Here is a 274,342-nt window from a genome sequence, read left to right as displayed (position 1 = left end):
CACCATCGTCCTACAAAGTTTGATGCTAGAGCCATACAATGTATTTTCTTGGGTTATCCATACAATCAAAAAGGGTACAGGGTTTATGATCTCTTAACAGGTAAAATTTTCACTTCACGTGATATCATTTTCTTTGAAGAAATTTTCCCTTTTTTATCTTCCGCTGCAAGTTCACCTCTTATTCCTCACCCTTCACCAATATATGATTATGATAGTCCCACTCTAGAAACATTCTCACCCGACAGCCCCTCTCAAGGAGATAATTCACTTGCCAACTCAGAAACCACTCTTCAAAACAACCCTTCAGCCACAACTTCTTCTCCATTAATTGATCAATCTACTTCACTGTTGCCTTTAATTCCACAAACCACTCCACCACGATTAACTCGTATTACAAAACCACCCAAACACCTCAATGAGTATCAAGTTGGTATTTCTCTTCCTTCACGGAACATCTCGGCGTCTAACTCGGCTTTGGTTACTGCAGCAGGTATCACCTATCCTTTATCTACTTTCCTTTCATATGATAGATTATCTTCCAAACACAAGGCTTTCACCACTTCTCTTTCAGTTGAAAAGGAACCATCCTCATTTGCAGAAGCAGTTTGTGATCCAAAATGGCGTCTTGCTATGCAGCAAGAACTTGATGCACTCAAAGAAAATGGTACATGGTCATTGCAATCATTGCCTCCCGACAAGCAGCCGATTGGGTGCAAATGGGTATATAAGATCAAATTTCGATCTGATGGTACAGTGAAACGCTATAAAGCCCGGTTGGTCGCAAAAGGCTACAATCAAGTTGAAGGACTTGACTACCAAGAGACTTTCGCTTCTGTTGCAAAACTTGTTACAGTTTGCCTTCTTCTTGCCGTGGCTTCAACTCAAAAATGGCACCTTCACCAACTTGATGTTAACAACGCATTCTTACATGGATATCTTGATGAAGATGTTTACATGTCCTTATCACCTGGTTTCGGACGAAAGGGGGAGACACGAGTTTGCAAACTCCACAAGTCTTTATACGGCCTCAAACAAGCTTCACGGTAGTGGTTCATTAAACTTTCTAATGCCCTCAAGAAAGCCAACTTCAAACAATCCAAGGCTGACTATTCTTTGTTCATCCGATCCCAGCATGGTAAATTTACTTGTCTCCTTATTTACGTAGATGATGTTATCCTAACAGGAAACAATCTACAAGATATCGAAGACACCAAATCATTTTTTAAGAATCAGTTCAAACTGAAAGATCTAGGAGAATTAAAGTATTTCCTAGGTATAGAGGTTGCGCGATCCAACAAAGGTATTGCTCTTTCACAACGAAAGTATGCTCTCGAAATTCTTGAAGATGTAGGATATCTTGGTGCAAAACCGGCTTCTTCCCTATGGAATGGGAACCTATCACTTAGTAATTTTGAAGGAGAATATATTGATAATCCATCTTCATATCGGAGGCTTGTTGGTCGGTTGATTTATTTGACTATAACAAGACCAGACTTGGCATATGCAATCCATGTTTTAAGTCAATTTATGGACAAACCAAGAGTGCCACATTTAGAAGCAGCTTACCATGTTTTACGGTATGTGAAACAAACACCTGGACAAGGAATATTTTTTCCTGTAGAAAATTTAATTCAGTTAAATGCTTTCTGTGATGCGGATTGGGCTAGATGTCGTGACACACGACGATCAGTTACTGGATATTGCATATTTCTTGGGAGCTCACTAGTTTCTTGAAAGACCAAAAAGCAAACGACTATATCACGGTCAAGTGCAGAAGCTGAATACCGATCCATGGCTGCAACTTGTTGTGAGATCACATGGCTGAAAGGTATTTTACAAGACTTGGGTATTAAGCATTCACAACCTGTCAATTTATTTTGTGATAGTCAAGCGACACTACATATTGCTTCAAATCCAGTTTATCATGAACGTACAAAGCATATAGAAATAGATTGTCATCTTGTGCGAGAGAAAGTTCAAGAAAGGATGATCAAGATGACTCATGTGAACACATTAAGTCAGCCAGCAGACATTTTCACAAAACCTTTGAGTTTCTTGCAATTCTCGACTCTACTGAGCAAGTTAGGAATAATCAGTATTCATTCCAAACTTGAGGGGGAGTGTTAAGGAAAGTAAAGTCAACCATTACATCAAATCAGGATATTCCTCTAATTAGGACAATCAACAGTTGTCAAATCTGTATTTATTTGTTTCTATTTGTATGGGACTCTAAATAGGAATTAACCGTTTCTATGCTTTGTTTTAGGAGCTATTTTAGTCATTGTAGTGTATATATATACGTTCTCTTTTTGCTGTCAATAAGAAAAAAAAATCTTTTTCACTTATTCTTTTCAGATAATTATAATTCTTTTATTTTAATTAATTTTGTTTAAATATTCAACTGGTAGCCTAACTTGAAGCCTGAGATCCCTTGAAAATATTATATATTTACTTATATGAAAAATAAAATAAGATAATGCACATAAATAAATAGAGTGGCATACGTAAATTGACAAGACTGCAAATATGATTGTGGAAACTAATTATTATCCCAATAATAATGCCAAGTTAGGCAGATTAACTAAGTATTAGTCAGCCCCCTCCGTTTTTAGTTTGATGCATTAGCTGTTGATCTTTGCCAGTAATGAAAAGTTCCTCATTTGATTTTTATAAAGAAATAAGTCTTTTCTTTGCCTGAATTCAAAAAAAAATATATGGCAAAGTTATCAACAAATCAGAGTGGCGCAGCGGAAGCGTGGTGGGCCCATAACCCACAGGTCCCTGGATCGAAACCAGGCTCTGATAATAGTAGAGTGGCTTCCTAGCGCATGTTTTTAGTTTTTATCCAGCTTCAAAACGACATCGTGCTCTGCGGTCCTTTGACCCTTAGCTAACGTGTTCATGTATGACTGGTCTATAGATTTGCGATATATCGCCAAAAGAAAAGAAACATAATAAACCAAAATGAAACATAAATAAAGAATCTGAAACGAGAAATGAAAGAACGACACAGAACAGGATAGATAGCAGAGAAATCAAAACCCTAACCTATCCTAACCTAACAGCTTCAAAATATCGCGATAAATAAGAAAAAAGAAACAAAAGAAAAGAAACTCCAAAATTTACAATCTCCGATTATCTCTCCGTCGAGAAGACCCAAAGCCTCTCTCTCTGTAAGTTCCATAAATTTCTCGTTATTTCTCTTCTTTTTGTTTCTTATTATTCTCCGCACCTTTTTCTTTTTTATTCAAAAAATACTAATATCCATAGCCAAAAATTAACAAGCACTGTTTATTCTCTGCTTGCTTACTGAGAAAATGAAGGAAAATTTCGAACTGTACAAGTGTTTTTTTTTTTTCTTTTCTTTTAGAGTAAGAAAACAGTAGAATCTTCGGCTTATCCCAAGCTAATGTGAACGCTTGCACTTGGAAATGTGACTCAGAATTGGATCCCTAATTATATATTAACTTTTAATTAAGTGATTGTTGTAAAGGTTAATGAATGTTAACATGTGATTATCAAAAGAGTGGATTGATAACCTCTAATCACAGTGAGATCCAATAATAACAAATAAAGATACACAGTAAAATCATAGTCGATTGCTGAAATATATCCTTTCTTATTTGTAAAATAATTTGAGATTTAATGGAAACTTGTTCTAAACTTTGTACCACTAAATTTTTCTCTTCCACAGCCAATCCAAATAAGCACATAGTTCTTCAACTTCTTACAAATTTCTTTGTTTTTATCCATTGTACAGGTCAAAGTGCAGGGCCAGAAAACATTACATAATCAGTAAGTTCAAGCTTGTTATTATGTTGTGATTGCTGTTTGATTGTTTTCTTGTCTTTCTTTCTTTGTTATGAGATCATAATTTAAAGTGGCTATGTACAAGATTATTTTATACAAGTTTATTGTTCTTGTTGATCATTTAAATGATTCTTCATACTAATGTCTGCAGTTGATTGCTCAAGCCTCACCGTTGTTTAATGTTTGTGCATATTAACTTGACTTCCTCCTTTTTTGACGAACTCAAACATTCAAGTTTTGTTTTTCTCTATATATGAGAATTAGGATAGGTGTATTGACTCTGAATGTGGGACTAGAAATAGATTTAAACAAGGTAACTCTTACCATGTATCTATGCTAATTGATGTTTTTCTACTGTCAGTGGTTCGAGAGAAAGATGTTTGTTGGGAGTATGCTGAGAAATTAGATGGAAACAAGGTGAAGTGCAAATTTTGCCTGAGAGTTTTGAATGGTGGCATTAGTAGACTGAAGCATCATCTATCTCGACTACCAAGTAAAGGTGTAAATCCTTGTAGCAAGGTGAGAGATGATGTCACTGACAGGGTGAGGGCCATAATAGCATCCAAGGAGGACATAAAAGAACCTTCTAGTGCTAAAAAGCAGAGGCCTGCAGAAGCCAAATCTCCTGCACATATATATGCAACTAAAGCTCTTGTGAATGTGGAGTCAGTAGCTCCAGCTGCTAAAGTTTATCCTACTGTCACATCAATTTCCCCCCCTTCTTTAAGTAACCAAGAAAATGCTGAAAGAAGCATTGCGCTGTTCTTTTTTGAGAATAAGCTGGACTTTAGTGTTGCACGTTCTCCATCCTATCAGCTAATGATTGAGGCAATAGAAAAATGCGGTCCAGGATTTACAGGTCCTTCAGCAGAAATCTTGAAGACCACCTGGTTAGAAAGGATAAAATCTGAAGTGAGCTTGCAATTAAAAGATACTGAGAAAGAGTGGACTACCACAGGTTGTACTATCATTGCTGACACATGGACTGACAACAAATCTAGAGCTTTAATTAACTTTTTTGTTTCCTCACCCTCCAGGACTTTCTTCCACAAGTCTGTAGATGCATCATCATACTTTAAGAATACCAAGTGCCTCGCTGATCTATTTGATTCTGTTATTCAAGACTTTGGTGCTGAAAATGTTGTGCAGATAATTATGGACAGTAGTTTCAACTATACTGGTGTAGCTAACCATATTCTGCAAAACTATGGAACCATTTTTGTGTCTCCTTGTGCTTCTCAATGTCTGAATTTAATATTGGAAGATTTCTCCAAGGTAGATTGGGTGAATAGATGTATCTCACAAGCACAAACACTGTCAAAGTTTATATACAATAATTCCTCAATGCTTGATCTGATGAAGAAATTTACTGGAGGGCAGGAACTAATCAAGACTGGTATTACAAAGTCTGTATCCAGTTTCCTCTCACTGCAATCAATGTTGAAGCAAAGACCAAGACTGAAGCTAATGTTTAGCAGCAACGAGTATTCTGCAAACTCATCATATTCAAGTAAACCACAAAGCATAGCTTGCATTACCATTGTTGAGGATGGAGATTTCTGGAGGGCAGTGGAAGAATGTGTAGCCATCACTGAGCCTTTTCTAAAAGTACTGAGGGAAGTATCTGGAGGTAAACCTGCCGTCGGGTCTATATATGAGTTAATGACCAGGGCCAAAGAATCAATAAGGACTTACTACATAATGGATGAGAGTAAATGCAAGACTTTTTTAGATATAGTAGACAGGAAGTGGCGAGATCAACTCCATTCACCTCTTCATTCAGCCGCTGCTTTTTTAAACCCATGTGTTCAGTATAATCCTGAAATTAAATTCCTTGTAAATATTAAAGAGGATTTTTTCAAAGTTATCGAGAAATTACTTCCTACTCCTGATATGAGACGTGACATCACCAATCAAATATTCATTTTTACAAGGGCAAGTGGGATGTTTGGTTGCAATTTAGCAATGGAAGCACGAGACACAGTTGCACCTGGTATGTGGTTCTGTATACAATGTCTTTTCGCTGTGTGTATATGCAGAGTGTGCTTGTACATAGAATTAATTTTGCAGCATATCGTAAGGACACACTAATTTGAGATGGATTTCTTGTCATATGTTTCACATTGATGTAGCTTGACAACGATACACAGACCCTTGTATGTCTGAAAGGCCACTTTCCATATTTTTGTGCTATGCCTATTTGGAAGCACTTCTGCAACAATCTTTCTGTCATAAATTAAAGTTGCTCGAGATGAATCAAGTTCTCAAGAATTTCGATAGTAATTAGTGTTTTTTTGTTCTTAATTGAGTATATCTGCAACTTTTGGACTTGGAATTTACATCCTGGTTTTACAAATTTCATAAAACATCTAGTTATTTGGTGTTGTCTCAAATTGTTTTGGACTTTGAATTTACATTCTGGAGGTGTTTAATTGTTGCCTTAATTATGCTTTGAGATTTGTTTTTTGATAAATGGGCTGAAAACTATTATTTCAAGTTATCTTTTTCTTTTGGTCTTTTCCTCTTCCCCTCAAGAGAAAAATGATAGGGTGAATTCAAGTTTGTTACTATCATTTTATGCTGGAGTTGGAATTCTTGTATAGTGGTTCTGAAAATATGCTGCTGACTTACTGTAGGGCTTTGGTGGGAACAATATGGCGACTCTGCGCCAGTGTTGCAACGAGTTGCCATCAGAATTCTGAGTCAAGTTTGCAGCACTTTTACTTTCGAAAGACACTGGAACACATTCCGTCAAATTCACTCTGAAAAGCGCAATAAGATTGATAAGGAAACCTTGAATGACCTTGTGTACATAAATTACAATCTCAAGTTGATGAGGCAGATGAGAACAAAATCTTCAGAAACTGATCCTATCCAATTTGATGATATCGATATGACCTCAGAATGGGTAGAGGAGACTGATAACCCAAGCCCAACCCAGTGGCTGGATCGATTTGGTTCTGCTCTGGATGGGAGTGATTTGAATACACGGCAGTTCAATGCTGCCATATTTGGGGCAAGCGACCCCTTATTTGGTTTATGATCTTGTGAAGTCCATGCCCAAGTGTCTGCGCTAGTTTTCGCAGAAAGCCTAGTAAGTTTTCTTAGAACGTCAGCTTTCTGCCTTGTAAGTTTCTGTAGAATGTAAGTTTTTTTATTTTAGTAGCCTACCTCTCTCGCTTAATTTGTAATAGATGAATAAATTGTTCCTGATTTTTATAGCATACTAATTAAACGTAGAAGCAGCTTGAACATGTTTTTGTCTTGATTTTCCACACATAAACCATGGTCACTATCATCAACTGTGCTTCTCCTTTTTCCCTGGTGCCTCCGCATTTGTGCGCCATGCAACGCATTATATTCTGGAAGAGTAGAATTTTTAAGCTTTATGGCAAGCATAAATGCCATTTCTTTTTATCAAAAGTGCTGTGTAATTTTTTTTTTTTTACAGTATTAAAATATTAAAAATACAGTTTTTTATTATTTTTTTTAAAATATGATTTTAGTTTTTCTTAAATTTGTTTTGATAAAACAATTAAAAAATAATTACACTGTACTTTTTTTCAAAAAAATGTTAAAAACAATATTTTTTTCAAAAAATTTATACCGTAAAAATTAATATTTTTTTTGTTAATTTTAGGGTATTTAAAAATCCCTTGTTTATTCATCCGCTTTTCCAGACCTCCTCTCTTTTCTGTTAAGTTTAGGACCAAGGCCAATTTGGCCCCTGAACTTGGCAGGAAAAAATGTGATTAGGCCTAAAATTTACTTTGCTGTTAATTTGATCCATAAACTTGTAGTCTACTATCAATTAACCCAATTAATCAATCTAATAAATCCAAAAAGATAACAAACTTTCTTTGCATTTATTAAGGTAAATACTATTTTCACAGTATATAATTAGTTAGGGTACTAACTTTTTTATGTAAATTATTTGTTGTGTAAAAAAAAGAATTGTGGCCTTAATATTTTATATTATGCTAAATAGGCCTGCCCTCTGTCAACAGTATAAATTTGTAAGATCAATTTTTCTTTCCTTTAAAATGGAATATATAAAAATGTTTATAATTTCTTTTCGGTTGTAATTATCATAAATTTACGAGGTCACTAGCTGAATTAACCAACCGCAAAGTTAAATTTCGGGCCTAATTGTTCATAGTTAACAAATTAAGGTGCCCAACCAAGTGAGCGATAGGGATAGTATAAAACCATAAAACAAACAGAAGATATCTCAATCCCAAACGCGTTCTTCCTTCGCTTGCCTTGCCCGGTTTCTTTTTCTTGGCTAATTGCTTTAATCACAGTAAAATATTCAATGGACTACGATTTCAGGAACAGAACAACAGGGTCATCGTACGATTCACAAACCCCTATGTACAGAACAACCTCATCATCGACTCCGTCGGGCCACCCTATGTACGGACAGTCTCTCTATCCGAGAATCGGTCAACAACAAGGCCACACTCCGGTGCCTCCTGTAGGCCGTCACTCATCTTATCACCAATCCTCTGCTCCTCCGCCCTCTTCTTGTGAGTATCGATCCAAACTGTTCCTCTTATTTTCTCCGCTCAATAAACGCTGTCATTTTCTTTTCTTAATGATTTTAAGCAACTGATGTTCAGAGGTCGCCTCTAAAACGTGATGATTTGCATAATGTTTGCAGCAGGATTAGGTATTCGAGTTTCTGTGAAGCCAGAATACCGGATCACTCCTCCGGTATGATTCGATATGATTGTTTTTGTTGTTGAATTTTCAATTTCAAACAATTTGCTGTTAATATTATTGATTATCTTTTAGCTTTTTGAGCTTACTTGCTATGCAATTATACCTCCTTTATGTTTACTTGATTCTCTTTATTGTTTTGTGGCAATCTCAATAATAAGATTTTCCTAGTTGATTTTTGTTGCCTTTGATTGCTCGTGTTATATAGCCTCAATTGGCACCACAAATGGGAGATATTCCACGAAGCAACTTTCAGTTTCATTTCGATCTTGAGAGAAGAATTTTAGCCGAAGCAGAGAAGGATATTCAGAATTGGAGCAAGCTTGGCTTGGAAAATCTTCCATCTAAAACGACTGAATCAACTTCTTCATTGGTATGTAATATCTCTGGACTTGTTTATTTTCTGTATACTAGTAGCATAGGCATTCAGTGCTTAGACTGCCCATGTTAGTTGGGGATGACACGTAGACCTATAATTCCAGAGCTTCTTGCTCTTTTTATTTTTTTTTAAATTTTGCAATACTTCGCTGTCATGATTTGATATTGTTAGTTCGTAACTGTATCTTCCCACGGTTGAGTTATGAAATTAACATTGTTGCTATTGCAGGGTTCAGCTGCAGATCCTGTTGTGAGCAAATACATCGCTTCAGGACTCAATCGAGAAGCCGTTCCTCTTGCAGTTGCAAACTATGGAGACAATCCTACCAAGGTACTTTCTTTCAGTTTTTGTGCTTCTTATCTTTCATTTTGAAGTTGAGGTAGTCGGGACCTCATGATTGAGTTGAGCTCAGTTGATTGGGGAGTGTATAGTTGCTTTGTTATCATTACCTAATAATATCTTCTGAACAAAAATCCGAAATCATGTACTTCTGCTTATTTTTGAGTTGCAATATCTGTATTATAAGTCAAGTAAATTTATTTAGGATTGCGGTGAATATCATTGTGTTTCTGCCTGCTAGGATCCTTTGAATTACTATGTTTTATTTTTGAGCTTTGCAATTATATGTAGAATTCAGTTGAAAATGGAATAGGGCTGAATGTCCAATGTTTTGAACTACAGATGTTGATTGATCATCATATCATTCGGACTTACTGAATACACATGTATGGAAAAATCCATTCAAGAATCTTTCCAACTTTTTGAATTTTTGCCATCGAGCCATCAAATAGAGGCTGTTTTCTCAAATTGGATGTTGATTAGTACAAAAATGAGAATTCTAGGGGCCATGTAATGAGTTTCTCCATGTATATAGGCATCCAATGAGAGATAATTGTAACTTGTAAGCCTGCTTATTTTTTACTAATTGTTGGTGATGAGTAGTTCTCTGACTGATGAGGGCTTCTTATGTTCTTTAGGTTCGAGAATTTGTCAATGGCTTCTCTCTTCTAAGAGAAATGGGATTTTCGGCCAACAACGTAGCTGAAGCTTTACTAATGTATGACAATGACACAGACAAGGCGTTGACTCATTTCCTTAACAGCTCATCCTGAACATTCCAGAAATAGATGGCTATATGTGATACTGGCAAAGTGATGGCATACAATGGTTACATTTTTGCTATGTGTGCAAGGATCTGTTATTGTATAAACAAAATCAACCAACTCTTCTTTACATTTAGTTATAATATATATAATTTGTAAGATTTTTGTGCTTTCTAAAAAAAAAAAAACCTTTATAAAATCATGCATTTATGATTTATATTTTGGAGATTTTATGGGTATTTTTCAGACTCTGTTTTCTGTATCAAACTTGAGGTTGAATTGAGCTGAGCTGTGCTTCGCAGGTTTATACACTGCTGATTCATTGAATGGCATGATGTTGTGAGATCCTTTTTTCATATCATCATAGACATTATCCGCCTTGTTTTGCCTGATTATTTTTAAAAAAATGTTGTATACCATGTGTTAATGAAGTATACTTTTATAGTGTCTAATTACTTGTAGTTTTGTTATGTTAAATGCTAGTTATTCTAATCGAGCTTTCCTGTCCCTAACAAGGACATTTTAGAATTAGATCATCACCTCAAATGGGGAAGCAGAAAAGAAAGCATTTGGCGATCTTGGTTCGTTTTTGTATCTCTGCCAAGTCGCTTTAAGTCGATAACACTTCATAGGTAATATGCTACACTCTGGTAAATTATATGCAACAGGTAGAAACACAATGAGGGGCACAATTCACTCAAAAAACACATTCTCATTTGTTCGCACAAATGAAAAATTACCTAACACTTACATCCGATTGTAGCACAAAAACAGAATCTAGTTATGGTGGGTTATTGTATACTGATAAAGATGCTTCCGATTTGTATGGATTCTCAAATCTCCCTATCTGTGGTGTAACCAAATATAACCAATTGAATTCTGAATGGGCAAAGTAACTATTGATCCCCTGATGAGATTCATGTACAAAAATACTCTTAACCTTTTATGAATAAAGGTGTAACTCGGACAATCTGTCAACCTATGCTATATTTGCTTCTTCAAATATTAAAGCAAATCAAAATTACACACCAGCACAAATAGCACCTGAAAGGCAAGGAGAAAAAGGAAATGTTCAACTCCCCAAGTAAAAAATTAGTTCAAATACCCCCATAGGAAAATTTTAACAAATTGCATTAGCTATCCTGAAATCCAGCCACCTTTGAAAGAGAGGTGGTCTGACCTCATAAAGGCCATATTGTGTGTAATGCTGGATTTGTGTGGGCTAGCTGTGTTTGTCTATGTGTATGTGCACAAGAGAGAGAGAGAGAGAGAGAGAGACAGACCTGATGACCAAGATGAGCAGCAGAACTTCCCTTCATCTACATGTTTGACATCAAGCCCAATAAACCAGGATCCAGCACTGACATCATCGTGTGCATAAGTGTGGAGAATATCTCTGCAAACCCGATAAAACAATACTCAGAACTCCAAACACGTCATAGATTACTCAAGTTATACAGGAGAAAAGAATCTTTACCTGTTTATTGATACAAATTTAGCTAAAGCTCGCGATATGACATACATTTCACCTGAAGCATGGCGAAGATACCTGATGAATGCAGGAAAATATTCAGCTCAGACTGTTAGAACATAAACCTTAAGGAGACCTAAGGAGCATATATTGTCAGTAGATGCTATTGCTCTGGTACAAGTAATTTGCACTTATCAAATACATATCACATAATTAAAATCAAGTATAGAAAACCAATTTTAAATTTGTGAAAGAAGAACCTACGATTTCTTGTCACCGAACTTCCACCAATCTGGTTCATACCATTTATGGCTCCTGCCAAATTCCACCAGATAAGTATAGGAAACATACAGTAGAATAAACCTTTTCTTTCAATAAATTTGTTTTTTTGTAATTTTTATGGGAGAAACTCACGGTTCAGAGAAAACTTCTCCTGATTTCATACAACCAATATAAACACGAGGTTTGTCCAACTGGGTTGCTAATGTAGTTCCAAGGGCATCTGCAAATAAACAATAATAACAGAAGAAATGTATAATGATATGGAAAAATCCACATGAAGGTAAAAAAAGCTTCCCTAAAATATAATTGATCTTCTGCTAATCAGAAGCTTAAATTGAATTATCGTAATATCTTCAAAAGAATTGAACTTAGCAAGCTTACTAGGCACACCAAATGCCCAAACTCGGGAAGAACGTAACTTTTTTATATCAAATATGATACTAACCAATATTAACATATATATTGTCATTGACTTTGGCGTAGAACTCAGCGTCCCATTTATCCACAGCATGAGCAAAGAATAATTTAGCCTTCTTTGGAAACTCCTCAGTTGCCTCCACATGGTTGTCCTGTGAACAAAAAGGGCTTTAATGGGAGATGATTGAATTTATAAATAAAAGCATAACAGTAGTGTTTTCCAAAATCAAGCTTCCTTCAGAACCATGTAGCAGGACTTCAATGCCCTAGTGCCATTATTTCAGCATTATTAGGAGTTCTAAAGAAAAAAGAATAAAAAAACACTAAGGTTATGGAAATTTTTCTGAAACCGTTAATGATTCATAGACATACCAGAATGATGAAGTCATTAGTCTGTCTATTTTCATCATCAATTGCCTTGTCCAAACTATCTCCCCAATTTGCACTGCAATACAAATGACCAACCACCATAACGTATTGAGTATAGAACAAAGAAGGATATTAACTAGATGCATATATCACAATAACAATAAGAACAAATCAAATGCACACGCATGCTTAGATACCTTCTTCCAATAACGAAACGTGCAACTATGCCCTTCTCATTCGCCATTTTCATCAATGTTGCGCCTGAAAGGATGAAGGATCGTCAATGAATCTCCAAGAAAATATAAACATCCAAGAAAGTCTATATGACTTGTTCTTACAGGCACCGCTACTAGCTGCTTGAGAGTTAATTTTGGGTACTGATTACCGACTAGTCAAACTCTCAGTTTGCCGTCATATTGTCTCCTAGGAATCTACTTTACATATGTGTCTCTAATCATTATACTAACAAATTGACAACTTTTTCTTTGCTACTAGAATCTTTCCAAGATTATGCACTTATATCAACTCCAACTTATCATTCTACACATTTCAGTAGATAAAAAAATGTGCACGTGGGAGATTGGCTGATGAGTTTTGTACTTCAGCCTAAAACAATAAAAGAGAAAAGGAAAAGAAAAAATCACAGAACCAAGAAACGAAACAATGAGGTCATAGAAATGTGGTTTACCCTACCTGTTCCCATCCATGCTTTACGGATTGCATTCCTATTGTTCTTTCTGCCAAACGTTGTAAGTATTCCTATCACCACTAAACGCCTTTTGTTTGAATTATTTCCATCTTTCTCTGTTAGGAAGTTTGAAGTAAAACCCTCCTGTTTTGCTGCAGCCAATTCCAACTCAAGAGCTGATAACTTCTTTTGTTGCTCCCTAAAAAGATACCACCGGCCCATCAAGAAATGATAAAGCAAGTATGAATTGTTAAATTATGTTCGAATTGATAACCACATTACCTGCAAGCTATTATCTTCAATGTATCATCCACTGATATGGCAGATTGTCCCTAAAACAAAAAACCAGTAGTTCACTCAAACCATTTTTCTGATAATCGTCCAGCCATAAAAAACATGATGTACAGGCAAACCAGCTTGTGTAATTTTACATCATATCCAGAATTAGTTAGCTTACATCACAAGGGAGCATGATATTTTACTATAGTTTATTTCCAATTAACTTCAATTGACAAAATATCTATGATTCGATTGAAATTCAAATTTAAAATTCAAAAGAACGCAGCTGCAAATAATAACAAAAGATTGAGCACTTACATGCCCAGTTATCCTGTCAAGCTCTTTAATCAAATAAACCCTGTTCTCTGAATCTTGCCATAACCTACATCAATCCATAAATAAAAGAACAAGCAAATACTAAATCATTATGAACCAATAAGAAAACGAAGACTCAATTATCAAAGTCGGCAAGTTTATGAGATATAGGAGATAAAAATAACCTGCCAGCAACATAAATTGCAGAGAAAGTAGCAAACATTGAGAACAGTAGAATTGATATTCTCGATCCATACACTCCACTCGATACTCTATTATTCAATCCTTTACTGCCACTGCTATGCATCATTTCTCACTCCGCAATGTCACTGGATCTTCAATCCCCTCTTGGTAGTATCAACTGAAGTACCAAACTTTACACCACTTTTGCATTAATTAAACAAATCCCAGTCCTTAATTTGGATTATAAAAAAAATAATTCACAGTGTTGGTTTTCGTAAAGAGAGAGAAAGGAGTGGGTGATGTGTTGGGTTGGTCTCTGCGAGCTCTCCTGCCTAAAGTAATCGCCTTTTCTTTTTCTGGTCGTTGAACAAAATCTCAGCTTTCCTTTTTTTCTAGCTTGTTCAATTTTCTTTCAACTAATTAATTATCCAACTCATTTTTATACAAATATAGAAAAAATATATCTAACCAAAAAGGAAATAAAGTAAAAAAAAAGAAAAAAAAAAAGAGAGTATCTGAACGTATTTGATTTGATCTTATAGCAAATTATGACCATGAATTATCTCTTAAAATTCCAAACTAAACATAGTGAAAAATTTGAGGTGCTGTTTGGTTGTAAACAATTGTTTGAGAAGCATTTGATGTAAATTGTTACATAATCACATGAAATAATAACGCAGTTAATGTATCATCATTCATTCGTTTAAAAAAGAAAGAAAAGGAAGAGAACTCTATAATCGTTCGAAGGTGGATTGGGTTTTGAAAGGGTGGAGAGATTGATATAGCATGGGCTTGGGCCTACGTCCTGAATAAATAAAAAAGAAATAAGGAGCAATTTGGGCCAGTTTTGAAATGATGGTTGGATTTGGGATGGGAATTGAGATTAAAATGGAAGAAACGAGGCAAAATCCAGCCTTGTGAAACGAACCAATTGCGAATGGTAGTGTACTAGTGAAATATTTGGGCGATAAGCAATATTCATGGCCAACTTCTCAGTTTGTCTTTACCGCTGTCATTTATCAGAGGTTCCAATAGCCTTGGCAGCTGTTTCAGTTGCTCTCTCTCAATAATTGCTTATTCTGTGAATCTGTGATCAGTGACACCTACTTGTTTTTCTTTTTCGCTTTTACCTGATATAGATTAAATAATTCAAATAGATAAATGGGTAAAAGACAGAGAGACATTAAAAAACAAAGAAAGCTCCAAGATCTATCCTACTGGCGAGCTACTCGGTACCACCTAAACAAATGTATTAATCAATTTGGCCTGAATGGTAAACCTAAGTCCCTATGGTCGCTATAGTTTTTTCTGACTCACGCCCTGACAAAACATGACTCACATTTCATTAATTAACACCAGACAGAACACATACAATTTCTCAAGTAGCCAAGAATAACTACGAAACAAGTGTCCTTTCAGCGAGATAATTCTCTTATTCCATCTCCTTATATGGTTTGTTGCATTATTGAACCGTATATTTTTATAACTTTATTATGAGATATAAACCTAATCCTGGATCTAGGGTTCATAATAAATTATTATTCTTTTCTTTTTCCTATCTGTCGACCATTATATTATGATAATTACATCACAAGTTAATATTCTCTAAGATGCTATGTCCATTTCTTGTAATGATGCCTTCAAAACCTAATTAGCATAATTATTGCGTGTTTAAATATTTTTACTTTGATTATTTATATTTTTACTTTTAATTTAATTTATAAAATATTTTAAATATTCTTAATTCTTGATTTATTTTAACAGATAGTTAATATTTTTCTTTTATCTTTTTAGTAATATATAAATATTTATACGCAATGATGAAATTGTATATTAAAAAAGTAAATTAAAAATATTAAAATAATTAAATAATTAAAATTTAGAAATCTAAATAAACGTTTAATATATAAATGAATTTACCTAACAAAGGAAACACATTGTATATTTGTGGTTAGAAGTGGCTGTGGACTAGATGTCAAAGTGTAGTCCACAATTCATTTTATGTTTGGGTGAGACGGATGAAAGAAACACTTCAATCCCATGCATGTTGCCAATTGTATACATGGCTTCGTACAAATGCCAGATTAGTGGTCCAGATTTAATCACTGTAGGGGATCACGGGAGACGAACAAATTATATAAAAAAATTATTTATATTTTTTATGTAATTGATATATATTTATTAATTTTAAATAATAAAATATATATTAATTATTAAAAATTGAAATATAAAATATTCATAAATACATATTTTTTCTATTAGTCAGTCGTGATGTATTATTATATATTTCATTCGTATAAGATGACAAATTTATAATATAATAGTATTTTGAATAGACATTTATTGACTTACAAGACAAGACAACCTAACACATGAGTACGGGATTGGATTTCTAATTATTTTTTTAAGTGATTTTATTTTAAATATCATTAGGCTAATGGGACCGACAATTACTATAAAAAGCTCGATCGATGTTAATTGTTTTGGAATACGTATTTGTATTAGTAGATTAATATTTAGATTTGGAAAGAATGATGATTCTGAATTAGTTATAAACATTGCGTGCTTAAATAATACTATATATGAACATGTCATCCTCTGTAGTCATTAGTATTTTAGTGGAATTATTCACATCAAACCTGTGATGAGGAATCACTTTAATATGGGTGGGTTAAACTGGAAAAGACACTCTAAATTCATAGTGGGAATCGATTGTGGCTATCAATTCATACTCGAATAATAAACTTGCTGAAATACTTTTATGTAGTCACATATAATTAGGTGTTAGAAAGAAATAATAGCAAACAATGTAACTCATTTTCTTATGGTAATTTTTTCTTCTTTGTTTTATGTAGCAGTTTAAGTTGACATTCGTCCCGTGCTATATATGTGAATATGTTATTTAAATTAATATTTAGCAGTAGAAGAACAAATGGAATTTTAATTCTTTCAAAGTTTTAGGTGGAATTAAAGATTTATAATATTTTCAGCAAAAAAAAAGGATATATAATATACATTCTCCAGCGTCTGAATATTTCATGTAAGACAAAACACATGCGATATTAAGACAGACGTGAGCCATGACGACATCGGACTTCGTTCAATACCGCGCCACCGCTATCTGTCTCTCTTTCGACCAATCTTCCATATAATTTCACTTTCTCTCTCCCGCCTCGCGCTCTCTTCTCTCTTTCTTATTGCTCTTCTCTTCCTATCAATCCTCCACAGAGCCCACATATACAAATGTATAACTCTACAAACTATACGTTAAACGTAACTTCTCATTTCCAAGAATAAGTTATTGGTCCAGGAGGATATAATTAAGAAACATTTGTTTGCAAAAAGTTTCGCGCAATTCTCAGGTATATATATATATATATATATATACACACACACGTCGGTTTTGAATATCAAATGCTTAATACTATATTTTGTCACCTACCTTTGAATGTTTCTTCGTCTTTTTATTACATTTTTTATTGACATGATTTATATAGATTCTTTTTTCTTGTTCAATTAGTTTCTTTCTGACAAATGATTCATTTTTTCTCTTTTATTATTTTTTAAATCGTTTTTGGATCTTAAATCAAGATTTTGTACTACTTTGATAAATCTAACATTAGATGTTTTGGCCTTTTTATTATTCTGATGTTACAAGTAGATAATACTTGTTTGTATTCCTACTCTTTATATCTGCTTAACAATCTTCATTTTCTTGATTGACAATAACAATCTTGTAATACATGACTTTTAACTTCATTAACATTGGATTGAAGGATGATGGTGAAGTTGGTCATTTTTGTGTATAATGCAAGCTAGTTATTGAGATAAGAAGAAGGATATATATAAATCCTAGCTTTTGGAAAAATATATATCCTGAATGCACTCCATTTATACGCAAAAAAATTTCTTGAATGTGTATAAATTGTGTGTTATGTACGCAAGAAATCATTAATTTGAAAGTAAAAAAACCGTCCTGAACGAGCGCACCGAGAACGAACCTAACTGCATTTTGTCTTCTTACAACTTTTTCTTCTTTTTAGCTTTCTTGTGATCACAGGAAAGTTTTTGTTTGTATACCTCAAACGTTCAAACTTTTTTTTTTTGTTAATTTTCTTTTTCACTTGGGTTTTTTATGGTTCTCTCTCCTGTGTAGTGGACTTGTTGGGGAAAGTTGAAATATATTCTTGCTAGATTCTTAGAGGGGTACTTGACAAGTTTTCTGATAATTAACAAAAAAAAACAGGTGTTTTGTGCTAATCAGAGTTGCGAGAGCAAAGAGAGGGGAAATACATCATGGAGGACCTATGGACATTGTTTTGCGGGGATTCTGGCAGTTCAGATATTAAGGGAAGGCCATTTGGTTCTGATTTTGTGGTTTTAAGTCAACCTTCTTCGTGTGTCAATCATTCCTTGATTATTTTCTTGGATTTCTTGCTTCTGGTCTTGCTTCTGTTCATTTCAATACAAAAATCTTCGTTGAAAAGGGATAAGATTCCACCTCGATATCGAGGCCTTTCATATTTGCAGATAGGCTCTCTTGTCTTCAATGGAGGTCTTGGATTCGTGTACTTGTGCTCTGGCGCATGGATATTAGAAGAGAAGTTGAGGAAAGACCAGAGTGCTTTACCCTTGAGCAGGTCGTTACTACTGTTCTTTCAGGGGTTCACATGGTTGTTGGTGAGTTTAACCATAAGTCTCCGAGGGAAACAACTTCCAAGGACTCCATTGCGGCTACTGGCTGTTGTTGCATTCGTCGTTGCTGGAATCGTATGCGCTTTATCACTGTTTGCTGCCATTTTAGGCGACATAGTTTCAGTTAAGACGGCTTTAGATGTTGTGTCCTTTCCAGGAGCAATATTAATGCTGTTTTGTGCTTATAAGAGCTACGTAGAGGAAGAGGTTGATATCAGTGAAAATGGCCTTTATGCGCCTTTAAATGGGGAGACCGATGGCATTAGTAAAGCCGATTCTTTTGTCCAAGTTACTCCATTCGGTAAAGCAGGATTTTTCAGTAGCATGTCATTTTGGTGGTTGAATTCGCTCATGAAAAAGGGTAAAGAAAAGACACTTGAGGATGAGGATATACCCAAGTTGCGCCAAGCAGAACAAGCAGAAAGCTGTTATTTGATGTTCTTAGAGCAAGTGAACAAGCAAAAGCAAGCTAAATCATCCTCTCAACCCTCGCTGTTTAGGACAATAATATCATGCCACTGGAAAGACATTCTTATTTCTGGGTTCTTTGCTATGCTAAAGATACTTACTTTGTCAGCAGGTCCTCTTCTTCTTAATAATTTCATTTTGGTTGCCGAAGGAAAAGCAAGTTTCAAATATGAAGGCTATGTATTGGCCTTAACACTTTTCATCTCAAAAAGCTTAGAGTCCTTATCACAAAGGCAGTGGTATTTTAGGTCCAGGCTTATTGGTCTGAAGGTGAGGTCTTTGCTTACAGCTGCAATCTACAGGAAGCAATTGAGACTATCAAATACTGGTAGATTGATGCACTCAGGCAGTGAGATAATGAACTATGTTACAGTTGATGCTTATAGAATTGGTGAGTTCCCCTTTTGGTTTCATCAGACATGGACAACAAGTCTGCAGCTCTGTATCTCTCTTGTCATTCTCTTCAATGCAGTAGGGCTAGCTACACTTGCAGCCTTAGTGGTTATTATAATCACTGTGCTGTGCAATACTCCACTTGCAAAGTTACAACATAAGTTTCAGTCGAAGCTTATGGAGGCGCAAGATGAGAGATTAAAGGCATGCAGTGAAGCTTTAGTTAATATGAAGGTGTTGAAACTGTATGCGTGGGAATCCCATTTCAAGAACGTTATAGAAAACTTAAGGGAAGTGGAACATAAATGGTTGTCAGCGGTGCAATTACGAAAAGCATATAATAGTTTTCTCTTTTGGTCTTCCCCTTTGTTGGTCTCTGCAGCTACTTTTGGTGCATGTTATTTCCTCAAAGTTCCTCTTCATGCTAATAATGTTTTCACCTTCGTGGCCACTTTACGTCTTGTTCAAGATCCAATTAGAACTATACCTGATGTTATTGGTGTTGTCATTCAAGCAAAGGTAGCCTTTGCACGTATTCTAAAGTTCCTTGAGGCACCAGAATTGCAGAATGGAAATCTCCAACAGAAGCAATCGATGGACAGTGCAAATCATGCCACTTTAATTACGTCAGCCAATTTCTCATGGGAAGAGAATTCATCAAAACCCACACTCAGAAATGTAAATTTGGAGATTAGACCGGGTGACAAGGTGGCCATCTGCGGGGAAGTTGGCTCGGGAAAATCTACACTTTTAGCTTCAATTCTTGGAGAAGTTCCAAATACAGTGGGAACTGTAAGCATTACTGCTTTTTTCTCTCCTGCATTACCACGTGCATTTCAATATTTTAGGACTGTTTTTAACAAATATTGCCAGTCTTCCAATCCTTGTATTTGTGCTCTAAAAAGCATGTTTTTGTTTTTGAATTGACATCTTTAATGAGCAAAATTAACATTTCTTTGCATACTGATGATCTTGTTCTATCTTACTTATCTACAGATTCAGGTTTCTGGGAGGATTGCTTATGTTTCTCAAACAGCTTGGATTCAGACAGGAACAATACGAGAGAACATTTTATTTGGCTCTGCCATGGATAGCCAACGGTACCAGGACACGCTAGAGAGATGTTCATTGGTTAAGGACTTTGAGTTGCTTCCTTACGGTGATCTTACTGAAATAGGGGAAAGAGGAGTGAATCTGAGTGGTGGTCAAAAGCAGCGAATTCAACTTGCTCGTGCTCTCTATCAGGATGCTGACATTTATCTTCTGGATGATCCATTCAGTGCTGTTGATGCACAAACTGCCACGAGCTTATTCAATGTAATTATGGTTTACTAACAGCAAACAAAGTTCTTAACTTCTGAGTTTATTATTAGCCTTCTGTCAAAGCTAACTTAAGTGTTGCAGGAATACGTGATGGGTGCACTTGCAAGGAAGACAGTCTTACTTGTAACACACCAAGTTGATTTCCTGCCAGCATTTGATTCCGTTTTGGTTGGTATTCTTTCGTTTGAGCTAATTTTTCGGTTTCTTTTTCTTTCCATCAGTTATTGTTTATAAGTAGTTTTATTCAATGTAGTGACTAGTGCATTGGTGACAGTTGATGTCAGATGGTGAAATTCTGCGAGCAGCTCCTTATCATCAGCTGTTGGCCTCAAGTCAAGAATTTCAGGAACTTGTCAATGCTCACAGAGAGACAGCTGGTTCCGAAAGGCTTACTGATATTACTAACACTCAGAAAAGAGGATCATCTACTGTGGAGATCAAGAAGACATATGTAGAGAAGCAGCTTAAAGTAGCCAAAGGAGATCAGTTGATCAAACAAGAAGAAAGAGAAACGGGAGATACAGGGCTAAAGCCTTACCTTCAGTATCTGAATCAGAACAAAGGATACTTGTACTTTTCCATTGCCGCTCTTAGTCACCTTACGTTTGTGATTGGTCAAATAGCTCAGAATTCTTGGATGGCAGCTAATGTTGACAAGCCTCAAGTCAGTCCATTGCGATTGATTGCAGTCTACTTGATTATTGGAGTTTCTTCCACACTGTTTCTGCTATGTAGATCTCTCTCTACCGTCGTTTTGGGTCTTCAATCATCGAAGTCTCTATTTTCACAGCTACTAAATTCCCTTTTCCGTGCACCTATGTCCTTTTATGACTCCACACCACTTGGAAGAATACTTAGTCGGGTAAGCATCTCAACTACAAATGTTGATTGGCAGCTTTAAGAGAGATGATATGCAACTAACATCTCCGTATCTGTGCATGTATTGTTTCTTGCAGGTATCCTCCGATCTGAGTATTGTTGACCTTGATGTCCCATTTAGTTTAATCTTCGCTATAGGAGCTACCACGAATGCTTATTCTAATCTTGGAGTACTGGCTGTTGTTACCTGGCAAGTACTGTTCGTCTCCATACCAATGATTATTCTGGCAATTCGTTTGCAGGTAACTTTCATGAGACATATAGTCTGCAAGAGATAATATTTCTTCATGTTACATGCATGTAACCAATTTCTGAAGAAGTTAATAATAGTCACTTTGGTATACACGAGCTAATATGCCAGCATCAACACAGTGCAGAGCATGGTTACTTTAGATCTGATTTTCATCAACAAATTCTGGATATTGCAGTCTATTATATGATTCTGATAGTGGCGATATCTCATGCCGTTCTCTAGATAAATCCTTTTTCTTTTTCCAGTATTTTTGTTATTGGAGTTTGACTTTATCCTGATTAGTGAACGTTGACTGGCTGTCTGGTATCTGCAGAGATATTACTTTGCGTCTGCGAAGGAGTTGATGCGGATAAATGGTACAACCAAATCCTTGGTGGCAAATCATTTAGCTGAATCTGTAGCAGGGGCTATGACTATAAGGGCTTTTGGGGAGGAAGAACGATTCTTTGCAAAAAATCTTGACCTTATCGACACAAACGCTAGTCCTTTCTTCCATAGTTTTGCAGCAAACGAGTGGTTGATACAACGGTTGGAAACACTAAGTGCAACTGTTCTTGCCTCTGCTGCACTCTGCATGGTTTTACTTCCTCCTGGAACTTTTAGCTCTGGTGAGGATATAATCTTTAATTTCTTATGACATACTGTGCTTTTCCATAACTCAAATGATTATGAGCTCATATTGATGAAATAGACACTGATTTCAGACCCATTTGTTTTGTATGGATACTAAAAATGACTTGCATTGTGCAGGATTTATTGGAATGGCACTTTCATACGGTCTTTCCTTAAACATGTCCCTGGTTTTTTCAATCCAAAACCAGTGCACAATAGCGAATTACATCATTTCTGTTGAAAGGCTTAATCAATACATGCATATACCAAGTGAAGCCCCCGAGGTAATACAAGATAACCGTCCCCCATCCAATTGGCCAGCAGTGGGTAAAGTGGATATCTGCGATTTGCAGGTAAATTTTGTTCCTCTGTTTAATACTTTAGTGGGACAACTCACAAAAATTAAGTTAAGTTCACTGATTTTGACTTGAAACAGATAAGATACAGGCCTAATGCACCACTGGTTCTTCGAGGAATCAGTTGCACATTTCAAGGAGGGCACAAGATTGGTATTGTTGGCCGTACTGGCAGCGGAAAGACTACTCTTATTGGAGCTCTATTTCGTCTGGTGGAGCCGGCAGGAGGAAAGATTATTGTAGATGGCATTGATATCTCTAGAATTGGGCTGCATGATCTGAGGTCGCGATTCGGAATAATTCCTCAAGATCCTACTCTCTTTAACGGGACTGTGAGATACAATTTGGACCCCTTATCTCAACATTCTGATAAAGAGATATGGGAGGTACATTCATGCGTTAACTGTTCACACACGAAAGAATTTTATATATATATATAGCAATGTGTCGGCAGTATTTACTCTGTACTAATAAGCGCCTCAAATTAAAATTTTCCATGTGCAATTTCTAGGTTCTTGGAAAGTGCCAGCTTCGAGAGGCTGTCCAGGAGAAAGAGCAGGGTCTAGATTCCATGAGTAAGTTTTTCAATCTAAAGTACATGGTGTTTATCCTTTATCGTTTGTAATTATTATTGACAACTAACTGTCTGGAACACAGTTGTGGAAGATGGGGCAAATTGGAGCATGGGGCAGAGACAATTGTTCTGCTTGGGGCGTGCACTTTTGAGGAGAAGTCGAGTGCTGGTGCTTGATGAAGCAACTGCATCAATTGACAATGCAACTGACTTGATCTTGCAAAAAACTATCCGAACTGAGTTTGCAGATTGCACCGTGATCACAGTAGCTCACAGGATACCAACAGTGATGGATTGCACCATGGTACTAGCTATCAGTGATGGTGAGTTTCATTCCTTATTCTGTTGCCTAAACATTACGATTCGGTATGGACGTGTGTATTCCTCTATATGGTACCTAAGCAAGTTGATTTCAATCCATTTCTTGGTCAAGCTCATGTAGAGAAGAAATCTTAAAATGTGGTGTTTCTTGTTTCTGTTGCATTTCAGGAAAAATAGTAGAGTATGATGAGCCAATGAAGTTAATGAAAAATGAAAGTTCATTGTTTGGGCAGCTTGTCAAGGAGTATTGGTCCCATTATCACTCTGCAGAATCACGTTGAAGCTAGTAACCATTTCTTACATAAGCCAAAATTTCACGCTCGCTTGGCAGCAAAGTGGACAAGTGGGGAAGTAAATTGTATAGTAGTACCAAGGGAGGGGTACCAATTGAAGGTGGTGGCAGAGTTCATAACCAGATATTTAAGGTTATGTAAACAAGATCTATTACAAGAAAGCAACTGAATACAATTGGTCACAACCATTCTGAATTCCAAATTCCAACATCTTTTTAGTTTAGAAAAGCTCAGCGGTACTACAGAAGTAGAAGCAATTTTTCTTTCCTGGTTTACACTTCAAGATGTCAATGTATTGTCTGCTCAACACCACAGACATAGCAGGGAAAAAACTTTGAGCTTGCATAGAAAACTGTCCCTAATAAAGCACCATTACTGCATTTTTCTTCTCTTCCTACATTCATGCTAGCATTTATTCCTATGTCTTTTTAGGACTTCCCATAATCATCCTACATAAAACAGTAGCTCAAACTTTTCCTTGATTTACTGCCTTTATAATTTTATAAGAACATCTATAATTTTAATTTACCAGTGAGAATAGAAACATTTGCAAAGTAGCTCAAACTTAATCAAAGCCTTCAAATCACGATTCACTTAAGATCTATGTTTCAAAATTCAATTTTTATTATTGACCTGTTAAGTGAAAAAACGATGGTGAGTGGCATTCCTTACTCTCATACTTAAACAATGCGCTCCAAATTCAATATGGATATAGTGTCTAAGTAAGTTGCTTCTAATGAATGCCAATCACTCCTCATTTGGAAAAAATTAACTTCAATTAAAAAAAAAAAGATAAAAAGAAAATAAAATTAAAATAATAAAATTAAAAGAAATATTTTATTCTGTTGTTTGGGCAAAAACATATAAAAGCTAGCTAATAACCGTTTACATAAGCAAAAAGTGCATGCTCGCTTCGCTTGGCAGCAAAATGGAAGGGAGGAGAGAATATCAGTATGTACAGTATTAGCAGGGAACATCGCATTTATAAAACTGATTATGTTGGTCGTCATATTCTATTTGTCAATGTGTACATTCTCTCCAGCAGAAGGGCTTTATGGTAGCTAAAAAATGCAATAAAATCTCTTTAAAATGAGAATTTACTTATTTGATGCTATAACCATGACAGCAAAGCAAAAACAAGCTGACCCCTCATAGCTCTCGACGAAATTGTGTTATACTGCTAGAAAGATACCTATTCACATCTCTTGGTCTTTAATAGAATGGATGCTGCATCTGTGCTGACTAGGCCTCTTTTTAGACTACTTTTGCCACTTAGGTAAAGGTTCTATTAGATAAATTCTCCTGGTAAATATATCTCCTACTCGAATTGTTGGAAAATGTAATCAGAACACACAACTTCATCTACACATGTACAGGACGCACGTGATTGTTAGATCCATGGGGGAATAGCTGTAAGCAATCCTATTTCAGTAAAAAAGACACAGCACCTGCGGTTTCATCATGAGATCCTAGTAGTCATCCTATTTTCCTATCGAGTGATTCAAGAAGCAATTTAAAAGAAAATATACAAAAAAGGGGGTGCAGAATTGATTTTGTAAAGCACAAAAAAGAATATAAGAATTGCTCGACAGAGGATTTAATTATCATATACTTGATGATAAGATAATAACTGCAATTCCTGGATGAAAAAGTCATTAAAATGAGTAGCCAGCATACAGTGGCAAGAATAACCGTGTGGTGCTCATCTCTAAGGTCCTCCAAGAATAGCGTTTTCAATGTCCTCCCTACTTAATGCGTAACTGAATCTCCTCTCCACATCTTTTTCAAGACTCCCTGGTCCACTCTTTAAATACCTGCATTGCGACATACAATCTTATCAGCTCACAGCTAATTGAGATTAATGAGGCTAATCAAGTAGGTCCTGTTTGTCCTCTAATCACAAATTCGCATTACAGAAACCATAATTGAATTGAAATAAGAAGGTTCACAAACCAACTTCCCAACACCTAAGCCTCTAAGCTTATTCAGTAAATTTTGGTTAGCCTAATTCTTAGCTTGAGTGCTATGTTCCAATTCATTCATTCATGTAATATGATAACTCGATAATTTGTTCAGCTTCTAACCCCCATAATAATGCCCAATAGTACCAAGCAGATATGATTATAAGGTGAGCAATCCCATGATGTAATCAATCTTAGGTATGAATGTGTGAACTACAACTTATACCATAACATCAATGTATTACTTGTTTGTACTTTAAACTGCCCCCAATCAACACCATTTCCAACTTCTCTCGAAAAGAAACCAGTTAATTTGCATCCTTAAACTTACCACCACTCCATTTAATTGTTTATACAGAAGTAAGATCCTAATACATACCTGATTCATGAGCTGCAATTGTTTACCTAATAATAGCTTTCTCCATATTTACGAGGTATTTATAAATCACTCATGCACTTGTTTTTTTTAACAAAGCTTATAAAATGTGTATTTCTAGTAGTACACTCTAAAGATAATCTGACTTACTAAACCATTATGTAGCCACAAAAACAAATCTAGCTGCCAATTCCCTTCGAAATCAACAGAGCAATGAGAGAGACAACAAGAAACACTGCCTAGGAGTCAGAACTTGATAAACAAAACAACAACAGCTATAATTTGGCAAATGCAAGACACGATTTAGTCACAATGATTGTAATAGCTATCGCACAATAAAAATTCTTCATTGGAAGCGCAAAAACAAATCTCTTTAGCAATACATAACTAAAAAAGAAAAGAACGACTTTTCTTACCTTATATATAAATCAGTTATATCAAGAGATAACTGAGCATGCCACTCGAGCTTTTCAATAAGCCATATAGCACGATCATCTTTGCTTTGATGAAAGCCTAAATCTTTGAGCCAAGCCTCAATGCAAGGCAGGCTATGAGAATACAAAGGCTTTTTCTTGTCAGGAAGCTTCTTGAGCCACTCATCTTCAGTAGAAGACAATTCCTCTTCTGCCTCTGATGATTTAGAGGAAACTACTGTTGGGGTTTTTCTTGGGAAGTAACAGCATAAATTGTGGGAACATAAAAGAGATTTAGAAAAATGGGAAGGGTGTGAAATGGGGAAAAGATTGAATCTTGAAGGAGTTGAAGACTGTGTAGAAGACAGTGAATGAGTCGTGGTAACTAAAGAGGTAGAAATGGCTGACATGTTATTTGGTTTCTTAATTTAGGGTTTTTATTGGTTCATTTAGTTACCTGTTCTTGATGATCAATTGGGTAACTGAAATTTGGTAAAAAATTTTAGAGGGAGCAGTACAGATAGAGAGATTGTTCTGAATGAGCAGCAAAGACCTTCATTATCTATTTCTACTTCTTCGAGTGTTCTGGAGGTTATTTTCTGGTGTGACCAACTGAAGCTGGAACTTCAGATTGTTGACATGCGGCGGAATCTCATTACTTGTAGTGGATATGATCAAGAAGCAAGTTGCGGCTGACTTGTTTGACTGTATTAGTAGCATGTAAGTTCGAGTGTATTGGATAGCATGCTGCTGCTACTTGTTACCAAATAACACTTTCGATCCTTCCTTTCGTTGTAACAATTCATTTCGGTGCTAAGTGATTGATTGAAAAGGATTAATATAAACTGAAAATATAAAAAATAATGATTGAGATTAATGTAAACTGAAAAGAATATTAAATAAAATGAAAATATAGAAAATTACATATAAAAAACAATGAAAAGGATTAATATAAACAAATTATAATAATGATTGAGATTAGTTGAGATGTTTTTTTATTAAATCCTTTTAATATAATTTTTTTATTAGCAATATAATTAAAAAGCTAACTTATTATATAAAATATAATTTTAAATAATAAAAAAGTAAATATTAAAATAGAAATAATACATTATTAAAATCTCTTCGGTTTTAAATTTCTTTTTACATTAAGTGAATTAATTTTTTACGGTGAGTGAAAGAATTACTTTTTTTATGGTGTAATCTACATTTGTTAATCATTTTTTTGTATTTTTTCAATATAAAAGAAATGCTAACAAATTAATAATATCGATTAGATATATGGTTAAGATTTGAAAAAAATGATTAACTATTAATAGAAAATGATTTTAGTATTTAAAGAATCTAATTAAGTTTTTAAAAGAGAGAGAGAATGAAATTGTAAAAGAAATGGACTTGATGATGAATTAGAGGATTAAACCACGTGGCGGGTGAGATATAGTATTATTCAGCAGAAATAGTCCCGCCAATATAAACACCATTTCTGCTTTCCCGCCCTCCACTTTCAGTAAGGACGACAACGTTTCACTTCTAACTTTCCCTTTCTCTTCCATCTCAGCCCCATACCATACGCATCATCTGGCAAATCTGGAACCTCCAGAAACCCTCTGCTTTCTCTCTGGGCAATGGCAACGGCAGTGCCGGTAATACAGTCAATGACAAACTACAAGCAAACACAACGCATAGTTCTGTTAATGGACCTAAACCCATCTCTCCATCTCCAAAACCCAAACCCATACCTAATCTCTCTTATGTCCACTGCTAAAACTCTTCTTTCATTCCCTCAGCTTTCCTCTTCTCTCTTTTCCTTTAAACCATTTTTCTCCTCTCTCTCTCCTCTTCTCTCTTCCTCCAGACTCTCCATTCCTTCACTTTCTCTCTCCTTTAACCCCCCAAACACAACTCTCGATTCTCTCTCACATTTCCTTACTTCTCTCTTAACCACTACTGATAAAGTTTCAATTCCGTCTTCCTCGCCGCGCGCTTTACACCTATCTGCCTCTTTGCGCCAGCTTGTTCATGATTACGCGTGGGACTCTATAATCTCTGACGACGGTGGTGATCATTCACTGTCTGGTACGCTTTTGAATTGTGTTAAACCTAATTTAGTTGTTCTGTTTTCGCCGATTATTAGGTCGTTGAATGGTTTGTGTGAGTTTTTTGATATGGAATTGAGTGATGCTGATGAGTTTGTTGACAAGTTTCGTGAGGTTTTTCAGAGTGTCAATGATGCTTTTGTTAGTAAAGGCATTCATTTTAGTTGGGTTGATGTCAAGTATGAGACTGGGTGTGATGATGCTTTTGATGAGTCTGGGGTTTTTGAGAGTGGGATTAGGGATTTAGGATGGGGTATTTGTTCTAGTGATTGTATTGTTTTAGGTTCTGCATTACTTCCTTTTGGATTAATTTATCCAAGGATTGGGATTTCCCCAAAGTTTGTGAATTTTGATGATAGTCTTAAGCCAATTCATGCGCAATTGATTCTCGAGATACTAGATGTTAATGGAAAGCCTTTGGAATGTAAGTGCTGTGATCTAGAATTGGTCAATTTGAACATATTTTCTGCAATTACTTCAAAATTGATTTGGGAAGATTTTAGACATGGAATTATAAAACTTCATGTTAAGGCAGTACAAAATAGTGAGAAATGTGTTAAATTTGATGGGTTTACCTTATCCAATCCCGTTATTGTGCGCGAGTTATCAGGGGTTTCTGGTGGTCAAAAAGAAAGTTGCAGTGAATTTTTTGAAGATAGGGTTCTTGAAATCCTGGGTGTGCAATTGGGTGAATTGGTGCCAAGAAAATCTATACCTATTTTGCAAATTCTCTTCAGTTTTCTGTACAGACAAGATTATTGGGCTTTGGTATCTCTTTCAAATAGCAATGGCAATTCACTGGAAGGAATTATGAAGCCTTTCACAGTTTCTTTAGCTTTACTCTCGATTGTAAAATTCAACCCTAATAATGAATTTGATGGAGCAGGTTTTCATCAATCCGTTATGAAGTCTGAAACTAAAAATTGTGAATCCAAATCTGACATTAGCCACTCCTTTGGACTGGTAGGTTCTCAGTTCACGCCTTCACCTTCAAATAAGGATGTTGAAATTGAAGATAGTAAACGGAAAAAGACCAAAAAAAGTTTAAATATGCTTCAGGAATTAACATGGAGCGCCTTTTATAAGGCGGCATTGGATCACTTTGACTTAGATTTGGAAGATGTTTACTTTGCCAGGGGATGTAGCAAGTCAAAGAAGTTGAAATTTTTGAGATGCTGGATAAAACAGATTAAGAAATCTAGCAATTGTAGCTTGACTGAACTGGAGGGATCTAAGCTGCAACAGGACATCCCAAAAGAAGTAGTCAATAGATTAACCAAGTTACCTCAGGAATGTGAACAGCCAATTGCTTCATGCTCCTCAGTGGCAGAGGATTCTTTAAGTGGGGCCTCTAGAATACAGGATGAAGTTGTTATGGGTCTTTGCTCAGAATCCTTGGAAAGTTTCTTAAATAATCTTCCTCACAAAATCCAGCAAGGGCTTGAATCTGAAGAAGTAGACCTGGCATCTTTGGCAAATAGACTTGTCAATTCATCTATCTTTTGGTTATACCAAAAGTACGAAAAAGAAACGATGTCGGAGAGTCAAATCCATGTTGTAAAATCTGACGATCCTTCTAGTAGTATAGTGGCTCTTCAGCTAACGAATCTATTACTTGTAGATCCTAAGGACTTGGCTACTGTGCATAAAAATGGTCATCGGTCCTCTCATGCATCATCTGAAGCTACTTCAGAAAACATAATTAGAGAGTATCCTTTTTTCATCTATTTTCATTTCCTTTTTGGTGGGGTAGCAAGGTGGTATTTTTTCTTTTATCTGTCTTTTTTCTGTTAATTGTTTTTAGGTTCTCAGTATGGCAATGACATTTTCCTTAATCAGCCCAAGATATGAATTGCAGATTTTGTTTCGCATGGAGATACTCCAATCAGAGGTTGGAGCAAGTTTTGTTGAGTCGACAAAGCAAAAGTTTGCAAAGCAAATTTGTTTGCTTTTGGAGAACGTTCAGTGCCATTTGCAGGGGGACTTTTTTGGAGATTGGAGCCTTGATAAATATGTGGAGAAGATCATAAAAAGCAGGTACTTATGGCTGCATAAAGTTACACTTCTCCTGAAATTAAATTAGTTTCCTTTCTGAAGTCTATCTAGACTATTAACACATCCGGCTGTGGATTGTTGGAGCTGTTTAAAATGGATATTTCTGGTGTCTGCTATTCCACCATTCTTTAGACAAAATCTATTCTGTTATATCTATGTCATCGTTTGGAGTCCAAGCCTTGGAGGGAACTCATTTAAGCATGGAGGAACTTTTATGTATGAGAAAATAGGTCTGGTTATGCATTTCTATCTTAGGTAGACAGTAGTTCTGATGAGTATGGTGTACATATGTTCAACTAAATTCAACTAAGCCTTTTTCTTTTAACTAATTAACTCCCTTTCGATCTGTTTAGAGCTACTGATTCGTGATTTTCTAATATTTTTTAGGGTATGTGTTAGCCATATTGGATTATATATACTTTCCACGCTCAACAAAAATCTAACCTTTTGTCAACTCATGAATTTTATTCGCAATTGTGATATTGGGTTGCGTGTGATTCCCAATCGCCACTAAGCTTTCCTTCATCTTCCATTGCCACCCAGTGTTATTGCCAGTGCCAGTTTGCGCTTCTTAGTTTGCGTTTGTTAAAGCCTGGCTGTGGCTGCGGTTTCTAGTTTGGTGATTGTTTTTTCTTTTTCCTACCCAGTGTCTGCCTTAGCCACAAAGAGGAATTGCATATGTGAGCATTCCATTATTGTATGAGAGGAGAGACTGTGCACATACTCGATTTATAATTATATTGCTGAATTTTCAGGTATGGTCAGAGCCTTGGGGATGTGGTTGAGAAAATTTATGAAAGAATGGATCTCTTGCTGTTTGAGGATGAGGAAGAAACTGCCAACACTTTACTCAATAGTGAGGAGAGTAGTCAATCCTGGAGAGAAAAACACAAAAGAGATGAAGCGGATGAAAACTGTATAAAGAATAATCAAGTTTCGACAGAAGAGGAGCCCTTTCAAGGGGCGGAAAATGAGCATCAAAGCCTGCAAGGGGAGGAGCATGCTCGTAAACTACTTGAAGCTCAGCAACGGAGACAAAGGGCTCGTAGATTTGCATCTTTCACAAGCTGGGTTCCAGATTTGCAGAGAGTTTGGGCGCCAAAGCAGCCAAAGGCAATGAAAGTGAATTCAGATCATGTTCGGAAGTTTTCAAAAAGGAAAGAGAAGGGAAGGTTAAGCTATGATACAGTATGTGAGACTCCCATGAGTGGATTGAAACGTTCTTGCGGCAGGGGAGGTGGTAGTAGTGGTGAAAAAGACTACCAAGATACTGGCAGCTCTTTGCGCGGTTCTGTTTCAAAGGCTTTGTTTCAAGATGACTGACTGATGACGCAAGTTCTTAGTAGGCCCTTCATCTCTCATATTCATTCTTAACAAATAATAAATTGTGCTTCGTGACAACCTGTATATTACCACAGGCCCGCACCTTGCACCTTACCTCATTTTCTCACTATTTGTAAAAAATAGGCTGTAATTTTTATATATCTAAGATAAAAAAAGATGTCAACTTTTTTATTTCTTTCTTTTTAATCTGGCGCTCTTGCATTGCATTTACAAGCATTTTAATATCATACCACCGTAGATTAAACCACCACCGACGTGAGATCTTGCCGGCACTGTTGTTCTGTTCTGTTCAAGGCTACAATTAAATAATAGAAAATACTAAATATCCCACAACAGTTTACTTTTTTTTCTCTCTTTTAAGAATGTATTAGGAGTGGAATAACTCAGATTACATCTTAAACACTAGAATTCATTCAATGTGATATTTTGAAATAATTTACAAAGAGTTAAGGATTATATAAAATATTTATTGTGAAAAAATCAATGGAGTTTTTTATGGGAGATATTTATTTATTCTTGATTAGTGTAATACAAGTTCATCTAGATTTATTATTTAATTCTATATGATTTATTTATTATTCATTTTATATCTATCTTTTAATCAAAATAAGTGCATTAAATTAATAGCTACATCAAAAAAAAAAAAAAATTGTAGTTTTAGTTATATGCTAAAATCATATCTAAAATCTTTTAAAAAAAGTTGGTTGATTTGCTTTCTATGTGTATCTGAATATAAGTTTTTTTCTTATTGAATTATTATATATGGATCAATAAGTATAGTATTCAAAAACAAAACTATTTATTTAATATAAAAATAATAATATATATTGTTTAATATAGTCATATTCATTGAGAAAAAGAGCTCCTATTATATTGCTCAATGAATATAAATATTATTATTACCTTTTAAATCTTGAAATTCTAAAAAAAACAATATGTATGTTTAATTAAGTTTTACTAAATAAAAATAATTATACATTTAAATATATTAGAGTTAGAGAGAGTCTCTGCTATAAAATCTAATCCTTATATGATTAGAATATAAAGGTTCATTTATTCAACTTAATTAACTAAATAATTAAATTATAAACCAACCAAATAGTATATGAATTATAAATTTATTTTTTCCATACTAATTTTATATTGAATTGTGAGCATTCCTGGAAAATTCAATTCACTGTATAATTTTTCTTGCGAGTTAGCCGCTATATCGAACTTTCTCTTCGCTCGCTCGAGGCAAATAAATGACAAATTCGAAAACTGAATGAAAGTTGATTTTGGTGGGTGGGTGCTGAAAGGTGAATCTAGGGTTTCTCTTGTTCAGGGATCAATATCATTAGATTGATTGGAGATGGCTAAGTCTTGCAAGGGGTTGGCGATGGAATTAGTCAAATGTCTGAGCGAATCTGATTGTGTTAAGGTTGAGAAGCGACCGTATAGAGAATGCGCAGGTGAGAAAAGCCCTTGTATACCAAGTGAGTGCGTTGGACTTAGAGAAACTTACTTCAATTGCAAAAGAGGCCAACTTGACATGAGAGCTAGGATTCGCGGTAACAAGGGCTATTGAAACTCACTTGTTCTCCTGATTTTATGAATTTTACAACTTTATGTTTAAGTGTTTCTGCTTTCGATTGTATTCTCCTACTTTGTTAGTCCAGTTTGTTTCTTTTGAATAAAAGTTTATTTGTCCCAATACTTCTAATGAAAGCAATTGCTTCCCTTTCACGCTACTTTGCCACTGCCAGACAACTATCTTTCACAGAAGATTTATGCAATAGGATTTTGGATCAATACCCAGATATCAATACACTTAAAAAACTCCATGGTAAGGTTTTGAACGACCAATATCTTCGCTGGAATCCATCTGTTGGCATTAAATTGATGAGAGTTTATGCTGCTTGTGGTGAACCAGGGCTCGCACGCCACATATTTGATGAAATTACTGACAAGAATGTTGTTTTCTTTAATGTTATGATTAGAAGCTACGTTAATAATCATTTATACAAAGATGCTTTACTTGTTTATAAAACCATGTATACCCAAGGATTTGTTCCTGATATGTACACTTATCCTTGTGTTTTAAAGGCTTCTTCTAGGTCTGATAGCTTGTGGGTTGGTTTGCAAATTCATGGCGCTGTTCTGAAAATTGGGCTTGATTTAAATTTATATGTTGGGAATGGATTAATTGCTATGTATGGAAAGTGCAAGTCTTTGAAAGAGGCTCAACAAGTGCTTGATGAAATACCGTGTAGAGATGTAGTTTCCTGGAATTCAATGGTTTCTGTGTATGCACAAAATGGACGGTTTAATGATGCATTGGAGCTTTGTAGAGAAATGGAGGCTTTAAACTTAAAACCTAATGATTGCACAATGGCTAGCCTTTTGCCTGCTGTCACTAACACTACTTCCGATAATGTTCTGTATGTTAAGGAAATGTTTTTGAAGCTGACCAAAAAGAGTGTCATTTCTTGGAACGTGATGATTGCTATGTATGTGAACAATTCAATGCCTAAAGAAGCAGTAGTCTTATATTCACAGATGGAAGCAAACGGCGTTGAACCCGATGTTGTCTCTATTGTTAGTGTTCTTCCTGCTTATGGTGATCTTTCTGCTCTGTCACTAGGAAGGAGAGTTCATAAGTTCGCTGAGAGAAAGAAGCTGCTTCCAAACTTGCTTTTGGAGAATGCACTGATTGACATGTATGCAAAATGTGGGTGTTTACGGGATGCAAGAGCAGTATTTAATCAAATGCAGTTTCGGGATGTTGTTTCATGGACTTCTATAATCTCTGCTTATGGTAAGTGCGGCCAGGGCCGAGATGCTGTGGCAGTGTTTGCAGAAATGCGGAACTCGGGTTTGAATCCAGATTCAATCGCCTTTGTTTCTGTTTTAGCAGCCTGTAGTCATGCAGGATTACTAGATGACGGGCGATATTACTTTAATCTAATGGCGGAATGTGGGATAACTCCAAAGTTAGAACACTTTGCTTGTGTGGTGGATCTATTAGGACGTGCTGGAAAGATAGATGAGGCATATGGCTTTATCAGACAAATGCCTTTGGAACCTGATGAAAGAGTTTGGGGACCTCTGTTGAGTGCTTGTCGGGTTTATTCGAACATGAATATTGGGATTCTGGCTGCTGATAAACTTTTGATGTTGAATCCTGAGCATTCAGGTTACTATGTCTTGCTATCCAACATTTATGCAAAAGCTGGAAGATGGGCAGATGTCGCAGCCATCAGATCAATCATGGAGAGAAAGGGAATCAAGAAATTACCTGGTATTAGTAATGTGGAGCTCAATGATGGTGTTCACACATTTCTTGCTGGTGACCACTCACATCCTCAGTCAAAAAAGATATACGAAGAGTTGGATGTATTAGTTGGTAAAATGAAAGAGCTTGGTTACATGCCTGAGACTGATTCTGCACTTCACGATGTGGAAGAGGAGGATAAGGAATACCATCTAGCAGTCCATAGTGAGAAGTTAGCTGTTGCCTTTGCTATTATAAACACAAAGCCGGGAACTCCAATTAGAGTTACCAAGAATCTTCGAGTTTGTGGAGATTGCCATGTTGCTGCAAAGCTCATCTCCAAGATTGCAGAACGTGAAATAATCATTAGGGATACTCACCGTTTTCACCATTTTCAGGAGGGATGCTGTTCTTGCGGCGACTATTGGTGATTGATTTTGAACACCAATCTAAGAATTATATTATGTCTCGCCCACTCGGATTCTGCAAGTGAGGAAATGGATGAAATATTATATAACAATGAGGCCAAGTAGCAAAAAGACGATGATGTCAAGGAAGATTATTCTTGCCAAGTGCTGCTTCTTCCTGTCTAGTCAAAGCTTAATGATGCTCCTCATGGAGAAGAGGGAAAAGAAAAGAAAGAGGAGACCCAAGAAGAATGGGACGAAGTGATGACATGGAGAACCTTTCTTAGAGTGCCTGCCGTTCTAAATTCTACAGGGCCCTAACTGAAGAGGCCCGAAACCTGCTGCCAAGCTAGTCCATTTAGAGACAGAAAGGATCTCTAGATTGTCTTTTGGATTAATGACGAATATATAAGGACGTATTCGAAATGCGGCAGAATCAGCTCAATCCTTATTGCTTATAAACGAGATTGTCCCCCATTTGACCAGTTGGCTAAACATGGATAGCTTAAAAAGTGGTAGTAGATCATGAACAATTGAAACTCATAACAGACATTGTATATAGACGTTATTTATATCACGAAACGCACGCAATTCATTTGACCCAGAAATAATAATAAAAAAAAGAAGACGGGCCATACTTTTGATCTACATCCAATTCTTCGTTTGTTATTAAATTAGTGCATGCTCTGTTCTGTCTTCCATTTTCTAACATTTCCCATGGACGTCTTGGTATAGTTTCAAAACAGTATAGAAAGGGGTAACCTTTAACATTAATTAGCGAAGAACTTGGGTTGCCACCTAGAAAGTTTCAAGCTACTCCCTTACAGTTACTTGTCTACCTAATAGCAGGAGCACTATTGATTACAACTTGTTTTTAGGCAGTTTAATGGGGCCAAAACGACTTTGCAGTCTCAAAAAAACCATAAAAGAATTCAATCCATTTTTAAATTATTTAGAGTTAATAATGGGTGAAATTTATTATGCTCAAAAGGCGAGTATAGTGTAAAAGTTTCATAAGCCTAATTTTATAAAAATCTCTTATTCATGGATGTATTAATTCACTTACACACTTGTAAATGAGAATCAGTCACATACTTATGAGAAACCAATAGGTAGAATCGGGATGTGTATTGTTTGATTGTTTCTATTTTGTAGTATTGTAGCGGTATTTCTTACAATGGAAGTCTCCATTTTACGTATTGATTGGCCTAAAGACATCACATCAATTATAAATGAATTGCAATTCCTGGGTTTAGACTTGGTCTACCTTAACCCATTGGACACGCATGGTCTCTTTCAGGTCAGGGCTATAAATTTTCACCCTCTCCACCATTTGTGACACACAAAACAAGCACCGCATCATTGAATAAATAATCCTACCGTACAAATGGCCAACCATTTTTATTCATCGCCTCTTCCAATACTTCTTTCCCTTTTAGCTTTTTCCCTGTGCAATCCCTCCTATGGAGGAGGTATTGCTATCTACTGGGGCCAAAACGGGAATGAAGGCACCTTAGCCGACACATGTGCTTCAGGAAATTATCAATTCGTCAACATAGCTTTCCTGTCTAGTTTTGGCAATGGCCAACCTCCAGTTCTGAACCTAGCAGGCCATTGTGACCCTAGTTCCAACACTTGCACTGGGTTATCCTCTGATATTAGAGCTTGCCAAGGCCAAGGCATCAAAGTATTACTGTCTATTGGTGGTGCTACTGATACCTACTCTCTTTCGTCGCCTGATGATGCAACTCAACTCGCAAACTATCTTTGGAATAATTTCTTGGGTGGCACTTCCTCTTCACGACCATTAGGTGATGCGATTTTAGATGGTGTAGATTTTGATATAGAGCATGGCTCAGGCCAATTCTGGGATGATCTTGCTAGGTCGCTTAAAGGGTTCGGTCAAGTTTCCTTATCCGCTGCTCCACAATGTCCCTTTCCTGATGCTCATTTAAGCACTGCAATTGACACTGGTCTATTTGATTATGTGTGGGTTCAATTTTATAACAATGGTCAATGTCAATACACTGATAATGCTAACAATCTGTTAAATGCATGGAATAATCAATGGACTACAATTCCATCGAACCAAGTGTTCTTGGGGCTACCTGCAGCTCCTGAAGCTGCAGGTTCAGGATTCATCCCGGCAGATGTGCTTACGTCACAGGTTCTTCCGTCTGTCAAGAATTCCCCAAAGTATGGAGGAGTCATGCTCTGGAATAAGTTTTATGACAATGGATATAGTTCAGCTATAAAGGATAGTGTTTAATCATTCATGATAATGTATTGATGTCTTGCTACTCAATTTTATACTAAATAAAATAAAAGAAGAGTTTCTGATAGAACTTAGAATTTGACTTTAGCAACTTCGCTTTCATCCTTATGAACGGATGACTATAATTTTTTTGTGCCTTGATATGGATTAATATAATAAGTGGATTGACATCAAAAAAAGAAAAGAAAAGGAAGTTATCAGTCTAAGCTAATTACATTACTGCCATTTTTGACCTTGTTCTGTAAACCCCTTGTGAATTATGACAAGGCACCCATTATCCCCATAGGAAAAGTCAGAATCCATCAAGGCAGTGTTAATTGATATGTTGAAGATCACTAAAGCTACCCAGTGAACTCGTATTTGTCAACACCTAGCTAATCAAATACTCTCTCTTTGCCATAATTGCCATTTTATACCAATCCAGAATTGTATATTGTCCCACCATTTTCCTAGTTGACAATTTGCTTTTGATATTTAATGGTTGGGTGCGTGATCTCTTGAAAATTAAAGTTAGAATATCTACAGAACATATCTTTTGGGAATTCAAAAGCAATTTAAAGTCAGATAATCCGGCTCCCCTTAGCTATACAGCAATGAAAAATGAATTAAAATTCGGTTCGTGGTCGTACCTGGCTTTTATTTATTTAGTTTTTTGGTTGGTGCTGGTGTTATTTTCCCACCACAGCTGCAATTTCTATATAAGAGGCCATCTACTGGCATTTTCAGAGACATTGAGACATTAACGTTCATTTACCTACCATTGACAATAATGGCCGGAAAATTCCAAGCCACTCTTCTCCTTCCTCTATTATTACTTTCCCTCATTATACCCTCCCGTGCTGGTGGAATAGCCATTTACTGGGGCCAAAATGGCAACGAAGGAACTCTAGAAGCAACATGTGCTGCAGGGAAATATTCTTATGTAAACATAGCCTTCCTAAACAAATTTGGCAATGGTCAAACCCCAGAAATCAACCTTGCTGGCCATTGCAACCCAGCTACCAATGGTTGCACCATTATCAGCAATGGCATCAAGAGTTGCCAAAAGAGAGGAATTAAAGTGTTGCTTTCTCTTGGAGGTGGCATCGGGAGCTATACCCTGGCCTCTCAAGCTGATGCGAAAAACGTAGCAGACTATTTATGGAACAATTTCTTAGGTGGGAAATCTTCGTCTCGCCCCTTGGGTGATGCAGCATTGGATGGTATTGACTTTGACATAGAGCAGGGTTCCACCCTGTACTGGGAAGATCTCGCCCGTTATTTATCTGCATATAGCAAGAGAGGCAAGAAGGTTTATTTAGCAGCAGCTCCTCAATGCCCATTCCCAGATAGAAACTTAGGAACTGCCCTTAATACTGGTCTTTTTGACTATGTATGGGTTCAGTTCTATAACAATCCTCCCTGCCAGTATAGTTCAGGTAACATTGACAACATTATTAATTCATGGAATCGATGGACTGCATCTATAAATGCAGGAAAAATATTTCTGGGTTTACCAGCAGCCCCACAGGCAGCCGGAAGCGGGTATATTCCACCAGATGTGCTGACTTCTCAAATTCTTCCGCAGATAAAGACGTCACCTAAGTATGGAGGTATTATGCTATGGTCAAAATTCTGGGATGATCAGAATGGATACAGTTCCTCCGTTCTGGATAGTGTATGACAATTGGAAATTCTGAGTTAGAATTTACCCTTTGCTTGGTCTAATTGCCAAGTATGCGGATCAATTAAATCAATCTTGATTGACAAATTCAATACAGAAATTGTGGTTTGACTTTTTCTTGTAGCTCGATCTTGCACAATGGCATTTGTTTAAGAGCAGATACTTAGATTTGTGGGGCCTCGATTTAGCCTGCTTTAAGTTGATTTTAGTTTTTGTACAACATAATATGACTTTTGGCAATCCTCCCGCACAGTGGTAATTCGTATGCTAAACTATAAATTTTCATTCAACTTCCATTTCTTCTAAAGCATCATATAACACGTGCTTTAAATAATCAAGAAACAGAAAAAACAAAAATAAACCATTTAAGAAACAAACCAGTTAAACCTAGAAAGTGGATAAACTGAGCTACATATAATGCCAAACTTGTAGCGGAAAACAAATCACTAGAGCACAGGAAAATCCTCCATAAATCCTGCATCATATCTTTCCTTCGTGTCTACACTTTCCTGACCTGAATGTTGTGAGTAGATTGGAATCGCCAGATTGGCTGTCTGCCACTCTGAACAAGAGCAACTTCCTCTCCTTCCTTTACCATCCCTTGGTTCTGCAAATGAAAACCCATAAATGTATTGTTTTAACCTAAAAGAATTACTCTAATACTCTGAAAAACATTCATCGACAATAACCACTGCAATTTCAAGGAAATCTAATTGGAGCAGTGAACTTTAGTTCCTATAATCACACAGCCGCAGTCAACATAAGCATATTCTAAATATCGCATATGGCTCAGAATGGCAGATGTTATCCATTAGATAAGGGCACAAAATGGTTATTCTCCAGAGAATGCCTCTCACAGATAAGGTCTGCTGTTTGACAAATCATAAGATTGGCTGGTCATCAAGTGTTTGCCCCATGAAGGAGGTCAGTCTTAATCTTAGCTATAGAAAAGAAAAAACTCAGCCAAATTTTGATCCTTAAGGCCTGCTACATCCCACAGCTCTTCCAGAACTATGAATCTATCTAGCAGGATACCTCCATAGAACTACTCCAAACTGGCCATATGTCAATTTTGAATAAATTGACGTCAGCAATGTGTAACAATGAATAAGGCTGTTATGACCAATTAAATAGTCACATTTTGTGGGGCTTGCTATCACTTGAATCGCTTCAGCTTCTATTATATTACAATTACATTAGTCATTAGAGCAGTAATCATTATAACCACTATAACAATTAAAATGCTGGCTAGATATAAAGATTTGATGGAATTATCATATTAAAACCTACCTTGAGCACTGATAAGGCATTTGCAAAGGTTTCTTCAGCATCATCTGAAAATTGCATGTATATGGGACATACTCCTTGGTATAGAGCCAGTCTCTGTTGTATTCTCTTCCTGCATGCCCGTCAAAAAAGTAATGTGATTAGTGAAACTGAAACACCTATTCATTAGAGACTTTCATTTTTATACGGGCAGCATTCTTTTTTCTTTCTTTCTTTCTTTTTTTCTTTTTATGAGAAAATAAATGGTTTTTATTTCATAAGTAGATTCAAACCTCAGTAAGTATTCAACTCAACAATTGAATATTTTAACAGGTACTGAGATATCTATATTCAGAAAGAACAGGACAGCCGAGGCCGCTGATCCAGAATAAATGAGCAAAAAGAGTCTGTTTACATCACTGTTTTTTAATGCTTACAACTGGACATGGTTCAATATTCAGTATTTCCTCAGGCAAGAGCCAGAGTAACTGAAGAGTATTTGAAATTTAGCACAAGAAACTCACTCATTTGTGAATGCAAAAATAGTGCCAGAAGGTCGATAATGGCTCAATAATATAGCCATGAAGCCTGTCCTGGTAAAGACAACAATTGAGGTTCCAAGTGTGTTTGACATCATGGTTGCGTGATATGCAAACATCTCGCTCATGTGGTTCTGCAAGAAAAAAAGGAAGTTCGTAGTAAGCATTCAGTAAAACTAAAATGAAGTGAAAGGAGAAAAGGTAAAGGAGATAATAAGAGTAATTGTCAGGAACCTTGAAGGCTTGTCCAAGATTTGGTGGCATTGTACCACCAACTATGGTTGCTTCAGTTCGTAATGCAACAGTATGCATTACTTTCACAGCTTTCAATGGGAACCTGCAAGTATATGAGATGGCATTATTAAAAACTTTTGAAGCGTAATTTCAAGTATCAACACCACCAAAACCCACTTACTTCCCATGAGCAGTTTCTCCAGAAAGCATGACTGCATCAGAACCCTCCCGAACAGCAATAGCAATGTCAGATACCTCGGCTCGGGTTGGAGTTGGATGAACTATCATGCTTTCCAGCATATTTGTTGCCACAATAACAGCTTTCCCCATACTCCGACACAGTCTGATTATTTCTTCCTATCATTAGAAAGTAGAGAATTACTTAATTTCATGTCTATACATATACATAGCCTCTAACAATGATGCCATCCAGTCACCAGTATGTAAGAAACAAAACTACCTGCAAGAGTGGAACCTCCTCGATAGGAAGCTCTGCACCAAGGTCTCCTCTTGCAACCATTGCCTAAACAAGAAGAACACATATCACTCTCAGTATATAATGAATGATGAAATTTCTTCATACCGACTCTGATCCAAAAAGATTATGGTGATATGAACACTTAAACCAAGTAGATACTTCAAACCATGAAACATTAGAAATTTCAGATTTTTGACAAATCAAAATTCATAAACTCATGCAGTCACAAGGACATACACACCCAAAACATAAACTTGTACAATCTTAAAAGAATAGAAACTTGCAGTGATATCAAGTTATCCTCGAAAGCAAGGAATTAGAACACAAATGCTATCATATATACAAGTATCAATATTTAAAAGATACTTTTTGACTTGATAAAAAACTAATCAAAACAATTGAGAGCTACAAAAAGAAGTTCCATCAGACATATTAGCAGCTAAAACACATTATGCAAAGATCAGATTGTTACCCCATCAGATGCTGTGATTATTGAATGCAGATTTGGGATAGAATCTGCACTTTCAATTTTCACAATCACATGTATGTCTGCACCACAGCCTGCCCAAGTAAAAGAAAAAAAATCATGCATGTTAAATTTTAGCTAGTTATCATGCAGACCCATATTAATATTTTAAAGAAAAGATCAATAACATTACCTTGCAAATAATTCTTTAATTCATGAACAACCTGTGCATCTTTAACAAAGGAAACTGCATAGAAGTCTACCTTATTGTCCACTCCAAATTTTATGTCATCCCAATCCTTTTCTGCAAGAAAATATGTAAACTTCTAAGTTCATTCACAAAAACAAGCAAAATCTAAAATAAATTGGTACAGCGTTAGGGAAACTATAAATGATGTCAGGTCGAACCAGTGATGGAAGGCAGTGTCGCGCTTTTTCCTCTAACATTCAAATGACGCCTAGACTTTAGTTCTCCTCCATCAATTACTTCACACCTCACTGAATCTTCTGTCTTGGACTTCACCAGAAGTGACATCATACCACCTACACCATAGATCAAGAGTCAGACACACGGATAAATAAAACAAGTAGACCAAATGAATTATGAAAATTAAATATTCCCTCTTTCGGGTGCCAACACTTCAACCATTGCCTATTCTACAAAACAAGAATAAAAAAAATACCACGTACCATCAACAAGAAGCATGTCACCAACTTCTACATCATTAACAAAATCATCATAGTTAACACTAACGCAATCAGCAGTGCCAACCCCCCTACGAATTGTAAAAGTAAATTCCTGTCCAGGTGATAACATGATCGGTTGAGGCAAGTCGCCACTCCTAACTTCAGGACCCTAATAACAACCAAAACAAAATTAAATAATTAAGGCAATAACAGTTATAAGTTATGAGGAAACCACAATATCTAACAAGTCTGTTTCATATTAACACTAAGTTTAGTTACATTTTGGTCAATTCAGAAGTGTGTGACTGTAACTAATTGTAATATAAGAAATAAGTTAAGTAACCTGCCTTAGTGTCAAGCATGATAGCAATGACATTATCTTTGGACTGTGCATTATATTCTTTAACTAAATCTATAACTTTCTGATGAGATGCATGGTCTCCATGAGACATATTCAGTCGAGCTACGTTCATTCCTGCTTCAGCCAGCTTCCAAATCATCTCCCTCGTGTTTGTTGATGGACCTATGGTGCATACAATCTTTGTCTTCCGTCTAACTACAGGCTTGGACCACATACTCACTGATGTGTCGCCTAATTGCTGTAAATGCAATACCTGCTCCTCTCTCTGATAATAAAACAGAACTCAGTTAACAATTCCCAATCACCAAAAAACAATCTAATATTGTAATAGAGGATCTAATTACTTGGCCACATAAGCAATTTGATCAATCAAAATTAACTTCAGCACAGCGTTTCTTCGGTTACCAGATCTCAAATTACATTACAGTTACGGACCTGCGGTACATCCTCAGGCGATACAGGAATAACTTCAGTTTCGACACGTGTGGATCTGTTAGCAGCTTGGATTTGAGTGTTTCTGCGAGAAATTGTAAGGCTGCTGTTCTTATTTCTCTTGTTGTCTTCGCGTGACAGTAACTTTGACGCAAAACTTGAAGGCTTTAGCTTATCTGCCCGGTCTTGCAGTGAGGATCCAGAGGTAGGACACAGCAATGAAGTGTGAATCGATCTGGTAGCCACAACTTGAGCCATATCAATTTAGGAAAAAGAATGCTACAAAGAAATTTTCTGAGAGAACTAACTCTATTGAAAGAAACTAAAAGCCTCTCTGTGTTTCCTTTAAAAAGGTCAGGAACAGGAAAGAGAGGTTGGAGAAGCTAAATTTGGCGGAAATAGCAAGAGAGAGATAGAGAGAGGCGGAATAAAAAGAAAGCAGCGCGAGGGAGAAGCTTAGTTTGTATCGAAGGATTTTGGGTTTTATTTTAGTTTTGACTTATTTTCCGCTAAACTTATTTATTCAAAACTGTTTCGGCAACTATAAGAAGCGGCGGCGTTTGAGAAACACATTTTATTTTTATTTTTATTTTTTGAGTTTTTGTTTTTTTCCGTTTGCCTGCATGGAAAGCACATTCTTACCTACCAAAGCTACTTTCTACTTCTTAATTGCTTTATTTTCACTATGTTTCTTTACGGGGCGTATTGGAAATTATTTCCTAACTCCTTGAGCACGAACTCTGGTCTGTACGTTTGTGGAAAATATTTATACAACAAAGCTGTCATTTTATCATTAAGGAACAATAAATAATTATAATTATATATTTTTTACAAGTTACTGTAGGCAGTAATTTTTATTTATGATTATACATTGGTCATGATTGATTTTCTGTTTTTCATACCAATATAATATTAAAGTTTTCTATAAGCAATGAAATTATATTAATATCAAACAAGGTTAATTGACTTACTTAACTTTATCAAGTTTTAGAATCTCTTTATTCAAATTTCTTTAGATATTTTAATCTTTCCCCACTAAAAGTTTTATATTAATAATTTATCCGTCTTGCTTATATTTTGGCATTTATATGATAAAATGAAATGTATGCCTCTCTTATATTATCAGAATTCTATAATTATTAATTCCAAACTCAGTACTAATAAAAGATTAAAATTAAACTTATATTTTCTATAATTATATTATATAATAATTTTAGTTTATGATTTATTAACTCATACTCTTAATTCTAGTATATAAATTATCAAATAAATTTTTATATAATATTTTAAAAAAATTTATAAAATTTATCGAATTTATTTACAAGTCTAAGTTTTATATAATTTGAAGGAAATAGAAATTAATTTAAAATTATGTGCAATTAATTATGACAAAATTAAATTTCAATAAAATATGTAGAATCTTCAAATAAAGTTTATATTAATTTGACAATATATTCCACAACACTAAAATATTTCTTTCAATTTTATCATTTGTATTTTTTTCACATTTATTTTTCAAATGCAATAAATTTTTGAATGCATTTCAATCAAATATATAATATGAATTGAGCTTTGAATATAATATTACAATATATAAATATTCTGTAATTGATCTTTAAATACCTAATCTGTACATTTTGATGGAGAAATTGGTGAGACTAAATGAAAATTGGAAAAAGGGAAAAAAGGAAAAATAAGAGGAAAGGTCTGAGGGGTAAAAAGACTATTATTTGTGTTTCAAGTTTCAAACTGTTCACTTCTAAGTTCATTAGGTTTTTAAATTATTTTTACGTTAATTATTTGGAAACTGACATTATATATTAAAATTTAACTTACAACAAGGTTTGCAGCAGTCAACAGTTTAGAGATATTATCGATTAATTTGAACTTTTATCGAAATCTTTATTTAAAGAAACAGTATATTACTTACCATGTAGTTAAAAGAATATTACAGTTTCAACTTCTATTATCTGTTATTCTCGATGGGCCAAGAATTTTATAGTTGGGCCGCACCTAGAAAAGGAATAATTGGATTAGCGTAAATATTACGAACACGAGTAGTAGTGTATCAATGGAGGCGGCCCAAGCTCTCCATACCACTCTGGCTAATATCATTATGCCACATCATCGGTTACAATAAATTCTCGCAGTACCGACAGCACCTAATCTCCCATTCAGCTCCACATTTACACTCAAAAGCGCGGGAAAATTGTCATCTCCATTCGCGCCACAAAAGCCCTAATCACATTCCCAACTTCTCTGGTCTCTAATTTTACGATTATCGCAGTTTACTATCAGATCCGATCTCCATCCCACCTTATTCCCCACAATATTTTCAAATTCTTAAGTCGAGTCAATTTGGAAATGCAAGAATTGTCACTGATCTGTGCCGGTCTCGGCGACGAAGAGGAGGATAATGGAAAACGTATCGGTTACTCGAAAGGCGAGAACTGCCTAGGTAAATTTCAGTCGCAAATCCTCGTCATTAATTAATTAATAGTCTGTTTGTTTGACAAGAAATTTGAAATTCAGGAAATGATAAATTTGTTGATATGTACACAGAAAATTTAAAGGATTTGCTTAGATGTTTAAGGCGCGATGATCCAGAAACACGAGAAGTATTTAAGCAAGTATGCAATTGGAAGGTCGTGTCCAAGGATTTGATTCCGATTATTCAATACTGTCAAGTTGATCGAAGCTTAGTCTTAAATGCAGGTAATTACAGCTTTTTCTTTTTCTTTTTTTCTTTTCTTTTTTTGTTAATAATGGTAGGGACATCTGATAAATTTGTTGATTTCTATAATATTTCAGTGAAGGTTTTGGTGTTTCTTACGATGCCAATTGAGCCTTCATCAAATGATATTCTTCAGCAGACAGAGTACCTTTGGGACTTGAAGTCAGCAATCACATGTAGTGATACTGTTGGAGTGATTATTTCATTACTTGAAGATCCACTTGAACATTTGGAACGGTAACGGACATTCTGATTGGTTATTAAATCATTATGGTTTCACTACATTTGCGATACGCTCCATAGTTCCATTTATAAAAAAAGTTATTTTCCACAGTGAAGCATTCACAGAGGACGACTGGAAATTGGTCCAGCTGGTACTCACGCTCTTTAGAAACATTCTTGCTATACAAGATTTTTCCCTGCTGCAGAAAGTTGGGGGATCTGCTAGTCATCTTTTGTCGCTAAGAGATAGGTTTTTGGAACTTATGTTTCATGAGAATGTAATGGACCTTGTTCTAATTATCACTCAGCATGTCTGTAGTTCTGGCTACCTTCGTCAAGATAACTTATTGTTATTAGAGATTTTCCATTATATTTTCATGGGTCAAGAGCCAGAGTTGATTGCCAAAGCACAAATAAAGGATTCGAAGGTTGGTCTGTCTTCATTTGCTTTTTAATTATCATCTTTTTCGAGTAAGTTGAGAATTTTTTGCCACATTAAGGAAGAAAATCAATAACAGGAAAAGAAGAAATTAGCTTGAATACTTATTTGTTTTGTAATTTTGATATTGGATTTGGTAGCGGGGTGGGGAGACTTCACTTGATAGTCTCAAGTCTATTATGGAAGCTGAAGAAGAGAAAAGAAGAAAGCTTTCCAGGCAACGGAATATAGGGCGTCATTCACAATTTAGCGGAACATTTACACGGCTTACCATGGTATGTTGTTACAGTGTAGGTGATGCTTTTCTGGGGATTTGTACTACTTTCTGTAACATAAGTGGTTGTCTTCAGGATGGTTCTAAAGCCGTATACAAAGGAAACCCTAGTTCTGCTTCTCATAATGTCCTGCTTAAACCTCATAAAATTCATAGGAGTTCAACTAAAAGGATTGTGTGGGACCATGGGAGATTACCTTCAATGAAGGATGATATTTTGGTTTTGCTGCACGATTTTCTGAACCAGTTTTTATCGGGGGGCTATAATGGTATTTCTTCTGGATTTAGAAATCCTTGCTTTATCTTTTTTTTTTTTTTTTGGTTTGTGTATCTCTGATTAATACACAACGAAAACTAAATGATTGACAGTTTTAATGCGATCAATTTCCGAGGACATTGAAAAGGAGCATCATGCAATTCAGAATAGTGACATTGTCATTTTCTTTAAGGTTGCTCAGTTTGTTACTTCTTTTCAGTATCACAAGTTTTCAACTTTCAAGGTGAGTTAAACAAGTTTCTATCTCTTTTATTTTGTTACCTACAGATATGGATGCCATGGCTACAGCCACTTTTTTTTTTTTATATATATTTCTAAATAGATTTCTGTTTGTTGTTTAGTGTGGCCTTTTTGTACTTTTCCTGAATTCCAATTTCGCCGAAAGCTTTTGCTTTGTAATATTCTTTTGGTCTGTGTTGTTATGAATATCTGTATCATATTATCAATCATGCTAACCAAACAATTTTTTTGTCATTTTTGCTTAAAGACCATAAGGGGTTTTGAATATTTCATCTACGACTCACAATGTAGTTCAGCTTATATTTGGTTTGTAACTTGTGATATGCCCAATTGAACTAATGAAAAAGTAGGTTTGCCCCTCTCCTTCGTGCTTGATCATGATTCTGGTAATTCAGGCAACACCATATCTTAATCTAAGGGGTATATCACTCTAGTCTCTGTATTCCATAATACCTGGAACTATGGTTGTTAATTTTTTTACATATTAAATTTTCCATATGATATTTGGTTTGCAATAAAACTAGATTTGGTCATCTTGTTTGTTGAATAAAGCCAAATAATATTTCCGTTGTTTTTGGACTGCATATGAAAGAAAAAGCATTTGATAAAAATTCGGCACATATATTTTGTTTAGTGCAAAGTTGCAATACCAAAAAATATGATGACATTACCTCCTAGATTGGAAAACTAAAAGATACATTAGATTGCCTTTTCTTCTAGAGGTTATTCTGAAAAAAAGGGACCAAAGGTTTTTGACCCGCGATATGCCGCTCTCGTGCTGTAGAGATGTTCCTTCATGGCAATAGAGATCTGAAATGTCAGTAACAAAAATGTATATAATCGAGTTTTGAAGGATTTGTTGCAATTTTTCACATGTGAAATTAAATTCTTGAGAAAGATTCTGGATATCTAGATTGCTTAAAAATGGCGCTGCCGGAAATCTATGTACGCAAGTCAACAGCAGTAGACCTTTTGATTGAAAAGCTACAGATATTATTTATCCAAATTTTTTCCGTATCTGTGTGCTAAGTGATGCAATTTTGTCTTAGTTTATGTTCATATACCAGTTTTCGTCATCATTCTTTTTTCCTATCTTTGATACGATTCAGCAAATTGTGGATGTTTTTCTTTCAACAGCCACCAAACGTGGAAAAAGATGATTCTCACAGCTTCCCTGATGAATACGTTGATAACACATTATTCAAAGGCGATGTATGTGGACCAATCGCAGCATCAATGAATGAATCAATGTTTCTACTGGTCATTTCAAGATGGAGAAATGCTTTTGATGGCCTGAAACAGACAAATGACTACAATTTTCTATCTGCAGCAGGCTCTCTTATGAGAATTATGGTAAATCATACTTATTTTGATTCTCTCTCACAAAACAACAAATTGAACTATTTTCAACAATTGTAACTGGGGTTTGTTGAACAAAAGTTTCTTAAATTTGACAAGGTCTTCCAAGACGTACTTTACTAGAGTAAAAGAAAAGAAAGAGGTAATTTTATGATATAAAATAGATGCTGAGACTCTTCAATTTTCGTGACTTCTTTTACTGTAGTCAATGTCCATTCTGGAGTTGAACATGTTTTATAACGAGATTTTCTTTTGGCCCGTTATAGAGAAGCACCACGAAAGCCTATAATTCAATGAAGTTAATTCTATTGAAGCAAGGATAAAATTTGCGGTTACGTTAATCTAGTATCTTTTCTAAATGTCTTCATAATTTTTTTGTTAAAAATGATATAATGGTAAATAGGTGCTTAAGTTATTACTTCTCTTTTGTGCAGATTCGCATGTTAGATTTGGTGCTTAAATCATTGCCTGAAGGTTCTAAGGAGTCTCAAACAGCTCGCATACTGCTTTACAAGTTATTCTACGATCAAACTGATCAAGGAATGACTCAGTTCCTCTTGAGCCTGATAAAATCATTTGACACTCATAAACAACCCAAAAGGTTTTTCCTCTTTCTTTAACAAGACCCAAGGATTCTTTCTTTTCCATTTCATGGATATTTTCTCTAGATTGTGGAACTATGTACTATGAACTATTAGAGTGGGGAACTACAAACTTTGTATTGTAGAGTAAAATATTATCAAGTTAAGTTTTGTTTTAGGAGATTTATCAGGAAGTTCTTACCTAATAATTTTATGTTTAACTGCACGAGATTTTATCCACTTTTGCAGGACTTGTAGCTAACGTTTCCTTGCTGCCATGCACGTGTTTACTAGATTTCTCTAAATCTATTTTTCACTAAAATTGGAGAGGAAGCATTGATCATTATTATGCATACATCATTTGCAACTTTTCATTTAAAACTGACTCATGAATTTGATTGAAACCCACTTGTTATCACTTTTCCTGTATCTCTATCAAAGATTTTTGTCTAGTCATCTAATTGCATTTTCCTTTGGAATCCAAACATTCCTCAATACCTATTTCACATGGAATGTTTAAATAACCATTTATTTCAAGTTACTCCCCAATCTTTCTATTTGTGTTATATTCATTATTCTTCTTGTCAGTGATCTTGCAGATCTGGTGGAAATGATTCATCTAATTGTGAGATTGATGGAGAATCTTCAAGCACGTGGCGCATTAAGGGTAAAAAATTTCATTTCTAGTTCTCTGCAAGATTGTATTAAACACAAATTCATCAATGCACTATGCAGCTGGAAACAGAGCCATTGTAAGAGGAATCCTCTAATAAATAGTGGCCGTTCTGATACAGTAAAGTCATTGACTTTGTTGTGCCACCTGTTCAGAAAAATTAAAGATGTTATTCAGTATAATTTAACTGGAATTGGTAGTGCAATTTGTCATGTCCATATATTTCTCTTGTTTCTGTAGAAAATAACGATTTGTAGGGAATGTAATTTAATGCTACTTGAGATTTTATAAGGCCATCTAATTCATGGGCTCAAATTTCTGTTAACTACATTAACTGATTAGACTGTTATACTGTGTTCTTCGAATCTGTTTGTGGTCTTGTATCTTTGGTGCAATACCAGGCTACCTGGGCTATTCTTCAGATATTTCTGAGGATGGATATGTGAAGCAATCCTTTATCCCCTGGTGAACTTGGGCATGCATCATGTTATGTGTTTACTTTGCAGAATCACTGCTTTGTCTGCTATTTCTGTTTCTCTGAGATGTTTTGTCGGTTTCTGTTGCAGCGTAGCTTTTTTATTTTTATAAATTTAGAATCTCTAGTCTGAGAAGAATATTTGTTATCTAATCAAAAGTGACATTTTTTTTTCATAATTAAGGTTTCTAAGAAATCGAGGAAGGTTAGAAAGAAGAAAGCACTGGGTAGCAAGAGGGGAACTGAAAATGAACTGTCCGGAGATGGAACAAAGATTCAAGATCAGACACTGTCTTCTAATACTGAACAATCTATTGATTTGAGCATTTTGCAAAAGATAAACGAAGAGAACTCAACTTCTGATAATCAAGAAAACAACAATATTGCTGTTCAAGATAATCAAGACAACGTCGCTGTTCAAGATAGTCAAGAAAATATCAATAATGCAATTCAACCTGATAAGACTGAGATATCTGCACAGGATATTGGAAATTTTGGCAGGAATCTGCCTCCGATGGATAAGAGAAAGATTGATCATATCGATGATGATCTTACTGGCAGCTCTGATGATTCATCTAGTGATGAGGACCTCATTGAGACTCATGAAGTTGATTTTAAGGTCTCAAGCTTTGTATCAACTTTTGCAAATCATAACATCATTCGGAACTTGTGCTGGTTGCTCAGGTTCTACAAGAGTAATTCCACCAATACAAATCACTACATCGTATGCATGTTGCAGAGGATTACTGATGATTTGGATCTTTCTCCAATGCTTTATCAGGTTAAATCAAAAATTTACTTACCCTTCTGATTATCACATCATTATCACACATCACTCATGTGATATCATGTTTTGAAAAATTTGTGCAGTTATCACTACTTACAACATTCTATGACATCCTCGATGAGCAAAAGTCATGTCCATGCAAGGAATATGCGAGTATTGTTGATTTTTTGACAACCTTAATTCGAAGAATGCTACGAAAAATGAAGAGCCAACCCCTTCTATTTGTAGAAGTTCTTTTTTGGAAGTCCCGTAAAGAGTGCCATTATATTAATGCTGAATATTTATTGCATGAGCTTGGCCATATGAAGAAAGAAGCGAAAAGCTGGGGTAATGTTTTGGCGGATGGAGAACTGGGTTCATCACAAGCAAAGGGATGGGTTCCCAGAAGCATAGCAGATGCTCTGGGTGAGGATGAAGCAGATGTTGTGATCGCTCATGAACCATATCAGAAGTGAGACATGTTCTTTTCTGTTTTCCTGATTTAGCTAATGCATAAGCTACTCAGTGATGGAAGTTTATAAAGTTTATTTGGGTGGTTATGGGAACTTCATAGAAGTTTCTTAGGTTTGCTAATGGTTGACCTCATGGAAAATGGCATGTTCTTTAATACATTGAAAATCTTCTTGATATGCTAGAGGTACTTCTTAATTATGAACATTACCATTTCTTTTCCAGGATGAGAGAAAGTTTCGATGGAGCGGAGAGAGATTTTTTTCTAAAGAACAACAATGACAAGAAAAGAGATTCTGATTAGTATGACATTGTGGACAACTCTAAAGATTACTGTTCTCTATTTCCTTTCAATTTTGGAAGTGTTAACTTTTCCTAACCTTACTGTCTTATAAATTGGCTTGTGCAGCGGAGGAAATGCCATGGAACCTGCAACTGAAGGGGTTTCTAAAAGAAGAAGACTTGTTCTTACTGATGAAATGGAGATGAGAATAAAAGAACTCCATGAGAAGTAAGTATTTCCTGGTAACAGTTAAACTGAAAGGATCACGAGTATTTCTTTCTGAGGTTATAATACATCTATGTGTTTATGATAGATGCAGGAATGATGTTTCTCTTAGTTTTCTATCATGAGTTAATTGTGTAGGCTGTCTTGCCACCCACAGCCCTCCTTTTCTGTAGCTTCTAAAATTGTTCACTGCATCTATTTCGGCTACTAAAATTTCTGCAGATACAAGGATGACGGGAGTTGTGTTCGTCTTATTGCGGAATCCCTAGATCCTGCTGGTCATGTTTCACCTGCACAAGTTTTCAACAAGCTCAAGCAGCTAGGGTTAAAAGTATCATCAAAGAAAAGACTGAGAAATGTTGACAAAGAATTTTCTACTTTTCCTGATCAGCTTGTGGAAAACGGAAGGTCCACCGGAGAAGGTAGTAGTGGTCTTCAAAACTCAATTGATGTTGAAGAAACATTGAAAAGGTATCATATTTTACTTCTTTCTTCTTTCTATATTCAAGGTTTATACCTTTTATTGTGCAACTTTGAATCTTTTACTCTTGAACTTGGTCTAAACTTTGAAGGCATGATAAAAGTGTATGCTAATACCTGAAGCTCCTATAATATGGTTTTCTTTGCCATTCAGGTTGATATGCTTATGCCTTACTTTTTAACAGGAACACCAGGAAAAAAGTTCGGGCCTTTAGCAAAGATCAAGAGGAAATTATTAGAGCTTTATTTGAGCAGTGAGTATCTGATATATGTTAAAATCTGATATACTCCAGATTAATCCTGTTTATTGTTTTCATGGTAAAATCTAAATTTCATCTCCACCTTATAGATTCAGCCACACAAATTAGCCATTGCTCTCTCTTTCAGTTATTTGATAATCTTACAACTTAAAAAGAGCTTTACTTTATGGAGCTGGATCTCCATGTGGTAATATGTCTTTAACTTGGTTTTGTTTACTATGCTCAGGTTTAAAGAGCATAAAAGATGCAGCTATATGATTGCAAATGCACTAGCTGCCGATAATTCTTTTACAGCTGCACAAGTTTCCCGAAAGCTCAAGCAACTTGGATTACACATTCCTCGGCAAAGGAGATCAGAAACAAAATTGCATTTAAGAGATAAGGAGCTAAATGACTTTTCTGTCGGAGAACAGGTGTCTGATGATGAAACATTGTTATCATTGAGGAAAAGGTATGTACACCTTCAAGCTTTGGACTGTGGGAATTCTTTTAGGAGTTAATCTCACCTCATGATATATGCTAACTATTTTCCTTATTTTGCATGCATAGGCTTGTACTGCCTGAGTGTGTATTTATTGAAATTGTGGAGTCTCTCCTCCATGAGAAGTTGCTAGTAATGATGGTCTGGAATTTTTAATTAAATGGAAAATTCAGAGACCACTAAGTTAATTGGAATGTATTCTTATCTAAACTTGCCTCATTTGATTTTGATGAATATAGCTCTATAATCATTATGTTTGTTATATATAGCTTCGTCTCCATTGGCTAAAGAGCGATGTTTGCTTCAATATGTTGATGTGTTTGAAGTATGTGTACATGTTCTTTGATTGTTTGAAATGTAGCCTGCTTGCTTTAATTCGAAGTGCCTATGTGATTGTTTTCATGATCTTACGATGTACTAGTTTCTGATTTGCTCTATCCCTCTATTTGTTACACTGTTTCTCCATCCATCTACGCACTGTTTCTCCATCCATCTACGCACTGTTTCTCCATCCATCTATGCACTGTTGAGTATTAATCAGCTTTGTTCAGTCCAGCAGCATTTTCTTTAGTGATTTGCTGTTAATTTCTTAAGTGGTAGCCTGTATCTTAAAGTTATTTTCAAAATATATATTGTAAAGATTATATTATATCATGAATTTAGTTGAGCTATATTTGGTTGAAATTTATTAAAAGATTTATTTTATTTGAGAGGTAAAATAAAATAAAAGCAATAAAATTGAAAGAGATACTTTAATAATTTTACGATTTCAACGAAAAATAATGTTTTATTTAAAATCAAAATTACTTTAAACCACACTGATGTTTTTCAAACTTCTTCCTTTTTCTAATGTAGGGAAAGAATTAAGCATGGTGGCAGATCATTTGATGAGTTGTCCAACCACAGCATAGAAGGAGAGTTTTCTGGCGATTCTGATGATGAATTACTAAGCTCATTTCTCAAGTATCTCTTCTTCTTTTCTCTCTTTGGGTGGGACAGAGTGCGGTGTGTGTCAAGGGAAAATGTAGAATGAGCTCTATTGCTTGACATGGCCAATTATTTGTAATGCTCACTTGTTTCCTACCGTTGATACTGATAAAATTTCTATCTTTTTTAGTTTAATTTCTTTTTATTCTCTAGTTTGGGTCGAACTGAAGTTAACTTTCATAAACCTTTCTTTTCTTTTCCCTTTCGTTGAGGAAAGGACTTGGGTTTCAGATCTATAACTCTAATTGGGATTGTATTTTTAACTTTGTAACGAAATTAGTTGATGTTTAATCAATTACATTTGTCTATATTTGTGTTTTTCAATATGTAGGTATAAAAGCAAAGATGGTGATAAATCATTTGAGGAACAGAATATTGCAAAAGAGTCGTCTGACAACGAAATTTTAGACTCTGTTCTCAAGTAAGTTTCCTGTCTTGGTGATGCACAATTTTGGATGGGCAGCTTTAGTGCTCAGAAATCGTCATCCATCTTCTAGTTTCTGTTTCCTTATTCTTATTGCTTAATTCTCGATTTATCTGTTGGACACAGCAAAACAAGGAAGCTGCATCCAAAAGCAAAAAGTAAAAGCCTCAAAACATCTGATGAGAGGAAAACAACCGAGGAAAACAGGGTCACTGGAGTTTCTAAAGAAATTGCAGAAAGGTATACCGTTAATCTGGTTATTTCTTCAATGTTTTGTGATCTCTTCGTAGCTTCGGTAGTTAAGAATGTAAAGAGGACGTGACTAAATCTAAAGACTAAAGTTTTTCCTTGTTGGGATCTTCTATTGGTGTTTATTAACTGAACATGAAGTTGAGACTGCTTTTCTCATCCAGGGATGAAGGAGGTCAGTCCATCGGGATGGATGTGGCAGAGGTTCGTGAAGATGTTGCTGTCAATATCAGTCAGGAAGATGCTTCAGAATCTGAAGCAACTGGCAGTATGAATAGAAATGCATCTGTTCTTTCACCACATGAAGAATTGGATGATGCATTGATAGATTTGGAGGATGATGCAGCTTTAGACACGTCAGTGAAAACTCCTGCACTTAGGAGGAAGATGAGGATGGTAATTGACGGTGACGACGATGATTAAGATTTTAGTATGGCACTCTCGCTCTACCCTCCCATCAGTATGCTGTCGTTGTAACTGGTTATTTTCCTGTTTGCTGGGCCATTATTGGAATTGGCTGATGTACAGTCCAGTTTATCTATTAGTGCAATCCCTCGACCCCTTATAATCTTCTTTGTATCTTCTTCTTTTAAGGCTTTATTTGTATATAGAAAATAGAGGTGTTCAGTTATTAAAAAGAAAAGTTCCCTGATTCTAATTCATCAATCCACTGGTGATCATCGATGTTCCTCTCAAGCCAAATAAAATTATGATTCCAAGATTATGATTGAACTCATAAAACTATCAAATATTTTTGCTCTGCATTGATGATAGAGAAGAAGTGAAAATCCAGCGTTAACTCCATTACAACTTTTTATCATTTTCACAATTGAAAATAAAGGTTGCCTCTTAATCTGCAGTTCATTTGATTGAGGGGAAAAGAAGGGCCAGTGGGAGTATCAATCTGTAAATAGTTTCTGAACACAAGTATAATATTATTTTACATGGTAATAACAGTACATAAAGTATACATCAACCAGATGGGCAGTGAAGTACATGAGAAAATTACACATCCATACAAGAAGCTCAGGCATCAGACCAGTATATATCCATTTCTCCCACATTGTCAGGGTCGGATACACCTAATGCCTTCCAAACTGCTTTAGAGGCATCCACAATATTGTTAGGACAAGGAGGCTGATAATCATGATCAGAATCACATCCCATGGTAGAATCACATTCATCAACTACCTTGGCCTTGACACTCTTTCCATTCCCATGGATCATAATATGGTTCAAGCACCTACTCTTGTCGTCGAACCATCCTGTAGAAAGTGCTACCACTAGCTCATTATCCGAATGATACTGATTATCACATTCAGAAGGAGCACCGCCATCACCACCAGGTGCAAAGCTATTCACAGTTAGTGTTGCTTTTGTGTGACCAGTCACCGGCGGTGAACACTTGTAAGTAGTGTACATCTTTCCCTGTACACAGCAGTCGGAATCATTTTCTTGATTGCATTGTCCTGGTGGAGGCTTTGTACCTCTTATCTTGCCGCTTGGCCTGCAGGTTTGAGACTCGACGCTAGTTATAACAAGAAAGACAAAACAAAGGAAAAAAATGTTGGAGCAAATTTGCTTCTTCATTTTTGTTTTTCTTCTTTCTTCTCTTGTACTGTTTCGTGATGGTTTTGGTATGAAGAAGATCAATTGGGCTATGCGTTTATATAGAGGCGAGTTCCACAGTTATTTAATGTGAAATGATGACAATTTTATGTTCGTTTCAATTAAACAAACGTAGCAATTCCTCTTAAGAATGACATGCAACGATTAGCAACAGAAACTTGTATAAATTGTTGATGGAGAATGGAAATAAAACAGAGTTAAAACATATTGGTTGTCAGTTGCAGCCATTGTTTTGTATTCTCTGCACAGCTTTTCTTTTGGTCGTACCTGATATTATTTTAATACTAAACTACAATAGGATCTAATTAACTGAACGGCACAAATGAAAGACAGGCTAGGAAAAATAATAATTCTACTCTTCCTAGCATAGAAATTTAAAATTAGGAAATTTTTGTACATGTGGCTAAACCTCAAGCCAGGTTCTGAACAGGCCAAGCCTACATTCATTGTTTTTCTTCTCTTCTTCCCGGATAAAGGGTCTTAGCTTTCATCTTTTGATATCTAGTGTGAGTGTTTTTGAAGTCTAGCAGATCTATTTTGCCTGATTTTGGTATATAATTTTACTCTCGTTGAATCTTATATTAATAACATTATAAATATAACGTTAATTTATTATTATTATTATTATTATTATTTCACTTCATAATAATTTAATTTTATGATTGAGAACTATATTAATATATTAATTTTTTAATGTTAATTAGTAGAGTATATGCACATAATTCTTGAATAATTATGAGCACGCTGGTGAAGGAAACAGTCAGAGTCCATATTCTTGTTAAGATCAGAATGAGATACAACTGGTATTTCTATTGTTATTTGCTAGAGTTGCTATTTGCTAGACTGCATGTTATCCAAGCCTGACGGTGAAGATTTTGCGCAAAGCTGGGTTACTCAGGTTTCTTCCAGATAACCAACTCTGAAATTAAGAGAAGTCAGCTCAGGCCATTCTTAAAATAGGCATTGATGTGTGGAACTCCAAGAAAATGCAAAGGAATACTTCTTATTAATCAATCAGAACAAATAGAATTTGCTTCTTAAAATAGGCATTGATGTGTGGAACTCCAAGAAAATGCAAAGGAATTCTTCTTATTAATCAATCAGAACAAATAGAATTTGCTACAAAAGCCGGCTAACAGGAGTATTCCTGCATATGAGAACATAGTAATAGAGAAAGTAATAGCCGAAATAGGATTCATTTGGGCTAGAGCACCCAAATCCGCTATATATTTGACACTGGTTTGCCGTAATGCTAAAACTATGATGAATGCATCTATCGTCATTAATGCATAAATAAAGAGACCAATCAGTAGCGATTGAATTCCTTCTATGGTTCCACATGAAAACCAAAGCTCTGCCAGACCACCTACCACTAGTCTTCAGACGGAAGGGTTTATTGCACAAAAGCGCCAGGACGCAGGCTCCCGAAGAGGGAAGCCCAACGAATGTCAGATGCAAAACCCCACACCTCGTTAAGATCATACTGGCATACTCTCCCAAAAAAAAAGTTAGTTTGCTCACAGATGCAGACAAACAACTAATGTAACTGACTGCTATAACATGATTGTTCAAATACAAACATTTGATTTAAATTACAACATATGAACCCACCCTCGACTCCCTCGAACTATATTCTGCTTCAACACCCATGTTTATATTCAAAAGAATTTTCACACCTTCCATTTTAACTCTAGAACCCTAACTAACCAAAAAATTGTCAACCAAAAAGGAAAGGAAAGGAAAAGAAAAACTCATTAAAGCAGGCATTGTCATGACAATGATGATACTCGAACTGAGTTATCAGCAGAGCCAGTCAAGAAAATGGGTAAAGTTGGGTGCCAATCCACAGTTGTTACAGCTGCACTGTGCGGAAGAGTTCTCAAACCATTTGTATATCCTCGGACCTGAGACACGTTAACATAGATATTTAGCTACAAATTAAGAATATTCAACGAACATGGTCAATTAGGCAACAGGTCAGGAATTAGACTCTGTTCTAAGGATTAGACCTTTTTTTTATTTAAAAAGAAAGCAGGATCACGGAACTGATATAGAGGAAAACGGCCTAGTCATGATGAGGGGGAAAGGGAGAGACTTGCCTGATAAATGGGTGCTCTTACTGCAGCAGATGTTACCAATAACCTCCTCCCATTTGCATCCATAGCCATTTCATGTCTACAATGTTTTGAGGTCTCAGGGTCACAAAACCTGCAGAATTGGAAGTAGCTTTGAGAAACCTTACAACTCGTAAGCTAAAAACACTAAAATTCAGTTATAGACATGTCAGGACCAAAAACAGATACCATGCACTAACAGCCTTGAATATGCCAACACAGTTTTTGTGGCTAGCAAAGCAATAAGTACCTGCTACAGCTCCTTGACCAAAGGACATGACCTTGGTTCTGCAAGCTCCATTCAAAAATCTGAAACCACCCGAAATAATTCTAATTAGGTTCTGCATATTGGCAAACGATGGCAACGTATGCAGCTAACATATCAAGCAACAATTATTTGAAGAATATCTACGTCAAATTGTAACTGGATGGTACATAACATATACGGGCAAAACTTCAGGTCAAAATTGATGTGTAAGATCTCAGTTACCTTCCCATCTGAACCCAAGCTGAAAATGCTAGTCTCATCTGGCCCAAAAAGAATAGAATTTATAGCAGAATCATGTGCAGGCCACCCAGTGATTTGTAGACCGGCAGACATGTCTTTGGCTAGTTAAGGGCAAGCATGCATGTTTGTCTATGTGCATGTGCATGTGCAAGGACACAACTTCAACTGTAACAGACACCTGTTTCTATTCACTATATAACAGGGCCACTCTTTCAAGCAGAATGGCAAAGCAGCCCCCAGTGGAAAAGAGGAGAATTTAGAGGTCTCAGTTAATACTGCATGACAAAATAATAACAAAATAAATCAGACACCAATTATAAGGATACCAAACATGTGGATCATTCCATCAGTAGCGGCAGCTGCTAAGATCTTCCCATTGTGATTGAAGCACAAGGAAGTTATTGCAGGTGGATCTTCACCAAGAGGAAGAACTGTCTTCATTAAATTCGAAAATCATTAAGGAATAAATAGATGATACTCCATCGCGATAATGGACAATTGACTAAAATAAACAAACACATACTATAGCTCTCCAGGTCTTCATGTTCCATACAGTTAAGGAAGCATATCTCAAACTGTCAAGGTAGCTTGAGCCATGCCTGCAAAAAAGAGAGTTCCAATCAAGTTGGGCAGAGCTTCAATCACGAAATAAGCTCATTTCCTAGCTAACAAATCATACTTGGTAGAACACCACATTACAGTAAAAATCTCCACTAAAGCACATTCAGCAGCAAAAAGTTCAAAGAAATTACCTTCTGGATGCTGCTGCAGAAACAAAAACTGGTTCTACAGGGCTGCACTTTAGATCTAACACACTACATAGAAAACGAATAGTTAAAGGCTTAAAGGAAAGCACAATGGAAGAATAGGACTACAAACACGGAGTTCCTAATTAAGTACCTTGGGAAAGCCTCACTTGTATTGAGATCACATACAACTCGTTTTGCATCAACATTCCACGCTTTGATACCACCATCAGCAGTGCCTATGAGAAGCTTTTCTCAAAAAAAAAAGTGCAGAATTTAACAGAAGGAATAAATTATCTGATGTGATCAAATTATCTATCAAATCAAATATATTTAAAGCAAAAGAATACATACCAACCGATCAGATTTACACTCCCAATCAAGAGACATAATCTCTGCCCCACAATATATGGTTGCATTTCTCGATGTTGGAGTTGATGAGTCATATGTCCATATCCTTTGTTGAGAAAAAAATGAACAAAGAGAGAAAAAGCAGATTGGAAATCAGCTGACAATTAAGCAGTCAAACAACTATAGCTAAACTGGTAAACCTAGGTAATTTTGTCACCCACTTTCACAATAAAATACCTGACTGTTCCATCAACAGAAGCGCTAGCTATATTGTTCCCAGATGCAGAAAACCGGCATCGACTTATCGGACTTGTGTGACCTAAAAATGTCTCCTAAAGCAAACATGGTTGGCTAAGAATGAGATACACATTGCATGAAAGCATTATACAATCAAATTATTTCTTCATAAGCAATCTTACCTGGAAGTCTACCTTCACTTCAGGGAATTCTTCTTCACCCAGTGTTTCCGTGCCATTATCTGCAACATAAGATTCAATAATTACTTACTAGCAGGAAGCGCAAAAGTGAAGAATTACCTGTCAAACTATTCAAGTAAAAAAGGAAAAAAAATTGAAAAGAAATAAAACCTTAAAACCGACAGGAAAATACTGCCAGCCTCTGTAACTTGAGATGCTCAAAGCTAATAATATATGAAAGAGATGTTATACAGAATTGAAACCTACCACTAAAAGGGCCACCATGGACCGTTTGAATGGTACCACTAGTTTTACCATCTTCCCTGTCTATTCTTGCTATAGAACTTGAGTCTCTCGCATCCTTAGATGCGCCAGACAGTGATAAATCTTTGGCAGGTAGACCAACAGCCCTTTCATCAGCTCGATCTACTGCACCCATGTTTTGGGTAGTAGAAACTTGTGCTTCCACAGGCCTAATAAGATTTTCTTCAAGCACAGCACTTGATGGAATCGAATTGCTGGCTTGTCCCACATGGGTATCCGATATCAATGCAGCATTTCTAGCATTACTGAATCAAAGAATATCATCAACTCTTAATGTCATGATAACAGCACAGTAAGTACAACATTGATGGTACCAAGAGAACTAGATCCTTCCTACCTCCTTAATCGGCATAACTGAGCCTCTTTATCCTCTAATAAAGCTTGAAGCTGTGATAACTTTACATTAAGTTGCTTGATATCCTTCTTAAGATGGTTAATTGTGTTCTTTTCTGAACTGATCTTCAACAGGGCAGGGATGCGTGATTTAGTTAAGGACTTTATTCTTTCAAAAGGACACTAACCGGCATAGAATTAAATTAAACACAAAACTCCACTAATAACCCTTGAAAAAGGATATGAGTACCATTGAAGATCTCACTGAGAAAATTCATAACAGAAAGGCGCAATGCTTCACACCACTCTTTCGAGAAATAAACACGAAACTGAGGATCCAAGCTAGGGTTTTTCAAATAAGGAATAGCTACAGCAAACAAAACACATCCAATCAAAACAAAAACAAAACAAAAAAACAAAACTTTAGAATGAGAGAGGAAATAAAGAAAAACCCACCAAACCAAGGAGTCCAATCAGCATTCTTTTGAAGCAAATCATTACCATTAATTCCAAAAAATTCAACAACTTTGTCTTTCCTTCCTGATTGGATTGCATAAACAATGTAATAACGGAGAAGAGAAACTTCCAATTTGGACAAAGTAGAAACAAGTGCAGTCTCAGATAATGAAGAAGAAAAACATTGCTTAAAGAAATAAAGAAGAGAGACCAGTTTATCTGCTTGTAATTTGGGAATGTAATTAGAGAAGATCAAGTCTAACAATTTATCAACTTGAAACCCTTTACCAATATCTGTTGATAATTCAATGTCGAAAGCTTGTAGAGTGTTTGTAAAGCCTCTAAATACTAGAAATTCCCTCACCAATTCCTCTGCGTACTGCATATTCTCCATTTTTAAAGAGACTTAAAAAACCTCAATTACTCTTATTTAGGGTTTATGAGTTGGTATTGAAAAATAGGGAAGTGTTATAAAGTAAAGGAAAGAATTTAATGAGATAACTGGCCGACTGTAATCGGAGAATTGAATCGTGTCTCTGCATGAAGCAATTGATTGAGTGATTAGAAAGTGTGAGCTTTGGCGGTTTTTCTTTTTTCTTTTTTCTTTTTTCTTTTTTAAGGGGGGGGAGGGGGCGGGGGCTATGACGTGATGTTGCTAAGTTGCGCTGCTAATGTACGCAATGCTAGTGTGTTAAACAATGGGCCTACAGGCCCACAGAAACAAATAGGAGGCTGTTTTATCATGGACCAGTTGATCTAGGAACCGAATGAAGCTCTGGGTATCTCATCAATTTGATATTTGAGAAATTATACTAGATGATATCAATAGCATTTGTCATAGAATGGCAGTTCATTACAAACCTAGCATATAAAAAAATAAAAACAAAATTTTCTATTAACATTTATTAATAATAAAAGAAGACTAATTACTTTTTTTTCATATATCAATATTTTATTAAATTATTATTTCATCTAACAAAAAATTTAATTCATGCTATAATTTTCTGTTTAATACATGTATTAATATATTTTGAACAAATTAAGGTGATTGCTCGGTTGGAAAATCAACGACTATTCTTATGACCATAAGATAAAAAGACCAATTATATCTAACCTTAAAATTCGTTGTGGTGAGCATGGGGCTATTATTTAATAAATCTTTTAAATCATTATACATGTTTTTCTTAAGATATATTTAACTTCAAGTGTTAGTAACAGTACGTCATTCTCTCAAAAGTAGAAGTTCATTAGTCTTAAAATCCAACCTTTGGAAAGATGTGTGAGAGCAAAACAATTAACATATGATGAAGATGAAATGATACAGTAGCTTGTATTGAAATTAAGCAGGAGAGGGGTTGCTGTAGCCGGGGGCGGGGAACATTAACGACACGAGCAATTTACTAAAAAGTATGAAATTAACGAAGGACAAGTTTAGAAGGATTTTCTTTTATGACCTTTTTCATGAAATTCTTACGTGCAGATCTGGTAGCAATTTGCGTTCTTGTGCTCTGCCTTAAGATTATTAAGAGCTATGTTTATTTGGTAAATACCAATAGTAATCAACATTGGTAGCAGAGATAGTCTTCACTGCGTAGTTGAAAGGTAGCTAGAGATGATAGTCTTCACCAATAGTCGATGGCGGAATGGCAGTATTGATGAAGACTGAGGACGATTGAAGATGAGTTGATGGAAAATATTAATATAATAGAAAACAACCAGCAAGTCTTTGTTTTCTAAGAAGCTGTCTGTCCTGTTTTTCTTTGCTTACCAAATACAAATAAAAGAAAAGGCCGATTAACCTCTCCAACTACTTGAATTGACTTTTCAGGAGCACAGAAACGAGCGACAAGCAAATAACATGACCACTGCAAAAGCAATCAAAGCTGATATTGTAAGAGTAATATAAAATTTACGCTTAAGCAGCTGAACTTCATCAGGTTTCGTCAACATCTCATGCTGTACCCTCTGCTTATCGCTAATTTCCAATTCTCCAATCTGTATCTTGTGGCTTTTAGCTTCATGAATTTGCAAATGGATCAGCTGCTGTTCCGCATAATTCAAGTCTAGCTGATACTGAGTGCGATAGAACATACTTACAGCATCCAAAAATGCCATGAAGTATATCAGGGAGCATAATAAGGAGATGCTGAAGGGTATCCACCAATTCTGGCATTGGTTGGAATAAGAATATTGGTGAGTGATAGAATTGAAAATTAGGCCCTGACAAATAACATATGCAATTGTAAGATACTGAGCTTTCGTCTCATGGCGGCGCACCCGTTTCTCCTGCTTCCCATTCAGGAGACCCAGCTCCTTCAAAATGTTTTTGAGCTCTTCAAGTTCCATAGCTTTTGCAAATGATACTGTTATTTCAGTTAGCTAGTAATGCATCTTCTGCTGATTATAGTAACATATATATAGGCAAGAACCTGGACAATCGATTTGACTATTCCAATTGTGAAATTTCCTGCTTCTTCGTTGCGAAGTTGCATATCCCTCTTCCTGGAGCCTTCCCCCTTTTCTGATAGGAAAAAAGGGTACTTATAAAATGGTGAATTAATTTTATACTGTAATTTTAAAGTTTTTTATAAATTAATGAAACCGAAAGACAATTAATTATGATAGGTTTAATAAACGAGTAGTTTAATATTGATTTTATTTTTCTACAGGTAATCTCATCACTTTAATAATTTCCATCTTTATTTTTAGGAATATTTAAATATTTATTATTATTAATATTATTAATACACCAGTTATTTTTCATTATTTTTGTGCTAATAATAAAAAATATTATTCAAAAAAAATATAACACATTATTCTCAGTACACATATAGCATTCTTATATTGTGAATGAATAATATTTATCTAATTATGCGGTTGATTACGAACAATATGTTTAAAATATATATAAATAATCGTTCGATTAAGTCAAAGGTAATAGCTGATTATTAATCAAGATACGCGGCAAATGAGTTGACACTTAACAAAACTGGAAAATATCGCTCAAATTTCGAATTTTGTAGTTTTGCATTATTGTCGGGGCAAGACTTACAAAAGCGTCCTTCATTCTCTTAGAAGAATATAATTGAGTCCCTATATTTCATTTTGTCTCAAATCGACCTTTTACCTTTAAACAAAAAGTCCAATAGTTAATGGGGTTACTCTTACAAGGATGAAACTCTTAAAGGAACTGAAATAGGATATTTTAACTTAGGCAATTATTAAATAAATCAATAATCAATAACCAAAATCGATTATCAATAATCAATAATCAATAATCGATACCAAATTACTATTGTAAGAAAATGACGGTAATAGTAATATTGAATAACAATGGCACTTTCTCATGAGATTATATATAGCTTTCGTACTGTATCTTGAATTGCAAAATACTAATTTATTTGTTCTTTTAACACTCTGCCGAGGCTAGGGTGCTTCAAGTAGGGGGACTACCAGTTTCAAAAATGGAAAAATGATAGGGAAAATACTTCCTTCAGGTAGAGTCAAGCCGAGGGCTCTGTAAAACTTGCCCTTCCTTCTAGCTAAAATGACCCTTCAGGTATGTGAAAGATTGTAGTTTTTAAGTAGCCTATTATTTATCCATCTTTCTATTAATTTTATATGTTTTTCCTAATTCTAATGACTAAAAAGATTTACAACCTTTAACCAGTTTATATTGCATCCAATTTTGAAAAATATAGTTTAAAAAAAAAGTGCTAAATACAGGGGCCAGGGAAACAATACTGTTGGCCTTGAACACAAGCTAAAAACTACTAAAAAGCAAATGTAAAATAGAAAAGAAAACTAAAAAGTGAAAATTGTTTAAGAACTTACAATTAAGTGGTAGATAATTGTAAATTTAAATTAAGCATACTTTTATTATCCTTAACCCAGGTTATCTAGGTGACATCGTTGAATAACTGCAAGTAGCATGAGATGAAGGATGCGTAGTCGCAGTGGTGAAGGAGCTAAATTGATTGAATTCTCTTTTCATGGCCTTGTAAACATGATCTAAACCTTCTTCAATCAGTTCCAGAACAGTCTGCGGCATTGGTGGTGTGTTGATGTCCATTGATCCTTCTAACATTTTCACCACTTCTCCCATTGAAGGTCTCGTAAACACCTCATCTTGAATGCACCAAAAGGCCACTTTTAGTGCTCTCATCAGCTCTTCTTCTTTTACTGCCCCTTCCAGCCTTCTATCTGCAGCTTTCATTGGCATCCCATTTGTCATCTCCTGTGCAAATCAGTAATAATAACATTAACATATGATAAATAAACAATCATTAAACACCAGATTAATGGATTTTGGTTCAATTGTACTGCACTTCTCGTCAGGGTTCGAATAAGTTCAGATACCTTGAAAGCCCATCCAGGGTAAAAGAAGTCCTGTGCATCATAAGACATGTCGAGGTTTCTTCTCCCACCAATGATCTCCAGAAGTAGCATTCCGTAGCTATAAACATCAGCCTTTACAGTTATAGGCCGGTTACTAACCCATTCTGGTGCTAGATAGCCTCTAGTTCCTCTTACCATAGTAACAACATGGGAGTGTTCTCTTCCCATCAACTTGGCGAGCCCAAAATCTGATACTTTGGGGCAGAAATTCTCATCTAATAAGATATTCTCTGGCTTTATATCACAGTGAATTATCCGATTTCTGCACTGCTCATGAAAGTAAGCTATTCCTTGTGCAGTTGCAATAGCTATATTGAACCGAGTAGTCCAATCTAGCAATCTATCCCGGCAATTGTAGGAAGGAAATATCCATTTGTCCAAGGACCCATTTTTCGTAAACTCGTAAACAAGAAGACTGCAAAAGAAAATATTTAAGGTAAAGAAGAAGGGAGAAAAATTCATTAGTTACATTTTGAAGATTATTCAGTTTTAATAGTGTCCTACTGCTTACCGCTGTGATCCTTCAGAGCAGTATCCGCATAGACGAACAAGGTTCATGTGGTGCATAGAACCAATGGTGTTCACTTCAGTTATAAATTCCTTCTGACCATGAGGTAAAACCTTGTCCAGTTTCTTTACAGCAATCAAAGTCCCATCAGAAAGGCTTCCTTTATACACACTTCCAAATCCTCCTGCAAAAACAAACAAGTAATTGAAATTGAAGTAAAAGTACCCTGCTTCCTCTCCTCTGTATCTACAGCAAAGGACATTTGTTGGAACACTATTTAATTTACCTGTTCCAAGCAACTGTGAGAAATTTGAAGTATGAATTTGCAAGTCGCGGTAGCTAAAGTTTATTGGAGCACCTGAAAGAATTAAGGCATTCTCCATAGCTCTTCTCAAAGCTCTCTTTCGGTGCACATTATAATACAATAATAGGCAGAGGAGGCCAAAAATAAATGTCACGCTGAGAACTATAGGAAGAACCAAGACTTTCTCTTTTGAGATCCCAGACCCATCACCAGACTCCTCTTTATCTCCTTCCAACAAGCCATTCGATTTAACCTTCACGAACAAGGTGGAGCCAGGGTCCTCATATCCACCAAAATCTAAGCTCCCCAGTAGCCAACAGTACGGTTTCTCATCATCAAGACCATAAACTGAGGCTACACATTCACAAGCTGATAAACAAGCATCACCACACTTGGAAACTGTTGGAATATCACTGTAATTTGCTATAACTGAAAAATCAGGGAAATAGTAATTGGTTTGCTGCACAGCTGCGATTTTAAAGTCTGACGTCTGATTTACATTTGGTGAATCGCACTTTCCAATCAACAATGAGTTCTCCGAACACTGTATACCATTGTCTACTTTAGAAGTACCAGGCAAGCATGTACAAGAAGCATTTGTTTTGCTTCTATCCAAATTACATATCCCATTTCCACAAACACCAGCAATGTCGCATGGATTTGACACTGCTGCCCATTCAGGCACCCATTGTCGAGAACCGTTAACATCATTATCCCATCTATACAAACGTAAATTCCCGTTACTCTCGAGGATTAATCTTCGAATAACTGATAACCGAGTGGATTGATTTGTAGAGGAGGATAGTCCATTATAATCGCCATCGTTTTTATATACATACACAGCTCCACTAGAAGATTCACCATATACAATTCCAAAGCTCCCCGCTTCATTTAATACAGCAAGAACATCTCCAGTAACGTTTGAAATGTCAGGTCCAGGCCAGTAGGAATAATTGGCATAAGCTTCAGGAGAAGCATCATATGACTCAGGCAAGTTGTATGTTAATGCAAGGCTTAGTGAAGTAGGCTGCTGTAACATTTTGAGCGAGTAATAGCCACCATCTATAGGTGATTTTGGCGATGTTAGTTCAAGAGAGACTGTTAAAGGCTGGTTTGGCAGGAGAGTATCGGATGGGTGTTCAAAACTTTGCCATACAGAGTGATTGGTGCTGCTACCGTAGAGGACGAAGTTGCCGGATTCTGTCATGACTGCTGTTTCGACACCGGAATCAGAGGTGTTTGACATCCATACGGTGGTGTCTCCATCTACGAGGATGAGGTTGCCAGTGGCGTCCAGCTCCAGGGAAGCGTCTTCCGTGACCAGAGAGTTTCTATATTAGATGATCATTGAGGAAAATGAAAATGTTACCTGCAAAAGCTTTTGTAAAGCTAAAGATGGAGATTGGTTTTGACTTTTCCCAATTTCAGAAACCAGTTATCCTCCAAACTATATATAGACCCTATGGACTACCAAACAATTCTGTAAACTATTTATGAAAATGGACATTAGTTACTCGTCATCCTCGTTAAATATAAGAGCCTTCATTCATGTGTAAACACTGGGAGGGATTTTATATGGACAAGCAAAGGTTACATATATGTATGGTCATCTTCATGCATTATATATGAACCATCAGAATTTAGGAAAATACTTGGTATTCACTCATCTATATCCCAAGCTAATAGATTAATAAAACATATTGTTAATATTAAATAGTTGAAATATATATCAGTTAGCACTTATATTCTTATTATAAAATACACACTGAAATTATTATGCAAGACCACAAAATTAGTGTACTGAGCTACATATAGAACGTGAGGTTACTAATTTAGATCACAGTAGAGCTTATTGACGAAAAAATTTGGGTCAAATTCTATGATATGATAATTATGAATTTAAAATTCACATATTTATTTTAGTTTATAATGGTGTATTATTATTATTTGCATGGTTATATGCTAGCAAACTATAGTAAATTGAATTTGCTGAGGTTAATTAGTAGAGTGTACCTATTAGGTGACCAAACAACAGTTCGATCCCCAGGAAGATCTGCAAACCAAATTGCCAATTGAAATCGATGGCGATTATCCGCTTGAGTGAACCCAAATGCAAAGGTACCATTGTCCGAAACCCACGCTCGATCCTCTCTAGCCAACAATCTCGAACCCAGCACAACCGAACTAGCCATGCAACAACCGTCAAGCCCATCTAGTAACAACAGCAAAAACACCAAAGAAGAATACACAGAAGCAGAAGCCATGATGAGCTAAACGACCGATGATAACTTTGTCTAGCTTAAGAGCTAAAGCTAAAACAAAACACAAGAATGGCAATGCAAGCGCATTATTTATGAGAGGAAACAAAAGAAGGGACCGAAGAGAGGTAATAGAGTCTAAACTTGGAAATATAATAACACGTGTACAGTGGTGGGTGAGCTAAACTTTGAAAAAGGAAACACTCGAAAGAAATATATAGTCGGCTCAAGGATAATACGGCACGTGTTGATTCTGATAGTGCATGGTTTTTCAATGGACTGTGACCTAGAAAACCCAATGGCTGCTGACACGTAGTTTAAGCTACGTGCATGAGAAATATATATTCAGATTTTCAGAATTCAGGTCAATTAGCTGCTGCAGAACAGAAAGAAAGTAGGAATTTGAAGTGTGCATCAACTAACTAACAGTACTTAAACTAGACAAGGCCGTTAGCCCTGGTGGTTGAAAGTGAGGTTTGTAATCTAATTGTAGACTGTTGTTGGGATCTGAATTACATATCTTCCTTAATCACGTAAACATCAAATTGTTGAAGCTTCATCAGTGTGTGACATGTGTCAACAAAATGAAAAGTGAGCTCCGCGTCAGCATTGACAAAACAGCGAAGATCTATTTGGGCGCAAGGTACTTTGTCATGGTCATGTCAATGTATGAATATGGGCCAGCTAGTAACAAAATCATATAGTTGAAATATAAGTATTGTAATGCATGATTGCCGGGGACCATTTTATATTTATTACAACTAACAAATAATGCAATGACTTTCGCAACTGAAGCTCTCGATAGGACGCCAATGAATTGACATCTTACAGGTTTGAAAACTCTCATTTATGCCGTCTGAAAGAAAGAAAAAATAAATAAAAACAACTACTCAATTATGCTTGCAACGGTGCGTGATTAGTTAAGTTGGGAATGAACTCCCATTGTTCTCAGACTAATAACTTGGAAAAAGAAATGTCAAATTTATTTAAGCTAATATCTGCTCACTTTAAAAATTTAGAATTTTTTTTAAAAAAGTACAAAGTTTCATATGTCTTAAAATTTAAGTTTTATTAAATTAAGTGTTGTTTTCTTGCTTCATATCACATGTCAAAAACACCTTCGTTACAAACTCCGACGACGGTGTGTTTTTACAGGGTTTAAACTTTAAAGGAATGAACGAAACGACATCGTTAAATCAAAATATAATAATAAAAATAATACCAGGCTCGCAATTTTACGTCGTAGCACGACGTCGTATGAGCTCAGCGTTATCATGGAACTGAATTCCCCCACCATTTTTCTCCATCTGATGTAAATTGATTAATCTTTCAACAAGTTCCACTACTCTATCCATTTCATAATCATTGAGATTCCAATCAATCTGGTTCTGTCACCGTCCAGTGCCTTCTGTTGCCAATTACTGCCGCGTGATCCATACGCTTCTCTCCCTTGGCTCCTCCGGTGTTACCGGTTTTGAAGTCTTTAAAAGAAAGCTTCTTTGTTTATCTTTCTCCCTCCAATTCTCTAAACAAGGTGTTCTTTTCTATATACACATACACATTTGAAAAAATATAAAATAAAACACTCATCAGTTGATAATCAATATTTTGTGGTTGAATTATTCAATTACAGCTAAAACCAAAAGTTGTTAAATTTAGAGAAGATTGTAAAGATTTTTGAATGTCTTTCTTATCAATATATGCTATTAACTGTAATGATGTTATTATTTTATGCTTTAAAAGGAAGAAACTTTGCCAGAAGACAGGCATTTATTTAAGCTTTGATAGATTTGAAGAGCCAATTAGCCAACGACCATATTGCAGGTGAATTTATTTTTCCCTACTGCAATTTTACGTGTTATTTGTATCTAATAGTGAAGACTCGTTAATAAGTTTTTTTTTTCTTTCTTAAAGTTCTACTGTGATTACTAATCTCTACTTCACGGAGCATGCTCTTGAAATCGAAGCAAAGGAGCACTGAAATGTGTTGAACATATTGGCAAGTCATGACCTATCCTCAACCTATGTTCTACAACATTTTTCTGTTAAGGTCAGTTCTGCTGTGGCTGCAGTTGGTTGCAGTCATTTTTTCTTCTTTATTCCTCTTCATCCAGTGAAGAGCTCGGCTTTCAAGTGTGTTCTAATGGATAAAGATCCACATTTTATGGATCTTAGTCTTCTTCTATTTCCCATGCTAGTTCTATGTTTTATCCTACAGTTTTTAGGAAGTTTGTTTTTTTGTTCTTTGTCTATTTATATTGTTTATTCTAGTTGTAGTTTGATTTTTTTTTAGAATAAAAAAATCAATACAAATTGCCATTGCAATTATCCTCTCATGTTTTTCATCATGGTATCAGAGCAGTAGTTTCCTATCTGGACCTGCTACTGCATTTATCATTTCATCTACCCTCTCATACAATTCTCATCCATTGAAGTATCATGATTGACTCTTCAATCATACGTGATGATGGAAAGTCAAGTAACTCCCAAACACATACCACCAGACCAGAATTTCCAGATTCCAATCCCAACCAAAGGCTCAGTTCTGTCCTCCTAAATGACCTTAACTATCTCCCATGGAGCCGTGCAGTTACACTTGCACTTGGAGGCAGGTCAAAGCTGATTTTTATCAGTCAAGAAAATGGCATGCCTGATCCTTCCTCTTCTGCTTATAGTTCATGGTTATCCCAGGACCAATTGGTCATGTCTTGGCTCTTAAACTCCATAGAGCCTAAAGTGTCTGAAATATTTAATTACTCAGCCTCTTCCTTCGACCTATGGATTGCTGTAAAAGAGATGTTCGGGGATATGAACAATGCTGCTAGAGTTTTTCAACTCAAGAAAGATCTAAGTGATCTTCGTCAAAGCAGCAGATCCTTTGTTCAACTCCTAGGCTTATTCAAAGCCAAGTGGAACGAGCTAGACCTCTATCGGCCACATACTACTGACTCCACCATTATTCTTTGCAGATCAGAGGAGGACAAGATGTTTCAGCTACTAGCAGCCCTCGGACCTCACTATGATGACCTCAAGAGTCACCTTCTACTGTCACCAGAGCTACCATCTCTTCAGACTGTGTGCAATACAATTCAGCATGAGGAGGTACGTAGGAGAGTTATGAATCATGATGCCACTGCCAATGCTGTCGAGGGAGGACAACCTGCTGAAGCTAGAGCCTTCTTGAGCAACACACAAAGGCCATATAGACGACGTTGGCCTGATCTAAAATGCTCCCATTGTGAGCGTATTAGTCGTTATGGGATCGGACATCAAAAAGATAAGTGATGGATCTTGCACCCCGAGCTCAAACCAAAGTAACAGAATGGATATAAAGAAAACAATAAGGCTTTATATACCTCAAAAGCAAATATGACTTTTGTTGGAGAAAGTTCAAGCAGTGACAAACTCGTGGACTTCGCTACAAATCCACTCAATATCCTGAATGACTTTGTTGCATTTCTCAGTCAAAAACAAGGAGACAATGGTGAAACCAAAGCCATGTTGGGGAAATTTGCAGCCTTCCTGGCAGATTCAAACAGTGCTACACCAGAAGATGCTTCAGGTATCATCACAGCCTTAAAAACTGCTTTACAATTAAGTAAAAATCATTCCATTTGGGTTGTGGACTCGGGAGCCTCAGATCACATTATAAATAATGCATCTATGTTAAAACATATTTCTTTATTTAAGGAAAAACCAAGTGTTATCATTGCCAATGGAAAACATGTTCCAATTTTTGGTAGAGGACAGTTTTGTTTTTTTAATAATAAGACTTCCAACGTAATGTATGTTCCATCTTTTCCTTTAAATCTACTTTCTGTTAGAAGAATCACACATGATTTAGGACTTATTGTAACTTTTTCAAAAAATGATGTTTTATTTCAGGAGTCAATTTCAAAAAGGACTGTGGGTAGAGGCTTCTTTCTCAACGGTCTCTACTACCTTTCTACCAGTCACAGCCTCACTAAAGTTTTCTTGCTGCAAACCAGTCGCACTCTCAGCAGCTTTGGCATATGCGTCTTGCTCATCCATCTCATCATGTTTTAACTAGTTTATTTCCAGATTGTAACAAAGGCACAGAAGAGTGTGAAACTTGTTTCAAGTCCAAATCCACTCGTCTTCCCTTTCCCATTTCCTATTCTAGATCTAGTCGTGCGTTTGAAATCATCCACTCGGATATTTGGGGTCCTGCATGCACCCAATCTTTTGATGGATACAAGTTTTTTGTAACTTTTATCGATGATTTCAGTAGAACCACCTTTATATATTTGTTGAAGTTAAAATCTGAGTTGCCTTATTGTTTTGAAAATTTTCATAACTCGGTTAAAAACCAATTTTCTGCCAATATATGCATATTACGATATGATAACGGCTCCGAGTACATGTCCAAGATAATGATTAATTACTTACATTCAAATGGAATAGCTCACCAAACTAGCTGTGTTGAGACTCCTCAACAAAATGGAGTGTTCGAGAGAAAAAATTGAGACTTATTGGAAAAGGCTCGAGCTATGATGATTGAGGCGAATGTGCCTAAGAAATTTTAGTCACAAGGACTTCTAACCACTGCATACATTATTAATCGGCTGCCTAGCCGTATTTTGGGGTTTAAATCTCCTCTTGAAGCTTTAAAGGGAGAAAGGCCAAACATCAATCATCTTCGTATATTTGGAGTTGTTTGCTATGTCCATGTTCACACAACTCACATGGATAAATTAGATCCCAGAGCTGTGAAGTGTTTGTTCTTGGGGTATTCATATTCTCAAAAGGGTTTTAAGTGTTACTACCCTAAGTTGAAGAAGCTCATTGTTTGAAGAGATGTTCAATTTAATGAACAATCTTACTTCTATAACTCATATGAAGGAGAGGTGCAGGGGGAGTTGTTTGATAGTAAGCACCCTATCCCTGTGCCATGTCAAGATTTTCAACCTCAAAAGGAGTTGTGCAACTCGAGTCAAGCCATTGAGATTCTAGTTGAAGAAGAAAATGTTGCAATGCCATGTCAAGATTTTCAACCTCAAAAGGAGTTGTGCAACTCGAGTCAAGCCATTGAGATTCCAGTTGAAGAAAAAAATGTTGCAACAGAAGAAGATGACTTCATAAGGGCAGTTGATGATGAGCAATGTCCTATTGAATCTCAGTTACCTATATACAAGAGGTATCATGTTCGCAACAGAAAGCCCCCTGCAAGACTACAAGATTATGTGGTGAATGTTTCAAAACATCCTTTAATTACCACAGTAAGTCCAAATGATGTCTCCTCAGCCCATTGTGCATTCCTTGCTACAGTAGACAATGTCAACGAGCCAAGTACCTTTGATGAGGCTCAATCATCTCCTATTTGGCAAAAGGCTATGACCGAAGAACTCGATGCTCTCCATTCAAACAATACATAAAGTATTGTACGTCTTCCGAAAGGTAAGAAATCGGTGGGAGTTAGATGGATCTTCAAGACCAAATTTAATGCAGATGGATCAGTAGAGCTTCATAAGGCTCGACTTATAGCTCGAGGATTCACCCAAACTGCAGGTGTAGACTACAAGGAGACATATGCTCCAGTAGCAAAAATGAACACGATAAGGGTGCTCTTGTCAGTCGCCATTAACTCAGGGTGGACTTTACATCAAATGGATGTAAAGAATGCTTTCTTAAATGGTGAATTAGAGGAAGAAGTTTACATGAAAATTCCTCAAGGTCATGCTCAAGAAGGGAAATCGGACTTAGTGTGCAAGCTACATAAAGCCATCTACGGCCTGAAGCAATCCCGCGTGCCTGGTACTCAAAGTTAAGTTCAGTTCTCTTATTTTCTGGTTTCAATTGTTGTACTACTGATTCATCCTTATTTGTACAAACTGGAAAGCTTGGAAGACTTGTGGTACTTGTATACGTAGATGATTTTATTATCACAGGTGATAGCATTGAAGAGATTCAAGCTCTAAAGGTTTCCTTACAGACCAAGTTTGCCATGAAAGATTTAGGCTCCTTAAAGTATTTCTTATGGATCGAAATGGAGTATACAAGCTCTAGGATTTTTCTAAACCAGAGAAAGTACATTGCAGATCTACTCAGAGAGGCTCATATGCAGGACTCTAAACCTGCACAGTCACCTCTTCCTAGTTTACTTAAAATCAGTGGAAAGGAAGACATTGTATCCAACATTTCTGATTATCAAAAGCTTGTTGGCAAGCTGATTTATCTTACTATAACTCAACCAGACATTGCTTACGCCATAAGTTTGGTGAGTTCCTTCATGCATGCTCCTACTGCCTCCCATTTCAGTCTTGTGAAACGCATTCTCAGGTACATCAAAGGCAGCATACATCAAGGTCTAACCATGAACAATAATGGTCATTGCATCCTTGAAGCTTACTCAGATTCGGACTGGGCTGGAAATCAAATAGATCGAAAGTCTATCACAGGCTATTGCACATTTATTGGTGGAAATCTTGTAACATGGAAGAGCAAGAAACAATCGGTTGTTGCTCGATCAAGTGCTAAGGCCGAGTATAGATCGATGGCATCTGCAGCTTGTGAACTCATTTGGCTCAAAGCCTTGTTGCAAGATCTAGGTATTACCAACTCTGCACCTATTACTCTTCACTGTGATAATCAGGCGGCAATGCACATTGCAGCCAATCCTGTCTTTCATGAACGCACCAAGCACATAGAAGTTGATTGCCACTTTATCCGACATCAAGTTCAATCCAAGGTCATTGCTACTGCCTTTGTTCGTTCATCTGCACAACTCGCAAATCTCTTCACAAAATCACTGCCTTCTCCCCAATTTAAGATTCTTTTGTCTAAGCTTGGTTCTAGGAATTCCCTCGATCCAAGCTTAAGGGGGAGTGTTGAACATATTGGCAAGTCATGACCTATCCTCAACCTATGTTCTACAACATTTTTCTGTTAAGGTCAGTTCTGCTGTGGCTGCAGCTGGTTGCAGTCATTTTTTCTTCTTTATTCCTCTTCATCCAGTGAAAGCTCGGCTTTCAAGTGTGCTCTAATGGACAAAGATCCACATTTTATGGATCTTAGTCTTTGTCTATTTCCCATGCTAGTTCTATGTTTTATCCTACAGTTTTTAGGAAGTTTATTAATGGATCTTAGTCTTCTTCTATTTCCCATGCTAGTTCTATGTTTTATCCTACAGTTTTTAGGAAGTTTGTTTTTTTGTTCTTAGTCTATTTATATTGTTTGTTCTAGTTGTAGTTTGATTTTTTTTTAGAATAAAAAAATCAATACAAATTGCCATTGCAATTATCCTCTCATGTTTTTCATCAAAACGTTCAATTCGATACATTTCAGAGTTAGTTGAAATTATACATTCATGATGTCAGAGTGATGCAAAATTGCAAACTGATTTATATCAGTAGAAATACTACATGCTGAAAGTTTCGTGAAAGAAATATAAAACAACCCTCGAGAAATGGTACTTTTCGAAATATTCCCCTGAGTTAAACTCTTAGAGTGGAATAGAAGTGATACTTCTGCTGAACCCTCTAAGCATGTAATAGCCAATGAATGAGATTTCCAAGTAACCAAAACTATGGCTGCTTCATCACACCCAAGCACGGTCCAGATACATTTGATAGGCAGGGGATCCTTCTGTTCCCGTGGTTTCCTGCATTTCAGCTTTCACGTCGCTCTGTAAACTCTTAAGAGATGAAACTGAAGCTAACCTTTTCTCTTTAAACTTAAAATACTGTTCTAATTTGGTCGGCAGCTCTCTGTTGAAAAAATCTACCAGCGGAAAAATGTTTAGCATGCTTATTTGGTCGTATAGTAGTTGTGTTTAAAGATGGATACAGGTGTTAAAATGTAATATTCCTTCTTTAGTCTAAATGAACATCCACGGGTGCATCTCATGATACATTTATATGGAGTGTAAGTTGGTTCTCTGCTGTTACCTTACAGGCCAAAAATTGGTAAACAAGATCTTTTATGGTGCTGCAGGTTATGGTACTTTGAATTGCCTCATTCTATAATATTTCCATTCTTAGCTCATATAGCAGGGTTCAGAAAGGAACACTGATGCACAGAGGTCAAGACTCTGTGAAGTATCTTGACCGATTTAGCTGAAGGTCCAGCTGAATTTTCCATTTTCCACTACTGCCTTGTAAGATTTCATCCCTTCCACCTGACTGGTTCACAATGTAGCCTTGAAGGAAGGTGGCAGTTGGATGTTATTTTGCTTGCCTTTTGTTTCCACCGGTCAGTTAACTCTCACAGATGAACCTGAACTTGGTGCCCATTCTACCATCGACGCCTGATGCTGTCTCAAGTATTCAGCTATCAATTGTTGCACCTGGACCTGATGGCGATGGTCCTCTATGCGGCTGCAGTTTCAGTTCCTATTTGGGTATATATTGTATTTTGTGGATTCCTTCTCCCCTCATTGACCAGATATATGAATGTAGCACTGGTCAATTTTGGTAGTAGCTTTTGCCTTGGTTCATTTCAATATGCGCAGGATTGCTACCCACTCATGCTTCTTGGGGTGGTGATAGGTGTTTTTTTTACATGATCTTGGAGCCTGTTTGCGCCAATGCTATTGCACAGCTTCTGGAATGCCTTTGTATTCTTAGATCTCATGAAATGATATTTACACTATATATTGTTCTGAAACAGGTATACCCACATTCCCTTTCCCGCTTTGTAAAAATTAAGCCTCATTCCATATATGTGCTTCTTGGCGGAAGAACCTGAATTCTCTTAGTCACCAGGTTTCCTCAAACGTTGAGGAGAAATCTGTCTGCATCGATATTGTGTTAGATACACTAACCGAGCTTTTAGTTGTAGGTTATGGTCACTCCATAAGCAATGACATCTGGAATACAGTTTTGCTTAACAAATCTACCTGGTCAGAAATAAAGTTATTTATCTTAATCAATGTTGAAGTATGTTGCAATTCTATTGTATTATTTGATTAGTTAATGGAGATTGCGGATAAGTGTTCGAAACTGACTACTTTTTGTGAATTATATCCCACTGTGTTTTGATTGGCTAAAAGTAAAGTATGGTTAGATAGAGATTTTTCTGTAAATTCAACTTTTTCAGTGTCAGCAAGATGTCCCCCTTTTTTTCTCCTTCACTATAATTGCATAGTAATAACATGTTTGTTTGATGTATTAATGGAGACCCACTTATCCTAGGTTATAACAGAATCTTTCACCAGAAGCATCTGCTTGGAATTTAACTGCTGTGTTGAAGTATGGATGCTTTTTAGCAATTGCCTAATGTCCTAGAGGGGATGCCATTGGGGGACCAATTGGTTTCAAGTCACTTTCTATTTTTGGCTTTTGTCCCAGAAACTTTGGTCATTGTCCATTTCATTCTCCGACATCCTTGGGGGACCCTTGTCTGCTAATTTTTGTTTTTCAAGATTGTATGTAAACAATAATTAGTTATGGTTTGAGTGAAAAGGACCTTACTTTCCCAAGCATTTAAGTTTTGAGAAGATTGGAGCTCACCACCACTCGGACTGTTAGTGGTTGCAAAAGCCTGAAATTTCTGCACCAAGAGAACTTAGTGATAATTTGTTCTGCATCTCCCTCTCTTTCAGATCTCAAATGTATCTGTTTAACTGATTCAAAGGACAATAATGTAGCTACGTATGAGGTTGGGTATCATTTGATATTGTCTATTTTCTCTACTGAGACCAATGTACAATGGAATTTATGTCCAGTGTCCTATTGTATTTGTTTTAATGCTGTAGTGAACGAGAGAAGACTTTAAATGTTTTTCTTCAATGCTGCTTGTTAATCTTTCTGATGACTATAAGTCTCTGTTCCTTTTTTCAAATATCTACTAATTTTTGAGCTGTTACAAGATGACGCCCGGATTTCTTATCTATTTATTTGATATTCATATTACGAAAATTAGATTGGAAATCTGAACTTCACATCTAGTAACAGCTTCCAAGAAGTTAATGTCTGTTTATTACAATTGTTATGCCTAAATGCTACTTCATTGACATGTTAGTACTCGTTAATCCTGCTCAAGAATTATTGTTTTCAAGCATATAAAAGTTATTCTGAATTGACCCCTCCTATCATATATAATGTAATTGAGATATTAAATTCAGAAATAAAAATTTGAGCATCTTGGGGACCTACTAACATTTTTTAATTTTATCTAGCTGTACATATAGCAGGGCTTGCACATAACATTATCTTATAAGAAAGAAAAAAGAAAGTGTTCCATCATTTTATTTTGAACCTTGTGCTGTTGCAGTTAGGATGTGAACGTCAGAATCATGAATTTGTGTAAAGATGGAGACAAAATTTAAAGCAAGAAAAGTGAGATCAACAATTTTGTCTAGAATGTATAGACTATAGGTTAGTGAGAAACATTCAAAAGCATGAGACTGGTTGTATTCCCTTTATTCTAGCTTTAGAAGCTGCTTGGATAAAAAAAAAAATAGAGTGTGCATGAACCTGCTTCCAATAAACACTAATTGCCTTTCAATACATCTATGGAATATGGGTTTGTTAGATATGTTTAAAGCATAGGACTTGTCCTTTATTCTTTTTCTTTTCTCTTTCTCTCAATCCCTCATTGTGCTAAATGTTGTTAAAGAATAGAATATGCATGAACCTTAATTTAATTTTTTTTACTTATTCTTACTTGTGTTGTAAAGAGAAACCATCTTCCCTGTGAAGTTTGGAAAATATATATGAATAAAGAACAAGTGGGGCAAAAGTGTGATGCATCAGTAGATAATGGGTGCTTGTGGGGGTACACATTTCTGTTTCTTTCCCCCTTTTTCTTATTTCAAATATTAAAAACCATTGTCTATTTCCAGACAGCCACATAAGCAATTGTTAGAAATAGGATATACATGGTGGTATATATATATATACATATGTCCTTTTGAGATATATTTGATAGGTGGAGGACCTTTGCTAATTACCTACTCTGTATCTCTTTCCCTTATTGTTCTTGTAATCTCGTTCATCTTCTCCTACATCTTGTTTTATTTGAGTAAGTATCTCATGGAAACTTCTCAACCCCTTTCGATTGAGAGTTTTTCATACAGCTGGCTAGTAAACCTGAAACCATCTCTGGAAAGCCTCGACAGTTCCCTTAGGGCCTCCCTTGATGCATCTGATGAAGCTTCCTTCATCGAGATGGACCCAAGAATGCCACCCTCTAAGAGATTCTTCAGAAATTCTCAGGACTTTAAATTTGATTTCCCTACTTCACAGTCTCCTCTGACTGTGGTCCATGCTGATGAGCTCTTTTCCAATGGTTATGTCATGCCTATTTTTGTTGATCCGTTGAAAATTGAGAGTTACGAGGTTTCAGATTCAGCCTCAGCCCTTCCTGCCTCTTCGCATGCACCAAAAGTTGTGGTCTCAGGTAGGAAAACTCGCTGTTCTTCCCTGAGAAGGTGTCGGACATTATCAAAGCAGATGTTTCAGAAGTATTTTGATTTTCTTAGACCATTATATCGAAGGATTCGAGGTCACAGGTCAAGTACTAGAGCTGAAAAAATGGATACAAAAGTTCAGGTAATGAAGAGGTGGATGTATTCTGCTGAAGCATCTCCAAGAATAAGTGTAGCTTACTCTGTTGATGATTGGCGGAGGTCTTGTGATTCTGAGAGCTCAATTTATGAGGCAGTTCTCCATTGCAAAAAATCCATCGGTAAGTAGACTCTCCTCTAGTTATAGTTTTGCTACATTATATATTTAGTTACTGCTTTAATCCATCTATCTTATATAATTGCATTAAACATCAGGTTCTGATATTCTTTATTGTTATGTTATTTTCAGAGAAATGAAATGAGGCTGTTGTACAATAGAAAGAAAATGAAAGAGAAGAAACCAGCAATGTCCATATTCACATGGGAAGACAGAAAACGAGGGGAACAAAGAAAGATCAGCAGCCACTTGTTTTTTGTTTTTTTTTTTTCTCTTCTTGCTGTGAGGATAATGTAAATTTGTTTTGTGAGGGAGGGACGAGAAAAGACTGTGTGGATCGTCGGTCATGGAAAATTCTAGCCTGAGGAGAGAAACAAATTAAAATTTCGTTTTTTGTCCTTTTCTTTTATGGGAAAAGATTTTCCTTCTCTTCCCTTTTCTTTCCCTTGATTTCCTTGAAAACAAACATTGTATAAAGATTCTATCCCTTATATCTGTGGAGCTTTATTTAAATGATATCAGGATTACTTTACTCGTGGCATATCTCCATTATTTTCTGAAATTGTTCAGGTTCATTATCTTGTCTTGAAGGCATTTTTTTTTCTTTTTCCTATTAGATGCTGGATTAATATCTGTTCTTTTCAGCTTCCAGATATTCCAGTAGTCGAGATTTTTATATTAGATGGGCTCGTTCGTGATACTGAAACTATTTATGCTTGATATGAAATTCTGCAGAACCAATTACTCAACAACTAGTCAGTAGTAATAATTCAAAGGACCCTTTCTTGCCCTTTGGCTCGTAATTGGAAATTTTCATTTTCATCAATTTGAAATGATCATTTTTTTCTGTTCGGTACCGACTGAAGTATGATGATGCAAAAAGTCTACATTTCAAATCCTTATAGGCAACTCATTGAAAATATCAACAGAACAGGATAGGGGGGAACTTTTGTTATTGTTCTCAAATAGCCAAAATATAGTTCATGTGGAACCATTTAGAAGTGACATGCATAATGTTTTGACCCTTAAAAAGCAGCAGGGGAAGTTGAAGAAAATAATCATAAAACAACTTGCAAACTAGGAATTTAGTCTTTGAAAACTCATTCACTTAGTCAGCTAGTTGTTAATCTGACTTGCAAGTTTCTTGAAACATTTTGCCCAATATTGTGCCGTGCATCTTCTTTTATGTCTACCAGCTAAAGCAATTATTAAACGTTGCCTTGCCTACTAGTTCTAATTTATATTATAGCCAGTTTTTCTTTATTTGCTATATGCCACTAAGATGGATGATGCAGGGAACAGAATTCTTTTATATCCACAAACCAACATTTCTCTCACATGCCTTTTGTCTCGCAATTTCTTTCATACAGTAAATGGAAGTCAGGTAGATCAGTATGTGGCACAGTTCAATTAGCTATCACTTGGGGCAATTGGTTATTTGCACGTCCATTATTAGTGAAACTCTTAGGCAAGTTTTTTTGTTCTCTTTTTTCTTATATTCCCACTGAAAATCGTGACAATTTTTTATTCTCTTAGGCAGTTGACGAATTTGGGATAGGAAACTCCTGATAAACAAGTATTATTAGAACATCATTCTTGGAAGCAGGTAATCTAACAGTGAAATAGGAGGCCAAGATATCCTACATAATGTTCAAGATTTTTATTTAAATAAATGGGAAACAAAGTTGATATGACTAATCAAAAACACTCCACTTCACGTCTCACTAAATTTGATAAGTCAGTATCTCAGCTTTCTTCCCATCAAGGATAACCAAATTAGAGACGGACAGAAAGAAAGAGACATACAGAGAGAAACAGCACTGACGGAAAAGAGGATCAGCTTTTTTGTTTAATTTACACACATTCCTTCCTCTCTACTTTCTGAATTCTGATTTTACATATTTGGCTTACTGGGAAATAAAAGGTCCCATTCTTTTCTTATGCTGAGCAATGCCAGAGCACAAACTGAGGCAACCAAATTAGCTTGAAAATGGAATAAAAGAAAGGTTTCTAAGCCATCGATATGCTTGAATCCTGGGTAAACTCTGATTCTGAGGTGCCCTAAGGAGAGAGGCAGGTTGCATTTTTTCCGTTCTTATTGTCAGTATTAGCTGTATCATTGTAAGGTAGACCCCTTAAAAGCATTTCCTCACACCAAACTTGTGGCTTAATTTTGGAACACAATCATGTCACTGGACTTGTTTAATGCCGATACCTTTTGCAGCAGTATTCAAGCATACAATTCTCTGTGTTCTATAATTATGCTGATAATTTTGTTTTATACTTGACCAAATCAACCCGTCACAATGCTAGGATTAACAATGATTGAATGTTGGGAATGATCAAGGAAAATGTTTAACTCTAACCAAAAAGTGAGCAAGAATTGCAGTCATGTCATTTGGCCACATGCCTATGCAGATTCTTGCACTCATCACATTAAAAAAAAAAAAAAAAAAAAAAGAGAGATTCAAATTTAACCAGGTAACTTGAGCATTGCATAGTCCAATTAAAGCCAAGCTTCTGGGAGGATGGATGATTGTGTAAAATCAAGGGCTTGGAGAGAAATGTGAATTTATCTGGTCCCCCCAACAAATGGGGTCCAGTATGTGATGTATCTTGGCCTCCTAATATAGGCCAATTTAGCAACGTTGAAGGCTTCAGAATAACAGAAAAGAGAAGGCATAGCTGGCCTAATGTAAACCATTGAAGGTTGGAAGAGAAAATGGCTCAGAATGAGAAGTTGATCACATGTGAACTAAGTAGGATAGGGAGACAGTGATAAAATGTGCCAGGAGAAAATACAAAGTTGGACAACATTGATTTTCTGTTTCTATGTACCTCTTTTTGTCTTCCTTGTTGGATTTTCTGCTTCTCCGGAAAAGTAGCATACCCCAAGGGTTAGCTTTTATGGGTTTTGTTTTTTTCTTGTAGCTAATATCGACCTACTTTCGTGGGGGACCGAGACCTCTTACATGCTACTTGTCTCTGCTATGAATTCTCCAATCGCTTTTTCTAGACTAACAGGACATTCCATGTCTTAATAACAGTTGTTGTCACCAAAAACTTTACACATTAAGAGATGAGGATATGGGACTTCTGCAATTTTCTCCTAATAATATCCCACATACATGATTTATTGTGGAGATTTTTACCATTGGGCCAAATAACAGAAAGATAAGTCTAAGTCTAACGCTTTTCTCGTAGTCTAAAAGGTTAGACAAATACCTACAATTCAACAAAAACACACAACTGTTTACTTTTGGTCTTGGTAAAGAAGTTTCATTCTTAATCGTCATTGTCCAATATGACAAAAAGATCAAGAGGCAACTTCATGACGGGTCTGAGTATTTAATGGAAGAAGTGGAGAAAATGGATTGAAACAAAGAGAGCAGGGGGACCAAGGCCTTACTTCCATGCCGTATATGTCGGATGCATACAGACTAAGATCATTGTTAAGAGTTTGAGGACAATGAATAGTTCAAATAACTTCTCAATGTCCAGACATAATGTTCTGCTACATACGTAACATGTATTAGATAATACTGTGCAGGGTCAATATCAGTGAGTTGTTAAGGTCTTAGCTGTTTTTGAGGAGGGGATAGGATTGCAAAAAATCTTGCACCAGCTAATGTTCACCATTTGCTTCCTGTCCAATTCGCAAAGTTAGAAATCAACCCGTACTGCTTTTGGACGCCGCCTTCCCTTCTAAACTGTAATGCTGATAGTTACTGCTATTAAATGTGAAACAGGTCACATATAATGGCCTTCGGTCTCATAGCCCATTAGCCTCGGATCACTTTATAAAGCCCTTTTAATGGCCTCGAATCTTATAGTCCATTGACCTGAGTTGGGTCTCGTCCGAAATTCTTGGCCCATTATAATTCTGTTCCATCTCAAAGGCGGGTACTAGGGCATACGTAGCGTAATGCAATTCAATTATGGCGAGTAGTAAATGCTAGTTATTATTATTTTTTCCTCTTAAGATAAACGAAAAGAAGAAACAACCAAAGAGATGTTCATTTTGTTACCTTCATCGTTTTCCTTCAGTTAGTATTAACGGACACTATAATTTTCCATTCGTAGCTTGAAATCACGTCTTTTATTAATCAGTCGAAACTAAACGACCGATTAATTTCATTTTTTTTCAAATTAGTGTTACTTTATTTTATTCTTGAGCAACCCATCATGAATTCATTTAAACTCAAATCGTTTAATAGCAATTTAAGTACAATCTGTTTATTTATTTTATTCAAATTAGCTGCATTTCTTTCTAATCAAATCATCATATGTCATTTATTTATAATTACGATATCAGATAACTTCACTTCTTAATTATTTATCACTTATTGATTAATATTATAAATTATTAAATATCAAATAATTTATCTAATATTTAATAGCATATGAGGGATGATAATCCATTTAATTAGTCGTAAATTTAGGATAAAAATATATATTATATATATATATATATATAGTAATATCATTCAGTAGGTCAAAGTCCAATATATTATATAAAAAATTTCAATATAAATTCTTATAAATACTTAATACACAAAAGGTAAGGCTCCTCTCAATTCTTTAATTTTATAATCTACTTGGGCTTCATAGTGGGAATGCCAGCATCCCACGTTGACCGCCTTTCTCCTTCATTTTGTAAATACACTCACTGGACTCAACCCGACAATCTCCGAGCAGACCTCCCAGAATCTCCTCAATCTATCAATACATATCATAGTTCCTATACGCTACATAAAACTTACCGCATAAATCTTCATTTCCTTCTCAGCACATGCTCACTGGAACTATATCAAAATGTGCCAGGATTTTGTGTTCCTCCCATGGCTATAGGTTGAAGAATTAGAAAATGGCAAGCATCTCCTAATTAAACTGACATAAGTCTAAATTCTATATATGTAACAGGCTTTACTATTTGCTATCTTCCGAGCTAGGATGGTTTGTAGAAGCTTCAATGTCATTGCAATCTGAGGTTGCATACTTCAAGTAATTTTCAATCTCCTTCTTTTCTGAGCTTCCAAGTCTTCCATGTGGTAACCACTTTATATGATGAAGATGATTATGATGTTTTGGTTTCCTGTCGCTAATTGCAATTGCAAGGTCATTGGGAAACAAGTCTCTGAGCACAAAGGCGTGGATTATTGTTGTTACAAGCAAAGCTGTTACTATTAATGTGGAAATAGCACAGAGCAGGACCTCGAGAATTTGAGTGACTACATTGGTGACTTCGTTTGAGTACCTAATGGTTGCAATGGCAGCTCCAGTCATTGGAAAAGTATACGCCCACCAAGCCAATGAGAACCTATACATTCAGCAAACCATGCAAGGTAAGACAACCTAGCATAAGTGAAAAATTAATGAATACGTAGACAACGACATTGTCTGTTACACACTTACTTAAATCCACGGAAAAAATTGATACGAACTGCCTGCAGAATTACAAAACAGAACGACATGGTTAGCATTTGAAGTCAATCACAGCCAAGAATGCAAATTGTTCTATGGTACAAATGAGTGGCGGAGACTAACTAGTGAAAAATATAGAAACAAGGCGATGAAGTAAGCGATCCGTGATCCATAATCAAAGGATCCTTGAATCTTTGCCCATGCCATGGAAGCAACACTAGGTGCTGCCACAAACAGAAAGAATACTGGATGTAGCTCCTTTGGGAGTGTTTCATTTGTTGGGAGTCTCTGGTACAGAGTTACAAATAGGACTGTATAGTGAGCCAACCCAACAGCAAAGAAGAAAATAGGTCCTTCTTTTAGCCCCATTGATGCACCCAACAGTGCCCCAACAAAGTTCCCTACAACCGAGAGATGGTTTGAAGGATTTGCCACTTTTGAAAGCCTTCGTTGCCCACCGGACATCCACTGTCCGTAGATCTTGAGCTCAAGACACAGAAATGGAGTCATGAGGATGTACCAGAGGCAAGCAGGCAGGTTGTTAGTAACTGAAGGAGGCACTCCTAGTGCTAAGAACAGTAAGGCTATCCATGGTGCAAAGAAGAAATTGACACGGATAGGGTGGTAGTATTCGCGCCGAACTGCTTCAAAGTAGAGAATCATTTTCAGCATATAGGTGCAAGCGACAAGGACTAAAAGAGCAAGAGAGATGCACCATAGGACAAGATTTGCATTTGGACTAACATGGAGAAATTTTGTGGAGGGAGAGGTTGCCATGGTTTTCCACATGATTGCTTGGCTACTAACGCCAAGACAGATACCAAACGAAGAGATCGGAAACCGGAGAAGAAATGGCCATGTTTTATCATCTGGTAGAACTATTTCCTCTGAGGCCTGTGAAATAGCAACAGAAAAACTAATCTATCAGAAAAGATGTGAAAAATTAATTTGGATTGAAGTCATAAGCCAGTTAAAGCACATACCCTAAGGTTCTCCAATTCAGGACCTTCCAATGCATCATAGTATCGATCTACAGGTAAAGCATCCTTATCTAATTTATGCTCCACAGAATTTTCTGGTGAATCTTCACGTGGCTTCCCACGTAAATGTGATAACTGCCTCTCAAATTTCCCAGACCATGTTTTGAAAGAATCATATCTTTTATCTTTCAACTTTTTTAGACTCGGATGGTAGGGTAAGTTAGCAATGTCGATTGCTCCCTCAACTGCATATCCCTTTGGCATTGGCTGGGAAAGGAATTTTACTTTATTTGTGCGAATGCCGGTGATCATAGATGCAGCAGGAAAAACTGGAATTCCATTGCTGAGAATTGTTTCACCAATTTCTTCAAAAGGTACTCTTCTGTTGTCCTCTGAGCTGTGTCTTATTGGAGAATTTGGCATGCTAATGGAAATAGAATGCGTCCTTTGATGGTTGATGGGTTGAGACTCCTCCGAGTGTTTCGCAAAAGCAGCAGTATCAATTCCCTGTTGTAACATAGTGTGATAATTAAATGTTAATTATTCAACCTATTTAATTCTTTTTCACCTTTTCTTTATGAACAATGAAAATTATCAGAAACCCACAAATGGTATCTGCAGAATCAGGCTAAGACTACAATTTACTGTTCTGTTGCACAAGGCATATGGTGAAATAAAATATGTGTACTATACCGTGGCTGATGAGCTCAAAGGAAGAGAACCACTTGGCTGGTACTGAGTATCCATATTACTGTTGCTATCAAAGCCAGCCACTTCATTGGATGATATGTGTCTGATAAGTGTTGGAAGGGATTCGTCCTGCTTTGATAAATCCACGATTTCCATTACAAAACAGCTAAACCTGAAAGCCAACTAATTTGAGGTTTCACAATTAGCCAAGTGTGTTTTATCCAAGAAAGTAACAGATTTAAGAAGTTCATTGGAAAATGTGCGATGAGACAAAGCATCAAAAAGAATGGAATTTCCCTTTTTTTTTCTGACTGATGTATTCATATTTATTTCATCTTTCAATCAATTCATAAACGTGTTGATATAGACAGGCTCAACACTGATGAGCTTCGAGTCGCTCAACCATAGAAATTGCTTAAAATTGTAGTATTCATGGTTAGACAAAGAAATTGATTACAGAACGAATATAACTGGATTAGTAACACAGACAGAACTGTTAATTAATCAAACAACTAATACTGCATGCCATTTTCAAACATTAACACTAAAAACATAACATAAATCAAGAAATTGCTAAAGATACCAGTCAATAAAAAATTGAAAAAGAAGAACACTCACCTCCTAAATTTGATTAATCTTTAAAACTGATGCCAGAAATATAAAAAAGGAAGCAAAGAAGACAAGGATCTGCAAGCTGAAGCAGATTTCTCAGGACTCAAGATTACATAAAACCAATGTTATCGCGCTGCACGACTGTATCTTTTTTCTCCTCTAACTATCTAGAAAACTCAGAACAAAACCAGACAGAGATGTAATATAGCTTAAAAATGGAAAAAGGAGAACACAACTAACACACGTTTTTTCAACAATGGGAAGCAGTATATATATAGTGTTAACTGATGGCGGGTGTTTAGTTGAAAATCATTACGTCAAATGCATTTAATTAAGTACATTGTGCGATAAACACTAATGTTTTTTTTATTTCTTTTTTCTCTTTTGAGTATTTTGGCACTCATCCATGCAAGAAAAGCAGGGGCAAAGTAAATAATTCCTGGGTGGTATTCATAATCAATTATATGTTAGGTAACAGTAGGTGATACAGGCTTGAATGGTTTGTCATCACTATCAATCATCTTACTTTTTTTTTTGTTTTTAAAAATCAGTTTATGTTTGCTTTGACTTACCAAACTAATTACAGCTAAAAAAGAGCTGCGATTGTTACATTAGTTATTTATATTTAGTATCGCCCCAAAAACAAACAACATTTAGTGATTTGAAACTTATAAACTAAATAACTACTATTGTCAAAAGGAGAATAAATCAGCCTGAATTGAAACTTTTAACTTTCCTATGATTTTAGTTATTACAGTAAGAACTTCTCTTAACGAGTACCGATTCATATTAAAAAGAAAGTTTTAAAATTAAAATAAATTTTTGATAATGAGAATAATTAGGAGTTAATATATAAGCAATAAACAACAATTAACTGGTAGGTCAAAGTTATTAATATGAACATGACTTGTCAAGCCTCCATCTAGTTGTACACCAGAAGAAAATGAAGGAAAAAAATCCACCGAAATTCTGCGACCACTTTTAAATGTTATAAACGACAAAGAAAATTGGCGGTCCACATGTATGAAATTATGAAAGGAACATCAAAGGAGGCAAGTACTTGAAAAATAAAATAAATAAAAATTATATAACAAATAAAGGAACCTTTATCTAGGATTAGCCCAATTCTTAAGTCAAATAGGGTTCCTAATTATTATTTTTTTTTCATTTTCTTGGAACTGATGTATTATATTCAATGTAGCACTCAAAGCACGGAAAGAAAAATGGAGTTATATAAAAGAAAAAAATGAAGGTTTAAGTAAACAAACTGGAGAAGATGCCAAATTATAAGGAGTTGATTAACTATAATACGATTTGTTATTGTCAATTGAGGAAAAAAAAAATGTATAAAGACGGAAAACCATGGTACACATGTCCTTATGTAAACCAAGAAAAATGACATTGCAATCGTGGGTTTGGTCCAAAAAATTGATTTTAATGAGGATATTCCCATGAGAAGACAGAATATGACCAATTAATGTTTAAATACAATACAATGTCAAACCCAAATGAAAACCTCATTAATCTAATAAATACACTGGCGAACACTTAATCTAAATTATGATGCATGTAAATCTCGATATTTATATTGCTGACTGAAATTTTAAAATTGGCATGTAATTACTGACAACAGTGCTCATCATAGCTAGATACAGCAAGTTACAATTCATAAGGAAAGGTCCACTTCTCTGCACCCTACACGGCTTCTTTATATTGAGGCCAATGAACATGCATGCCTGGCATATCCCAATCCCACTATTTCTGGGAATGTTCCCTATCTTCATAATATAACAATTCAAGAACCTGTAATAGCAAACTTAGCTAAATCCGAAAGTTTTTCTTTTATATACTTTTAAATGCTTTCCACTTTGAAAATATATATATATATATATATATATATATATATATATATATATATGATATTGTACGTATATTTATAAGAAGATGGCTTCTATATAATTTCAAGGCAGTCCACGCGTAAAAAGTAACTTTGTATGATTCGACTCCAGCAAGAAATGTCCACCGCTAAGTCTAATGCTTCTTAAGTGTAACAAATACAATTCTTAATAATGTTTGCTTTTTTTCCTTTTCAAGAGAACCATACCAATTAAATGCATGGTACCATGAGTGCTATATGAAATATTTGATCCCACAAGTGATCAATTAAATAAAGATTCATACTTATTCAAATTAGTAAGAGTGTTTTATTTTTAAGAGAAAAATGTTATTGTTATATATATTATCACTTTTATAACAAAGTACAAGCATAATTAATCATGTTATGTATATGCCATAATTTTTATTTAGCAGTCTACAAATAAAATAAAAATGCAACCCTTCTAGATATTTCTCTTTCTTTTGATCCTTACCTTGCACGCATCATACTGAGTTTATAATTGTGATTATTAGTGTTGATTCAATATATTCCTTAAAGAAAACATCATAGAATTTATTTAGCTTGGACTTCACTACAATATAAATGGGAATGAAATACTCATGATTTCTATTACGAATTATATACGGTTATTTAACAAAGCAACTAAACCCAAGACTGTAAAATTAAATTTTTCATTTTCTTCTCTATTAAATTAATATATATGTATGCATAAAAAGCCTTTTTCAAATTTATTAGACCAGTGTGAGAACATGCCTTCAAATTTATGTAAAAAGTGGACAGTCAGTTAATTTTATATATAAATTAAAAAGATCATTATCACTTAAGACGAAATAAAAGATGGTGGACATACATAATGCCATAATGGACAAAAAGGAACCAAACCCTAAATCTAAAACTCCCATATTTCCACGTAGGGAAGATATTATGGAATCCAACATCAGCAAGTCCGTACACAGTATTGGTGGATGGCTTGAAACTTATGATGATTCTCTCAAAGGTACCAATTGCGAAAAGTGTCTACCGTTTCGGCCTTTTTCATTTGGGTCGCACTAACAAATACAGACTCTCTGTGGCGGTTAACCTTGAATTAACTCTGTTGGTTATCTCCACAGTCCTGGGAAAGCGATAATCAAATATATCATTATTTAGATTTGTGTGATATCATTCAATCTTTATATAATTTACAGTTTTAAATTTACTAAAATGTCTAAACTTCATAATAGTCAACTCAATCCTTTCCTCTCCCACAATCGCGTTAACTCGGCATGAAATGGACCGGGGCATGTCCCTATCTTATTCAGTTGGGTTTGGCCTGAAATAATTATTAAAATAAATTCTTAGTTTATTTAATAAACTTGCACATCTACATCCCTACTTAGCCTTCATTTTATAATTAAAGATACTTTTGGAAATCTAGAGAGGTCCAACTATACCCAGGTTTTTAATTTTTATTTTCTATATGTAAGTATGTTTTATATATATACATATCTGCTGACACAAGAATAAGTTTTGATATGTATGTTACATAAACGTTATATTTGATATATAATTTTTATACTTTTTGGATTAAAATCGTTATATTTTAATTATCACATTAATACATTAACTATTATATTATTCTTCAATTTAATTAACAATTATAATCGTAAAAATAATAATAGATTACTTTTCAATTAATCAATAGTTCTTAAAATCCTTGAAAAATATTAGTTTTATTTTTAATATTAATTTATAATAACATGGTAATATATTAATTAATGAATTAATATAATCTTTCATCTTATAGAAAATATTATTAATTATTGAATTATTTAGTATGTATTTAATTTGGTATTAATTAAATTTTATAAATATAAATATGATTTAAATAAGAATTTAATTTAAATTTTATGAATTAAAAATTTATTATAATCAAAATAATAGAAATAGCTATGCAATTGCGGGTAAAAGATTTATATATTTTTAATATCTGAAATTACAAAAGTAATATTTAAATATATATATATATATATATATAAAAGAAAAAGGTATTTCAGAATACTAATTACTAAAGGTGGTCCTCTGTAGACAGCATATTATATGGAATCCAGCTCATACGGTTCTTCTATGTACGGTGTTGCATTTGGCTGCTATTGAATTCATTCCTTCCCCTTTATTTTACTATAAGATTTCTTCAAATCCTATAGTCCGAAGTTGCCTACTCTAAACCGTCAGTCAGTAATTGCCACGTTCTTCTAATATATTGTTTTTTTGACTTCTTAATGTTTTATTCTAATATTTACAAGGTTTTATTTCAATGTATTATTCATTTGTTATTGGAGTGTAATACTTTCAGAATCGGCAATCGTGTCACAAATGAGATGGTGACAGTCCATTGAAACTCATGGTGTGGGAAGAGTTAATGTAATCCGCATAACTAATGCACGGACCAATCTCCTAATTAGAAACTTTAATTACTGTCAAATAAACAATAACTGAGTGGTATCATTTCAATTTTTCAAAAGTCTTTGACTTCCACATCCTTGAATTGAAGCTTTGGCCCTGAGTAGTAAAACCCAAAGCAATGGCAACCCCAAAGCTAATGAAACAGAAACGATAAGAGTGTTGAAAAATTGATGGCATCGTGTCAGAGATTAAGTGTAGATAATATTTTTTTTATTATTTTCTAGTTTTTAAGAAAAAATCGTTTTCATCAAAAACTTATAGAATTTGTTGAATATGTTTATTTTATAGATTTTTTTTTTTTATCTAAGTAATATTTTAAGTATAAAGAATAAATTTGAAATAAATAAAATAAAAAGTAATATTTTAATTATTTTCTATTTTCATCCTAAGAAAATATTATAAGGAAATATAAAGTTTTATTTTTATTTTTATTTGAAATTTTTTCTTTTAGAACACGTGAACGGTCCCTAGGTTGGAAAATTTCTTTTAAAACAAAAAAGGGAAAAAACATAATGGAGTTGCTCCGTGTTGTAGCTGAATACTTTGGGTTAGGCCCAATCCAACTATCAAAAACCAGTTTGACCCACTCCACTTGGGCCACTTTTTTCTTCACTCTCGTGCTTTGACATACATAATCATCTCTGGAGCGACTTATTCATTGAGCTACTTTTCATGTCTATAGATCCATGATTTACGAATAAAATGGATTGTTCAAGGAGTATAACTATCATGAGTTAAAATTACTGGAATGTAAAAGTTTATACTTCTCTTTTTAATTTGCATGTGCAGACTTAAATGGACTTCTCAATTAACAAAAAAATAAAAATAAAAATAAAATCAGCACTCTAATTGAATTAAAAGAATTATATTCGGCTTATTGTAAAGAATTTTCCACAAATAATATGATGAATGGACATAGAGCCAATTTGACCCAATCAATTGAAATACTTATATCTACTAATACGAATGATATTTTAAGACGTATTGTTTATGATTATTTGGTAAATATGTTTTAATAATTATATTTATAAAACTATTTTCAATAGATAAGAGCATTAAAAAATTTACTTTTTGATTTATTCATGAAAATAATAAAGTCAATTTTTAGATAAAAGAAAGTTAAATCGATGTTAATAATGGTTAATAACCGATGGCCGAAATCTTAACTGGTTGAATCACCTCATGTAACAATGAGTTTTGGCAAGAAAAAAAAAAAAAAAAAAAAAGGTGGACGAAGAAATGCGGCAGTAGTTCATTTGAAGGGTTAGTTTGGGCTTTACGGAAAGCACAAAACGACAAGCAAATAGCTCAATTGCAGCAAAATAGATAGGATGCAAATGTTGAAGTAATAATGGGTATTAATCATTGAAATACGCAGTTTTGTTTTGGCGGAATCGTCGTTTTATCGTCAACTGCAGTGCAATGCGATTATGTATGTGTTTGATTCATTATATTGATCGAGACTTCTCCCTGAATGAATGAGGGTGTGCGTTAATCGTTATCCTCATATATATTTATATATTGATGCACTCGGCTGCCGAGATTAGAGTTGAAGCCCCTTCCTTTAGCAAATGGCACGTGTTAGCACAATTTGTTGAACATGCGCCCATAAGCAATTTAATCGGGGAGAAGTGGCTCAAAATTTTCCATCATTTCATCATATATAGACCTAATGGCATGGTAATATGTTAACCTCTGTTGAATGGTATAATTATATTGAGTAATGCATCACTATTCTTAATCATTTCTGATTAAAAACTAAGTATTGTATATTTGAAATTTAACCTAAATATTAAAAGTGTCTTTTCTTAAAAAGTAATCTAGATTATATAGTAAGAGTTATATTTGTTATATTTTGTATGATCTATTGAGTTTTTTATAAATTAAAAAGAAAATAATATAATTGTTTCACTTATTAAAATTAAAACGTAATATTATTTAACTAATTATATCGATAAATAATGGGACAGAGTGAGAGGAAAGAGCTTTTGGAAGAAATGGGTCTCTTATGTGTGCTTTAGACTTCAGAGGTTGAAGGAAATTTTATGAAAAAATGATATGAAGTGTAGACTAAGCAGAGCCACTAGCACCCAAAAAGGCCAGTCGGCAAGTCCTTCCTGGGCCAAACTGGTTTGGCTTTTAGCGCTCAGCAGCTTGATTTTACAGCCTGTGGGTCGGCTTCGTTTCTTATTGGCTGTCTTTTACCATTTCTTTTCTTTCTTTGTTCTTTTTCTAATATCCCTTTATACACATACACATGCAGTGCACGCATAATTGCATATGGGAAATAAGCTTGGCTAACCATAAAACTCCACTCTGCTCCTAATTATTTCTTTTTTTATTACTCATAGCTGGATTTTTGTGGCCCAGATAATTGCTAAATATAAATATTAAATGTGAAAATAATGTTTTAAATCTCTTGTAACAAAAAAAATAAATTAATCAAAATACAAATAAAATTGATTTGGATACCATAATAAAGTAATTTTTGTATATTTGGATATAACTTTTAGGTTGACGAAGAAAAGAAATGAAAAAATTGTGTTTAGATCAACTGCAAAGTCTTAGAAGCAGACTCGAGGCCTTCAATTTTGTTGACATACTTAAGCAGCAAAAGCAAAGAAGTGAAGAAAGTGCGATAGGGCATTGGCATCCATCGAGGTGGGGGTCACATCTCTAGAAAAATATAAATGATATAATGGAACTTGGAACTTTCACCACATTTGTAATTACATTACCTAAAACCTGATTAGGAAATGTATCATCTAATCCATTCCTTCTCTTTTTTAGGCAGCTAATAAGTAATGCTAATGCCTCGCCTTTCTTTGACATCTTATCTACTATTTTCCCAACAAAAAAGAAACTCTAAAATTATCGAATTATTTTTATAATTTTATTTATCTGAACTCTTTGATTGTAATTTAAATAATTTTCTATTCCATAAAAAATAAATTTAATATGATTTAAATATAATAAAATCTCCTATAAATATGAGTTTTATTATAATTTATTAGAATTATAGTTTTGTAGCATGTAGAATTTTTCTTTATTAAAATTTAGACGCCCCTCTTTTACAAATAAGCATAAGTCCATAATTCTCTTTTCTAATTTCTTTCCTTTTTTCTTTTTGTCGTTTGAGTCAGCATCAAATACTTTACCACCTATGCAAGTTATGGCCTTTGAGATTGTAATAACAAATCACCATTTATTTAATTTTTAGTGGAGAAATCTCCATCACCTTGATACTTTTGATGATATTTACTAAACTTCATGGTTAAATAAATATATATATATATATAATTTAAAGCATTTTGTCCCCTTTGTAAAGAAGGATCACATGAATGAACGGCTAGATTTAATGGGTATGAAATCTTATTGGCTGCTGGTGGAGGATCTTGGTTTGTGTCCAAATCTTAAAGATTCGAACTTTCTCCAAATGGAAAGTTTTATTTATTAGCCAAAAACTCGTAGGTAATTTAGATGGCTTTTAACAAAGTTAAACTTCTTGTTTTGTTTTTTTAACCAAAAGATAAACTTTTTGGTTGTTTCTTTCACTTTTCTTGCAACTGGTTCTTCTAATCACCTTTTTTTCTTTTTCTTTTTACTTTTTACTTTTTCTTGTTACTTAGCAACGCAGTAAAAGGGTTTGTACAATGCTTTTCTTTTTCTTTGTTAAATGGGCGACAAGTGGATGTATAGGCTCCTCCTGACATGAGCTCCGACATTTCCAACAAACGACAAAAGTACATATGAACAATGATATTAGAAACGAAAATTCTGCATGGAATATGCAAATGAATTTCAAAATTATTATTCAATTCCATATATAATTAATCTATTCAATTTATTAACATAATATCTAACTAAAATAACTGTAGTTTAAATTTTATATACAAGAATAAGAACCACCGTAATTTCCTTGATTTTAGAAATATTTTTTAAAAAATAACCGAATGTACGCTAAAAAAAAAAAAAGAACAAAAACAGTGACAAAGCATATGAAGAAAATCATACAAAAGAAAAGAGAAAAAAAGTGTAAGTCTGATGACAATAGAGAAAAACAATCTTTCATCGGATTCTTTCTCAAAATTATTTATTTTATATTTGTTAAGATTGTAGAACTGATACTATATGTATGCTGTTGTCTTTGATAATGAGTGTGTGGGGATCTATGCAATTCCCCCGGCTACAAATGCAGATTTGTTGGGTCCATTATGAACAATGAACAATGAGAGGCAAATTGCATTAGAAGATATGGTTTTTGAAGATTTTATTTACAGTCTGCCAAAAAGAAAAAGAAAAAGTTATTTCAGAAAGAAAAGTGAGCAGTGAGAGCTCTTATCAAGCTATCGAAAAGAAAGATCCATAATAAGAGAATCCTTTTTTTTTTTTTTTTTAAATAAAAAATTGTAAAAGAACGAGAAAATAAAAATTAGTTGGATAGAGAGAGAGAATAAAAACAGCATCTACCCCTTTGTCCTTGAGGCCCTTTTCCACCTCAGCATCACATGCTCTTGTTTTGATTTTTCTCTTGGCCACGTTGTTATTTGTGGCTTACACGCAATGCCACTGATACTTTCTTTTTCTTTTTTTTTCTTTAAAAAAAAAATACAAAAATCTCTTTTACCCATCATTTCTAAAAAGCTTCTTTTTCTGCTAAAATAAATGTGTATGTGCATATATAATTCCAAAAGCAAATTTCAATATCGCACACTCAAAATCACTAAGAGATTGATCTTTCTTCTTCCTCAATGATGTCAACTTTAATAGGTAGGTGGTTAGACGAGTGCTTAGTTTACTTTAATTAAAGGTATATTATAGCCTTGATCCCTCCTTAATCACACTTTGCAGCCACTCCACTCATCTTTTATTTATGTGCAATCCTCTAATCAATTCCAACTATTTTGGGTATCCAAGGATAGAATTTGGTTTTGGTTCGAATCCAAAAATTTCATCCTTTGCAAATATTACAAATATTAAGATTTGCTGTCCTCACAAAGGCCAGACTTTCCTACAAACATTCAAGTCCGATTCCCTCCTAGGAAACTTTATATAAATCCCAGTTGCTGTTGCTACCACATGTTTGGAGCATCAAAATATAGTATTACTACTACTAATTCTGGTTTCTTTCAGTACCTAACTAAACCAATAAAGGGATGTGAGATGGAAAAAAAAAAAAAAAAAAGTTAAGCAATGTCAATAGCGCACGAACATTTTAACTAATTTTTTTAGCTAAAAGTAATTAACTCTCATCAATACCGGTGAATGATAAGGAAAAGATGGCTTTTTAATGAATAAAAGGTAAAAAAGTAAAATAGCATACCATAATAGCCAAGTTCTTCAAATCCAAGAAAACAGGTTCATATAGCGTATGCATATCCATCTGAATTAAATTTAATTTAATTTTGAGTTGCATTACATAGTCTCATGACATGCCCGCAAAATATCATATTATTTTTGTACAGTGTAATCCAACAACAATCATGGATGCATTTACAATTTAATAGGAGAAAACAGAAAAAAAAAAAAAAAAGTAATTAAATAATGCGCTGTTTGGATTTGTTGAGCGATCTATGAATAAAGCTGCTCACCTTCTTGCAAGGGTGGCTTGTTCTTTGTCAGATTGCATGGAGTAGAATAGTGTCCCTCCCGTTCTTGCTGATGTTTAAGAATAAAATAATATGTAAAAGACAATAAAAAGAAGATCAAAGACAAATGAGGGTTTCGCAATTTGTGCAGCCTATTTTCATCACATGTGCATGTCTTTTAATTAATTGATATATAAATAGATGATTACTTGGGCAGCTGATTTCTAATAATTCATCTCTGGGGTATTTTGGGAGAATTAAAGTATCCCCATTACACCTTAATTAGTTAAACAGTGAAATTCAATTTAGGGAGAGGGGCCGGAATTCCTCTAGCTGTAATGCAGTGATATATGCTCTCCTCCTACAAAACAAAGAAAACATTCAAATGCCTCTCTGACAACAGCACTGTAAAGAAAAAGCCTGCACATGACCCCAAAATAAAAATAAAAATAAAACAACTCTAAAAATAATATGCAAAAGAATGCTGCACTTATTAATTAATTCAGAAGGTTAATTTATTGTTAAGCGGGTCTGCTTATCTATATAATGATATGCTTTTGACCAAATTACAAGCAATTACTTTAGGAACACGCAGCAAACCTTAGAGTAAGGTAATCTAAAAAAGCAAATAATAATAATAATGGAACTCCATCTGTATGTGATATGAGATTATTATTTCAGAAAACTAGGATAATCTAAAATGTAGAAAGTGCAGCGGCAACAGATAGAAACAATCTCGACTGTCATCTCAGAAAATTAGAAAAAGGTTTTGAAATGGAAATACATTCCAAATGAAGGTAAAGAAAAAAAGAGAGGGTTCTGCGGTGTTGCATGATGCGTGGTTTGGTGGTAGGGGCCGTCATTGTTTTGTCTAGTTACACTTTCTTTTTGGTGCAGCAGCCGCCAACTATATAACTCTTTTCTTTTCTTTTCTGATAAGGAATGCATCAATGGCCATGCGTTTCAAAGTTAGTTTTGGCCTTTCCGATTGATTACAATTTTCATTTCGAGGCTGAATAGTTATTTTTCTTTAATTATTTTTTTGACCACACATAAATAAGTAAAGCTAATTATTATAATAATGTTTGAAAGAATAAATTATGTATGAAACTGTGGTGGTGCATTGACAATGGCGTGGAAGGGCGTATGTGTTTAATTTAAAGCAAAGTCGAAACGTGCAAATAACCTTTCTTTTCTTTGGACTTGTCTATGTGCTGCCCTGTAAAGCAATGACCAAATACATCAGTAAATTATTGAAAAGGTCTCCCAACCGAACTTTGCAATTTCATACAATTTGATTTTAAATTTTTTTATTATTAATTTCTATTTTTATTGCACCGAAAGTCTCACTTCAAATTTTAATGAGGAATTAGATATGTCAGACATCACATTTTTATTACTATCCTATTTCTGCATTTATTACGTTCCTACCCTATAATCTCCTTATTGGTTTCTCCTCTATTTTAATTGACTTTTAGATCTTTCTTCTTAATCCTAAGTTCAACCATTATTATTATAAATTCAGTTCATTTAATTTCAATAAATTAAGTAATCAATTTAAAACAGCTTCCTAATTAGTTGAAACGTCAATATATAAGTGAAATATAAAGTTTCAATAATTATTTTATATTAAAATATAAATTTTTTGTAATCACTTGAGTAATCATATATGGCATCAAATGCCACATTTCACATGACATGTGTTCTTAAAATGTTTCCACTTTACTCCAAGTCAGCTGATTTTTATCTCTTGGAATATGAAACTAGAAGTTAGGTAATCAGAGGATCAGAAAGTGAAGCTTTACAACTAAATTGCGTTAAAACTGGAGAAATTTACCCTACAACTAAATTAGTACTATTTTTAATGTTTTCTTCGTAATCTCTATTTAGACGATTAGTTTAGTTTTAAATTAGTATAATTTTTGAGTAATTTTCTTTGATTATCTCTAAACTCATGAGAAATTATGTGGTAAGTATGCGGAGGGTTTTAGTTATAATTAATATGCAACCTCCCTTTACATATAAATAATTATAAAAAAGATTATCTTTATCGACAGAAAGATGCGTGGTAAAGTGAGAATTTTTAATTATTTATTGACTTAGTTTTCCTGATTTACCTGCTTTAAAAAACATGGCATGATAGCTAAGAAAGTGAGTATAGCTGTAGTTAAAGTAGTGAAAATCAGCTTTGCTTCTCCTGCAATTATGTGGTGATGGACTCACTTTACTGCCTCTCCCTCTCGCTAGATAGCTACTGACTTACACACCTTTCATTACGATGCATCTAGCCATTGTATTTTATTTTTCTCAAGAAAAGAAAAAAGCATAAAGAAATTATAATGGTGGAGCAACTATCATGGTGCTTCAATATCAATCGCAATCAAAACACACACACAGGTACATGTCTGGTTTATTCTGTTTTGTAAATTGCTTGTGAATTGTGACTTGGACCACTGTGTACTCGGACGTCAAAAGTCGGTCAAACCCATTGGACATATAATTAAATGGTTCTGTGCCATGCAAGAACCCTTGTTATATTTTATCTCAAATACATATCCTTTCTAATCTTTATTTATAAAGGGATAAATACAACCCCTCGCTTATAAACTGGCAGCAAACCCTTAAGTGGAAGCTCAATAATTGGCCTTCCAATTAACTTAAAAAGGATTTTCTTTTTGACATTAATAGCTAACATAATAAAAATATTGTTCTTGTTTCCTACAGCTTAAATATTTAGATCTCAAAGAGGATCGTCAGAGCTTTAATCCTCTAACTGCATAGTAATGATATTTTGATCATTATATTCTATTCGCAAGACATCATGTGTTGTTCTTTTTCCTTACATGATGCTGATAATTAACTATTTAGTAACAGTCATAAATTCTTGAAAGAAATAATTGATAAATCAAACGATCCAACCCTCAGGTTTATATTTTTAGCCCCCACCCAAATAGAAAACATCTCTTTATATACATTATTAAGTAGTTACACTTTTATTTTTTAAGAAAAAATAATAATAATTTCTGATGACCAGGGAGCTGGCATCATAATAATCTAACATTAAAAGAAAAACAGCACAACTCATATAATGATATTTAATCAAGTTATGTACTATAATAAAAATCAAAACTGTGCTCAAATGATTTGCAAGAACAACATAATTCATGTGACTCGAAAGCTATAATTTTGAGGGATTACTCTATATTATTATAATCTAAAAAAAAAAACATAATTAAAACAGAAAAGAGTATAGAAATGAAAGCTGCAAAGGCAAAAGAAAGTAAGTATTACTATTGCATAAAATATAGAAAAGGAAGGAGGAAGAAACCACCAAACAGAAAAGCAGGAAAAGAAAAGAAGAGACCGACCAAGAAAATTTTAAAAGAAAAGGAGACGAGAAAGAAAAGAAAACCAAGATTAGACGGTCCGGGTAAGTCAAAAAAGCTAAGTAAGAAAAGATAAAAATAAAAAGGAAATCAAAAAATTCAGTTTTTCCCGGTTAGCAATTAACGTCCATTAGTAGAGCATGCTATAAATAGTTGGAGAGGGCCAGACCACATAAGCTCTAAGTCATACCTGTCGAAAAGCTTATACAACAACGTTCTATTCTTAAGTCCCATTTCATTCACATTCCCAGATTTTCTTTGTCCCCTAAAAAAAAATAAAGGAGTTAATCAATATTTTGATTGGATTCTGATAATTCTCGAATATTTTTTCTTATCCATCTTCCCTTTTGCAAAATCCTTCATAACCCTTTGAATCTTGGCTTCTTTTTCTTTTGTTTACCTAAAAAAGAAGTAGGCTTATACATGGTTGTGGGGGTGAAATAACTTTTTCTTGATCACGTCTTATTGGAGAAGCTTGAGGTTTAAGTACCTTTCTTGGTGTTCTTGGTTTGAAAGAAGACACAAAAGGAAAAGAAAGAGAGATAATAGAAAAAGAGAAGAAGAGAGATGGAGCAGAAGCATTTCCTGTTGTCTGCGTTGAGTGTAGGAGTAGGCGTTGGTGTGGGGTTAGGATTGGCATCTGGGCAAAGCATGAGTAGATGGGGTAATGGTAATGGTTCTTCAGAAGATGTCACTGCTGAGCAGATTGAACAAGAGTTGATGAGACAGGTTCTTGATGGCAGAAACAGCAAGGTCACCTTTGACGAGTTTCCTTACTACCTCAGGTAATCATGGTTATCTTTTTCTGTTTCTTAAATGATTAATTTTTGGTCTCTATTATTATTATTATTATTATTTATTTTTTTATGTTCATAAGATCTCAACATATAGACAGTTGTATTTTATGGTGTTATTATTTATTAAGAACAATTATCTGGCAAATGCTCTGGCTTGGCGGTATTCTCTGCACATGCTCATAATACTCCTGTCTTTTCTTTTTTCCAAAAAAAGTTTGCCGTTTGGGTTTTAATTATTGGGGTTTTCTCATACTTTCAGCTTTTTGTCCCTGTAAATATTAAAGTAAACACTGCATGATCTCTGCTTATTTGTTATTGACTTTGAATTCAACTCCCTCTTTCTGTTCAAAATCTATAAGATAACTTCATTTTCCATTGATTTCAAGTTGGAAAGTGAAGAATTCCTAATAATGCTAATATTTTATTCTTAATATTTGATAAAAAATTTACGACCGCATGTCCGTACTTGCTGATAGGCTTGAATCTGTTTTTCATTTAGTTTGTCATTTTTCAAAGTTTCTGTGTCTTATGTGAATGTATTTGGGTTATTGATTATAATTGGACCTGATTCTTGTTAATATCATTTTGACTTTTACCCTTTAATGGATTGTTGGAGATAATAGAATTTGAGGTTGGCGTGAAGCTAAGAGCCTGCATTTTAGTGTTTGTATGAACTACTTCCATGACATTTTTTTGAATAATCCAACTAGTAACATATCCATAGCAATTTTAAAAGTTACTTTATGTTTTATTGGAGTAATTTCATTTCGAGGTTTACATTCTGATAAATTGGATATCTGCAGTGATATAACTCGAGTCTCATTGACAAGTGCTGCATATATCCATTTAAAGCACTCAGATGTTTCCAAGCACACCCGGAACCTTTCGCCTGCTAGTAGAGCTATTTTGCTCTCAGGACCAGCTGGTATGCAAGCGGGAAACATGTTCTATAATTCTACATTACATTGGAGTATAGTATAATCTTTGAAGTTGATTTGTAACCTTATTCTATTGTGATTTCATCTTCTGAAGAACTTTACCAGCAAATGCTCGCCAAGGCTTCAGCACATTACTTTGAGTCGAAGTTGTTGCTGCTGGATGTTGCGGATTTCTCCATAAAGGTGAGCATTCAGATCTTCACATGTCTACTGGCATGCCTTTCAAGTGCTATAGCTGTTTCCTAATATTGTTAATGTTTTTCCTGCCACAGATCCAAAGCAAATATGGATGCACTAAAAAAGAATCTGTAAGCCTCCCATCTAATTATGTTTTCTCGTTTGATGTTATGCTTCCTCAACTATTAATTTCTTATGTAATTCATGAGTTGTTTAGTAGCACATTTATAATTCAGTCTGAGATAATAGCGAATTGCTGAGTGGTTTTCAATATTTTGATTCCATTGCTTGTCACTGTAGTCTTTCAAGAGGTCTATCTCAGAGGTGACATTTGAGCGAATGTCCAGTTTGCTTGGTTCTTTCTCAATCCTCCCGTCAAGAGAAGAAATAAGAGGTACGAAAGTTAACAAAGAAGTTCCACAGCCTTCTCATTTACTACTTTTTATTGTTTTCTGTATTTTCTCGAAGCTGTAATGCCTGTCGAGATTTCCACATCTCACTGTCGTGGTTGCTTTTAATTCTTCTGTTATGCTAAAGCATTATGCCAGTTTAGTTTTGCTTTTGGTTATTTAATTTGTGTTTGGTCGTTCCGTTCATTAATACTAGTTTTCTTGACAATGCCTCTAATCTAGAATTTTGTTATAGGCACATTACATCGGCAAAACAGTAATTTGGATATAAAATCAAGGTATCTTCTATACCTTCAAATACTATTTGCATAATACAGATATATTTGCTGCGTATGCAGTGATTGTGGGATTGAAGTTCCAGTGAGATGAGATGGGTGTTTATTAGTTCTGAACCTACCAAGTAATATCTTTGTGTATTGCAGGGCTATGGAAGGTTTTAATAATCATATCAAACTTCGTAGAAACGCCTCTGCTGCCTCTGATATTAGTAGCATTTCCTCCCAATCAACTTCCACAAATCCAGGTTACACCTCAGAATTTATTTGTTTCATATCCTACGAAATCCATAAATTAACCTGATTATAGACATTATTAAATATTCGTATGTGGGTACAAGCTCAGTTATTTGTTTATTAGAAGACTAAATACACAAAAGTTGGTTAGAACTGGATAACTTCCATGTCCGTGTTAATAAGATATCTTGGGGACATTCTCTTACAGAAAGTAATGTACAAGTCAAGTGAAGCCTTTAATTTCATCTGCATCACTGTGTTACTAATAGATTGACCGCTCATTGGGGATTCTTCTCTTATCAGCTTCCCTGAAGCGTGGAAACAGCTGGTGTTTTGATGAGAAGCTCTTTCTGCAAGCGCTTTACAAGGTTATATCATCAGTAATAATTGTTTTTATTTTAAAACGATGGTCCAGTTTTCACATGCCACGTAATCAGCGTATAGCTAATTATTTCAGTTTCCTGATCATTAAGAGTCAGTTTCTTGTTACTCTTGCAGGTTTTGATTTCAATATCAGAAAGAAGTTCTGTCATTTTATACCTCAGGGACGTTGAGAAGATTCTCCTCCGATCAGAAAGGATATACAGCTTGTTCAGTAAATTCTTGAAGAGACTGTCAGGTTCGGTTTTGATACTAGGTTCCCGTATGGTAGACCATGAAGATGATTGCAGAGAAGTGGATGAGAGACTGACTATGTTATTCCCATACAATATTGAGATCAAACCACCAGAAGACGAGACTCATCTTGTCAGTTGGAAAACACAGCTGGAAGAGGACATGAAAATGATTCAGTTTCAAGATAACAAAAACCACATTGTTGAGGTCCTTGCAGCAAATGATATTGAGTGTGATGATTTGGGTTCAATTTGCCACGCAGATACAATGGTTATTAGCAATTACATAGAAGAAATCGTTGTATCAGCAATATCATACCATTTAATGAATAATAAACACCCAGAATACCGAAATGGAAAGCTTGTTATATCATCTAAGAGGTAGATACTGACTTTTCTATTTCATAATCCACTCATTAGCTCCTTTCTAAACAAATTAAAGATAGTTTGGTTTCAACTTCATGTGCGGGGCAGCTTGTCTCACGGATTAAGTATATTTCAAGAAGGCAAAAGTGGTGGGAAAGATACTCTGAAACTGGAGACGAATGGTGAAGTTGGCAAGGTTTGTCCTTTATTATTTTTTATGGTTTGGCCATAACAGTAAGGGATTTGTTGGTACAATAGCATTGATATCTCTCCCATTTCACAAATTGTAGGAAATTGAAGGTGAAGGGGCTGTTGGTGCAAAGACTGAGTCAAAGTCCGAAATCCCAGCAGCTGATAATAAAGGCGAAATATCTGTTCCTGGAGCAAAGAAGGATGGGGAAAATGCAGTTCCAGCTAAAACACCTGTAAGCCGAAGCCAAACTTCAGAATATGGAGGTCATGTGATTTTAGTTGCCTTGCTAATGGTGCATCGTTGCTTCTTGCAGGAAGTTCCTCCTGACAATGAGTTCGAGAAACGCATCAGGCCAGAGGTTATCCCTGCAAATGAGATTGGAGTGACATTTGCAGATATTGGTGCCATGGATGAAATTAAAGAATCACTTCAGGAGCTTGTCATGCTCCCTCTTCGAAGACCAGATCTCTTTAAAGGTGGACTTCTCAAGCCTTGCAGAGGCATACTGCTATTTGGGCCTCCAGGCACAGGAAAAACAATGCTAGCCAAGGCCATAGCAAATGAAGCTGGAGCAAGCTTTATTAATGTCTCAATGTCTACCATCACTTCAAAATGGTTCGGTGAAGATGAAAAGAATGTTCGAGCATTATTCTCACTTGCTGCAAAGGTCTCTCCAACCATCATATTTGTTGATGAGGTTGATAGCATGCTTGGGCAACGGACTAGAATTGGCGAGCACGAGGCCATGCGGAAGATTAAGAACGAGTTCATGACGCATTGGGATGGGCTGTTGACAAAACCTGGTGAACGAATTCTTGTTCTTGCTGCAACCAACAGGCCATTTGACCTTGATGAAGCAATTATTAGGCGGTTTGAGCGCAGGTATGATTTTTTTTATTTTCTCCTTCCCTTATTCTTTATCAGTGTTGCACAAATATTCCTTTGGAGAAGCTATATCTTCATAAATATATACCATGCATTTTCTTTCCACAAGACTCTTTGCGAACTTACTTCCCGCTTGGGTTGGCCTTCAGCAGAGCATAACGCCATAAGCAAAGCACTTTTCTCCTTTCTGCCATTATTAACTGTTGACCACTCTAAACTACTCTTCTAGTTAATCCTGTTTCCATATGCTATTTTGAATGAACTTATGCTGTTTTGTGCTTGCTAACTACTCTCATGCCTCTTGTTTTGAGCAGAATCATGGTTGGCCTACCATCCATTGAGAACAGGGAGATGATCTTGAAAACTCTCCTGGCAAAAGAGAAAACCGAAGATCTGGACTTCAAGGAGCTTGCAACCATTACAGAAGGATATAGTGGAAGTGACCTAAAGGTTTATTCACTTGTTTTTCTTTGCTCAAATACTCATGCTATTCGTTAAATTAATCCTCAATTTGTAATCACCTAGCGACATCTGCTACATGTAAACAGAACTTATGTGTGACGGCAGCTTATCGACCTGTCAGGGAGTTAATACAGCAAGAGAGATTAAAAGATAAAGTAAGATAGTTTCCCTCAAAGATGTTTTTGGTTTCCACTGTCTTAATTGACTCTTGATACTGTATGTTTATATTCTGATTTCCTGTCTGCTGAATGTCCTCCTCCAATGACCTTTTCACAGGCAAAAAAGCAGAAAGCTGAAGAAGCCACAAGCTCAGAAGATACTTCAAGTAAAAAAGAAGAAGATAAAGAAGAACCGGTAATTACTCTGAGGCCATTAAACATGGAAGACATGCGGCAAGCAAAAAATCAGGTAGATTCAATGCAAATTCAAGTCTTTCAAGTAACTGAACATGCATAAGTGTGCTTATGCATACTTGAACTCTTTTAGTGGATATTTCTAAATAAATGCTGCTACACAGGTTGCTGCAAGTTTCGCATCTGAGGGATCAATAATGAATGAACTAAAGCAATGGAATGATTTGTACGGAGAAGGAGGTTCAAGGAAGAAGCAACAGTTAACTTACTTCCTCTAGACTGTAGAAAGTTATCATATTATGAATGGCTCATCTAAATAGAAAAGGAGGTCAAAGTTCAAAAAACCTTTTCCCTGCGAGTAAAATGTTATTGCCTCAGGCATACAACAGTGCATCAATGAACAGAAAGAAAGCAGCAGCACATTCCTGGAAAGACATTCTGGCAATTCCAGCTGAGCTTGTAGTATAGTGCAAGGTGTATTCAGAAAATGTGATTCTCTGTAATTTCATGAAAACAAGAGAGGATATCTGTTAGGCCATCCTAAGGCCATTTCACACCACAGTTTTATTGTAATTATATATATTCTTAAGAACGTGTGGTATTTGGAGAATGCATATGGGTTTGTGGAATTTGAAAAGAACCTTTTATTGGGTTTTGTTAGATTATATGCATTCTGTGAACAAGAATAGAGTAGGCATTTGTAAATTACTCTTTGTACTATATAAACTAGGATACTTCCTCGTACTCTTGTAGAATTTTATGTTCCCTTGGTGGAAATTTGATTATTTGAGATTCAAAACTACAACCACCTGCACAAATCTAATCACGCAACAATTGGCTGCTTCTAGGCAGAACCCAACATAAAACCAGCTTCCTGATGTGAATTTCATTGGACTGGAACACTGTTACTTCATAATCATAATCATAATCTATGAGAATAAAAATTTTATTATCTTATAAAAATTTAAGTATAACCTAAAAGATGGACTATTTAAAGCTAAGAGTTTTTCCCAATAGCAAACTCTTGGCATTCTTTTATTAATCAATAGCTTATAAGTGGGTGATATCTCTCTCTCCTAATTTCTCTTCTTTATGCTGCAATCCCAAAATGTCAAATTCAATGGAAAGATACCAAAAGCTAGGGTTTAAACAGGCAATGTCAAGAATCCACCATTATCCAATAGCCTGCAAAGATTTAAGCTTGATTCTAGGAGAAGCTTATAACGAACTCCCTAAGAATCTCCAATCTATCGTCTTTCAAGACACCCTCTCCGCCTTTCGTCTTCTTCCTCAGTAAGTCGCCTTTTCTATCTCTTGATTGTCTCCATCCAGGTTTTTTTCTTTTTCTTTTTTATTTATAATTCGAATTTGCGCAAAGCTCGATGGTTTAGGTGCTGCAAATGAAATTAATATGAATTTTTGTAACCTATGTTTCAGAATTTTAATGGCATCTATTTGGTTTTTAGATTAGTGGGTAATAAGGGTATTGTTCAAACTCGAATTTAGAATGCAGACCCGTGGCGCTGTTTCAGCAGCTCATCTCCTACTTCAGAGTGCAGAGGCTGTGCTTCCAAAACAGAAGAGAAATTTGGCTGTTAAAGAATTTAAACATGCAAAGATTGCTCATAAGCGACGTTGCAAAGCTCATCATGAGGAAGACAGTAAGCATGTTGTTAGGAAACTGTTATCAAGAATGTTAAATGTCTGATTTGCTAACACATAAGCCAATAATACTTCCTTTCCTTGTACAATTTCAGGTACTATTGAATTGCCACAAGATGTTCTACTTCACATTTTCAGCTTCTTGGACATGAAATCTTTAGTTTCTGTTGAGCTAGTCTGCTGGTAATTTTTACCCCCTTCCTCTACTACCATTTCTTAAATCATCAACCTGGTTGAATTTATCTTGATACAAGTTTACAATCATGAGTATGCACTAACGCATAACATCTCGTGACCTTTTTGGTTGCCTTATGTGAAGGTCCTGGAATTTTGCAGCTAGCAACAACCAGCTTTGGGAGTCTCAGTATGCAATCTTTTTCAGTAAGAAGCCTGCTTCTTCTAAGATTAGAGGGCTGCGGAATAGCAGGCAAGACAAAGATAAGGAGTTCGCTCTTTTGCAGGAGAACACGGTCTCTAGAACGAGTATTGACTGGAAAGAAGCCTTTAAAAGAGCATATGTAGGTAGGTTGATCAGGCATCTTATAGATTATGAGCATGATAAATCAACAAGCCAGCAAAGCTGTCAATGAAAAGTCTATGCGCATCTGCGATGACAATTCATTCATAGTTTTGTCTCTTGGCATCATCTCTAATCATTGTAGATTTTCTTGTTCTGCAACTCCCTTCGTGCATTAAAGGTTTTCATAAGCATCAGGTAAATTTTTCCTTCCAGAAGCTCTGCCTGGCGATTTGCTTCTCCATAGGCATTCATGGTCTCGGTCAAAAATCATGAAACTTTTTTGTTTCTGTTTTTGTCAGTTAGTAGTCATTCTAGTTATTCTATTTTGTTGTCTGTATTTCAGGCAACTCATCCAAGAGATTAGCATCTAATAGAGGATACTGTATGCAATGTGAAACAATAGTTTGGTTAGATAACATGAAATGCTGTAACGGAGATCATGGACTAGAGTCTGGAAATCAGCTAATTGTGCCCGTATCACCTCTCCAGGTATGTGCAGACGCTTGTTTTCTCGAGATTCAGTCTTGTACCATTTTCTGAAGCCTAATTGCTGGATTCCTCTAGTTTCACATGAATTCATCACTTTCAGGTTGTTGAATATCTATTGAACGGCTCATCATCAATTATATATTCTTCAGAATCTGACAGTGACAGTGACAGTGAATCTGATGAAGGATTTATTCCTAGGCTATGGGCCTACCCCAGGCACATTGGTAGATATCAGAATAACTAATTGACAGTATGTGAAGCTTCAATTACTTCTGTTGGCCTGCATTTACAACTTTAATGGATCTTCAGCACGATTCCAGAGTATAATTAGTAATATGATGTCCCCTGTTAATGTACTGCAGAAATTGATAAATCAGGTGTTTCCTTTCTTTTTTTTTTTTAATTCGGGGGGATCCCATTTGCACCAGTTTCCCCACAATCTGCGGAAAGGATGTCCCAATTTATTGCCTTCCTAGGTTCTGTGGCTAATTAGTAAGCCTGGGCTTGGGAACTGTCAATTAATTTAGTACTTCGGCTTCCTCGTAAAGTTAAAGACTTTGGACGCCCACCAAAATAAAATCCTCCGAAATGCCCAATAATTAGCGGTGACAGACTGCAAGTGGGAACATGAAAAATATTTGGCAACTATAAACTTAAACTTTTAAGAATAAAAAAGAGAAAAAGGAAGATTGAAGAAACATAATGAATTGAGTTAAAAAGTGTGAATTAGGAAGAATAAGTTGCTGGAATAAATTCCTGAACAAGTATTGGCCGCTACTGCTGCCTCGTTCTTTGCCTTAGAAGTTGAGCAAGCAGAGAAAGACAGCTGCATGCTAAGGCTATCTGCTCCTGTATTTCTATGGATGCATGCTTTTGCTGTTGGTAGAATAATTGCAGATGTAGGCAATTTACACAGTTAACATCTAAAAGTAAAAGAAAACAAGAAATCGAGTAGGTGTCTTATATGGGCCTGATTGCCTTAGTAATTCCCCAGACCATTTGTGAATGGGTTTTGGATCCATGGCGATTGAGCAGCAATAGGCTCTGTCTATTATTGGACTTCAATTTAATGTGTTCAGATCCAATTAGATTATAGTCCTTTTAAGGTTTATATTGGGCAGTATGTCCAGTAGGATTTCATTTCTATTTTGTCTAATAAGTTTTTCTTCTCAAAAAATACCCTGTTGATAATATTTCCGAATATTAATTTATGTTCTATTATTTTGTTTACAAATAAATTATTTTATGATGTTTGGAGTACTTTTTTTAAAAAAAAATATTATTTTAGTAAAAGAGATTATTAAAAAAATATAAACTCATAACAATTTGTATGATTTCAATTTATAATTAAATAAATAAAGTTATTTGTTTTATGGACGTAAGGTCATACGATTGATTAGTCAGTCTAATTAAAGCATACTAAACACATAGACCCCACAGGCACAAAATTCTTTTGAGGAATAATCTGACCACAAGGCACAAGCCATCCATTTGCGAATTATTAAAATAACTCCAACTAAACCAAAAACCCATATATAGAAAAAGTACAAAAAGTCTCTATACGCTATTGAGTATCAATCTTATGTTTTCTGAAAAATAAGAAATTTGGATAAGAACTAACTAGCATCCCACTTTATTATTATTATTATTTCGTCCCACCTGAGATGAAAACAATACAGCCAAAATATATATTGAAAAGCAAAAAAAAGAAAAAAGAAAAAGAAAAGGAAAAGGATGAAGGTGGGCAACACCACACCCTTCTCTCCTTAAAGTTAAAAGAAAAAGCAAGCACAAAGAAATCCCAAAGTTTGTGGTTTTGATTTAGGGTGCAGAATCTTACAAATTATGACCTTTGGTACCCATATGACAAGTTCTCTATTAATATATATATATATATATATATATATATGAGTACATGTTTTTTACTTGTTAATATAATAAGTAATGTGTTTTGAATTTCAGTGGAGTATGTAACAATTGTCAGCTCGAGCAAGACGTGCATACCACAACACACAGTGGATCCATTTTTCTTATCAATTTTTTTTATATTTTATTTAAAAAAAAAAATCAATAAAATTTAAGATTGAAGTATCATATCATCTCATGGCCCAAGACATGACTATTTCATGAATGATTTGATGATCAATAAAGTTTCCAGGAATTGAAGAAAACTTCATGCAAAATACATTAGTAGCAATTATTATACATAAAAATTGGTACACAGAATAGCTTGTGCCTTTGTGGCAGAGATGCATGTGTTCTAGGGACTCAAAATAACTGAACTAACCAAATAGCTATGCATTTATAATTAAGTTAGGAAGACTGACTGGGTAATATATACTTCTCTGTAAACCATTTCTAGGCAGCAGGCACCAATTCCTTTTTCTTTTTCTTTTTTTGTTACCTTGGACTGACTATGTAGCTTTATTTATTTTTTACTTCTATAATATTTATAAAAGAAGGGTTATGTTTACAAGTCAAACCTTTTATTTTGGGAAAGACTTGGGTTATATGGGCATAAAAATTTTGCAGTGCTAAAGTGGGGTTGAATACTTGAACTCTTCTTTAAAGCATGGGTCCAAAAGCAATATGACATGCGTGACCCAGCTGCTGCACCAATGCCTTTGCCTTGTGAAAGAACCCAATTTTCTTTAAGAAAAGGAAAAAACCCAATTTCAGACTCAGCAGCAGCAGATCTTTTGAGAGTATCTGCAAAAGTTAAAGTTTTCTTTTAATTTCTCTCTCTCTCTGAAATGTAACTAGTGTAACATGACCTTACGTTTCCTATTTTCTGTGGCTCGGAGTCTTTTCTTTTTGGCCTTTTTCTCTTTTATTTTGCTTTCTCTTCTCTTTTTGGAAGTTTCCCATCACCCTCCTCATTTACTTTTTGAATCCCATGAGATGAGAGAGTCCATTACCCTCTTCTGAGAAAAGTGTAAGCCTTTCAATTTCACTTTAAGAGCTTTTCCCATAGGCCCATTTCAATTGGCTTTAACCAGATAATTCATGCTTTTCTTTCTATCATGAGTGTTAAAGCAAATGTATAATCTTATATATTTGAGCTCATTGATACTTATATTAACCCAACCCACCGTTAAAAATCATAATGTTTGGAAATTATTAAAAAGAAGTAGGCCACAAAAATTTGAATTTTTGAAATGCCATTACGCTACTATTTTAATGATCAAGCCTCATGTTTCAAACTTTTTCTTTTTTTTAAAAAAAAAAAAAGCTTATAAAATAAGTAAAATTTAAAAAATTTAACGAAACTGATAATGAAAACAGAATTTAAGAAATTCTGTATCGTGAAATGAGGAAAATGGAAATGGAATGTTATTCCATTTGGGTGTGGAATGTGGATTGACTGCGCGTGGGGAAAAATGTTATTCTGCAATTCAAAAGGGTCCTGTAAAAATAATTCTGCAATGGTAAGAGCGTATCTGTACTGTATGACTGTCTGAGCTTTGAATTGAACTGTGAACTTTTATTTATATATTAGAGTATACCACACTCTATACCAAGTTTCTCTCTCTCTCTCTCTCTCTCTCTCTCTCTCTTCAGAACCAGTCTCCAAGAATGGTCAGAACCCTGCACCCAGCACCCAGCACTGCGGCTTAAGCCTGTAATATGCAAGTAAGCTAAGTAAACACGTCCCCTGTTAACAATAAAAACACCCCCAAAACCCACATGGGTACAATTACAAGCTCAGTGTCTGATTGACAGTAACAATAAATAACTTTAATAATAGTCATATTATAATAATAAAAATGTGGTACTCTTATGTAATAAATGATAACATGGACTGGATAAGTGTTTTTCCAATCTCTTTAGCATCTATTAGTATAATTTAATCTTCCCTTTCTTTCTTTATAAATCTCTTTCTCTCTCCATTGCAAAAGCAGGAAAAGAAATTTAGAAAAAGCTTAACCTTACTCTTATCTCTCTTTCTGTCTCTGTGTGTGTCATTTGAAACGCCATTTTCGTTTTGGGTAATTTGTTTTCTTTTCTTTTGGTAATTTTTGAAACGCCATTTTCAATGCTGCAATATATAACAAATTAAGCCTAAAACGAAGTGCAAAAGCTGTCTTTATCTCACGTTCCGTCATTCTCTTGCACCCACTATAAAACCCATCTCTCAAAACCCTAAAATATAAGCCAAGCGATCTTTATTTCTCTTCCTCTTTGTCTATCTGTCTCTCTATCTTTTTCACTATACCATGGAAGCTCTGTACTTCCTCAAGTTCTGGAGACCCACCACCCACAACAACAGCAGCAACAAAGATCACCAACCACGACCCTCTAGTGGTGGTAATAGTGACACCACCGAGATTGCAACTAGTGTGGTCGACACAACAACAGATGATGATTATGAGTTTGATGAAGAAGAGGACTCTTTCTTTGAATTGGAGCTTACTGTGCCTGATCTTGACAACAACAATAAATGCAAGACCAAACACAACACCCTCTCTATAGACAGCACTGATAGCAACAGATTTGACTCTAAGGATCAATCACTCCGTAGCTTACCCAACATAGCCGGCAATTCCGAGCACAAATTTCCACCACCAACTGTTTCTTTGTCTCCTACTACTACTGATAACCATCTCCTTCCTTCTAAAAGAAAGATCCTTCCCATTGAACCCATTTCTAAACAACCTCAATCTCCTATCTCTTTACTCAAATCAGCTCCAAGATTTCGTGTCCTCATGTTCAAGAAATCAAGGTCAATGGCAGCTCATGAAACAGAATTTCTTGATACTGCGACGAACAGCAATAAAAAGCAAGAAAGCAAGCTATTTACTGTTAAGTTCAAGCTCAAAGAAGTTGCTAGTGTCCCTATTTTCACTAGAGATAACAGTTTGAGAAAGCAGATCTCTGATGATTCGTTATCTGATCAGGAATCATCAAAAAGATTCTCTAAAGAAGTGATTCAGAAGTACTTGAAATTAATCAAACCCTTATACATCAAAGTCTCCAAAAAGCAAACCGAAAAGCCCAGATTTTCAGGCGAGTCATTATCAGTGGCGTCTCCGTCATCTTCTCCGGCGACTGTACTTTGTAGTTCACCAAAGAAAGAGAAACAGGGAACCATTCCGGCAGGGATTCGGGTTGTCTGCAAACATCTTGGAAAGAGTAAATCTGAATCGGCATCCACCGTAGCTCCACCGTCGACGGTGTCTAGGAGAGATGATTCGCTGCTCCTGCAACACGATGGTATCCAAAGTGCCATCCTGCATTGCAAGAAATCTTTTAACTCTAGTTCCAGAGGTACATTTCTTTATTATTATTATTATTATTATTATTAAATGTATTTGTTTATGGTTTCTTTGTTAATCTATTAGTGAAATCATCTTGTTTTTCTTAGACACTGAATCTTTTTTTTCTGCTCTTCAGATTCTTCACTTTTGTCACGATTTGCAAGTGATCCTTTGCACGAAAGATTAGTGGCTTCACCGAGAATTTCGTACGAAGAGAAGGGAATTAGAATATGAAAGCTCAACAAAGAAAAAGAAAAAGAAAAAAGCGGGAAATTTCCTGATAATGAAATTGAAATTGAAATGGATGATACAAAGAAAAGAAATTGAATAGAGGCTCTGTTTTGTTTTATTGTAAAAAGATAGAAAAGAAAATGATTTAAAAAGGACAGAAAGAATCAAAGGAGGTAGATTAGATTAGTTTTTGATCTGATGGTAAGTAAGGACAGTAGATTTGTCTGTAAAGTTGATGGGTCATCATTAGAAACTTGAAAATGAGTTTGATATATAAGACCTTTTTGTGTATGTGTATCTATTCCCATATCTTTCCTTTCATAAAGTCTTGTAGTTCTGCAGTTTGGTATCATTTCGTCTGAGAAAATATGCCATATTAGTTGGTTCTTTATCAAAGATAATATACTACACCATACCTTTGATTACTCTCTATTTTATTGAATTACAAGTGGGCTTGCACAGTTGCTGCGCACTGTAATTCTATAAGAGGATTTTACCTGTCCCTTAAGATATCATCTGATGCGTTGGTATAACAAAGTAAGGTTTATTATTGATTTCACAAGCACAATAAACAACAGATCCTCTCAAGACTTTATATAGAATCCTTCCTGACTCAACTTTGTGTTGAGTTGATGGTTAAAACTTCATTAGTCTACACTTAATTTTTCCTTTCAAGCAAATTACTTATTTTGAAATAGAGAAAGTAATGATAATTAAATCAAATTTACTTAACAGATTGAAGTCAAAACCTGTAAGGATGTGAACGTCGTGATAAACAACTACTAGCAGCAAAGAGAAACACATGATAGGGTTCTTAATTAATGGGCTATTGGCTGTCGTTGACATTGGACAAGAACATGTAACATGGTTACGAAAGCAGCCAAACTAATCCTATCATGTACAACTTCATAGGAATGGCGATGGAGCCGAGCGTAACGACACCGGTAGGTTTTTAGATTTTCATTCCAACTTCCTAAATGGTCATCAGTGCGGAAAGTGTAGAATAAGTATTTTTAGAATTTTACTAGTTGTTAAAAAATTTATAATTGTATTTACATTAAATTTTATACATTATTAACCAATATTTTGGAAAACTAATAAAATTGAGTATTCAGTCATATATTTTCAAAATACAAACAAACATGTTATCTATTTTATAACAATTGAGGCCCATATCATTATATAGTCAAGAGATTCAGTCCCATTCCTCCCTCACTGCTATGTATAGAACAAAATTTATCTGTCCGCTTTAAAATGAGGATTGATTTATGCTTCTAGATTATATGTACTTATGTTTCTAATATATACATTAATTCTTTAAAAATTAATAAAGATTATTAATATCAAAATTTACCCCAATAACATAGGGACTTTTGCCATCCCTACGACTGCACCTAGCTGTGCCTGCACAAGATCTATGACGTGATCTTTTAAGGGTACAAATTCAAAACGAGAGGCTACATAAATAATGGGTAGTTGAGATTTTCTTGAAGTAACAAAAGAAATTCAAAGGAAAAATAGGGGGAAGTATATTAAATATGCTTGTGTTTGGGTGATAATAAATGAGATGAGGCCCAAGAGCCACCAATCTGCACTGCAAAAGGAACCGAAGCACCATCATAATTAATGACAAGAAATGCCACATGACCAGAAAAAACATACATAGCCCACTTCCCATTTCAACCTTTCACCCTTCACCAGCAAACACTATGGCCCCCTGTCGTCCGCGGGTGATGGGTATTATAGTCTTAAATTCGCAGCACATAACCATATTATTACCCATTCCAAACCAGATTAGCATTCCGAGAAGCATAAAGTCCTTAAAAAGAGCATTTTCAACAAAATACACGGACCCAATTCAATAAGAATGGGACAGGATAAGACTAATGTAACATGTTGTTCCTAAGACATAGTTTACTGCTTCCAGATCAAAAAATTAAGAAACGGGCAACCTAAAGGCAAGGACGCTCAAAACACGGTTCGTTGCATTAAACCGTTGAAAATGGTAAGATTTACAAGTGTCCGACTTTCTTAAAATTTTAACTGTAATTGCGTTGCACCATTAGACACTGCACCAACAAAAGACCTAAATGGCCGGCACCGTATCTTCAACCAATGATTGTAAGATTTTGCTATGTGTGATCCAATTTGTGTTCTTATTAAGATTGAGTTTATCGGCATTTGGATCACAGGGCACTGCATTATCATGTGAGCACCCAATTTTCAGCATTAGCTTTCTAGTTACGGATATTAATTATAACCTTAATCAGGAAACATAATAGTCGAGAACAGTGTTGAGCTGAGTTCATGCACATTGGATTTCAACTGCTTTTGTATATAAGTTTGTTTAAGGAATATAATGTTTTGGCTTTACATTTTTTTTTAAATGTGATTCTTATTTTATCATATTTTAGGTCCACATTGCATGTATGTGTTCCATATTCTATTTCCCCATACTATCACATTGTTAACATTTAGAAATTTGTGTTATTCATTCTATATTGCTAATTGTCTCATTAACATTATTCCACTAATCCTTAATTACTTCGCTTGAGTGGATAATTGTATAAATTTGATAAATAAAGTCAACTCCATTGATTTGCACAGTTCTATACCTCCAATTTTTCAGTATTTCTTGAAATTCATTAGCATAATAAAATAATTAAAGAAAAACTACTCTCTCTCAAATTAAGTGTCACTTAAAAAATTTGTTCCAAAATAAATATGGTTCTAAGAAACCAATAAAGCACTGATGTCCCCTTTTTAAACTCTACCTTATGGATTATGAGTAGAGAGAGAGACAAAAGAAATATAATGGAATGAGATATAATATTTATAGTGATTTGGTGTGTATCAATAAAATTTTATTTTAATCAAATTAAGTTATTTGTTTCATTATTAAATTTATTTAATGAGTTTCTTAATCCTTATGCAGCACTTATTTTAAAATGGAGTGGTTTACAATTTTTTAGATTAATTTTATCAATATTGGCTTAAGTTAGTTAGTTCATATATATTTATAGTCTTTATCAAAAAAAAAAATCTATTTATAGTTGCCAAAGTACACTTTATCACTTGAAAATACTAAGATTTTGAACTGAATATCGCTCTCAATAGAATTTAATTCAAATAAAGTTACACCATATATCTATATATATAGAGAGAGAAATACATATTTAATATTAAAACCGTGTAAATAGACCAATTGATTTATCAATTTATAACTCATTTAATTAATGTATAAAATTTTATTATTATTAGTTGTTTACTTCCATATTTGCATTATAAATAATAATATAAAATAAATTTTTACAAAAATAATAGAACTTATAACATGTTATAATTATTCATCATATATCTTAACAAAAGATAATAATTTTTAATGTTAATGATACAAATTTTTATTATTTTTTATTTTTTCTATGAACACATATTTTTAAATACCAAAATAGCTTTGTAGTCCCATCTTTAAACATTCTCACCCTAATCTTACATTTCATTAAGTTGCGTGCTATAATTATCTCGCTTCTTCTTTTTATATACAATTCACTTTTTACTTTATTTTTATCACCCATAGCATATGGGATTACATAATATTTTTCCGAGGTTTGTTACTAAAGGAAGAAAAGGTAAAGTTTACGTTATAAAATATAGAGGAACTATGAAATAAAATTCTCCCATACAAATAGACTGCTGGCAGTAAAAGTCATCTCTTCTGCATTAGATAGTTTTCGCTTTTATGGTGAGTGCAGAATGATGACTATCCTTATTATTTAGTTTATGACTTATTAATTCTCTTTCGCACTAAATGAGTTTTTACTTTTATTACGACTGTAAGATGATGACTATCTTTATTATGTAGTTTATAGTTTGTTGGTCTTTCTATGAATATTATATATATACATATATATACATATATATATATATATATATATATATATATAGAGCAACAAGCACTGCAACTCTTGATCCAATCCAGTGGGTCTTTTTATCTGAGTCGAGGGTTGGGCTTTCTGCAGCCTAAATAAATGGGTCCATGAAATAGGCACATTTTGATTCATGGACCGAATTTGAGAAACCGGCCCAGCTCTTGCTCCAGTCATGATTTTGATAGCACCGAACGGACCTCAAATGAGAGACCTTTTCCTTCAGCATCCTTAACCACTGCATTGAAAAATAGTCAGAGTGTGGTGAGGTTGACTTCATTTTGGTTTTGGTGGATCTCCATCAGCTTCATGAAAATGAAATCCCAACCATTCAATTCTCATTACTATTCTATTACTAGTCAAAAGTTAGGATAATATTATTGCAGAAGCGACACAAAAGAGTTCCTTCTTTTTTTATCTTTTCTGAAATAGTATTAAAACATGAACCTTAAAGTATATAATAATTTGTCATAGATAGGAACAAATTTAAGGTCAAGTATATATTATAGATATATATATATATGTGGAAAGACACCTAACCACTAAAGACATTTCTTCTACCCCAGTTGACTGTTGTTTCTTGGATTATTAATTAATTCAACTAAAAGACTTTTATCATTGCATCTCAAACAATTAAATAAAACATATTTTAACATTATTCTTTGTTTTATATAATTGCTAATGAAACTCTAAATTTCTTGTTTGATTATTGTTTCGCTGTGTTTTAATATAAGTGGTCATACATTCACATTATAGCTTTTCTTTTTTATAATTGAATATCTTTATAAAAAGTCTTATTCAATTACCAGCTTAATCTTGCATTAAAGTAGCTAGTAGATAGAAATTTATAAAATTACTTGAATATAAATTTCAAATAAATCAAATAAAATACAAAGAATGAGAGACACATCTTTCAACAAATCTTAAAGAAAATGAAAAAGAGGAAACTTCCAAAATAAAGTACAAACACATGGCAACTAACAAAACTAGCAGCTGAAGATCACTTGCAAACAATGTCCTGGAGTGTTCTTGTCTGTATATCAACATTCATAGTGCAATTCATTTCTGCAGACTTCTTCTTCTTGATCACTTTCATCAAATGGATTTCCCCATCCAACCTACTCGAGCTACTGAGTGGAATTTTACCTGAACTGATATCACTGCTTAGTTCAAAACCATCAGGCAATCTATCTGTTCTCAGCACCACAATAGCATCAAATTTTCTAGTAGATCTAGCCCTAGCTCTTGCTTTATCAACATTGACCAAACCAACAACTGTCCCTCTATATTCGAATGTAACCGTGCTCGTTTCATACTTAAAGTGACCAAAGTTTGTGTTCTTGACACCAAACTGCGTGTTCATCGTAAGGTTGAAAGATGGAGCTGCAGCATCTGTGCCGACATGGAAGGTATCATCAAATGAGGCAGAACGTACCCTAAATTTAGGATCCTTGAATCGTAAAACTGTAAACACAAATAACAATATAATTCCAGTTTGGAAAATAGTAAAAGCTACAACAAATGCTATGCATTTCATGCGCTTCTTTTTGCGTAGCTCTTTGGTTTGTGCTGTCCCTGCAGTGCCTGATTCTTCGTCGCTACGAGTTTGACCGTCGGCTACCAAAGGTGTAGGTGCTTGCTCCTTCTCTGCCATTTATTCTTTTTACTTTCTGGGTATTGCTAATTATTTGGAATTTTCAGAAGTAAAGAGTGAAATGCTATGGTGCAAATGGGGGGTGCAGCGGGCAGCTATTTATGGATGTACATTGTTACATCACAGTAATATGAGACCGTATAGGTTGAGACGTAGAGGAGCACTTCCAATGAAAAATTGTATAACTCAAGGGCTATTTTTTTATCGCGTTTAGAGACTTTGATATTTGACTTGTAGGCTTGTTTCGATGATGAGTCCATATTGCTTTTCAAACTGATTTGTATAAAATCAAACTTGTACGCAGTTAATTGCAGTAGAACCTTCTATTATGGGTTGGAATGATGAGAATAACTATGTGATGCAACAAGGTTAACTAGCCAATCACATTGCCCCTTTGATATATCTTACTTTATGTTGAAATCTACTTTATCCCTTCCACTCTATGTAAACATTTGAATGATATAACCCTAAACTTCAAATATTTTAGACCTATGTAAATTCTAACTTCTGTCTCATGCTTTTGTTTTAAGTTCCATTTGTCATATTGTTTGGTCATTTCCTTTCATCTTCGTGTGAGTAATGGTGACAACTCGAGTATCTACTTCATTTTCTAACTTTGGACTTCTATTCTTTTTGGCCAAAATAATTACAAAGGAAAAAGGTATGGTTTTTTCCACATTCTAAAAGGTGTAAAACATTGTAAATGCGATTATAATAAGGCCTTTGTTTGACTAACTTGTGGCTTATGTCTGAGCAACAAAATTACAACATGTTGGTTAGCTGGTACATGTTTCTTATATATTTATTAGCCAATTAGGTATAAAACCTTTTCCTTTTTTCTCTAAGGTAGGCATAAAAACGATTGCCACTTGCATACTGGCCTATCGGGTCACAGTCTCAGGTCGCCTTGACAATGATTTTTCCATATGTTACTCTGTTTGGGAGCTGGCTTCTAGATGAGTTTGGTACTTATTAGTTCGCCTTATTCACACCTATGCGCATCTTAATATCTAATGTGCATGCAGCGGGAAGTTTGGCATGGATGGTTGATATTCTATTTGTAATTATCTATCCTCATTCAATTCTTCCTAGCCTTTGTAACATGATATGGCTCCCGACTTGGCCCAATTAAGTATATGCTTCTCTTCTTTTAGGCCATAGGGCTGCAAACCCAAATTCATACCTTTAATTTTATTTTTTGGTTGAAATACCTTAGTTTCACATTCCTTTAATTGTATAATTTCATTGCCACCTCTCCTCCATTTAACTAGATTATTAAAAGTTAGTTCATAAATTCAATTATTGACAATAAACTGTGGCCATCACCCAAAATAAAACAACAATTATAGGCGTCATAGGATAACGTAGGGTGTGGTTTTTCAACTTCAGATTTTATTTTATATTGTTTTTGAAGTTCTGAAAATTTCTTTTGCTTGTAAATTAGCAAATTTTGAAAAACAGTTAATAACAAAATCAGTATATTAAATCAAATTTAATTTTTCAACAATGAGCAACAATCTCAAGCACACCTTTAATACATTATAAAGAAAAAAATATAATTCAAAGAATATAGTACTCTCCCTTTTCTAAACAGGAAAAAAGTAAAAAAAAAAAAAAAAAGAAGAAGGGCATGAGAAAGAGTAGTCCTTAGTCCCTACATTCTGAAAGTTATCCATAACCAGCTTGAACAATCACCTATTATCACCAAAAAATTAAATAAATAAATAAACACATCAATTTTCATGGATGAGGGATGCACGTGTTAGAAAAGTATGTATGTGGACCAAAGGGTTCACGGATGGGGAGCTATTTAATGCAAGAATTCGTCGTCAACTGTAGGGGCTGGGGCTGCTCCAGATACAACAGTGAACTCGTGATCTTATATTCAGCAAAGCCCTTTTCCTTTTTCTTTTTTTCTTCTCCGCCGCAAAAACCACTCAAAAACTCACTATCTTCTTTTCTTTGTCACATTAGCATTCTAACAGTAGTTTAAATAAAGACCTAACCTATCTGAAAATCAATTTTTATAAATAATTATAATATATTATCTTATTATTCAAAACTAGAAAATATATAATAATTATTTATCAGATTGATTTAATGAATAATAATTAGAAAGCAGTTCACATGATTCATTTTCATCCATCCATCTCATCAAAATCCCAACTCTCTCATCAATTTTTAACTTTATTATCGGAATCTGTGTGTCCAAGTAAGCCAAGCTTGCCACCTGCCTGTTTGTATTCTTTCCGAATTTTGACCGCTTCAGACTATTCTCAATTTGATAGATACACATCTAATTTAGGAAAATTCTTATTATATATTTTACAGAGAGTAACGTATACTTTAAAATTTATAATTATATTATATTTTTCTCATCCAACCTTGACCGTGCGGAAATAATTAACAAAATTTCTTTATTTTATTGTGATTATAATTGAAAAAATGCCTTTTACAAACTACATAATTCAACTGCAGATGTAAATTCATATTTTTTTTAATCTCAAAATGATATTAAAATATATTTTATATTATATTTTAGTTAAAATTTATATAGTTTGATTGAAATCCATAAATAAGTTTTTATACGGAATTAGTTATAATTAAAAGTATAATAAAATATATAAAATTTACATAAAAATTTTATATTAATAAATTAATATATTTTAGAGAGATTCTTACATAAGTTTAACGTGTACACACAACTAATAGAAGAGTGACATGTATGTATATATGAGTATCTTGCACTTTAATATTAGACATACATTATTACTTAAAGGTAAAAAAGAAATTCTTACCTAAATTTAATGTATGTCTCCACTATATACCAAACCGATAGATGACACAGATTTAGTAATTCTAAATGAATGAGTATGTGTCAATCATCTAATACCTAAGTGCAAGCCGCTTATAATATATGTCACTCTTCTATTAGTTGTGATGGATACAATAAATTTAAATAAAAATTATCCTAAAAGTAATAAATATGTCAATCATCTATCAGTTTAATATATATATATATATATATATATATATATATATATATAATATTACACTAAATATGAATTTTTTACTTTTTAATACTAAATTTTTTTTATCCTTTTTCTCTTTTCTCAAAAATATATATATATATATATATATATATATATATATATATATAAATTTCAATCAACATGTCTACTTTATATTCATATAATAAATCTTATTTAACTGTGTGAATTATTTTCTTTATGAACATACACATTTTAATTCAAAAAACAGTAGCTGGGGGGCACCTCAAACATTTTAATTCTCACATCTTCTTATCCACCGTCCACAGTATTATACGCAAAACTCCATGGCCACTTTCTTCAACATATCTCTCTATATCTTTTTCTCCAATCCTCAAAGCTTCTCTTTTCATCTTTTGTCCCCTTACCCTCCTCCTCCATGGAAGTCAAATCACAATCTTCGGTATCCCAACCCCTACCTCTACCTCTACCGCTACCACCGCCACCTCCATCGCCGCCGCCACCACCTGCCTCTCTTAAGACATATAAGTTAACAGCCTCATCAATCTCCTATGCTAAATCCACCACCATAACAAATAGCATTACACCATTCTTCCTCTTCAAGCACTGCACTACAACCCCACCAACTTACATCCTCCGCGATGTGTCATTCACAGCTTATCCATCTCAAATTCTTGCCATCGTTGGGCCCAGCGGAGCAGGAAAATCTTCTCTTTTAGACATTTTAGCTGCAAGAACTTCCCCAACTAGTGGCACTCTCCTCTTCAACTCCTCCCCTGTCAATCCTTCATCGTTCCGCAAGCTATCAGCTTATGTTCCTCAACACGATGCATGCCTTCCTATGCTCACTGTTTCCGAAACTTTCATATTCACTGGTCATCTTCTCCACCCTAAATCATCAGAAATCGCTACTACTGTTGATTCTCTTCTCAGAGAGCTGAACTTAACACACTTGGCCAACGCTCGGCTAGCTATTGGCCTATCTGGCGGTGAACGTAGACGAGTATCAATAGGGCTGAGCCTCCTCCAAGACCCGAGGTTCTTACTTCTTGATGAACCCACTTCGGGACTTGACAGTAAATCAGCTCTTAATGTTATGCAAACTCTCAAGTCCATTGCTACTTCACGTCTTCGAACTGTGATTTTGTCCATTCACCAACCAAGCTTCAAGATCCTCTCTACTATCGATAATATACTATTGTTATCTAAAGGAACTGTTGTTCATCATGGAACGCTTTTTTCTCTACAAAGTTTTTTGCTCTCTAATGGCTTTACTGTCCCTCCCCAGCTCAATGCACTCGAATATGCTATGGAAATTTTGAATCAGCTACAAGAGAGTAATCCTTGTACTCCTTCATCTCTCCCTCCATCCTCAGATGATGATGCTGCCATAACTTCTCCTTGTGATAATAAAGCAAGAGATGTCAGATACAGGAGTTCAAGAATCCATGAAATCCTTGTTCTTTATAGTAGGTTTTGGAAGATTATTTATAGAACAAGACAGCTTTTATTGACAAATACATTAGAAGCTCTTATAGTTGGCCTTGTTTTAGGAACAATCTATATCAACATTGGATATGACAAGCAAGGTATTGAAAAGAGGTTCGGTCTATTTGCCTTCACTCTTACGTTTCTTCTCTCTTCCACTACTGAAACACTCCCAATCTTTATCAATGAAAGGCCAATTCTCCTAAGAGAAACTTCAAGTGGGGTTTATAGATTATCATCTTATCTAGTAGCAAACACTCTTGTCTTCTTGCCATACTTGCTTGCAGTCGCTATCATTTACTCCGTTTCAGTTTATTTTTTGGTGGGTCTTTGCGCTTCCTGGCAAGCTTTTGCTTACTTTGTTTTAGTTATATGGGTAATTCTGCTGATGGCAAACTCATTTGTTCTATTCTTGAGCTCTCTTGCTCCAAATTATATAGCTGGAACTTCACTGGTGACCGTACTTCTTGCCGCATTCTTTCTCTTCTCCGGCTATTTCATTTCACAAGATAGCATGCCTAAGTACTGGCTTTTCATGCATTTTTTGTCCATGTACAAGTATGCTCTTGACGCACTTCTCATCAATGAGTATTCTTGCCTTTTAACTAAGTGTTTCTTGTGGTATGAGGAAACCAAGACTTGCATGGTGACTGGGAGCGATGTATTGCAGAAGAGAGGGCTCCATGAGAAGCACAAATGGACCAACATTTACGTTTTGATTGGATTCTTCGTGTTCTACCGTGTGCTTTGTTTGATGTTATTGATCAGAAGGGTTTCAAGATCAAAAAAATGATCAACGACAATTTCATTGCTTGAAAAAAAAAATGCAATTTCTTCTGTATGTTTTCTTTCTGCTTTTCAGTTGGAAAATAATTATTGAACATACAATAGCAAATCAAGTCTAATTAGTTCAAGAACTACATTCCCTGTATTCCTCTTCTGTTGCCGTTTTTTCTGTCTCTCTTTTTCTTAATAACTCCAGAAGAAGATTACAACAATTGCTTCAACTTAAACTTGTGATAAGGTACGTACTGCATATACTGCCTTATTGAAACCATAGATATAGAAGTGAGTAAATTGAAATCATATACAGAAGTGAGCGTTATAGTATGAATTTCTTTTTGTAATATTACATTATATACCCTTTTAAATTCTTATATATATTACTTTGGGACAATCCCTATGTCTTCAATATTAATTATTTGAATTACTGTAAGTTTTGCTGTATGGCCTTTGATTTTTGTTAAATTGCTCCTGAGGAGGCACAGATTAAACGAATACTCCTGTAGATTTTGAGATCATCAAAATGTGAAAGCGCTAGCTGTCTTTATTTCTTGTAGATTTATAAGAATAAAAGATATAATATCCGGCATTTGGTACATTCACTACCTCACTTTTTACTATCTCATGCACTCCAAACGCAAACACAGCAGGAAAAAAAAAAAAAAAACAAATAATTGTTAGCACATGTTGATGTTAATTAACATTTTGCACCGAATTATTTGATTGGTTGTAATAATTCGTTGTGACATGTGAAGCATATTATATGAGGTTGAGTCACGGGTCTCTATCTTGTTCAGATGGGTGAATAAATCCAAAGTTGCTGTCATCTTCAAATGTACAATTCATTCATCCTTTTGTATGTAAGCTGTTTGTCGGATTCTGATATATGCCTCCGTTTCCTTTCTGTCTGAATCTCTGCACATCAAAAGTTCACGGGCTTCCTTTCTTCTCTCTCTTCCTCCTTCCTTTGTCCGCACCTCAATTTGTTCTTGGCTTCTCTAATATAAGGTCACGTACATTATATTCTTTTATCATTGAAAATCACCCAACGATTTCCATATACTTGCTGGTTGAAGTGGCTACAGGTCAATGAGCCCCCATATCCATTAGGCTAAGGGTGAGACTCCTAGCGTTGTTCGTGGGTCCGGTTGATAAATTTAAAAATTATATACGAATCCAAACTGTCTTTGGTTGGATTGTATTTATTTAAAATTAAATTAATATTCAAAATTAAAAAAATTAATAAATTTGAATTCGTCTATTTTTAATTGAGTTCGATTTCAAAAATATAATCCAAAAATAAATCTTCGCAACAATGTAAAATAATAAGCACAAAATTAATATATACAATCCCTGATGTAGCTAGCAATTTAATACTATATGAAACAATATCAATTTTAAATAGCTAAAGACTAATATTATATTTATACATTCATTATAATTAAGCCATTCAAAATGATAGAAAGTTTTTAATAAAAAAAATTATAATATATTTTGTAATATTCAACCATCCTTATAACGAGAAAAATTATGAATTAGCAAGAAGAACAGCTTCGTGAATAAAAAATTATATCCTATATGCCAATTGGTTCCATTATCACAAACTGCTATAGAATTAGCTTGGTTCCAAGATGTAGAATCTATGTTGAATCACTATTTAGCCGGACTACTAAGACTTGTGATTTTAAATTTTTTAATTTTATATTTAGTTGGGTCGATTTTACTATATTTTTTAAATTTAAATCCACTCTTATTCGATTTTAGACATTTTTAAACCATCAACAATCCAAGACAGTTTAAATTTAATATATTTTCTTCGATTTTTACCATATTTTTTGGTCAGCTAAGTTACCGGTTTGGTTGAAAGGCCCTAGGAAGACCCATGTCATGACTAAAAAATCATGGTAAAAATTTTACCACCTAAGAAATATTTTGAAATGTTAAATAGGTATAAGTTTTATAATTGATTTGTTACGGTTGTTTATGGATTGGTCCTGTAAGATTTGTATAATTTTTCTTTCTATTAATCGTATTTTTTATGAAAAATATGATTTACGACCGACTAAATCGGGGGTATACTTCCAATTACCAATATTTTTTTAAGACAGAGGAAATGAAAAAAGAAAATAAAGAATGAGGTGGCCGGAGTATAACGTTTTCAAGGTGGATGCAGCAGCAATGCTTATGGGTGTGTGTAAAATAGATTGTGCTGGACATCAACGGAATGCTTATTTAAGGAGTCGTTGGGTGGAAAGAGACAGAGGCAGAGGCAGTAGCTGTTAGGTGGGTATGGTGTTGATGTCTCCAAACCATTATTATCAGGAATGTAATTCGGTGCTGCTTTTGTTAGGAGACGAATTAAGTTGAATTGGGTTAGTAAATTCATTTTTAAGTTGAATTTTGAATCAAGTGTTATAGTTTTTGGTTTTTTCTTTTATCATTTTACAAGCTGAAACAAGTTCTTTTTCTTTTAAAAAGCTCAATCAAAATAAATGAATGTAATGACTGTAAATTTAAAAAACTAAGTTATTCATTAATCTATAAAAGATAAGATATTTATTAAAATTATAACATAATTATCATAATTTATAATTTTATCTTAACAAGTTTAATCATATATTTTTATAATTATTCTAATAAAAAATATCAAATTAAATATTTAAATATTAAACTGTTAATATTTATCTTATGAGTTAGTTCATGAGTTGATGACTTAAAGCTTTATTAAATAAAAAATAAAGATTTGATTAAGCTGGCGAGCTTGTCTTGAATTTGCATTCTTCTTGAACTCTTTATATGGATTGTTCATATGAAATAGTTGGGCAATTTTTGTCTATATAAAAATTAGTTAAAGTCGATAAATATTTATATGTTTATAAATAGGCCCACCCTCTTTTTGGTTATTATGTCTATGAACAGCAGCTCATATAACTACAACCAAGCTCCACATCATAAAAACAAGTAAATTGTTATTTTTTATATTATATTAGTTATTTTATAACATTTTAAAAATATATTATACTAAAAGAATTTTTTATTGAAATTTTTATTAAACAACTGTTAATTGGGTTTGATTTTATATTATTTGTTTCATATATTTGGTGCATAATTAACTAGTAATTTTTAGTTATTATGATCTTTAACATAATTAAATACTAGTAAAATTTAATTTTTAAAAAAATATTTATATTAATTAAACTATTGAGAACTCATATAACTTAACTTTAAATTATTAAAATAAAATAGAGATTATTCTTATTGTGAGCATAATTTATGATTAAGAATAATTACCCAAGAAAGAAGAAATATATCTTATTCTTTATCGGTGAAAAGAGAGAAGAAGAAATAATCTATTCATCTTCAGGAAATCGCAGAGAAAAGAGGTGAGAAAGGAATACTTCTTCATCAAAATAGAAAAGAGAGGGAAAACAAAGAGAGGTTATATTTTTTTTATGAGGATAAGCTCTTTTCTACAACAAACTTGTGGTTTGTACAAGTTGTTGGTGTATTCCTTCATATAGTAAAAATAAATCACCCGGACGACGTAGGGAATTTGCCGAACCTTATTAAATTCTTGTGTGTTCATACTAATTTTATCATTCCCTATTAGTCGAAGCTTCCGCATCTACTCAACAATTGGTATCAAAACCAAATCAAGATCTAAGGCGGTAAAAGTATGATTTTAGAAACAATGGCTTCTAGTAGTGGAATCGTTAAAGTGGGTAAGTATGAGATTGAAAAATTCAATGGGAAGAATGATTTCTCCTATTGGAGAATGCAAATGAAGAATTTGTTAATATCTCAAAAGCTACACAAGGCGTTGTTGGGTGAGGATAAGAAACCCAGAGATATAAAGGATAATGACTGGGAGGAGCTCGATATGGAAGCACACGCTATCATAATCTTATGTCTCGAAAGAGATGTTGTATTCATGGTGGATGACGAGGAAACTGCGTCAGGTGTGTGGGTAAAGTTAGAGGCAAACTTCATGACAAAGACTCTAACAAACAAAATCTATATCAACTCTCAGTTATATACTTGTAAGATGGAGGTACGAATTTCACCCCGTGATTACATCAACCAATTTGATAGGATAATTTCAAATTTGAAGGATATTGATGTGAAAGTTGAAAATGAAGATCAAGCTCTTATGCTTTTGCTTTCTTTGCCGAAATCATACGAGAATCTTATTCAAACATTAATGCTTGTAGGAGAGACACTAACCATGGATGAAACAAGAACGATGCTTCTAGCATATGATCTACGGAAGGTGGTCACTAGTGGTATGACTAGTGCGAGCAATGAACAAGCACAAGGTTTGTTTGCAAGAGAACGAGATAATGACAGAGGAAATAGCAAGAGGGAAAAGTCTAGATCAAAATCTAGATCTCTAGCGGAAACTCGCTGTTACAAGTTTGGTGAGCTTGGGCATTGGAAGAAGGATTGTCGTAATAAGAGGGTGCAATGGAAGAACAAAAACAACAAGAATAAGGGAGATCAAGATGTGAAGCACGAAGCTAGTGTAGCTTCGAATGAGTGGGACGCAGAATGTTATTCCATTACATATGAAAATTCAAGCAAGTAGATTCTAGATACTAGATGCTCTTATCATATGTGCCCAAACCAGAAGTGGTTCACTTCCTATAAGGCCATGGATGGTGGAACTGTTTTGATGGGTAACGACCATGGTTGTAAGATGGTGGGCGTTGGTACAGTTAGAACCAAGATGTATGATGGTGTTGTTAGGATATTAATAAATGTTCGACATATCCCTGATTTAAGGAAGAATTTGATTTCTCTAGGTGCATTAGAATCAACAGGATGCAAGCTAATTGGTGAAAACAAGGTTCTAAAAGTTGTTAGTGGTTCTTTATTGGTGATGAAGGGAATTCATCATGGAAATTTGTACCATCTTGTTGGTAATATAATTACAAGTGACGTAGCGGTTGGAACTAGTGGAAGTAAGAGAAACCCAACGGAGTATACTAGGCTTTGGCATATGCGCCTTGGACATATGTCGGAAAAGGGTCTCAATTTGCTTGGTAAGAAGGGCTTGTTAAAGTACATGAAGAAGCCTTGCATGGAGTTTTACGAGCATTGTATGGAAAATCACACAAAGTTTCATTCTCAACAAGCAACCATAAAAGCAGAGGGATATTAGACTATGTGCATACAAATGTTTGGGATGAGGCTAAAATTGCTTCCAAAGGTGGTTCTAGGTACTTTGTCTCGTTTGTAGATGATTACTCAAGATATGCTTAGGTGTATTTCCTTAAGCAAAAGAATGAGGTATTCGAGACATTCAAACAGTAGAGAGCAATGGTTGAGAATAGAACTGATAGGAAGCTAAAAACTCTAAGGTCTGATAATAGTATAGAGTACATAGATGGCGCTTTCAAGAGGTTTTATGATGAAGAAGGCATTGTTAGATATTAGACAGTTAGAGACATACCACAACAGAATGGAGTCACAGAAAAATTGAACCGTACACTACTTGAGAAGGCTAGATCTATGCACTCCAATTTTGGGCTGGGTTGTGAATGGTGGGCTAAGTCGGTTGCCGCAGCTGCTTATATTGTGAACCGATCTCCACATTCGACATTAGATGGAGACACCCCTTTTAGAGTGTGGTCAGGAGAACATGCAGATTATTGAAGACTTAGAGTGTTTGGATGCATAGCATATTATCATGTCATGGACAATAAGCTTGATAATAGGGCCAAAAAGGCAATTTTCTTGGGATATGCAAGAGGAGTCAAGGGCTATCGTCTTTGGTATTTAGAGGATTCTAAGTTTGTAATTAGCAGGGATGTTACTTTTAATGAGAACTCCATGACAGCTTTATCAAAAGCGGATGTACCCAAAAGTGGTGATGTTGTAATGTTAAAATCTCAAGTAGTTGAGATAGAAGAATATGAAGACCAACCAGATTCTAATCATGATCAAGAGGAATCTCATGGTGACAGATATTGTTAAGAAAATAATGAGCTTGAACATGAGGAGGTTCAGCAGGAAAATGCACAAGTACTACAACAACAACAGCAGGAGACTTTTGGCTTCTACTAGGCCAGAAGTATGGGGCTAACGAGCCTCTGAAACATTACAGGCAGGTAAACTTGTTAGAATATGCTTTTTCGATGGAGGATGATGGGCCGCTTACCTTCAAACAAACTATCAAAGATATTGATAGAGAGAGATGGTTGGTCACTATGGAGGAAGAGATGGAATCTCCCCATAAGAATAAAACATGGGAGGTAGTCCCATTACCTGTGGGAAAGACTGCTATTGGTTGTAAGTGGGTGTATACAAGAAAATCATATTCATTTGAGCTCGGTGGTACAAGATACAAGGCAAGATTAGTGGCCAAAGGTTTTGCACAAAAAGAAGGTGTGGATTACAATGAGATCTTCTCTCTTGTGGTAAAGCATACTTCTATTCGGGTGCATTTGAGCATTGTTGCTCATGGTGATCTTGAGTTAGAACAACTCGGTGTCAAAACAGCCTTCTTGCACGGAGACTTAAATGAGGGGATCTATATGTATCAACCAGAAGGGTACAAAGTATAGGGAAAGGAGGGTCATGTATGTCACTTGAGGAAATCCTTATATGGATTAAAACAGTCGCCTCGACAGTGGTACAAGCGATTTGACTCTTTCATGCTAAAGCATGGGTTCTCTAGAAGTGATTATGATTGTTGTGTCTACATTCAAAAGCTTCATGGAGGTGATTATATTTATCTCTTATTGTATGTGGATGATATGCTTATTGCTTCAAGAAGCATGGTGGAGATAAATAAGTTGAAGGTCAAACTTGGTAAAGAGTTAGGACATGGGTGCTACTGAAAAGATACTGGGTATGGAGATCAGAAGAGAGAGAAAAACTTGTCAATTATCCTTGAGTCAGAATAATTACATCGAGAAGGTTATTGATCGGTTTGGTATGAGAAATGCTAAGTTAGTGGTGACTCTGTTAGCACAACATTTCAAACTCTCTAGTAAGCAATCTCCTGTTACAGCACAAGAAAAGGCACACATGAATAGTGTACCCTATGTTAGTACAGTTGGAAGTTTGATGTACGCTATGGTGTGTACACATTCAGATATTTCACAAGCAGTCAGTGTTGTCAGTAGGTTCATGGCGAATCCTGGTAAGGCATATTGGGAAGCAGTGAAATGGTTATTAAGGTACTTGAAGGGTACTACCGATACCGGACTATGCTTTGGTAGAAATACATGTTGAGTTAGTGGTTTTGTGGACTCAGACTATGCAAGTGATATAGACAAAAGAAGATCTACAACTGGTTATGACTTCAAGATATATGGTGCTCCGATTAGTTGGAGACCAACGCTACAAGCTACAGTTGCACTCTCAACTACAGAGTCTGAATATATGGCTATGGCAGAGGGAGTGAAGGAAGCATTGTGGTTGAAAGGTCTTTTGTATGACTTGGGAATAACCGAGGATAGTGTGGATCTTTGGTGTGACAGTCAAAGTGCAATTCACTTGGCTAAAAATTAGGTTTATCATGCTCGTACCAAGCATATTGATGTTATGTATCATTTTATTAGAGATGTCATAGAGGATGGTGATATTTCTCTTATGAAGGTACATACAAAGGATAATCTCGCGGACAAGTTAACCAAAGTTGTGAGAGGCAGTAAGTTTCAACACTGCTTTGAATTGCTTCAGATTGGCCCATGTTAAATCGCTCGAGAGGGGCATAGTCCTTCGAGACAGTTACGAGTGAGGTGGAGACTATGTGGAGGATCATCTCGGATTGCCATTGCTCAGTTGGTGGAGTCTTTTAAACTTAAACAAATACAGAGTATGCTAAATCTTCATCACAAGCTCTTGTCCAAATGAACTGCGAGTTTTGCTATCAGTTAGTCAACAAATTCAACCGTTGGTCAAATATACTTATTAATTTAAAAGAAAGAAAAAAACTAATAATATTTTTCAATGAAGATTATTTAGAATGACCAAAAGTATAGTCAGATAATTGGGTTTATTAATTTATTGGTACATTTGCACCTGGAATCCGAGTTTGATGAATGTTAAGTCAGCATCATTTGTTCTTTGCTTGGAAGCTGTTGACGGTCTCTTTATGCTGCATTATTGATAGTTTTACTTTTTTTTTCTGGTGGAGGGATCCTATCTCATTTTTAATTTATTTTAATTTGTTGATAGTTAGTTGCTTAGAATTATTAGAATGAATAGCTCTCCGCTTCATTTGGTATCAGAGCCTTAGGTGACATAAAAGAGAATCTAGCTATTATGACTTCAGAAATCACTACTCGTACTTCTACTTTACAACTTTCTCCTTCTTGCAGAAAAACTGTATCCTCGTGGAAATCTCTCATATTCCTGAAAATGTCCAAATAGAAAATACCTTTATACCAATTATCAATCCATATAACATCTTCAAGAAACAAAATTTTGTTCGGAAGACTTTCAATCAGATCATTCATAAACAACCCTTGTCTGTTAAAGAGTATGTCCAATCTTCCTCCCTTTCACAATGTTCCCTTACTTCTACCACTTAGGAGCAGTATGTTACTCTGGAGATCCCCACTTCTTTTATAGAGCAATGGAAGAAACAGGGATACACTCATCTCCATCTTGGAGCTGTCAGGCTCGTATTCTCTTATCATGGCAGGATGGGTTTATCTGTTACAGCCCGAATGTCTCTCTTGGACACCAGGTATCTCAGATACGAGCATGCAGTGATCGAGACTATTGTTACAACACTTAACACTGGAAGTGTTGTCCTGACTTTTTTCTCAAATTTTAATTTATCTCTTCATGATCCTTATTTGTCCACTGTACTCAAAGTCCAAGTTCATATCACTAGAGCTAACCAAGTGATTGATGCTCTTTCTGCAACCTTGCACCACCAAATTGTCTACAGACTCCAAGACCATGCCTTCAATTTACAAATTCCAGGCTTCCAAGCCACTTCTGATGCCTTGTTTATCATGGCAGATTCTGGCCAAGTCCCTATAATAGTCCAAGCTCCAAGGCAGCTGGAAAGAGAAGATCTACATAAGTTAATTCTAACTGAATAGGTGACAAATTACGAGAAACTCCAGGCATCCCAAGCCAAGCCTGTCCAGGCTACTGATCCTCTTTTTTATCACACAAAAAGATGGTACTGTGAAAATAATTTTGATAAAAATAGAAGAACCTTCTTCTACTCCCTCTATTTTCTAGGCTTCGATGATTCAACCTGTGTCCAGGCCTAAAAAGAAGATCCCCATTCATTCTTTTCAATCATCTGGACATCATATCTACACAGCCAGGATTAGGAGACATTTCATCTGGGATATTGACCTAGAAATGTGTAAATCAAGCTGCACCTGCAGAGATGACCTTGATTTTGCTGAACCATGCTTTCAACATCCTAAGAAAATTTCAAGAGTCATATCTCCAGAAACTCCGTGTTCAGTCACGAAAGCAAGGCAAGATGACCGAGATCCAGATGGTCCTTGGATTGGCATTCACAAAAAACATAAAGAAAAGCAGGACAAATCTCCTCTTTCTATGTATAAGGAAACTTTGGAACTTCTTGCAAAAGAAGGAAAGACTATCCTTGACATTACCTTTGATGAGATGAAAATTATTTTGGCTCAAAAAGGAATTGTCTTTGGACAGAAACCTTCTACTACTTGCAGACAAGAGATTTACTCTGATTTTCCAGCAGTCCAGATACCCCAGACAATCCAAAATTGTTTCATGTTCCAGCCTAAAGATTTCCCTCCTCTAGGGAAGTCAGAAAATAAAAGATTAGAGATTACCCGCTCAAGGGTTGCTCCATCAGGAACCATAGAGCCTCTCACTCCACCAAAAGAAGTACTGAATTGGCAGACTTCTAATTCAATAGTCCAGAACTCTTATTTAAAGCAGATTGATGGAAAATTAGATCAGGCTCTCCATTTGGCGCACAAGTTGGACCAGAAGTTGGATACCTTCTCTCAAGAAGTACTCCAACTGTATTCCTCTTTAACCGCCAAATATCAAGCCTTGGATAGAGAGCTTCGAGTACCCCAACCGATTACACCAGCCTTCATTCAGAAGAAAAAGAAAATTACGAGGCTCAAAAGGCAGATTGACCAAATTGAACATGACCTTAGAAAAGATCAGTCTTCTATGGTCCTATCATTCACATCAGCAGCCTCTACATCTTCTGCGATTGCTCCCTCATATTACTATGCATTTCCTTTCTTTTCATAACCAGAGCAAGAAAAAATTCCTTACCAACCTTTTGGTACTTTCTCACACCTCTATCCAAAAGGCTCCACAATTCAACAAAAGAAAACTTTACATCCTCCGGTCTCGAAAGGCAATAAATTGCCAGATCAATCACTAATCAGCCCTTATGATTCTAATTCTTCCTCAAATACCTCTGAAATGGCTGATATAACAAAAATACTCATGAACATCTCCACTACTGAACCTTCTCCAGAAGTAGTAGAGCCTGAAGATGGCACAGAGGATGTACAGTCATATTTTGTTCCTATTGGAGCTTCACACCCAAGGTTGAAATCCACAACTGGAACGGGACCCTGGTTCACTTTTGATGATTTGCCTCCATCAAGATGGAGAGATAAGCTTTCTGAATTTTTGGCATGAATTGATCTTCAAATGACTTTTGATGGTGCCACACTCAAAAAGGTTCCTGCTGAATTTGTAACAAGATTCACAGACAGTTTAAGGGATTGGTTCCAGTCACAGCCTGAATACACGAGGCTCCAATTCGTGACTTTGCCAACTCCATCAGCTGCGGCCACAGTCCTACATAATCAGTACCTTGGAAGCTATGATCTCATTATACGACAACAGAAATAGGAATTTTTTGATCGAATATGTTGTTCGTTAAAAATCAAGGATCTGGAAAGACATTATTCTGCAATGTCCAAATTGTATTATGTCATTGGTGGGCACGACGGTGATGATACGTTAAAATATACTTTCATCACCTCATTACCAGATGAGATACAACCAGAAGTCAATAACATGATCGTCGCAACAAAAAAGCCAGTTACCTCAATTACACTTGGAGAAATCTGGCAGTTTACTCTGTCCTTTATCAAGAGACTATGTGACCAGCAAGAATTATTCAGAAGACTGTCTCAGCGAGATTTGATTGTTCAAAAGGCCTGTAACAAAAGTCACCTCAAGATTAAATGTAAGTCCTCCAATTGTGTCTGCTCCAGTCACAAAAAGAAAATCAGACACCATTTCCAAAAATACCTTCGTAATAGAAGCAAAGAATTCATAAGGAAAAAGCCACATACAAAGAAATTCAGGTACTTCCGAAAAAATAGAAATCAAGGCAACAAGTCAGACAGATGCTACATCTGCTGAAAGAGGGGACATTATGCTAAAGATTGCCTTCAAAATTCAGAAAAGGCAGCAAGAATGATCCAGCAAGTTAGCATGTCCATGTCTCTACCAGATTCATTTGAAGAAGATATAGAGTCTCTCTTATCAAAACAAGACGATCTCACTCTAGAAAGTCTCTTTGAAATAGAAGAAGAACATTCAGATTCTACTCAAATGAAGCCGAGAGCTATTCATTCTAATAATTCTCATATTGTAAACTCAAGGCAAGATAAATCCTCAAGCTAAGACCAAGTGAAGGCAGTTTTGCCATGAAAGGTTTTTGTGCTCTTTTGGATTCTTGTAGCCGAGTTAGTCCTTTTGAATTATAGAAGAACAGATCATGCAAGCTAAAAGCTCATAGCCAAAGGATCGAGAGGAAGAGATGAAGAGTTTAGAAAGCCATAATGGAATTTTCTTCTGTTTTTGTAAAAATTGTTTTCACAGTACTATCTTTTTATGTGATAAAAAAGAGGATCAGTAGCCTGGACAGGCTTGGCTTGGGATGCCTGGAGTTTCTCGTAATTTGTCACCCATTCAGTTGGAATTAATTTCTGTAGATCTTCTCTTTCCAGCTGCCTTGGGGCTTGGACTATTGTAGGGACTTGGCCAGAATCTGCCATGATAAATAAGGCATAAGAACTGGCTTGGAAGCCTGGAATTTGTAAATTGAAGGCATGGTCTTGGAGTCTGTAGACAATTTGGTGGTGCAAGGTTGCAGAAAGAGCATCAATCACTTGGTTAGCTCCAGTGATCTGAACTTGGACTTTGAGTGCAGTGGACAAATAAGGATCATTAAGAGATAAATTAAAATTTGAAAAAAAGGTCAGAACAATATTTCCAGTGTTAAGTGTTGTAACAATAGTCTCGATCACTGCATGCTCGTATCTGAGATACCTGGTGTCCAAGAGAGACATTCGGGCTGTAACAGGTAAACCCATCCTGCCATGATAAGAGAATACGAGCCTGATAGCTTCAAGATGGAGATGAGTGTATCCATGTTTCTTCCATTGCTCTATAAAAGAAGTGGGGATCTCCAGAGTAACATACTGCTCCTGAGTGGTAGAAGTAAGGGAACATTGTGAAAGGGAGGAAGATTGGACATACTCTTTAATAGACAAGGGTTGTTTATGAATGATCTGATTGAAAGTCTTCCGAACAAAATTTTATTTCTTGAAGATGTTATATGGATTGATAATTGGTACAAAGGTATTTTCTATTTGGACATTTTCAGGAATATGAGAGATTTCCACGAGGATACAGTTTTTCTGCAAGAAGGAGAAAGTTGTAAAGTAGAAGTACGAGTAGTGATTTCTGAAGTCATGATAGCTAGATTCTCTTCTATGTCACCCAAGGCTCTGATACCAAATGAAGCGGAGAGCTATTCATTCTAATAATTCTAAGCAACTAATTATCAATAAATTAAAATAAATTAAAAATGAGATAGGATCCCTCCACCAGAAAAAAAAGTAAAACTATCAATAATGCAGCATAAAGAGACCGTCAACAGCTTCCAAGCAAAGAACAGATGATGCTGACTTAACATTCATCAAACTCAGATTCCAGGGGTGCCTGCAAACAGCCAATAAATTAATAAACCCAATTATCTGACTATACTTTTGGTCATTCTAATGCAGCATAAAGAGACCGTCAACAGCTTCCAAGCAAAGAACAGATGATGCTGACTTAACATTCATCAAACTCAGATTCCAGGGGTGCCTGCAAACAGCCAATAAATTAATAAACCCAATTATCTGACTATACTTTTGGTCATTCTAATGCAGCATAAAGAGACCGTCAACAGCTTCCAAGCAAAGAACAAATGATGCTGACTTAACATTCATCAAACTCAGATTCCAGGGGTGCCTGCAAATAGCCAATAAATTAATAAACCCAATTATCTGACTATACTTTTGGTCATTCTAAATAATCTTCATTGAAAAATATTATTAGTTTTTTTCTTTCTTTTAAATTAAGAAGTATATTTGACCAACGGTTGAATTTGTTGACTAACTGATAGCAAAACTCGCAGTTCATTTGGACAAGAGCTTGTGATGAAGATTTAGCATACTCTGTATTTGTTTAAGTTTAAAAGACTCCACCAACTGAGCAATGGCAATCCGAGATGATCCTCCATCTTTCGTCACCTCTGCTGCTGCTTCCTTCATCACCATAGCTCGCTCTCCTATCGCTTTTCCTTTCTCTGAGTTCATCAACTCATTGACTCGCTCTTCCAACTCAGTTGCACTCACATACCCATCATAAGACTGCTTAATCGACAATGGCAACTTCATTTCAACTAAAGCAGCCATGTTTAATCTTTGCTCTGCATAAAGAGGCCATGCCAACATAGGTACCCCTGCAGACAACGATTCCAGGACTGAAATCCATCCACAGTGAGTCGCGAACCCACCCACTGAGTCGTGGTTCAGTACTGCAACCTGTGGTGCCCATTACTTCACCATGAATCCTCTATCTTTTGTTCTATCCAAGAACCCTTCTGGCAAGATAGATTCGAGGTCTTGTTCAGTTGGTGTCCACGAGCGATGGGTCTCACCTTCTGCTATCGGATTGCGAACTACCCACAAGAACCTAACACCACTTTTCTCCAATCCAATTGCAGTTTCCTTCAACTGATTAGCAGAGACCTTTCCCACACTACCGAAGTTCATATACACCACACTTCGACTCGGTTGAGCGTCAAGCCAACTTAGACAAGCGTGTCGTTCCTTAATAGTACTCTCAATCCCACCACCAGGTAATATACAGTATAGAGGAGGTACAGGCTCGCCTGGTGTGCAGTGGCCTTCTCTTACTGCTTTGAGAGCCCTTTCTTCAAGAGCTTCAAAAGTGATACTAATGATTCCTGCAGGTCTTGCCATCAGGGTTGCGCTGTTCTTGAATATTGGTAAACTTTACGATTTCTGTCGAGCATCGGCATTGGCATGTTATGAGCTGGTATTGGTGGTAACCCAGGAACATCAATAAACCCATCAATATCTTTCAAGCTCTTTGCAGTGGTGTTATGAATGGTAGGTAAGTAAGGGCACTAGCACTACTGGGCCTGAAATAGTAGGTGGGGATGCTAAGGCTGGTGGAGACGTCGAAAGCGGGATTGTTATAGAAGTCGATGATAATGGCCTTGACGATCTTGGAAGACTCAGATAAGGTGATTAGGGCTTTATGAAGATTAGGGTTATTAAGACGACTGAACTCAAATTGCATGGTAGGGATGTCTTTAGGAGAATCTGGAGGAAGAGAGATAGAGGGGAGGTGGAGGAATGTGATGGAAGGGTTGGCAGCTGAGACAGACTCTGCATATGAAGAAGTGGACACAGTTTCAAATGGTGGAATGCTGATTATTACAGTGATAGAGAAGTGAGGGTGATGGCTGAGTAAGCTTTTAGCTAAATCTACCATAGGAACTATATGGCCTCTTCCTGCAAATGGGCAAAAGACAATGGTTTCTTCCATTATTTTCTCTCTCTATTTTTTCTGTCTTCAAAATTGGGATATATAAAGAGAGAGATTAATTCGGAGAGGATGATCTAATTGATCAAATATCCGATTTAGTAGAAAATATTATAATGTTTGAGAGTATGTTGACTATTAGTTGATTGGTTGGACTGACTGATACTGGATTTGTCTGTATAATGTTTAATTATTTTTTAATATATTTATTTGAATTAAGTAATTAAAATATGTAAATTGTCCAATATAATATATACACATATCATTCTTTTATTAGATATCATTCGTATATATATTAAATTTAAATAAAAAAATTTATTTTTAATATATAGCACTTTTGTGAAATATGTTTCGAAGAAAAAAGAAATCAAAGTATTGGAAACTTTCGGTAATTTATTTGCGTAAAGGTAAATAATACGTCCGCTTTTAAGCTTTTCTTTGTTGAAAATAGCTTTTAAGCTATGCAAATGCAATCAGATAGCCATTGGCACATTTTGCAAGGTCCACAATAAATTTTCCTTTATTGATATATATAATATTTTAATAAATAATTAAAATATATTTTATTATTTAAAATTAATAAATATATATTATTGTTATACAAGTAACGTGGGCATCGGTCGCCCTCTCTTTTTTCTATTTTTCTATTGAAAAAAAAGAAAAAGAAAAAGAGAGTAACACGGGCACTCGTACCGACTAAAAGAAAAGAAAAAACAAAACCAATGTACTTTCTACTCGTGAATGATTGCATACCAAGATTCCACTTACTTGCCCTTCCATGAGTCGATGAGTTTGGATAACGCAGCGTGAGAGGAACCCACCTCAGTAACTGCAGCCTTGGATGCTTTTTGCATAGCAATGGTTTGCTCTCTCACTGTGTTGGCCGCCTCGGACTCCATCAGCTCATTAACTCGTTTCTCCACCTCTAATGCGGTTATAAACCCGTTTTCAGACTCGTTCATTGGCAAAGCGATTTTAATCTCTTCTACTAGTAATACCTTATTGAACCTTTGCTCTGCGTACAGTGGCCATGCAATAAGTGGTACACCTGCACAAACTGATTCAAGCACCGAATTCCAGCCGCAATGAGTCACAAATCCACCAACCGAATCATGATTCAGTACTGCTAGTTGCGGAGCCCATGACTTCATCACGAAACCCCTTCCTTTAGTACGGTCCAAGAATCCATCAGGCAGTAATGAGTCCAAATCGGGTTCTGGTTGCGCTGAGATGGCTAAGCTTTGGTTATTGGAAGGAGGATTACGCACTACCCATAAGAACCTTTGGCCACTTCTCTCCAACCCAATTGCTATTTCTCTCAATTGTTCCTTTGAGAACAGCCCTAAGCTTCCAAAACATAGAAAAACAACACTTTTACTTGGCTGCGAATCAAGCCATGTTAAACACTGTGGGGCGCCATTACTGGTGTTGTTATCACCCCTTTTATTATTGGTTACTATTAACGGCCCAATACAATAAACAGGTGGTGTGGTGGCATTGGGTATGCATCGTCCATCTGATATTGACTTCACAGCTTTTGGCTCTAGCAGTTCAAAGGTGTTCACTATAATTCCAGATGATTTATAAAAGCATTTGGCGCAGTCTAGGAAGCATTCATAGGCCTTATCATTGCGATCAAGAGTCGGTTTTGGCAAGTCAGAGGCAAGTACTAGTGGCGCACCAGGAACATCAAGAAAGGTATTAAGATCTTTGAAACTTTTTGTAGTGTTTTGATGAATAGTTGGAAAATACAATAAAAGAGCAAGACAACTAGCACCAGAAGTAAAGAAAAAATAACCAGGAATGTTAAGTTCTGTCGGAACAGATAGAGAAGCAGCACAAAAGAAGTCCATAATAAAGGCGCTAATGGTGGAGGTTTCGGAAATGGAGAGAAGAGTCTGGTGGACATTAATATTACTGAGACGGATGACCTCAAAAGTGAGAGTTTCATGGTGTGTGGTGGGAGCGGAAGGGAGAGTGATGATGGGAAGATGATGGAATTTGATCTGGGGAATTGTGGCAGAGACCTTAGCGATGAAAGGAGCAGTGGATCCGGCCTCATAAGGTGCTGCGAGAATTAGTATATGAATGGAACAGGAAGGACGGCAGGAAAGTATGAGCTTGCCCAGCTCTACCATTGATATTAAGTGGCCTATTGCTGGTGTTGGGTATAGAACTATGGCCTCTTCCATGGCTGCCTGCGGTTGCTTATCGGATGAGAAGAATGAGCTTGCCTGGTCTTTTAAGTTTGGATTGGCGAGCAAGAAGAAGAAATGGATGAGAAGTTTACGGGGAATAATATATATGTATTAGGTGCATTTATCCACCCAACTTTGACCCCTTGTTTGTAAGTAGAGGAAAAAGGGAGGAAAGTTCATGGGCGTGATTACTTATCGAGAATTTTTTTACTTTTATTTTTTAAATTTTTTAAAAAATGAAATTTTTTCATTTTTATAAAAAATTTGTAAAATTTTATATAACATTTTAACTTTAGAAAATTTATTTTTTATTTAGATAATATTTTAAGCATAAAAAATAGACTTGAAATTTTTTTATTTTCGTTTGAGGACCTTTTGTTTTTATTTAAAAACAAGTAATTTTTTATATAAAAGAACATACAAAACAAGTTAAATTTATTTTTAAATGTTTAATTTAAATTTTATAAACAAAAATATATATTTTATTTTTATTTTTAAAAACATAAACACAAATAAATACAAAATTTTATTTTTTATTTTAATTTGAAAAGTTTCTTAAAAGAATTGACTAGTAAGTATATGTCCTAGAAGTTGCTATACTTACTATTTGGAATTGAATAGTCATCCTATCAAGACGAGACAGGTGGACCACAGCATAGCCAGATTTTTAATATCTAACCTTTCGCTGCATACATCAGTCTTAATTTCTTAAGGACTTATTTATTTCAAGATAGTGAAAAAGAGACCCTACTGATTTAAAAGAACAAGAAATAAACAAAAAGACACCGCTAAAGAATATCGATCATTTTATATTTTGTATTATACGATACTAATTAATTCAAAAGTATTTTACTATTATACCATACTAATTTTTTAATAAATATATACTTGATTACCATTAGGGTTATCTAACCCTACTTGTCTATCCATGCCAAGTTGTCGCCTTTGAATTTGGAATTGCTTGCTCAATTGCAATCATGTTTCTTCTACTGTAATCTTTAAAATTGCTATGCTTTTGGTTCTATTCTTGAACTTGTGTTTTGATGCTACAAAAATTCTAAGAGTTTTTTTTTTTTCAATTCTAGCAAATATTTTGATGCAATAAGAAATTTGTGTGAACATCGAATTACTACACCATACTTGCAAGCGCTGTAAACTGAAAAAAAAAATGTAAGGAATTGGTAGTTCAAACATGTAATTGACAACTCTATCTAATACCAATTTTTCTTTTAATGCTAGAATCAAATTCAAGGTCAAAACTGTGTTTTCTTTGATTATTAGAACAAAGAATGACACCAACTCGGTTTGATTTGTACTGAATCAAGAGAATTAGCTCAATTTGGTAAGGTGCCATTTTGTTCTATACGATTATGGTGCCTTTGATTTTAGAAAGTCCGAGGTTAGTGCGTTTTAAATAACCGAATTAGTGGACTCGTGGCTCTTGAGTCATAAGAAAAAAGGACAGACTTGCAGTTAGTCCCATTTTGAAATAATGTGGGCAAAATATACCACAACGTAGGTATTGTATGCTGAAACTTACAAATAAGCTGGATAGTGTTGCACTTCAGTGGAATTTTTGAAATTTTCCAGGCACAATTGGTAATCCCGACAGACTAGGCTCCAAATCTTCAAGTACACAGTGCAGTAGGAGCTAGGTTTGGCAAGTGGTCGGCCAGACAGAAGTCCTCGCTCATTTTCTCCCTTGAAATGAACCAATATCCAGCGTGTAGCCAGATGACAGCAGAAAAGTGCTACAAGACGTATTATGCTACGCTTCTTATATATTGGTCAAGAGAAGTATTGAACAACTCGCACCTACATGGAACAGATACAAGATCAAGTAAGAATATCACAGCTTTTGCTCCTGCAGTTTATCCTTTAAAAATAAAAAGATTTGGATGCCTCAAATCTTGATTGAGGGATGAAACGGAGAAAGACAATTCATCTATCCCACCTCCACTAGTTTAGAACTTAAGTGTAGTTGAGTTGATTCAACAAGACTTGGGCTAAATCCGTCTATCCTATTGTTTTACCACTTGTGCGAATGGCCAAGGGCACTCAGCTCCATAATTAAATCAAATGCAGCTAGTACAAGAAGCATACCCTCAAACAGTAGTAAATTTACTGGGTTGCACTTAAATTCAGACCCAAAAACAGAACAATATCAGGTCATCTTGGCTTGAGAGAATATTCAAACTGAACCCATGAACATGGGATCGACAATATTTCCAATCTTACTTAGTTATAACCCTCGCTTAAGTGAGGTTTTTAAAAGACAATCTCATGCCCGATATTTTTGTACGATGCAGTTTCCCACAAGACTCAGACTTGTACTATTGTTGGTGAAAGAACTTCCATGGCCCTTAAAAGAAATACAAGAATTGGACAAACAAACATGCCTTCTTTTGATGTTTCGAACTGATCAAAATGGATGTCCATAGTTAGACATAAAAACATTTTTACATCAACAAGAAGGGCAATTAAAAGGTACTTAAATCTTTTACTGAATCATGATTTGTATTTTGTAGTTCAAAATGATGAAGAAAGAAACCTACCTGATAGGAGTTCCAGGCGTGTAGAGGGGGTTTTTGACAACGTATTCAACATACAAGTTGTAAATGTATTTCAGGGACTCCCGTAGATCACCAGTCCTAGGATGAGTAACCAAGATAATCTGTCAACATATAAACCAACTCCATATGGTCAATTCAAGAACATAAAGAGATTCGTAGTTTCAGCAACAAAGCAAAAATTAAAGAGCATAAACAGACCTTAATCCCAGAAGGACTTTCCATGAAACTAAGCTTGTAAGTGTTTGTACGGAAGCTATGGAACGAACAACCTTGACCAGGAAATTGTGGCATCCCAAGGTTTCCTTTCTCCCCACTACAAAAAGCAAACAGGATTAATCCAACACAAAATGCAAAATCCAAATTACAATTTTAACAAGAAACAGAAATGGAGACTAGACCTCGTTGGATCCATTTTAGCAGTTAGGGATTTGAGCGAGAAAAGTAGACCAAACATGAGCTTATGGTCCTGCTGCGCGTTCAGCGTGTGAAGTGAACGATTCCACTCTCTGTAAAGCAAGCAGACACCATTCCTATTAAATACATACATCATGTGAGCATTGTTTCCTGATGCTGTTGGTGCCGGTGGCGACGGACTTATATCTGATCCTCCGAAGAATTGCATTATTTTTGCCCCCCGATTTAATCCACTTCAAAATTGTATACCAGAAGCCCTAGAAAATCAGAAGTCAAGGATAAGAGATCTATTTCATTTGCATAAGTTTATAATAAATCTGATATTTGATTTGATTAAGCATAAAATTTAACTGCTGTTTAATTCATTGAAAAGATGGAGTAATTAGAGAGGTGATGCTAGGGTTATGAGAGCTAATTGACAAGTGATTAGATCATATGATCCCTTTGGATGATGAGAAAATTGTGGAAAATAATTACGAAATCGAAGGCTTTGAGCAATTATAATTAACATCCCTATTTCAAAACTTTGGCGGAGTAAAAGTTCTGTTTTACTGAGATTTATTAGTAGCCAAACAGGGCATAATGTTGATAACAGAGTAAAAAAGAGGGAAGTATAAGGAGCCATACCTGAGAATCCGGGGAGCTAGGCGAGGAGAGAGAGAGAGCTAGAAAGAAAAGGAAACGGAGCTGGCTCATTCAAGTTTTCCAATGCAAACCTGCAAACGGCGTCGTTTCGTCTCACTGCTGTTCGACGGATTTTCTTCTCAGTAATTTTTATTATTATTATTATTATTATATTATTATTATCATTATTTTCTAATAGAAGTAGAATGAGACATCGGTTTTTAGAATATTGATAATAAAAAAAATCTTAACGTTTGCATGATTAACAAATTGACCGATATGTTTTAAAATCTAAATTCATATAATTATTTATTATGAAATAATTTTTTAGAGGTGATTGAATAGAACCACGACAAAATAATTGACACTTAAAAGAATTAAAATTTAATAGAATACTAAATTTTTTAGTAATAATCAATACCGAATCAATTCAAATATAACATTAATCTTTTAATGATAACTATACTGAATTAAAACTAATAAGTGCTAAACCCAGAACTGATCCGTGCTCAACCCACGGTGAGCCACAACCACAACCGTGGATTTATTATTCATAATATTGCTTCATTGGACACCGTTCCATAGTCATCCAATATTAACATATGTCGTTACTAAAGTTGCAGATGATGGTGCGGTATGACCACCAAAGTATTAACAATAAGCCCATTTGATCAACAATTAATTTATTTGAATTAGCAATAATTAGCAGTTGGTGTTGGACAGCCAACGAACGCTGCAAAGAAGCAATAAAAATACGAAACAACTGTTCACCTCCATTTGCCAATCCAAAAACAAATGCCATAATACCTTGATAATTGACAACGCATGGTGAAATGCAAAACCAAAAAGCCGGATCCATTTCAAAGTGCAACATTAAAGCATGAACAATAAAATAAAAGAGCAGGTATTTGAGGTTGTAAATTTAAGAAAAAGAAAGGCACTGTACTGGAGAACATACGTATCAAACAAAAGAGCTGGTAAATCATGGCAGTCAAGTTTTCAGACACATATCATAAGAACAGTTTCGTCCATTCTAAACAACATATGTATTGCTGAAACGCGAGAAACACAATGTCGACCTAAAACTGTTTTTTTAAAAGTCTAAATCAACAGGGACTAAAACAAAAAAAAAGAAAAAAAAAAGAAAAAAGAGAGAGAACACACCCAATGAACCAAAATCGCAAAAGAGAATGATACAATACAAAGATTTACTTAAACCACGACCTCAATATTCCCATTTTCTCATCTCCATACCATCAGGAGGACTTCCTTCCACCTTCTTAGAACCCACTTCTTTCCAGTTTGTGGACAGCACAGTCCCATTTGACTCCACCTGTTAAATATAGAAGCACAACATTAATATCAGGTCAAACCACTACAATTTCAGGCAACACACAACCTGTTTTCATTTGGCTTCACAAATCTTGCAGGTAATAAGAACAGAAACCTACCTATGATTTAAAAACAAGGACCTGAAAATCAGAAACAATATAAATAAAAACAAAGCAACAAGCCTAAAATGTCTTACAAAAGATTTTTTCATTGCCCTTCTTGTGTCTTCATCAGCATCTTGATATATGTCCCGGAAAAATTTATTCAAAGCTGCATCACCATCTAATTTTTCATCTTTCTCCTGAAATTTAGACAATTATTTCTCAAGCTTCAGTTAACAATTCGATTCCATAAGATTTCAAAGGAAATACAACCACATTGATTAATTCTCTTTTCCCTATAAGAAGATCATAATATTTGAACCTTACCTCCTTCTTCACTTCAGCTTCGAGTCTGTCCCAATCAGTACGTTTTGGTTTTGAGGAAGGATAGGAAGGTCTATGTGACCCGGTACCTACATGGTCAGAGGAAGCAGCTTATAAATGGAAGATGTAAAATTAGCTAGATAAATTCAGCAGAGAAAAATCACACAGCCATTTGTGTTTAAATAACTATTCGGTGACAATAAGATTAGCGCAATTTTAGGGTGACCAAAGCCCTCAATTCTGAGAAATTCAAAGGGGTTGAACATAACAGTATCCCAGAAAGGGTTATAATCATTATATTAGAAGAATTGCATCATTGAATAGAGGGCCCATCACATTTTATAGTTAAGTCATAGACAAAGATAGTAGCCAGAAAAACAAATGCATTTTGTTTGGTTTCAGATACATGAATTCATAACAATTTAGAAATAATCAAATATTAACAAAAAGAATATATAATTTACATAACTGATGTATGCAACTTTTTAGTCTATTTCTTTATTTCTTTTACTTTATGTGAGTAAGGACGAAATTGGGGACAAAAGAGAATATCAATTCCACCAAGTTCACAGTTCAGATAATTAAACAGTTACATATTAGTACCGCATTTGCATACCTGAGGACACATTAACCCTTTGTAGAACTGTTATTTCGTTACTAAATTCAAGAGACGTCCAGTGTATGGGATCAGCCTTCACAAGGTGTACTTCAACCTTTGTAGACAAAACATTATATCTGCATTTTGCAGGTATTATCTGTTTCCAAATGCGATGCAAAAAAAGTGGCAAACATTAGTTGTGCCCTCCTTACTGCAGGAAAAATTCAGAAACTAAAACAGAAGGTAGCAAGAAGTGCAAAGGATCATTATGGAAAATCAAAATTCCAAACATTGTGCAACTATACTCAAGCTGCAGATGATTCATAACATCTAAAGAATTCTAGATATTTTCACACGCCTAAAGAGTAAATGCTGGATATCAAGAAGTTACTGTTGTTCTGCAAGAAAGCTATTTTCTCAACAACATGAATCTCATCCAATACCTTCCCAAACAAGCGAGGTTGAAAATGGTATGCATCTTCACCAGGAACGTTGATGCTGACACTTAGCTGCAGTGCCATTACAAAAGTTTAAAGTTACTCAATCTTCCAGCAGAATGCCAAATAAGTCAAATGAGAGAAGGCAGTTAATTAATGGGCATACTATTTGTTCACCAAAGTCGACAGCAACACTGCTGGCTGGCAAGCCCTTTGCAAATATAGTCACAACCACTTCTTCAGGCTTCTGGTAGAATTCATGCCTGCACAAATCATCAATCAATCACATACTCAAACTATTACCATGGTAGTTTCTGATCATATGGAGTTAGAAAACAGAACACGGCAAAAGTAAATCATCAAGACACTGCAGAAAGTGAAGGTCCTTGTATAAAGTTCGAAATCAAAAGGCAGGAAATAAGAGATTAAAGACGTCACTGGCAAGTTATAGAATTGCACTAACCTGTATTTTGGTTTGGATGGAGTTATTATTGGCACCTTGCTGATATGGTCATTCACTGGCTGAACATCCTCCATTGGGACAACATTTTCAGGAGCTTCTGATGCGTGCTTTGGCAGATTATCAGTCTCATCTGCGATGCACTCCTCACACTCTTTGATCAAATTAGTAAATCTAGGGTCTTCGGGGGCCAAAGAAGCACCAATCTCTAAGGCTGCCTTAGCTGTCTGATACTCTTCAAGCCTTATGCACGCAGTCCTGCAACCAGTAATAGTGCAAACATAAAATCCATAAGAAAAATTGTAACAGACAGAATCAGTCAGTTAAGCATGACTGCCAATGCAGATATTTGATGCTATTCTAACTGGGGGAAGAAGGCGGACAGACTGGCATTGCAATGCAGAAAAGCATCTAAATATGATCGTATACTATAGCTCCTTGTGCAACAAGTAAAACCTATACTTCCCAGAGAAATTATCAATGCTGCACTTAAAATACATAATAAAGAAAAGTGAACGAGTCCCATTGAGCTAAATGTAATATATACAGCTAAATGTAATACGTACATCGTTCAGTGCATGGTCTGGTAAAATTTAATCAGGTAAGACTATGCAAACCACAAAGATTAGAAACATGAAGTGTAATGAAGATATGTTGACATAAACATCCAGCTAGGCAAATACAGAATCATAAGAAGTTAGAAATTCATGCATGTCTATCATTCAATCTACAACTTTCAAAAAGATGACTCATCCATGAGGTGATTCTTCAATATGCTAATACTAAATCAGGTTTTAGTTATCTAATTTGGGAGTCCATGGGATTTCACGGTTCATATATATTATACATCCAAGTTAAAATACTTTAGGAGATGCCAAATCAATAAGGCAATTGTTCAATTAGGCCAAAGTTACAATAGTGATGAGCCTGCTGCAGCAAGGGTTTTTCTGTTGATGCCACTAGTGTTCTTAGGTTATGAAAATTGTCTGGTAGCTATTGATGGTTGAATTGACGTTAAGGCTAATGGCAGAGGAGTAAAACCACAGCAGGAATGGAGGTCAGGGTGATGATAAAAGTCAAAAAAATGAACATTCGTACAAGTATTTGATTATTTAGGGAAAATCATAACAGTCTCAAAATCTTCTTTCCTGCAGCAGAGAATAGATTTTGTTATTAATTGACTGGTCGCCATTCTTTCAGAAGAAAAATGAGACAAACCCATACACAGCCAAATAACAATCAGTCAAATAAAACTTGGGAGAACCACCAAACCTTGTAGTAGTAAATTATGCTAATATAGAAGATGCATCCCTAATAAAATCACCAATTTTAAAAAAAAAAAGAAACTCTGTATCCTAGAAGTGTGTATACAGGAGAAGCAATTAATAAGTTACATTATCAAATTGAAATTGAATAACGTATCCTCTATTAGGACAACAGGAGAAGCAAATCCAATCAGTAGTCAAAATATACTAACCCTTTTCGCAAGTAAGCTTTGGCCATCGAAGGATCCAACTGAATAGCTCTGTTCGCATCAGCAACAGCCTCTGCACATAAGAAAATGAATTTTAAAGTACAATTAAAGTAACAAAATGTGGATTGATTTTAAGCATAAATTACAAAACTATGTAAATTTAAAACTGAAATTTATCTTCCTCAAACTAGCAACCAAGCCCTCTTAAATAATATAAATTTTAACAAGCACAACAATTACTCAATTGAATTGAAAAGTAGTCAATCTTTCTCAGTCAACACAAAACAATTATATAAGAAAAGAAAAAAGAGAATAACCAGTGAGATTGCGAAGTTTGATGTTGGCTTGGGCACGGTCAGCGTAAAGCTCGGCGCTGTTAGGGTCTAGACCAATGGCCTGAGTTAAGAGGTCGGCGGCAAGCTCAAAGTGATCGTCGACAAAGGCTTCTTTGGCCTTTCTTTCGAGATCGGACGCCATTGGAGATGCAAAGAGAAGAGAAGAAACCTCTAGAACTATAGAAAATGAAGATACTATTATTTGATTTCCGAGACTACTTGATTGACTTGATTGGGCTTTTTATAAAACGATACCGAATACAACTGTGCGCAAGGGAGCGAAGACTTAGAACTAAGTCTTCAAAAAATTATTAACAATTATTTTATTGTTAATTATAACTCATTCTCATATTATTTAATTTCTTACAATAATAATAATAATAATAATAGTCCATTAATTATCCAAAAAAATTTATCTTTGCAATTTGATGTTTGAAAAGCATGCCCACTTTTTATTATCAAACCAAAAGTAATTCCCACTTTTTAATATCTTGTTTTATTGTGTGATAATTTATGATCTTGTATGTTCACTCATTATTTAAATTATCTTATAAATTCTTCTGTCATTTTAATTTGGTTTGAAAAATATTTATTTCCTTCATATTTTAGAAAAATATAGGATTGTATTGAATATTATTTTAAAATTATATTATTTAAATATAATTAATAAGTTATTAAAGTAATTTTGTTTTATGAATACAATGAAATGAAATATTAAGTATAAGTTTTTTCAGTAAATTCACATAAATAAAATAATAAACAAGCTACAAACTAGGATATAAACCTCGCAATAGGGCAAGTTGCAATACTCAATTCTCAATAACATATGTTTTTGCTTCTCAATAAAGAAATAAATAAATAAATAAAACCATGTACAAAACTATAATAGGAAATATATATTTTAACTTAATTTACTTTTGTTTTCCAGTAAAATAAGAACATTATAAAAAGATTAGGCATGGAATCCATACGTTACTTGAATGCAAGTACAATGAAGAGATTCGTTAATTAAAAAGGTGTGTTGATTGAGCAATAATTAAACTACGATAAATAATTATATTAGATTTTATTATATGATTCCTTTCATTTTTAGGAAGTGAAGAGTAGACACTCATTTTATTTCTTTTCGCTTCTCCATTTTCTCTCTTTCTTAGTCTCAGTAGACCAAGAAAATTTCCACATCAATATGATAAATGAACAGACTAATCCGGAAGGAAATTTCCATGGCAATTTCAGTGAAGGGCGAAAGAATGTTCTCCGCAGACCATAAATACTTCATCGATTTTGAACGTTCAATGGACTCTTTCTGACTTTTTCAAATAAACTTGAATATTCTTATGTGTATATATATACCAATACCCTAATAAGTTAATTAAGATTGTTGCTTGATGCTTTCTTTTCAAGTTTATATAATTTTTAGGATTATGCATAATTTCCATGCCACTGATTATATCATCAGTGTTTAATAGAATATTATAAAATTTAAATATAAGTTGGGTAAATCTGTAAAATATTAGGAATATATTATTAACGAAAAATTTCATAAAATGATATAATATAGAAAAGGACATGCAGCATCTTTTATTATTAGATGATGAATATGTACTAAAAATTTTTCATATGTAACAATGATTTTTTAATTTAATATATAAGCAGGTATAATAATATATACATATGGAGTAAACTCAAATCTTTTGTGGCTAGGATTTTTAGTATTTTACGCTATAAGAGAGTGTTGTTTGGTTTTGGGTGGGGGCAATAGAGATAGTTACGCAGCCTGTTGATTTCCGGTGTATCTTCTCATTCTTAGTAATGAATTATTCATTCTCAGATCAAAAAAAGTGCCATACCGGTTGTACATGTTAATGAAACTGCCAGGCAAAAAATATGATGTGCAGAACAGCCACCACCATCATAAACAAAACAGAACTACTACACCGTCTTGAAGACGTTTGTTCTAAGGTTGTTTCTTTATGCAATTTAAAGTCTTTGAAAGAGGGTGTTTGCATTCACAGCCCAATAATCAAATTGGGTCTTCAAGATCATTTGTATTTAAACAACAATCTGCTTTCTCTTTATAGTAAATGCTTTAGTGTGGAACATGCACGCCAATTTTTCGACGAAATGCCCTGCAGAGATGTTGTGTCCTGGACAGGAATTCTCTCTGCTCACATTAAGAATGAGAGACACGAGGAGGCTCTAGATATCTTTGATTTTATGGTTCTTTCGGGTCCATATCCAAATGCATTCACTTTCTCAAGCATTTTACGTTCATGTTTTGCTCTAGGAGATTTCAGCTATGGGAAAAGAATTCATGCTTCTTCTATCAAGCATGGGTTCGAATCTAACCAAATCTTGGGTAGCTCTTTGATTGACCTTTACTCTAGGTTTGATTCAACAGAGGATGCGTGTAAACTATTTAGTTATATGGATAGTGGTGACACGGTTTCATGGACAACTGTGATTGCTTCTTGTGTGCAAGCAGGGAAGTGCAGTCACGCTTTGCGGATTTATATGGAAATGTTAGAGGCGCAGGTCTCCTCAAATGAGTTCACTTTTGTTAGACTTTTAGCGGCGTCTAGTTTTATTGGTTTGCAGTATGGGAAATTGATTCATGCCCATGCGATAGTTTTGGGAGTTAAGCTGAATTTGGTACTGAAGACAGCGCTCGTTAATATGTATTCAAGATGCCAGAGGATCGAAGATGCTATTAAGGTCTCAAAGTTGACACCTGAATATGATGTAATATTGTGGACTGCTATTATCTCTGGGTTGGCTCAGAACATGAAGTTCCAGGAGGCTGTTGCCGCTTTTCACAAGATGGAGATCTCTGGAGTCTCGGCGAGTAATTTCACATATTTGAGTATGTTGAGTGTTTGCATATCAATTTTATCACTGGATTTAGGAAGGCAGATTCACTCTAGAGTGATCAGAACTGGCTTGGAGGATGACGTTCCTGTTGGAAATGCACTTGTTGATATGTATATGAAATGTTCTTGCATAGTAGAACATGGATTGAGAATGTTTAGAGGGATAAAGTCGCCTAATGTCATCTCTTGGACATCTTTGATTGCTGGTTTTGCTGAACATGGTTTTCAACAGGATTCTTTAAATTTATTTATGGAGATGAGGACTGTTGGAGTGCAACCAAATTCTTTTACTCTCTCTATCGTTCTTAGAGTATGCAGTGCCATTAAATCTCCATATCAAACATTGAAATTACATGGACATATAATCAAGACTAAGGCTGATTACGATGTTGTTGTTGGTAATGCTCTTGTGGATGCTTATGCTGGATCAGGGAGGGTAGATGATGCGTGGCGTGTGGTAAAAGATATGAACCAAAGAGATTCCATCACATACACAAGTCTTGCCACACGACTCAATCAAATGGGCTATCATGAACTTGCGCTGAGTGTGATTAGTCACATGTTTAATGCTTATGTAAAGATAGATGGATTTAGCCTGACATGCTTCTTTTCTGCATCAGCTAGCTTGGGCAGAATAGAAACTGGAAAACAACTTCACTGTTATTCTCTGAAATCCGGTTTAAGCTGTTGTCTTTCTGTCGCAAATGGCTTAATAGACTTGTATGGGAAATATGGACTTGTGCATGAGGCACGAAGAGCATTTACAGAAATAACAGAGCCGGATGTTGTGTCGTGGAATGGACTGATATCAGGATTGGCATCAAATGGGCACATATCTTCCGCCCTCTCTGCTTTCGATGATATGAGGTTAAGAGGAATTCAACCTGATTCTATTACATTCTTGTTAGTGCTTTCCACTTGCAGTCATGGAGGCTTAGTGGACATGGGTCTCCAGTATTTCCACTCCATGAGAGAAATGCATGATGTAGAACCACAATCTGATCACTATGTCTGCTTAGTTGATATCCTTGGCCGAGCTGGCAGGCTAGAGGAGGCAATGAATATTATAGAAACTATGCCTCTTGAGCCGGATGCTTCAATCTATAAAACTTTGTTGGCTGCCTGCAGGATTCATAGGAATATGAATCTAGGAGAAGATGTGGCAAGGCGAGGTCTTGAGCTTAATCCACTAGATCCTGCATTCCATTTGCTTCTCGGAAAACTGTATGATGATTGTGGGCGGTATGATTTGGGTGAAAAGACTCGCAGATCAATAAAGCAAAAGGGTTGGACAGCAATGGGCAGGGTTCAAGCAGATGATAAAAATGTAACTCTTCCAAAAAGGGCATAGCTCACGTCTTTAGAAGATTTTTGAAATATTGGAAACCTCAAGCATCAGGAAACCACAAAAAACGAAGGTTTATACTGCAAAATTCCCAACGTGCTACAAAATATAAAACAGAGAAGCTTAAGAAAGCCTCTTTCCATTGCACTTGCCATCACTTTCAAATTCAAAGAATCAACAAAAATTTGAAACTGACATGTACCATGAGCAAGCCTATTGAGGGGCACTTGCCCTGACGCCCACATGAAAGTTTTTTGAGCCACACAAAATCCATACTGATTAATAGAGATTAGGGCTCATGTTATTTGTAACAAAAAAGCATGAATGAGATTTGACAAAATAACTTCATGTAACATCCGCTCTTGTCAGGATTATTAACTGAATGGTTCTGGCTGTTATCTCATGAAAAATCCTATTTGATCTGGTAAAGAGGAATTACAAGAGAACAAACACAAACAATAAACTAGGAACAATAGAACAGATTCAACTCTCAAAATAAGTGTGATCACTCGTTACTCCTTCAACTCTGATTGACCAGAGGTGACTGCAGGTGCATCCTTGGATTGTACAGCCTCAAGCGTCTTGTAGAACTCCTCAGGAAGGGGTCCAGGTCGATGCAAAGGAACATGCTTTGGAACTGGAGCATCATTTTCTATGACCTCACATTCATAGTCATCAGGAACACCCCAAGGATCCCACTCTGCGACATAGCATAATAACAAAATCGTATTAAGCTTAATACATTATGAAGTTACAATATGGATCCAGCAAGTGTATCGCACTTGCTTGAAAATCTAAAACATTCTACATGATCCGAGATCTGAGGACTGAGAGAAACAACATGCAAGTTCCCTTACCACATCTAATGAAGGTGCTGAAAACAAGTTCATAAATATTGCATCCAAAAGTGAAGAACACCGAAACATGCCATGAAATTAAAGAAGTATTTTGTGGATTATGATATCTAACACCATTGTACTTTAAAACTTTCAATTAAAAGTCTCAAGAAAGCATCTAAAATCAGTTAAAAATACAACTTGGTGTTACTAATGCATTGTTCTTCATAATCAAACTCCAATGGACACTAAGTTAACTCTAAATACTAATACTAAGATGAAAATAAAAACAGCAGAAGTTTTCTGGAACAAGTATTTTTCATAAAGATAGCTCACCGTGTGCAAGAAGATATAACAAGAAAACGTTAATAGAAATATCACTAACTGATTCGGGTTTCTCTAAACATAGACCTGTTCTTTCAACCAAATGCCTACAGACAATCTCAAATTATCCCAAGCTAAGCACTAGTTATATTACCTTCAAATTCTGGTATTTTAGGATCAATTCAAGATTGAATATCGTTTTGAAAACAGAAATGTCAACTTAATTATCAAATTGAAGACAAAAGTAATTGCCAGGAATACGAGCTAAACATAAAAGCATTTGACCATAAAGTGAATTAATTGATAATACTTGAAATAAAAGCATAAGAAATATACGGACCGATCATTTTCTCAATGAGTTTAAGCTCATCTTGAGCCTCCTCGATAAGCTCCTCGACCTGGCCGCAACCAAGTTTTTTCTCGATCATTTCCCAATCCTCTTCTTCTTGGCATACCTTCAGACGATGCTTCGTAAAGCTCTCCACGGCCTTTCTATACCCTTCGTCTTCAGGTACCGCTTGAATCTCCTTTAGGGTTTTGTTGTAGAGACTGATCAATACCTCTCTAGCGTTCGGGACCACATCTAGACCTACGATCCCCGTCGTTTGCTTCACTCTGGCCATCAATGGCCGTGCGATCACGCGTAGGAACATTGTTAAATCTTTGTCCCTTCTTTTTTCGATCTTCCACTGCTTCTCAGTCTGTGTTTTATGTTCTGTGCGTTTGAAGAGAATTTGGAACTGTTTGGAGTGGGTAAAATCTTAACCGTCTGTAGTTGGGTTTTGGATTAAACTTGGATGGGCAATGATAAAATCAACGGTGGAGATCTGAATTTTAAGTTTGATTCTGATTGTGTATTGGGCTTAGGCTAAAGAGTCAATTTAGTTTGTGGCATTATGGACCCACTCAGGAAACTTATATTACTTTCTGTGCTCGTTGTGGGCTGCAACGTTATGGACCATGGCATGGATTTACTAAAAATTTAAGTTTCCCTTTTTTTTTTCTTTGAAAAAATAAGTTTGAAGTTGGATATAGCTTATAGGATGTTATATTGAGCGTTGAGCCACTTAAAATAAAGTAGGTCCAAATTTTTAATTTTTTTAATATATTCAATATCATCGCAAGTTTGAGAATATTTACATAATATAAGAAAATAGTCTTACGTGTGACTCTTTCTTTTCTTTTACTTATAAACCATTAATAAAATTAAATTAAAACTCTAATTTCTTTTATACTCAGAATGTGTAGTTAACTACCGTACGGACATGAATTGGACATTTCTTTATTTCTTTTATGACAGGTAATGTCACTCTATGGTAGTTGAGCACATATAATATAAATCAACACTTATTAAGAAAAAGGGCATAAAAGTTTTTTTTTATGAGAATATTAGTTTGTTGATGTAGTACTTATATAATAATATGCTACATAACTGAAAACTGCATCAGTTGATGCTATATTAACAAAATAGTGCGTTAATAAATATGTTAAATTTAGTGCTATATTAGGCAAAGTTAATAATATTATTAAAGTAAATTATATATTTATTAAAAAAATAAATCCTCCACTAATTTTATTTAAACATTCATTGTAATGAGAATTGAATGAGAGAGAGAGGTTCAACTAAAATTGAACAATATTGAGAGGTGAGAGTTGATTGGCACTGCACATTACTAGAGAATCTAAGATTCAGTTTAGGCTTACAATGTGTTTAGCAACACATGAGTATACAGTAAAGAGGTGCTTTGGAACAGTGAAAGGAATTTTAATTACAGCCATAAGAACAAATTAGCTATTAAATGGGTGGGTCTGCCTCAGGTCACAGTTAGCCAATAAAAAATAATAAGATAAGACGGGGAGGAGAAGACCAACTTGGCTCACTATTTTAACATCATCAGATTCCTCTTTCTTAGGTGTCCTCCTTCTTTTTCTTTTTTCCCCACAATTACTTGAATTAATGCCTCTTTATTTTAGATAACTGAAATATAAATGTCCTAACCAACCATTAATATCATTTATATACTCATATAAATATATATTATTTGACTGACTCTAATCTCTAAGAATTAAAAAGATTTGACCGTGAAAGAGTCTCGCAGTGTGAACATTTAAAAAAATTAAGAAAATAATTTTTTTAAAAAAAAAAAGGATATTTTTGTCTGTCTCGTGACAGGCGACTCAACCGGAGTCGGTGTCACAGTCTCTGGCCTTCCATACACGGATCCAACAACTGTCATGCACCCACTTGCATATTTTTTCTAAATTCACTTCAAGACTTATATATTTTTAATTATTTTTTTATTACACGATTAATTCTTGGTCTAAGATTATTTTTCATGTCAAATTTAATTACAGATAAGGAAATTAAAACTGGAAATTTTGGCTATTCAAATTCAAACTTGTAATTTTTCATATAGAATTTTAAGTGTAGATAAACAAATGAAATGTTTAAAACGGAGAGTTTAAATTATTCAAATTTTAAATTATTAATGTCAGTAATTAGAATTCTAACCACAATTATTCGGATGATTGAGAGGTTTTCTTTTTTGTTTTTATATTCACATTTTTAAATTTAAATTATTAATTTTACATACCATTTAGAATTCATTTAATGATTGAGTAACTATATGCTCCGTGAAGACAATAGAGCTAAAATAATAAATTTAAAAAATCTAAATCTACTGCATACATAATAATTTCTCATGTTTATATTTACATTCACGCTAATCACTAACAAAATAATTAGTGAATCATCATTTGTAAAATAAACAAAGTAAAAAAGAATTAACCAAACAACAAGCACATAATGATTTCACTCTATTATTATAAACAACATTTTTACATATAATAATTACTTTTATAAGTAGCAATAGTTTGTTGCTATATTAATAATTCAGAAAGCAACGTAATAACAGTATCGGCTGGGGTAAATAATTATCATAGGTGGTTTCATAACACCACCAAAGGGAAAAATCAAAAATCAAAATCCAACCCATGCACGATAATCATGATGTAATTAACCTGGATTTTCTATTTTGTTAGATTCTAACTTTTCCCAGTTCTTTTCTTTTCTTTTTTTCTTTCAAAAAATGATAATAATATAATGTCAGAGCTTATGTATCTTGTAGCAGACTTGAACTGAACTGAAGTCTTAATACTTTCATCACAGGGGACAGCACTGAGTGACGAGTTAAATTAATTAGCTCTACTTTTTATTGCAATGACTTGCCAAATATTTATACCTTTCTCCAGTTTCATTTCTCTTTTACATGTCATGGAACAATTGGGTTTTTCATTTTTGAGTTACACTGTTGGACTGATGATTTAGTTAAAACATTAAAATGTAAAAGAAAAAGTTGACTGATAAAGAGGAAACATATACAGGCTTAGAAGTTAAAGATTGATTCTTTCTATCGCTTTTTTTCATCTATACCGGTAGATAATATAAAATTTGACATAAAATCCTATATTTCTATTTTCTGATTTCTGTCTATACCTATCAAATACAAAAAGTAACATTTTCTTTAATTTGAAGAGAAAAAAAAAAAAAAAAAACTCTTGAAGACTTGAACTTACATAATTTTTCTCTTTGAAAAAACTTTTTTTTTTTTTCTTTTCAGAAAGCTGAGAATCCTCTGTCAATCATCAGCCACTGCCTCCGGCTGCTCCGGCAGCGGCGGCGGAGCTACCAACAGCCCAAGAGGAGAATTTGTCACCAAAATCAGGGGTGTGTCCTACACCTGCAGCTCTACTAGTATTACTACTAAGGCCGCTAAAAGCAACTTCAATTCCAGCACTGCCCAGTTCTTGCAAATCTTTGATTAATTCCTCATTTAGAGTCATATTAGGGATGAGAATATCATCGCCATCATATTCATCATCCTCATCATTTTCCATTCTATGGCCCTCCATGTCAGCTCCAATATCCACGTCTCCAGCCTTTGGCTTGTTGTTCTCATTGGCTGCCGTTGCCTCGTGGTCCATAGAACCTGACAGTGGGGTTGTCGGAGAGAAACTTGTCACGGAAAGCGGTGACGAGCATGGTGCCTTTTCAGGTTCATCAGATTCTTTATTTGTGGTTGCAGATGTCTTTTGGAGACTTGGGAACTTGTTTCTTGTGCTTCCGGCAAGTGAATTCCGGTGAGTTGGACGAGGGTGAGTATGGTCGCCGGTGTAACTGACAATAAACATGTTTGGATCTATGTTGCTCCTCTCTACTTGTTTTCTCGCTGCACACCCTTTTGAACTGCTACATCTATAATAATTCCTGTACAACCCAGAATTAAAAATTTCAATCTTTAAGCCAAGACAAGTGATAAAGTTTAAATCTTTTTTGAAGAAATAGAACAAAAGTTTAACCTTGGATATGGAGAGCCCTTGATAGGTTTCTGTCCGTACTTACGCCAAGCCCACACATCGTTGCAGAGGTTTTCTGCTGTTACTTGCGTTACCTGCCTTTTGATGTGGCTCTTTCTGTAAAACAATAAATTTGTAGAAATTTAGCCATGAACATTCTTCCAAGTTAATTTTTAAGTGAAAATGAGGAAAAGAAATCGGCTTACTTCTTTCTTGATCTCGAGACTGGGCATTGCGTGGTGGTTCGTAGAGGATGGACGGGAAGAGTACAGGTTTCAGCCCTTTGAGAACTCTGCTGCTGGTGGGGGTTGGGGTGGGGATGGTGGTGATGCAATTGTTGCAGTTGAGGTGGTTGTGCATGTTGCAGCTGTTGCTGTAAGTCAATGAAGAGGAGGCTAAAGTGTGTATTGGATGGTGGTGATGGTGGTGGTGGTGGTGGTGGTGTTGGTGGTACGGCTGCCAGTACTGCTGCTGGTTGCTGCTGTTGTGGTTGCAGATGATGATGATATTGGTGTTGTGCAAGTTGTGGCTGATTTTGGCCATTAAATTCTCCAAAATTGTAAATGGAGGACAAAGGAATATTACCTTGACCACTGGTGGTAGGAAGAAAGGGTTTGTACGAATCTTGCAATTCTTGCCACCCATTGTTTCTAGGTTGTACAAGATCAGGAAAAGAGAATGGATCATCTTCATCATCAAAAGTCAAAGAAGCTAAGCAATCTAAATAGTTTCCAGAGTTGCCATTTTCCACGGGGATATCAGTTGTTATGTTGGTGTTTGAGTTGGACGCGTTGACGGCAGCAGAGGTGCAACTCCTTACTATGGCATACAGATCCCAATCCTCAGCCATTGATATAAGCCAATCTACCTAGAAATTATAACCGGACTATCTATTTCTGTGCTGTTTCTTGCTCTCTTCGAGCAGACGGGCAACGACAGAGAGCAAACATACACACACAAAGGGGCAGAAAGGACGGCGCTGACTTTTGGCTTTCGGGTGGGACAGAAAAATATTGGAGAGAGAAAAAAAAAAAAACATAGAGAGAGTAAGAAGAGAGAGAGGGACTGATAATGGAGCACTGACTCGGTATTTGTTAATTATTTATACAAACAGAAACATAAAGTAAAAAGAAAAGAGAGAGATGGGTATTGCATTTCACAAAGAAAACAGTGGTTTTCTGTTTAGAAATAGACAAAAGGAAACAGGAATTGCTTTTTCTTTGACTTGGTGAAATTGTCAAAGGGGGCCTAGCAGTTATGAAATGGGAAAGAGAGGGAGGGAGGGGGGGTTCCAGTGCTTGTAAAATTGGCTACATGCATCACCATATTCTTCCTGCTACTCCAAATTTGATTTGATGTAATTGGAAAGTGGTAGCAGTAGGATGGTGAAAAGTGAGGCCCCACGCGCTCTCAACAAAGCCTGAATGTCACTCGACGGTCTTATTAGCGTCGGGCTTGGGCATGTCTCACAATTGGCTAATGTATGGCTACAGCACATTCCCTTTTCTACAGTGTCTCAAAAGAGGAGTTGTGTTAGAGTGGGGCTAATACCGCTTTGCACTTGGAATAAATAAAGTAGAAAGGTGCAGGAATAATTGAATGAGATGTTAACCCCACTACATTTTTACTAGGATGGTGCAAAACTCACCCAACCACTCAATACTATTTTACCCTAACTTCAACATTTTTTATTTATTCTTTTTTCTTAATTCTTCTCTCCTTTGATCTCTACTTCTGAATCTTTACATTCTCATACTCATACTAACTATTTAAGTTTGATTTGTTATCAAATTTACTAGCTTTAACTTCTACTAATCGAAAATCAAATAGCCACAAATTTAAAATAAATATACTTTACTATATATGTATGTACTTCTTTTTATTGATATTGGAAAATGAATAACGACAAATTAAAAAATATATATCATTTTTACTTACTTTTTTTTTTTGTTAAACTAATAAATGAATAGCGACAATTAAAATAAATGTATATCATCTATATACTTACTTTTTCTCCATTGAATTAGGAAATGAATAACGACAAATTATAATAATTACATAATGAATTGGAATTTGAATTATCGGATATATACTTATTTATTTTCCACTTAATTAGGAAATGAATAACGACAACTAGAATTTTAATTATTGGAGATATTTACTTTTTTCTTGTTAAACTGAAAAATAAATAATGATAAAATTATGATTATACAGTAAAGTAAAGTTCAATTTATATAATTTAAGAACACGTTTCTAATATTTTATCTTAAAATCATCAAAACACAAACATGACAAATAAAATTTCAAAGAAAAATATTTATAACTTAACATTTAACTTAATATTTTTGTAATTTTATACATAGTTAATTTTAAAAATATAATTTACCAACAAAGTATGAGTTAGACCTAATTGACGGATAATATATGCGCCGAACCATCACCGTCGATGCTTATTTTAATTTTTTTATAGATAATTTGTATGAATATTTTAATTAATAAATCACAAAATTAAATGAAAAGTTAAAAATAAAATAATTCATTCATCACTTATCTAAGTGAATCGATGGTGATACTCAAGTTAGAACCTTTTTCAGATTTGGTAGATTTCATGTAAGGGATATGTGTGCAATAAATAAATTAGCTTCATTTTAGTTAAGTCCTAATGTAGATCAGGGCTTTGCTTCCTCTTATAGCCATAATTATCCATAATTATATTATTATGTGATGCTACATAAAAACCAACATACAAACAAACAACTGCTAGAGAGCCAAAGAGAGTGAAACGCACGCTTCAGTGCCGAGGGTGTGAACGCAGCTATTATACACTGCGGGTGCACCGCAGATAGTGAGATAGTACATCCACAATACGGGCGCGTGTGAAATTGTTTTGGTGCGAAAAGAGAAGTGGCCCACAGATCCAATTTTTATAAAATAAAATCCGAAAAATTTAATGCTCAAGATGCTGCTTGGCACGCTGCACCCATTGCGCTGAGGACTTGCGATTGTTGATCCACGCGGTGATCAAACTATCTTTACCGTATGATGATTGCCACGTGTTTGAATAATGGGGTGATTTGGTGGGCTCATGTCAACACCACAACGAGACACATCAAAGGAAAAGAGAAAGAGATTTTCCTGTGTTGGCTGCCTCATGTACCCATATTTGTAGTGAAGACCCTTGAGCCGTTAAAAATGGGTTCGCCATTTTTATCTTGTAGGTGTTTATTTCATTTTCTTAATCTTTATGTGTGGGAATCTTTGCGCTTTTAATAATTTATAACTTATAAATTTTGAATTAAGGCATAAAATTTAATTTTTATTCTAAAATATAGAATTAAACATAAACCACTAGTCTAATAATCTGCAATCTATTTTTGTTGATAGGCTATATATCAATCTTTTTAATATATTCAAGGATATATAATATACTTTGACTGTAAAAAAATAAATAATAAAGATTTTTAAAAGATTCATCTAATTTTAATCTAAATCTAGCTAGATTAGTAAAAGTTTTTGCTTTGAAGATATGGTCATTTTCCTCTTATAAATATTTTTTTTTATTTTCTTAAACTTTATGTTTGAAAATCTTTGCGTTTTTAATAAATTATAATTTATAAATTTTGATTAAGGTACTATTCAAGGATACTATTCTAATAACTTGTAATTTATTTTTGTTGATAAGCTATCTATCAATTCTTTTAAATATATTCAAGGAAATATATATATATATATATATATCAATTTTTTAAATATATTTAAAAATATTTAATAAAACAAGTGTCATATGCTTAACAAGTCAAATCTTGGAACTCATACACAAGAAAACAATAAGAATAACAATTGTTGTAAACATAAATATTAGCATTAGGTTACAATTTCACATAAAAAATATTAGAGGCAATTCATGCAACTAGCTCCACTATAAAAAGAAAAAATGAAAAGAAAGAAAGAGCAAACAAAATCTACTAATAAAAAGAATAAGCTTTCTACAACGATTTTCATCAACTATAGCAAATAAAAAAATCTCGTAGAAGTCGAAATAAAAAAAAAAAATGCCTAGACTTTTTATTTTAAGGATAAAGAATCTAATTGATAGAAAAAATACCGTAAAAATTAATTTACGAGATTTTTGACTGATGCAATAAAAACTGCTTATTTATGTCATAATATAAGAAAAAAATTAGGAATCAACTTATGTAACAAAATCGACCCCTTAAAGTATTGAGCGGCGATATAGCATCATAATCCAAAAATAGTAAGTCTTTTCTTTTTTATGAGGGAACGTTTTTTTTTCTATATAAATTTCTATATGAAACTGAAAAAGTTATCTTTCAGAAAATTCTAACCGTAGTAGAATGCCTATGTTTTATTCTTCTGAAGGTGGGAGAAAAAAAAAAAACTTTTTATTAATCAAATCAAAATTCTGAAACTCGTATAATTAACCTGTTTTGGTTAACTTGAGAAAAAATGGGGCACCAAAAGAATTTATTGTTAAAGCATATGAGGTAGAAAACTCTCAAGTGCGGTTCTAAGGGAAGGAATTGAATTGCATTCATACTTGTCTAACACAAGGAATCTAATTATTGGGCGTTATCAAGAGTAACCAATAACGACTTTTTAATTTTTATATATTTATTAAATTATAAAATCTAAAATAAATTTATATAAAATATTTTAATATATAAATTTTATATAAAATAATATATTAAAACATTTTTATGTAAAATTCTTTTATGTAAATTAAATTACAATTTTATATTTTTATAAATAAATACATAAATGTAAAAGTCACCGTAACTATCTCATTTTAAAATTCACACATATTATTTTATTTCTCTAATTGCAAATTAATAATATTCCAGCCCAAGCACATTAATTTATTTTTAAAAATAAATGAGAGGAAAAAATTAGATTTGACTTCCAATGTTTTAAACGTACATTTTAAGGACAAAAAAGAAGAATATAAATATATATATATTAGACCTTTTCTTTTCTAAAATGTGGCATAAAATATTCAAAATGTTACATCTTTGATTTTTCTTTTATTCATTCTTTTTTTCATTCTGAAAGAAGATTTATGTGGGTTAATTCTTTCTTATTTCAAATATATTTGTCTTTTCTCTCATTTGTCCTTATTCATATAAATACCAAACCGTTTCTTCCCACCTTTAAAAAAGAAATATGAATATTCAATTAATAAAAATTAATAAATATATTTTAATATAAAAAAATAAAAATAAACATCAAATATTAAAAAAAATGCATAAAAATATTTACTTATAATAATCATCAATCATATTGATGAAGCAATAAATTACAATTATATGAAAAAAACACTTCAATTAATGGTACTAAGCCACATATTAATTTTATAGATACTTTTTAACGAGTTTGATTATTTAATGTCAGGTTTTATATTTTTTTTCTCTTCACCACTCCTATAGAGGAAGAATTCAACACTTCTATAGAGAACCATAAAACTCTTATGAAAAAGAAAACCCAAAACTCCTATAATAGTAGACCATAAAGCTCATTAAGAAAAATACTAATATTTATTTATAAAATTGATTAATAATAACAAAAAAAAAAAAACTACTCCCAATCTAAAAGTAATCAGCGGTAGATTAAAATATAAAATTTGAATAAAATATAAAAAAATAAGAAAAAAATAAAAGAGGTGACCGAGGTTTTTTTAATATTTCTCTCCACGAACCAATCAGAGCAAATTGCCATAATAAATGTTGAAAAGAAAGTACCGATCACAAATTAAAACCAAAATAAAAAGATGAAGAAATCGTTTGGTATGAAGGTAAGCTAGTCAATGATTGAGAAAGAAAAGGTAAATATTTCACGAGATTATAGATTAGGGTTATTTCGTTAAAGTGAAGAAAGTAAGGATGAATCATTTCATTAACCTAACCTATTGATTAAAGAAAAATAAAATAAAAATTCCTTCCCAACCCAACATATCTGTAAGATTTATTTATTTATTTAAAGCAAAAGCAAAAAGGGAATAGCATCAGAAGCAATGGAGAACAAATGTTTCTAGAAACAAAGTAAATATCCGTACACATATACTCTTTTTGGTTCTTTCTTTCTTTCAAGAGAAAAAGGAAAAAGAAAAAAGAAAAAAGAAACAAAAGAACAGAGGCAGTGAAAATCGTTTTATGTGGAAGATGATGGAAAATTTCTGTCAACCCAAAAGTGAAAGCTGTTATTAGAAAGATACCCTTTTCATTATTAATTGATCTTTCTTTCTTTTTCCTTTTTTTTTTTTTTGTGGGTTAAAAATGACTGGAATTTACAATGAATTGCACCATGTTTGATTGACAGTTGGGATGATTATGAGAAAGTATCGGTTGGGGCTGCTTATCAAGAATAATTAGCAAACATGCATCAAAATTCTTTGTTTGATGACGCTAGATGAGTAAAGTTAGGTACTTTATACAAATCTCTCATTCTAAAATCATAAAATTTGGGACCACCACTATAACCTCCTCTTTTCTTTTATTAGCTGCTAGAGAAGTCCTTTGCTTCCTCATAATTCTATTAACTCAAGGGATTGCCATTTTCCATGCATGCACAGTTTTCTTTTTGTCTTTCTTTTGATTTTATTGGTTTAAATGTCCAACTTGATTTCTATTTGTCAAACTGTTTCGATTGATTTTAGAAAAGTCGCTTGACATGTTTTGCCAGTCAAAATTAAGTCATTTTTTTGGATAAAGAAGTATTCTTTCCTTCTTGGGTTTAGATAAGACTTCCGTCTCTATGATCTTTTATGGAGCATTCAAAATATTAAAAAATTTTAATGAAAGTGATCGCTATGGTCTTTGGGGGATGATGCTATGGATTTCTGGAACGTGGGTTTGGCCATTCCTGAAAGCGGAAGGAGATGAGAGAGTGTATAGTTTAATTTGCAGTGATAGTGATACAACGATATGTGACACTGTTGTCAAAAAGGCAAAGATCACAATTCATAAGTAATTTCATCCCCCACTATCAACCTTTATACTTGAGTTTGTTCAATCAAATTATTTTCCCTTTTAGTGCACTTTGTTGAGAAAGAGATAGAAGGAGATGAGAGGGGGGGTCACCAGCCACCACCATCCAGCACTGCAGCACTTTCTAGCGTGGGCAGAGCAAAGTGCTGCACACTAGCTTGCTGCAACTTCATAACAGGCATCTTTTCTTTTCTTTTCTTCTCAGGTGAACATACACGATTTTGCGTCAGAATAGCTTGTGCTCTTCCACTATTACACGTCCTCATGAGACTTGTTACCAGGAGTGGAACTCCTTAGAAATATGTAGGAGGAAACCGAATAAGACGCGACTCCCTTAATATTCTTTCGGAGTTGAGTTGATCAGGTTTTCATCAATCAATGATGACTCTGATATGAAGCATGCCTGCATGTGCTTTTAACCGAGTCTACTCCCAAGGTAGAACTGCTAACTTAATGGTTCAAGTACAGATTCTCTGGAACAACAAATGGAATTTTCATTCGCGCTGTCTCCCCAAATTGGCCTAATAGCTAAAGCGAATCGTAAAATCCCATTGTTTACCTCGCATGTCAATAAATGCCTCAGCCTTTGCATAATTCATCCATGAACAAATCATGTGCATTCATGTTCACTTTCCAGGGAAACTGACATTGTAACAATAGCAGAAGGATGTAACTAATTGATGTTATATAATGGAACTACTTTTTATCAAAATTACAAGCCACATGGATCGCACCAACTCAACTAACAGATCATCCTTATCGAATTAGGCTACATTTTACAACGCTGAGATAGCATGATGCAAATGGACAACTATGCACCCGCATCAATGGACCTGCAAAAAACTGGTACCATAGCCGATGACGTATGACCTCATTATGATCTCTTACACATTGCATTGTATATTTCACATTTTCATTTCTTTTGTTAAATGAAATTTAGGTAACTCATGCCAGAGATGCTTTCTTTTACTGGGTGAGCTCTTTATTTGCTTCCTCCGCGAACCAATCGAGGTGAATTTGTCTTTGACATACCAGAGTAGTAATCACCTACATTAGCCACAAAGAGCGGATCCCTGTCTTCCATTTCTAAGTCATTGCCATTATTGCTACTACCTGGGGCATTTTCCCTATCTGTATGCTCCAACTCTCTGGTTAGATCCTCCATTGTCTTCTTTAAACTAGCTTTGCTCATTTGTCCTGCTTCTCCGGTTGAGATGCCAACCATTGTAATCTTTGGAAGAAAAGGATTCATCTCTAGTTTTTGCTTTCTGCATTCACTTGATGATACAAGACAGAAAAAGGTTAGTAGAATGCAACGGCCATATGAAATTTATGCAATAGTATCAAATAAATCAGCAGTGCATGGCACCTTATTTCTGATCCCTTTTCAGGTTTCTGCTGTTGTTTCAACCCTAGACTCTTAAACCAGTCTCCAAACTGCAGACGCAGGTCTGTTATCGGTTCATGATTGGCTTGAGCACCATCTTCTAAATTAAGCTTTGAAGTGTCAGCATCTGTTTTAGATTTGGCGAGATAACTGGCAGGCTCAGAGGCTCTCCGGAAAGAAGATGCACTCCTGCATCATCAAAATGAATATGTTACAACACCACCAAAAATCCCAACCCTAAGAAGGCAGCATAACTTAAATTTTTTACTTTCCTAACATGCCACCGCCTTTCTTAGATTCTTCCATTGAAATATACCAGTAATCAAACTAAGCCAGTGTCATGAATAAAATTTACATGAGCCCAACCCCCTAAAGTCATAACAAATACAGCCACCTCTGTTTACACAATTCTACTGGCTAACCAAAAAAAAAAAAAAAAAAGAGATGTTTCCACATTTTATTAACTTTCCTCCCTAATATATGAGAACTATCTCATAATAGAGTCAGATGCACTCTGAAAGCTATAATAAGCTTCTACAATGTATACAATCTGTAAAAGAGGCTAGTCATACTAATACAACAAAAGCAAGAAAATAGAAATTAAATGCATGGAGTGATAAGTCACAGAAAATAGACCTAACGCCAGAAAATAATTTCAAAAATCTACCTAAGCACACCAAAGACTAATATAGGCAGATTTAGTTTCACCTGACAACTTGGTTCATCTTAAGCGGAATGTTGACTGATAAATTCTCTACATTTCCATAGAATACATAGTAAAGAAACCTTATGGTCTTCAAAGTTGGAAAATACATATATAGCATGCTACATATATAAAAACAAATAAAAGCCCAAAAACATAGTATGTACCTTTTCTCAAAAGAGTCAACCATATATGGAAACTTGGGCTGAATACCAGTTGCTTTTCTTAACCACCTATTACCTAATATTACCCTGTCAACAGCATAAAGAAGTTGGATTTCAGCAGCCTTTGAAATAACGTTCAAAGGTATAGCAGGGTGGCCAATCTCATCCATCATTTCCTGAACCTGTAAGCAAACACCTCCACTGTTAGCAGAAAACAGTTCACAAATAAGGTATGAAAGAGTTTATTAGATGTTTGAATATATTCTACAGCTTCTTTCATCCTTATATTATAGTAAGAGTCGGTCCAAATCATGTGAGGTCTATTAAAAGATCTTACTTAACAAAAGAAGCATGAATCTGAAAGATCATCCAACAGCATCTACAATGTGGAATTCCCTACCCTCAAAATTGTTGCCATTGCCTACTTCTTACTTTACATACCATGATAAGATGCTAAATTAGACAACATAATACATACCTCCGGTGGCTCCAACATGCTGTCTCCCATTTCTTCGATCACCTCTGCAGCTAAGTTATCGTCAATAACATCACGTCGGCGCTGCATGTGCCGAGTTTGAATTAAAGCATGAAAATGCTGATCAACAGATTCTTCGAGAATGTTATCTAGCATGCTTTTGTCAAAAAAATATGGAGTATACCTAACCAAGGAAATAACAGCATAAGCAACAAATACTGGTATACACTTCAAAGTATAAGCGATGCAACAACAAGGGATGCTGTCCTCTTTTACTAAAGGATAGATCACTTTGCTTTTCTCTTCTTTTCTTTGTATTCTTAAGCAAATATTGAATAAAAGGCAAACATGTTTAGATACTGCATTGGATTCTAATGATTGGAAGATGGTAAAAGTTGTGAAAACAAGAATAAACCAAATCATCAAAGTTGAAATTTTGAATAAGGAAGCACAAAAATCTAGTGACATACCAAACTAATTCTAAAAATCTTTGGCTAACAACTTAAGCACTGGATTTGTTTATAATAAAGCATTAAAACACACCATTTAATCCCATCTGTAGTGGCTATTGCAATATCTAAATTTTGAGCACTGAAAACAGGAACACCGTCAACCTTCCTTCTGCCATCACTCTGAGGAATTGTCTTGAGAAGTTGGTTTGCAGCCTTAACCTATGAGAAGAGAAAATTAGTTTTTGAAGAGAAATTTACCAACACAATCACATTAAGTGTAATAAAAAAAACTTAGAACTTGAGTGATATATGGTACCTGTTTCTCATTCGGAACAAACTGAAATAGGTGGGGTTTTTCCTGCAGAAGCAAAGCCAAGAAGAACAGAAGAAATTAAAAGGAATTGGCATAAGTCCAACAATAACTTGAAATGTTCGCTACAATCTTATAAGCCAGCAGCAATACCTTGAAATGTTCATATGCTAAATCAAGGCGGCAAGCGCCCACCACGCCACTTGGAATATTTAGCCGTTTAACATATGTAACTGAATTAAAAAAAACGTATATATCAATTCAAAATATATGTACTAGAATTACAAAAATAAGGATTGAAATTCAGCCGAATTATAATAGTCGACCTATAAGACTTCAGTCTTAGTATACGTGAGTTCTTGAAAATAAAATAAAATAAGGAGCAATAGCCAATTTCTTGTTCTATAAAAAATCTTTTTATGGGCCGCTTTCTGAAGATTATATATATATATATATATATATATATATATATATATATATATATATATAGTTTATGTACTTATTTTAAATTGAGTACATGTTCTTCTCAATCCTTTTTTTCTTTTCTGAAGTTCTTTTTTTTTTTTTTTCGATTCAAAATAAAAGATATAAAAGATGAAGCTTTTATTTTTATGTCTTTTTATTTTTGTAGTTGTATTTTATTCTTGTATTTGTATCTTAAAAAATCTTCTAAGAAAGATAAAATTGAAATTTAAATGCTAGAGATTGAAAAAACATACCCGCATCACCTAAATCCATGAAAAAACGAAACACAGGCCCTTTCCTCTCACTCTTGGTGACTGTTGTAAAGACCTTCTTAAGCCACTCAGGTGTTCTATACATCAAAACATTCTAATTAATTAGGTATAAAAATTACCATAAACCCACAGTTTGATAAACAGTAAAGAAATACCTTTTGGAAATGAAAGGAATATCAAAATGAGTAGAGACAGCCATAAGTCCAGTCCCGGAAAGATCGCACATACTGAAAACCTGACCGACAAAAGCGGGCCCACCACCCTTGCCGTTAGAATTGAGGCCAGCAATCCTGACCGTTGATGGAAATCCAGAGCTTGACTCGGCAGATGACAAGCCTTTAACGGCGGCAGATTTTGGAGAAACAGAGTCAGGGTGAGTAGACTCGAAGGACGAGCGGGTGAGTGGACGATAAGAGGAGTCGGCAAATTGAAAAGGGATGCAAATTTTGGGTGGAGAGAGTGGGATTGTTGAAGACGGTGACGTTTTAGGATTAGTGGAGATAAGAGAGGTAATAGCGGTGGTGGCTGAGTGGAAGAAGTTAGATGGCTGGTGGTGGTGGTTTGGGTCGGGTGACAAGGACATGTCTGGTTTGGTTATAGATTAGATGATGGCAGAGGTCGATAGTTTTTGGTTATGGGAAGAAGATTGATTTTACATAGGGAATCTCGATTTCGTTAGGATTTGCTGAGGGAGAGACGAGTGGACAAGTCCAAACCTATAATCAGTTCATTATATATTTTATCCCAAAGGAATAAATTTTAAATTTACCACCGGAAAGATATTAAAATAATAATAATAAAATAAAATAAACAGTTAATCTGGTTTTAAGTCTGAATGTGAGGAAATAAAATTCAGTTGAATTCAGTCAAATAATTTATCTTTAATTTTTCACCCAAGTAAAGCTCAAACTTGATATTACATTGACTCGATTTAAAATAATTATACCTTTTATGAAATATAATGATTAGATATTAACTAATAAATTATTATTAAAATTTTGATTTTATATTATCATTTTAACAGATGGATCTCTTGATTATATTAACTTTATTAAACAATATATGTAAAAATTACAATTAGCAATACGGTCGACTCTAAAGCTTAATCAAGTTATGCAAAAGCTAACAATTCAATTAGGTCAATGGATAAAGTATTTAGACACCTAATATCTAAATTAATAATCTGAATAATATTAAAATAATAATAATATTAAGATTTAAAGATAATTTTGAAATTTTATATATATAAAAATAATAAATTTATTATTTTAATAGTAAATGAAAATAAGCTATTTTTCTTTAAAGAAAAAATAATTATATATCATTTCTAAAAAAAATTTGTCGTCAGTCTTTAATTTTTTAAATTATACTTAATCATTTGTTATTTTTTAAATTTGTCTTAAAATCTGAACTTACATGCTTAAGAATTTTCAAGCTTAGTATTCCTGCAGTTTTATTTATTAATCTCACATAAAAATTGGTTAAAAGGCAGAGAAAAAAATCGAAAGTACAATGCCGTAATTCATAATCAAAACAAAGAGTCACAATATATTTTATAAAAACTATAAAATGGTCTCATATAAGCTAGTGCATAGCATAAATTATAAAACAAGAAAATGAAATCAACTGCGCAAGGTTTTTAAATTGCCCGTAATGATAGAGATGTCCCCCACAATGGTTCAATAGTCAACTTCTTATTCCGCGATTGATCCAAGCACGCAATAACGTATTATTTGGCAGATTATGGATTGGAGAGATATAAGGCATTAAAAGTGTAAAATTAATTCTGTATTAACATGAAATTCAATTTCAAATATCAAATTATTACAGTAAACAATACCTTAAAAGTCTTAAATTATTTAAACTCTAAACAAAAAAATAAGACCTATTTCAAGAATTATAGTATTTTTTTTGTTATATAGTTTCGAATGATGCATGCAAACCAAATATTTGGATCGCTTAAAAAACAGATACTGCCGCTGGGAACTGAACCTACAGTCTTATATTTGTTTGAGTAATGTATTGTATATATACATTTATCGTTGAATTGATATTTTATATGTTATATTTTTGGGAATATTGCTTAAAGAAAAAAAAAAGAAAAGAAAAATCTCAGTTGATTTTTTTCCTTATATTCCGATTGAAGAAAACTTTCCGGCAACACTATAGATTTGCGTAATTATTTAACTAAAATATAATAGAAACAAATCTAACAAATTGACAAATCTAACCTCGAGTTATTTGTCATTTCCATGTCTAAAACGGTAAAACCAACACACAAAAACCCTGCCGTTTCCAGATTTCCTCTGGATCTCAACAAAAAATCAAAACCCAATAAATCTTATTTTACCTCAACTGCTGTGCTGTGCACTCATTCGCGCCTTCGTTCGGACAAGGCGCTCCTGAAACTGATTCCGATCTCATTTGTTCCATATTCTTACCTGGTATTTCAACTTTATGCATACGTATCATATTCTTATAGATTAAGGTTTTGGTTTTTTTTTTTTTTTCTTTTAATTTTTTGTAAAAGTTTTTAATTAAAGGCTTTGATGGATCTAAGTTCATCTTGATTGTTTTTTTTTGGTTATTTGAATTGAATATGGTTTTGTTCTAATAATTGCATGTATGAGGGTTTTATTAGGATGCGTTGGAATTAATTCCCTTGATTTTTAAGTTTTTTGGATGAATTATTATTTTTATGTTTTTGTTATTTATTGTTTATGAATTAGGTTTGCAACTATATACGGTTTCTTAATGCTTTCTGTTTTTGGAACCTTTGCGTCCTTACATTTCTTTAGAACTGGAATTGGATTTTGTTTTACCTTAATACAACTCGTTGTAATTTGAATTTGAAACTCTAATTGGATTTTGTCTGTGGAAATGGAAATGTTTTTAGGTAGGAGATAACCATGGCTACCTCAGAAGAGAATAGTGCCCTATTCCCAATTTTTATTTTGACGATAATGGCACTGCCTCTAGTGCCTTACACAATAATGAAGTTATGCCATGCTGCCTCTAAAAAAAGTAAAAGTATCTACTGCAATTGTTCTGAATGCTTCCGCTCAGGGAAGTACCGCAAATCTATATTTAAGAAGGTGAGTTCTTTTTTCTATGTAATTGGGATCTGTGTCATATCCTGCATCATAAGGATTATAATACCTTTCTGGCATTATGCTGTTTGTCTATAGAATGCTGCTGATTTTGTTTTTCCTTTTTGTTTTTGGCAGATTTCAAACTTCTCTACATGCAGTAACTTGACCTTGATACTTCTATGGGTCATAATGATATTCCTGGTTTATTACATAAAAAATATGAGTCGTGAAGTAAGTATTTGTACTTCAAATAGTATGATTTATATGAATATTCAAATGCCATGTTTCTTTCAATGATCACACGGACATTGTCCTTCTACATTTTTAATTTATTTTATATGCTCCTCAAGTCTATTTTAATTGTGACATCATCTCTGGTTATCAATTTATGCCGAGTTATGTTGTATTCAACTGATCAAAACATTGATTCTCTTGATCAGATTCAAGTTTTTGATCCATATGCAATACTTGGACTAGAACCTGGAGCTTTAGAGTCGGAAATAAAAAAGAATTACAGAAGACTTTCTATTCAATACCATCCTGATAAAAATCCAGATCCAGGTTGAAGGTGTTTTAGTTATTTGTTAATTATGGTTCCTTATCTGAATTTTGAATGGCAAGCAAGTTCAGCTATATGAATGAGGACTTTTTGCCTACTGACACTTGTTTTCTGATTGTTAAAATTTTCAGAGGCGCACAAATATTTTGTGGAATTCATAACAAAGGCTTATCAGGCTCTAACAGATCCAATATCCCGTGAGAATTATGAAAAATATGGTCATCCGGATGGTAGACAGGTGATACCTCATTGCTTCTAGAAGCTTGATTGGAAATTTTCTTTTAACATACTTTTGCTTCGCTTGGTAATCCTCATTCTAGCCCTATTTACATTGAAGTTCATAATGCACTTTTGCAGGGGTTTCAAATGGGCATAGCTCTTCCTCAGTTTCTGCTAGATATTGATGGGTCGTCTGGTGGAGTGCTTCTACTTTGTATTGTTGGAGTTTGCATTCTCTTGCCACTGGTGGTTGCAGTGATATACCTATCCAGATCATCAAAGTATACAGGAAATTATGTCATGCATCAAACTCTGTCTGCATATTACTATTTAATGAAACCTTCTTTAGCACCAAGGTAATTGGTTTGTCCTCAACATCTGGTGGTTGTTATTCTTGTTGATAAAAAAATTACATTCAATAAGTAACAGAACATTTTGGATAATATACATTTGTGAAAATTCTTGTGCCTTTGGAAATTTTCATTATTCTATTATGCATAGACCAAGGCCTATTCTTTACTCCATGTTAGTAATTTCATATATTGTAAGGCATGTAGTACATGCACCCCACTTGCCCTTTTCCATGTAGAGGGCACTTAAAACAGACATGTATTTCAATATACAGTTCCTATCTTAATTTTCTTTGTCTAACATCATATTTCTTGAAGGTAATGCATTTGCCTCCTATGATTGTTATGCTGATTTCTACTTGACTGTACAGCAAAGTCATGGAAGTCTTCACTAAGGCTGCTGAATATGTGGAAATTCCAGTTCGTAGGACGGATGATGAACCTCTTCAAAAGCTATTTATGTCCGTTAGAAGTGAGTTGAACCTGGACCTGAAGAACATTAAGCAAGAACAGGCTAAATTTTGGAAGCAGCACCCGGCTGTAGTTAAGGTAGCTTTTTGTATCAATACGTGGTTTTGCAGAACAGTTGCAGCTGTTAATTGACCCTTGATGAGATTCGTATTCTTATTCTCTGCCATTTTCTCTTCAGACAGAATTATTAATACAGGCTCAATTAACTCGTGAATCGGCAGCTTTATCACCCGCTTTGCAAGGCGATTTTAGACGCGTGCTAGAACTTGCACCTCGACTTCTTGAAGAATTAATGAAGGTATTTTTACATCCTGTATTACAGTCTTTAAGTAGGATTAGTTAGCATGGCATAATTATCTTTTTGTCTCCTTGATATCATGTGGCTTTTAGCTACGGCTTATTGTCTTCTGGAAATTCTGCTAAGCTGGCCTATGCATACTAAAAAAAGACGTCAAAGACGATCTTGGGTATATCAATTTAATACAGTATGGTAGAAATAGGGGTGAGAAACATATGGTCGTGCAGATTGATGAATGTAAAAGATGATAATCTGACTACACTTATATTCAGTGTGAAAAGGTTTTGTCAAAATAAAAGTAGTCTGCTGCTGATTAACTTATTTATTTCAGTGCTGGTCGTAACTTATTTATTTCAGTGGGCTGTCAATAGTTGCTGCTATTATTCTGTATAGTTCAGTTATAGTTTCTTCTTATGCCTTGTTTTGCAGCTTATTTGAGTAGTTTACACATATATCTATTGCTCTTTGTGCAATTCAATCTTTGGAAAGAATGGTGTTTTACTCTTTATATATGCAGATGGCAGTCATACCACGCACTGCACAGGGCCATGGATGGTTGAGACCTGCGATTGGGGTTGTTGAGCTCTCTCAGTGTGTTGTGCAGGTGATGATCTAGAGATATGATGTATTTTTACTCAACTTCTGCATTCTCTAGAAACTAGCTTAGGACATGGAAGCATAATGGGGGACCAAATCTTGGTTTATTCTGTTGTAGTATGTTTCAGTGATTAGGTAGTCAGGTCAGAAAGTTGTTACAGATCCCATGAAAATGTGATCCAACAATCCTTGTAGCTGATATCCAGGAAAACCTGATTGATCCTTTGTTTATCTTTTTTCGGTAATCATGATTCATGATCAAAGGCGTACAACATTAATAAAGTATTTATGTGGCTTTTAACTTTTCAACTCAACTTCCCAGCAATTAGTGTTTAATGTTGAACATGTCTGCAAATGATTAGTTATGCTTTTCCTCTGGTACTAAGAATTTAGGAAAATGGTAGATTCATGTTTTTGTTGATGAACTGTGATGCAGGCTGTTCCTCTCAGTGCAAGGAAGAGTACTGGAGGATCCCCTGAGGGGATTGCACCCTTTTTGCAGCTTCCACATTTCAGTGAGTCGGTCATCAAGAAGATAGCACGCAAGGTAATTGGATTAAATTTTATTATGGTGATTCATACTTGAATTTGTGTTTCAATATGCCTCTTCACAGCACTGATGGGTAGGCTGCATTCTCTCTCCCTTTTTTTCTTTTCCTTGCTGTCCATGAAGGTTCATAAATAGACTGATTATGGGTTTTATTTCTCATTCTGTTGGGATGCTGCACAAGTGCTAGTTTTAATGGGATTAAATCTAGAAGTCTAACTTTCTAATTATTTGGATTAGAAACTAGAGATTGTTAAACGTGTGAAACATCATATAGCTGTCCTTCATTCTATTTTTGCTATGTAATTATGTCGATAATTTATTTGGTTAATTCAAATATGATAGCACCAAGACAACATCTTTTACCCTCCAATTGAAATTGCAACTATTTCAGCCTAATGAAGAGTATCATTTTGAACATAGAAGTAGTCGATTTGGATTATGCTCATTCTGTCCTTTTGATGTTACTATTTAGAGATTTCTTTCCTGATTGCAGAAGGTGCGAACTTTTCAAGATTTTTGTGACATGACCCGGGAAGAGCGCCATGAGCTGCTAGAGCCTGCTGGATTCTCCTCGTCTGAAATAGAAGATGTTGAGATGGTATTGGAAATGATGCCTTCTGTAACAGTTGAAGTTAGATGTGAGACTGAAGGTGAAGAAGGTATACAGGAGGGTGACATTGTTACAATTCAAGCTTGGGTGACGCTCAAACGTGCTAATGGTCTAATCGGTGCACTTCCTCACACCCCCTACTTCCCGTTCCACAAGGAAGAGAACTTCTGGTTTCTGCTTGCAGAACCCACCTCAAATAATGTTTGGTTTTTCCAGAAGGTAAATTTCATGGATGAAGCTGCAGCTATATCTGCTGCATCGAAGGCAATTGAGGAGACAATGGAGGGATCTGGAGCAAGTGTTAAGGAGACAAGCACAGCAGTCAGGGAAGCTGTAGAGAAGGTGCGGAATGGCTCCAGACTGGTGATGGGCAAGTTCCCAGCAATTGGAGAGGGGAACTACAACTTGACTTGTTACTGCCTGTGTGACTCTTGGATAGGCTGTGATAAAAAGACTAATTTGAAGGTTAAAATTCTGAAACGAACACGGGCTGGCACTCGGGGTGCTATCTCTGAAGAGGGACCAATTGCTGAGGATGGAGTTGAAGAGGAAGAGGAGAATGAAGATGAGGAATATGATGATTATGAAAGTGAGTATAGCGAAGACGAGGAAGAAGAAAAAGATAGAAAAAAGAAGGGCCCTGCTACAAATGGCACCGCCCACAATAGAGGTTCAAGCTCAGAGGGTTCAGGCACAGATGAGGAATGAAACACTGTTTTGTTCATCAATGATTAGGAGGAATAAGCTCTTATTTATTCGGGTCTATGAACTTTATGACCATTGCAGTGAATAGTGATAGTCATTTATGGCAAAAGTCTTGAGTATTTTTGAATCCTTACACTGGCTTTTTACTAATTAAACACATCCTCTCCTCTTCCTATTGCATATTTCTCTAGGTGGTCATGGGTTTTTCTATAAATATTATTGTAGTTAGTCCACCTAAAAATGCGGTAATTCACGGTAAAAGTTAAATCTGACAGCTTAACAAATCGGTCGAACCATAATTTTCTACTAAACCGAAATATAACTAAAAAGTAAAAGCTGTAAGAAGGCTACTGGAAAGAAGTTTTCTAAGCTAGATGTCATGCATCCTTCAAAATCAACTTCCACTTGTTATGTACGTAACATATTTCTCTTTCTGCAGAAGCCAATACAATTTAATTTCCCCGGACATGATGGATGTTCAACTTTCAGCTTAACATATTTCCGTAGACCTTTGCGCTTGAGGGAATACAATCTCATAGCAAGAATCCTATACAATTAAGTAACGGATACTGTTCTCTCTAGGATGCAGATTAATTGACAAGTGTCCAACAGCTTAAGAATGAGTAGCTTCAAAATTAGCTTTACTTGCAACTTAATGGCTTCTACTTCGAATTCATCTGAAACCTCTTCGAAGTTGGCTTCATTTAGACAGCAAGAGACATCAGATGTCAATTTAAATTTGTCCCAGTGGCTTCTTGGCCGTCAGAAACAGTCAAAACCGCTTCAACATTAGCTTCATTTAAACAGGAAGCTTCAGCATTAGCTTCACTTGACTTTGTACTGGATTCTTCATCCAATTCATTCAAATCCTCCTCAACATTTGCTTCATTCAACTTTGTATTGTCTTCTTCATTCAATTTATTTGAAATATAGGGAGTTTCCGCATTCTGGTTTACACTTTCATTAGCACCAAGAAATTCATTGACCTGCTTTGCTCGAAGCCTAACACGCTTTCCTTTAATGTATCGATATTCCCACTTTGGTGGTGGGTATTTCTTCTTTAATTTGCGGTATTTGTCCAGCATACCCAGCTTCTGGAATACGCTTCCCATCATGTTAACAATTGAAACACTTGGCCGAACACCAAGCTCCTCCATGTCAGCAAATATCTACAAGAGTACCAAGAAGTTATTTAACATGACAGGCAGCAGCAGTTCAGTGCTGAATAAATTGATTAGAAACAAAGAAGATAGATCAAAGGATTAGTATGATATTTGAAGTTAAAACACCATGCTGATGAGAGAGAAAAAAACCTTGTAAAAAATATATTAATGAACAGGAAAAAATATAAAAAAGAGGGGAAAAAGATATTTGGAAACACCGATTTTTCACACCTCAAAAGAAGTATGTTTCATAAGACAATGATTATTTGACTGACTCACGAAGCATTCCCATGATTTCACCAAAAGAATCCAGTAGATAGCATTGATGCCTAGTTGCCTAGATAATGCGAGAAAACATCCATTTGGAAGCTGGTATGCCATGAAGTTCATTCATGATTGGTGCATATCCTTTGCTAGCAACCGGATTAGCTACCAAGAGAACTGACAAGAAACTAAAAATGCCATTTAAACTTGATCTTTTATCCATTTCTTCAAAATTTTCAGCAAAATTATCATCAAAGTCAGTGTTAGTGAAGAAATTCATCATAAGACATGCTGTCATGATGTATCTGATGAATGATGTAGAATCATCTGCCATACCTCATCTCTAATGTAATACTAAGCTAGAGGTCTTTTAGCAAAAATAAACCTGTGGTCACTTACTATATCACTCGGCTGCAATACAAGACAGTTGCACTGCAGAAAAATTAACTAATCACGCAAAGATGACAAAGCAGAGATTACAAAGCGTTGGCAGGTCAAAATACCTCAAACATCTTCTCATGCATCTCCCTCTTGTAATAAATAGAAATCATTTTATCAAAGAAATTGCGCGGCGTGCCTTCTAAGTTGTCTGAAAACAGTTTTGTCCAAAGCTCTTCAGCTTCATCAAGCCTCTCATCCTCGGCTAATGCATTGAGTAAGGTAAAATATGTTCCCATTGTCCGTCCTTGACCTTTGCTTAGCATCCACTTTATTACCTGCAACAAACATGTGTTCTTTTGCAAGTTACTAACCAACTCAACATAATGATGAGAATGAGGAAGAGGAGAAGGAAGAGAAGAAGAGAGGAAAAAAATGAAAAACAAGAAGCTAGTACCTGAATGATCCTCTTCCATTCTTGTTCATTCTCAAGAGTCTTGAGTGCTTTCTTGACAGCAATTAGTGGAAACTCCAATTCCCAAGCAATGAGGGAATCAAGTGCCCCATACACTTCCTCCTTGACATTTGACAATCCCTTAATCTACACAAACAAAGAATTGAAAAGACTGTCATCCTTAGAAACGAAAACATAATCCAACTTTACTAGTTAATAGATTTTAAAAACAGTTTATGCGATTATTAAAATCATACAATTTCGTAATAGTTTTATTAAAAATGACGCATGACATTCAGAGTCTTGGCCCGAAGACAATAATTTAAAGACGGAAAGAATGACTTACGCACTCAACAAGCTTAGCAGACTTGGAGATAGTCCCAATTCTCGGTTTTGTCTTCCATACTCTAGGAGCTCTGGGGCGTGGACCTTTTAAAGCGCTTACCTGACGATCGATTTCTATTAAGAACCATTTTCTAAAAAGAGTTCCATTGTTTTTTTGGTGACTGCTCCGCTCTCAAATTCACTTTCTTCATCCAAATATAGCAAACACAGAAAATAAAGAAGAAGAAAGAAATAAAATAAAAAAGATAAGAAGCTTACTACCACACTGCTTGTACTCTTGGAGAATTTTATCACTTCAAATCTAGTAGAGATGAGTGGCAGAGGCGGTCTCAAACAAAGCATCCTGAAACACCATTAAAATAACAATAAATTCGATTAGCTCTTTCAATGCTTATTTCCTTCTCTTAAAGCTCATTCTGCATCTCTTGGCCTTCAGATATTTTTATTTTTAGAGTGATAACACAACGAATTTCAAACAGCTGTTTCAAATATAAACCTACGAGAGTAATTTGGTTCCTAGTATCAAATTAGAAACAAAATCCAATTTGAATCAGGTAAGGAAAGAGCATTACATGCTAAAATTTTCACTATGGAGACACTACTGATATATAGTTGAGCACCATAAACTGTCTCCACGAAAGAATCTTCCTTTTCTTTTTTTCGTTTCCTTTTCCTTCTTGTTTTCTCGCGTTTTCTTTCTCACATCCAAACAAGATATTATCTCCCATTCTTTTCATACTAAAACGGCGCGTTTTAAAAATTCGTTCACGAGAGCCAAATTATCTAATAATCATTACAAAACCGCCCCTGAAGTTTGATTCTAGTAATAGTTAAATGCCTATTGTTTCGAAAAGAAAAACCCAATTCAAGTTTTCTAAAATTCCACATTTGAACTTTAATACTTAGAATTGAATAATTTCATTATAAATTTTTTAATTCCTCAATATCTATGTTTTTTATACATAATTTTACAATGACTGAGTTTATTAATTTTGACATAGTAAGGGCTCAATTGTTCTTGAGGTCAAACCTTAAGGGTTTTATCATAATTAACACACTTTTCTAACTTCTATCCAATCCAACCCAACCGTGATAAATTAAAATATATCTGATTGCATAAGATTCCGCCTTGATACCTCATCCAATCATCTTCAAACGAACGAAGCTAAGCACTTCTCTTGCATCACATAGATCTCCCATGCTTCTTTTAATACATAGAGAAAGATAAATTAGAAGAAATGATGATAATGATTGATACTTCCATAGCCGTTCGGTTCTCCGCCGGTGCAAATTTCTGCTCCTCCACGGCCTTGCACCGTAACACTTACTTCTTGCTGCACACTTTATATATGCATTTGAATTTTATATGATCTTTCTTCGGTTCTTAAAGAGCTTGTAAATTGTTCTTCAATAACTCAATGCATTTTTAGATTATCGTCAAACGGAGGAAGTTAACGGTGTCCACTTCACCTCTCGCCGGCTTATTCGTTCTGGCCGCTTGTCTGTACCTTGGTACGGAATTTACTTGTATGTTTTTATGAGTGTTTATTGCAGTGTAAAGAAACTGAAAGGCTTTCAAGATTAAACAATAATTGTTAAATAAAATGTGGATTACACAGGAGTAAATTTGGAAGATTAGATAGAGGTTCTTTCTTAAGAAGAAGTTTAAAGAAGACGATTCGCGCATCTTTAGAGCAGAATGATGGTAGACGGCAATACCATCCGTTCGAGGACATTGCAGAGTCAACATCAGAAAATAGTGGAGATGCGATGCTCACACCTCAAGAAATCGCTAGAACCATTGTTGAGGTATCATATTACATTTAGTAGCTCTATGCTCAAACTAATTAAAAACTGAAACCGGTTAGATGAGTTTGTATAGGTGTTCCCTGATAAATAATTTTAGTTGGATTTTGCATTGGCTAATGTTACCTGTAGTTTGTCATATTCAGGTCAACAGCAAAGCAACGCTAATGTTGACTGGTTTAATCAATGATGATATTCATGAGAATATCATCTGGCCAGACGTGCCTTATGTTACTGATGAACAAGGAAGTAAGTCGAGTTCTTGAATTTCATTATTTGTGCACTTTTTGGGTATTAATGTTCTCTGATGTGTTGCAGATATCTACTTTCAAGTGAAGAATGATGAAGACATTTTGCAAACCATTAGTTCAGAAAATAATTTTGTGGTATGTAATATCTCTTCTCATGGACTGACCCAGCCTATGCACTGGAAGCATGCTTATGAAGATACACAAGCATGCCCGGTCATGTCGATGTTAACTATAAAGACAATGTTCAGTTTTGATTGAGCATAACAGAGGGGACATCTGGCTGCCCCTTATTTTAAGAGTTTCTTAAGATTTGTTTGTCTTTACACATGATGCAGCAAGCCATTATAGGCTTTGATACTATGGAAATGATGACTGAAATGGAGTTATTAGGTCCATCAGAAATTGATTTTGGGATTGAGGGAATTGATGATGAAGATAGTGATATTGAAGATGATGAAGATGAGGATGAGGATGAGGATGATGCAGACGAAGATTATGATGACGTCTGTTTTCCCTTTTCTTTGTAATCAATTTCCTCAGGTTTAGATTCCAAATGCTCAAGATTTTAAGTACTCTGTATTTCTTTTTCTTGTTTGTAGGACTCGGTAGCTGTTCTTGAAGATGAAGATGAGGAAGATGACAATGAGACACTTGGTGACTGGGCAAAGTTGGAGACCATGCGGTCTTCTCATCCAATGTATTTTGCCAAAAAGCTTGCCCAGGTATTTCTCCATTTTAACTGTTTGATGTTATGATGGTGTGGTGTAAAAGTACTATTGTGAAGATGACTGCATTGTTTTCAGTTTCCATGATAATCTTCAAATGCAGCTGTGATTATTTTCATACCCAACTTATTAAGACTTTTCTTGTGCAACTCAGTGTTACAATGTTTGCTGTTCTTAGGTGAATTGTTCTAATTATATGTCATTCCTTTTTTGTTGCGTAGGTTGCTTCAGATGATCCTATAGATTGGATGGAGCAACCTCCAGCAGGTTTAGCCATTCAAGGTCTCATAAGACCTGCCTTCATTGAAGAACACTCCGACATCCAGAAGCATATGTCTGGCAACCTGTCACACAATTCTGATATAAATGAGACTGGAAAAAATGTCGATAGCAAACTGGAGAATGATAGTGGGATCAATGGTCATGAACATGAACCAGGTATATCTGAAGATAATTCAGTTGGGGCAGAAGAGTCACAGAAGGATAAGGCACCGAGAAATGGGACTTCATTTTACAAGCTGGAGATGATTAAAATTCAGCTGATTTCATCTCTTGGACAACAGGTATGCTGTTTTTATTTGTTTATTTGCTGATGTATTTTACCTGTGCTTAGAGGCTGCTGACTGCTCCTCAACTTTAATTTTTATTTATTTATTGAAACATGCTCTTTTAGGGTCTTTATACCCTAGTTGTGATCTAGGCTTGGTCAAATTTTTCAGTGACAATGATAGAGCTTCTGATGATATATACATTAAGCTGCTGATTTTATAATTTAGAAACCCATACCAGAGTCATCATCTGATATGAAGGGATTTATCCTGTTGTAACTCTACTACTACATGCACATCTTGATCAAGGTCATTTGCTTTTCGTTTTTTCCTGTTTGTGCTTATCTGCCGAACAGTTTACTTGAGAATGTCAAGGTGAAAACATCGAGATCTGGTGGAGAACGGAGATGTGATCTTAACATCTCTAGTTCAGATGGTGTTGCAATCTCCCCTCCTCTCTCTCCTTCTACCTCTCTCTCTCTCTCAATCATTAGGGAACATGACAGTGCAATCTGGATATGGATGGTTATTTGTGATTACTTATTTATTGCATTATGTATTATCAAAATATATACTCCTTGGACTGGTTTCTACATAATTCCTGTGTACTGCTTCTCTATAGACTGTGGTTGAAGAAGAGGATTTTAGGAAGGCTCAACCTGATGCTATTGCTCATTCGTCAGGCAAAATTTTATCTCGCCTGAAAGCTGGTGGAGAGAAAATCACACAGGCTTTGAAGTCTCTATGTTGGAGATGTAAGGGTCTTCAAGTGGAGGTAACACATATAAATTTTGGTTCCAAAATCATTTGAGGATATGCTAAATCATCATTGAAAACATTAAGTTGCTGCCACTGTTTTATCAAACTGTTTTTCCTGCTACAATTTCAAACTGGGCGGTTAACTTTTGAACGTATTAATGCCTTATGTTTCACCCTTTCTTTGTGTACAATCTTTAGGCTCTTAGATGTTGATATTCAGTTCCACTGTAAATTTATTACTTTCCCTTTAAGTATAAAAGGCTAGTTACGTTTGGCGGTTTTGTTGCTTGAAGCTGTCTATATAAGTTTTTGGAAAAATATTGTTCGCTGCATACTTTCTTTCCAAGTATTTTTTTAAGCATTCTGTTAGATATGTGAGACTCTTTGATTTCATGTTTTAGATTATCAGTTTTCTGTTACTTTATCATAGGAGGCAGCAGTTATCAGCGTAGATTCCCTTGGCTTTGATGCAAGGGTTTGTTCTGAGACAAAAATTGAAACACTGCGGTTTTCATTTAATTCACGGGTATGCCAATGTCTTCAAAGCTGTTTGTTTGTTGTTCATGTTACCATTGCTTCTTGCTTATTTTCCTCTTTCCTTTCTTTCTCCCCCCAAAGAAACAAGAATTAAAAACATGATATTTCTTTTGACTTTTGTTTTGGGTGCGCTCTACTCGCATGTCATGGGGCTGTCAGAGAAACTTAGTTATAGTTAAGACTTTAGAGCAATGACATTCACAATTTAGAAAAAAATGATTTTATCTGGTGAAAAGAACACATATCTATGTGGCTGTTTATCAAAATATATTTCTGCAGTTATAGATTAGTAGGTTAGTTCAGTCTCTTCATATGCCTTCAGTTGCACAGTTACTGGAGTTGGGGTGGGCTACTGGCAGAAGCAACCGAAATTTTTATCATCCTAAGATGGCTTCAAGTCTCCAGTCTTAAATGGCAACTGTAGCATTTTTAGTAGCATCTGATTATTAGTTGTATCGGATTTTGTGAAAACTCCTCAGCTAATGGTTTTTTCCACCGCAACCAAAATTGTATTGGCAGGCCACTTCAGAATATAGCGCTGAGAGACAGCTCAATGATTTATTATTCCCAAGGATACCCCAAAGAGCGGCCAAAAAGAAACAATCATCAAAATGAATTCAAATTTTGTCAAGTACCACATTCCAGTTTAAATATTGGATGTTTTGTAGTAAGAACCGAATTCAGCAAGTGAAAAAGAATCCTTGCAGGTTGCGATCTCTTGTATTTGTTTGATGCTAGTAATAATTATTTTAATCTATCCATTCCCATTTTTCCAAACTCCTAAGAAATGTTATTCTCTGCTGGTTTTACTGAACATTTCCTACTCTGTGTTTGCTGTTTCAGTGAAGGATTGAGCAACTTATTTAAGGTGAATTCTAATATACACAAATGTTTTATAGAGATGTATGAAAAAGAAACACCATGACAGCGAAAAAGACATGGCATAGTATTATTTGTTATCATCCATGTGTGAAGACTTTTATCTTGGAACAGCCATCTAAGAAATATACTTACGCATCAGTGTGTTCACCAATTAGACGAATGATCTCAGCATATGAGTGGAATCTCAGGACTTGCCTCATCTCTCAGTACTTACCCCTTCATGTATAGCTCATACACCAGCTGTGCTGCAAGCATATCCACAAGTGCGGAACCAACAGACTTAAACACAGTAATCTCTTCAGAATCAGTCCTTCCAGCTTCATCCCCTTTGATCAGTTCTGCCAAATATCTAATATCCTTTTTCTCAATTACTCCTCTATGAAGAGCTCCGACGATCTCTCCTGCTTCCACCAATGCTGCCTCATTATCAACAAATACCCTTCCTCTCTTTATTGCTTCATCATCACATTCCCTCATTGTCTCCTTGAAGGAACCCACCAAATCCAAATGTGCTCCTGGCTTCAGTTTCTCACCTTTCACCAAAGGTGTATCCGCATTTGTAGCACAACTCACAATATCACCCAATCCAATAATTTCCTCCAAATTATCATTGCTTTGAAAACATACTTGATCATTTTCTATGTATTCTTCCCTCAGTTTCTCAGCCAAATCAGCTGCTTTCTCCATTGTTCTGTTCCAAATTATCACTTTTTCCAAACTGGGATTTGCAGCAAGATGAGCTTTGATCAAATGGGGTGCCAAAGCGCCTGCACCAATCATCACCAAGACTTTGCTATTATCCCTAGCCAAGAATCTTGAGGCTAGCCCAGAAACACAAGATGTTCTATAAAGGGTTAATGCAGTGCCATCCATAGAGGCCAAAGTCTGCCCAGTTGTGGAGCTAAAGAGAACATAGCTTGCATGTATTCCAGGCAAATTTAGCATGGAGTTTTGAGGGAAGTGGGTTACAAGCTTTACACCTATATAAGGAAGGGAAGGAGAGGAGGACCATGACGGCATGAGAAGGAGAGAGGATGATGGCGAAACGCCATAACTTTGGCGGATTGGAGTATGAAGCGTAGGAGAGACGGTGGATAAAGAGATACGGAAGTGTTGGATTAAGGAGTGGTGTGAGAGGATGGAGTGCAAAGATTCTTTGGTGATAAAAATAGGGGATGAGGAGATGCTGTTGGCTTGGCTGGGTATGGAAGCCATTGATTTTGAGGATGTGAATGTTCTGATCTGGAAGAAGAAGAAGAAAGAAGAATCAGAGGGAAACTTGAAAAAAAAAAAACGATGATCTTTTGGGTCCTTCAGATGATATGTAGACGAAGACTTTGGACCGCGTAGAAACGAAATAGGAATGAAGGAAAATAATTTACTGGGTCCGCAGATACGGAGATGGCATCTCGGACCCGATAAGTAGACTACCTGGCACACATTCGAGCTAACTACCGCTTAATGATTCATTCCGACTAGGAAATTTTGAATTGAATAATAACAAAATTTAAAACGTTTATCTCTCGATAAAATAAATGTTCTAATAAAATGCCCCACCAGATTTGAACGAGGAGAAAATTTATTGAGATCATAACCATGTAAAATAGCGTGATAAAATCATACAAATTTTTGTACAATAAGATAAGCTAATTATTTATTCTGTTCTCCCAAAAAAAGAAAAAAGAAGAGCTAATCATGTATGCACAAATGATCGACTCGTATGTTAGAGCTCTTGCAAGCACCCAAGTAAATGTTACACATTACAGATGTCTTGCAAAAGTCTGGACCTGGGTTAACTTTATGCTGTCCAGATGATGATCACTTAATTGCAATCTCTGCAACTACCGGAATCTCCATGAACTGGGTTGGGAAGAAAAAAGAAGAAGAAGAAGAAGAAGCCCATGCAGCTGACTCCAACAAACTGGTTATTAAGGCAAGAGTTGATACTGCAGCCTCCACAGAATCAGCATCTCTCAGAAAATGCCACTTCTTTCTTCATGAGAGGAATGCTGCAGAACTAGCTCCAGTGATCAAATCCTTCATTTCTTGGCATTATCTGCATCTGCCATCAGCCACGAGAGGAACATACAATTGTATGCCAATAACCAAAATTCATTTGAAGAGCATTAGCTCCGCCTGAGATGCTGTCCTTTCCACAGCCACCCACCAGTTGTCGTCTTCTTCACCGATGTTCTCCTGCTCGCAGAAATAAAAGAAATAGAGGTCATAATAAATATCATATTTAACAAGCCGGTGCATTCAAGTTGAGCTAATGCTCTTCAATATCTGCAGGAGTTTGTGCTGTCCACCCTGTCAGGCTAACAGATGAGAAGAGCAGACTGAGAAAAGCAATTCTGTTGGCAGCTAAATCTATTATTAAGTTCTGATATAGCTATTCTCGGCATGGCAAACCAGGAAGTAACTAACCAAGGTGCTAAGCTCCATTGTTTTCTTCATATTTTCAATATCATCAGCAACTTTCGCAGCTTCCAGCCACCAAGAATCTTTAGAAGAGCTGTCTATATCATATTCCTCACTGAAAAGCATAATCCCTTCGTGATTATTGTTAGCGGACTGATAGTCAAGGGTACCATTTGCTAATCCTATATGATTTGCCACTTGTGCTGAAGCATAGGAAAATGAAGGATCCGGTATCAAATATAATGGGACTGGTCGTAAGGGAGATCGGTAACCTGGCCATCAAAAAGATCATTTTAAAATGATTGTTCGTGCACCAAATTGGTAAAATGATCAACAGACTACAGAAAAACTAACTGTCTAGCACCTTGGCAATCTGGGTCATGACATTTCTGATAATAAACTGCCCTTCTGAGGTCAACAACATATATAACTGAGCCACAAAGACAAATTGCTTCTCATGAGATTGTTTCTTCAGTGTACAATGGGGTAGAAATTCAAAGATTGGCAATTAAGTTTGATTAAAAAAGAATTCTCTAGCTATATCTTCAAAATACTAAATCAGTCAACAGCGAAAAAGTTGTTTTTTATATTTGCAGGTAAAAGACAAAAACAGTGCAGACATACCGTGATTGCTTTTATGCTGTCTGCCAATTCGTTCGCAATATCTATTTCTTGACATGCTGTAGACCATCAATTCATATTCTGAAAACCAATACCAGCTTCGGATTTTCCCTGATATGTAGATATCAGCAGCAAGGTGACACGGGAGATTATAACTCGAAAATCATTGGGTAATTTCAGATTTTCTGGCAGGATAATATAAGCAAGAACTTACAAGACATAGACAGGAAAAGATGGAAAACGAGTGATGCATTCAATTCATTCCACTTTCTTTCCTCCTGAATTAACAGGAGCCAGGAGGATAAGGAGTAAACTATTATTAAAAAATTGTGACAGAGAAAAGAAGGAACAGAATATAACGAGATATTATGATATAGAATTCAAGGGCTGCTAAAGTCAGGACCTCTTGCAAACTTTGTTAGGTTAAACTCATGTCGCTTAATATTAGAAAGAGCAATTCAGCAGGAGGCGAAATTAAAAGAAGACTGCAATGGATACTGTAGTATAAATAAATGGAATTATATGAAACAACTCACACAACAGTTTAACTAACTCAATATCTCAAATAAATAAAAAAAGACAATTGAAAGTGGTATAACCTGATAAGCTTCCAACAGTGGCAATAGATTCTACAAATTTGTCCAAAGATGGAAAAGGCGATTTCCCTGTTGTACACGTCATAGAGGCATCATTTTCTTGAGTGGTAAAGCACCTTCTAGAATAATAGTTAGCCTGCAGTGAGAAGAACTTCAAATTGTAAGCATAACAGCATGCAACAGAACAGGTGCACGCCTACTTAGACCATACCCACCGGGTCATAAAGATCTGGACTTCATGACAGCAGAGATGTATAAAATGGAAAATTACAAAAAACCTAGAAAGTATAGAAGTCGATAAGGCAGCTTAATGTTGGAACTAATGCAGGGGCCAAACACACCTCTGTATCAAAATGCAGGGTCTTCACACAATCCAAGTCCATTTTGCAGACAAGAAGCTTCTCACAATCAGCATCCATGTTGCAGATTAAGGATGCCATGAACATGTCTTCCTCGCACTGTTATTCACCAATACTAGTAACTGAATGTTCAATGCAGAGAATTATATTCTATCAAGAAACACAAATTGGCTCATTGTTGATTACTCTTGTTGGACATTCTCTTTGCTGAAATGTCAACTTAAACCTCCAGTGTTTATAAAATTTGGTATAGGCGATAATTTTCAGTCAATAAAAAGGCAAACAAGCAACCAAAAAGCAAAGAGAAAGAAACAAACGAGCCAAACTAATGAGTATTATACAAATATTTCATGTCATTGACCAACAAATCTGAGCCTCCAATAAGACTACTACTAATGAGCCACTACTAAAAAATAAGAAGAGTTTTAGGCATGAAGAACAGTTTGGACAATTGACAAAAAGATGAATGGCAGTATCATGAAACATTTAACTACCCAAGAGAATAAAGTAATAGATGCATAAATGTATAGAAAAATAGCAGATAAGAAGACTCAAGAGAGTGCTAAGCCAATTTCAGATATACTGAAGAGCCATGAAACTCGATAGCAAAATTCTTAAGCTTGAACTGCGGAACTTTAAATGTTATTCATAGGTGAGGAACATAGCATACCATGTCCTTACATTTGAAGCGCCCAGTAGGTAGCAGGACAGAATTCTTCCCTGCCTTGGATGACAAAGCTAAACGAAAGACACGATTTCTAGAGTAGACAGCAGTGTCTATAAAAGGTTGGCTTGCAGATTCAGAACTGGAACCTTTTCTTACAAAGAGCTTTTTGTATCTTCCATCTTTCTCCCTTGAACTTAAGATCCGAGAGCATATCTGATAATATGTTGTCACAAATTGACAATAATATATATTTATATAAAAGATGGGGAGAAAGAGAAATTCTAACGACAAGGCACATTCCTCACATGAATAAATATAGAAATAATACATGTTCCATACTCCATTACTTCAAAAGTGAGAAATATGCATATGCACTAAACTATTAATATGCCTATTTTTTGGAGGATACCTCTGAAACAAATGCACCTGCATGTGAGTTATCCTTAAAAGCAGTCTTTGGTATGCGGAGGATCAAGTGACGCGAGAACTTTTCTGCATATGTACAAGTAGAAGCGAGAACTAGTCTGAAAACCAAGGTAGTCTAGTGAATCAAATGCATAGTATAATATGTCACATGCAATAGTTTCCAGAAACAAAAACACTTACAGAAAGGCAAAGTTCCAGGGAAAATCTTTATACTGCTTTCTCTAGCAGTTTTACCTAGAATTAAGGCCTGGCTGGTATTAAACATTAGCTCAGCTAGGCCCAAGCTAATTATTCCCTGAGCTAAAGTTCATCCTAATCCACAGATGCCCCAATGTTACTCTTCCAAGGAGAAAAAATGGCACCTGCATGCCTGGTCAGAAAGTTTTCTGCCAATTTTTCTGGACCAACATATATAGAATTCTCTAATGTTCGACAGACTTTTGAAAAAGAAAATAACAAAATGCAAAAAATACAAGAAAATAACGGAATAAGAGATTCAAATATTTATGCCCAACTAAAATAATATATAAAATTAAGTCATTCATAGCTAACTCTGGTGACTAAATCTTGAGTTATCTAATATATGATGACATATCTTGAAAGAAAGGACGGCATTCAGATGTTATGTTTCTCTAGAACAACATACCTGCAGTGGAGGAATCAAGCTCCACTATCCACTCACAGTTTCCTTCAATAGAATACTTTTCCAGTAATGCTTCTAAAATGAGAGATATCAAGAGATCAACCATTTCATCTCCATTATTTTCTGCATTTTCTCTTTTATTGAACTCTAAATCAAAATACAGATGACATGGGAAATCCTGAAAGAAAAACACATCATGCAATTAAGAAAAGAGAAACACTAATAGTACTCAAAATAACTCCAGTAGTCATGTTTTATAAAGCAACTAGAAAAGAGGCACTACAGGTAAGCATGGAGCAGACAGAAAAAGTGAGTTATAAACACAGACTTATAAAACTTTTTTATTTAAAGCCACCCCAGATTTAAGACAATCAGAGTTTGCAGTTGTGTTGGTGCATGTTTAATTTATGAAAAAAGGTCGTCACCTCCTGAATTACTTCATAGTGGTGGCGAAACTTGGAATCCATGTTTTTGTATCTGAACATCAAAAGATGGCCATGAGCAAACTCTTCAATCAAGAAAGCAGTTCAGTGAATTTGGTAGTCATGAAAAAAATTATCAAACAAAGAAACCTTCTCCAGAACTCCCCGTATGAAGAAACAAGGAACCTTCTTTGTCCATTATGGTGATCTTGATAACTAAAAACATGCACATTCATATGCTCCTTTGCAAAGTTCAATGCTTCATTCTGCCTTGGAAATGTAGCCCATACTTCCTTCCTACGAAAACCAGCAACTAGAGTCAATTAACATAGATGATGTAATAGAAGATGAGATAAAACCCAAAGCTGCCTCACACAGAAGTGAAGTAGGAGCCTCGGGACAAGTACCTCAAGTTTGATTCTTGGTGCTCTGCAAGATCAATACGTATTTCACGTAGCAGCCGCAACAAACTGATTGGCCTTTTAGGAGGTACACCATGTGGGGATCCATAAAACACAATGGGAGAAATTCGTTTCCGGCGGCTAAAGTTGTTCGCTTTAACTGTTGCTGAACCAACCTGGAGAGATGATGACACAAGAATTTTTTTTTTAAATTAAAATTAAACGATTAAACTCCGCAGAAAGATGAACACAAGCAACAGCAACAATACCAACCTAAATTAAAGTCAAAGAGGACAATTAGAAAATAACAAGAGATACATGGGGCTAATCTTCTTTAACTAGTTAAAAGCGAAAGCAAAAGTACAAACATTGTCAGCAGAGAGGTGTGGATCAATCGCATTTTTTTTCTTTGGTTGCGTGGCAGATCCTGGTGATGGAGAAGCAGAAGTTGATGATACCTCATTCCCTTGATTCAATTTGCTCTTGTTCCTTTTCCTTTCTCTCACAGCAGATTCTACAAACAAGTTGCTGACATTAATAAATTGAAAACATATGAATCAGTGAGAAATGAAACAACTTACGAGGAGGAGAAATGCCGCACTTGAAGCATTCAAACAGTCGATCGACGTCGTCCATCGTGCTCGATGACAATTTTTTTTCCCTCTATCCTATTCCCCAAATTGCCCTCTCCCTCTCTTTTTTCCCTCTTTTCGTCTTTTGGCATAACGAATAAGAAGCGGGAACTTAAATTCACAGATGTATAGTGGTGGGCCTATGAATTGGGCATTTGGACTCCTCTCGAATTTTTCTTTTCCATTGTGATACCTTTGAACTATCATTTTTTTATTTCCATAATAAAATTCTTTAGATTGTAACTCTGAACATAGGATGATAATTTTAGAAGATTTGAGTGAATCGGACGGTTTCAAACCAAACTACGGGAATGATTTTGAGTGGTTAACTGAAAATTTTCTTGGGGTTCTCAAAGTGGACCCTTTCATTCCAAATGCCGTACATATGATCTGTGCAAAGGGCTCAGTTCCATTCTACCTGCATTGATATCTATGCTGGTAGCCTGAAAAGGAAATTTGCTGACCCTGATTCGTTAGGCGTTATTGTCTTACTTTTATCAATTTCATGGGGTAGATGAGGCCAATGTTCATGCAAGCAATTGAATGCTGATGATAGCAGCAGTCAGGCCCAGCCATGGAGAAGAAAAACTTGAATCAGTTTTTCATGCCAGGACACCATATACTGTCAGGAAACTGGCAGGAACCTGGTAAGTTGTTCAGTTGTGATAGGCACATGCATCTAATTTCGTATATAATTTGAAACCCTTCAACAATATTATTGTTAAGTATAGTGCTTTGTCTTGGCTTTGTTGTTATTTAGGTTGATTATATATAAATGACGCAAGCTCTAATTAAGCATTACATATGAGGTTGCTATTGCGATCAGAAATTGAGAAACTTGTGGGGGAGGCGGTGTCTCGTCCCTGCTTTTGAACGTATGCTTTTACCTTTAGCAAGTGTATAGTACTGTCCACTCAAATTTTTCTATTCTATCTGACATAGAGCTTTTAGTCTTTTTCTTCCAATAAACTTGGATATTCCAGGTTCCAATTCTAGTTCCACACTTTATTTGTTCCATCTTAATTCATTCAGGAATCTGACAGCAGCTACTTGGCAGTTTGGTCTTGGAATCTAGACCAATGAATAGTAGGATCCTTTCTAGTCGTCTTAATTCACAATCTGTTTACTGCAGCACTGTCAATGCATATAACCTATATCTATTATAAAGGCAACCTATTCCACTTCTAATTGCCAATAATCAGTGCATTCAACTACAAAATGAAAGATGATAGTGTGCCATGTTGCCAGCCTGCATTTTGGGCGTATCTTGTCCTATGTTTCATTCTTCTGTCACTTGCAGGTATCACATCAGGCCTTGCTCTAGGCCTCTTGTCTTTGAGCCAAGTTGATCTTGAAGTCCTTATCAAGGCCGGTAAACCTCAAGACCGAAAAAATGCAGGTTGGTGTTTCGGTTCTAATTTGGAAGCTATTTGGATTCATCAAATGCTCTCATTTTATATGTTCTATATTCTGATTATAATTGAATTGCAGCAAAGATTCTGCCAATTGTAAGGAACGAGCATTTACTACTGTGTACACTCCTCATAGTCAAATCACTAGCAATGGAGGTTTGTACATGGATGGCATAGATTCTAAAGTTCACGACTCTTGCTTAAATTATTTATGAAAACTATGTTATTTAAGGCACTGCCGATTTTCCTGGACACAATTCTTCCAGCTTGGGCTGCCATTATCATGTCAGTCACTCTTGTACTTGCATTTACAGAGGTAAAGATTATGTTATGAATGTACAAGTCTTTCTATGGCCTAACAAGAGCTTGCTGGCATTAAATGCATGTTAATCTTCTTTGCCTTAGATCATCCCTCAAGCTGTGTGTTCTCGGCATGGACTAAGTCTTGGTGCTAATTTATCTCCCTTGGTTCGACTTCTTCTGCTGTCCTTGTATCCTTTAGCATACCCAATTAGCAAAGTACGTAAAAGGAGTAACAAGCTAGTACTTAAAGAAGACAATTGAACCACCAAGCCTTTTTGCTCAGCTCAAAACTGATTTTCTTTTTTGGTGGCAGCTCCTAGATTGGCTGCTAGGAAAAGGGCATTCTGCACTCTTAAGACGGGCAGAGCTGAAGACATTAGTGGATTTACATGCCAATGAGGTAACTTTCCTATACTGAACATCATTTCGTTTACTGTATTAGTATTTCTAGTTTTATAGTTTTGATTCGAGAGCGTGCACTTTTAGGCAGGGAAAGGTGGAGATTTGTCACATCATGAGACTACTATTATTTCTGGTGCCTTGGATTTGACACAGAAGACTGCTAAAGATGCTATGACGCCAATATCTGAAACCTTTTGTTTAGATATTAATTCCAAGCTAGATATGTATATCTTCTGCTTTTATATTGATTTATGGAGTTGTCCGGCTTTTATCTCATGCATGTTGCAATAGTGATTTATCTTTATCCTTAGGCACACAATGGGATTATTAATGAGCAAAGGACACAGTCGTATACCCATCTATTCCGGGAGTCCAGAAAATGTTATCGGCATCATTCTGGTAAGAAATCCTAGAATTTGCAGGTATACATTAATTCTGACAAGGATCTAAATGTCTGGGCTAGAGCACTTGACGGTCTTCTGCTGTAAGGATCTAAATGTTTGAGCTAGAGCAGTTGATAGTCTTCTGCGGTTTTAACTTGTGCAAAAATCACCGTATATATATGAACAAATCTTGTTCGTTCATTGCTTTTAAGAATTTGAATACTATTTAGTGGAAATTGTTGAATTTGAATAACATTTTAGTAAGGTTTTAAACTTTGTCATTTACAAGGAAAATGATGCTCAAATGATAACATGATACATATATTAGTGAGATTATAACTTTTTCTTTTTCTTTGAATCTCAACCGCAGTACAATTTCTTTTTGAAATTAGGTAAAAAATTTGATCTTCTGCCGTCCTGAAGATGAAACCCCAGTCAAACATATGAATATCAGAAGAATCCCGAGGTACTGTATCTCTTAATAACATTTGATAGCTTTCAGATTCAACTTATAGTGATTTTGAACAGGAAGTTTAACAATTCAAAAGTCAATTATTCCTTGGTCATTTCATTTTGTCTACTAGGTTTATGATCTTTTGCATAGATGATATTTCCCGATGCTCCATAGTCTATATATATTATTTGCATTTTGCAACAGGGTCTATGAAGATTGGCCACTGTATAATATACTGACTCAGTTCCAGAAGGGTCACAGCCACATGGCTATTGTTGTAAAGAGCAAGGAGGATGTGAAAATCACTGTTGACAATAAAGTAGGCCAGCCTACTACTATCTTGCATATTGACACGAATTCAAATTCAGTACCAATACAAGCAGACAGGAAGGATAAACATTATAACGGTTCAAGCTTCAGGCCTTTTTCCAATTATTTAATACGCCTTATTTTGTTTGCCATTTTCTAGTCAGGAAATGCTGTCAGTCATTGACTTTTAACTGTATGGGGTGAACTTTCACAGGAATTAGTTCTCCATGTGATCAGAATGCAAGTATTAGTATATCCACAAATACTTCCCCTCCGAGTTCAAACAACACAGAATTCCATAGTCCATCATTTAAGAGTGTAATTGAACAGGATCAAGATTTGCATCAACATGGTAAAAACTGGGAGCAAGGAATTGGAGATATTTCATATGAAGATCTAGAAACTGTTCCAGGTAACTTGGACGAAGAAATTATTGGTATTATAACAATGGAAGATGTCATGGAGGAACTGCTTCAGGTTTATATTACTATTACATGTCCTGTGGTAGCATAACTTTCTCAGTTTTCAATATATTACTCAAAATTTAAGAAGCTAATATTTCTTTTTTACTGTTCTGGAGGGAGAGATACTGGATGAAACTGATGAATATGTAGCTGTCCATAACAAGTGAGTAGTGGGTGTTATTTTTTCCCTAATTTGTACTCACTCTATATTCCAGGTCATTAAAAATTGAGTATCTCTCTCATTTTGCAGAATTAGAATCAACCTGCTATCTTCAAGAACATCAGCTGGATCTACTGGAAGAATTTCTGTTTCTGCTAATCTTCATCCGATAACTGAGCGATCACCACTTTCTACATACACTCCCATACTCCGTTCACCCATACCTCCATATGTTCAGTCACCACTTGAAAGACCAACTTTATATGCTTCTCCTGAAAATTCTGCAATACTTTAATTGTTCAGCTGGGTTTGCTGGAATCATGAGAACTAATTAAGACAGTCTAGTGATAGAGGGAGCAGTTGGAGAATAATTGAGTAATCACTAGTTAATTGCTGACGTAATATGTTAAATCCTCTTACAGAATTGAAATTTGGAGTAAGATAGCAGAATGTTCATGTAATTTGAAATTGGTGGTCGAATAGCCTGATCTATTAGTGCTTTTTTCCTTTTTCTGAGGTATAGCATTTGGAGAATATTCCCTTAGCTTGATGCTGTTCTGCGAGGCATGTTGATCTTCAATTTTCTTGTATTTTTGCACTTCCAGTTTTTTCACCCTGACTTTTGATTCAACCAACAACTGCAAATTTTGGTGATTGTGGAAGTAATTTACTCTAGAATAATGCACCAATATTTGAGTAGGTGTTCCTCTACAATAAAGGAGGAATGGCGAAGCATCACTTTGAAGAATTTAATTATTTTAAAAGCATAATGTGCTGCAATCGAAATTAATATTCTAACCAGTATTTGACAATTAGCGATGGATCGTCGATTTGCGACAATGTCCCTTTCCGTCCTTAAATGTCCTCTCAGTCATCGATTTTCTCGGGACGAACATACTTATTTTGCAGATTTCAGGAATCAATTCGTATAGGGACAAAGGTAGTTGCTAAATAGTTTAACCTGTGCGACAAACAAATTTCGTCTATTAATACAGTCGAGATTGGGGGTTGTTCCGGTATTACTTATTGCGGTCGTTTAATTGGTCTATTATCCAAATTGAAGTTTTTTAATTTTACGAGCTGAAATGACCAAAAAAAGTAATAATTTTAAGACCTGAAAAAATATAGTTCCCAAAACCTAATTTTGTGTAGTCTTTTTAATTATATTTCTTATGAATGCTATCGAACCCTACCAAATTAATTAAGTTTGGTTTCTATCTCCCAACAGAGAGAGTCCTGCTAATTAAGTCGTATGCAATCATCATTTTCACCCACCCTTTTCTTATAAATTCTTTAGTCCTCTGCTATGAAAATTTATTAACCTTTTGCAGCGTTTAAGTAGCACTTTGAGACTATTTTTTTAACTTTTCATTGAGCCTTAATACCTAGTAGGCATGTTTCGGTGTCCTGAGAGGTCGGTTTGGTTATTGTTCCCTCCACTTTGCATTTACATTTATATTACACAATCTAAATTGCTTCCCTTCCCATCAAGAAAGGGCAGTTTTCGTTTCTTTAACCCTACAAATAAAACATTTTGTTCTGATTAGACCTACTGCTATATGCCACTTCACACGGTGCAAAGTCCAGTCAGAAAACACCAATTAGATGCACGATTCTTATGTGTACACTTTCACCTGCTGCATTTTTTAATGTACACGTAACATCATCAGCAAATTTAGATATAGATTTTATAGAAACGTACATCATCAACTGCAATGAACTTGCCTAAGCCTTGCAGATTTCAAAAATAGGCATCAACTGATAAAACTGCCATCTGGGCCAACCGCACATGCTCCTTCGAAATTCCTTGTAGACTGAAAGAATATGATGCCTAACTTTTCTTCCACAATTTGGGGTTTCGATTGAATGTTGGCTCCATCATCAGGTTCAATCTATGAACATTGATAGTTTTGTTATGTACTGACCAGAAAACTTTGACAACTCATATTCTGATATTACTGCTTTGCTTATTTTAAGCACCACCTGTTGTTAATCGAATGTGTAAATATAGAGTAATAGACTCCTCTCGTCTTCCTCCGAACATGTTCCAGAGACTACGTACCTGCTTTTAAGTACCTGCTACCTCCAAATCATGGTCCATAGTGTAGTAAGGAACGTTTTGGCTTGATTCAATTTTGTATTGTGGCAGTTGGTCTTTGGATTTTTCTTTATTTTTTATCTTAATATTTAGGCCAGTTTGTCACATATTAACTTTCGTATGATTCAGTATTTCTCTAATCCAGTTAGAAGAACACTAATTATAAATGACATACTTAAGAACGCGGCTATCACACGGTTTGAGCTCAGGAATTTTGTATGACGCTTGGGTCGGTGTCATTATCTCCCTTTCTAATTCTATCTATTCCACTTTAAGAACCCACTCAATCTTTATGACTCATAAGTGCATTTTTATATATGTCCAGAAATTCTTATAGTAGACTATATAAACTATTTCCACTTATAGAACCCACTCATTCTTTTTTCACTTCTCTAATTCAAGAATTTGCATTCTGTTGATTTAATACAATGGCTGCAAATGATGTGCCATGTTGTGAACCCATGTTCTGGACATATCTAATCATATGTATAGCACTAGTGTGTTTTGCTGGCCTCATGTCTGGCCTTACGCTAGGACTCATGTCTCTCAGCCTAGTTGATCTTGAAGTTCTCATCAAGGCTGGTCAGCCACAAGAACGCAAGCATGCAGGTTATGTTATAGCTTTCATGGTTTACTATTTTCCAAAACGTGACAGCCACTGATTCTTAGGCTTTTTTAATTGCAGAAAAGATTCTACCAATTGTTAAGAATCAGCATTTACTCTTGTGCACCCTCCTCATAGGCAATGCCCTGGCGATGGAGGTATTCTTGCTTGTATAAATCTTTCAAACTTCCACGTGAATTAAGTTGACCAATATTCTGAGTTGTTCTTTTGGAATATATATATATATATATATATAGGCCCTGCCTATCTTCGTCGATGCGCTTCTTCCAGCTTGGGGTGCTATACTAATATCAGTTACCCTCATACTTGCCTTTGGAGAAGTAATATCTTATATCTGCAATCTGTTGCATAGTATGTTGATAGCTTATTTAACTATAGCATAATATAGAACTGTTTCTTTTTGTAGATCATCCCTCAAGCTGTTTGTTCTCGGTATGGACTGAGTGTTGGTGCAAAAATGTCTGTTGTTGTTCGGTTGATTGTAGTAGTCCTTTTCCCATTAGCTTATCCAATCAGTAAGGTAAGCGCATGAGTTTCTTCTAGGAAATATTCAGATGCATGTGATTTATGGTGAAAATTAGCTACTGTTTGCTTCTTCTTCTTCTTGATGCAATGACATGAACAAAATACGTCTTTGACAGTTGTTGGATTGGATCCTTGGAAAAAAGCATTCTGCACTGTTACGACGAGCAGAACTGAAGACCTTGGTTGACATGCTCGGAAGTGAGGTAATACTCGTTAATTTAACCTTATTCTTACCTTTGAATGCGAAAGTTACCTCACAATTCGACCTCCAAAACAAATATGATTCTTATATAAACTAATGCTGAAATATTCTTGTCTAACTGAATATTAGGCAGGGAAAGGTGGAGAGCTGACACATGATGAAACCACCATTATTACTGGAGCTTTGGACATGACCCAGAAGACAGCTAAAGATGCTATGACACCCTTATCTAAAGTTTTTTCACTTGATATAAACTCTAAACTTGATGAGTATGCCCCTTCAATATATATATATCAGAATTTCCATTAGTATTTTTCTCCTTTGATCAGATACAGTTATTTATTCTTTTTTAATCCTTAGGGAAACACTGGGGCTGATAATAAACAAAGGGCACAGTCGCATACCCATTTATTCAGGAAATCTAGAAAATATTATCGGCTTGATTTTGGTAAGATCGCTAGAAATTGGGAATTGTAACTGATTTTGGTAGCAAAATCAAATGTCTTCTGCTATGAGTTGTTCCATACTTTATACGCTGATTTTTCTTCTATATATTCTCCATGGCTTTATATAATAAGGTACTAATGCTCGACAGTTTGACAGGTGAAAAATTTAATTAAATTCCGTCCAGAAGATGAAACCCCTATAAGAGAGATAACCATCAGGAAAATTCCAAGGTTTAAAACGTATCCTAGTTTCTATTTGGTTCCAGAACCTTTGGCTTTGAAGATGAACAGCATGTTAAATCTGATGTAGAAACTAAAGCTGGACTAATCATAACTAATATTTATATGTGCCTCTCTGTTATAGGGTGCAAGACCATTTGCCTCTTTATGATATAATGAATCAATTCCAAATCGGTCACAGCCACATGGCTGTTGTTGTCAAGTGTAAGCATGATGTTGATGGGACAGCAGAAGTAACAAAATCTACTCCTAGCATGTTCAAGACAAATAGGAATCGCAATCCAAAGCAAAGAAAAGAAGACGTGAAAGGTAGGATGACCTGAAATGGATATATACCTACAATTTAAACCATCTCTTTATAAAGAACTAATTAATTAGTGTACTCAGGGAATGGTCATCAACCTGGTCGGAACGAACATTTTAACATCTGTATACACAAACCATCTGTATCCGAATATGAAAATCCGAGACCAAGTAATGTCACGGATTTAGCGGATTGTTTGCACCCAAAATTGCAAAGAAGTGAATGCGAAAATCAAAGTCTCTCAAATGAAGATGAGTGTGCAGCTTTTGATGAAGAGGTCATTGGTATCATAACACTTGAAGATGTTATGGAGGAACTACTTCAGGTGATAAATAGTCAAGCTATTTCATTGCATGATAGTAAAATTAACAGCTTAATATATAATTGCTGGTTAACATGATCAATGTCCAGCTGCTTGATCAATGATATGCTAGTTTTACAATTCTTGTAGGAAGAAATCCTGGATGAGACTGATGAATATATTGAAGCTCATACGACGTAAGGACTATATGTTCAGCTAAAGTTTCTTTTCTTTTTCTTTTAATTTGGTTCTGTCACATATTAAATTCAAATATTGATTAACCATTCTTTGTTCTCTTTCTTCGAAGAATTACAATCAATATGCTACCATCGCGAAGATCCCCATTGATAAAGTCACCTTTAGCAGCAGCAGCAGCTTCACAAATTCAGTGGCGAACTCCTTTAGCTTCTCCAGTTTCATCCTATCATCAGAGTCCTCTATCTTCTTGTAATCTTACTCCATTACTGCATTCTCCAATTCCAGCTTATGTCCGTTCTCCATTAGCTAGACCAACTCTCTCAGCTTCCCCTGAAAAATCTGTTCCAAATTCTCCACCTGGCACCGCCAACTACTCACCATCCTCCCGTCAGGTATAAATGAACTGTTACAGCATCATTTAAACTAGTATTAATCTAGTGGCGTGCCTTGACCCAATTAATCAATGTCAATGTTAATGATTTACTTGGCAGGTTTCTCGAAAATCATACGACAAGCTGAGAGCCTGAGGACCATAATGATTATGTACTTTTTAACTTCGAATTGTTGAAAAATGATTAACGAAGTTTTTCCTACCACTGGCCAACACAACGGGCTAAAACTTGTTTTCATTTCAAGACACAAAGGTTTCAATGTTAAAATATTATTTATTTGGATATAATCTTAGTTCTAATTTTATAGATTCGTTTGTTGCTTTTTGCCTTTAATATATTAAGAATTCCAAATCAATTATTAATCTCCCAAAAATGGATTGTCAAAAAAAAAAAAAAAAGGGTTGAAGACAAAGACGCATAGCAATAGCCCCTTAACTTGTAACAAAAAGTTAAATGAGCGTAATTTTAACTTTTTGAGCAAATAAATCTACAACTCCCGTATAACAATCAAATTCATTAGTATATACATAAAAATTAATTTAATATTTTAAATCATTATTTATTACATAAATAAATAGTTTGGCCTTTCAAAAAGTTTATCCCTTTCAAAATTTTATTATTTATTAATTTTTAATTAAACATCTATTCAACTTTTCTTTCTTTCTTTCTTTTAAAACTAAAATTTATTTCTATCTTCTTCTCTGACAACCTTTTTTATGTAAAAAAATAAAAACTTTTGTCGAAGTATTAAAAACTTTTTTTTTCTTATTCTGTTTGTTTTCTTGTTTTTCTTTAAAAAAGAATTGAATGGAATCCTACCATCCTTTTCTTTAAAGGTTCAGTTATTTTGGATCAAAACCCTCTTTCTATGTTTTTATTTGCAGATACATTAATGGATGTGCTGTTATTTTCTCTCTCTTTTTTATTGTTTAATAGAGATTTTCTTATAATATGTTGGATTATTAATCTGTTCCATATTTTGCAAAAGAAAAGGAAAAAGTTTCTAAAGGAAATTGAATATATATAAAATGGCCCATTTTCTCGGAGCAATCATATTGAATATGGGGCCTAAAAAATCTAGCACAAAATATATTGACACGCAAATTACGAAAGCATATGAACAGAATGGCCCCTTTTTTTTTTTTTTAAACTGAGAAAATATCTAATGAAATTAACACTGAGCAATGCCACCATTCATTTACTTGTGGATAAGATAACCAGCCATAACAATATACAAAGACTGGACTCATGATAAAGAAAATATAACTCAAGAAACAATGAATGCTCTAGTTTCTTCACAACGATCACCCCTCTACCTCACAAAACCATCTCCACAATGGAAATCAAAGACCCCAAGTCACCACCCTACAATCTTTCGAAGCCAAAATAATCCATCAACAAGAAGTCGGCTCAACGCAAATGCCAAAGGCTTTACGAGCAGAAAACCACCACATGTGATAAAAGAAAACACCCTTGACATTAAAACAACCACCTCTAACGAACACAACGGCAGTGACGATGAAGAACTACCAAAAGAGGTGGTTAATAGGGTTATAAAGAGAATCTTGGTCTCTGTAGGGGTACCTATGGCTCTTGGGTTGGCATTCTTGAAATTTTTTGGAAGTGTTAGAGAGCAAGGTATTTGGGATGTGCCGGTATGGATAGTATTTGCTACGACTTTCTTAACTTTTGGGACTTCTGCTCTTGGGATTGCTTATGGGGCTTTGTCTGCAAGTCTGGATCCTAACAAGAAAGGTTCTTTGCTTGGGTTTGAAGAGGTTCAAGAGAACTGGGTTGAGATGTGGAAAGAAGAAGATGGAAACAATTAGTAGAAGGTGAAATACTATAAGAATGTATGCCTCTACCCAATAACTATCACTAGTTCCCTAAATAGTCAATGTCTTAATTGTTTCAGTCTTTCTTCCGCTGGAGTTCTTGAAAATACCAAGTAATGTTCACAAGTATATTCACTTTCAATGATTTGATTGGAAAAATTAAAAGTATACAAATTGATTGAACTTAATAAAAGGTTTTAATTATCTAATCAAAAAGCAATTTCATTTATGAATTAATTAAATTAATCAGGAACTGGGAGATTAGACAAAATGATTATCATTTGCTCAGTCCGTCGACTTTCTGGGCCTTGAATTTCTATCAAGTTTGTTTAAAAACCACAAAAGTGCAAGTTATCCATGATTACGATGACTGGTGGTTGTATGTAGTTTTCTTTCCAAGCTATGAATTACGATTGATATAGGTATTGATGAGTACATAACGATAAGCTTTTATTTATTGATCTTAGATGGAATATTTTGAAAACAAAAGGCATCTATTGGTATATCCGAGTTCTGTGTACAGTGTACTTGGCCATAAAACTGATCAATTAAACGTTTAAAGCAGATGAATGCCGTCAAGGACAGCATCTTCAAGTGTGTGTTTAGAATCTGGTTCACCTTAATTAAGGGTGTAAATGAAAATAAAATATGAAGTGAACTGATGGAATTATCATATCTGCCACTTGTGTAATGTATTATCTATCCAAGTAAGCATGAATCAGAGATCTCCTAATGTTCAGTCACCTTGTCTTCCATTTGATAATTTTCAATTTTTCCTCCTAATTAAATATGACCAGAAAGAGCAACACCGTCGCTAGTAATTTTATGAAAATAGAAAAAAAGAAAAAAGACTGACAGTGATAATAGCATTTGATGCAAGAACCTGTTGTTTTTCTTTTCTTCTTTTAAATTCTTCCCGACGTTGACGGTGATGAAGGCTCTTTTATCTTCTAATGAAGGAGGGTACTAAAATTAAAATTAAAATGGGCCCAACGAAAGAGATGAACTAATATTAATAGGTTTAAATAAATTAATTAATTTGGATCTTATGAGAATATTTAAATATTTAAATTATATTAGATGCCTATCATTATGTGTAAATAGAATTTTATTTCTGCAACTATTTATATCTATAAATAGATGTTATAATCAATGAAATGCTACACAGTTAAAATCAAATAATACAGTGATGAGAGAAAAAAAAGATTTAAAGAGAAATGAGCTTTTTTTTTGTATTCTTAATAATATGTTCAAATGATCATATAAAATGCATACTTATATAAAGAAAAGTATATATGTCAATTCAGATCTTTCTACAATCAGTTATATTAAGTTTGACTGTTAAAGAAAACAGAAAGAAGGACATGGAAGGCATGGTCTCAGAGACTGCACAAGCTGGATTGCTTGTGCAGGCTTCTCATCACTGGCCAAAGGTGAAGGGGAGCAATCTTTCCTGCAACAAGAAAGGTCACTTCTATCTTTCCCCTCTCAGAAAAATAACCGTTGGACATATACAAGCATCAATATATATTCTTCATCAGTTGTAAATAAACTTAGAATTTTGTAATATACTCATCACTGTTTTATCAATACAAGGTTATACAAACTTCTTTATGGTATCAGAGCTGGTTTAGCCAGTCATCACCTACCAAGCCACAACAAAAAAAAAATCACAGTTCAACACTCAAAACAATGGCTCACAATGAAACCACCAAAATCACCAATATTATGCTGCAGGGCAGTTACAACTATTTCGAGTAGTCAAAATCCATTTTTATCGCCCTCAGTGCCAGAAAAAAAATTGGGTTCATCACAGGTAGCAAACAAAAGCCAAAACCAGCAATTCCAGAAGCACCAACAGAAGAAGAATTAGAAAAACTAGAAGAATGGCAATCATCTGACCATTTGGTCATGTCCATGCTCACCAACGCAATGGACAGCAAAATAGCTCGGTTATGTATCCTTATGGAGACATCAAGAGCAATATGGGAAAAAATAAAGACTCTCTACGGCCACCAAAACAACTTTGCACATATATTCAAATTAAAGCAAGAACTGTCTCAGATTGCTCAAGGGACCAAAAGTTCAATCGAGTATTCAACAGAAATTCTAACCAGGTGGGAGGAGTTACAAAACTACCTCCCACCATTAAACGATTTGGAAGAACTACAGAGGAGAGCGAAACAAGATCTCATCTACACATACCTGAGGGGTCTGGATTCAAGCTTCGAGGGCTTGCGATCGCAGATCCTGCTCGCTCCTCAACTGTCATCAATCGAAGCCATAATAGCCTCGATTCAGCGTGAGGAAATAAGAAGGAACTCGATGAACGAGATTCCAGAGACCACCGACAACAGAGCCTACTCCACGCACCGCGACTTCGATCGGCAGAGGGGAGGAGTCACATCGAACCGCGACCATCGCAGCGGTCACTAACGTACGGCACCTCCACCCTCAACTACAACCAGCACGGGGGTGGGAAGGCTCGGGAACGTGGAAGAAAGGAGGCAGAAAATTTGGAGAGAAAGAAAACCCTAGGCGAAGGGGTGTGGGTGCGGAGGCGTTATATGCTGAAAGTTATATGAGACCCGACCCGAGACCCGACCCGCACATGTTGGGCTCCACCGACCCGACTCAGAAGTCCGGCCTAGTAGCTCGACCCCTCGATCCAGCCCGCTCTTCTCTTCGGGCTCTACCAGCCCGGCTTATATATCCTCAACTGGGCCGAACCTAGCCTCACCAGCCCATCCGCCTCTCGACATTGTGGCCCAGCTCCAAGCCTTGGCCCAGCAATCCCACGGGTTTGGATTCTCTCAACCCGATGGTTTAGGTTCGGTTCAATTTAATTCTCAATCACTTAAAAATAATACTGCATCTAATCAACATGACTGGATTATTGACTCAGGTGCTACTGATCACATGACTTGGAATCCTGCAAAATTAAAGAAAATTTACCGGTGAGATTCTCAACATGTGATGCTGGCCAATGGAAATCAAGTCAAAATTCAGGGTTATGGCACCTCAAACTTATTTAATTCATCTCTTTCGAATATTTTATTCTTACCAGAATTTAAATCTAACCTGTTATCTGTTGGTAAAATCACTCGCGATTTAAATTGTAATGTTATTTTCTCACCATCCTCAGTGTTTTTTCAGGATCGAATTTCCGGAAAGACGATTGGTAAGGGACACCTAGAAAATGGCCTATACTGTCTTTCTGATCCTCCCCAGCAATGTCTAGTGTCCAAAAACCCCCAAGACATGCTTATACATCGAAGATTAGGACATTCCTCCGACCGTGTTCTCAACAAATTATTTTGTTTTAACTTGGATTCTAGCCACTGTGATGTATGTAAATTTTCCAAACACACACGGCTCCCTTTTTCATTATCCTCAAGCATGTCTGAAAAACTTTTTGAATTAATACATTCCGATGTTTGGGGACCTGCCCCCTTTACCTCATACAATCATTTTCGATATTTTGTTACTTTTATTGATGATTATTCCCGAACTACATGGCTCTATTTGTTAAAAGGCAAAAATGAAGTTTTCTCACGATTCCAAGAATTTTACTATTTTATCAAAAACCAGTATAATGCTCATATAAAAAATTTTCGCTCCGATTATGGTACGGAGTACATCAATCAAGATTTTTCCACCTTTTTTAAACAACATGGCATTACTCACCAAACTATTTGTGTCCATACTCCCGAACAAAACGGAGTCTCTGAGCGAAAGAATCGCCATCTCCTCAATGTCACCCGTACTCTCCTATTTCAACATAATTTTCCCTCCACCTTTTGGTCGGATGCCCTCCTGACTGCTACCTATCTTATTAATAGACTTCCCTCAGTCACCTTAAAACATATGAGTCCCTTGGAAAATCGATTTAGGTCACCTTCGAGTCTTTGGGTGCATGTGTTATGTGCACGTCACTCGCCATCACAAACTAGACAAGTGCTCGGTTAGGACTTTTTTTCTCGGATATTCCTCCACCCAAAAAGGGTACAAGTGCTATGATCCATTGACTCACAAGACCTATGTCTCTCGGGATGTCATTTTTCTCGAGAATGAGTCCTATTATACCAACCCCCCCCACCCCGGTGCCGAATTTCCTTCTCTTTTTCCGTTTAACTCTGATATTTCTCTTAGCAGCTTTGATCACAGTCCACTCCCAGCACAGCCACCTGACATCTCAAGGCACATTCCTTCAGGAGGAGATAACCACTCACAAGAACAAGAAGCTTCATTTCACGAAGTCTCAGAGGAAGCAACTGCCTTGAGACGTTCCAGTCGACAAACCAGACCACCTGTGAAATTTAGAGACTATGTGTCTCATATGGTAACGTACCCCATTCAGAATTTTATTTCATATAATGTTGTATCTAACCAATATCGCAATTATCTATCTCAGCTCTCCAATCATTTCGAACCTACAAACTTCTATGAAGCCAATGCCGATCCTAAATGGTGTAAGGCTATGGAAGAAGAACTTCTAGCCCTGGAAAAGAATGACACATGGAGTGTTGTCTCTCTTCCACCAAATAAAAAACCAGTAGGGTGCAAATGGGTATACAAGATCAAATACAATAGTGACGGAACTATTGACAGATACAAGGCCAGACTCGTAGCCCGAGGCTTCACTCAAACTTACGGAGTTGATTATCAAGAGACCTTCGCTCCAGTGGCCAAGATGAACATGGTTAAGATCCTATTCTCAGTAGCAATTAATCAAGGTTGGAATCTATTCCAAATGGATGTCAAGAACGCCTTCCTTCAAGGAAACTTAGCAGAAGAAGTTTACATGGCCATTCCTCCTGGGTATAAGACAAACTCAGACTCATCCCTGGTATGTAAGCTCAAGAAAGCAATTTATGGTCTGAAATAATCTCCAAGGGCATGGTATGCTAAACTCAATTGTTTTCTATTAAGTATCAATTTCAATAAGTGTGATTCTGATTCTTCCATGTTCGTTAGACACACTCGCACACACACCATCATTCTTTTGGTATATGTTGATGACATCATAATAACGGGGAATGATAATCAAGAGATAGAAAATGTCAAACAATGTCTAAAAAGGGAATTTGACATTAAAGATCTAGGTCAGTTATCATACTTTCTAGGCATAGAAATAGCAAAGTCCAGCAAAGGGTTATTTCTATCTCAAAGTAAATATACTCTTGATCTATTAAAGGAAACTGGCAAGATAGGAGCCAAACCTGCTCTCTCTCCAATGGAAACAAAAACTAAACTCAATTTAGAAGACGGAGATCCTTTGACCAACATAGGACACTATCAGCGTTTAGTAGGGAAATTAATTTATTTAACTGTCACTAGACCTGACATTTCTTTTGCAGTTAGTGTGATAAGTCAGTTTATGCATGCTCCTCGTACCAGCCACCTTGAAGCCATTGATCGGATCCTCATATATCTAAAAGGAACACCTGGACAGGGAATCTAGATGAAGAAAAATAGCTCCACTAATGCAGTTGGTTTCTCAGATGCGGATTGGCCTGGAAGTTGTGATAGAACGTCAACCACTGAATTCTGTATATTCATCGGGGGAAACTTGGTGACATGGAAAAGCAAAAAACAGTAGATTGCTAGATCAAGCTTCATGGCATCCACGGCTAGCGAACTCATTTGGATAAAGCAAGTACTCAAGGACATGAAAGTAGAAACGATGGAGCCTATGAAAATGTTTTGTGACAATCAAGCCGCTCGGCACATAGCATCAAACCCAGTGTTTCATGAAAGGACCAAGCATATTGAAGTCAACTGTCATTTCATCCGAGAAAAGGTTCAAAAAGGAGAAATTGAAACTCCTTACATCAAGAGTCAAGATCAATTGGCAGACATATTTACAAAAGCCCTGACAAGCAGAGTCATAAGTCCATTCTCAGCAAGATGGGTTTAATAAATCTATATGAATCCAGCTTGAGGGGGAGTGTTAAAGAAAACAGAAAGAAGGACATGGAAGGCATGGTCTCAGAGACTGCACAAGCTGGATTACTTGTGCAGGCTTCTCATCACTGGCCAAGGGTGAAAGGGAGCAGGAAAGGTCACTTCTACCTTTCCCCTCTCAGAAAAATAGCCGTTGGACATATACAAGCATCAATATATATTCTTCATCAGTTGTAAATAAACTTAGAATTTTGTAGTATACTCATCACTGTTTTATCAATATAAGGTTATACAAACTTCTTCATTGACCCATAACAGAATTTATTATAGTGCTAACAGATTCAAGATGACGTGAATTCTTCTAAACAGCCTCATGTTCACGTGGCTTTAATATATTACAATTTCCATGGCTTAAATCTTCTGCAACAGGAACTATATGAGCCTCAACATTCCTCCTTAAATAAAAGGGTCATTCAGTCACCTTGAGTTTGTCTCTTAGTTTTAAGAACTTTCCAACAGAAACACCTTTAGTAAGTAGATCAACAGTTTGATCATAAGTTGGTACATATTTGATTTTAATTTTCTTTTGTAAAACTAGATCTTTTATAAAGTGTGCATAAACCTCAATAAGTTTGGTTCTTGCATGATAAATCGGATTAGCTGCTAATGAGGCTACCCCTATGTTATCACATTATTTCACAGGTACTTGTTTTACTGTAACTCCAAGCTCCACAAGTAATGATTTGAGCTATTGAGTTTCTGCGGCAACATAAACTAGTGCTTTATACTCTGCCTCTATACTTGACCTGGACACAACTCCATGCTTCTTTAAATTCCAAGCTATTAACCCATTACTGAAATATACACAATAAGTACCTATAGATCTTCTATCATTCGGGCAACTTGCCCAATCTGCATTTGCAAAAGCATAAAGATTCAAAACATTGCTCGGTTTGAAGCTTAAGCCTTGTGTTATAGTTCCTTTAAGATATCTAAGCACCCTTTTACAAGCCTGCTAATGAACTTCACTAGGAGCTTGAAGAAATCGACTTAACTTACCCACTATATAAGAGATATCTAGTCTAGTAAGAGTAAGATATTGTAGTGCCCCCATTGTACATTTGTGATAGCCTGACCTGGAGAAGCGGTTCGACGAGGGCAGGAAGTGGACGCGCAGGGCAAGGATAGGATGCCTAGACAAGGAGCGGCTTCTGGCAGGCTTCTAGGATGACAGTACTATGAGGTACAGAGGTACATGAATGAATCGAGTTGCACATCGAAATGGGGTGGGGAATGGTTGATAATATATATGTAAAGAATTGGAACTAATCACATGAGGCGCCTTTTAGTTATTTGGCTATGGAGTTGTAGGAATTCTAAAGTTAAACGTGCTTAGTTCAGAGAAATTTCAGGATGGAGGACCTCTAGGGAAGTTCTCAAACTCGTCAAAAGGATAAAACCGTGAGGCCAGTGAGGTCAAAGCGGACAATATCTCATGTGATATGGTTTCAGGTTGTTACAACTTTTGTATAATGCTGCATTTGCCATTGATTCCCCCTCAAACCGAGATAATGTTTTTCTCGAAGCAGCCAGAGTTGAACAAGGTTTAGCTATTGTCATTTGTGTCTTTTGTAATAAATCGGCAGTATATTTGGATTGTGAAAGATAGAGACTAGTGGTATCCCTATATATTTCAATACCAAGAAAATAGTGGAGACTGTCAAGCTCTTTAAGAGCAAACACACTGTTCAACTCAGACATAAGCTTCTTAATTAAATTGGCATCTTTACTAGTAAGAAGAATGTCATCCATGTACACCAACAGATATAACACTGAGTTTTCAAATTGAAAGATAAACAATGAAGTATCTAATCTAGAATTTTTAAAACCCCAATGAAGCAAGGCATTTTTCAAACTATCATACCAAGCTTTTGGAGCCTGCTTGAAGCCATATAGAGCTTTCTTAAGCTTACAAACATGATGAGGATGTGTAGGATCTTGAAATCCTTCTAGTTGAGACACGTAGACAGTTTCATGAAGAATAACATTTAGAAAAGCATTATTCACATCAACTTGTTGAATTGGCCAGTTGTATTGCACAACAAGAGTAAGGAGAAGCCGAATAGTAGGGGCTTTAACAACTAGACTAAAAGTCTCACAAAAATCAATCCTTAAAGTTTAATGGAAGCCCTTAGCAACCAACTGTACTTTATGCCTTTTAATGGTGCCATCAGCATTAAGTTTTAATTTGAATATCCATTTACTACTCATAAGATTATAAGAAGGTGAGAAAGGAACAAGTTGCCATGTATCATTTTTATGCAAAGCTTGAAATTCCTCCTTTATGGCTTTTTTTTCCATTTCGGATCAGTAAGTGCTTAAGTAGCATGAGGAATTGATAAAGGATATCGAGAAAGGTTGAAAAGTTTAGGCTTGTGAATTCCATTTTTTGATCGAGTTATCATGTGATGGGTATTGATTGTTGGTAATAAAGGGGAAATATTAGGATTTGAAGGTAAAGATGGTAATGCACTAGGAGACAAAGTGTGTGTAGTATTCGAAGAAGTAGGAGAAGTAGTGAATGGATTAAGAGGTTGTGAAAAATAATATATAATTAGCGAGCAACTTAATTATTATTCAATAACTTATTAATAGCAGTAGTAAATTTAATTAATTAAGTAAATAGTAAATAGATAATTAATTTCTTAAATTGATTATTTAGATGAATAATAAATAATTAATTTAAAATTTATAGATCAATTAATTATATAAATAATAAATAATTAATTTAAATCTATAAATTAATTAATTAAATATAGAATAAGAATTAATAAATATTTCCAACAATATATATATATATATATATATAGACACAACGATAATAATATATGTAATAATTATTATTCAAAATTGCTACATAAAAATTTGGTATGGCATAATGTATAGAAGATCTATGACTTTAACTCACAGTTCTGTCGCGCTTATGCCACGAGTGGAACCGGCTGGACGGACGGATTATCTATTCATGAAAATAACTCAATTAATAAGATATTCATAATTTTTCTTAGGTTTAGACTCCTAAATTAGAATACCTAAGAAATTTTGACTCAAAAATTCTATTGAAAATTCGGTATAACCTCTACTAAAATACGGACGTTTACCCTATATAACATATCAAAACCTGCTGGAAACACTTCAAATATTTCATAATTATTTAATAAGAGTCGAACTACTCAAACTGTATTATTTTTTGACTCCGTAATACAACCCAAATCACAATACAAAATCAACAGTTCAGTACAAATAATAATATTATTTCTGATACAATCACGCAATATTCCTCACATTTGATTTAACTAATCACAGCCTCAATTTATATAACAGAATATCAACTCTTATAATTAATCTACAGTAATTATAGAATCATGCTACTAATTAATTAAATAATTATAACTAACAATTAATACACCAAATATTTTCTGATAATTCTAAAATTATTTTTAAACTCTAAATGAATTTATACAGAGCCGAAACCTGAACTTCTACGCGTTCCGGAAACATTGGGATCCGAAAGTCAGTACTGTCAACGGTATTGGATTTTAAATCCAGAGGCGCCTGCAAAGCTTGAGTTGCAGGGAGTCCAAAGGCACCAAAATGACCATCTAACTCTTGTTCGAAACTGCTAGATCGTAGAGGAGGAGAATCTACTCCACTGAGGCTATAAGGAGGCTGTCGGCAGAGGAAAAACAGTAGGAAGGAGCTGACTTGGCATTGTCGGAAGTGGGGAGCTCATTTTCTGCGTCAGATAGGCGGTAAGTGGACGGCAGGCAGCTGGTCTTGTGTCGGCAGCGTGGGAGGAGACTTTCGTTCCTCCAAATCGTCGACGGCAGCAAGGAAGGAGGAGAAGATGGCGTCGCCGGAGAGGGAGGGGAAAATAGAAGAAGCGGTGACGATAGAAAGAGTTAGCAGGTGGTGGCGGTAGGAAGAGGTGGTAGACAGTGGCAGAAATGGGAGTGAGTGAAAGAGAAGGACGAAGCGGATGGCAGGGAGAGAAAAGAAGAAGGGAAAGGAAAAAAAATCTTGTTATATTTTTTTAATTTAATAATAAAAGATGAAAAAATGCAAATAAGTCTCCCTTTTAAAAAGTTGCTACAATGACACTCCTGATCCAATTATTTTATTTTTTATTTTTATTATTATCTTTAATTTATATATGTAAAATAATTAACTCGTCAATATTTAATGTAATATTAATTTAAAAATTTATCAAATTATCCCTAATAAAAATTAAAGTAATTAAAATTTAAATTTATGGGTATTACAACTACCCCATTTGTCTTAAAATAATTCTCCAATGGTGTAAATTCACCACCCCAATCACTTTGCACCATCTTAATTGAGAGATCAAATAATTTTTCAACTGTGGTTTTGAATGTAATGAACACATTAAGAGCATCAATTTTTAGTCTTAATGGAAAAATCCAAGCATAACAGGTATGGTCGTCAATAAAAAGTGTATAATATTTACATCCCTCATAGGAAGCAATTGGTGATGGCCCCATAAATCAGTGTGAATGAGTTTTAGGGGTTTTGAAGTTCTTGTTTGAAAGAGAGTAAATGGAAGAGCATGACTTTTTAATGATATAGAAACATTACAATCTTTCAAGACTTTTGCTAGCATCCTAGTATATGGATGTCCTAGCTTCCTATGCCATAAATCTAAAGTATTTATTGTTAAGGTAGTAAAATCTACACCAAAGAGATTATATTGAGCTAGAACAAGAAAACAAGTTTCCATAGACTCCTTATATTGTTTTTGTGTTTAAGAAATATTATCATTATCACTTGTTGAACCTTTGAGTTGGTAGAGTCCATCTTTAAACATTCCTTTGAGTAGAACCTTCCCTGAAACGAGGTCCTTCACCACAAAATTGTTAAGAAAGAAAGAGATCATAACATCGTTAGCAGATGTGAGCTGAGAAACACTTAGCAAATTCTTTTTTAACTTCTAGAACTTTAAGCGCTTGGTTAACTTTGATATTATGGTTAGGATCAAAAGAATTTAAGAGAGTTGAATCAACGTATGTTACTTGTAAACACTTACCATTGGCTACCATGAGTTTATCACTACCTTGATATTCCTCATTCAGTTGGAGAGTATTAAGATCTACCACTACATGATTACTCGCACCACTATCAACATACCAAGTTGGATCAACAACTGACTCAGGCATAGCAAGAAATGCTTGTGGCTTCTTCCAACTGTTAGCAACATCTCCTTGTTCATTAGCACCTATATGAGATTGAAAATCTTCATCTAGCCGATACCAACAGGCAACAACTGTGTATCCGATTTTATTATAGATCTGGCAAATAGGACGTGAATTACGACCTGAGAAGTTCCTGCCACCAGAGAAATTTCCTCTTCCATAACTTCTTCCACAAAGGTTTCCATATGAACCTCTACTATTTGTTTGAAATCCTCTTCTACCATTCATATGATAATTTCCTCTTCCACGTGACTGACCTCTTTCTTCATATTTAGCTACATTCACTGAACATAAATAGTATGTAATTGATCTATACGGCACTCTTATGTGAGCAACAATGCATGCACTTCTTGCAAAGTTACTTCATGAAGCTGAATATTGTTATTAACTAAAGCAACAACTGAATCATATTCGGCAGGTAATCCGGCTAAGATTTAAAGAACTAGATCATCATCTGAAATTTCACAACCAGCAATCTCGAGTCCATCTCTCAAATTTTCCATTTTTGAAATATAGTCATTAATACTTAGTGCTCCTTTTATAAATGTCTAAAATTGCATTTTCAATGGAAGAACTTTAGATTTCGAACACATATTAAATAACTTTTCAATTGCATCCCAAACTTCAAAAGAAGAGTTATATCTTGCAACATTTCTTAACATTTGTGTTGTGAGAGTTGAAAGTAACCAGCTTAATAATAACTGATCATCTCGAATCCATTGATCAAACTCAAAGTTGTGTTTGAAAGTTTTATTACCTTCTCCATCAACGATTTCAATTTCTTCAAGAGGACATTTCTTCGTTCCAAAAATGTATTCTACTAGATTATGGCCTTTCAATGCTTGTAGGATCTGAGATCTCCATATTATATAGTTGTCTCTGTCAAGCTTCATCGAAATTGTTGTATTAAGTGTGCTAGTGAAAGGAAAAGGGTCATTTGTTCATTGATCTTGTAAGGTCACAATACCAGAAGAAGAAGCCATTAGACTCTCGTCTAGAGGCTCTAATACCAAGCTAAAATCAAAGAATACAGTGATAAGAGAGAAGAGGAGAAAAAAAAAAGATTTAGAGAGAAATGAGATTCTTTTTATACTCTTAATAATATGTTCAAATGATCACACATAATGCATACTTATATAAAAACGTATATATGATAATCTAGATGTTTCTACAATCAGTTATATTAAGTTTGACACATAATAGAATTTGTTATAGTGCTAACATATTCAAGATGATGTGGATTCTTCTCAACAACCTCATGTTCATGTGGCTCTGATCTATTACAATTTTCATGGCTTCAATCTTTTGTAACCGAAACTATGAGCCTCAAAACACACACACACACACACACACACACACACACATATATATATATATATATATATATATATATATATATATATATATATATATATATACAGAAAAATTATTATCTCTTCTCTTTTTATTTTCTTTGTTATTGTTCTGTATAACACTATTTATTCTTATTTTTTATTTTACAATACGTATCAACAAAATTGCTTAAATCAAGATTCCAGCTATTTTTTTATATTTTTAAAAATTACATAAGGTTAATACTCTATATTTATTAAATTCATAAGGACATAGTTTGGTAGTCCTAATGAGTATACAATATTTTTTCTTTGAATTTTTGCTAAATTTTTTATTTTAGCCAAATACTAGTTTATCTTGCAATTATAATTTTATCTGTATATTTTATAAGATTATATTTTTATTTTATTTATTTATTTATTTCTTATAGATATATTATCTGATATCAGTTTCTAGTTTCTAAATAACTAGTGTTATTTATAATTTTTAAAAAAATTATATTATATTTTACTGAAATTGATATTATTTTCCAACCGTATTTAAAAGGCCTAAAAAATATATGATAAGCTCTTATATCAATTTTAAAAGAGTCCAAATAAAAGAAATAGAAAGAACATGAAAAGAGTAAGAATTTGTATTATAAATCTTATATAATCTTTTTAATATCTGTCAATGTGTAATTAACCATCACATCCATCTACTGAAGCTACAAACTCACAGGCAGATTACGATCCCGAATGTACCCATTACAGGACTTAAACTGTCCTGCCCTGGAGTTGTCCTAAACTGAGATTTCATGCAGTTTTCTTGATTAATTTTTATCAAGTTGTCCATATGGACCACGAGCAGTGTGTTTAGTCCAATTTATATGTTGGATCGTTTGGTTGGAGTGACTTCTTGTTGCGTAAGAATTTGATCTAGAATTCTTTGAAAAAGACAATTTATTTTATTTTTATTTTCTAATGGTCATTACCACATGTCTTAGTAACAGCAATAAACTTTGTATATAAAACTAGCATACGGCATTGATAGAGGTGAGGTGAGGAGATAGAGACGCAATGAAAATTTTGTTTTGTTTTGTTTTGTAGCAGCGTCCATAAATGCATATCTTTCTCAGCCTCCTCGACAAAACTGCCGGCTTTCTTTTATTTACAACACTTCAACATCAAACACCAAACGGAAATTTAACAAGGTGGATTTTACAGTGTCATGCAAGAAAAGGTGAGGTGCATACAAATTACAAAGGCACAGGTTGGATTAATAAAGATAGTTTAATGATTCTGTGGGGAAGTGCCTGCTCAAATTTTATAATTTTATAGTACATGCAAAACCGAGTCGGTAATAAAGTTCCATCTTTTTTGACAAAAAAGACTAAACCACCATCTCTTTAGTCTTAATGACATCTGCATTAAGGTATTGTGACAACGGTACAGCATCACAAGTCCCATAATTAATTATTTAACGTTGCATTATTAGATTGCTAGTACTTTTCTTGTAATCATTTCTCTGTAATACAAGGAAGCTGTGCTCTTTTCTTTTTTTTTTTGGTTTGGCAAACAAATTGGCCGCATAAGCCAAATTGAGGTGACTTTTCCTATTAAAGTACTCAAACTAATATGATAATCCAAATATACATATCAAAAGAAAGAAAAGAAAAGCAACCTAAAGAAAAATTCATTAATGAAAATCACGATCAAAATTTGATACATCCAGAAAACGAGAACAACAAACATATATGAAGTTGAACAACCCAACCCACCATTATACTACTGTACAGAAATACTAGAATCATTTATATGGGGTTCTAATATATTATCCAAACTTTCAAGGTGGTCAAACAATAAAAACTCTAGTCCTGCTTCTCTTATTTTGCGAATTTTAAGATGAAATTAATAAATCAGCAAATGACGCAGGCATTAGGATCTTCTTCTGCACTTCTAACATAATAATAAGTAGTTAAATGAGGATTATAGGCCTGGTATGCCTTGACAAGGTCTGCGACATCATTTTTTTCATCTTTCTTCTTCTCTTCTGGTTTCTTTGGTTCCTCTTTCTTGGGCTCTTCTTTCTTCTTTTCAGGTTCTTTTGCTGGTCCTACTGAAACTATGTCCGTATGACACAGTTTTCTCAGTTTGCTCACTATATGAACTGGATCAACATCTCCTGTTACTGTCAATTTCTTATCCTTCATGTCCAAGGTGATTGATTCTACCCCTGCAAAATTATAAAGATAACAGTAAGAGAAAGAAAATCTGTTTAATTTTTCATATCATTATATGTAGCAACGAAAACAAAGGAAAGTTACTATAAGGGGAAAAATAGTTGAAATTCAATACCTGAAAGGCCAGAGACTTTCTTCATGGCTTTTTTCTTGTCTTTGTCATCGTGCAACTCCAATTTCAACACTACTTTCTGAATTAAATTAACCAAGAACATACGTTATAGTAATTAATCAAAATAAAGTTTTGAACATCAAAATAAAAGGAATCCATGACACAAAATCAAAGGTTCGTGCATATTCCTACTTCCTAATAGAAGGTAAAGCAAAACTCAACTGAAAGAACCGACAAAAGGGGTAAACATGATTATTTGCAAGGAAACATAGAGCAATTTATTACCTTCATTTCTATTATCGCTTTAGAGTTGAGAAATCTGTCTGATCACAAGAACTTCTCAAAGAAAATTGTACAGGAGAGCAGAGTTAATGATGTAGTAGCAGAGGAAGAATCAAGAGGAAATAAGCAAATAAAATAAGGCTGGTGATGAAATGAAGGGATAGATCTTGAAGGAGATTTATAGTGTGAGAGCGAATGGAGTCAACCTGCTAGGTCATTAGTCTACTGGTCAATATACTCAACAGTGGGCCAATAATAAGTGCACGAAACGAAAGCACGTTGGCTTTTCCTTTGCAGGGAAAAGAGAATGTCACCGTTTTGTAACAATTGCAGTTCTTGAAACTACTTGCGTTATTTTCAACTTCGGCTTCTAGGAAACCTCTGATATGATGCGTATTGAATTCAGTACTCAGTAACATCTAAGGTGGTTCCAAAATAGGAAAAACAATCTTGGTTTAGAACTGGTCTTCCAGTTGCCAGGAGAAGCATTCTTGAATTATTTTTGTTCTTTTCTTGATGACGTGGCAGGGAAGATCTGGTCAATGCAAGAAATGTAAAGAAATAGGGGCTTTGTTGGTGGCTTCAATGGACACAGTTCAACTTATTGATTATAAAATTTTGGAATCATGTGGGTTGCCGTTGTTAAGTTGATAAGTTCCACAAATTTCTTTCATTTTATATAACTAGTTTAAATTACACATGGGTTCATCCTTATTATATATGGCTGTTAAGTTGCTGCCTGTCTCAGTTGTTCAGAGTATGGGTATTACTCTGGTCCTGGATTCTTGGGTAATTTTTGCTTCAAACATATAAATAAGCCCCTGACTCACTCCCAAAACACTTCTTTCTGACCAGATCGATCCAATTATCTCACATTCATTATTGGATCCAACCAAGAATTTATTTATTTCTTTTGTTACAGAAATTGTTCAAACAAAATGCATATAAAAGTTATATGCATTTTTCCTTCCTTTTCCTTTTCTGCGTCACACTGTATTTTTATCTGCCTTATGCACTATTTCGATAGAGAACTGGACACAATCAAGTATTACAATAATGTATGCTTTTCCTTTTTGTTATTTATAACACCAAATAGTTATGTTATAGTAAAATTCTCTCTCTCTATTCTTTCAAAGGTAATTTTATATGGCTATCTCCGCTAATCATTCTCCTTCATCTCTTTATTCTTTTTAGTTGTCCTTTTTTCATCTTTTCAAGTAATTTAGTTAGTTTTTTTTTTTTTTTTTGTGTTGTTGAACTAGATTGAAGATTTCTTTCTCTGGTATTCTTGGTTGGCTTTAAAAATTGTAGATTCAACCATCTTTGGATGGTCTGAAGAGTTGTTTGTGAAGAGGAGATCTTTTCAACATGCACCAGATTTCTGCTAAAAATTTGACTCAAAAGTTTATGTAGCTCTTTAAGGTGTTGGTTGAACATAAGAAAAAGATAGATTTCTTTTTAACTTCTCAATGGAGATCTTTCAATAACAGGACCACGGTAAAGGAAGTGCAAGGCATTCATCCAACATGCAAATTATAACTTTTGGATATCATGAATTCAAGTTTTCTTTTTCAACATGAAAATTCAAACTAATTTAGACGTAGTTTTTCAGTTAATCTCTAGATTCGAAGACTTATTTTTTGAAGTTGCTATTTTATAATTCCTCCGTGATGTATATATTTTCTAGATTATGAATGGATTTGATTCCTATAAAAAAAACAATGTAAAAAGATGATAACCCAAAAATACTTATGTACTAAAAGAAATATATATATAATCAGGGGTAAATCCAAGTTGTAGTTGGAGTAGCTCCGGCTCCAAGTTAATTTTTAATTTCTTTTACCAGATATATCTTTTAGTCCTTGTTGTTTGCAATTCTAATTTTTGTCCTTTCAAGTGTTTTCTTTTTCGAATTTAATTAAATTTATATAACTAATTCATTGTACTTCCCATGACCACTTAATCTAATCCCCTTTATATAATTTTCATATTCGGTAAATTATATTGAAAATAAAATTCAATAAAATAAAGAGATATGAAAATCTATTTTACTAGAAATATTTATAAATTTACCGCATTCACACTTTGTCCAGTGGTGATTGAATAAGTGAGAAAGGTTTCACTATTCCCCTTCTCATAAGAAATTAACAAATAACACGTGTATTAGGATTTTTCACGTGACTCTGAACATAATAATAAGGATAGTGATGGTAATAATATAACTCAAGAAAGAAAATGATGGTGATGACTAGGAGTTGGATTTCTTTGCATCTTTATTATTCTTCTCTTCTTGCTTCTTATTAGGATCCACTTTCTTTGGTTCTTCCTTCTTCTTTTCTGCTTCTTTTCTCTGTGTAACACCTCTTTCTTAATTTTGTTACCATCGGCACTGGATCAACATCTCCTGTTACTGTCAATTTATTGTCTTTTGTGTCCACGGAGATTGATTCAACCCCTGCAAAATTAGCATTTAATTTCATTAACCAAAGTTATTAGTTAGTTTAATTAATTTGGATACATGTCAGTGCAATTTCTCCTCGTCAATTAATTTTTCTTTGGAATTAGTTAATATATACCTGGAAGACCAGAAACTGTCCTCGTGATCTTTTGCCTATCATCACCATCATGTAATTCCAACTTCAACACTACTTTCTGTCACAAAACAACAAACAAATGTCATCATAGGTCGTTAACACAATTATAGAGTACAAGATAATTAACATATTTTATTTATTCTCACCTTCATATTCTACACAAAGCTCAAAAGATACCCAAATGAAAATTAACAGGAAAAATTTGAAATCAGGGCCAAAATATGTGTGAGGAAATTTTTTCTAAAAAGCGCAGAATCGGAAATGAGAAGGAAAGTACAAAAAAGTAGATAAATCAAAAGAGACGATGAAAATAATTGAGAGACGCGGATTTATCTAAGTCAACCAAAGTCAAGCTGTCGACAAGGACTATTCTCAACCAAAATCTCAGCGTTTTTCTTCCAAGTTTTCCCAAGTAAGGCGCTCTTCAATTGTTGCACTTTATTGAGAGGGCATTTTCATAATATATTTTCACCAAAATCCAATCCGTCTAAGTCATTTTTTTTTTTTTTACTTTCCAGGAAATTAGCCAGGCCAAACACAAAGAAAACAAACGGGATGTTAAAAAACTATATTTTGGGTTTAGTTTAATTTTTGTGATATATTTATGGTATAATTTTCTTATTGCATATATCATACATCCAGAAAAGAAGAGGTGGGAGAATGGAATTGGAATGACTTTTCATGTAGAATTTAAAATTGATCATATTACAATTTAGGTGTAAAAGTTCATAAAAGAAACTAAAATTTTAATTAATTATTTTTCTGTTCCTATTTTTATAATTAAAATTAAAATTTAATTAACTACTTCCCCTCCATAATTTAATGAATATTTTTATGTAACTAAATACCCTTCAACGGTCTTCCCCTTTAGATAGAAATAGTATCACATTTTTTTGTTGGGCAGGTTCCTCGCAGAAATGGGTCATCGGCTTGACAGAATATTCTAGCAAGGAAAGTGGTCTGAGATCATGGACTTTGGTGGCAGGTGAAAGAGGGCTCCTTGGGGTCGTGTTGGACTGACCCATCGCTCGCAGTTCAACTTCCACTTACAGTCATTATCAGTTATCCATCGTGATTCTAAATCAGGAAGGAGGCTTTAGTGAGAAAGACCTTCTATAAAAATAGGAGGCCAGTGTTATTTTGCAAATGCCTTTAAGCTATCTGAGGTTAAGAGATAAATTGATTTAGAGCTTTGCGAGAAGTGGAAAGTAGCAAGTTAATTCGAGCTATGTTATAGCTAGTAGTTTGTGTGATCAGGTTCTTTCTTCAAGAGCGTCGAAGATTAGTAGATTAAAAAAAACTAGTGTTTGGCAGGGATCTGTGGGGGGTTAGATCTTCCTCATTAATTTTCACGAAAAGGATTGATCCTTGAAAAGATAATTTCAATTTTCTCTTTTTTAAAAAGAGGAAAAGAACCTGCTTTACGGTATTTTTTGGGCCCTTTTGCTATAATAAAAGGCCTTAAGAAAATAAATTTTTAAAATTATGGGTGGATAAGGCCTACTATAGGGCCGGTCTCTGAAACTTAACAAGTCCAATAATGACTTGCAGCCTAATAATCCACATTTCAGAATAGATTTTTTAACAACAACAGTATAGCCTAAACAATTTTTTAAATTAGTACTGTAAATAAGATTTTTAAGTTCTTTCGCTGGGGAATTTACGATCATTATTAAAAGGAATAATGCAATTTAGTATGACAAAATGTTCCAATCTCCAAAACTATGTTTCCCCAAATAGCAAGCTCCATTGGCCTAATAAACAACAAAACCGATCCTTAATTAGATCCACTTACTCACCATAAAATAAATTTGTAATTCAGATGGGGATTTAGGTTTGCAAGTAATCTTGAACCAAAATTAGGCCTTTCTTTATGGAAAAAAAGAAAAAACATTACCACCAATGCGTTATTGCGGACGCATGAAAAATGACAAGAGAAAAAGAACAAAAACTAAAACGTTACCATAAGAGGAAGAAAGAAAAGAAAGAGAGAAAAATATCCCAAGAAAAAAGCAACAACATGGAGGCACTTTGCATGGTGTGTCTTCAATAGGACCCACTTTAAATATCTCTTCCTTTCTTATCCGTGTGCCTCTGGTGCTGTGTGGCTTAATTGTTGGCCACTCTCTGTAGCACCTAGAAATAAATCTGTCCGTAGATCCCCGATTCCTACCTCCTAATAATCCCTCGACACGCGTCCTCCCCTTCTGAGGCCGTCCATCTCCTCCATCTTTTTCTGTTTTATTAACCAACTCTCAGCCGCTCCACGTTTCATTTACGCGGACTCAAATCCCTGCGCTGTTGACCACAGTAACCTAATGATGCTTACGTAAATCTATCATTACACCATCGGAACTGTTCCTTGTCAAAATTTAACGTGTCTTTTCTTTCATTATATACTAATACTAACACAAAAAATGCGATACGTCTGATTAACATTCTAAAAAAATAAACTCTTCGTATTAATATAAAAAAAGTAATAAAATAATCTAATTGACAAAATAATAAGTTATTATTTCTTATTTATAATCTTACAAGTTTATTACAAATTTACTCATAAAATCTTTTTAATTTAAATTTTATTATTATAAATCTCTAAAAAAACAAAGACACTTATTTGTAATTTATTATATGATTTCTTCTGATAAGTATAAGCTTATAAAGTAAGAGTTTAATAAGCTCTCTTTTTCTTAAATATAAAATTAAAATTAAAATTTTATATTTTTATTAACTAGTCTTTTAATCCTATTTTTAAGACAATATTTTAAAATTTAGGACTATTTATATTTAGTGAAAAATAATAAAATAAATTAAATTTTAATTTTTAGATTTTTATATTAATTAAGATGCTTTTTATGACTCTTGAATTAGGATATGCTCTATGGATATAATTCACCCTTTTATTCAAAGCAAAATTTTCAAAAGAAAAGAAGAAAATACATTGATAAGTATTTTTTTTTTTAAGGGGAATAAGTAGTTTTAAAATAGTGAGAATTAAAAATTGCGAGTTTGTTAACGTGCCATGTTATTATACGCCATTCGTACATATTCATAAAAAGCCTCGAAGCATCTGATTCTATCCTGATGCTTCATATAAGAACCATCGTGTCTCAAGCAAAAGCCGCAATTCTCCGTTAGTTCGAAGCTAAAACCCCCAAACCCAAAATTTCAATAAAATTCTCATGGTCTCGAAAAACCCGAACCCGCCAGAGGGATTTTACTTGGATCCGAACGGAATGGCGTTACCGGGACTAGGACCTTTCGCAACCACAGCTCCAACAACCACTACATCAACCACATCTTCATCGGAAGATCCATCTAAGAAGATCCGGAAACCGTACACCATAACCAAGTCAAGGGAGAGCTGGACTGAACCTGAACACGACAAGTTCCTAGAAGCTCTCCAGCTGTAATATAAATTTCCTTCATTTTTATTCAATTTATTATAATTTGTTTAATTTTAGGGTTTGCTTTACTCTATGTATCAATTTAGGTTGCAGTGTTTTGTTTTGCTCGTTGTTGTTTGAAATGTACCTGATATTCTATAGAAAGTTTTGAATTCTTTTTGCAGTTTTGTAATTTGTGTTTTGGATTTCATTATGCTTGAAGTTGTTGTAGTAAGTTTTATATATGAGGTTTTGTGTCTTGATAACTGCTCAACTACCATACCTATAAAAAGCTGCTACAATAATAACTTTGTTTCTGGCGGTTCCTTATTATCTGGCAATTTCATTTCTAAATTTTGCCTTAAAATAAGAAAATTGCTGACAGAAATCATTAATAAATTTATCATAATGAAAATTTTATGTTAGCATATATCAGTAAGAAAATTGTAAAAAACGAAACATAAAATTGGACATTAGCTTCAAGTAAGGTAGAGTTGCCGGCTTTCTTACCACCTTGCGCACTGCTACAATTTACTGATTTAGTATAACGGCATTTATGTTCCACCATTTTCCAGAAGAAGCATCTCGTTCCGCCAATATTTTGCATTTGTTAGTATTATGTTTAATTTTTAGAGCAATGATCTTTTGATATTTGATGATTGATTTTATGGTTGTTGAAGTTCTTTGTTATCCTTTTTCTTCAAATGTACCCTTATTGTGTTCACTTTGAACCTTTCAGCTTTGATCGTGATTGGAAAAAGATTGAAGCGTTTGTTGGGTCAAAAACAGTTATTCAGGTATGCGAAATATAGTTTTGGGTCAAAGACAGTTCTTCTTGTTGAATTTTATTCATTCTCAAAAATTTAATTTGCTTTTTACGTGTGGGTAGCTTTTATTGCATGATTCTTCATTTCTTTGTACATTTTATGCTAATTATAGTTTATTCTCCATTTCTTTGTACATTTTATGCTAATTATAGTTGAATGTTTACTCCAGTCACTTGATGCCATTTGAGGAACTGTATATGGTTTGTCTTAATTAGTTTACCAATGGGAAACATTGAAATTATCACTTTGCAGATACGTAGTCACGCACAGAAGTATTTTCTAAAGGTTCAGAAGAGCGGAGCCAATGAACATCTGCCTCCCCCTAGGCCTAAGAGAAAGGCTGCTCATCCATATCCTCAGAAAGCTTCAAAAAATGGTGAGAATGATCCATTTTTCATTTTTTAGTGATTCCTGCATGGAAATAGGATAAGCAATGTAACTTAGTCTTGCATGGTTCAATTTTGCAGCCCAAATGCTTTTACAACCTTCAGTATCCTTTCAGTCATCATCTGCTCTCCTTGAACCTGGATATATTCGAAGACCTGATTCCTCTTCAATGCCTACAAACCCTATAACTAGTGCTGCTGCAGCTTCCTGGACGAATAACTTGCCTGCAGTCAGTTTCTCAAATCAAGCAAAAGGTTTGTAATGCTTGTTTTATCTACAACATCGATGACATTTTGGTGAAGCTAATTCTGTGGTCTCATTTGCCTTTATCTTACATGCGGTTTGCAGGGCCAATAGTAACAAATAATTGTTGCAGTAGCACAGAGAGTACTCCTAGAACAAAACCAATTGGGGAAACAGCTGAGCTAGGGAATCATAGCCATCCATTAAGAGGTGAGGTTTTCCTTCGTTTGCTCATATTTATTGTCTTTGCTACCTGGAATATGGTATCAAATGATAACACAATTTTTCAAATGCTACAAGTATTGGAAAAATTGTTAAAAAAATTTTAGAATGAAGTCTGTGTGGGTATGGTACAAATATCTTAGCTTTACAATGTGCATGGCTCCTGCATGTACAAAAACTATAACCAACACTTGCTCATTCGTGTTTGTGTGCGCGCTTGTGCATGTGCTTCTGTGATATCCCAGAGTAAACACAGGTAAATCTGTCTTTGTTGACTTGAAGCTAGCAGCAACACATGAAATTATGCACCCAAATCATTAATAAAATTGTCCGTGCCTCTAGTAATTTTTAATGACAGTTACCAGTATGTTTCTGTCGAATCTGCAATGTTATCCTGATATATCGGCATAACTCATAAGCTCCCATGAAAATTACTCTTTATTTGATTTAAATCTGTTACAAATTGTGATTGGTTAGGTTGTTTCGTACAGTTTGCTTATCATAGGATCACCTAGATCGTGAAATCCGTGCCATGTTTATATCATATAATCATAATTTTAAGTTGACCTTTTTATGTCTCTGTATTTTCTTGTCCTCTCTTTGCCCTTAAACTCTTAGCTTATGGCTTTGTTCTGGTAGTCAGAGAGGTCTGGCAGATTCTTTGCTTTTTATGTTGTAGATAATATTATTTTGTATTTCATTCTGCTCAAGCGCTTATGAACACTGGTACTTTCTCTTTATTTGCAGTTCTTCCTGACTTTGTTCAAGTATACAGCTTTATTGGTAGTGTATTCGATCCAAATGCTACTGGTCATCTGCAGAGGCTTAAAAAAATGGATCCTATTGATGTTGAGACGGTAAGTATTTAATCAAACCTATGCCTTGTTTTTGTTTCATCCTATGATGTCCTTGTAGCGTTTTCTTTCATTCTATGGTGTCCTTGTAGCGTTTTTCTTTCATTCTTGATGGAGTCCTTGTAGCTTTGTTGGTTATTTCATATTCAGTATTAAAGCCAGTGGCTAGAGTAGTTGTGCAAAAATAAACTATGCAAAAATAAATCTCATGACTTTTCTTTGTGATTCTGTTCAGGTGCTTTTGTTAATGAGAAACCTCTCTGTCAATCTGACGAGCTCCGATTTTGAGGATCATGTAAGTGGGAATCTGATAAAACCAGTAAACATATTAAAAACTGAAGTTTCTAGCCGTGGCTAGCAAGTCTCACCAGTGGGCCTTGCTGGTGCCGCAGATTGGGCCCAGTTGCATGTGGATTAATGAGCAACTGTCTTTTACAGTGCCTGAGACATGTTGCTGCCACCAGTATCTTTAAGGATATTTTATTTGTTTTTCAAAAGTGTTCTGCTGTATCGCTAAAGATATAAATTATTTTTTGAAAAGTATTCTTTTTGTTTATGCTAATTTATTTATTAACTTTGAATTCTTGGCGTTGACAATGCAGAGAAAGTTGCTTTCTTCCTATGAGATTGACACAGAAGCAGCAGGTGCAAACAAAACCCTTAAAGACGACATACCAAAGCGTGTCACAGAGTTGGGTTGAGTTTTCTCATAACTGATGTTTCATCGTTGCTGAATGTGCCTGACTTCCATTTACTTATGCCTTCCCATCCCAACTCATCAGATGTTGCGCCATGCTGAAAGGCTGTATTTAGATAGCTTCAACTGCCATCTATTAGAGGCGTCTGCTACATTTTTTTTTTGTTAGTTCGCTGTCTATTATTCTATGAGTTGTAAGTAACTTTTTATCATTCCAATGTGATGTATATATTGGAAACACCAAAAAGAAAAATATTACACTGCGGGAGGTATAGGTATAGTGATTCAAGTTGTCTAAAGACTTTTTTGTATAGGATTGAATCACTCTGTATCCAAGTTTTGACTCTCGAATAATCTTTGCTGTCTAGGTTACTTGTGATATATGATCTTGTGCGTTTTAGCAGTAGTTTATCCTCTTTGAACAGGACATGAAAATGTTATTGTATTCAAGAAATAATTAGTTGTATGGAATCCCTGAATTGTCTTCAAATGCGGCATGCCATTTGTCAAGTTTTGATTGTAAGTTCTATGCTGCTCTATATTTTTCTTTTCAATTTAAATGAAACTTTTAAAATGAAAGAAAATTTTCAATTAAATTGAAATTTTATTTATTAATTTATTAATTAATTTATTTATATTTAATATTAATTTTATTAATTTTATTTAATATTAATTTCAATCTTTTTTTCTTAAGATCCTATAATTCTTTTCTCCGCCTCATGGTTGGCATAAGCCCTTTTACTGAGGGGACACGGAGATTAAAATTCATGCATGATGTTTCAGCAAGATAGTGAGGTGCTATTTGGGATGAAAATCAGTGGTCGCATGTGGACGTTAAGATCGCATTTCCACGAGGACGGAAGTGGCAGTTGAAGAGATCGATTCAATTTCTTTTTCTTTTTTTCTTTGTTTTGCCCTTTTTAAAGTAACATGCAATTTTCAATCCGTTTGTAGACGTGAACGTTTTCCTAACTATTAGTTTGTAGGCTAAGGCTAAGCATACAAATTGAGGATGCCTAGCAATTCCGTTTCTATTTATATTGTGCGGGACGACACTGCAAAATGAAGGTAGGATGGTGGGTGTTTATGTGCATGCGAAAAAAACACAAAAAGTTCTAAAGAAACATAAATCAGGAGGAAGAAAAGTTAAAACTTAAATTATCAATGACTAAAAAAAAATCAAATATTAAAATTTGATTTATAAATAAGAAGAAATGCTAATTTATGTAGAACGCATTAGATGACATACGGCAATAATAAATATTCTCATTAGCATCAGAAGCCCCACTTGGCAATCTCCTATCTAACTCTTTTTTTTTTTTTTTTTTCAAAAAATAAAGAATTCAGCTTTATATTGCTTAATATAATCTAAAGAGTGCGTTTACCCTCTCTATTAGTTAGATATTCAATTTCGCTGAATTTAAATGTGCAACAAAATAAGGATAATCATTGCAGCGAAGAGCTTGCTGAGAAAGGAAATAAGAGAGTAAAAGAATTTCCAAAAGAAACATTGTTAATGTGTTGATCTCCATCAAATCAAAATTACCCGTCCAAAGCTTGCTAATTTCAGCCCGATCATGAAAGCAAAAGCTGCAAAGACTGTTGCGTTGTTCTTGAAACTTGAAAGTAACTAAAAAAGCGAGAAGTACCAAAAAGAGTAATCGAAACCCAATAACAAGATATCATCCTTTAATTATCAGTACTTATTTGTCAAACATTTTTTTATGGCCACCCTGGGTGAATTTGCTCTGCTTTTTCCGTCCCCGAGAGGTACACAGCTTGATTACAGTTTCCACCAATGGGTTTATTATGAGCTGAAAAACAGCAAATATAAACCAAAATGACAGCAGAGTTAGAATCAGTGTTATCCAAAATTAATTCCCTGATTACTGAAAAACATATCATAGATACAGCAGTAATTTGTTTGATTAAAATAACGGAAGGTTCAGGTGTTTTACCTGGATTTGGCATTCCATAGATTTGTTCTTCATAGTTTTGGGTAATATTTTGGCTTGGCCAAAGAGAATAATAAACCATTTGATTAGAATGTGCACCACTACCCAGTCCATTTAATTGGTGAGGAAAACTACCAGGAAATATCATCTGCTTCGGAAAAGGATGCATAACAGAGTGATGAACAGGACCACAAGAAAATATCTCTGAAGCTGAGGACCTGACTTCAGAATGATGGAACAATGGCTTTCTTGGATTTTCATGCGACAGTGAGAAAGGTTGTCTTGCACTCATATTACTATAAGAATTACTCGGCTTCGCTACACTAGTGGAGGCTAAAGTTGCATTTTTTAAACTGCTTGGACATCTATCATCACCTAGGCTGATATTGACAGCAGCTGACTTTTGAGCATTACTAGCTGGAGTTCTTGAGGCAGCCAAATCAGTGTCAGTCGAATTACCATCAGACACCAATATCGAGTCCATTTGAAATATTAAGTCATCAAGTATGATCAAACTATCTTCATCGGGCAAACCAATTAGATGGGCTTTCTCATCAAATCCACCGGCGGGAATCAGCTCTAATTCCTGTTCACCTGGGGAATCCAAAACTATTTTGTTATCAACTTCACTGGAGACTAAGCCACTGTCTTTACTCTTGTTTAAATTAGTTCGCTTACCATGACTTAAGGATGTAGCTGTTTCATTGTCAACTCTGCTTCGTACATCCACTGGTGAAGGAATTATCTTACTGTCAAAAGAAGATGGAAATTCAATATGCCAAAAGAAATCATATTCAGCAAGTCCAGCTGAAGGATGTATTTGCAACTCCTCTGGGAAGCCTGCTTCATCCATTGGTTCACAAATCAGATTATGTCCCGAGTTTTCTGTATTGCTTGCACTGGGAGACTTTAGCTTTGACACTGTTGCTGCCAACTCTGTTGCAATTTTACCCATTTTTAACAGATCAAGAAGGTGCTGAGATGAACCAGAATGACTTGCTGTCCTTGGTTGCTCGTTCTCTATATCATTAGGTTCTACGCATTGACACTGAGAGAAGTGGTTTTCAATGACCTCCAAGTTTCCAGTAGTCACTGTGTTGCAAGAGCTTAGCTTTGAGCATGCTGCTGCCAAATCTGTTGCATCCTGACCCTTCTTTAACAAATCAAGAAAATGCTGAGATGAACCGGAATGACTACCACTACTTGATTGTGTTCTCTTTATGTCAGAACACTCTTATGTGTTGATGCAGAGAGAAGTGGTTTTCTATGACATCTAATGCACTGGATTGTTCAGCTGTCTTGCACATAAGAACACCTGGAGGCATAACTGATGTACTAGAACTGCATAATTGCTTGGAGATTCTCACTGTGGCATAAGGGGTGGTCGGTGCCACGAGCTTCTTCGGAAGTCCACATTTTTTAGGGGAAGAACTTGTGGACTCTTGCTCATTAGGGATTTTGGTGAATAATACACATGCTTCAGATGCATTTCTTCCAGAAGCAAAACTATCTGACTTAAAATTGTCAGCATTCTTGTCAGGATTATCAGTCTCATTACCCATTGATATGCCACAAGTCAGATCACATCTCAAGCCTCCAGTAGTCCTTGCACTGGAAGAGTCTAGATCTGAAGGTGGTGCTGTCATATTTATAGCATCCATACCCACCTTTAACAGAGGAAGAAGGTGCTGGGATATACCAGAATGACTTGCAGTATTTGATTGTTCCTCTACATCATAAGGTTGTTCGCATTGATACCTAGTCAAGTGGTTTTCACCTACCTCTAGCACAATGGAACGTTCAGTTGCCTCAGACCTGATATCAATTGGACACACAGTTGATGCAACAGAACCGCATAATTGCTCAGAGACTTTCTCAGTAGCAGAATGGCTGGCAGGTGACATGAGCTTCTGTGGAACTCCATTTCTATGACAAAAAGAACTTGTGGATTCACTTTCATCAGCATTTCTGTTAGATTCTACATACACTTTAGATTCATGATTTTCATTGCTCATTGCGATGCCAACTGCTGGCTTTTTATCTAGAGAATAAAAGGATGGTGATAGTTTTAGATACTCCAACAATTATGCTAACCAATTCAAAACTTTCAGGTATATATGCAAATATTGCATTTGATATTGATGCATTCATATAAATACCTTCTTCTATAAACTGATCAATAAATTTGGAAGAGGATAACATGGATTTCTCGGTCTGATATACTTTAACATCATAATGCTGCCAGGCAATAGAGGGGTCAGACCAGTATTTGGGTAACGAATTAGAAACTGAGCAACTGTTAATATTGTAAATGTCATTTTCAAGAAGTTAAATTATGATTAAGCTGAATGTGACTTATATTCAAGGAAATGACTCTTAAAACATTTCGGCACTGACAGCAAAATAACAAGATTTAGTTTTTTCTTTTTTTGGAAGAAAAAGGATATAGTTAAAAAGGAGGCATTTGACCAAAAGGTGTTCAACCAATAGTTAAAAGAGCATGAAAAAGTTGATATTACAGTTCGATCAATAGTTAAAGAGCGTGAAAAAGTTGATATTACAGTCAACTGTTATATTTTTGTTTTTCTGCGGCTGCTTAATATCAGAGATAAATCCATCAGTTAACTGCTTAGAAAAAAAAACTTGGTCAAGTTCTAGTAACCAGGTACGGAATATTTTTTCCTTAAAAAAAGTACGGAATATGGCTCCCACCACACTTTTACTTGTGCCACTATGATATGAGACTAGTGACAAATACAATAATGTGCCAACATGCAGAAGAATAGCAAGTTCAATTTACTTTGGAAGAACTAGTTTAATAGCACATGTTTGAAAAGAGATATGGCAAACATATGTGGAGGCTATGTATCTGAAAGTTCTAACAACACAAGTAATTACCTCTTGTACGGGGGAGTGGTTTAAGGAATTTGTTTGCAGATCCTTCTCCATGAATCTGCTTGAAATAGTGGAAGATAATTTTCCTCCGCATACAGAAGTTTGTATGGAAGAACAATACCAAGCACCATCTGGAGCTGATGATACTGCACCTTCCTTTGATTGATAGCATTTGCTAAGAATCTTCTTACCATTTCTGGAGCCCTCTGAGTGAAGATCTGGGTCCAAATTTTCTTTTTGCTCATTTGAAACGTTATGCTGCTTCCCTTCAATACATTTATGTTCCTTCCTCCGCAACTCTAATGAATTTAAAAAAGCATACTCATCTTAGCACTTAGAAGACTTGGCACATCCATATGGACTGAAAGCAAAAATATAAGCTTCAACTAACACACACTTGTAAATGGAAAAAAAATATAAGACTCAGGGTTTACCTCTTTGATCTCTTTCCTCTTCTCGTCTTTTCCACACTTGGAAACTTGGAAGAACCACATTCTTTACCAGCAGTTAGATCTTTAATCCCTGTCCTTGAATGAAGACTCATCTAAGGGACAAGGACACCGATATTTTCAACAGATTCCAGATATTGCAAGATAACTAACACAGTTGGTATTTCCATAATAATAGAATTTATGTGAAGCTAAAGCTATTGTTTTCTGCTACAGCAGCACCAAAAATATAAATCACTAGTGGTACCTTACAGAGATGTGGAGGTCGATATGGTGCTATGTTTCTGTTGAGTAGATTATACCTACTGCCTTGAACCATTGGAGGAGAAACCCCAACCAAACATCCATTGTCTCTTAAAAGAGCATCATCTCTTTGCAGAAGTCCACATTCAGGATTCTTCGGTGAATGTTGAGATAGGATGTCATCCAATCTGCCAAAAACTGCATTAAATAAAATGGTTCAACATCACATATCCACAAGAGATAAACCAGATGAAACCAGAGAAATCCTAATTTCCTTTTCGTCATATTAAGATAAAGAAATCAAATGCAGTGCACTGTGCAGCTATAGAAAGGACATCAATGACTACCCTCCTCAGAAATTAAAAATTATCTAAGTCACTGAAAAAAATTTAAAGAGATAAAATAAACAATTATACACATATTACGAAATACCTAGCTGATTCATCTGGCGTCATACATCCATATATGATAGTCTTAAAATCAGTTGGAGTTTAATCCTTTTATTCCCTACCAGAAAAATAGATCAATATAGAAATCTCCTTTGAACCAAAGCAAGTAAATTTCTGATTTGAAAAGGACTTTATATAGGACAAATAAATAACAGCTAATAATAGAGAGGAATAGAAAAAGAATACGTAAATCTTTGAGCACAAACCTGAATCACCTGAAGACTGTGATAAACCAGTAGAAGCATTGTTGAGTTCAATTCTGTGGTGTGGATGATAAATGCCGCCTTGAACCTTCAGAACAGAGACAACAGCTAAAAATTCAGATCCTCTTAGATGAGCACCCTTTCCCAAAAGTCCATTTTCAGGCTGCAGATCTTGAGATAGGTTGCTATCCCATCTTCTAGAACCTGAATTATTGAATATGATGGTGCAAGATCACGCAACTGAAGCATATGAGGCCGCATTAATCAGGATATCCAATAGAAGAGATATTTTTCTTTATGAGCTTCTCCTTAGCAACTTAAGAATTATTGTAAATCTTTATCGTAAGACTTGAGAGAGGCAAAAAATCTAAACAGAAAACGAAATGACACCATATCCACTACAAGTTCTACAGTTATTCAAGGTAAGGTATTGTAATAATTGAAAAGGTTGTATCAACATAGTCCATGACGCAGAGGAAACAAATTTACAAGGTGATACATCAATAAAAACTGAAACAAGTGTATTGGCAATTACTACCTTTGAGCACATACCTGAATCAACGTAGGACCATGATAATGAGCAGGTAGAAGCATTTCTGAGTTCACTGTTCCAAAATTTAAAGTATAGGAAAAGAATTACTATAAAATAAAGTTAAGATCAATAATGTAAAAAAAGAAATTAAAATCGCGATAAAATGCAGTTTTAACATAAAGGCAAAAAAGCTGCGCAATAATGATACATCCTTACCCCAATATTGATGAATCAAATCCGCTTGGTAAGCTTTTGCATGTATCTAATTCAGCTAAAGATAATAGAAATGCTCTTGTATATGAAAATTGTATGTCCCTGCACAGTTTTAGAAAGTAAAAAAGAAAAGCAATATTCAGCCATACGAAACATACAATACAAACAAATAATTTCTTGTTCGGTTCCTAAGAACATGCAAAACAACACAAGACCAATAAATTATCTGAGTTCAATCAAAAAAAAAAAAGCAGAGATTAGTTCATTTCCTCTTCTTTTCTTTTTCTCTTTCATTTTCTCAGAAACCAAACCTTGTTTTGATAATCAAAAACTAATTAAAACTTAATCACCGTTTTGAGGCTTAATAAGCTTTAAAAAAAATTACTTGTGAAGTTCTTCTTCAGCTTTACTATCTTCTGGTCTTGATTTTGAAAGCTGACGTTGAACTTCACAAGCACTGCTCATTTTCTAGTTTCTACAAGAGAACAGATTATTATTAATTTAACTCTTCCTCCAAGTCCAAAACTAGTAAAATAGACTGGTTCTTATGAAAACAGAAAATTAAATTAATCACCGATCAAACAGAGTATGTTGTGCCTTTTCGTATTCCAGTATGATGAAACCCTAACGATAAAGATATTTACACTCTTCCACTGAGCTTTGAACTTCTTTGAGATGAGTAAGAAAAGCAAGGTGCTGATCAGAATGTTTAGTTACAAATGAGATTCTAATAATTTCTGACAGAATATTCTCGAGAAAGTTGGAGGAGTTTTATTATGTGCAATTTGTGATTGGAAACAGAGAAAATGACGGAAAATCAGCTTGTGCTTGGAGCACAAGGACCAGCATTGTCTCTGTGCGTCGTATGATTCTGGACAGCAGATACACAGACGGGCATATATATATATATATATATATATATATGTACATATATCGGGATTTAGTTGTAATTAAATGCGGTAGGTTACATCTAAACCTGGAGTATTTCCTCATGTGAATCAATGCTAGTTCTGATTTGATGTGACGTGGCAGTTTTTTGTTTAATGGATGGTTGCAAAGAGATGTTATAATTGACGCGGCCTGGAGAAACTAAAATAGAGAATGCACAGAACTGCATGATTTTATTCCAAAGAAAGGACTGGTACTACATAATAACCCATAAGACGCGTCAATTGCATGACTTCAAAGGAACATCATTTTTGTCAAAACAAAATTAAGAACAAAGATACAGGCCCGTGATTCACGTTGCTTCACAGGAATGAAGCATCTGAAGTATCTAATTAACGTATATCTTAAATGTTTTATATATATTAAATTTATTTTTCAGGTTTGAATGACCTCAAGCTTTTCAATTCATAGAGTCTGAGTTTAAGCTTTTTAAGAAATTCGCTCAAATTTTAGTTTTTTCTTATTATTTAAAATTAAGGTAGTCGAGTTTAAATTCTTCAAAATTCATCTTAATTTGATTTTCTTACATTACATAGGGCGTTCAAATAGTAACATTAATTTTTTTATGAAAAAATATATAAAACTTTTAAATATTGGAATTCAGTTTATATCAATTATTTAATTTATAGTATGTAAATAAAACGCTATATGCAATTGTAATTTCACCTGTCAAAAACACATGGTAACATTAACATATGAACTTAGGACATTCCATGACATAGTTTAGTTGTTTAACTATACCAGAAAAATATTTAAAATATTATAATGTTTACATATGTTTTTCTTTTAAATGTTATAATCAAGGTACTTGGTCCAAATTCAGCAAGCAAAATGATATACTTTCTTCGCTGCTTGCATATATAATATTAATGGTACAAAACACACCTACCATTTCCTAAAGTTAATAGCTAGGCAAGACACCTCACAATCCTTGTACGAACTCACTAGTCATAATAATATTATCATCTTCCTTTTTTATTAGGCTATTTGCCAGGAGAGGATAAATAACAGCAACTGGTAAAAAGTAAAAGAAAAAAATTAGTGGAAAAAGAATTACCCTAAGCCAAACAGAATCTAATTATAGCCCTGCAGATATAGGCTGTGGTGGTGGCAGAAAGGGACATTGGTGGGTCGCAGGGTAGGTTTCCTAAAAATCATCTAAAAACAAAAAGCTGAGGCTGATTAAGAGAATTCTTAGTACAAATGCCTCAGGTGTTTGTAAATGCAATAACTAGCGAGAAAAAGAGATATAAGACTGCAATTTCGGTTGGATTGTAATGAGACTGATGAAATGAAATCGAACACGTTTTTGCAATAAAGTGTAGCAGAATTGAAATTACTTTTTTCGACCTTTTCAATAACTGAGGCCTAATTATGGCATTTGCTGTTATTTTCAACTGGTTATTCTCACCAATATCCTGGTGCTAGACAGGAGTAACAACATATTCCAACTGTCCTTTCCTTAACCAGTTTCTTTTTATGAAACGCAAAATATTTTTGAAAAGAAAAAAACAAATTTTTGTATGATCTGTATATTTTTTTTAAAAAAAATTTATTGTTAACACAGCTTCTGTTAATAAAATTAAATTGTTCTGAGAAAAGCTTGGGGAAAAAAAAACGCTTTTAAGCAACTAATAATAGGTCATGGAAAATCAGTTTTCCATTATTGTTTTTGAATTTGTTTTAGTTATTAAAGAACTGGAAAATTTGTTTGTTTATTAAGAATTTTTTCAGTTTATATATAATTCTTTTTATGAAAAATTATACAATTTTGCATATTATGAAACAAAATTATACATCTTTTTTATAATAAAAGTATTATGAAATTGAAGGGCTGTAGAAAAAGACGTTGTAAACTGAGAAAGAAAAGATTATGGAGACTAAAATTGAGAAAAATACTTTTATGAGATTTCTCAAATAACAATAAAAATAAAGGAAATATACATTAATGCCTAAAAACAGAGTTTCTTAACTTTTGTACCATAAGATGTAAAAATTTATAAAAATACGTTGATGGCCAAAAAATATTATTTTTATACAATACAAGAAAAATATGCATACTCAACTCAACTCAAAAAACAATAGATTCAAATATTTAAAAAGATTGCAGCAACTCAATCTAACAAAATTATAACACAAAATTTCAAGAAAATCAACTAGAAATTTCGACAACAATCTATAATAAATAACAAAACAAAAGAATATAAAACTTCTTCAACAAACATTCATCAAATTTTGAATCTAAAATAGATAATGTAATTTTATCTATTTAATTCTTTTGATTTTTTATTATTTAAAAAAATACGTTAAAGTCCTTCAAAATATATGTGATTTACGGAACTACTTATATGTAGAATAAAATGATTAAAGAATTTAAGTTCTCATATCTAAAGATAAATAAGTAATAAGAAATTATCTGTAGAAAATCCAAAAAAAATTATATATAACGAGTATATAGAGATATATTATAAGTATATCTTTTGAAATTTTACAAAAATAGATTCAAATTCATATGTTATTAATATACATCCTATAAAGTACTTGCATTAACTATTATATTGATATAAATAAAAAGAACAAAAAATAAATTAATAATAGATTATAAGAAGTAGTTTAAAATAAAATATAAAATAAGTTTTAAAAATTATAGTAAAAAGTATAAAATGAATATACAATAAGTATACAGTTAGTATATATTAGGAGAAAAAATATACAGTAAAAAGTATACCATGAATATATAGAGGCAAGTAATAAGTATTTATTATAAAATTGTAGAAAATTAATATTTAAATAATTCTTGATTCATATATATGCTGTACAAAATTCATATATTGAAAATTAATGAGTATATGTAGGTATACAAAATGTATATATTTACAATAAGCATATAAAACATATTTAAAAGTAAATAGTAAAAAGTATATAATGAGTATATAACTAGTATGTTTCAAGTATATTATATTTCGACTTTACTGATTATGAAATAATCTTTTAGTTTTTTCTCATGTAAATACATTGCAACAGTATCTTATTTTTCTTCACCACAATAAACATTAGAAAGAAAATATTACATACATAAACTTTGATGTAAATGGTATTCTATTACCAAATGACTATTTTAAAAGTGTACAGTAAATAATATATACTAAATATGTTTCAGGTACATGATACTCTGATTCTCATTGAATTTTCTCAATTCAGATTTTGGTTTTATTAAGTATACATTGAATTTCTTTTTTAGATGTTGACGAGGTTTCCTTATTTTTTTATTAATATCACTTTGTCATGTTCTTGATTATGTGATAAGAGAATAAATAATACATAAAATAAAAGATAATAAAAATATTATTTATTATTTTTTAAGCGAGTTTTGTTAGAAAGATGGAAATCAATTAGCTCAAACTTTTTATATATCATTTTTATTCAAGAAAAATATTAAACGAATTGGATAATTAAAAACAAAAAGTATGTATATTTTTTATTTTATTCATGAGTCATGCGGTATCCTTTATGGTGTAATACTGATTTGAAAGTTTAAGATATATAGTAAAGAATGTATATTAAGTATACGAGTATATTTCAAATACATAATACTTGATTCTTATTGAATTTTTCTTATTATATTTCATGAATTCAAAATCATAAATCAAACTCAAAATTATCAAATTATGGAAATGTAACTATTTTGTTGAATCAGATATTGCAATTTAGATTTTTAATAAAATGCATGTGCAGAAGTAACCAAATAATTTTTTTGCTATTTTTATTATTGACCTAAATGAATACAGTAAACAATATCTAGTAAGTATAGAATGAGTTTATTTCAAGTATATAATACGCTAATTCTTATTAAATTTTCTCTATTCAAATTTTGAAATTATCTTTATTTATTTCTTTAAATTAAAAATATGGTCATAATTCATACTAAATATATTATAATCATCTTTTATGTACAATGCGTCAACTAAAAATCATATAACTCAATTCTTCTTCCTATTCTTCTTTACCATATCCACCTCCTTAAGCTCACTATATAACTCAAACTCACAATCAAAAATCTTCATTTTTCTTAAATTTTACATAAAAGAATAACATTATTGATCGTAAGCCTCTTCCGATGTTCGTAAGTTTGTTACACCTTATCTTTTCCATAAAAAAAAAAATCATATGTATGTAAAATTAGAAAATACAAAAAAGACTACAAGTTTTAATTTTTTGAAGATCTAATAAAAACAATCTAACAAAATTTATATATATATATTTTTTTTAAATCCAAAAATTTAGTTGTCCTAAACATAGATTAATATGATCCAACAATATAATATCACACGAATTGAAAAAGAAACCTAGACTTTTTGTTTCAATTTTTAACTAATAATTATAATTGACTAAACAATAGTTTTCAAACAAACATGAGAAAAACTAAAATCACAATAAAAAAATATAATTAACAGTATATAATATACTTTGAATATATTATGAGTAGATAATGAGTATCTACTGCCATTATCATTATAATAACTAAAATCAAAACATCAATAATAAAATAAAAGAAAAAATAGAAAGCATAAAATAGAGTTCAAATCTTAGTGTTCATAAGAAATGACCAAAAATTTCTCTTTGTATAATTCTCTCATTTTTCTATTTTATATTTCCTTTACCTTATAAGTTTCTAAACTCTCAAACTACATATACATTTTTTTCTATTGCAGTTGTTTTGCATTTTATCAAACACTTAAAGTGTATTCATAAATAATACAAATGACAGTTTTACCACCAGCATCAATATTTTTTTTTTTATATTTTTAAAGTTTTAACATCAATATTCTTCTATGAATGAGAATCATCAATAATTTTTTTTATTCTTAAGAAGAGAATCTCCGTCATGCTTAATAGGAGATATTAAATTTTTCTTCTTTTTTTTTTAAATCTCAGCTCCTTTTGCCGTAAAACGAATTTTTTTTTTTTATCTATTATACCTAAATCTTTACTAGTAGAAGAATAACCACTGTTTAAATCCCAAATAATTTATGAATTAGAATGAATTCTTTTTTTAGAGGATGATAATCAAGTATTAATCATAATAATCCACATAAAAATAGAAAATGAAACCCATACAACTACTTGCATAAAAAACTGAATCACTACAGATGAAAAAATAATGAGAAGTTAGATTGAGATTGAAAGAAAAAAAATATTAAAAGAATTGCGGAATTAAAAATTAAAAGTAAAAAATCGTGTGAGAGAAAAATAAAATTAGTGAAGAAAACGGTCGGGACCAAAAAATAATAAAACTCAGCTCAAAAATATTAAAAAAAATAATAGAAAGCATAAAAAGAAATGCAGCGTATAAATATAAAAAAAGAAAAGAAAAGAAAAATAGCTGTAAAAAGAATAATAAACTTTTTAATGAGAGATAGCCCATTTAAGTGTGGTTTTCTGAAGCCTATATCCTAAACCCAATTCAAAATAAAAGAAAATAGCCCGTTTCGACGGCCCAGATGGTTCCGTATATAGAATCATCATAGTTCCTCTAGGGTTTTCCAAACCCTGGAGACAAGCTTCTTGCATATCTGCTGCTACTGCAAAGAAGAAGCGTGCAACTCGCAACTCGTCTTCGGTTAGCAACCATGGTAAATCCATCTTCCTCACTTCATTCCAATATATAACTCTACGTGTGTGGATTAGCAATTTTACTAGCCTCTTTAATGGTGTTTTTCAGATTATTCCAGAGAAGAACAGAAGGGAAATCTCTAAGTACCTATTTCAAGGTACGCATATTTTTCTATTCCAATCGCTTTTTTCCTCTCTTCTCTTTCTGATTTATCTTTGCTGTTAGCTCCTTTAGATATCCTAGAAATTATTCAGTCATTTCAGCCACAATTGGAGTATGGTATTAGTTACAGTTAAAGTCGAGTAGTTGCTATGATCTCTTAGAAATCCAGTATTGCGAGGGCTTTCAATTAGTGGAATTAATTTTAAGCTTAGCTCTTCCGTTTTTCAGGTATAGAGTGGTTACAAGTTGAGAGCGTGAACTTTTCTTGTATTATATATAGTTAGTAATTGGATATTTAATTTTTGGTGAATCTATAGAGGGAGTTTGCTATGCAAAGAAGGATTTCAACCTAGCAAAGCACCCACATATCGATGTCCCAAATCTTCAGGTGATTAAGCTAATGCAGAGCTTCAAATCCAAGGAGTATGTTCGTGAGACATTCGCATGGATGCATTACTACTGGTACCTCACAAATGATGGGATTGAGTTTTTGAGGACTTACCTCAATCTACCATCTGAAATTGTTCCTGCCACTTTGAAGAAGTCTGCAAGGCCTGCTGGTCGACCAATGGGTGGCCCACCTGGTGATCGCCCAAGGTAATTTAAATATAACCATTTGTAGTTTTGGCTTTTCTCCCCGGTGGTTTCAGATTTTTTAATGTGTCTTGTTTGTTGGGATCTTTAGAGGTCCACCTCGTTTTGATGGAGACCGCCCAAGATTTGGTGACCGTGATGGTTACCGTGGAGGACCTCGTGGAGGCGGGGGTGACTTTGGTGGTGAAAAGGGAGGCGCCCCAGCTGACTTTCAGCCCTCATTCAGGGTAATTTCACTTTAGCATTTCATTGCAATAGTAGTTTTATTTGCTTAAGCTTTAGTTTTGGTGTTGTAAATTGTAAAGCTGATGGTGCTTTATAAAAATGAGAATACAAATGTGATCCATGCAATGAGGCTTCGTAAAAACATGGGTTGATATGATGAATCATGTCATGTCTAAAAGATTAGGTACTTCTTGCTGTGACTGAGGTCTTAAGCTCATATTGTTAATGAATGTGCATTAATGTAGGAAAAAAATTGTTGAAAGCTTTAAAGCATCTGATTGTTAGTTGTTGTCTGATTGTGATACTTATTATTATGGCTGAACCATATGCATCCATGTTGTCTTGTGCCTTAAGTTGACCGTTTTCAATTGCATTCTTCTTTTGGCTTGGCCTAAAATTATCTCTTCTTTGGCTACATATTTTTATTAGAAATGCCTTGATCTCTTTTTTTCTTACACCATTGCTTTTTCTTCGAGTGCTATCCTTTTTTGCAGTTTTTCATTGGATCAAATTTGATTTCTGAGGTTTTATGTCACTACTACTTCTCACAGCTGATCCAATATTTTTCCATTTCATGTTTTGAACAAACAGGGCTCTGGTAGCAGGCCTGGTTTTGGTCGTGGAGGTGGAGGTTATGGTGCAGCAGCTCAAACTAGTTCTTCAAGCTTTGCTTGAAGATCTTACTAAGTTTATTGTATTAATGTTTTCATTATATATTAGTTCAAACTTACGAGATTTTATGTCATCCCTACTCTAGAATTTTGTAAGCCTCCATTCCAGTACTAAGCTTGATCTCTTTTTTTGGACATATACTAAGCTTGATTGAGAATGAGATTTATAAAGAACTTCCTCTTAGGCTTTTACAGTTATTTTGCTTTGTGCTTGTTGTTTCTATTGCAATATGACCGAACTTCTGATATCAGTCAAGTCTACATTCATATTGATTTCTCCTAGGCTCAATAGGATGAAGTCTAGATATGTGATGTTACATCATTCTGGATTGAATTGTAGCATGACCATAAACTGTGAGACATCAGGCTCCCCCTCAAATAGTTTCTATCATGTAGGATTATATCATTCAGTCTGGCCTTTTTAACTGTTCGCCAAGTTGACAGGGTTGCATTAGATTCGTGTATATACGAGGTTAATGGCTTTGCATGCCCTTTTGAATCTGCACTTGAAGGTTTTAAGTTTGTCGGCATCAATTTGGCATGTATTGCATTCAAAACTTCATTTGATCTAGGGGTATAATGATTAGGATGTAGTAGTTCCTGGTTAAATGTACGTCATACGAGTTTATGATGAAGCGCGATTCCTGCTGAACGTACAGGACTTCAATTAGTATGGTAAATATACAAAAGTGAACATTGGGTCAGGCCCCACTTCGTATAAGATGGTCCAACTGTTCACAGGGGACTCAAGATATAACCGAACTGCAGAACTCTAAACAAAAAGCTGACCTGTTTAAGTAACCACCATTGCTTACCACTTGGACAAAAAAAATCTCATCGGATGGCACCGTGAAGATTAATTTCAAATCTATTGATGAAGCGAGTTTGACAATCCTCAGTATGCATATTGGATAACGTCCATAAAATATGATTACGAAGTAGATGAAACAATCAGCATCATATGATTGGAGAAGGCGAACAAGCACAGATTGTATTAACTTCAGATATAGCCGGTAGGAAAATTACAACCATCTCAAACACCGGGTCAAAGACAAATAAGATCCTTTTTCAAAAAAAAGAAGAAAAGACCACCAGAGGACACTAGTAAAGGGGACAAAAGTACACGAGCTTTTCCCCAATATGACACAGACAGTAGTATATGACAGAATAGAAATCCCAGGCATTAGGAGCTTAGTCGACTTCCTCCATCTTGCTCTCCTCGGCACCATCTTCCTCCAAGGCAGGCATGTCAGCATCGTCACCAGCATCCTCGTCCTCATCGATGCTGAGACCCAGTTTCAACATCCTATGGATCCTGGCAGCAAATGTGTTTGGATCGTCAAGGCTGAAGCCAGAGGTAAGGAGAGCAGTCTCAAACAGCAACAGCACGAGGTCTTTCACAGATTTGTCATTCTTGTCAGCCTCAGCCCTCTTTCTCAGCTCCTCCATGATACCATTGTCGGGGTTGATCTCCATAGTCTTCTTGCTAGACATGTAAGAGCTCATGCTGTTATCCCTCAAAGCCTGAGCCTTCATAATCCTTTCCATGTTAGCGGTCCAGCCGTACTCTCCAGTCACCAAACAGCATGGAGAATCCACAATCCTATCAGAGACCACCACCTTTTCAACCTTATCTCCCAAAATGTCTTTGATTGTCTTGCAGAGGTTCTCAAATGACTTCTTCTTCTCCTCTTTTTTCTTCTTCTCTTCCTCAGTCTCATCATCAAGCTTTAATCCTTCTTTTGTAGCAGAAACCAACTTCTTTCCATCATACTCTTTTAATTGGCCAACCGCGTACTCATCAATAGCATCCACCATGAACAGAACCTCATAGCCCTTCTTCTTAAGCCGCTCTAGGAATGGTGAGTTCTCAACTGCTTTCTTGCTTTCACCAGTAATGTAATAAATATCCTTCTGACCCTCTTTCATTCTAGTAACGTAGTCCTTCAAACTAGTCAGCTCCTCTCCGCTCTTGGTCGAGTGGTATCGGAGCAAGTCTGCCAATTTGGATCTGTTCTGGCTGTCCTCATGGATACCCAATTTCAGATTCTTTGAGAAAGCCTCATAGAACTTATTGTAGTCTTCCTTATTCTCAGCAATCTCGTTGAACATCTCAATGCATTTCTTCACGAGATTCTTCCTAATCACCTTAAGGATCTTGTTCTGTTGAAGCATCTCACGAGAAATGTTTAGAGGCAAATCATCAGAATCAACCACACCCTTGATAAAGCCAAGGTACTCAGGGATGAGCTCCTCACAGTTGTCCATAATGAAGACCCTCCTGACATAAAGCTTAATGTTGTTCATCTTCTTGCGCGTGTCAAACAGGTCAAATGGAGCTCTCTTTGGCACAAAGAGAATAGCCTTGAATTCAAGCTGACCCTCAACAGAGAAATGCTTGACAGCCAAGTGATCCTCCCAATCATTGGTCAAGCTCTTATAGAAAGAGGCATATTCCTCCTTGGTGATCTCCTCAGGCTTACGCAGCCAGATAGGCTTTTGCTTGTTGATGAGCTGCCACTCATGAGAAACCTCCTTGATCTTCTTCTTCTTGGATTTTGTCTCTTTCTCCTCATCCACCTCTTCGACATCTCCCTCTTCTTCCTTCTTGGCTTCATCTTCTTCATCATCGCTTATTTCTTTCTCAGTTGTTTTCTCAGTCCACAAGTAGATGGGATAGCTAATGAATTCAGAGTGCTTCTTGACAAGGTCCTTAATCCTCCTCTCCTCCAAGTACTCAAGCTGCAAGCAGACAAGTGGGAAAACACATCACGTTAGTAACACTGGTTAAAATTGATTGTCAGCAAACAGAATTAAATGTCAGATACTAGTACGCACTTGATCCTCCTTGAGGAAAAGGGTAATTTTAGTACCCCTGCCAAGTTGCTCCCCGTTAACATCCCTTGTGACAGTGAAAGAACCGCCAGCCTGTGATTCCCAGACGTATTGCTCATCGTCATTGTGCTTCGTGGTGACAATGACTTTCTCTGCCACAAGATAAGCAGAGTAGAAACCAACACCAAATTGACCAATCATGCTAACATCGGCTCCAGCCTGCAAAGCCTCCATAAATTCCTTGGTTCCAGATCTTGCAATTGTACCCAAATTGTTCACCAAGTCTGTTTAGAGAAGCAAAAACTTTAGCACAACGTCCAACACCATGGACTTGCATTGGCTACAGAAAACATCACACGCCCAACTATTGCATTATGTAATCACACTAATCCAATTAAACTTGCAATTATCGTTAATACATATTTCCTTGACAATTTCAAAATATTAGTTCTTTCTGTTAGTTTGATATTTATTATGTTCCTATTCCAGAAAGGCACCGTGCCACAGAATAAAAACACGAAACGAATATTGATTGGTAAAATAGAACATGAATATTAGAAGACATTTTAGTTGAGCAAATTTACCTGCTTTGGTCATACCAATACCACTGTCAATAATAGAAAGAGTCTTATTAGCTTTGTCAGGAACAAGCCTAATGAATAATTCGGGTTGAGCATCAAGCTTGCTCTTATCAGTCAAGCTCTCGAATCTAATCTTGTCCAAAGCCTACAACACAGTCACCCAAACACACACAAAAAGAAAAATCAGTCTCACATTTAATTAAACCATAACAAAAGGCCAATAAAAAAAAATTAAAAAAAGAAAGAAAGAAAGAGAAAAACAGAGGTGTACAACAACTCACATCAGAGGCATTACTGATAAGCTCACGAAGGAAAATCTCCTTGTTGCTGTAAAAAGTATTGATGATCAAGCTCAAAAGCTGGTTAATCTCAGCCTGAAAAGCAAATGTCTCTGCATCAGCCATCTGAACGTCTGCCATTTCCTCCGCACTAATTCGAAAACCAACACAATGCCTGTCAAGAAAGCGCGAGATAATTCGAGATAGCTATTGGATAGATGATCAATAGAGATTTCTAGCTGATCAAGCACGGAAGGGTTTCGAGGTATATATAATGGAGACTTAAAGAGGTTCTAGTCCCTTCTTCTCCGAGGGGTCGGCGTGTTAATTCGGACAAGAATTGAGTTCTGGATTCTTCCATGAAACGATATCGCATTGTTATATGAGTTCATTTTTCTGCCCCTCTGGTAAATGTTTGTTAGCTACTCGAGAATGTTCGCCTTGTTATGAAGTCTGGAATGTTCTTTCTTGTTTGGTGACCATTTTTTCCCTTTTTTTTTTTTTTTTTTTTTTTTTTCTAAATGGTTCCGGGAAAAACCGTTTTCATTTTTAGCCGACGAGTACGTGGCACGTACTAGTAGTGCTACATACTTCTCGGAATTCCTTTTTTAGCGTCACTGATAACTGTGAAAAGTAACAGTCACAGACCAATCGCATGCTTTATAATTTTTTTTCATGCAGGGGCTAATATAATTTGTGCTCGATGCCATTAATTAATTTCAAATAAATAAAAAGATGAATTAATTGATAATAATTAATTGTAGGGAGTTTAGTCGGATATCTATAACTACATGTATTTTTCAAGGTTAAACAAGATATTCAAGATAAAGAAATATATAATTTTAGTTATTTATTTTGACACATAATATTTTAATATTTATTTTGAATTATAATAGAGTTAATATATTAACTATTATATTACTTTTATGGATGGCAGTCGGACGGATTTTTTCGGATATCCAATCCAACCGAATATTATGATAATAATAAATAAGTTTGAAATTTAATTTTACTATCGGGTTTGGATTTGAATATATTGATATCTATTATCCTAATTCGATTATATTAAAATTATTATTATTATATTATATTTTTATTATTTAGAATATTATTTTACTAAATTTATATTTGGATTGTATTAATCTATTGAATATTTAATATTAAATATTAAAATTTGATTACTTTATATTTTTATTTTTTATTTACATTAATTTTGTTAGTATATTTTAGAATTTATTTATTGTAAATGAATTCTATAAATGGATAACTATTTAATTATCTAAATATTTATATGAACGAGTAGAGTATCTTATATTCCTTTAAATATTTATAAATATATTTACTAATTATTTAATTTAAACGGGTTTTAATCAGATTCAAGTAGTATGCAAATATTTTTATTAGGAGTTGAGACATGTTCGGGTAACTTCTTTTAAACTGATTTGTCACAGGTTTAAGTATGTGTATTTTAATCGGGTAAATTTTTGAACCTGAACCCGATTATTCCTAATTATTATCATCAGTAAATAATAGCTTTGATTCTAATAAATAATATTCTAATTAATAACTTACTCGTCCAATTTATAATAATTTCAAAGTCTAAGAAATTTCCATTATATATTTTAAATATTAATATTTTTATATATTAATTGATAAAATATAAATTTTTTTTATCTCATATAATAAATGGACGAATGATTAATTCACTTTTTCAATTTGTGTCAACAGATCAAATAAAACTAATTTCATTTTTTTCCAATAATTAGGCTTACTATTTGTATTTCTATTATGAGGCTAAATAAATCTAAATTTTAATCAGATACTAACATAAAAACATTTTTGTGTGAATTGAGTATTTATTAATATAATATTATTTCTATTAAGATGTAAGATAGAGATGGCGTTAATGAATATAGAGATATAATAATAATAGAAATAATATAGCAGTTGTATTGGTTGTGAGAAATAATGAATGAAAAATATAAATATAATTTATTATCTAAACATAAAACAAAATAAAAAGTAAATATATTAATATTATTTTAATATACTAATGGGAAGTGAGATCAAATAAGCTAAAATTTAGACTTATTTAGTTTTTAAACGAGAGTTATGAGATTTTTGTTAGAAAAAAAATAAAATTGGACTAATTTGATCAACAATACAAATTTAAATTTGATGCTTTATCATATGATAAATTGTAAAATTAAGTTGGGATTATATAATTTAATGGGATAATTTATAATTTTAGTGTCTAAATCTATCAAAAATGATAATCGAGTAGTTAAATTTTTAAAATTAACAATTAAGTGTGACAACTTATAACAAAATAATATTTTTAGAAGGTTACACATTATAAATACCAATATAAATTTTTTTAAATCTAAAATGAGATTAAAAATAAGAGATGCGGTAAAAATATATTGTAAGAATAATAAAATAATAAATTTATCTATCACATACAAATATATTTTTATAAGTTAATAGAGTTTATGATGCAATAAATATTATAATTTATAAATTAGAGATTAAAAATTAAGACTACGAAATTGAGGATTAATATAAGTTAGAGAAAGAGTATAAAATAAGATTTACTCTAAAATTATATCACCAACGAATCCATTTTAGTTTTTGATATTTAATAATTTTTATATTCTCATCTATATCCCTTAAAAATTTAAGAAAAATTTGAAAGTCATTTTCTAAAAATACCATTTTATTATTTTCTTATAGACTGTTATACTCAATTATTAATTTTAAAAATTTAACCACTCGGGTACTTAAAAATATAATTATTTCTAATTTATTTTAATGTTATACGTTTAGATATTTTATTAAATAAAACAAAAATAAAGTTGAATTAAAGTTTACGAATAGATCTTAAATTAGTCAATAGTTTAGTAACGGCAGCTGGAACTCGGGGGTCTATAAATGAGATATTCGCTTAGAATCAGGAAGAGCGGATGAAATTAACCAGTCAGAAATATCAACGGACTGATCACTTAAAGACGAACTCACAAGTAATGAACGCACGTGATTGCGTTGGGAAATGATTGTGACCTTACCTGACCAAAGTTCTTTCTACTACACCTAACAACAAACTGGTCGACTAACTAGCCGATCTAAACATCTCGCTTCCCAAATCGATTCCTCTTCGGCTTCTGGCTTCACTAATCCAATAATCCAATGAAGCTTCTATCTTAATGGGGACTAAATCTGTGAACAAGAGGTCCAACAACAAGCGATCAACCCCGAAAGCAGACATTGCTATGCCCTCTCCATCTCACACTTCTCATTTCACTCTCAGAAAAGTACCACTCCTTGTTTTATTCGTTATGATCTTTGGTATTATAGCTCTCTTAGGCATTTCTCCAATCACGTTAAGCAGCTTAGGATCTGTTGATCAATCCTCCAAAATTTATGCTATTCAAGTGGTCAATGAGTTCCCTCACGACCCCAGCGCCTTTACTCAGGTATTACTCTAATGAATTAGTTTCATTTATATAAACTTAATGCTCTTTTGATCCTCATCAACTCTAATTGCTTAGAATCTGATTTTTTTTTTAGTGATTAAAATTACTACAAAATTGGTTTCTCCAGGGTCTTCTTTATGCAGGCAATGATACACTGTTCGAGTCCACCGGCCTGTATGGTGAGGTATGTTTGTTTGCTTTCTCTTTAATTGCAAATATATAATGTGCTTTCCTGTCATATATGGTTTTGTGTTATTCACTAATTTACTTTCTACTTTTGTAACTTCAGTCATCAGTTCGTAGAGTTGATCTTCAGTCGGGGAAGGTACATGTCACTACTCACTAGCTTTCAAATTCTTTTCTAAACTTCTCATGGTTTAGAATTGTGTTTATTGTGAAGCTAGAGCTTTACATTATTATTAACATGTAATCAGCTATTATGTATGTCCTTATAGATAGATCAATTATTTTTTATGAGTATAATACTGGTGCTCCCCTAATCGATGGTTGGTGAGCTAACTTCTTTATGAGTTTACTGGTTCTTAAATTTTAATAATTGCAATAAGCATATTCAATTCAAGCCTCGTGCTGTCTTTTTACTGTCAGGTTGAGGTTCTTCAGAACATGGATGCATCTTATTTTGGGGAAGGTTTGACTCTTCTTGGTGAAAGGTTTGTGATTCAGTCACATTTTCTTTTCTTTTTTTGATTTAGCAAAGTTATATACACTGCTTGATATTTTGGAGACATGACATCTTTTCACACCCTGTAGAAGTTCCTTTGATTTAGCACTTTCAGTTGACCAGATTCTGGGATGTTTGAACGCATAAAAGCAAAACGAATCCTTATTGTTGATAATCAATAATCAATTACTAGTTAAAATCCATCAGCAGCCCTCCTTTGGCTTCTCCACTGCTCTTTTCTGGGTTCCCTTTTGGCTTTGTAGTCCACTGACGGCTTTTATATTATTAATGTGTTAGGTTTAGTTCAAAACTATGTTGTGAAAAATCAAATGCACCTATTTTATTCACTTGGAATTGCAAATATACAATGAATCTCGCCTTAGGAATATCAAGTTAGGGTCATGGATCGAATATGCATCTGCTTTTTTGTTGGATGCTGACTTCGCTTGATTCTTTATACTGTGTTTGGTTGGGAGGAAGGAAAATGATAGAGCACAAAGCTTTCTTTGTCTCTATTTTTTCTAAAAAGACAAAATGTGTAGAATACTCACATGATTTCATGTGTCTTGTTCTGCCTTGGAATTTAACTTCGTATTTCTGAAAGGCCAAACATGCTCGATTTCAATGCGCATGTGTATGTACTGACTAGCTGTAGGTTTTGCTTCCTGTATATTTGCAATTAGCATCTGGTATCTTCAATTCTACTTGAGAAAATCATTAAGCTAATACAGTATTTCTTTTATGCTCTTTTGTAGGCTGTTCCAAGTAACTTGGTTGAGAAAAACTGGTTTCATATATGACCGAAATGATTTAAGCAAAGTTTGTTCTTCACCATTTTTCTTTTTGGCGTGTGTATTTGAATGCAATATATTATTAGTTTTAATGGGTCATTTTCTCATTTTTAGTGTGGTCGTTTCTCATCTACGCTTTATTATATTTAAGAATGATTCGATTTTTGCTATACCATCCTGCATTTTTCCTATCTTTTGCTGTACTGGATAACTCCTGCACCCTGGATTGATCTTTTACTTTTAATACTACTTGTTGTCCTATCTGCTGCCATACCATAGGCTATTTAGATGCTTGTTTGCCTTGGTTTCTTATTTTATATTGAGGTGTCTCCTATTTTGGGGTGGCTGAAATTTTTTTTTTTATTATTTTGGATAATTTTGTTTTCTCACTTGATGCAGATTAAGGAATTTACTCATCAGATGAATGATGGTTGGGGACTGGCAACTGATGGGAAAGTTTTATTTGGCAGCGATGGAACTTCAACACTATATCAACTTGATGCTCAAACATTGAAAGGTTTTTCTTTTCTACAACTCTTAATCATGCACTTTGGTTTTTTATGTTGCATAGATGATTCTTAATGTTTGTTGTTTGAATTTTGATGCAGTAAGAAAGAAAAACATTGTGAAATATGATAATCAGGAAGTACGCTACCTCAATGAACTAGAGTTTGTAAATGGTGAAATTTGGGCCAACATTTGGCAGGTACCTTTTGATCTTCGTTGAATGTATTTGGACATTTTTGTGGAGTTTTGGAATACTAGGAACTTCTATGGATGCAGTGAGGGCACTGGCATAGTACTTTTCTTCTGAAGGACTTGTAATGTCACTGAATAAAGCAATTCATGACTTTGGGGAGTTATCCTGACTTTATAATGTTATTCTCCTGCTTCCTGGACTCTCTCTCTCTCTCTCTCTCTCTCTCTCTCTCAGACCCTCAACCTTGGCGAAGAGAAGATTCTGTCTTATATTTTGCTATAATTGCAGAAGACTTTGCTTATACAGGTGGTGCTTCTAAGGTTTGCCTTCTTCTTATGTAGACTGATTGCATTGCAAAGATCTCACAGAAAGATGGCACAGTTCTTGGATGGATTATGCTTGAAAATTTAAGGTGGTGCTTTTATTTATCTTCTCTGTATATTGGATTACTTAGTATTTGTCTGTTATCATGATATTATTGACATCTTTTTTATATGGCTTGAGAGTTGCATGGAATCATTCTGTTTCATTTTTGTGTTTTTACAGGAAAGGATTGATGGCAGCTGGATACAGGGTGAGCATTTAGTCACTAATAAAATGTCCTGTCTTTGTAAAAAAGAAAAAAATAAATAATTCTTCCCATGATATAGCTGATGTGTCTGAAATTTTCACTACTTCTTAGGGCATTGATGTTTTAAATGGCATTGCCTGGGATAGCAATAACAACCGTCTTTTCGGTAAGCTGTTATACTGGGCCAATATCTTTTAAGTTGTAAAATGTGGCCTATATTTTCTCGCGTACTCGACTTGCGCACATAATTCTTGTCTCAAAACACTACAGAATTCGTGGCAGCTGTTGCTAATTTGTATTGCTGCAGTTCATTGCCCTCGTGAGCCTAACTGGGATTTTTGGGCCTTCCAATTGTACTTATTAGAAGTCTTTAACCCAGCCAAGCTACTTATAACTTAATTTACGATGTTAGCTATGCCTTATGTTGCCATTTGTTTCTCTATCAAACAACTCATATTTGACTTGCATTCATGATCTAAATTGAACATATCAGAAGACCCCTCTTAGCTTCTGATGGAGGTTAATGATTGAAATATTTCCTACTTGCAGCATTACGATGTCTAAAGTCTAATCCATCGTCTTACTTAGCTCATATTTGAGGCTTCTTAATATTAGTAGTTTATCTTTTTGTTTCTTGGATAAGGTGTCTCTATATATGTGCATTTTATTTAAGTAAGAAGAGTATCTAATTATATTTGTATGCAGTTACTGGAAAACTATGGCCAAAGCTCTATGAAGTCAAATTGCACCCTGTTAATAAATATGTCGACAGAAGACTGATTAAGCAGCTTTGCTTACCGTAGTCTGCTACTTGCGCACTGTTATTCGAGCTGGATGACTGAAACCCGGGATTATAGATGAAACCTGCTTTTGTAAAGGCATTAGAGAACTATAGCTGGCTTCTTTCTTTGGGACGTGTTCATATTTATCCGAGACAATTTTAAATACGGAGTGATGCGTAGAATGTATACAAAGCCATTGTTTTGCTTCTTAACAGAACAAAATGCGCAGCAAATTGAAATTTTGTTTGTGTTTCTCACATGTAAAAGCCCAGCCCTGGGATTCTTTTGGTTTTCAGAAAATATTAGAAATTCTTATCTAGAACTAATTTATAATACAACCGCCTATAAGTTTTTTTTTTTTTTTTTTTTTTTAAAAAAAAACATACAATTACCTGTAAGTTGAATGAGATTTCACCGCGTGAACTCATTTGATGCTTACACATAAAATATACTGATAAAACATTTTCTAGTTCCGAACAGGACGTAGGACTAAACTGATGACGATGATGATTATATGATGAACGAGATAGTGTTGTCTGTAATATTATTTGGGAATAAAAGAGTTAATAAAAGATTTCTTTAGCCAGATAGCTTTAGTTTCACGGGAACGGCCGATAAAACAGATCATATCATAACAACTAATATTTGCTTGAAGTGGCAAAGAGCTGTTGGTTCATTTGGTGCGAAGCTAGTGTTATTTCTACATCTCAAACTGTACCCAAATTTCCCGCTACGCCCGCAAGTTAGTTGATGCGTCAAAGATTTTGAACTACAACAACGAGGTGTTCTGCCTAAGCTCAAAATCTTCTTCTGTTATCTCCTCTCTCTCTCTCTCTCTCTCTCTTTTTGTTCTCTTCTTTTCATCTTCAACAACTTGTATCTTCCTTTGAGCTCTCTCTCAATTCTCATCTCTTTAATTTCTAAACATGTCCTACCAGCACCAATCTTCCCTTAACAAAAATCTTTCAACGCATACATCATTCTTTGGCATCAGGCTATGGATTATTTTAGTTGCTTTTGTTTTACTCTTCACTGCTCTCATCCTCATTGTCATCTTTATCAGCATCGTCTATCTCTGTCGCCAGAAGAAATCAAAATCTTTCAAACCCCATTTCCTTTTACCAAATGCCATTTCTTGCAGCAACAACTTTAGGAATAGTTACAGTGCGTCGTCCTTGGATAGAAGACTCTTGTCTCAACGTATTGTGGAGATTGAAATGAACATGGCGAAGCTAGATCATCATACCAATCTTAGTGGGACGATCACAACTCAAGATAATAACAATGGAGCTGATTTGGAGTCAGTTGCTAGATACTTCCCTGTAGTTTTTGATGCTTGGAGAGGAAATAGGTTTACTTATCACGATATCGAGGTGATGACTGATGGGTTTTCTGATGAAAATTTGATCGGAAATGGTGATCGTGGTGTTGTTTATCGGGGCATTTTGTTGGATGCTACCAGAGTGGCTGTAAAGAGTCTATTGAGTAAGAGGTACTTTTTCTCAAATCATAGTTTTTATACACATTTTTTCTTTTTCTATTTGTTGAATGTGTTATTGCATTATTGACAAGCTTATTAATCATCACATCAGTTGCCAAGCTGAAGAGTTTGTGGATGAAGTGGAGGTGATAGGGCATGTTAGACACAAGAATATAGTCAAATTGCTTGGATGCTGTACAGAAGGAGGCTATAGGTACTATTGTCTGCTATTTACTTCCTCCAACGTAGACAGATTATTTCCATCCCTTGGTTTTTTAAGACTTTGCTTCAATCAGAATTCTTGTGAATGAGTATGTGGATAATGGAAATCTGCATCAGTGGCTTCATGGATGGACAGAGGAAGTTAGCCCTCTGACATGGGGTATAAGGATGAATATTATCCAAGGAGTAGCAAAAGGGTGAGTTATTTTTTATCAAGACATTGTCATTTCAATCATTATATACACTTCTTTCTCTTCTTTTTATTCTATGCTCATGCAATTTGAATAGTTTGCTTCTAAAGATTGGCCTACCTTCACGAGGACATTGAACCAAAGATTATTCATCAAACCCTAAAATCTACCAACATATTGCTCGATCATCAATGGAATCCTAAGATCTCTGATTTTGGTATTGTTAAGCTCTGTGGTCCTGGGGGAAATCAGATGGCAGCTCGTCTGATGGGAACATCTGGGTAAGCTTCTATTGTCATTTCGATAAAGTATATATGTCATTTCGTTACAGGGCAATGTGTCTAAGTTCTGCTAAGTGGAACTTGGTAATATGTACTGACCATGTCAAATAGTGTGTTTTTCCAGTTATTTATCTCAAGAATATGCTTTAACTGGAGTTCTGAATGAGAGGACTGACGTTTATAGCTTTGGAATTCTGGTAATGGAGATCATATGTGGAAGGACGCCTGTAGATGACAATCAACCCCAAGTAAGGATCCTCAGACCATTTGGGTGCTTTCTTTGAGACTTTAACATGCATATCTTTTAACACGGAAACTAAGTCATCAATTGCAGGTATATTTAATTGACTGGTTGAAGTCCATGGTTGCGAGCCACAAAATCATGTATATAGCAGATCCTAAATTACCAGAATTTCCATCTTCAAAGGAGCTCAAACGTGTGCTTTTACTTGCTCTTCGATGCGTTGATCCTGATATAAAGCATAGACCTACAATGAGAGATGTCATCCACATGCTGCAGCCACGCGACTTACTTCTAAATGATGTAAGAGAGTACTTCTTAGGATACACAAATATGCATTGCCTAACTTCTGTCCTGTTTCCTCTGATGGTTCTATAATGCAGGAACGTCGATTTAGGAGAGACTCCCCATCTCGTCAAAGTCCCTCAAAAGAGAGTCAAATTATTGCAAAAGCTGGTGAGAGTGATTTCACTACACATGAAAGGGAAAGGAGCAGTAATGCCTATCAGAAAATGATATTGGAGTAATGCCGTCGCAGATATCAAACTTCAGAAAAGACTATAGCATCAAGTTTCATTTCTTTGTTGTTATTAAACATCTTAATCTATAAATTTTCAGTTTGTTCATAACAAAATCTTGCCTGTATTTTCTAATCATAAATGACGAACAAACTACACAATAAGCTAAATAGCAGCACAAACATTCAATTATTTCTCCTTCTTTCATATTATTTACTTCCTTAACATGGTTGATCATTAATCTACCGACCATCTATTATTATAATAAATTTCAAGTTAGAGTTATACTCCAGGAAAAACTCTCTTGGCAGTACAAGTTTTCAGGTGTATGCTTTCAATTGGCAGCTTATCTTCTGGGAAAGTGCAGTCAACAGGTTTTTCAGGAAATAAGCTGCAGGGTGTGGGAGTCACATGGCTTGAAACTCCCTCCACATTACTGCAGTTCCATTGCGGCTTTTTTGGAGTTTGACTCAATTGTATAGTTACATTAGACATGCAGATTCCAGTAAAGTGATTGGTAGGAAATCCATCAAATGCTCCTGACATGTTCACATTCCGTGCTACAATGTCTCTATAGTTTATATTCTTGATCTCAGCTAGTGCATTTGGATCAAAGCCGTCATCTGGATGTGTCTTATAGTTGCCTGATATCCAGAAAACATACTTCATGGTTTGCAAGGTCATCCTTCTTACGAATATGTCTTTAACATAACCTCCTCTTCCAGGTGCAGTTTTGATCCTAACAGCGGATTGGCTAGTGAAAGCTGTGATGTCCTCAACTCTAACATTTTCAATTCCACCAGACATCTCACTTCCAAGAGCTATGCCAGCACTTTGAGGGGAAATGCAGGTTAGCCTTCTTACAACTACGTCTTTTGTGGGCATTCCAAATTTAATTCCGTACTGGTCCCAGCCACTTTTAATTGCAATGCAGTCATCTCCAGATACAATGTAACAATCTTCAATCCGAGTATTTGTGCACGAATCTGAAAAACATAAACATGCGATGCAGATTTCATCAGGATTACTCCGAAGTACTAATTAATGGAAAATTTAAATACTGATGAAAACTTGATGCAAGAAACCGACTTGGGTTGATCCCATCTGTATTAGGAACTTCAACAGGGGCAATAATTGTCACTCCTTGGACCAACACATTACTGCATTTTGCAAATCTCATCAGAATCACAACACTGTAATGTGCTCATAAACTGCAGAAACAAGCTTGAGCATATAACTTCTGACAAACCTGCAGTAGACAGGATGGACATGCCAAGATGGAGAATTGACTAAAGTAATATTTGATATTTGGAGTTGATCAGTGTACATAATATCAATCAATAATGGTCGGCTCGCCTTAAATAGACCCTTCTCAAATTTGTCCCACCAAGGAGCACCCTGACCATCAATTGTACCATTGTTACCTGATGATGCAAACCCCAATACTTCGCATTAATATGCATTACCCTTAGCACAAAGTTAAGTATGGAGAAATGAAATTGCATGATGTCCGATTACCAGTAATTACAACATCAGTAAGGTTTATGCCACGAATGAGACTAGAAAACCTTCCGTCAGGAAAATCCTTTTCTACTCCAAAAGAAGGTAACGCAGCAATTATAGGGAAGTCTGCTTCATTCTGTCAATGCAGTCATGCAAGCTCATATCAGAAACATATCCTACAATAATGTTTAGAGACATCAAAGGAAAAGAAAAAGGAAAAGAAGGAAAAAAGAGATACCTGAGAAGCAAGAATGGTAGCACCACGGTGGAGGAAAAGGGTGAAATGGCTAGTGAGATTGAAGCTACCAGTCAACCATTTCCCTGCTGGTACAATAAGTTCAGCACCTCCATCATCAGCATATTGGCTAAGATTGGCAATGGCAGCTTGAAATGCCTTTGTGTTCAATGTTTTTCCATCTCCAACACCTCCAAAATCTGTCAGAAATGCGGTGTGTTTACGACAATTTATGGCAGCGTAGTTTACTGCATTGTAGCTATCCTTGTTGAAAATCTGCACATTTCTGCTTTCTGCTATTCCGACACTAATTGATCCCACAAAGACCAGGGCGGTGAAAATCTCCAGATACTGCACAAATTAAACACTATGATTAAAATGAAAAGTCATCTCTACCATTTTAAGCATTATGACTAAAGCATCATATAGTTTATTTATATAGAGAAACAGAAAAAGGAGTACATGGTATCGTCCGGATTCAAGGAACGCCAACATTTCTGAAAACTGAATATCGTAAACTTATATCTTCTCTTCTTATATAAAAGCCGAAAATCTTTTTAAAATAATTGATGAGATAAATATAGGGATTTAACTAATTAAAGTAAGTTTACTTTTAGAATTTAAATTTTTAAATTGCTAAAAATAACGGTAAATTCCTACCGTGGTTTGCATTTCGGGACTAAATTGGATTTAGACTAATATTTAATTTAGATATTCTTAGTGGATCCACCGCTACCATTCATGCTAATAACTGATTTCTTGCCAAGTTAAGCATTTATGGATTCAATAAAGCAAAATAGTTATCCATTTACTGCTATTATTAAAAACTATAACTTAAATTCTATTATATTTTCTTAATCTGGACCGTCCATTCAAATTTAATAGTTTGGTATGAAATTCATATTACTACTACCTAATGAACAGAGAGAGATTCTCAATTTATTTTTGTATATTCATTCAACTCCAAAATACTGATTATAATGAATCTCATGGATCACTTAATTATAAGTAATTTAATTAGACAATATGCTAATACATATCTCGCCGGAATTAGGCATCTGACTTTCATTTTTGTAAATCACTATTTTTAACAGTATGTATACGATAGTCCTTAATGAAAATATACCCCTAATTATTTTTTAAAACATTATCCCTATTTAGGGATTACATTATGGGAATCTGATACCTTTTTCCTTAATAAAATATGAGATCTTAATTTTATGCTACTAGCTACAACTAATTCTCTGAATTATATATAACTCAAGAACTAGCACATCCTTTTTTGGTTGTACAAAACCTTTTAATTTTATTTTACTTTTTCCTGTAGAAAATCAACATGGAATCTAGCTAGCAGCAGAGCAGGTTTTCAGCTTAACATTTTCAATAGGCAGCCTATCCTTCGGAAAAGGACACTCAAGTCTTTTGCCTGGCAACAAGCTGCAAGGCCTAGGATTAACATTGCTTGTTACTCCCTCTATATCTGTGCAGTTCCATTGCAGTTTCTCTGGTTTCTTGGTCAATGTTATGTTTGCATTAGAAATGCAAATTCCTGTAAAAGGATCCTTTTCAATCCCTTCAAGTCTTGCTGAATAGGTCACATTTTCTGCTACAATGTCTCGGTAATTTATACGAGTAATGATAGGCAGTGCATTTGGATCATAACCTTTATCTGGGTGTGATCCGTAGGACCCGGTCATCCAAAATACGTACTTCATGGTCTTAAAGTTCATTCTTCTTACAAAAATGTCTTTCACATAAGCTCCCCTTCCTGCTGCCGTTTTAATTCTGATGCCGGATTGCGTATTGATTGCTGTAATATCCTCAGCTCTAACGTCCTGAATTCCGCCTGACATTTCGCTTCCAAGAGCAATTGTAGCACTATCAGGGGAAATGCAGGTTAACCTTCTTATCACCAGTTTCTTTGTTGGCATTCCAAATTTGATTCCATATTGATCCCAGCCACTTTTAACTGCAATGCAGTCATCTCCTGAAACTATGTAACAATCTTCTATTCGAGTATTGGTGCACGAGTCTAGACAAGAAAAGTAAGAGCTTCAGATGGAATCCTACCCACACACACCCAAAAAGAGAAAAAAATGATAATGATAATAATAATAATTAAGATCTAACTAAAAATAAACCTGGATTTATCCCATCTGTGTTAGGAGAATCAACTGGTGCAAGAATAGTCAGCCCTTGGATCAACACATTACTGCAAATTTTTCGAATGTAAAGGAAAGACATCAAATCACATAAAATATTGGCAAATCATATTTAATGATTAGTACATAAGAACGGCCAAACCTGCTATATGTGGGATGAACATTCCATGATGGAGAGTTGATTAAAATAAGATTGGATATCTGAATTTTATGAGAGTACAACAGCTCAATGAGATAGGGGCGAGTCTGGTTCAGTAGACCCTTGTGGAACTTGTTCCACCAAGTTGCACCCTGGCCATCAATCGTGCCATTGTTACCTAATTCAAATTTCATGTACATAATATGAAATCACTAGACAAAATTCATCCAAAAAATTTATGCTTAATGTGTTAGAATAAAAAGCTAAATTCGGATTACCAGTAATCACGACATCCTTAAGGTTGGTACCAAAAATGAGACTGCTGAATCTTCCACCAGTTGCATCTCTTCCTCTCCCATAAGAAGGCAAAGGAGGGAGAATAGGCCATTCTGCCTCATCCTACACAAGTTATTTACATACGAGAACATGAGATAAGTAATAGAAAGGCAAGACAGAATCATTAGGCTACAGAGTAACAGTCTGATAGACCAATAGTCGATTGTCTGCCTAACAATGCAGATTCAGAGATTTAGTTACTGTTAGCCGTATTACCTGAGAAGCAAGAAGAACAGCCTCCTTGTGGAGAAAAAGAGTAAAATGACTAGTGAGATTAAAGCTCCCAGTTAACCATTTCCCTGCAGGAATGATAAGCTGTGCTCCACCATCTGGTGAATACTTGCTTAGATTAGCTATTGCTGTTTGGAAAACCTTTGTATTGGATGTTTTTCCATCTCCGACCCCTCCAAAATCTGTTAAAACAGCGCTGTGTTTTCGACAGCTTATGGCAGAGTAACTTATGGTATTAGAAATCTTAACATTTCTGCATTCTCCTAGCCTTGAACCAAGCGATCCCAATATCAAAACGACTGGTATGACCTTAAAAATCTGTACAGAATCAAATAAAATTCAACGCCAATGTCAGTTGATTTTAAACAAGTAACATAATTTTGAAACAAATGAACAGAATTTTTCACATAGAGAGAGAGAGAGAGAGAGAGAGAGAGACTACATAGTGTTTTGCTGAAGTGGGATAGTTCTCCATTGATTGAAAAAATGAAAATGAAAATGAAAAAGAAGATGCGCTTGATCTGGAAATAGATGGAATTATATACAGTGTGTGCTTTTGAATTAAAGAGTTGTTTATGGAAAAGAATCCCCGTGACTTTAAGATATGGATTCGATCAATAACTAAATTATGAAACTTTTAGCATACACAACGTTATTATCAGCGGCAATTTCTGAAGCAAGCAAAGGAAGCATACATCATTTTAGATATAGTTGAAATAATTGTTGATTGGTTTATATGGTAACTGCCAAAATCTGCATCTTTCCATATTGGCAGATATTACTTTATACATCAAGAACAGCTACTATTAGTAGAACACCAAACAAAAGACAGAAAAAATTAACAAGAATGAACAAACAAATAGAGAAGCATATTTACATTGGACATTTGGCAGAACAACTCCATTGACCGGCAGTGCAGATTGAAATGGAAGCAGAAGAAGATTAAAACACTAATAGAACCATGGAATTATTAACTGAGGTTGCCATTTGCAGAAAGGAATTTGAAATGTAAAATGCACTTCAGTTGTACTAGAGATCATACATTGTGTATGAGTATCCTACTCCAATGGTAAATTATGTTCTACTCATACGTCAATCAATGAAGGGGGAAAATGAAAAAAGATGCATTCTAAATGTAGTTAAATTTTTTTTTTTAATTTAATTTTTTAAATGAAATAGATTAAGTGTAAGATTTTTTTTTTTTTTTCTTGATGTAGGGTATGGAGGACCCATCTACACATAGAATTTCCTTACATGAAATTTATACTTGTAAAGGAGAACGGATTTAAAAAGAAAACCATTGATATAATTGTGTAATTGACCGTCGTTGGCTCTATTTTCTTCAGATATCCCCTTTTCGATATAAAAATGAAACCATAATTATTCCAATCCACGATACTTTTGCATATGGCAAGCAGTTTCAGGTCTTTTTGCTTTTCAGTTTGTCCGCAGAAAGGCTCATGTGTTAGCCAAGCAGGCCCTTTATTCCAACTCCTTTTGTTCCATGCCCTCTAGGCTCCAGGCCCTCGCCTGTTCATGTGTCGAGCTCAATTTCAAACCTGGGTTTTCTCAATATATATCTTTTATCTGTTCCTTTAAAAGAAAAAAATTTGAAGCTATTAATAATTTAGCATTTTGGAATGGTCATCCTAATCTCAGGAAATTTAAATGAATGTTACAAGAGTGGGATAGTTTTAATAAGAAAGAGCTTTTTCTAATTCGATAAATACCCCTTAAAGAAAATGCACTTATAACAATAATAATAATAATAATAATAATAAACATCGAACATTATCGATGAAAGAAAATTGCTAAAGTTCTTTTATATATTCAGTATTCTGTAAGAAATTTTTTATTTAGTCTAAGTACATATTTCTATCTATTTATTAAATAATAAATTATTAATATATATTTATTAATTTTAAAATAAATATATGTATTTATTATTTGATATTAAAATATAAAATTTTATAAATAAATATATATATATTATTTATTATGATATACATATGATCTAAATGTTTATCGAAGTGCATTGTGAAGCTGATTTAAGCTTAGTCAGAGCCTTCCTTGTCCTGCTAGGACGACAGGACACGAAGGGAGTGCATTTCTAATTCCATGCAACATAAGGTCAACGTTTATTTTTCAATTTCATAACTCTATTAGTAAATTATTTTCACGTGTAGATATTTAGATTTTACAACATATATTTATATATATGTTTAACTTGCCAGGCAGTGACAAATTTAGGAATAAGTTATTTCTTACTTTATTATTTTCAATTCTCATAACTCTATTAGTAGAAAAAATATGTAAATAAAGTCTTAATTATAGACTGTTATAATAATAGTTTTATAAAACTCCGGTAGCCAACTTGTCCAATAAAAATGATTGTGAATTTTATCTAGGACTGTTGACATTTCCAGTCAACAATTTTATTTATTTTTTCTATGAAATAATTTATTTTACCATTAAATTGGCATTATCAGACCCTTTTATGTAATATTTTAATAATTTTTTATTTACTTTGTATATACTATTAAAGTTTATTTTTAATTTAATAAAAGTCAATTATTTTAATATTAAAAGAGGGCAAATGATTCAATTATATCCAAATATCACACCTCAGCACTTCAAAATCTAAACTTATCATCAATTTGAATAATTAATTTTTGGTTGAACTCATCCAAAAACTAATCCTCACGTTAAAAAGATGTTTCCTACTTTCGGCAAGAGAATGGGCCTATCATGCTTCACCAAACCCGACCCACTACCCGAACTAAAGCAGCAGACGGCTAGGACAGTGGACATTTGTAACCATTAATAGCCAATGAAGAGATCTCAAGTGGCAGTCAAAAACCACCCAATAAGTTGGTGATAGGCTAGCGATTATACTGGGAAATACGTGGCACGATATGGAAGCTAGTAATATGAAGGTAAAATACAAGACGAGGCAATTTGGAAAAGCAAGAGACGCGATTCGTTGTCGTCCCCTCCACAATCCTGCGGTGGCCCAACAGCCACAAGTTTCTCCTGTCCGAAGCTGACATCTGCCTGCCCCTCGTACTGCTGTCCACACATCAACTCCCCACTTCAATATCAATTGCCCCCGTCTTTCTCGAAAAATTACGCTTTTACCAACCAATAGAAGTGTTTTCCTCGCAGGTCCATGTCTTTTTTGTTCTTTCTAACAGGCAGTCCATGTCTTTGAGTGCGTTGTTTTTAGCAATATCCCGTTTCAATTCATATCATAAACTTTTTCTATTATATTTAGTACAGAAAATAATTAAGCACGAATATATTATAACACCATAACTTAATATAAATTTAATATATGTATTGACTTAAAAAGAAATTTATATTAGTATGATATCATATCGTATTTTAGTAGATTTAGTTTTGAAATCAAACTATAGTGTTATTAGAATTATATAATGTATGGAGCTTTATGATGTAAACTGAAATTCAAAACATATAATCATAAACACACTTAAAGCCTACACGTAAAATTTACCCCAACTAGTGATAAAAGAAAAGTGAAAGGAAAATAAAATAAATGACTATCAATATAACCCATCAATAAATAACATTCATTTTATGAATTAACTAATATATATATATATATATATATGTTAGTTATTTATTGGCCAAATAAATATTTTATGGTAATTGCTAATGTTAAAAGTACAATAAAACTATGAATTGATTGAATAAACTACAAAATTTAATCTCAACTCAAGAGGAAAATAAAAGACTTGAAACTTATACAATTTTATTAAGTTTTAATTTTTTCATGTTGAACTTCACTCGCTAGATATAGAAAATCTTTCGGTTACATTCGGATGTATTCAATAATTATTATATGTTTTAATGTAAATACTTTATTAATTATAAATTTTAACTCAAAATAAGTTCTTATTACTAAATTTTAAATTGGTAATTTAGTAAGTAATTAATTAATATACTATTTATTAGTTAATGTAGATAGTACCATATGCAATTAACTTTTTTTTTTTTTATCAATTAAAAGGAATGCAATTAACTTTTTTCACACTTTATATTTTTATGTAGAAAAGTTAATAAGAATATTTACAAAACTAATAATAAAGATTAATAACATTAGCTAAGAAAAGCTGACATCTCTTCATTCCCGTGTAAATTGAGAATAGATGGTCTTGTAGGCCAAAAGGAATATATGATTATGCTGTTGCAGTGAATTGCATATTTTGCGCCTCCTCCGCCCCACTTCTTCCCAAGAGGAAAAAAAAGAAAAAAAAAAAGAAAAAGAAAGTCATGCGTTGATTTAATCAAAAAGGTTAATTTTGAGCTGACTGCATGTTGTCCAATTATCTTGACAATTATTGAAAGTGGCAAGACTGCAAACTAATCGAACGATAATGGCAATTTGTAGTGCTAATCATCTTCATGTCTGTAATTGAAGTATTTTATTCCCCAAGGGCCCACAGAAGCAAGATGTGGTGTTCCTGCATTTAAACCAAGGTCCAACCCCAATATCACACACAGCACAGACACTCTCCAAATCTCTCTGCGCCACTACCATTCACCTAATCACCCCTCACTCTCTTCCCCTATCTTCGTGGGCAGCCAATCCTTCCCCTTTCGGCCACACCTCTTTCTCTCCCTCTCGCTCACCGTATCTCCTTCCAAGCCCTCCGCTTACTTCGATGGCGGCTGGACTATCCGCCGCGCCAGTCTTTAAGCCTTTCCGTTATATAAACGCCTCCTACATCCTCCCAAAGCCTCTGCCCACTTCACTTGTCCCTCCTTCTACTCGATACAACAGCTTATTTCTTGGCGGTCGAAGAAAAACTGGCTTCGCTATCTGTTTTGTTCTTGAAGATTTGAAACAGAGCGTCGAAACTGAGAATCCCGTAGAGGAAGAGAATGAGAAAGTAAACTACCAGATCTTGACGCCACGAGTAGCTGAGAGATTGGCTAGGAAGAGATCGGAGCGGTTTACTTACTTGGTTGCGGCTGTTATGTCTAGTTTTGGGATTACTTCTATGGCTGTTATGGCTTGTTACTACAGGTTTTATTGGCAGATGGAGGTACTTTCTTATCTCTTTATTCTTTCTTAGTTTAAGAACTGTGCGTTCCTTATGTCTTAAAATTGGATTGATGTTTTTGGCATAGGGTGGAGAAGTTCCTTTGGCAGAAATGTTTGGTACATTTTCTCTATCCGTAGGGGCTGCTGTAAGTTCATTTGTCTCGCTTTGGGTAATTAATCGTGTTGATTTATTGGAGTTGATATAATTGAATTGTTAATCTTTGTTTCAGGTGGGTATGGAGTTTTGGGCAAGATGGGCTCATAGAGCTCTCTGGCATGCTTCCCTGTGGCATATGCACGAGGTAAGACGTGATAGGCTCCTTCTCCTGTCCATTGTAATGCAACAAAAGAAAGAAAGATTAGTAAGAAATGCATGCTAGCGACTTATTGAATTCAAGTTTCTTGTTTCTCTTTTCATTTACTGCGTTTTCTTAGCTACTTCTTGAACTTATATTCATTTCGTGATCATTAAAGAGTTTTTCTGCTGATTTGTCGATGATTATGATTACAGTCTCACCATCGACCAAGAGAAGGTCCGTTCGAGCTAAACGATGTATTTGCAATTACAAATGCAGTTCCAGCAATTGGCCTTCTCTACTATGGATTCTTCAACAAAGGCCTTTTTCCTGGTCTTTGTTTTGGAGCTGTAAGTCTCTGTAATCGTATCTTTCTCGATGTGATTTTGTTCCTTGATTAACGGATCATTATATGATTAAGAGTTAATCTATTCTAGAATATTATAAATTATTTATTATAGATTACTGTTCAGTGCTGATGATGATCAATTGATCCCCTAATGTGCCAAAAATACCCTTCCATAATTCTCATAATGACACTTTTGACTTGGGAGTAGGGTCTTGGCATTACCGTGTTTGGGATGGCCTACATGTTTGTCCACGATGGTCTTGTTCACAAGAGATTCCCAGTGGGTCCCATTGCCAACGTGCCCTATTTCAGAAAGGTAGCCGCTGCCCATCAGGTAAATTTCATCACATGATCATTCCTCTGTTTTATGTGACTGAAAACAGAATCTAACCGTCGAGATTTTTTCTCTCTTTAAATTTTGATGTCAGCTTCATCACTCTGAGAAATTCAATGGCGTCCCATATGGGTTGTTTCTAGGACCAAAGGTGGGCTCATTCCCATTTCTAATTAAATTCATTTTTCATTCAAATTGCTTATTAAGATTCTGTCAGTTGGTGGCTAACATGGGATGTTAAATATTGTATTGCGTGGTCCAGGAAATTGAAGAAGTTGGAGGCCTAGAAGAATTGGAAAAGGAGACAAGTAGGAGAAAAAAATCATACAATGGTAGATGATCAAATCAAATTTTTGATGATTTGTTTATGTGTAGAGAAACAACAATAGTAGTCATCAATTGGTGGAAAAAAAAAAAAAAAAAAACATGTATAAATTTTGCATGTGCTGTTAAAGGTTGTGTTATTACTCTTAAAGGATGAAGACAAAAAAGAAATAACAAGACAAATTGCTGTTGGATATGGGGTTCTCAATTTTTGACTTTAGCACCAAAATGATTCAAAAAGTTACTGTTTTTTTTTTATTTTTTGGGATGTACCTGTAAATGTTTGTGCTTTGCACAAATCTCATAGGCTTGTTGAATTATTAACGAAAGAAAACATATATAGCTTTTCTTTGGATTTACACTATTGTACTCTTTCTCTTTAAGTAAAATTGGGGAAAGTTAAAATATTCCTATCTTTCTTCACATCTCAGACACAGCAAAGAGGTGTTCAAACCCACCTTTATAATAGCAAAAGGTACAAAAGCACTTGGGATATCAATTAATCTCTTAATTTCTTTTCTTTAAAAATGAAAAAAAAAAATCCAATTAAACCTAATTGTTAAGAATCTTATAAATTCTGTTAAGACTATATTTAGACTTCTTCTAAAACGCTAAGGTTTATTTGAGACTTATTGAAGAAGAGGGGTTCACTTAACCTTTTTCACTTTGTGTTAGGGATTTTTTTTTTTTTTTGTATCTTTTGCTCAAAATAAAATAAAATAAAAATATTATTTAAAATGCAAAAGAAACTATAGTGTAACTAGAATTATAAAAATACTAATAAGTGCATTAAAACAGGAAATCAGAATTATAAAAACACTAAAGCATTCATTAATATATATTTATCTTTATCTAGCTTTTTGTTCATGAAATTCATATAAGATTGGAATTTTAATAAAATATATATTGAAATTCTAAGAAAACATAATTCTAAAACTATTTAGTCACATGTAATTAAGAAATACATATAAATAAAATCTACAAGTTATATTAAAATATACATTCACGACTAGTGGGAATTTATATCAAGATTTCATTTTTCTTTTATGAAATTTATATTAAATCAAAATATGAATAAAATATATTGAATTACTTTAAACTATAATTTCATTGTTACTTTACAAAAAAAGAAAAAATGAAATGTACATGAGGAAATCCCATTTCACACAAAAACAGAAAAAATGTATGTTTGATTACAATTTTCGTTGGAACTCATACTTTATACTACTAGAATTTAAGTATGTTAACAAAAGAAATTGGCAAAAGGTACAACAGGAAGTTCCTGAAAAATTGGGGAAAATCAATTGATTGCTTACTTTTCAATAAATCTCAGATAAGCACTTAATCTCTTAAAAGAAAAAAAAAAAAAAAAAAGTCCAATTATACTCAATCGTTAGCATCACTAGAAACTCTGTTAACAGTGCGGCATAATTGGCTTTTATTTTTTATTTTTTCAAATGAAGAGCTTATTTTTAAACATAATAAAAAAAAACGGGTTCAATTGATTTTCTTCAGACTGTTTAGGGACTCTTTAATTTTTTACCTTTTGCCTTAATAAATAACATCTCAAGTGCAAAGGAAAATTCAATATCAAAGAACGAAAGAAAAATAGAGACATCTCTATGACAAAAACAGA

At 34.7% G+C, this 274,342-nt stretch overlaps 48 protein-coding genes, 1 long non-coding RNA gene and 3 pseudogenes across 65 annotated transcripts; 27 read left to right on the top strand and 25 right to left on the bottom strand.

Moving 5' to 3' along the window:
- The first annotated feature begins 2,806 nt into the window (after positions 1–2,806).
- LOC8277050 lies at positions 2,807–7,064 on the top strand. Its single transcript, XM_015715630.3, has 4 exons — positions 2,807–3,173; positions 3,761–3,795; positions 4,172–5,803; positions 6,447–7,064. Coding segments are annotated over exons 2-4 (2,040 nt in total). The 5' UTR covers positions 2,807–3,173; positions 3,761–3,794; the 3' UTR covers positions 6,854–7,064.
- Positions 7,065–8,024: 960 nt separating this feature from the next.
- LOC8277051 lies at positions 8,025–10,341 on the top strand. The gene is made up of 5 exons (XM_002513558.4): positions 8,025–8,339; positions 8,474–8,526; positions 8,741–8,905; positions 9,140–9,241; positions 9,889–10,341. Exons 1-5 carry the CDS (start codon positions 8,126–8,128, stop codon positions 10,021–10,023), a joined length of 669 nt encoding a protein of 222 aa, XP_002513604.1. The 5' UTR covers positions 8,025–8,125; the 3' UTR covers positions 10,024–10,341.
- Positions 10,342–10,683: 342 nt separating this feature from the next.
- Positions 10,684–14,740, bottom strand: LOC8277052 (hydroxyproline O-galactosyltransferase HPGT1). The gene is made up of 12 exons (XM_002513559.4): positions 14,021–14,740; positions 13,839–13,902; positions 13,524–13,573; positions 13,247–13,440; positions 12,751–12,814; positions 12,557–12,629; positions 12,213–12,336; positions 11,900–11,987; positions 11,750–11,800; positions 11,492–11,563; positions 11,298–11,410; positions 10,684–11,058 (listed from the first exon to the last, which is right to left on the bottom strand). Exons 1-12 carry the CDS (start codon positions 14,143–14,145, stop codon positions 11,036–11,038), a joined length of 1,041 nt encoding a protein of 346 aa, XP_002513605.2. The 5' UTR covers positions 14,146–14,740; the 3' UTR covers positions 10,684–11,035.
- A 2,313-nt stretch (positions 14,741–17,053) lies between these two features.
- On the top strand, positions 17,054–24,565 carry LOC8277053 (ABC transporter C family member 10). Its single transcript, XM_002513560.4, has 12 exons — positions 17,054–17,380; positions 18,265–20,366; positions 20,571–20,891; positions 20,979–21,065; positions 21,172–21,759; positions 21,854–22,018; positions 22,343–22,637; positions 22,780–22,994; positions 23,078–23,383; positions 23,509–23,572; positions 23,655–23,894; positions 24,061–24,565. The coding sequence occupies exons 2-12, from the start codon at positions 18,315–18,317 to the stop codon at positions 24,171–24,173; spliced, it is 4,446 nt and encodes a 1,481-aa protein (XP_002513606.1). The 5' UTR covers positions 17,054–17,380; positions 18,265–18,314; the 3' UTR covers positions 24,174–24,565.
- Positions 24,566–25,711: 1,146 nt separating this feature from the next.
- Positions 25,712–27,513, bottom strand: LOC8277054. Its single transcript, XM_002513561.4, has 2 exons — positions 26,939–27,513; positions 25,712–25,999 (listed from the first exon to the last, which is right to left on the bottom strand). Exons 1-2 carry the CDS (start codon positions 27,343–27,345, stop codon positions 25,894–25,896), a joined length of 513 nt encoding a protein of 170 aa, XP_002513607.1. The 5' UTR covers positions 27,346–27,513; the 3' UTR covers positions 25,712–25,893.
- Positions 27,514–28,426: 913 nt separating this feature from the next.
- LOC8277055 lies at positions 28,427–32,601 on the top strand. The gene is made up of 3 exons (XM_015715612.2): positions 28,427–30,740; positions 30,877–31,068; positions 31,842–32,601. Exons 1-3 carry the CDS (start codon positions 28,561–28,563, stop codon positions 32,407–32,409), a joined length of 2,940 nt encoding a protein of 979 aa, XP_015571098.1. The 5' UTR covers positions 28,427–28,560; the 3' UTR covers positions 32,410–32,601.
- A 969-nt stretch (positions 32,602–33,570) lies between these two features.
- Positions 33,571–34,123, top strand: LOC8277056 (cytochrome c oxidase assembly factor 5). Its single transcript, XM_015715857.3, has one exon. It carries the CDS (start codon positions 33,782–33,784, stop codon positions 33,995–33,997), a length of 216 nt encoding a protein of 71 aa, XP_015571343.1. The 5' UTR covers positions 33,571–33,781; the 3' UTR covers positions 33,998–34,123.
- Positions 34,124–34,131: 8 nt separating this feature from the next.
- Positions 34,132–36,738, top strand: LOC8277057 (putative pentatricopeptide repeat-containing protein At3g49142). Its single transcript, XM_002513564.4, has one exon. The coding sequence runs from the start codon at positions 34,132–34,134 to the stop codon at positions 36,112–36,114; it is 1,983 nt and encodes a 660-aa protein (XP_002513610.1). The 3' UTR covers positions 36,115–36,738.
- A 671-nt stretch (positions 36,739–37,409) lies between these two features.
- On the top strand, positions 37,410–38,435 carry LOC8277058 (acidic endochitinase SE2). The gene has a single exon (XM_002513565.4). The coding sequence runs from the start codon at positions 37,478–37,480 to the stop codon at positions 38,357–38,359; it is 882 nt and encodes a 293-aa protein (XP_002513611.1). The 5' UTR covers positions 37,410–37,477; the 3' UTR covers positions 38,360–38,435.
- Positions 38,436–39,039: 604 nt separating this feature from the next.
- Positions 39,040–40,151, top strand: LOC8277059 (hevamine-A). The gene has a single exon (XM_002513566.4). The coding sequence runs from the start codon at positions 39,135–39,137 to the stop codon at positions 40,026–40,028; it is 894 nt and encodes a 297-aa protein (XP_002513612.1). The 5' UTR covers positions 39,040–39,134; the 3' UTR covers positions 40,029–40,151.
- Positions 40,152–40,296: 145 nt separating this feature from the next.
- On the bottom strand, positions 40,297–44,981 carry LOC8277060 (plastidial pyruvate kinase 2). Its single transcript, XM_002513567.4, has 12 exons — positions 44,495–44,981; positions 44,046–44,324; positions 43,702–43,867; positions 43,420–43,554; positions 43,205–43,315; positions 43,018–43,106; positions 42,528–42,590; positions 42,249–42,424; positions 42,068–42,170; positions 41,819–41,967; positions 41,319–41,427; positions 40,297–40,635 (listed from the first exon to the last, which is right to left on the bottom strand). Exons 1-12 carry the CDS (start codon positions 44,747–44,749, stop codon positions 40,528–40,530), a joined length of 1,743 nt encoding a protein of 580 aa, XP_002513613.1. The 5' UTR covers positions 44,750–44,981; the 3' UTR covers positions 40,297–40,527.
- A 1,663-nt stretch (positions 44,982–46,644) lies between these two features.
- LOC8277061 (protein timeless homolog) lies at positions 46,645–57,057 on the top strand. Of its 4 annotated transcripts, XM_025156349.2 has the most exons (21): positions 46,648–46,949; positions 47,054–47,206; positions 47,303–47,462; positions 47,560–47,875; positions 48,027–48,161; positions 48,237–48,429; positions 48,530–48,660; positions 49,815–50,030; positions 50,471–50,637; positions 51,206–51,284; positions 51,950–52,546; positions 52,636–53,003; positions 53,228–53,305; positions 53,412–53,513; positions 53,733–53,981; positions 54,176–54,244; positions 54,477–54,701; positions 55,587–55,694; positions 56,050–56,139; positions 56,269–56,382; positions 56,556–57,057. In XM_025156349.2, exons 1-21 carry the CDS (start codon positions 46,856–46,858, stop codon positions 56,812–56,814), a joined length of 3,903 nt encoding a protein of 1,300 aa, XP_025012117.2. In that variant the 5' UTR covers positions 46,648–46,855; the 3' UTR covers positions 56,815–57,057. The 4 variants fall into 4 exon arrangements, with proteins under 4 accessions (XP_048228803.1, XP_048228801.1, XP_048228802.1 ...); XM_048372844.1 differs by having other exon boundaries at positions 46,647–46,949; positions 47,054–47,462; XM_048372845.1 differs by lacking the exon at positions 55,587–55,694 and having other exon boundaries at positions 46,647–46,949; positions 47,054–47,462.
- Positions 57,058–57,194: 137 nt separating this feature from the next.
- On the bottom strand, positions 57,195–59,081 carry LOC8277063 (kiwellin-1). Its single transcript, XM_048372850.1, has one exon. The coding sequence runs from the start codon at positions 57,979–57,981 to the stop codon at positions 57,418–57,420; it is 564 nt and encodes a 187-aa protein (XP_048228807.1). The 5' UTR covers positions 57,982–59,081; the 3' UTR covers positions 57,195–57,417.
- Positions 59,082–59,558: 477 nt separating this feature from the next.
- On the bottom strand, positions 59,559–64,118 carry LOC8277064 (WD repeat-containing protein 91 homolog). Its single transcript, XM_015715604.3, has 15 exons — positions 63,269–64,118; positions 63,057–63,179; positions 62,817–62,958; positions 62,423–62,724; positions 62,159–62,217; positions 61,977–62,071; positions 61,743–61,845; positions 61,543–61,637; positions 61,395–61,457; positions 61,166–61,241; positions 60,969–61,077; positions 60,625–60,737; positions 60,385–60,443; positions 60,120–60,228; positions 59,559–59,924 (listed from the first exon to the last, which is right to left on the bottom strand). The coding sequence occupies exons 1-15, from the start codon at positions 63,660–63,662 to the stop codon at positions 59,790–59,792; spliced, it is 1,977 nt and encodes a 658-aa protein (XP_015571090.1). The 5' UTR covers positions 63,663–64,118; the 3' UTR covers positions 59,559–59,789.
- Positions 64,119–67,039: 2,921 nt separating this feature from the next.
- Positions 67,040–70,896, bottom strand: LOC8277066 (G-type lectin S-receptor-like serine/threonine-protein kinase At5g24080). 4 transcript variants are annotated; one of them, XM_002513573.4, is made up of 5 exons: positions 70,492–70,896; positions 68,461–69,809; positions 68,178–68,358; positions 67,628–68,081; positions 67,040–67,505 (listed from the first exon to the last, which is right to left on the bottom strand). In XM_002513573.4, exons 1-5 carry the CDS (start codon positions 70,740–70,742, stop codon positions 67,164–67,166), a joined length of 2,577 nt encoding a protein of 858 aa, XP_002513619.1. In that variant the 5' UTR covers positions 70,743–70,896; the 3' UTR covers positions 67,040–67,163. The 4 variants fall into 4 exon arrangements, with proteins under 4 accessions (XP_002513619.1, XP_048228805.1, XP_048228804.1 ...); XM_048372848.1 differs by having other exon boundaries at positions 68,461–69,856; positions 70,492–70,630; XM_048372847.1 differs by having other exon boundaries at positions 68,461–69,847; positions 70,492–70,625.
- Positions 70,897–75,442: 4,546 nt separating this feature from the next.
- Positions 75,443–76,195, top strand: LOC125369770. The gene has a single exon (XM_048372851.1). The coding sequence runs from the start codon at positions 75,731–75,733 to the stop codon at positions 76,130–76,132; it is 402 nt and encodes a 133-aa protein (XP_048228808.1). The 5' UTR covers positions 75,443–75,730; the 3' UTR covers positions 76,133–76,195.
- Positions 76,196–78,534: 2,339 nt separating this feature from the next.
- On the top strand, positions 78,535–81,452 carry LOC112533890 (annotated as a pseudogene).
- Positions 81,453–81,595: 143 nt separating this feature from the next.
- LOC8277068 (probable membrane-associated kinase regulator 6) lies at positions 81,596–82,913 on the top strand. Its single transcript, XM_002513575.4, has 2 exons — positions 81,596–82,385; positions 82,514–82,913. Exons 1-2 carry the CDS (start codon positions 81,731–81,733, stop codon positions 82,519–82,521), a joined length of 663 nt encoding a protein of 220 aa, XP_002513621.1. The 5' UTR covers positions 81,596–81,730; the 3' UTR covers positions 82,522–82,913.
- Positions 82,914–86,872: 3,959 nt separating this feature from the next.
- Positions 86,873–90,686, bottom strand: LOC8277069 (S-type anion channel SLAH2). Of its 2 annotated transcripts, none has more exons than XM_002513576.4 (6): positions 90,094–90,686; positions 89,479–89,658; positions 88,789–89,292; positions 87,929–88,699; positions 87,797–87,828; positions 86,873–87,701 (listed from the first exon to the last, which is right to left on the bottom strand). In XM_002513576.4, the coding sequence occupies exons 2-6, from the start codon at positions 89,629–89,631 to the stop codon at positions 87,311–87,313; spliced, it is 1,851 nt and encodes a 616-aa protein (XP_002513622.1). In that variant the 5' UTR covers positions 89,632–89,658; positions 90,094–90,686; the 3' UTR covers positions 86,873–87,310. The 2 variants fall into 2 exon arrangements, with proteins under 2 accessions (XP_002513622.1, XP_015571114.1); XM_015715628.3 differs by having other exon boundaries at positions 89,479–89,647; positions 90,094–90,685.
- A 12,400-nt stretch (positions 90,687–103,086) lies between these two features.
- Positions 103,087–109,775, top strand: LOC8277070. The gene is made up of 16 exons (XM_002513577.4): positions 103,087–104,188; positions 105,004–105,125; positions 105,233–105,321; positions 105,411–105,446; positions 105,616–105,709; positions 105,961–106,003; positions 106,148–106,248; positions 106,541–106,605; positions 106,736–107,232; positions 107,326–107,413; positions 107,508–107,642; positions 107,724–108,292; positions 108,610–108,745; positions 108,844–108,912; positions 109,034–109,165; positions 109,275–109,775. The coding sequence occupies exons 1-16, from the start codon at positions 103,971–103,973 to the stop codon at positions 109,386–109,388; spliced, it is 2,508 nt and encodes an 835-aa protein (XP_002513623.1). The 5' UTR covers positions 103,087–103,970; the 3' UTR covers positions 109,389–109,775.
- A 286-nt stretch (positions 109,776–110,061) lies between these two features.
- Positions 110,062–112,172, top strand: LOC8277071 (F-box protein At5g52880). 2 transcript variants are annotated; one of them, XM_002513578.4, is made up of 6 exons: positions 110,083–110,403; positions 110,617–110,771; positions 110,868–110,955; positions 111,092–111,294; positions 111,636–111,781; positions 111,882–112,172. In XM_002513578.4, exons 1-6 carry the CDS (start codon positions 110,219–110,221, stop codon positions 112,023–112,025), a joined length of 921 nt encoding a protein of 306 aa, XP_002513624.2. In that variant the 5' UTR covers positions 110,083–110,218; the 3' UTR covers positions 112,026–112,172. The 2 variants fall into 2 exon arrangements, with proteins under 2 accessions (XP_048229146.1, XP_002513624.2); XM_048373189.1 differs by lacking the exon at positions 111,636–111,781 and having other exon boundaries at positions 110,062–110,403; positions 111,782–112,172.
- Positions 112,173–115,678: 3,506 nt separating this feature from the next.
- Positions 115,679–117,577, top strand: LOC8277072 (membrane-associated kinase regulator 5). The gene is made up of 2 exons (XM_002513579.4): positions 115,679–117,049; positions 117,176–117,577. The coding sequence occupies exons 1-2, from the start codon at positions 115,999–116,001 to the stop codon at positions 117,271–117,273; spliced, it is 1,149 nt and encodes a 382-aa protein (XP_002513625.2). The 5' UTR covers positions 115,679–115,998; the 3' UTR covers positions 117,274–117,577.
- Positions 117,578–122,040: 4,463 nt separating this feature from the next.
- LOC8277073 (late embryogenesis abundant protein At1g64065) lies at positions 122,041–123,186 on the bottom strand. Its single transcript, XM_002513580.3, has one exon. The coding sequence runs from the start codon at positions 122,848–122,850 to the stop codon at positions 122,197–122,199; it is 654 nt and encodes a 217-aa protein (XP_002513626.1). The 5' UTR covers positions 122,851–123,186; the 3' UTR covers positions 122,041–122,196.
- Positions 123,187–126,082: 2,896 nt separating this feature from the next.
- On the top strand, positions 126,083–128,280 carry LOC8277074 (ABC transporter G family member 8). The gene has a single exon (XM_048373385.1). The coding sequence runs from the start codon at positions 126,280–126,282 to the stop codon at positions 128,140–128,142; it is 1,863 nt and encodes a 620-aa protein (XP_048229342.1). The 5' UTR covers positions 126,083–126,279; the 3' UTR covers positions 128,143–128,280.
- Positions 128,281–140,970: 12,690 nt separating this feature from the next.
- Positions 140,971–143,350, bottom strand: LOC8277075 (annotated as a pseudogene).
- Positions 143,351–143,520: 170 nt separating this feature from the next.
- Positions 143,521–145,491, bottom strand: LOC8277077 (UDP-glycosyltransferase 88A1). The gene has a single exon (XM_025156351.2). The coding sequence runs from the start codon at positions 145,172–145,174 to the stop codon at positions 143,747–143,749; it is 1,428 nt and encodes a 475-aa protein (XP_025012119.2). The 5' UTR covers positions 145,175–145,491; the 3' UTR covers positions 143,521–143,746.
- A 1,138-nt stretch (positions 145,492–146,629) lies between these two features.
- LOC8277078 (trafficking protein particle complex subunit 1) lies at positions 146,630–148,941 on the bottom strand. The gene is made up of 5 exons (XM_002513585.4): positions 148,795–148,941; positions 148,152–148,424; positions 147,952–148,066; positions 147,736–147,854; positions 146,630–146,995 (listed from the first exon to the last, which is right to left on the bottom strand). The coding sequence occupies exons 2-5, from the start codon at positions 148,373–148,375 to the stop codon at positions 146,944–146,946; spliced, it is 510 nt and encodes a 169-aa protein (XP_002513631.2). The 5' UTR covers positions 148,376–148,424; positions 148,795–148,941; the 3' UTR covers positions 146,630–146,943.
- Positions 148,942–149,750: 809 nt separating this feature from the next.
- LOC8277079 (protein SGT1 homolog) lies at positions 149,751–154,085 on the bottom strand. Its single transcript, XM_002513586.4, has 9 exons — positions 153,835–154,085; positions 153,521–153,590; positions 152,047–152,301; positions 151,750–151,846; positions 151,590–151,655; positions 151,165–151,303; positions 150,552–150,637; positions 150,320–150,424; positions 149,751–150,124 (listed from the first exon to the last, which is right to left on the bottom strand). The coding sequence occupies exons 1-9, from the start codon at positions 153,992–153,994 to the stop codon at positions 150,017–150,019; spliced, it is 1,086 nt and encodes a 361-aa protein (XP_002513632.2). The 5' UTR covers positions 153,995–154,085; the 3' UTR covers positions 149,751–150,016.
- A 1,371-nt stretch (positions 154,086–155,456) lies between these two features.
- LOC8277080 (pentatricopeptide repeat-containing protein At5g52850, chloroplastic) lies at positions 155,457–158,214 on the top strand. Of its 2 annotated transcripts, XM_048373273.1 has the most exons (2): positions 155,458–155,814; positions 155,934–158,214. In XM_048373273.1, the coding sequence occupies exon 2, from the start codon at positions 155,977–155,979 to the stop codon at positions 158,071–158,073; it is 2,097 nt and encodes a 698-aa protein (XP_048229230.1). In that variant the 5' UTR covers positions 155,458–155,814; positions 155,934–155,976; the 3' UTR covers positions 158,074–158,214. The 2 variants fall into 2 exon arrangements, with proteins under 2 accessions (XP_002513633.2, XP_048229230.1); XM_002513587.4 differs by having other exon boundaries at positions 155,457–158,214.
- A 197-nt stretch (positions 158,215–158,411) lies between these two features.
- LOC8277081 (probable NADH dehydrogenase [ubiquinone] 1 alpha subcomplex subunit 5, mitochondrial) lies at positions 158,412–160,005 on the bottom strand. Its single transcript, XM_002513588.4, has 2 exons — positions 159,568–160,005; positions 158,412–158,767 (listed from the first exon to the last, which is right to left on the bottom strand). The coding sequence occupies exons 1-2, from the start codon at positions 159,878–159,880 to the stop codon at positions 158,580–158,582; spliced, it is 501 nt and encodes a 166-aa protein (XP_002513634.1). The 5' UTR covers positions 159,881–160,005; the 3' UTR covers positions 158,412–158,579.
- A 2,566-nt stretch (positions 160,006–162,571) lies between these two features.
- On the bottom strand, positions 162,572–164,858 carry LOC8277082 (probable WRKY transcription factor 27). Its single transcript, XM_002513589.4, has 3 exons — positions 163,790–164,858; positions 163,587–163,700; positions 162,572–163,494 (listed from the first exon to the last, which is right to left on the bottom strand). The coding sequence occupies exons 1-3, from the start codon at positions 164,431–164,433 to the stop codon at positions 162,873–162,875; spliced, it is 1,380 nt and encodes a 459-aa protein (XP_002513635.2). The 5' UTR covers positions 164,434–164,858; the 3' UTR covers positions 162,572–162,872.
- Positions 164,859–171,250: 6,392 nt separating this feature from the next.
- LOC8277083 lies at positions 171,251–175,540 on the bottom strand. Of its 2 annotated transcripts, none has more exons than XM_002513590.4 (9): positions 174,968–175,540; positions 174,795–174,889; positions 174,229–174,308; positions 174,082–174,123; positions 173,857–173,984; positions 173,317–173,497; positions 172,842–173,020; positions 171,954–172,160; positions 171,251–171,861 (listed from the first exon to the last, which is right to left on the bottom strand). In XM_002513590.4, the coding sequence occupies exons 1-9, from the start codon at positions 175,393–175,395 to the stop codon at positions 171,567–171,569; spliced, it is 1,635 nt and encodes a 544-aa protein (XP_002513636.1). In that variant the 5' UTR covers positions 175,396–175,540; the 3' UTR covers positions 171,251–171,566. The 2 variants fall into 2 exon arrangements, with proteins under 2 accessions (XP_002513636.1, XP_015571354.1); XM_015715868.3 differs by having other exon boundaries at positions 171,251–171,852.
- Positions 175,541–177,082: 1,542 nt separating this feature from the next.
- LOC8277084 (dnaJ protein ERDJ2A) lies at positions 177,083–182,443 on the top strand. The gene is made up of 11 exons (XM_002513591.4): positions 177,083–177,256; positions 177,709–177,907; positions 178,040–178,135; positions 178,345–178,465; positions 178,595–178,701; positions 178,821–179,038; positions 179,404–179,581; positions 179,682–179,801; positions 180,319–180,405; positions 180,835–180,945; positions 181,442–182,443. Exons 2-11 carry the CDS (start codon positions 177,722–177,724, stop codon positions 182,264–182,266), a joined length of 2,049 nt encoding a protein of 682 aa, XP_002513637.1. The 5' UTR covers positions 177,083–177,256; positions 177,709–177,721; the 3' UTR covers positions 182,267–182,443.
- A 171-nt stretch (positions 182,444–182,614) lies between these two features.
- Positions 182,615–185,599, bottom strand: LOC8277085 (pentatricopeptide repeat-containing protein At4g21190). Of its 2 annotated transcripts, none has more exons than XM_015715800.3 (6): positions 185,440–185,599; positions 185,126–185,210; positions 184,869–184,967; positions 184,526–184,669; positions 184,194–184,406; positions 182,615–183,432 (listed from the first exon to the last, which is right to left on the bottom strand). In XM_015715800.3, coding segments are annotated over exons 1-6 (984 nt in total). In that variant the 5' UTR covers positions 185,442–185,599; the 3' UTR covers positions 182,615–182,991. The 2 variants fall into 2 exon arrangements, with proteins under 2 accessions (XP_015571286.2, XP_015571287.2); XM_015715801.3 differs by having other exon boundaries at positions 185,129–185,210.
- A 389-nt stretch (positions 185,600–185,988) lies between these two features.
- On the top strand, positions 185,989–190,270 carry LOC8277086 (uncharacterized protein At3g49140). Its single transcript, XM_048372706.1, has 11 exons — positions 185,989–186,184; positions 186,298–186,379; positions 186,487–186,676; positions 186,820–186,922; positions 186,992–187,059; positions 187,260–187,427; positions 187,524–187,646; positions 187,871–188,212; positions 188,820–188,972; positions 189,387–189,482; positions 190,013–190,270. Exons 1-11 carry the CDS (start codon positions 186,106–186,108, stop codon positions 190,106–190,108), a joined length of 1,500 nt encoding a protein of 499 aa, XP_048228663.1. The 5' UTR covers positions 185,989–186,105; the 3' UTR covers positions 190,109–190,270.
- A 129-nt stretch (positions 190,271–190,399) lies between these two features.
- LOC8277087 (protein SAR DEFICIENT 4) lies at positions 190,400–191,739 on the bottom strand. Its single transcript, XM_002513594.4, has one exon. The coding sequence runs from the start codon at positions 191,588–191,590 to the stop codon at positions 190,586–190,588; it is 1,005 nt and encodes a 334-aa protein (XP_002513640.2). The 5' UTR covers positions 191,591–191,739; the 3' UTR covers positions 190,400–190,585.
- Positions 191,740–191,934: 195 nt separating this feature from the next.
- Positions 191,935–198,149, bottom strand: LOC8277088 (DNA-directed primase/polymerase protein). Its single transcript, XM_015715748.3, has 14 exons — positions 197,513–198,149; positions 197,300–197,445; positions 196,938–197,107; positions 196,681–196,827; positions 196,534–196,585; positions 196,112–196,286; positions 195,449–195,531; positions 195,043–195,252; positions 194,355–194,471; positions 194,017–194,149; positions 193,421–193,528; positions 193,161–193,226; positions 192,803–193,068; positions 191,935–192,571 (listed from the first exon to the last, which is right to left on the bottom strand). Exons 1-14 carry the CDS (start codon positions 197,565–197,567, stop codon positions 192,488–192,490), a joined length of 1,812 nt encoding a protein of 603 aa, XP_015571234.1. The 5' UTR covers positions 197,568–198,149; the 3' UTR covers positions 191,935–192,487.
- Positions 198,150–198,264: 115 nt separating this feature from the next.
- Positions 198,265–202,030, top strand: LOC8277089 (DUF21 domain-containing protein At2g14520). Of its 2 annotated transcripts, none has more exons than XM_048372707.1 (12): positions 198,265–198,438; positions 198,864–198,962; positions 199,055–199,291; positions 199,381–199,494; positions 199,592–199,678; positions 199,765–199,904; positions 199,992–200,079; positions 200,456–200,529; positions 200,722–200,924; positions 201,041–201,303; positions 201,407–201,453; positions 201,541–202,030. In XM_048372707.1, exons 3-12 carry the CDS (start codon positions 199,187–199,189, stop codon positions 201,743–201,745), a joined length of 1,326 nt encoding a protein of 441 aa, XP_048228664.1. In that variant the 5' UTR covers positions 198,265–198,438; positions 198,864–198,962; positions 199,055–199,186; the 3' UTR covers positions 201,746–202,030. The 2 variants fall into 2 exon arrangements, with proteins under 2 accessions (XP_048228664.1, XP_015571235.3); XM_015715749.3 differs by lacking the exon at positions 198,265–198,438 and having other exon boundaries at positions 198,470–198,962; positions 199,055–199,131; positions 199,208–199,291.
- Positions 202,031–203,316: 1,286 nt separating this feature from the next.
- LOC8277090 (DUF21 domain-containing protein At5g52790) lies at positions 203,317–207,087 on the top strand. 3 transcript variants are annotated; one of them, XM_048373434.1, is made up of 14 exons: positions 203,317–203,335; positions 204,099–204,157; positions 204,234–204,310; positions 204,410–204,493; positions 204,580–204,693; positions 204,815–204,901; positions 205,030–205,169; positions 205,261–205,348; positions 205,504–205,577; positions 205,711–205,895; positions 205,974–206,215; positions 206,342–206,388; positions 206,499–206,781; positions 206,881–207,087. In XM_048373434.1, exons 3-14 carry the CDS (start codon positions 204,305–204,307, stop codon positions 206,914–206,916), a joined length of 1,386 nt encoding a protein of 461 aa, XP_048229391.1. In that variant the 5' UTR covers positions 203,317–203,335; positions 204,099–204,157; positions 204,234–204,304; the 3' UTR covers positions 206,917–207,087. The 3 variants fall into 3 exon arrangements, with proteins under 3 accessions (XP_048229391.1, XP_015571087.1, XP_015571088.1); XM_015715601.3 differs by lacking the exon at positions 203,317–203,335 and having other exon boundaries at positions 203,654–204,157; XM_015715602.3 differs by lacking the exons at positions 203,317–203,335; positions 204,410–204,493 and having other exon boundaries at positions 203,657–204,157.
- Positions 207,088–207,982: 895 nt separating this feature from the next.
- On the top strand, positions 207,983–208,758 carry LOC8277091 (uncharacterized protein PAM68-like). Its single transcript, XM_002513598.4, has one exon. The coding sequence runs from the start codon at positions 208,059–208,061 to the stop codon at positions 208,608–208,610; it is 552 nt and encodes a 183-aa protein (XP_002513644.2). The 5' UTR covers positions 207,983–208,058; the 3' UTR covers positions 208,611–208,758.
- An 8,632-nt stretch (positions 208,759–217,390) lies between these two features.
- Positions 217,391–218,603, bottom strand: LOC112533891. Its single transcript, XR_003078233.2, has 2 exons — positions 218,058–218,603; positions 217,391–217,542 (listed from the first exon to the last, which is right to left on the bottom strand). It is a non-coding gene; the product is annotated as an uncharacterized LOC112533891 (long non-coding RNA).
- A 4,174-nt stretch (positions 218,604–222,777) lies between these two features.
- LOC8284905 (heavy metal-associated isoprenylated plant protein 39) lies at positions 222,778–223,903 on the bottom strand. Its single transcript, XM_002535186.4, has 3 exons — positions 223,744–223,903; positions 223,462–223,537; positions 222,778–223,339 (listed from the first exon to the last, which is right to left on the bottom strand). Exons 1-3 carry the CDS (start codon positions 223,747–223,749, stop codon positions 223,023–223,025), a joined length of 399 nt encoding a protein of 132 aa, XP_002535232.1. The 5' UTR covers positions 223,750–223,903; the 3' UTR covers positions 222,778–223,022.
- A 1,871-nt stretch (positions 223,904–225,774) lies between these two features.
- On the bottom strand, positions 225,775–227,660 carry LOC8277092 (heavy metal-associated isoprenylated plant protein 39). Its single transcript, XM_015715662.3, is given in 4 exon segments — positions 225,775–226,088; positions 226,090–226,195; positions 226,317–226,392; positions 226,481–227,660. Coding segments are annotated over 4 exon segments (288 nt in total). The 5' UTR covers positions 226,487–227,660; the 3' UTR covers positions 225,775–225,988.
- Positions 227,661–229,406: 1,746 nt separating this feature from the next.
- LOC8277093 (protein REVEILLE 6) lies at positions 229,407–233,356 on the top strand. Its single transcript, XM_002513600.4, has 8 exons — positions 229,407–229,743; positions 230,460–230,517; positions 230,800–230,923; positions 231,015–231,188; positions 231,283–231,387; positions 232,147–232,256; positions 232,489–232,548; positions 232,856–233,356. Exons 1-8 carry the CDS (start codon positions 229,517–229,519, stop codon positions 232,952–232,954), a joined length of 957 nt encoding a protein of 318 aa, XP_002513646.1. The 5' UTR covers positions 229,407–229,516; the 3' UTR covers positions 232,955–233,356.
- A 604-nt stretch (positions 233,357–233,960) lies between these two features.
- LOC8277094 lies at positions 233,961–240,354 on the bottom strand (annotated as a pseudogene).
- A 5,958-nt stretch (positions 240,355–246,312) lies between these two features.
- On the top strand, positions 246,313–248,301 carry LOC8277095 (40S ribosomal protein S10-1). The gene is made up of 5 exons (XM_002513602.4): positions 246,313–246,470; positions 246,560–246,608; positions 246,931–247,210; positions 247,299–247,434; positions 248,024–248,301. Exons 1-5 carry the CDS (start codon positions 246,468–246,470, stop codon positions 248,105–248,107), a joined length of 552 nt encoding a protein of 183 aa, XP_002513648.1. The 5' UTR covers positions 246,313–246,467; the 3' UTR covers positions 248,108–248,301.
- Positions 248,302–249,068: 767 nt separating this feature from the next.
- Positions 249,069–252,167, bottom strand: LOC8277096 (heat shock protein 83). The gene is made up of 4 exons (XM_002513603.4): positions 251,801–252,167; positions 251,523–251,664; positions 250,942–251,222; positions 249,069–250,845 (listed from the first exon to the last, which is right to left on the bottom strand). Exons 1-4 carry the CDS (start codon positions 251,936–251,938, stop codon positions 249,295–249,297), a joined length of 2,112 nt encoding a protein of 703 aa, XP_002513649.1. The 5' UTR covers positions 251,939–252,167; the 3' UTR covers positions 249,069–249,294.
- A 2,618-nt stretch (positions 252,168–254,785) lies between these two features.
- LOC8277097 (glutaminyl-peptide cyclotransferase) lies at positions 254,786–259,053 on the top strand. Of its 2 annotated transcripts, none has more exons than XR_001534845.3 (11): positions 254,786–255,270; positions 255,398–255,454; positions 255,560–255,595; positions 255,877–255,941; positions 256,708–256,771; positions 257,143–257,260; positions 257,352–257,449; positions 257,750–257,855; positions 257,990–258,017; positions 258,126–258,180; positions 258,720–259,053. XR_001534845.3 is itself a non-coding variant. In XM_015715826.3 (11 exons), exons 1-11 carry the CDS (start codon positions 255,001–255,003, stop codon positions 258,815–258,817), a joined length of 960 nt encoding a protein of 319 aa, XP_015571312.2. In that variant the 5' UTR covers positions 254,796–255,000; the 3' UTR covers positions 258,818–259,053. The 2 variants fall into 2 exon arrangements, 1 of the variants encoding a protein (XP_015571312.2); XM_015715826.3 differs by having other exon boundaries at positions 254,796–255,270; positions 257,785–257,855.
- A 227-nt stretch (positions 259,054–259,280) lies between these two features.
- Positions 259,281–261,921, top strand: LOC8277098 (probable serine/threonine-protein kinase At1g01540). The gene is made up of 7 exons (XM_015715825.3): positions 259,281–260,288; positions 260,389–260,490; positions 260,573–260,695; positions 260,800–260,970; positions 261,095–261,218; positions 261,305–261,514; positions 261,595–261,921. Exons 1-7 carry the CDS (start codon positions 259,723–259,725, stop codon positions 261,736–261,738), a joined length of 1,440 nt encoding a protein of 479 aa, XP_015571311.2. The 5' UTR covers positions 259,281–259,722; the 3' UTR covers positions 261,739–261,921.
- Positions 261,896–263,999, bottom strand: LOC8277099 (probable polygalacturonase). The gene is made up of 6 exons (XM_048373250.1): positions 263,930–263,999; positions 263,471–263,818; positions 263,248–263,368; positions 262,979–263,153; positions 262,819–262,889; positions 261,896–262,715 (listed from the first exon to the last, which is right to left on the bottom strand). The coding sequence occupies exons 1-6, from the start codon at positions 263,960–263,962 to the stop codon at positions 262,012–262,014; spliced, it is 1,452 nt and encodes a 483-aa protein (XP_048229207.1). The 5' UTR covers positions 263,963–263,999; the 3' UTR covers positions 261,896–262,011.
- A 509-nt stretch (positions 264,000–264,508) lies between these two features.
- LOC8277100 (probable polygalacturonase) lies at positions 264,509–267,780 on the bottom strand. 2 transcript variants are annotated; one of them, XM_025156358.2, is made up of 6 exons: positions 267,213–267,780; positions 266,321–266,653; positions 266,047–266,167; positions 265,772–265,946; positions 265,609–265,679; positions 264,509–265,499 (listed from the first exon to the last, which is right to left on the bottom strand). In XM_025156358.2, exons 1-6 carry the CDS (start codon positions 267,237–267,239, stop codon positions 264,811–264,813), a joined length of 1,416 nt encoding a protein of 471 aa, XP_025012126.1. In that variant the 5' UTR covers positions 267,240–267,780; the 3' UTR covers positions 264,509–264,810. The 2 variants fall into 2 exon arrangements, with proteins under 2 accessions (XP_025012126.1, XP_002513653.1); XM_002513607.4 differs by lacking the exon at positions 267,213–267,780 and adding an exon at positions 266,778–266,889.
- A 3,048-nt stretch (positions 267,781–270,828) lies between these two features.
- LOC8277101 (beta-carotene hydroxylase 2, chloroplastic) lies at positions 270,829–272,785 on the top strand. The gene is made up of 7 exons (XM_002513608.4): positions 270,829–271,404; positions 271,490–271,549; positions 271,634–271,705; positions 271,915–272,049; positions 272,257–272,382; positions 272,477–272,533; positions 272,645–272,785. The coding sequence occupies exons 1-7, from the start codon at positions 271,021–271,023 to the stop codon at positions 272,720–272,722; spliced, it is 912 nt and encodes a 303-aa protein (XP_002513654.1). The 5' UTR covers positions 270,829–271,020; the 3' UTR covers positions 272,723–272,785.
- Positions 272,786–274,342: the final 1,557 nt, after the last annotated feature.

Source organism: Ricinus communis, chromosome 4 (assembly GCF_019578655.1).
Source record: "Ricinus communis isolate WT05 ecotype wild-type chromosome 4, ASM1957865v1, whole genome shotgun sequence".
NCBI lineage: Eukaryota > Viridiplantae > Streptophyta > Magnoliopsida > Malpighiales > Euphorbiaceae > Ricinus > Ricinus communis.
This window is presented reverse-complemented; position numbering and strand designations above follow the sequence as displayed.

Coding starts and splice junctions, on each gene's coding strand:
- LOC8277074 (XM_048373385.1), top strand. CDS start 126,280: ATGGAAGTCAAATCACAATCTTCGGTATCCCAACCCCTACCTCTACCT.
- LOC8277088 (XM_015715748.3), bottom strand. CDS start 197,567: ATGGACGACGTCGATCGACTGTTTGAATGCTTCAAGTGCGGCATTTCT. Junction 197,446..197,512: donor GTGCGGCATTTCTCCTCCTC/GTAAGTTGTTTC, acceptor ACTTGTTTGTAG/AATCTGCTGTGAGAGAAAGG. Junction 195,532..196,111: donor GCTTGATTCCTCCACTGCAG/GTATGTTGTTCT, acceptor GTACATATGCAG/AAAAGTTCTCGCGTCACTTG.
- LOC8277053 (XM_002513560.4), top strand. CDS start 18,315: ATGGAGGACCTATGGACATTGTTTTGCGGGGATTCTGGCAGTTCAGAT. Junction 22,019..22,342: donor TTCTGGCAATTCGTTTGCAG/GTAACTTTCATG, acceptor TGGTATCTGCAG/AGATATTACTTTGCGTCTGC. Junction 22,638..22,779: donor TCCTGGAACTTTTAGCTCTG/GTGAGGATATAA, acceptor TGCATTGTGCAG/GATTTATTGGAATGGCACTT.
- LOC8277068 (XM_002513575.4), top strand. CDS start 81,731: ATGGAAACTTCTCAACCCCTTTCGATTGAGAGTTTTTCATACAGCTGG.
- LOC8277096 (XM_002513603.4), bottom strand. CDS start 251,938: ATGGCAGACGTTCAGATGGCTGATGCAGAGACATTTGCTTTTCAGGCT. Junction 251,665..251,800: donor TTATCAGTAATGCCTCTGAT/GTGAGTTGTTGT, acceptor ACTGTGTTGTAG/GCTTTGGACAAGATTAGATT. Junction 250,846..250,941: donor TTTTCCTCAAGGAGGATCAA/GTGCGTACTAGT, acceptor GTCTGCTTGCAG/CTTGAGTACTTGGAGGAGAG.
- LOC8277082 (XM_002513589.4), bottom strand. CDS start 164,433: ATGGCTGAGGATTGGGATCTGTATGCCATAGTAAGGAGTTGCACCTCT. Junction 163,701..163,789: donor GTCTCGAGATCAAGAAAGAA/GTAAGCCGATTT, acceptor ATTGTTTTACAG/AAAGAGCCACATCAAAAGGC. Junction 163,495..163,586: donor AAGGGCTCTCCATATCCAAG/GTTAAACTTTTG, acceptor TGGGTTGTACAG/GAATTATTATAGATGTAGCA.
- LOC8277099 (XM_048373250.1), bottom strand. CDS start 263,962: ATGTTGGCGTTCCTTGAATCCGGACGATACCAT. Junction 263,369..263,470: donor CTACCATTCTTGCTTCTCAG/GTATCTCTTTTT, acceptor CTGCATTGACAG/AATGAAGCAGACTTCCCTAT. Junction 263,154..263,247: donor TACTGATGTTGTAATTACTG/GTAATCGGACAT, acceptor TTGCATCATCAG/GTAACAATGGTACAATTGAT.
- LOC8277054 (XM_002513561.4), bottom strand. CDS start 27,345: ATGTCAGCCATTTCTACCTCTTTAGTTACCACGACTCATTCACTGTCT. Junction 26,000..26,938: donor ATAACTGATTTATATATAAG/GTAAGAAAAGTC, acceptor GTCGCAATGCAG/GTATTTAAAGAGTGGACCAG.
- LOC8277059 (XM_002513566.4), top strand. CDS start 39,135: ATGGCCGGAAAATTCCAAGCCACTCTTCTCCTTCCTCTATTATTACTT.
- LOC8277057 (XM_002513564.4), top strand. CDS start 34,132: ATGAAAGCAATTGCTTCCCTTTCACGCTACTTTGCCACTGCCAGACAA.
- LOC8277058 (XM_002513565.4), top strand. CDS start 37,478: ATGGCCAACCATTTTTATTCATCGCCTCTTCCAATACTTCTTTCCCTT.
- LOC8277051 (XM_002513558.4), top strand. CDS start 8,126: ATGGACTACGATTTCAGGAACAGAACAACAGGGTCATCGTACGATTCA. Junction 8,340..8,473: donor TGCTCCTCCGCCCTCTTCTT/GTGAGTATCGAT, acceptor TAATGTTTGCAG/CAGGATTAGGTATTCGAGTT. Junction 8,527..8,740: donor AATACCGGATCACTCCTCCG/GTATGATTCGAT, acceptor CGTGTTATATAG/CCTCAATTGGCACCACAAAT.
- LOC8277078 (XM_002513585.4), bottom strand. CDS start 148,375: ATGCAATTCTTCGGAGGATCAGATATAAGTCCGTCGCCACCGGCACCA. Junction 148,067..148,151: donor GCTAAAATGGATCCAACGAG/GTCTAGTCTCCA, acceptor TGCTTTTTGTAG/TGGGGAGAAAGGAAACCTTG. Junction 146,996..147,735: donor ACGCCTGGAACTCCTATCAG/GTAGGTTTCTTT, acceptor TGTTCCATGTAG/GTGCGAGTTGTTCAATACTT.
- LOC8277087 (XM_002513594.4), bottom strand. CDS start 191,590: ATGGCTTCCATACCCAGCCAAGCCAACAGCATCTCCTCATCCCCTATT.
- LOC8277063 (XM_048372850.1), bottom strand. CDS start 57,981: ATGAAGAAGCAAATTTGCTCCAACATTTTTTTCCTTTGTTTTGTCTTT.
- LOC125369770 (XM_048372851.1), top strand. CDS start 75,731: ATGCCATGTCAAGATTTTCAACCTCAAAAGGAGTTGTGCAACTCGAGT.
- LOC8277071 (XM_002513578.4), top strand. CDS start 110,219: ATGTCAAATTCAATGGAAAGATACCAAAAGCTAGGGTTTAAACAGGCA. Junction 110,956..111,091: donor TCTGTTGAGCTAGTCTGCTG/GTAATTTTTACC, acceptor CCTTATGTGAAG/GTCCTGGAATTTTGCAGCTA. Junction 111,782..111,881: donor TGCCCGTATCACCTCTCCAG/GTATGTGCAGAC, acceptor CATCACTTTCAG/GTTGTTGAATATCTATTGAA.
- LOC8277095 (XM_002513602.4), top strand. Junction 246,609..246,930: donor CTCTAAGTACCTATTTCAAG/GTACGCATATTT, acceptor GTGAATCTATAG/AGGGAGTTTGCTATGCAAAG. Junction 247,211..247,298: donor CCACCTGGTGATCGCCCAAG/GTAATTTAAATA, acceptor TGGGATCTTTAG/AGGTCCACCTCGTTTTGATG.
- LOC8277093 (XM_002513600.4), top strand. CDS start 229,517: ATGGTCTCGAAAAACCCGAACCCGCCAGAGGGATTTTACTTGGATCCG. Junction 232,257..232,488: donor ATCCTATTGATGTTGAGACG/GTAAGTATTTAA, acceptor GATTCTGTTCAG/GTGCTTTTGTTAATGAGAAA. Junction 232,549..232,855: donor GCTCCGATTTTGAGGATCAT/GTAAGTGGGAAT, acceptor TTGACAATGCAG/AGAAAGTTGCTTTCTTCCTA.
- LOC8277097 (XM_015715826.3), top strand. CDS start 255,001: ATGGGGACTAAATCTGTGAACAAGAGGTCCAACAACAAGCGATCAACC. Junction 256,772..257,142: donor ACCGAAATGATTTAAGCAAA/GTTTGTTCTTCA, acceptor CACTTGATGCAG/ATTAAGGAATTTACTCATCA. Junction 257,856..257,989: donor ATTATGCTTGAAAATTTAAG/GTGGTGCTTTTA, acceptor GTGTTTTTACAG/GAAAGGATTGATGGCAGCTG.
- LOC8277090 (XM_015715601.3), top strand. CDS start 203,977: ATGGCTGCAAATGATGTGCCATGTTGTGAACCCATGTTCTGGACATAT. Junction 204,494..204,579: donor TCATACTTGCCTTTGGAGAA/GTAATATCTTAT, acceptor TTCTTTTTGTAG/ATCATCCCTCAAGCTGTTTG. Junction 205,578..205,710: donor ACCATCAGGAAAATTCCAAG/GTTTAAAACGTA, acceptor TCTCTGTTATAG/GGTGCAAGACCATTTGCCTC.
- LOC8277077 (XM_025156351.2), bottom strand. CDS start 145,174: ATGGAAGAGGCCATAGTTCTATACCCAACACCAGCAATAGGCCACTTA.
- LOC8277060 (XM_002513567.4), bottom strand. CDS start 44,749: ATGGCTCAAGTTGTGGCTACCAGATCGATTCACACTTCATTGCTGTGT. Junction 43,316..43,419: donor GACACTGCCTTCCATCACTG/GTTCGACCTGAC, acceptor ATTTTCTTGCAG/AAAAGGATTGGGATGACATA. Junction 42,591..43,017: donor TAATCACAGCATCTGATGGG/GTAACAATCTGA, acceptor CTTCTTGTTTAG/GCAATGGTTGCAAGAGGAGA.
- LOC8277089 (XM_015715749.3), top strand. CDS start 198,782: ATGAAAGATGATAGTGTGCCATGTTGCCAGCCTGCATTTTGGGCGTAT. Junction 199,132..199,207: donor TCAAATCACTAGCAATGGAG/GTTTGTACATGG, acceptor ATGTTATTTAAG/GCACTGCCGATTTTCCTGGA. Junction 201,304..201,406: donor TCATGGAGGAACTGCTTCAG/GTTTATATTACT, acceptor ACTGTTCTGGAG/GGAGAGATACTGGATGAAAC.
- LOC8277064 (XM_015715604.3), bottom strand. CDS start 63,662: ATGGAGAATATGCAGTACGCAGAGGAATTGGTGAGGGAATTTCTAGTA. Junction 62,959..63,056: donor TGAGATCTTCAATGGTACTC/ATATCCTTTTTC, acceptor TAACTAAATCAC/GCATCCCTGCCCTGTTGAAG. Junction 60,229..60,384: donor TGGTCAAGGAGCTGTAGCAG/GTACTTATTGCT, acceptor CCAATTCTGCAG/GTTTTGTGACCCTGAGACCT.
- LOC8277085 (XM_015715800.3), bottom strand. Junction 184,968..185,125: donor AGAGTACAAGCAGTGTGGTA/GTAAGCTTCTTA, acceptor ATCGATCGTCAG/GTAAGCGCTTTAAAAGGTCC. Junction 184,670..184,868: donor CTGCTAAGCTTGTTGAGTGC/GTAAGTCATTCT, acceptor TTGTTTGTGTAG/ATTAAGGGATTGTCAAATGT.
- LOC8277069 (XM_002513576.4), bottom strand. CDS start 89,631: ATGGAAATCGTGGATTTATCAAAGCAGGACGAATCCCTTCCAACACTT. Junction 89,293..89,478: donor CTTTGAGCTCATCAGCCACG/GTATAGTACACA, acceptor ATGTTACAACAG/GGAATTGATACTGCTGCTTT. Junction 87,829..87,928: donor TGTTTCTATATTTTTCACTA/GTTAGTCTCCGC, acceptor GTAATTCTGCAG/GCAGTTCGTATCAATTTTTT.
- LOC8277079 (XM_002513586.4), bottom strand. CDS start 153,994: ATGGCGTCCGATCTCGAAAGAAAGGCCAAAGAAGCCTTTGTCGACGAT. Junction 151,304..151,589: donor AACCTCGCTTGTTTGGGAAG/GTATTGGATGAG, acceptor ATTTGGAAACAG/ATAATACCTGCAAAATGCAG. Junction 150,425..150,551: donor AAGCTGAAGTGAAGAAGGAG/GTAAGGTTCAAA, acceptor TCTAAATTTCAG/GAGAAAGATGAAAAATTAGA.
- LOC8277098 (XM_015715825.3), top strand. CDS start 259,723: ATGTCCTACCAGCACCAATCTTCCCTTAACAAAAATCTTTCAACGCAT. Junction 260,696..260,799: donor ATCCAAGGAGTAGCAAAAGG/GTGAGTTATTTT, acceptor TTGCTTCTAAAG/ATTGGCCTACCTTCACGAGG. Junction 261,515..261,594: donor GCGACTTACTTCTAAATGAT/GTAAGAGAGTAC, acceptor TCTATAATGCAG/GAACGTCGATTTAGGAGAGA.
- LOC8284905 (XM_002535186.4), bottom strand. Junction 223,340..223,461: donor GAAAGTCTCTGGCCTTTCAG/GTATTGAATTTC, acceptor ATAATTTTGCAG/GGGTAGAATCAATCACCTTG.
- LOC8277081 (XM_002513588.4), bottom strand. CDS start 159,880: ATGTTCCTACGCGTGATCGCACGGCCATTGATGGCCAGAGTGAAGCAA. Junction 158,768..159,567: donor ACTCATTGAGAAAATGATCG/GTCCGTATATTT, acceptor GCTATGTCGCAG/AGTGGGATCCTTGGGGTGTT.
- LOC8277070 (XM_002513577.4), top strand. CDS start 103,971: ATGGAGCAGAAGCATTTCCTGTTGTCTGCGTTGAGTGTAGGAGTAGGC. Junction 106,004..106,147: donor AATTTGGATATAAAATCAAG/GTATCTTCTATA, acceptor TGTGTATTGCAG/GGCTATGGAAGGTTTTAATA. Junction 109,166..109,274: donor TGCGGCAAGCAAAAAATCAG/GTAGATTCAATG, acceptor GCTGCTACACAG/GTTGCTGCAAGTTTCGCATC.
- LOC8277100 (XM_002513607.4), bottom strand. CDS start 266,810: ATGGAGAACTATCCCACTTCAGCAAAACACTAT. Junction 266,168..266,320: donor CTGTTCTTCTTGCTTCTCAG/GTAATACGGCTA, acceptor TAACTTGTGTAG/GATGAGGCAGAATGGCCTAT. Junction 265,947..266,046: donor TAAGGATGTCGTGATTACTG/GTAATCCGAATT, acceptor AATTTGAATTAG/GTAACAATGGCACGATTGAT.
- LOC8277083 (XM_002513590.4), bottom strand. CDS start 175,395: ATGTCCTTGTCACCCGACCCAAACCACCACCACCAGCCATCTAACTTC. Junction 173,985..174,081: donor TTGTTCCGAATGAGAAACAG/GTACCATATATC, acceptor CTCTTCTCATAG/GTTAAGGCTGCAAACCAACT. Junction 172,161..172,841: donor GTTGACTCTTTTGAGAAAAG/GTACATACTATG, acceptor TTGATGATGCAG/GAGTGCATCTTCTTTCCGGA.
- LOC8277101 (XM_002513608.4), top strand. CDS start 271,021: ATGGCGGCTGGACTATCCGCCGCGCCAGTCTTTAAGCCTTTCCGTTAT. Junction 272,383..272,476: donor AGGTAGCCGCTGCCCATCAG/GTAAATTTCATC, acceptor TTTTGATGTCAG/CTTCATCACTCTGAGAAATT. Junction 272,534..272,644: donor GGTTGTTTCTAGGACCAAAG/GTGGGCTCATTC, acceptor TGCGTGGTCCAG/GAAATTGAAGAAGTTGGAGG.
- LOC8277052 (XM_002513559.4), bottom strand. CDS start 14,145: ATGATGCATAGCAGTGGCAGTAAAGGATTGAATAATAGAGTATCGAGT. Junction 11,801..11,899: donor GGAGAAGTTTTCTCTGAACC/GTGAGTTTCTCC, acceptor GGAATTTGGCAG/GAGCCATAAATGGTATGAAC. Junction 11,411..11,491: donor AAATTTGTATCAATAAACAG/GTAAAGATTCTT, acceptor TCGGGTTTGCAG/AGATATTCTCCACACTTATG.
- LOC8277080 (XM_002513587.4), top strand. CDS start 155,740: ATGATGTGCAGAACAGCCACCACCATCATAAACAAAACAGAACTACTA.
- LOC8277091 (XM_002513598.4), top strand. CDS start 208,059: ATGAATGCTCTAGTTTCTTCACAACGATCACCCCTCTACCTCACAAAA.
- LOC8277072 (XM_002513579.4), top strand. CDS start 115,999: ATGGAAGCTCTGTACTTCCTCAAGTTCTGGAGACCCACCACCCACAAC. Junction 117,050..117,175: donor TTTTAACTCTAGTTCCAGAG/GTACATTTCTTT, acceptor TCTGCTCTTCAG/ATTCTTCACTTTTGTCACGA.
- LOC8277056 (XM_015715857.3), top strand. CDS start 33,782: ATGGCTAAGTCTTGCAAGGGGTTGGCGATGGAATTAGTCAAATGTCTG.
- LOC8277061 (XM_048372844.1), top strand. CDS start 46,856: ATGCAAGAATTGTCACTGATCTGTGCCGGTCTCGGCGACGAAGAGGAG. Junction 46,950..47,053: donor GAAAGGCGAGAACTGCCTAG/GTAAATTTCAGT, acceptor ATATGTACACAG/AAAATTTAAAGGATTTGCTT. Junction 56,383..56,555: donor TCTAAAGAAATTGCAGAAAG/GTATACCGTTAA, acceptor TTTCTCATCCAG/GGATGAAGGAGGTCAGTCCA.
- LOC8277055 (XM_015715612.2), top strand. CDS start 28,561: ATGGCAACGGCAGTGCCGGTAATACAGTCAATGACAAACTACAAGCAA. Junction 30,741..30,876: donor TCAGAAAACATAATTAGAGA/GTATCCTTTTTT, acceptor AATCAGCCCAAG/ATATGAATTGCAGATTTTGT. Junction 31,069..31,841: donor GAGAAGATCATAAAAAGCAG/GTACTTATGGCT, acceptor CTGAATTTTCAG/GTATGGTCAGAGCCTTGGGG.
- LOC8277066 (XM_002513573.4), bottom strand. CDS start 70,742: ATGGCTTCTGCTTCTGTGTATTCTTCTTTGGTGTTTTTGCTGTTGTTA. Junction 68,359..68,460: donor CTCACAGTTGCTTGGAACAG/GTAAATTAAATA, acceptor TTGTTTTTGCAG/GAGGATTTGGAAGTGTGTAT. Junction 68,082..68,177: donor TGCTCTGAAGGATCACAGCG/GTAAGCAGTAGG, acceptor TTTCTTTTGCAG/TCTTCTTGTTTACGAGTTTA.
- LOC8277086 (XM_048372706.1), top strand. CDS start 186,106: ATGATGATAATGATTGATACTTCCATAGCCGTTCGGTTCTCCGCCGGT. Junction 186,185..186,297: donor CTCCTCCACGGCCTTGCACC/GTAACACTTACT, acceptor ATGCATTTTTAG/ATTATCGTCAAACGGAGGAA. Junction 187,647..187,870: donor TTGCCAAAAAGCTTGCCCAG/GTATTTCTCCAT, acceptor TTTGTTGCGTAG/GTTGCTTCAGATGATCCTAT.
- LOC8277084 (XM_002513591.4), top strand. CDS start 177,722: ATGGCTACCTCAGAAGAGAATAGTGCCCTATTCCCAATTTTTATTTTG. Junction 178,702..178,820: donor GTCATCCGGATGGTAGACAG/GTGATACCTCAT, acceptor GCACTTTTGCAG/GGGTTTCAAATGGGCATAGC. Junction 179,802..180,318: donor TTCTTGAAGAATTAATGAAG/GTATTTTTACAT, acceptor TTATATATGCAG/ATGGCAGTCATACCACGCAC.
- LOC8277073 (XM_002513580.3), bottom strand. CDS start 122,850: ATGGCAGAGAAGGAGCAAGCACCTACACCTTTGGTAGCCGACGGTCAA.
- LOC8277050 (XM_015715630.3), top strand. Junction 5,804..6,446: donor ACGAGACACAGTTGCACCTG/GTATGTGGTTCT, acceptor GACTTACTGTAG/GGCTTTGGTGGGAACAATAT.